General features: G+C 44.2%; 6 protein-coding genes and 2 long non-coding RNA genes across 26 annotated transcripts; 5 read left to right on the top strand and 3 right to left on the bottom strand.

The window, feature by feature from the left end:
* Positions 1-21,376: 21,376 nt before the first annotated feature.
* On the top strand, positions 21,377-75,136 carry CCDC9B (coiled-coil domain containing 9B). Of its 2 annotated transcripts, none has more exons than XM_082240170.1 (13): positions 21,377-21,556; positions 28,210-28,323; positions 31,197-31,301; positions 31,957-32,121; positions 34,867-35,019; positions 50,011-50,085; positions 56,440-56,624; positions 57,842-57,897; positions 58,988-59,041; positions 60,354-60,459; positions 66,405-66,462; positions 68,074-68,832; positions 73,394-75,136. In XM_082240170.1, exons 1-12 carry the CDS (start codon positions 21,518-21,520, stop codon positions 68,797-68,799), a joined length of 1,836 nt encoding a protein of 611 aa, XP_082096296.1. In that variant the 5' UTR covers positions 21,377-21,517; the 3' UTR covers positions 68,800-68,832; positions 73,394-75,136. The 2 variants fall into 2 exon arrangements, with proteins under 2 accessions (XP_082096296.1, XP_082096297.1); XM_082240171.1 differs by having other exon boundaries at positions 21,379-21,538.
* Positions 75,137-90,797: 15,661 nt separating this feature from the next.
* INAFM2 (InaF motif containing 2) lies at positions 90,798-94,576 on the bottom strand. Its single transcript, XM_082202500.1, has one exon. The coding sequence runs from the start codon at positions 93,917-93,919 to the stop codon at positions 93,578-93,580; it is 342 nt and encodes a 113-aa protein (XP_082058626.1). The 5' UTR covers positions 93,920-94,576; the 3' UTR covers positions 90,798-93,577.
* A 17,891-nt stretch (positions 94,577-112,467) lies between these two features.
* PLCB2 (phospholipase C beta 2) lies at positions 112,468-164,943 on the top strand. Of its 3 annotated transcripts, XM_082239408.1 has the most exons (32): positions 112,468-112,840; positions 117,485-117,562; positions 124,671-124,739; positions 127,625-127,765; positions 128,526-128,605; positions 129,438-129,491; positions 130,756-130,831; positions 131,761-131,861; positions 132,948-133,114; positions 133,785-133,931; positions 134,966-135,123; positions 139,916-139,998; positions 140,364-140,448; positions 140,618-140,789; positions 141,483-141,577; positions 142,064-142,160; positions 143,921-144,005; positions 144,799-144,923; positions 147,664-147,818; positions 148,436-148,600; positions 150,224-150,323; positions 151,617-151,721; positions 153,568-153,653; positions 154,976-155,078; positions 155,300-155,368; positions 157,115-157,328; positions 158,807-158,984; positions 160,007-160,083; positions 160,549-160,644; positions 162,008-162,065; positions 162,894-162,980; positions 164,126-164,943. In XM_082239408.1, the coding sequence occupies exons 1-32, from the start codon at positions 112,757-112,759 to the stop codon at positions 164,384-164,386; spliced, it is 3,651 nt and encodes a 1,216-aa protein (XP_082095534.1). In that variant the 5' UTR covers positions 112,468-112,756; the 3' UTR covers positions 164,387-164,943. The 3 variants fall into 3 exon arrangements, with proteins under 3 accessions (XP_082095534.1, XP_082095536.1, XP_082095535.1); XM_082239409.1 differs by lacking the exons at positions 112,468-112,840; positions 117,485-117,562 and adding an exon at positions 124,041-124,140; XM_082239410.1 differs by lacking the exons at positions 143,921-144,005; positions 144,799-144,923; positions 147,664-147,818; ... (11 more) ...; positions 162,894-162,980; positions 164,126-164,943 and adding an exon at positions 142,674-143,896.
* A 2,260-nt stretch (positions 164,944-167,203) lies between these two features.
* ANKRD63 (ankyrin repeat domain 63) lies at positions 167,204-174,216 on the top strand. The gene has a single exon (XM_082231408.1). It carries the CDS (start codon positions 170,704-170,706, stop codon positions 171,520-171,522), a length of 819 nt encoding a protein of 272 aa, XP_082087534.1. The 5' UTR covers positions 167,204-170,703; the 3' UTR covers positions 171,523-174,216.
* Positions 174,217-175,766: 1,550 nt separating this feature from the next.
* LOC309541799 (serine/threonine-protein kinase PAK 6-like) lies at positions 175,767-225,652 on the bottom strand. 10 transcript variants are annotated; one of them, XM_082239946.1, is made up of 10 exons: positions 224,905-225,652; positions 212,561-212,622; positions 201,124-201,332; positions 196,722-197,354; positions 185,849-186,334; positions 184,492-184,625; positions 181,356-181,482; positions 179,588-179,713; positions 178,622-178,756; positions 175,767-177,575 (listed from the first exon to the last, which is right to left on the bottom strand). In XM_082239946.1, the coding sequence occupies exons 3-10, from the start codon at positions 201,325-201,327 to the stop codon at positions 177,408-177,410; spliced, it is 2,013 nt and encodes a 670-aa protein (XP_082096072.1). In that variant the 5' UTR covers positions 201,328-201,332; positions 212,561-212,622; positions 224,905-225,652; the 3' UTR covers positions 175,767-177,407. The 10 variants fall into 10 exon arrangements, with proteins under 10 accessions (XP_082096072.1, XP_082096077.1, XP_082096078.1 ...); XM_082239951.1 differs by lacking the exon at positions 224,905-225,652 and adding an exon at positions 213,203-213,408; XM_082239952.1 differs by lacking the exon at positions 224,905-225,652 and adding an exon at positions 213,207-213,408.
* LOC309542667 lies at positions 204,377-227,699 on the top strand. 7 transcript variants are annotated; one of them, XR_014224349.1, is made up of 4 exons: positions 207,634-208,275; positions 208,369-208,444; positions 220,091-220,237; positions 226,005-227,699. It is a non-coding gene; the product is annotated as an uncharacterized lncRNA (long non-coding RNA). The 7 variants fall into 7 exon arrangements; XR_014224350.1 differs by lacking the exons at positions 207,634-208,275; positions 226,005-227,699 and adding an exon at positions 204,377-204,467 and having other exon boundaries at positions 220,091-220,560; XR_014224351.1 differs by lacking the exons at positions 207,634-208,275; positions 226,005-227,699 and adding an exon at positions 204,903-205,422 and having other exon boundaries at positions 220,091-220,560.
* Positions 227,700-243,263: 15,564 nt separating this feature from the next.
* On the bottom strand, positions 243,264-268,568 carry BUB1B (BUB1 mitotic checkpoint serine/threonine kinase B). Its single transcript, XM_082242271.1, has 23 exons — positions 268,415-268,568; positions 267,570-267,774; positions 266,033-266,092; positions 265,685-265,829; positions 263,811-264,007; positions 263,524-263,699; positions 263,241-263,437; positions 261,133-261,227; positions 259,501-259,727; positions 258,683-258,777; positions 258,418-258,566; positions 258,191-258,240; positions 256,787-256,868; positions 256,258-256,360; positions 254,765-255,051; positions 253,523-253,689; positions 252,643-252,786; positions 251,164-251,276; positions 249,729-249,890; positions 248,322-248,455; positions 247,336-247,507; positions 246,763-246,869; positions 243,264-243,812 (listed from the first exon to the last, which is right to left on the bottom strand). The coding sequence occupies exons 2-23, from the start codon at positions 267,707-267,709 to the stop codon at positions 243,653-243,655; spliced, it is 3,162 nt and encodes a 1,053-aa protein (XP_082098397.1). The 5' UTR covers positions 267,710-267,774; positions 268,415-268,568; the 3' UTR covers positions 243,264-243,652.
* A 144-nt stretch (positions 268,569-268,712) lies between these two features.
* On the top strand, positions 268,713-273,422 carry LOC309542675. Its single transcript, XR_014224356.1, has 3 exons — positions 268,713-268,822; positions 272,887-273,124; positions 273,369-273,422. It is a non-coding gene; the product is annotated as an uncharacterized lncRNA (long non-coding RNA).
* The last annotated feature ends 11,400 nt before the right edge of the window (positions 273,423-284,822 follow it).

The following is a 284,822-nucleotide window of genomic DNA, read 5'->3' as shown; positions in this document are numbered from 1 at the left end:
AAACATCTGGAAGGCATCAGGTTTGAGAAGGATGTTCTAGGCCTTCAATAATCAAGATGAAGGCTTACAGAGAATGGAGTTACATTGGTTCCAAATAAACCCATGCAACAAGGTGGAGGAATGCAAGGCATTCTCCTTCACACATTTTATCAATCCAGTGGCAGCCACAAGCATAATGTTCAAGTTTTGGGTGTCCAGGTTTGTGGGTGCAAGGCATCCATGATTTCTAGATTTAGTAGCTGCTAGAATAGGGATGCAGGTGGCACTGTGGTCTAAATCACAGAGCCTAGGGCTTGCTGATCAGAAGGTTGGTGGTTCGAACCCCTACGATGGAATGAGCTTCCATTGTTTGGTCCCAGCTCCTGCTCACCTAGCAGTTCGAAAGCATGTCACGTGCAAATAGATAAATAGGTACCACTCCGGCGGGAAGGTAAACGGCGTTTCCGTGCGCTGCTCTGGTTTGCCAGAAGCGGCTTAGTCATGCTGGCCACATGACCCGGAAGCTATACGCCGGCTCCCTCGGCCAATAAAGCGAGATGAGCGCCGCAACCCCAGAGTCGTCAGTGTCTGGACCTAAGAGTCAGGGGTACCTTTACCTAGAATTGAATCAAGGTTTGGGGAATTAAACAACAATAAGTGAACTCCAAGATCCAGCAGAGATTCAATATGAAAATAATACAGGCCAGCTTCCTAATGAGGTAATCACCTTATGATGGCTGAGTCATTAACCTAACACAGTGTTTCCCAACCGGTGTTCCGTGGCACACTAGTGTGCCGTGAGACACCGGCTGGTGTGCCGTGGGAGGGAGGCGGGCGAGTCGGGCGGCGAGAGGCGGCGGTGGCGAGGATCCGCGTCGAGCCGGGGGCGGCTCCGCGGTGGTGGTGCCGAGCGGCAGGGCAGCGCGCGCAAAAGGGAGGAGCGCGAGACAGCGGAGGAGGAGGAGGCCGGCATGTCCGGGCAGCAACAGCAGCAGCAGCAACTCCCGGCGACGGCTCCTCCTCCGCCCGCTATCGCCGCCACCACCACAACAGCCGCCGCCGCCTCAGCTGCCGCCGTCCCTCAGTCCCTCGCTCTGCTGCCTCCTCCCACCCCGGCAAGGGGAAGGGAAAAAACGTTCACTTTTGTGCGTCCCTCCCGGCGTGATGCTGCGCGCTGACGTCACGGGGCGGGGCTTTAATGGTGGTGTGCCGCGAGATTTTTTTCCGGTAAACAGGTGTGCCGTTGCCCAAAAACGTTTGGGAAACACTGACCTAACACAAGATGAGCCATCAAGTCATTCAGTTCCCAACAGCAAGAGAGGTGGAGCCCCTTCTCCAGCTGTGTGTTAGTGGCAGAGACAAAAAAGGTTTAGGATTTTAGTTTGGATGATGTAGGCTGGGGGGAAATCCTTTTCAGTCTGTTAGCAGCAACAAGAAAGAGGAAGGGGGCGGGGAAGCACCATGGGGGCTGATTGCGACAGATTGCAACAAAGAGACAGATTCCATGGCAGATTTCTCTGTTCTTAAACCCAAGCCTGCTGTGCCAGTTGGAAAAGCATGAGACTCTCCTGGAATAAATTGCTTTGAACCCCTCCATCTAGACTCGGGTAAAGGTAAAGGTAAAGTAACCCCTGACCATTACGTCCAGTTGTGACCGACTCTGGGGTTGCGGCACTCATCTCGCTTTACTGGCCGAGGGAGCCGGCATACAGCTTCCAGGTCATGTGGCCAGCATGACTAAGCCGCTTCTGGCGAACCAGAGCAGCGCATGGAAACGCCGTTTACCTTCCCGCCGGAGCAGTACCTATTGATCTACTTGCACTTTGACGTGTTTTCGAACTGCTAGGTTGGCAGGAGCAGGGACCGAGCAACGGGAGCTCACCCCGTCACGGGGATTCAAACAGCCGACCTTCTGATCGGCAAGTCCTAGGCTCTGTGGTTTAACCCACAGCGCCACCCGTATCCCTAAGGCAGAATAGAATGGTACTATTACTTCTCTTGAGCTGGACACTATACTTCTGTTGATGCAGCCTAGAATAGTGTTAGCTTTTTTTGCTGCTGCATCACACCATTGACTCATGTTAAGCTTGTGGTCCACCAAGACTCCTAGATTTTTTTCACATGTACTGCTGGTAAGCCAGGTGTTTCCCCATCCCATATTTGTGCATCTGGTTCTTCCTGCCTAAGTGCAGAACCTTACGTTTGTCCCTCTTGAAATTCATTTTGTCCGCTTGCGCCCCGTTCTCCAATCTGTTAAGGTCATTTTGAATTCTGATTCTGTCTTCAGCAGCATTAGCTACCCTTCCCAGTTTGGTGTCATCAGCAAATTTCATGAGCACTATGTCCCCCCCCCCCTTGCACACTGCCTTGACTCTGGATTCAGTGGGATAAGCAAACAACCAGGTATATACAGAAAAAGCACAGTGCATTTGGCATATTTCTAGGCCAGTTTGCTTTACTACTTACAATAATGCTCTCTCTCTCACACTAGCACTGCTCAGCAAGCTCTTCTCCTTTCAATCCATTAGGGCTGGCTCAGGGAAGCATATTCCCTATAAGAGCATCACAGCCTAATCCAGCTTGATACATCAAGGACCAGGATGCTGCTGTTGAGTCCAGTTTTTGAATCTCAGCACACAACCCATTTGGCTCAAGCTCAGGACTTTCCACGATAGGATTTAATTTGTCTCAGTAGCACAACCTAATACATTCTTTGCTGCTTAAACTGCTGAATAATTCAGCAAAACAGAGCTATTAAGGGAGCTGGAATGAGCAAGACAAAGTTAATTCCCATTTCCCAGTGCAACTAGGGATGGGACAATGACATCACTATAGTTTGCAACGGAGCATTATCCCTTAGGATTAAGATATCAAAGAAGAAGAAAGCTCAAATAGGGGACAGGACATGGGTATCCAGTCATGCAGCACAATCCATTGCACATTTACCCAGAAGTAACTCACTGTGTTCCACGGGGCTTATGATCAGGTTAGGGTGCAAAAGGTTGCTTTCTGCCTTAAGCAAGGCAAATAAGCATTGGAGGCTTGTACATTAGGGAAAATGGGGCACTGCCCCACCAATCACCAACCCAGTAAATGGGAGATTGTTTTGTCTGGCAAGTGAAAATGCTTGTGTAGAAAGAATGATTGCTTTAGCAGAGGGCTTTCTCAGTAGTGGCACCAGCCCTGTGGAACGCCCTCCCATCAGATGTCAAGGAAATAAACAACTATCTGACTTTTAGAAGACATCTGAAGGCAGCCCTCTTTAGGGAAGTTTTAAATGTTTGATCTTTTATTGCTATTATTATTATTTTATTTTCTGTTGTAAGCTGCCCAGAATGACTGGGGAAAGCAAGCCAGAGGGGTGGGGTATAAATAATAAATTCTTATTCTTATTAACACTGACCCTACATGTCACTCCTTCCCCTCTCCCCCTCCCCCAATTACTAATCAAAAGGTTCAGTAGCCTTAGGCTCTTTCCCGAAGAGTCCCAAATATACGTGAATCTATTTTCTCCTCCCCACACAGGCTTTTCTGGGGGTTCCTCTGATTCTCCAGAGTGATTGGTTTTTTTGGCGAGGGAAGCCCCCTTCCACTAGCATGAAACCTTGCATAGGGTTCCTGTTTTCAGGATAGGCTAATTAAGTCCTGCACCATATCTTGAATACTGTTTCACGCCACTCCAAGCTCCAAGCAGTGTGAGATTCCATGGATTTCAGTTGCTTACCCATGATTCGGTCTTCTGAGTATGAGGGGCAGCGGAGACTGTGGTGTCTTTATGATATATGCTTTATTTGCACATCTATACAACCTGAGTCTATGATGGGGGGATTCACAGCATCAACAACCGAACAGGGCCTTGCTTGCCCCATAACCACAGCCTCAGATTCAAACAGAAAACAGGCATTGCTCTGACTCTCTGGCTTCCCAGCTTGCTGTTTCCAGCTTCCAGCTTTTGCTGACATCATGCCATTCTCCACTCTGGCTTCTACCTTTCTAAATGCTAGCAGATTTGTGCCATTTTCAGTCTGGCGCAGAGTCACTCCCTTTGTTTCCTTAGTGACCCATTACCTCGCCAGGAAGCTAGTCTGGCTATTCCAGGAATTCGAATCCTTGATTAGATTTTAACAGTTGCTGGATGTAGGGATTGGAAGGGTCTCAGCATACAGCCTGCCTCCCCCACCGCAAACTCATAACAATACTTTTAGAAACAGTCTGATGTTCTTTTGTTTACTACTAAATTTGCAAATGATAAAGGAGGGATGGCAATAGAAGGAGACAATAAATTTACCAGATGCTCTGTCAACTCAGCTTGCTTGGAACACATAATCCTGGGTTTCCAAAATAGAGTCCCTCTGGAGGTCTCTCCAGGTGAAAACTGAAACTTCCTTATGAAATGCAGGCTATCGTGGCAGAAGCTGGATATTTTTAGGGGTGCCTCCTAACAGGACCATTGCCTATCCCTTAGTTAAACAGAAGTCATTGAGTTTGCTTGTTGTGGTGCCTAGTAACTGGTATTGAAGGTAGCTAAATTTGTGAGGGAGATAAATTTGTAAAATTACTCAGTAAATTAAATAAACTAAACGCGGCTTTATTTATGGAACAGTCAATAGCTATCCAGCCAGTATGTCCACAATGGAAATGTACATCACACAATAGGATTAAGCTGTCAGAAGAGATGCAAAGCTAATTTAGACACAGGACCCTTTGGTTATATTTTTTGTGTTTTGCACAGTTTCTCAACTAGTATGGAATTCTCTCTGCCAAGTACAGAGCTATTTTGTAATTTACAGATAAGTTCTTTAATGTCTGGTTTTTTGGAGGTGGGGTTAAAATGTATGCAATGTAAGTACAGCTGTATACAATCCCTGTTATCCTTATACTCAGCAATTACGGTATTTATACTCACAGAAATGTCACTTATCCAAAGCAGCAGCAAAAGGCAACCTCTGAGATGAGACTTTTGCTTACACTTCTATGCAATTGCACATTGCTGAATAACTCAACCATACCCATAGTTTATGTTTGAAAAATATGTGATCACCAGGTGCAGGAGCATAATATTGCAGCGTTGGGAAAAAGTGGTAGAAGCAGAAAGCAGTGTGGAAGGGAAACTTATTAGGTTACACCCGAACTTAGTCATCATGATTAGAGTAGACCTACTGAAATCAATGGAACTTGATTTCAGGCCCATGGATTTTGATATGTGTCTACTCTAAGCACAACTACACCTGGCTCTAGCCCATTAAGTACAATGGGCAACTAAGTTTGTGTCACTTATATAGTCTATTCTAGCTTTCATCAACCTAAGAAGAAGAAGAGTTTGGATTTGATATCCCGCTTTATCACTACCCGAAGGAGTCTCGAAGTGGCTAACATTCTCCTTTCCCTTCCTCCCCCACAACAAACACTCTGTGAGGTGAGTGGGGCTGACAGACTTTAATGAAGTGTGACTGGCCCAAGGTCACCCAGCAGCTGCTTGTGGAGGAGCGGAGACGCGAACCCGGTTCCCCAGATTACAAGTCTACCGCTCTTAACCACTACACCACATGCCATTCAGTAGTTTGGACTACAGCTCCCATCAGCCCTCACCAGCATGGAAGCAAAGAAGCAAAGCAGTCAGCTGAATTTGTCAATAGGCATATTATTCAGGTGCCTAGGGCCTCTAGTGTCTGAGAGCTTCAAAGTATCTCAAGGGGGGGGGGAGATCTTTGGACCATGTCAACCAAGGTGCCCCCCTTTAACAAATGAATACTTACAATAATGCCATTTATAAGAATATGGCTTGCACATTATATATAGTTTGGGAGGAGGAATACTGCCTGGCAAATGAGGCATAGGCAGAGTTCCAACACACAGTGAAGCTGCCATGTGATCTATTGTATCTCTGTAGAGGGGATACTGATGGTGTAATGTGCTTTGAGTTGTAAAATGGGCATGCAGTGAAGCCATCCCAAATTCATTTCACTATGTGTTACAAAAGTGAAACAAACACAGACTAAATTATGCAGCGCAGCTTTTGGAGGGAGGTGGGGTCATTTTAGCCTACAAGGGAAGAACTGTAGTTCTGAATATTCCCTTCCCCCATCCAAAGTTTCTGTGCAGAGAAAATTCGCATTTCTAGAACCCACTTTCTCCCTGACATCACACTTCTGTTCAGAAATGCTAAAGTCTCACAAACCACGACTGGACCATGCTGACTGCTTCTTTCTCTATCTCATCCTTACACAAACCCTGCCCTACAAACCACAACCTTCACATTTGTACATAAGACATTTGTGGCCAGGCGGGGTGGCAGCAAGGACTCTTCATTAAATGAGAGACACTTTCTGTGGGCGATCGCTTTTCCACCTGCCTTGCCCTACCATCCAGTTCTGGGAGCCTTTCCCAGACCATGACTCTGAGAACAGCGGAAGCAGGTGGGAAGAGAGCAGTTCAGGGACAGTTTTTTTTTTAAAAAATTATAAGTTGTGTGTCCTTGTTTCTCAGTTTGATCCTTTTACATGGTTTTGTACGTTTAGTGATTTGCTGTTATTTTTTTATTGATTATAGATTAGCAATTCTTTATTGTAACTGATAAGAGTAAACTGTTTAATTATTATTTGCTGATGTTTAATTTTGCTCTTTACGATTGGAGTCTAATGGATTATTCAATATTGCTTTCTTTGATATAAGTTGTTTATTTTAAAGTTATTGTGACTTTTTATATAGGTTCTTTGTTACTATTAATATTTGCTGTTTTATTTTTATTATTAGGTGTGTTGGAAGCCGCCCAGAGTGACTGGGGCAACCCAGCCAGATGGGCGGGGTATAAATAAATAAATAAATAAATTAAATTCATTATTATAATCATCATCATTATTATTAAAGCCAGAAACGTTCCAGGTAACTGCTCAGAACAAGGACTAGTTTCTGGCGTCTCCTGAATCCCCATGCTACAATTGCTGGCACATGGACTTTCCTTTCCCCTTGATAGGTCCAGTCCATATGGTCAGCTGCTTACATAGGCTATGGAGCAGTTTTCAGCAGCAAATACACTGCCTGTGCAATATACAAAGAAAGCCACATAATAATGTGAAAGAGGCTCCTTTCTTGAGGTTCAGTAGCTGAGCTGGGACTTGACGCAAAGTTTTCCCCAAACTGAAGCTTAAATCGGTTATTGTGCGCTCATTCCTCAATGGTACAGGCATGTGGGGCAAAGTGCAGAGTGAAGCTTATTCTGGTTCCCATTTGCATGGCCTTTAGGTCTTATGAGGGTTTTGGTTTGTCGTTAGTAAGAACAGGGAGCTCCATTTCCAGTTTTAGGAAGAGTCTCTTGACTGCTAGTCACTTATTAATACACTTGAATACTGCAATTTGCTATACTTCATGAATGCACAACTAGTCCAACGTGATTAATCTGCCCTGCTTAAAACCAAGGCTGTGCCACATTTTTCAGAGGGCATAGGTTGAGGAAGGCAGAGTATAAATGACTTTTTATCAACATAGAAAGAGACAAATACACCCACCCACCCACCCAACTGATTGCATGAGAGTCTTTTATCAGGTTTCTTTGGGCTGGGCGTTCAAGCAGAAGAGAGCTGGCAAATTGCAGCCCACATCAAACAATCTGAATGGCAGAGCCTTGTTTAAAGGCCCATTTGTATTGATTAAATGGAAGTGCCTAATTGCTTATCTGTAAAGATTAATGCAGGAGCAGAGCGAGTCAAGATCCTGGCACTCTCTGCCAGCCCCAGGGACAGCGTTTTCCGTGTATAACACGCAACGTGTAATGAACCGCTGGTTTAAATGCATTTATTTATTCATGGCCATGAGGGTGCAGTGGAACCTGAGGCATCTCTGGCTCAGATCTTGCTGGGAACCGTTTTGAGACCTTGCAGCCAGACCTCAACCCAGAAAACTGGCTATTGCCTCTATTAATGATACAGCCGTGAGACTGGGCCTCTCCTGTGCCTTCCACCACTGGACTGTTTCTGAGCCATTTTACTCACCTCAAAATTGGCTGTTAGGTCAATATTTTTGCATATGAAAATGCCTAAAGGACAGCAGATATGGAGCCAGATTAATATTTCTGGTACATTAATGAAATCCACGGTCCTATTTGCTATTCGTCATCAATGAATACATCACCAATCAATATCATAGTTCCATTCAGTCAGAGATGGGTCTCCTGGGACTCTCCAGTTGTTGTCTCCAGCTCCCATCAGCCCCAGCCAGCATGGCCTGTGATCAGGGATCATGGGAGTTGTAGTCCAGGAACATCTGCAGGGCCAAATGTTAATGCCACCCCTGCATTAAGTTCTTAGAGCACAGCATTTTTGTTTTTCATTCATCAAAAACTGTCCCGAGAACATTTTGTTATTGAGCAGCCTAGGAATGTGGTAAATAATTTTTTTAAACAAACGTTTGTCTGAATTTTTGTCTGTTCTGTTCTGGAAACTCCAGATCGGCAATAGTGTGCAAGGAGGCGAAATGGCTTGGGCTGGTCCTGGGTCCTTCCACATGCACAGTCATTTCCATAGATTACTATTTTTTTAATCTTCTTTTTCTGTTACAGTGATACCTTGGGTTAAGAACTTAATTCGTTCCGGAGGTCCGTTCTTAACCTGAAACTGTTCTTAACCTGAGGCACCACTTTAGCTAATGGGGCCTCCTGTTGCCACTGCGCCTCTGCCACACGATTTCTGTTCTCATCCTGAAGCAAAGTTCTTAACCTGAGGTACTATTTCCGGGTTAGTGGAGTCTGTAACCTGAAGCGTCTGTAACCTGAAGCGTCTGTAACCCGAGGTACCACTGTATTTGCTTTCTGTTTTTAAGCTCAAGGAAGAAACTTGCATGGAATATGCTGGGAAGGTTGTGGTTTCACCTTTTCTGCATCCTGCTGTATTTCTGCTGCATTCCCGCTTGGTGCCTGTCTCCAGAAGAGACAGAGGGAAAGTCTAACTCAGCAATTTCTGTGAAATATACTCGGAGTCGAGAGTGGGTTTCATGCTCTTTACTCAGCTCATAGTGGTGAGGCAGAATGGAAGTTCCCCCAGAATGTCTGCTTATATACATTATTTACACAATGGGCCCCACGTGATTGGCTAATTCCGGGATTCTTCTGTAGGCCAATCAGGTTGCGGATTCACTTCCACCTGGAGCTGGATTGGGTGGCTCCTGTGGACCAACCAGACTGCTGCATTCTGGATCCTATTATTCTAGGACCAATCAGACTGCTGCATTCTGGATCCTATTGTTCTAGGACCAATCAGACTGCTGCATTTTGGATCCTATTCAACTCATTACATAACATTCCGCTTCTGCTCTTTCTTGCAACAGGAGAGAAGTGAGTGGCTTCTCCTCTCTGGCCTGCCTCTGCTGATTCTGCCATGAGCCCCAGCCACTCCAGGTATGGAGCATCTTGCTCTGTTGCCACAGCCAGCAGAGTGCCCTGCCTTCTCCAGGAACAGCCTGCCTGCTTGCTTTGCATCCATCACTGTCAACAAGTCTCCGCTCAGCTGCCGCTCTAGGCAGCCTTCCAAAAAAGCAGCCGCTGCCAAAGGTGCAAGGAACAGGCTGATGCATATGGACAGCCCTTCCCCTCAGCCTTCTGTGCCTGTAGTTATGTCACTCTCCGGCTCTCTGACTTTGACGGATGCCAAGGCTGTGCAATCTAATAAATGTCACATTACTCACTCTCTCCTGGCAAGCTCTACGTCTGTGGCCTGTTACTCATTCCTCTCTCATGATTCACCTGCCAAAGCCCTGGCGGTTGGCCACTTGCTGATTGTCGGTAGACAATAGACCACAGGCTTCTCCCTCGTTCTCTACCTGTGGTCATTTCTGTTGCCCTTTTTGGTTCCTGAGCAGCTTCGGAAGCTCCCTGCCCTCACTTCCTGCCAAGCAGAGGTAATTTACACCAACCCCCACATTTCCCCTCTAAGGCAAGCTTTATTGCTCACCCCCGATCTTGCATTTTGGATTTTATTTTCAGGGTGGATATGTAGGCCTGATCATGCGGTGCTGAGGAAGAGACAAAGCTGGGAGGAAAGTGTGAGGCAGTCATGGAACGGACTATACCCACGGGTCAGCAACCTTTTGAGGTCCATGGGCACGTTTGGATTTTTGAGCAAGGCCTGTGAGTGCCACTCCCTCTAGCCACTTCCGGTAGAATCAATCTGAGTCTTGAAAAGTACATAGAGTTGACAGAGGAAGTTGGAAAGAGTGTAACTTCTCCAGCGTCCTCCTTCAACTGTACTTTTCAAGGAGAAAAAAGGCAACCATTCCATGACTAGGGGATAGTGAGTATGGGAGAGGAGACTCAGATGTTTTGTGGAACCAGGGAAAGACTATGAGGGCAACATTGTGCCCAGGGGTGCCACAATGGCAATCCCTAGGCCAGGCATAGGCAAACTCGGCCCTCCAGCTGTTTTGGGACTACAACTCCCATAATCCCTGACCACTGGTCTTGTTAGCTAGGGATCATGGGAGTTGTAGTCCCAAAACAGCTGGAGGGCCAAGTTTGCCTATGCCTGCCCTAGGCTATGCAGCGAAGCTGAAACAGAGCACATGGTTTACAGTTGTTGTTTTAAAAGGAAAGAAAAACTGACACCCCCTTTTTAAATTGGCTTTTCAAATTAAAGTTTTTCAAGTACATATCCAACGTACAATATCACAAGATTCCAGAGAATCTCTTGGACTTCCCTGCTCCCTTTTGTAGGACTTATTGTTAGTCATTTCCTGCATCTTTTATAATAATCCAAACGTTTTACATCTCCATTATATCCAAAATTCACCATTAAACTACAAGTGTTGTTCCAGTCCTACCATCAATTTTAACTGTTTACAATGGTTTTTAAGATAAATTATAAATTCCCCCCATTCCTTATTAAAATGTTGGTCTTCCTGATTTCTGATTCCTCCGGTCATTTTTGCCATTTCAGTATAGTCCATCAACTTAATCTGCCATTCTTCTCTGGCCGGAACTTTTGTCTTCTGCCCATCTCTGGGCCAATAACATCTGCGTATGTATGTGGTCGCATACATAAATAATCTTTTCTGCTCCATTGGGATTTTCTGGTCTATGAACTATCAAATGGACCTTAGAGAATTTGGAATGACCACCACACAGAGAATTCTTGTAATAGCATCTTTCCATGGTCAGAAGGGTCCCCTGCTGGGAAAGGTCTGCTTTCTGCTCTCTGTTCTCATTCTCTGTGTCCTTTCTCTGTCCCTCCACTAGTGCCATTCTCTACCTTTTGGCTTACCAGCAGTGGCGTAGCGTGGGGGGTGCAGGGGGGCCCGGTCGCACTGGGCGCAACATCTGGGGGGCGTGCGCTCGCACTCGCAGCTCTCTGCCCCTACCTGGCTCACTCACTCTCTCTCAGTGCAGTGCTGGCTGTGCGAATCCGATCCAAGCCGCCTGGTCGCCGCCCACTGTGGAGGGGGTGGGAGCCAGGCGTGCGGTGCGGAGAGAGAGCAAGGGACTATCTGGGGGAGGGACAGTGCAGCGGCCGCCCAGCGCAGCGCTGAGCGCGGGAGAGAACCACACCAGACCAGCCCAGGCAGCAGCAAGAAGAAGCTGGCAGCGGCGGCAGGTTAGGGGTTAGGGGGCGCAAATTACTTGCCTTGCCCCGGGTTAGGGGGCGCTAATTACTTGCCTTGCCCCGGGTGCTGACAACCCACGCTACGCCGCTGCTTACCAGCCATAGCTCTGCTACCACCCTACTCCTTGTGCTGCAAAATACAGATTTTGGCCAGCAGAGTCCTGAAAAAATGCTTGGTCAGAATACAGGTGAACACTCTTCAAGTCTGGAGAATGAAACATAAGAATCTAAGTAGAGCCCTGATGGCTCGCCTAATCCAGCACCCTGTTCTCATAGTGACCAACCAGATCCCCGCAGAAAGTTGACAAGCAGGACCTGAGAATGCAAGAATGTACTTTTTCAGGATTCTGAAGTTCAGGCTAGCCCATAAAATTAGATTTTTTTTCTCTCTCCATTGGATCTGATTTCGATAAAAATCTTCCTTGCAGATGTACTCTGATGTCATGAAATGCAATAGGCTCAGGTCTGGAAGCAGGAATAAATTGTGTGGCTTTATCTATGCTGGGCAAATGCACTATGTCCAGGACAGTTTGATCTTTGCAAGGTGCTTTGCATGCATATGCAAAACCAATCTATTTCCGTTAAAACCTATGCAGTGTCTACATATTCATCTGGAACCATTTTAGTCTCCTGTGAAGTCTTCAGTGGAATGATTTACTATGAATTCTCCCTTTATTGTGCTCTGCAGCACAAAGGCAAATTTGCAAAATGTCCCCGAGCCGCATGGATTCTGGAGAATGAACTGCAAAAATTATGAAATGGAATATCCAGAGGGTAATGCAAGAGAAATGACTCTATAGCTGTGCTAAGTGGCGAATTCGGTTTCTGTGCCAAGAACACCCCCTATTGCGTACTAAACAACAGATTCACCAGTGCATGGATCTGTTGGAAGTTCTGGTGCTGAATCCAGCTTTTTTTCCAGGTGTGCTTTTGGCAGTTGTTTATGTTGGGATTATTTCTTCCGAAGGCCTCTGAAGGTGAGTTTATGGCAGGGCCCACTCTAAATATGTTGCTGCTTGAAGTGGTAGCTGATTGGGGGAGGGGGACTGCCACTTCCCTGACCTCTGGTTGGGGTTCCCAGGGGGCAGAAGGTTAGGGGCAAAGCAGCTGCAAAGTCGGCATGGTGCAAATGCACCAGCAGGAGTGCTGAATTGGAACCGCCTGTGTATTTACACTACACCAATCTTGCCTATGCCTCCTCACCTCTACCCCCCTACCTCTTTGTAAGCAGCAGCAACACAACTAACCAGAGGTCAGTGGAGCATTAGTGCCCCACCAAGACTTTATGAAATGGTGCACGCCAGCCCTATCTCTTGTATTGGCCATACAGAAGTTGATTGGATAGGCAGTGGGATATTATTCCAACACTGATTACAGCACAACAGCCTAGCTTAGAACAGGCTATGCATGGCACAAACAGCTGTAGCGTCTAACTTCTTGTCCCCCTCCCACTTCCCAGCATCTGGCACCTGAAGTCAGGGCCATCCCTAGGAGAGCATAAGGCTTGGGACAAATTGTGTAGCTTGGGTGACTTAGATTGAAGTAATCCCTAAAGTTTTTGGCATTCAAAGGCTTTATTCATGCAGGAACTATTTATAGGATGAGTGGAGATGAGACAGAGAAAATATCAGACAATTCCTATCTTTCCTCCGAATTGTGCACTATGTGCACCTATGAGAAATTCTGATAGACTTGTGACAATGTCTTGTCAAAGAGTAGCATTAATCTGAACGTTATAGCATCCCTCCCACCAGATGTTAGTAACCTTGCACACTGAGATCTGGAAGGATCATTATGATACCAATGCTGTATCACATGGTTTCAGATAACTCCTATATTTGGACATAGAAAGCTATCTTACACCAGGTCAGACTATTGGGTAGGGATGGAGGAGCAATTTGATTCTGTTCACATTTAAATGTGAACCTACCAAACTTGAACTTTCTAAAACAATGCGTGAACCAAAACACAGCCATCCTTTGAAATTTGAACTTCTCTGAATTTTGCAATGCAGATCTCCAGTCAAGTAATATGTAAAAAAAGGATGCATATACTAGGTTAAAGCATGGATAAAAGGGCATGTAATAATGAAAATAATATGAAAAAATGCATAATAGCAAAATAGCATTGCCAAAATGTCTACAGTATATTAGGCTAAGTTGTGTATAAAAATACATACTATGAGAAATTTGCACAAAAATGCTAACAAATTTTCATGAGGCCTTCGAAACAACAACAAAACAAAAAACCCAGAACCCAAGCTTACATGGAAATGTAGAGAACTGAAGACTGGAAAAATGAAAAACTAAGAGAAACCAAAACTGTAATATTTGCCCACCCCTACTATTAGGCTAGTACTGTCAACTGTGGCAGGCAGGGTATCTCTTCAGGGTATCAGGCAGAGGTCTGTCTTATTCGCAGACATTTTTCTGCAGATGCCATGGATTGAACCTGGGAGCTTCTGCACACAAAGCATATGCTCTACAGCCGAGCTATAAGCCTCTGATATACTGTACCAGACTATCCATCTCCTCCCTGCATCCATTAATATGAAGGCTTTCCATACAGGAGCAGAGTATTAATCAGGATCATACTGGGTCCAATAATAAAATGCAACCAATGCAGTTTGTGATGAGAATTTGATGCTGAGGATGGGTAACTGCCTTCCCACTGTCTCTGTGCTGTGCCAGGGCCTGGAAGACAGCCCATCTTAGGACTCTGCTGTCCCTTAACCCACCCCAGATATCTCCAATAACATCCTGCAGAAACCGAACTGCCTGAAAAGCCATTCTGACATGCAGTTAAATCAAGTCAGAAAGGGCAGATTCTGTAGACATGCAGTCACTGGACCTGAGAGAATTCAGAGGTATGAAGAGATAATGTTATGCCAGAATCTTGAGTACGTGGGAGGTGGGAAATGTGATCTTTGATGATTCAGTTTTAAATTTCCTACTGCTTTGGTTCCCTCTGGTGGCTGCGGGATGTGATTTCATGGTACAGGAATGTAAGCAAGGGGCTGGCTGCTTTCAAATATTGTGACTTCCCTACACAGGGTGCAAATTTCACAGGCCACACAGGTCATAACAATCCCAATCAGCCACATAGACTGGTGAAGGACAATATAGGCTGGAGTTCTGACATTTTGTGTGAATTGAAGTTTCTGAAACAAGTCATTCTCAACAGGGACACCTGTAGAGGCATCCCTGACGCCTGCAGAGCCCTTTGCCCTGAATTTAGTCTTCAGAGACAAATTTAGTTGTAGCCAATATAACAATACAGTGGTGCCCCGCAGGACGAATGCCTCGCAAGACGAAAAACTCGCTAGACGAAAGGGTTTTCCGTTTTTGCGTTGCTTCGCAAGACGAATTTCCCTATGGGCTTGCTTCGCAAGACGAAAACGTCTTGCGGGTTTTTTTAAAGGCCGCTTGAAGAGGCGCAGTTGCGACGGACTGTGCTTCGCAAGACGAAAAACATCGCAAGACGAAAAGACTCGCGGCACTTGCGAGGCACCACTGTATAACAGATTGCCACGTGTACTTGGTTGCACTATGTGTGTGGTGCCCACAACAGCGACTCCAGTTTGCAAATGTGTCCTCACGCCCCAGAAAGGTTGATCACTCCTGATGTACCACCTACATCAAGATCATATGTCCTTACCAGCATTATTTGCCCCCCAAATCAAACCAATTATTAAAACTATTACTAATCAATCAGTTATCAAATAGGTATAATTGTTTAATCACAGGACTTTTTAATACACCAAATCTAATCTATGCAAATCTAAATCTATGTTTCCATGTTTTTGCAACCATGATTTTGTACCCTGAGGGAAGATGAGCTAAAGCATTGGTTCCCAAACCTATTTGGCCTTGGCTGCAGTTGAAGACAACATGTGTGTTGGCTTAGGCAAGAACTCTGAATGCAGCCAGAGCTCCCCCACCCTCCTCCCTCTTCCCTGCAGCATTTCCAACAACTGATGAAAAGACAAGCCACCACTGTGTGTAAAAAGGAGTATGGGCGTATCCACACTTACCTTTCCTTCACTCCATCCAAGTGCCTTCCTTCCTTCCTTCCTTCCTTCCTTCCTTCCTTCCTTCCTTCCTTCCTTCCTTCCTTCCTTCCTTCCTTCCTTCCTTTCTCTCACTCCAGAGCTTTCCCTGTGAAAACCCACTCTTTAAAGCTCAATTGGAGCAAACAGCAATCCACAAAAAAACCCAAGTTGACATTTGCTCATGTTGACTGCTAAAGAGGGAAAGCTTCGGGACAAAAAAAACCCCCAACGTTCAGGCTCAGACTCAGAGCTTCGGACCTGTGCCTGGAAAGAGTGGGGCAAAAGTTAAGTGTGGATAAGCCCTGTGTCTGGTGCTGGAGCAACAAAACTGTCAAAGAGCAGATCTGGTTCTTTCCATGACTCAACCAGTCTTTGGACCTCAGCCCTTCTCTTTAGTTCCCCTTTCCCGCTTGAAGCAAAGGGCAACAATGCAAAGTGTTGGGTTGGTTGGCAGTGGTGATGATTTACATCCCTGCTTGCTGTATCCACCCAAACTAGTCTGGTCACTTGTGATTGTACAGTATTGCTAGCTTTCATTTCAGTAGCATTTTCTGTGGGGAAACCTCTCTACATAGGAGCCAGCTCCAGGGGGGCATGGGTGTCTGGGCACCCACAAAGTCAATGAAAAAAGCCTGCAGGTGGCAACGGAGCTGCCTCTGAGAGAGAATCAGTTCAGCTCCACCCTCCACTGCCAGGCAGCCAGGCACCCTTGGCGGGGAGGGAGGCTTGGACGTGGAGGCAGAATCTCTTTGTCTCTGAGTCCGAGCCCCTCCCTGTGGAAAAGGGTGCCTTGCTGGCTGCAAAGAGGAAGAGGAGGAGCCACTGCTGGCCACTGCACTGCGGATGTTGCACATCTGCATTGCAGTGGCCGGCACCCATAATCCTGAGGGCAAGATGGCACCCCTGCCTCCCCAAATTTCATGTGCTGCCTCTGCTTATTTGTTCAGGAGTGCTACTGGATTCAATGGAGATTACTCTCAGAAAAGTGTGCATCAGATTTCAGTCTCCTTCTAATGAAAACTGTGGGAATGTTCAGGGAGGCAGGGGCGGATATATTGTTTAATTATATCCTTCCCAACCTGTGTTAACAAGTTCTACAATTTAGCAGAGTAACATTCCCCTTTTAAAACTTACACAGCGGATAGGTTTGCCAGGCTTGCATAAGCCTCTAAAATAAGTTTCCTTGTAATTCCCCTTTTCTTCCCTCCTAAAAAAGAATAGACACAACACAGTCTTGTATAAAAGAGTTTACTCACATTCTGTTCACAGCAGGATCCCAGAAGGCAGACTTAGGTTACAAAATATATACACGCAACAAAGGAGATAGTTCCTTTGTCCTCTCTCTCTTGGCTGGAAGTCAAGAGAGCATCTCAGGCTAAGGAGATGTTGCTTCTTCAAGGAATGGAGTCAGAGAGAGAGGGATGGCTGCCTCCCCTGTGCTGTTTTGTTACCTGCACAGGTGAGGTCACGCCCACCTCTGGTCACATGTAGAGGAAGCTTGTCCCAGCCCAGGAGGAAACAGGAAGTTCCGACTGGGCTGGTCCAGACACCCCCTTTTTATGTCCACTCTAGGAATGTTGTATTTGACAGCTCTGTGTTTCACACCCCACAAAAACATTGTCAAGTTATGCTAACGCACTCAGGCCTAGCCAGAGGTCTTTGTGGATAATCAGCAGCTTGTGCTCATAGTTCTCCAAACATGCATGAGGACAAATGCCCTGATTCAGTATAGGACCCTTGCTGTGTTTATCACAACATATTTTTAGAACTGAATTTGGCTCCCTTGAGTGCATTCCCACAGGGGGTCCTGCATTTTTCTACTGTGGATGAGAAAGTAGAGTAGAGAGGAGGGTTTTTGTTTTATTTTGTTTTTTGGCAGCTCCCAAACCACTATTTCACTATAAAAGAAATACCTTTTAAAATCAGACAATTGGTCAGTGACCTCCTGGCTTTGGAGTTGCCTCCAAGGAAGCACAAAGATTCAAAAACGAAAGTAAATAAAATGCAATGAGTTCTAGTGAGTGATACTACCTCCAAATAACTAATAAAACCATCTGGTGGAAATAACAACAAAAAAAATCAATTACAAAATGTCAGAGGAAGCCATGAAATGGAACTGAAGGAGGTGGGTGGGGAGGTAGATGGTGGAGTTTCTCTTAGGAACAGCACCACAGCCTGCCAATGATATTGGTGCAAACAGAGTGTACCATATCTGTGTGTGTGCAAGGCTAGAAATGCGCTCTTTGTGTGCTGCATTTTGGAGATTGCTGTCCAGCATCTGTATTCCTAGAATGAAAGCTCAAAAGTTAAAAAAAAAAAGAATTTGGACAAATATGAAACTAATGTGAAATGCGAATGGTGAAACATCACCATCACAAACGTGAGAGCTGTCTCTTGCAACCTGGTCAGTGAAAGAGGAGTGGTGGGGATAGTGAAAGAGTAAAAAAAAAAAAAATTGTCTCAGATGTGGAGATACATTTGGGGACAACAAACTGAACTATTCTTTCGAATCTGGGCGCAAAAGGGGAAGAGGCGTATTCTTCCAAATGCACGCACTGAACTGCCTGTAACACAAGCCCAGAATACAGTCCTTACTGGACTGGAGAACCAACTAGCTGAATCCATGCACCTGCTTCTGCCAATATACAAGTGGAGAAGTTGTAAGAATTTCCCATCATTAGCACAGCGCTTCTGAAGCTTGCTCTCAATAACAGGAGCTGAAAACCAAAATGCCTGTTCCCATCATAGATTTGTCATGGTGCATGGGTTGGTTATATGTGGGTGTTTTTTAAAAAACTATTATACAAATATTTTTTTTAAAGCAAAGAAACAGCTAATGTGCCTGTAACAGGATCTTTTTAATGGACTGAAAATCAAAAGAAAAACTGAGAAGAAACCAAAATAAGTGTACTTTTTTTGGAGTTTTATTGCAGGAGTATTCTGCAACATGTTCTTGACACAATAGTGGTGCCTTTGTGGTGGATTTATTCTGCTTTATTAATTAGTTGTTGTGCTTCCCCAATGTTATTGACATCTGGAGGGGAAATAGCACAACTAAAATGAGACAATTGCCCCCTCCGCTACAAAAAATATACAGTTTGGGGTATGAGCAGGTCTAGGATTTTAGGAGGATGCTACAGGAAAGGCACTGAATGCAAATGAAGCAATATGACAGCCCCAAAACTTTTGCAGGTACAGCTAATATTCTGTCATAGCAATGTTCAATAATCTACAGAGCTGTGTCTCAAATTATAGTTTGCCAGCCAGCTTCCAGTTTGATCCTTGGCTTATTGATGGAGAACAGGGCTGTCCCTATCATGAGACAAGGCGAGGCAACTGCCTCAGGTGGAAGGATCCATAGGGGCAGTAGATCTGGTCTCCAAGGCTGTATTACCTATTCCTGCTGCTGCTGCAGTGGCAGTCACGGCTGTGGCACGCTCCTTAGAAGCTGGATCTGCCTCTGCCTCTTGGCAAATAGGAGACACTACTGCCTCCCCCCCCCCCAGAGTCTCCTCCTTCGGGGTCTCCTGCGCTAGGCACCCACCTAGTGCAATTCAGAGTTGGGCCTCCCCCATCTGCCTGGCCACCTTTGATTCCCACTTCAACAATTGGGTAAGGTTGATTTGATTCCTCCCCCTTGTTCCCTATCTAGACCTTCACTCACCCTTCTTCCCTGACTGGAGGGGGGCACCATTTTGTGGTTCGCCTGAGGAGCTGAAATGTCTTGGGCCAGCCCTGATGCAGAATGAATGTGAAGGGGGAAATAAGTCCTAAAATAAGTGGAACAAGCATGAGTTTTACAACTGGATAAGGAGAGAAATGATACACTGCGTCCACTGTTCCAACTTTGAAGGGAAGACCTTGACAGATGGTTTTCTTTTCAGAAAAACTGAACTACGCAGCGTCTGCTTTGACAAAGAAGGAAAGCTGTAATGAGGCATTTAGTGGCGGTGACCATATCAAAGGAGGCAGGTCCCATCTAGGGTAACGAACGAGCATGTCAAAGACTATTTGGGTCACTCTGCATGAATTCAAGTCAGCAGAGCCTGATGATTGTCACACAAACACACATATGAAAAATCAAGAAGAAATGGCAGAAACCAATGCATAAGCCAATGGAAGAAGGAACTGCAGACCTGTTTGCCTGAGTCTAGCAGATCTTAGAAGACCTTAGAACAAAACAATCCATAGATTTACAAGCATGTGGTAGAAAATAATTGGCAGGGAATACAGGTGACATAAAAGGGACGCGGGTGGCGCTGTGGGTTAAACCACGGAGCCTAGGATTTGCCGATCAGAAGGTCAGCGGTTCGAATCCCCGTGACGGGGTGAGCTCCCGTTGTTCGGTCCCAGCTCCTGTCAACCTAGCAGTTTGAAAGCACCGCAAAGTGCAAGTAGATAAATAGGGACCGCTCCCCGGCGGGAAGGTAAACGGCGTTTCCGTGTGCTGCTCTAGTTCACCAGCAGCGGCTTAGTCACGCTGGCCACGTGACCCAGAAGCTGTCTCCGGACAAGCGCCAGCTCCCGGCCTATAGAGCGAGATGAGCGCGCAACCCCAGAGTCGGTCACAACTGGACCTGATGTCAGGGGTACCTTTACCTTTTACAGGTGACATATCTACCAGTTGTTGATGTCTGCTCCTCAGGATATCTTTTATTTGCAAAAGCTGAGGAGTAGTAGCTTCACTCTCTGGAGCTGGTAAGATCGTCTGGCGTCATGTGTTCAGTTTGGGCAACAAAGTTCAAGAAGGTGATTGCTGACGCAGTTGCAACCTCATCTGCGGGGAACAATTTTCTTTCTTAACCCCCAATCCCTTCAGAAAAGGACAAAATAAATGGTTGTAATCATTTAATTAGATCTTAGGAATAGCTTTGCAGATTGCCTATTTTTTTCTTACCCTAATGCTATCATATGGAAGGGTACATGGGAGAATTCTGCATTAACCCTCAATATCTGCATTTGTCTGCAGGCAATGTGGCCAGGACCCAATGAACTCATGCACAGGGGAGAATTGTGCACACACCTGGGGTTTCTGCGAAGTTTCTTTCCAGTGAAGCTGCTTGCACTGCAGAAGAGGCAAGCTGCTTTTCAGAGTAGTTTAAGAAAAACTGAGAAGCAGGATGCCTCTTCCGCTATGTGGTAGAAACAACAAAAGTCTTTGTATTTCCAGCATCTTCCCATTTTATTTATTTATGATCAACTAGGAATATGTCCCTGGAACCAGCAGTGATTCCTTGACCACAGAAGAACCACTGCTTTAAATATAGGATGGGGAGGATTGATTGGCATAGCTGTCAACCTTCCCTTTATTGTGGGAAATTCCCTTATTCCAGGGCCGTTTCCCACTGCTTCCCACAGCTATCCCAGATGGTTAGATATCCCGTAGACTGTCCCCGGGACTGGTGAGGCTGCTGATCCCTTATTTTCGAGGCTGCTGATCCCTTATTTTCAAATCTGAAAGTTGGCAGCTATGTTGATTGGCCCAGTATGATTCTATAGTTATAAAACCTTTGCCCACACTGCTATATATGAACAAACCCCACAAACAGCTGCACATGAAGTCCAGCTGTTGAGATGCAAATTTGCCCTTTCTGTGTCCCTCAAGATGTGTACTTTTGGGGTTGGGTTGTGGCACCAAGGAGTGCTCGGAAGTCACAGGGAGTAGCAAGAGGTACGTTCCCCCAGCAAGGCGAGCGAAGAGTGGAGAGGAGGACAGACCAGCGCTCTGATTGCTTGCCTCTGCTTTCGTATATTAGGCAGCCAGTGCTTTTGGCTGGGAGCCCAGACAGGGCTTTTGTAATCAAAACATGATCTTGTATGCTGTGCAGCCAGTACTGAGAAAGGCCGTCTGATGGCTCTCCTCTTTTAGCTCTGCTGTGGAATCCGCCAAGCTTCACCTCTGATGTCCAAAATGCACCGATCTGTGAGTGCTGCCTTTGTTGTAAGTGGGAGGGATGTGGGGGAGTCAGCCTTGCATTCAGCAAAGCCAAGAAATGACTTCTTCTTCTTCTTCTTGCCTTTCCCCTTTTGCACTGTGTTGTCATTTTGGGGTGCTTCGCTTTCGGCTAGCAGATGTGTATCTGAGAGATGTGGGAGGGCAGAAAGGTGCTTTTTTTTGTACAGCAGGTTAGGATGTGAACATCCTTCAGGAGGAGATCAGCTTCCCTCCCTCCACCTCCCCGCCGCCACAAAGGAGGGGAAGGAGAATTTAAAACAACAACAACAACACAGAATGTTGGGTAATGATGGACACTTCCCATCCCAAAGACCGGGAGCTTGGTGCTGCCTCGAGCAGCACAAAGGCCAGGCATGTTTACGAGAGCACTAGTGCATTGGCTAAGATGACAAAATGCTGGGTTGAGAGGCCCTCTCTTCCCCCATCCCCCAGGCTTTCTTTATCTCCTGAGCGCTGCTTCTTTTCTGAGTCTTTCATATCATAAATAGCTGACTTTGAAAGCGGCAGGTGGGGGGTGGAATCCTGTAGCCAGAGCCAAGATCTGCGAGAAAATCCCATCCACCAAGAACTGGCAGCGAGTGGGTGAACTTGAAATGTTGGATACAATGCCAACACGCCCCCCCTCGCTGCCACCACCCTCCATGAAGCTTCACTATCCTACTCCCCTTGCTTTACTTAGCCCCTCCTTTTCTGTTTCATTTTGATAGAGAAAGATATCCATGCATGTCTGATTCTCCCTCCCCTTCTCCTCTCTCATTGGGCTCTCTGTTTTCCAAGCGAGCAGGAACGCCTTCTGATTCACAGCCACTGCACGTTTCTTCTGCTAAAGCCATTTATAACTCCCCCCGAACTAGTCACTGTGGCATACGGGTACCTCACTCCCCAGAAGAGCTTTTATGCTGGAGAGAGGGCGTAAGGGGCGTCCCTTTCCATCCCAAAGTGGCAGCGGAGTCGACATTCTTTCCAGTAGCTTGGCAGCGGAAATATACCCTCTCGTTACTGACTGGCTGCAACTCAGCAGCAAACAGCCAGGAAGAAAATCGCTGACCACGCTGCAACGTGTTGGTCCATTTTCACCAGTGAATCAGTCTGTGTGCCAGCCATCAGTCAGGCCTCAAAGTGCTGCTTTGCAGTTTTGGGGTCATTCAGCTAGGCTTTTGTTGCTGCTGTGCTACTGCTGTGTGTGTGTGTGTGTGTGTGCGCGCGCGTGTGTGCAAGGAAAGGAATCTCTTCTTCAGCCCCAAATCTTGGAGATATTCGAAAAAGAACAGTGAGTGTGGCCTGCAACAAAATGTTGCAGCAAACCCTCACCCTGCACTCCAACAGTGATGATAGGAGTTGTGGTCCTACAACATACAGATGGCACCACTTTGGCTCCCTCTGCTTAATACTTTTTTGCTTGTTTTATTTGACTACTATTCACTATTCCGGGTGTTCTGGTGACCAAGACAGTGGTATAAAACTTAAGTTTTGTTAACGTACACACACACAAAAAAATCAAAGCGTTATGTTAAGTCCCAGCCACATTTCACCATGAATGTTATCCCCATTGGAGTGGAATCTAGACACATATAAAAAAAAGTTGTGAAAATGCTTTTTTTAAATAAACGTTTTGAAAAATATATTGAATTTGCCATAGCTCACTATCGCCATCTAGTGTCTCATTTGTATAATGCACTTTACAACACACTTAAAAACGTTTTATTTGCAGCTGTATAGCTGAATCCTGGAAATGAAAGTGGGGCTGGTGGGAAATCTTATACCAATCAGAGAAATACTACTACTACTACTAATAATAATAATAATAATTTATTTATACCCCGCCCATTTGGCTGGGTTTCTCCAGCCACTCTTCCCATTTGAAAAGTCTTTCAAATCATGTAGATAAACTAAGGTGACATATATGAGATTCTCAGGCAGTCATCCAGACCTACTTTGTAGCTTCAGCACAGTGGCGGCATAGTGTATCTTTTAATTTTTTTACTAATAGCTGCATAACCTGACTTTGATGCCCTGCATTCTTTGCCAGTTTGAGCATTGTTGTATCTTAATATTTTCACTAAAAGGTGTATTGCAAGGGCAAAACATTGGCCCTGCCCGCACCATACATTTAAAGCAGTATCATACCACTTCAAACAATCATTGCTTCCCTCAATGAATCCTGGCAACTGTAGTTTGTTAAAGGTGTTGAGAGTTGTTAAGAGACCCCTTTTTCCCTTCACAGAGATGGAGTTCTCAGAGTGGTTTAACAACCAATCCCTCTTCACAAACAACTCGAAGAATTGTAATTCTGTGAAGGGAAATAGGGGTCTCCTAACAAATCTCAGCACTCTTTACAAGCTACAGCTCCCAGAATTCTTGTCGGGGTGGGGAGTATGAGATATGGTCCTCATTTATTATTATTATTATACATGCGGTATTATGTCTACCTGGTTTTTATCCCAATGTGGCTCTTGGAAGATTGCCCATGAGGGAATAAGACCCTTGGGCTGAAAAAGCCCCCCTCCTGCACTGGAGATAATGGTTTGACTCAACTTATTACATTCCTAGCATATGTTGCTATTATATGGCTTTATTAAATGACTTGAATAACCAACCTCTGCCCAGTTTAGCAAAGGATTCTATGGAATGTGGCTTGGTCACTGCACATTTTTGTAACACACACAATTAAAGGTGTGTATTTCAGAATCTACATTGCACTGATTCCAGGGCTGGCCCACCCATGAGGCAACGTGAGGTGACTGCCTCAGGCGGCAGGATCCACCAGGGCAGCAGATCCTGATGTTGATCTCCCCCCTTAATCCTGATATAGACCTCCCCGCTTCTTCCCTGGTTGCCATTTTGGAGTCCGCCTCAGGTGCCAAAATGGCAGCCCTGTCTGATTCCATTCTGCCTCCATAGCCCCTAGCTTCCCCCCTGATTATGTATGGAACTTACTTGCCCACACAAAGGTGACATACCAGTCATTAGGAACCCCGAAAATCCTGGCCAGGTTGGATCCAAATCTAATTTAAACAGTTTTGCAAAAGTCTAACATCCCTGCCTCTCTCGACTGAATTTCCAAAGCTACCCTCCCACTCTCTTTGCCAAGACATTTGATGATGATAAAAGAACCCACTATTTTCCTCACCTTGGGGTGGAGGGGTGGGTATATTTCTCATAAGGAAAATTTGCATCTTAGGCTTAAACTGAGTCAGCATCCATTCATCCAGTTTCATTATAAAAGTCTGTTGCTGTATTATTAGAAGCTAGGCCTGTAATTAAATAAGGGATTGACATGTGAAATTTGGCCCTTATCCCAAAGTTTGCTTACCCTAAAGATGCCTTTTCCAAACTTTTGCTCTCTGAATCAGTGGTTCCCAAACTTTCCCCCCTCCACAGATCATTTGAAAATGGTTGAGGGTCTTGGAAGACCACGCAATGCTTTTCCTACCTGTTGCAGCAATTGTAATTCCATAGAATTCAAATCGTGATACAATAAAATAAAATATAAGCCAAAAAAGAAGCAAAAAATACAATAAAAATCATTATGAATATTCAATGTGATAGTTGTGCCATCTTCTGTTTTCAACCATAAATTCACTTCATTCAGTAGACCACCTGAATGAAGCCCGGGGACCATGATACATAGACCACAATTTGGGCACCGCTGCCCTAGATGCTTTGAACTAGAGCTGTGGACATCCCTGACATTTGCCCTTAATTGCTGGATCTGATAGGAATTGTGGTGCAAAATATGGAGCACACCAGGTTGGAGGAGGCTACACTACAGACTTCTCATGGTTGCCAAACTATAGCGCTTCAAACTATGGAAGAAGACAGACCTAATGTCCCTAAGGGTACTGGAACACTCTCAGAATGAAGGCCTGGCAATCCTATGCTCTCTTCTTTCACAGGCCCATGGTCTTTTCAAGGCCTACTCCCTTGTTGTCAAGAGTGCATAGCCTCTCCTGTCTGTCAGCCCTGCATTCAGGTTCTCCACAAACCCAGTTCTTTCTTAGCACCTCCTTTCTTCAGCTGAACCCACTGCTGACTCTCTCTTATTTTCTTCATCTACCAGGACTTGCCATGGCATCCTTTGTCCCTCAGCAGTCTTGTCCCTCCCGCCATCCCCTCCCGGCCGAAAGATGTAGCTAGACTTGCCTTTAGGCTCCATGTTTGACCCCGGTTCATTTATTCATCACTCATTTCCCGAAATCAGTTGGCTTTATGAACAGCCCGTGACATCACAGTTGTTGGCGGAGTTAGGTAGTCATCACCATGAAACCCTTAGTGCATTAAAAACAAATTGAATGTAGGTATTGAGGGCTCTCATGGCTGGACAATAAGCTGACATTTTAGCAGCTCCTAAAATTATAGGGTATTACAAGTGCTACCATCTGTTTATGCAAAATTCTAGTTCCACAGGTGCGGCATGCCTTAATTGCTACTGCATAGTTCCTAAAAGGAGCAGGAGATGGTCCTTATGCTTTAAATGATGAGAGTTGACCCTGCTGGCTGAGGTGATGGGAATTGTAGTCCAAAGTATCCGGAAAGGACCAGGTTCAAGAAGGCTGAGTTACTAGGGATGGTGGATAGAGGAGAAATTAGGTTCAGTTCACATTTAAAGGCAAATGTACCTAATTCATACAATATGCCGACTGAATCGCAACCATCCGTCAGAATTCACACTTCTCCAATTTTTGCAATGCAGTTCTTCAGCCACATAATGTGTACAAAAATGCATATATCAAGGGACGTAACATAATATGCATTGTATTAACAGAGATTGCTTTTCAAAATTGCATACAAAACTGTGAAGAATAAGAGAACTTAACACAAATATGGTGGTGAATTTTCATGAGAACTTTGAAACAAAAATGCAAACTGATGTGGAAATGTGGAGAACTGGCCTTCAGGATTGGAAAAATGAGAAACTGAGAGACACCAGTGTTGGCATATTTACCCATCCCTAAAATGAAAGCTGGCTCAGCCCCTGAAGAGAGATGGGAAGGAGCAGAACAGAAGAAATTTGCACTCAATATATCTGGCTCAGAATCTGCCAGGCCGGATTACAAAACTTGATATTCACAGGCGGATACCTAGGGTCAGATAGCCCTGTCAAAATGTGAACACTAACTTCAGACTTGATATTTAACACCTAAATTGAATTTGTAACTTAGGAAATTTTGTTTTACCATGGACTTTTTGGGGGGCTGGAAAATATTTGGGGAGGGGAAATGTTTTCGATTGAGTGCCAAAATATACACAAACTCACGGATACCAGCTATTACTGCTCTAACCCTCAACCCATTTTGCAGAGAAAAATAGCGCTTGAAAAGCCACACCACCTGCTTAATACAGATTCTTCTTTTGTCCATATTTCACTGATTCCTTCTGCAAGGAAATCAAATTTTGCCTTAAAAATCCAGTATTTCTTCTTAAGAAGAGGTCTGCTGGATCATACTAAGGGCCCATTGAGTTTGTCATCTTCTTTCCAGGAAGGGCCACCAAGATGCTTAGATGCCTTTGATCAGAGCCAGCATCAGTAGCCTTGCATATTATTGTCCCAGGGCATTGTGGCAAATTTCAGTGGCAGCTGGAGTCAGCCATCCAATGCTGTGCAGTGTTGCTTTTGCCTACCTGCGCACCCCAACAGTGCCAGGGCTCACCAACAGAGGAAGTGGTTGACTGATGGAGGAGGGGGCCACTAGAAGTATTTACTCAGGATTTCCTCAAACTTGCAGCTGGCTCTGCTGTTGATCCTCCCTTCATTTAGAAGCGCTGCTCTTTCTGGTGGATATATTTGGATTTTGATCTTGTTAATGCTTCAGTAAACTACCCTTATTGTAGCATGCCTTATATCTTGCATGAAATCTCTGCTTTGGCCTACAGATCTTAGCAGAACACACACACACGTTTGTCAGTGTCAATATTACAGTATAAATATACGATTGCATATAGTAGGCCACATACTTATCCAAATTTATATTTTTTCATTACAATTTTATTTTTTTCATTACACTTTTAAGTTAAAATACTATCTGGCTATGTTTATTCAAAATAGGACACTGGGTACCCATCTTCTGTGACTTTAAAACATAGAAGAGAAGAAGAGTTTGAATTTGATATCCCGCTTTATCACTACCCGAAGGAGTCTCAAAGCGGCTCACAATCTCCTTTCCCTTCCTCCCCCACAACAAACACTCTGTGAGGTGAGTGGGGCTGAGAGACTTCAAAGAAGTGTGACTGGCCCAAGGTCACCCAGCAGCTGCATGTGGAGGAGCGGAGACGCGAACCCGGTTCCCCAGATTACGAGTCTATCACTCTTAACCACTACACCACACTGGCTCTCATAGTGCTAAATGTTCGATTGCTGTGGGTGATGAAGATCTTTGTCTTCCATCTTTTTCTTGGTTGAAAGAGAGGAGACAAAGAGATCCCATGGTATGGCCAAAATTCCTTCTTTGGGAGGAATAGCTAGATATGAATTTCAATAAATAACAAGGCTACCACCTTGCTGAAACTAAGACCATGATGGAAGAATAGTGGAATATAAATGTAAAAAAGTAAAATCTGTACTATTAACCATATGTGTATCTGTTATCTGTTTTACTGACCATATGTGGAAATCCCCTAAAGCTCTTTTGTTTCATTAGGATGCCACTGTGGATGATGCAGTGTTGCGGAAAAAAGAACAAAAAGATGTCGAACTGGATAAGAAAATCATAGCTTTGCGGAAAAAGAACGAAGCCCTTATGCGAAGATATCATGTATGTTTGACTTCTTAGCTCACATTCGGGGCCTCCTTGGTGAACCGTTGAAGCCCTATATGCTGATAACTCTTTTGAAAAATTCAGTTTGTTGCATTCTTTGTTCAGCTGACACCAGTAACTCGATGTGGCTGAAGTAACTTGAAGTAGGTGACATAGAAATCAGCATTTACTCCCACCAGGACTGGAATTTCAAAATGATTATTCTGCATAACAGATCAGGCTGCCAGAATTTTAAGGAGCCTAAACCAAGGAACCTAAGGAACAGCAATCATGTAGGGGAATGGGGGGGAAAGCCTATGGCCAGATAACTTCTGCTTGGGCACTGCTGCAAGATGCCTCCTCAGTTACATAGACTTGAGGCCTATTCATACTTTGTTTGTCTCATGATTGCTAGTCATGAGTCCTATACTTTTTTTTGTTCCTCCACTTTACCAGAGAAAACCAGCTGTTCACTGCTGAATGTCAATTGGGTTTTCTGTGGATTGGTACTTGTTCTGAATAGCAGTAAACATTAGGTTTTCCTGGGAAAAGTGGGGGCAGGACAAAGAAAACCCCTCTTGGACCCGTGACTAGAATTTGCGGGACAAACCAAGTGTGGAAGGGCCATTAAGGTGCCCCATAGGAGTCAGAATACTGCATAGTTTACCATCCATTGACATTTCTGGGTCAGATTAACCTGAGCTTTAGAGTGTGTTGTCATCAGTATGCTGATACCAGCTCTATATTTCATTCAGGAAGTGTGCAATAGCAGTCTACCCTGAATCAATGTATTGAGACTGTGTTTGGGCATGCAGGATTTAAGAGACTGAAAATCAGACTGGAGAGGCCTGCTGGCCGAAATATTGGGAAATAATAGAAAACATTGGAGGTAATTGGAGGTTGCAGAGCTTTGAAAAACTAAAAGATAAGGTGCAAAATTGGTTACACTATGCCCAAATTAATGAGGTCTTTAAGCTAGACAAAAAAACAGGATTCCAGGTGGAAAAATCGAAACTTGAGACAGAGTTGTTAGAACCAAAGACCAAGTTATTATCGAGAATGTATAACTTGCTGCTTAAATGGAACACTCAGGATGAGACAGTTAAATCAGCTATGATAAAATGGGCTCAGGACATTGGTTATAATATCATGTCTGAAGACTGGGAGAGGTTATGGACCACCGGTATGAAGTTTACTGCATGCAATGCTCTGAAAGAAAATATTATGAAAATGGTATACAGGTGGTACATGACCCCGGTCAAGCTGGCCAAGATATACCATTTGTCCGATAATAAATGTTGGAAATGTAAGGAAGCTGAGGGGACATTCTTTCACCTTTGGTGGACTTGTCCAAGATTGAAGGCCTTCTGGGAAATGATCTATAACGAGTTAAAAAAGGTGTTTAAGTACACCTTCCCCAAGAAACCGGAGGCCTTCCTTCTGGGCATTGTCGGCCTGAAGGTGTTAAAGAAGGATAGAACTTTTTTCATGTATGCTACTACAGCAGCAAGAATTCTTATTGCTAAGCATTGGAAGACTCAAGATTTGCCCACACTGGAGGACTGGCAGATGCAATTGATGAACTACATGGAACTAGCCGAGATGACTGCAAGGATCCGAGATTTGGGAGAAGAAGTAATGGAGGAGGATTGGAAAAAATTTAAGGACTATCTGCAAAAGTATTATAAGTTATATGAATCTTAAGATGCCGCATGACTTGGAATGTTAGCTCCAGCAACGAAAGTGGAGTATATATGAAATTGGATAATATTTATGAAAAAATCAAAGTTTAAATGGGTAAAAATGATAATGTGTTATATTTTTAGAGTAAGTGGAAAATAAGAGATTTAAACTTAAACTGCAATTGAAAGTACAAAGAAACACATGAAACAAGGTTATAATTTGCTGATAACTTTATTGTCAAGAATGCATTATGTGGGAGATGTGGGGAAGTCCGATAGAAATTTGAAATAAGTTGTTGAAATGGTTGTGATTTTTTGTCTTTTCTTTCTTTCTATTCTCTATGTTCTTTCTCTTTTCTGTTTTATCTGCAATTTGGAAAAAAAAATGCAATAAAAATTATTATAAAAAAAAAAATGAAAATCAGACTGGAGACAGGCAATAGTCTTTGCTAGAGTGGAGGCTATTTTAGAGATGCATTGCTTCCCATGGTGTTCACTTCTTTCTTTTGAGGCCCCTTGGTTAATCAAATGATGCCAGTATATAAAACCCATGAAACCTGTTTACCAGAGGTGAAAGTAGTGTCTACATACCATATCAAATTATTATTATTATTATTCCCATAGATCTCAGGGCGGTTCACAACATAAAATCATTAAATTACAATATGAGAAACACAAAATACATAATAAAAACAAAAACAAAGACAACACAATAATCTCCTCCTTTTGAAAGAGCATTAGATGTCAATCAGCCAAAGGTCTGGTTAAAAAGGAATGTTTTCTCCTGGCGACTAATGAAGGCGCCAGCTGAACCTCACTGAGGAGAGTATTCCACAAACAAGGATCCACTGCAGAAAAGGCCCGTTCCTATGTTGCCCCCCCCTCCAGACCTCTCATGGAGGAGGCACATAAAGAAAGGCCTCAGAGGATGATCTTGGGGGTCCAGGTAGGTTCATATGGAGAGAGGTGGTCTTTAAAACTATCTTCAACTCTCTGAAGAAGAAGAAATCACATGTCTCAGTAAAGCCTTGGTAAATATAGTCATCACCTGGATGTTGCTATTGTCAAATATAGTGGCAGCGGCAAATGTGTGCTGATGAACGTACAGTTTCTCATAGCTTCCCTCTGTTTCTCCCTTTGTTTGAGATTGCTTTGTTTCTAGCTTGCTGTAAGCTGATCTGATAGAGGAGCTGGCTGTCATTTTTGCAGGAAATAGAAGAGGACAGGAAGCGAGCAGAGCAGGAGGGAATGGCTGTCACGTCGAGGAAAGCCAGGCCAGACGGCCTCACCATCACCATCACCAAAGCCCATAATGTAAGCATTATCTCCCCTTCCTGCTAAGGAAGGATTTTTATACTTTCCATTCTTGCAAGGTTAGAGAGGTCTTAGCTGTGAGGGATTATGAAATAAATATGTAATAAATATAGAGACCATCAGGCTTCAGGCTCTATCAGCTCTCTAAATGATTTACAGGTTCCTAAATGTAACAGTAATATGTGCAAGAACATGTGTTTGGGGGTGGCTCTCCAATGAGGAGTAAATTTAAACACCTCAGTGAACTATGGTTTAAAAATAATAAGAGAAGGGAATTGACTATGAAAGACTGGAATGAGTCCATCACACACTATTGCATCATCTATTTCTCATGAATAAAGATCCACACCATGATGACTCTACTGTTTTCCTAAACCTTTGACATTTCAGCCAAATGTCAGATTCATAAGTGAAGAGATGCTTTCCCCCCTCGCCAGATTTATAGGTTGCCTGGCAAATTGAACAAAAGGACCAGCTATTTCTTTGGAAAGAATTTCTCAGTATTTGTATCACTGGCAAAAAGTGTGAGGTCATAGAGCCCTCCTGACATTTTCATAGCTTCTTCTCCCCAGCTGTTAAGGCAAAAGAGAAAGGGAGGAGGTTAATATGGCAACATCCTGACCATTTTCTAACTAAGTGTTTGTCCTATTGGCAGGAGAAAAGAGTTGTGAGTGAGAAATGGGGAAGCAGCGGCCCTCCTGCCTCCAGTTTTGGGATTGGAAGTGAGGAGGAGGAAGATGACGAGGAATCTGATCACTTGTTTACATTCAGGATGGGGAAGAGGGTTCAGTTGGCTGTTACCATGGACAATAAAGCCAAGGTGAGTCCCCAGCCCATTTTTTAAAAGTGCTGAATCTCTAGAGATGCCAGCAAATTCAGGTTGCAATGATGAAGTACAAGTAAAAGCATTCTAGTTTAAACAAAGCAACATACATTCAGCAAAAAGGTGGGTCCCACGTTGTTAGTTAGCCCAAAAAATCCAATAAACGTCATGTGCAAGCAGGGTTAGAATTTGGTTCACTAATATCCCAACCCGGCATGATCCACAAGGCCACCCAATAAGAGTCATGGTAGGGCAGGTTTTGAATCTGGTTCCCCAACATTCCAGTCCAGCAAGGCCACCCAGTGAGTTTCATCTGCGAGCAAATGTATTTACAATCCACAGAGGATACTTATTCAGGACTAATCAAACTTTTAATGAAGTCCATATTATTGCTTGCTGAGTAAGTCAGCATTTGGGTGGTAAGGTCTGTGAGAATGTTCCTCCTATACAATTGGAAATCATTGTCACAAATAGTAAATCTCCAGCAGTCGAAAAAAGCAGCTTGCTCTCAGATTGTAAGTGACCCTTCAGTCTTTTACTGCCTGATAGGATTGTAAATTCATTTCCACCACTTCAAAAAGCTCTCTAGACATCTTTGGGGACAGCTCGGTGACGACATCTGTTTCGTTCGCAGTGGCAGTCAAAACAACACATCACATTAGGCTGTGTTGACATACAAGCAGAGTGTAATATGAATCTCTTACAATAACATTAAAGAAGGCAATGGCAGATCCTTGACTTGAGCAACGTGTTTGGATTCAACTACATGCTGTCAGAATCAAGACCTCAAAGACAGGAAGAGGACATAGAAGGGGTTGGTGCTTTGAAGCCCCAGTAGCAGGGCTTTCCCCCCGCAGCCAGAACTCACTAGAACTCAGTTCTGGCACCTCTAAGGTGGACTCCATCGCCATTATAAGAGAATGAGGGAGGTGTTCATGGTCAGTTCCAGCACCTCTTTTTCTAGAAAAATAGCCCTGCCCAGCAGTATGAAAGCTTGAAATACAAGTCTTTTCTGTTCTTAGGCATTTCTAAAAAGAATATTTCCATGAGTGCTAATACAGGTTGGAGATGTCAGAAGCAATGAGGGTTTGGGGCAGTATTTTACTAACAAGTCCCATCAGTGCTCATACAACAGGACTCCCCCCGCCCCTTTCCACTATCCACCTGAAATCTGTTCCAGAACTTTGGGGAAACTACTAGAACAGATTAAGGGGGTGTATGGGAGAGGAAATGGGGAAAACATTCTGTTGCACAAGCATAAATTCTAAAAAAAAGCCTTAGCACTACATTGGATTCCACCCTTCGTGTTTAGTCAGATTTTTTCTTGCAGTTCGAATCCTGTTACAGTGGTGCCTCGCAAGACAAAAAGAATCCGTTCTGTGATTCTCTTCGTCTAGCGGTTTTTTCGTTTTGCGAAGCAAGTCCATTGACGGATTAGCGGATTAGTGCTATTAGCGCTATTAGCGGCTTTTAGCGGCTTATCAGATCAGCTGATAAGCGGCTTAGCGGCTTAGAAAAAGGGGGGGAAACCCCGCAGGAACTCGCAAGACATTTTCGTCTTGCGAAGCAAGCCCACAGGAGATTCGTTTTGCGAAGCACCTCCAAAACGGAAAACTCTTTCGTCTAGCGAGTTTTCCTTCTTGCGAGGCATTCGTCTTGCGGGGCACCACTGTATTAATGTTGCATGTGGTATATTTTGGTATGAAAATGTGTTTCAGTCATTTCTCTCATTCACTTTCATAAATTACTGCGAAGTGGGCCGGGTGGAATGATTCTCCTTTCCTGCCCTGGCATACTGTTCCCCCAACTCCTCTCGAGCCAATTTTGGGGTGCATGAGGGAGGAGGGGGCAGAAAGCCCTGTTGTGCTAGCAGAAGTCTTTGGCGTCATTAGTTGACTCTGTTACTCTGAGTCTATGCGTTCTACCTGAAGGAGCGTCTCCACCCCCACTGTTCTGCCCGGATGCTGAGGTCCAGCGCCGTGGGCCTTCTGGCGGTTCCCTTATTGCGAGAAGCAAAGCTACAGGGAACCAGGCAGAGGGCCTTTTCGGTAGTGGCGCCCACCCTGTGGAATGCCCTCCCATCAGATGTCAAAACGATAAACAACTACCTGACATTCAGAAGACATCTTAAGGCAGCCCTGTTCAGGGAAGTTTTTAATGTATGATATTTTAGTGTTTTTTGGTGGGCGGGGTACAAATATATTATTATTATTATTATTATTATTATTATTATTATTATCTAAGTAATCTGTGTGCTACCCTCAAAACATAGTGATATTTTCAATTACATGGAATAAAAGTTATATCATCTCTGCTATATTTTGCTTAGTCGTCTTGGTTTTCATCCAGGAAAACAATTCCCATGATGAGAATTTTTTGGCTCGGAAGCTAAGAAAATTCATCAACCCCGAAGGGAGTTAGCTGATCTTTACACAGCCCTCCTAAATGCTGACAAAAAATTAAGAGAACACTTGTTACTTCAGTCTTGATTAGTGCAACAAAATTACAATGCTAACACATCTTATACATTATCCAAAAAGGTTCATTGTATTGAATTTCTGGCTGAAATATTTCTTTTCAGAATTAGATTGATTACAACTGGTAGCTATCAATGAATGGAATTTGCTATTTATTATACTTGTTTTTTTCAGCACCAAATAGGCATACTTACTCTAAATATGCACCTTTCTATACATACTGTACAGAGCAAGAAACAGCATATTCTGATTCTGCCTTTTCTAGGGAAAGCGGGTTGTGAGTGAAAAACGGGGATCAGAGTGTCTTGTGAGCCCAGGGGAGGCCCCAGACATCAGTGAAGAAGAGATTGATCAGCTGGTTGCTTTCCGCAGGGGAAGAAGGATGCAGATTGCTATTACAATGGACAACAAAGGCAGGGTGAGTATTTTCCCAAATGGCCCCCTTTGGTTCCAGTTCTCTGCTTGGAGTCAGTCCCATCCCCCAGCCCCAGTGTTAGTACATGTTGCCAAGGCTGCTAGCTCCTGATGCAGAGGTGCTGCTGCTGCTGCTTTAACAGCTTTGGGGAAGCTGAAAATTATTTGGAAACTTGCTTTCTGCTCCAGTGCTGCAACAATCCACTTACGCAGCTACCTCTCTGATGTCTTGTGGGGCGAACATGGAAATCTTGCTTACTGCAGCAGACTGAAAAGAGAAGGGGTGATGGAAAGGCTATAGTATGCAAACGCTCCCTCAGTCCATCTCTGGGGTCTCTCTCCCAGTGCAGTTGGGAAAAACTCTTTCCTGGCATGCTAGAGAACTATTGCCTATCAGAGATGACAGTATTGAGCTAGCTGGGCCAGTGTTCTGACTTGGTATAACTCAAGGCAGTTTCCTAAGGCCCGTCCAAACTGATGTTTTTTTGCAAGTGTCATCTGCAGCATGTCATTGATGCAGTAATAGTGCATTCGTGGTGTATTCATCCTGGACCGCCCATGCTTTGTTAGTTGTTCAGTGATGCTTCCTCAGCTGTGACATCTTGAGATAGCATGCAGTAACTGCACTAGCAGGACTCAAGCAAGAGCTTTAGGTGCCAGTTTCTGATATTCATTGTACTGCACCTTCAGTGCTGCAGTTACAGCTCCCAAACCACTCTGTCTGCTCTGACTCTGAGTCTTATACCAAGTGCACATTTCAGTAGCCAGTGAAGCAGGTGAGTCCCTTGAAATGGTTCTGGGAAACAGTCCCATCTTTGCCCTTCCCTAGGATGTCGTCATGGCACTGTCCGTGCCCTCCTTAGGTAAACCAAGAGGAATCATATCCTAAAGTTTATTTGTACTGATGACAGTGAGTGATGCTGAGATCTAAACCACTGAGCTTCTTGGGCTTGCTGATTGGAAGGTCAGCAGTTCGAATCTGCACGATGGGGTGAGCTCCTGTTGCTCTGTCCCAGCTCCTGCAAACCTAGCAGTTCAAAAGCACACCAGTACAAGTAGATAAATAGGTACTGCTGTGGCGGGAAGGTAGATGGAGTTTCCATGCACTCTGGCTTCTGTGATGGTGTTCCATTGCGCCAGTAGCGGTTTAGTCATGCTGGCCACATGACCCAGAAAGCTGTCTGTGGACAAACGATACAATATGATATGATACGATACGATGATATGATATCTTTATTGTCATTGTCCCATACAGAACAATGAAATTGAAAACTGGCGCCCTTGGCCTGAAAAGCGAGATGAGCATTGCACCCCATAGTTGCCTTTGACTGGACTTAACTGTCCAGGGGTCCTTTACCTTTATACCTTTTACTGACCATTTTTGTATTGCACCCTTCCTCTGAAGAACTCATGGTGTGGTACACAGAGTTACCCTCAGAACAACTGCGGCATGTGAGTCAAGAGGAGAGATGATGACTTGCCCAAGCGTAACCAGTGAGCTTCATGGCTGAATAAGGATGTGTGAACCTGTTCTGTCCCCGACACCCATCTAAACTCAATACAACTCTCATAATTCACTCTACAACACTGGAAAGTGGAAATGTTGGCTGGGCCCACTGCAATATCAATTGACTTAAGATAAATCGGTCAAATCATGTGATCATCTAGGCCTCAGGCATAAAAGCAAAACATTTTATAGGAAAATGTTCAGTTCCTTGCATCTCCAGCCAGGATTAGCCTCTCCTCCTGCCCTCACTCGCATGTCAGTTGGGCTTAGAGGAAAAACACTTCTCGTTTTTGCCAATGAGAGGTTTATTTTTAATTCTAAAAAAATTGTCACACTGTGGGGAAGGGGCACAGTTCATCGGAATGGCAGCTGTGGAAGGGCTTCTGTCCTCATGCACTATGAAAGCAAATTATTATTATTATTATTATTATTATTATTATTATTATTATTATTTATTTATTTATTAATTTATTTATTTGTACCCCGCCCATCTGGCTGGGTTTTCCCAGCCACTCTGGGCGGCTTCCAACAAAGATGAAAAATACATTAAAATGTCACACATTAAAAACTTCCCTGAACAGGGCTGCCTTCAGATGTCTTCTAAATGTCAAATGGGATGTTGGGCAGAGAAAGAAGACTTTGGCCCTCCCAATCCTTGGTATGTGGCCCCCAAGCAATTACTCCTGAGGGAATACATCTCTTGACACAAATACAGCCCTGTTACTATTGGAATTCTTTGTAACTTTTCACCTTTAAGTGAGAATATCTTAAGATCTCGAGGACAAAATCCTGATATTTATAAACAAAACACATCTATTTTGTAAATGTTGCTACCTCTACACCACCACCAACAATTATTTTTCATCAGCCTGCTGTTAGGCACAGGAATAGGACTAATAATAATAATAATAATAATAGCATCAAAATTGAGCGACTAAGTACGGGGGAAAGTGACATAGGATTAAAAGGTGCAGAATCCAGTTTTCCAGAAGGCCACTGATTCTAGCCAAGAGGCAAGACTGTCGCCCTCCGAATGACACTGTCCAACCACTGTCTGAAGGCCCACTTCCTTTTGGCATCTTCTGAAGCGTGTTTTTAAAAGCAGACTTCGGAGCTGAGCTCCAGCTGCCTCCAACTGATGGTTTCCGAGTGACATTCTGCTGACGGAGAAGAGGATTAGCTCAAGAACAGCACAAGCTGTGCGTCCTATTCAGTCTTCAGGCTGTAACTCAGCTGCCGGGCTTATACTCTGCCCCGCTGCCTGCGAGGAGAGAAAAGAAAAGCCTGTTGACATGGTGAGCGGGGGGCATGCGAGAGTTTTACAGCCCCAGATGGCCAAGGCTGTTTTCTCAGGCAAGATGGATGACGGGCCTGCAGGGAGCACATGGACACATTGAAACAGAGAGTGTAAATCACGCTGGGAGAGGCGGCCGGTGCAGCCAGCTCAAGCCTCTCTCTCTCATGGTCTGCACTTTCCCCAGAAACAGTGCGCCATTGTCCTCAGGCCCAGGCCCTGCGACGCCTCCCAGTGTGAAGTACACGCGGATTTGGGCCTGGAGTTTAAAGAGCTTTTAAACAGTACATTTGGCAGTAAATGCCTTTTTGTGTAAGGCTGCGAGTGACTCAGGGCTTTACAGACTTCGCCATACGGTCGAGGCATGTTAGATAAACACAGAGATGGCAAAGAATGAAGAGGGGAGGAGGCACAAAAGTCATTGGGAATGGGGGGAAGAGGGGGAGCTTTTTGTGAAATGTGCTCCGCTACTGAATAGCCTAAAGGTGATTTGTGTGGAAACTGTATCTTGCAGTGCGGTGGGCTCTTGGGAAATACAATGTCAGACCCTCCAAGTGCCCCTATTTTCCAGGGATTTGCAGAAGCCGTCCCTGCATGCCTCTGATGGGCCAGGTTTACATTGTAAATATACAGACATGTGGGGAATTTGTTCATGCGCAATGTAGCATGATGTTACTAGGATGTAAACTGCAGTTGGCTAAGTAGGGCAACCCTTTCCATTCACTGAATATTTGCGCAGCACTTTCCCCCAAGTGCTGAGAACATTTCCCAAATGGAACTTTTCCATCTGCCTTAGTGATGGGAGAGTTTGAAATATGAATGCCCCCAGTGAGAAAAAGGGCTGCAGCTCGGTGAGAGAGCTTCTGCTTTGTGTGCAGAATGTACCATGCTGAATCTCTGGGATCTTCAGGTAGTATTGGGAGATACCTCAGGCTGAAATCTCGGACAGCTGCTGCCAGTCAGTGTGGACAATGCAAAGCTAGCGAGAGTATGGCAGAGGTGGCTAACCTGTAGCTAGGGATTTTGGAGAATTCTGTCGGGAACAGAAACTAGGAGTGGAAATTGCCACAACGTGCATGTTCATTGGATGTCAGTGAGACAATGTTCACTATCACACCTACTCAAATTTAATTAAACAAACCACAGTCCCTGATGTTCAAATGTTACAGGGCACTGTAGCTTGTTTAAAAGTGGAAATGTATGCTTCTCATCGGCTCCTGTTTTGCATGCCAGAAAGCTGGGAGAATGGGAGAGTTTGTGACCCGAAGCTCAGGAAAACTTGTTCACACAGCAAGAAACAATGTTTTCCATTATGTTGATCTGACCCATAGTCAAAGTATCTGGCTATGGAGGAAAGTCCATTTCCCCAACAACACCACATTGTATGCCTGGATCCTCACATGAATGAATTGCAAACCAAGCAATTCTTATGTGACAAACTGATTGCCTGGAAGGCCCCCAAGGCTTACTGTTCTTTTGATGTGCTATGCCATGCTATAACCCCGAGAGGGAGCTAAAGGAGTAGAACTGAAACCAGTATTTGCACATTCAGTCTTCTAAAAGGGCACCATCAAAAAAAGAGCTCTGCCCGTCCAATTTTTGAAAATCCAGACAGATGATAAAGAGCAGGACCAGAGTAAGAGCGGATGAATGTAAGCACATGGAGTTACATATAGCTTGAGTTGAGTGCAAGGACTAAGGGACAGAGCTAAACATTGCCAGGAAATTGTATGTTTTAGGAGCAATATGATGGACGTGAGAAAAGTGGCACCACATAAATATTGAGAAGTGGTGGAATTCAGAGTTTTTTAAAGATAAATTCTGTCCAGCCATTCTGTAAAAAAAATAATCAAAAATCAAAGTTGGTATGTTTTATTAACTATAGCAAATATACCAAAATCAAAACAACATATTCAAAATCACATTAATCCTTCAAAGTAAAAATTGATTAAAACAGCCGGTGCCTTAAACTGCCTGGTAGGGGTTGGAGTCTTGGCTGCTGAGCGTAAAGCAAGCAAGCAGTGTGGAGCTTCACCTTAGGCAGAGTGCCCTGACATCTTAATGCCACCACAGAAAAGGTCCTGACCTTGTTGCCTACCCGCCATACTTTGGAAGGGCATCAAAGGAAGGTCTAGCACAGGGGTGGGGAACCTCAGGCCTGGGAGCCAAATGCAGCCCTCCAAGCCTCTCTGTCTGCACTTGGGATTCTCCCCAGGCGATACCCACCTCCCATTCAGCAACATCCATCACTGGCTCTGCTTTGCATTCTCCTTGAGTGTTTCTGCCCTGGCTGGAATGTGCCCTTGAACTCTGATAATGCTTCCTTATTGCTTGCCTAGATGGGCTGGGTATGCAGAAATGAGCCTACCCTCTCTTCCCTCTTGCCCGGCCTGCCAGTGACATGTGTCATCCAGAAGACTGGCCTGAAGGAAATACAGCCCTCAGGCTGAAAATAGCTTCCTATCCCCTGGCCTAGGCTAGGGTTTGGGCTAATTCATACAGTATGTGTGGAGGCTTCTTGTGATACTCTTAAGATCCCAGTTCATCTTCACAACAACACTTTAGGGTAGCTTAGGCTTGTCCAAGGGCATTTACTGATGGCTGAGGAGGATTCTGGCTCACTAAAAGCAAGTGTATGTAGTGCTATTTCCTTTAAAATATATCCTTGCGTTTCCCAGCTGTACCCTCTTCAAAGCAGTGCACTGCAAAAGGCTCCTGGTATTTGATATCAGCCTCTTTCTGCATCAGTGGAGACTAAATGGAATTGCAATCTCATTTTCCTCTCCCATAGATGACAGTAAAGCAAATCCCCATGGTCTAAGAAGGAGAAACCTTATTACTATCATAGCCTGCCCTCCTGCCCAGTGCCCAAGATTTTCCCTGGCACCAATATCCCAGTTGTCAGCAGAGAGTTGAGTAATCTCTCTCTCTCTCTGTGTGTGGGTCTTTTAGTATCGGGTTTCCTCAGAGACCTCTCTGTACTCTGCCCCCTCTTTCATTTTGGTAATAGCTGCATTTAACAGGCTGCTGTTTTATGCAACAGTGCATTTAAGCTTCAGAGTGGTGTATCCAGATCCAGTGAAGCATAATGGTTAATTAGTATGCAGCAAATCATCTTTAAATTGGACGCCTATGGTTTGTGGACTGTTTGAATTGCTTTTTTATTAACAGTGTATAGAGAGATAATATATCATGAGTTAATACGCTTCCTGTCTAAAGAGGTAAGTGCCACATGATTGTAGGAATGAAATGAAATTGGGGTCAGATGACAAATGGAGTAAATGGAGGCGAGTCCTTCTGAGCCATCTGATATTTTCAAAGTTTTCATTTTTGAAAAAAAAAAATCAAGGTGGGGAGGACAAAGAGATAATTAAGCAAACTTTACTTTTTACTAGCTCAGTAGTAGGGGAAGGGATATAGCTCAGTGACAGAGCATATGCTTTGCATGCAGAATATCTCTGGCATCTCCAGGTAAAGGTGGCAAAAATTACTGCCTAGTGTGGAGACAATAAAGAAGTAGAGGTGCTTTTAGACTGTCACTATTTTGGAGTGGGAGTCAGTCACATACTGGCAAATTCAAGTTGTGTAATAATAAACAAGAGGCCTTGAGTAACATACCTGCTTCCCCAAAAGATCAGACTTTTTTGTGATAAGGGAAGTTACAGTGGTGCCTCGCAAGACGAAAATAATTCGTTCCGCGAGTCTTTTCGCCTTGCGATGTTTTTCGTCTTGCGAAGCACGGTCCATTGCAACTGCGCCTCTTCAAGCGGCTTTGAGAAAAAAGCGCAAGACGTTTTCGTCTTGCGAAGCAAGCCCATAGGGAAATTTGTCTAGCGAAGCAACGCAAAACCGAAAAACCCTTTTGTCTAGCGAGTTTTTCGTCTTGTGAGGCATTCGTCTTGCGGGGCACCACTGTATGGGGAAATGCATGGGAAAGTGTGAGAGAACATTATGACACAACAACCATCTAACCTATATAACAAAAATGATTGCCTTGTGGGAAGCGACTCATAAGTGAAACTAATAATAATGAAATTTAATGACCATTCATTCTGATACGTTTGCAGGGTGGTTAGATGATGTTCCCTCAAGGTAAGGGTTATCCTACCCTTCAGCTGCATTTTCCTATCATTTTCCCTTTCACCAAAAATGTACTCTTTTGGGGAAGCAGGTTTGTTGCACAAGAACTCCCAGTCAGCTACAATTGCAGAACCTGAAGTTGTTGGTATTTGAGTGAAGCCCATGTCTATGGAGATCCAGCACTTAAAGGGGGGGGGGTTTCACCTTGGCTTTATTGCCCATGGTAGCAGCCTACTGAATCCTGTTCCCCATCCTGAATGTAAACAAGTGACTGGCTTTGTCAGCATCTTCTTTCTCTTCACTTCCAGTCCCACAACCGGAGGTAGGAGAACTCTTCACTATCTCTTTTTGTTTTAATGACCCTGAATAATTTAGTATAATCAGCAAACCTGGCCACCTCACTGCTCACCCCTAACTTGATATTGTTTATGAACAAGTTAAAAACACAGGTCCCAATCCTTCACTTTCTGCACTTCTTCATTTGAAGAACTATTCATTTATTCCTACTCTCTTCTTCCTGCTACGTTACCACTCTGCTGTTAAAGGCACAGGAGGAGAAACAGATAAAAAGTTGGCAACCTTCAGTGCTGGATAGAGATGGGGAACAATTCCTCCCCTTAAATCACAGCATTTGTGTGCATATTTTGTTGCAAATTCTATCGCACTTCATGGGTGATTTCATGTATTTCTACTGTAAAAATAGACAAATTCTGCAATAAAATGGACAAGCATGTAACGTAAACTATCTTTGATGAAATGTGCTCTCTTGAGACATAGACAGAAAAAAGGAATGTTAGCTGCGACACTGAAATGGGGTTTCTGCCTTGTTATTACTGTGCCTGTCTCTGTGAGAGTTTGATGTTCAACTAAAAAAAGGCCCCAAGCAATTAGCAGGAATAAAGGTTGTTCATTCAAGCTCAGACTTGCCTTCTCAGCATCCTCTGTTTCTTTGAACTGACTGCTCCAGGGAATTGTCTTTTTTGTATTTTACTCTTCTCTTCATGTTTAAAGCTCAGGAGAACTACTGACTCCGTACTCTCATGTAGCTTTCAAAAGCCGCCACTTTCAGATGCTGCAAAATCAGCTCAGGAATACTTTTATGTCTGGAGCCTTGAATCAGCCCAATACTATTTCACTAAGCACAGGGCAGGAAGCGTGGGGCTGTATTTCTCCATGGGACAAGCTTTGCTATCCACTCAACAGTCATTCATCTCTTCTGTGAACATACCCAGAATTAAATCATGCCAGACAGCTGTCTGTCATGTTTGGGAGGATATTACATGATAGCTGGAATAGGGTAGCCAACCAGCTTTGCTCATTTGTCTTTACCACTACAGAGAAATTGAAGGAGGAACCATCCCCATCTTGCATTTACTGAAATAACAGGATTGCAGGGGTGGACCCTCACAGGGAAACTTAGACAAACTGGATGTAAATTCTTCACTTCAAATCCCCTGGGAAGTGGATGTAGCTTAGTGGTAGGGCATTTGCTTTGCACATAGATGGTGTTAAGTTCAAACCCTGCATCTTCAGGCAGGACTGGGAGAGATCTCCATCTGAAAAGCTAGAGACAAATCAATAAGCCAGCGTTTTCTCAATCTTGTGTACCCAAATGTTGTGGGACTACAACTCCCACCATCCCTAGCTAGCAGGTAGTCAAGGAGGATGGGAGTTGTAGTCCAACAACATCTGGGGACCCAAGGCTGATAAAGGCTGCAGTGGACAATACTGAGCTAGATGGAGCAATGGTCTGACTCAGTAGAAGACAGCTTACTATGTTCCCCAAACTGGTCTAGAGCCCCACTGGTGGGGGGAATTCTAAGATGAAGAGGGGACTTCTATTTCTGAAAACCTTTAAAATACACATACTTTATAAGCAAAGAGTTGTGTGTGTTTGTTTTTATAAGCAACTCTTTGCTTATAAAGGGCTGCTTTGCCTCTGAAAGTTGGGCTATATTTGCATCTGCATCCATAAATTAGCATATGCAAAGTTTATGCAGATTTCTGTCATGGGCCTCCCTGAACATGAACAAAATGTACAAAACCCCATTTAAATAAAATAAATAAACCAGGATGGGGAAGACAAACTGGCTTTATCCTCTTTTTCCCTACAACTGTTGCCCTACAGTTGTGTGTGTGTTAAACCCAACCAGTCACTTTCTATCACTCAGGATGCTTCCAAATGGGATGAATTGTGGGATAAATGCTTCTCATGCATGCAGGGTTTTTTTTGGGTGGGGTCAGGTTGTAGCATCTGCACAATGTTGCTCTTATCAAAATGCAAGCCCATATCTCCCACCCCCACATTTTCTTTGGATTTTCCCTTTCTGGGAAAAATTCAAAACTGTTGGCAATGTCCCTTTTCTGATATCTCAAAGATCTGTTTACAGCATTAAATTTCTGCTGAAAACACTCCAATTACAATACTTTTAAATGGAGTTTATACTTGCTCTCCTGTGTGCATGATGATATACTTAGTGTCAGCTCCTCTTGCATTGGCGTGTCTATCTGCACAGCCAGTCTGAGTCAATTTTGTGATGTCTAGAAGTGTGTTAAAAGGAAGGAAGGATTCAAGGGCCCCCGATTAGGCGTTTGGCTATGCAATATTCAATGTTATCTGTTAACTCTGTTCTATCCTGTTTCGCCTTTGTTATTGTTATTTTTTAAACCAATTCACAAACCAAGAACATATACATTGACCACTAATAATGAACCATATGTTGTAGACCAGTGTTTCCCAACCCGTGTTCCGCGGCACACTAGTGTGCCGTGGAACGTTGCCTTGTGTTCCGTGGGAGGGAGGCGGGCGAGTCGGGCGGTGAGAGGCGGGGCAGCGGCGGCGAGCAGACGCGGGGCGGCGAGCGAGCGAGCTCCCACATCCCATCGCCGCTCGCTACTGGGCCTGCACTTCCGGGCCTGCCCCAGGAGGTGGGGTTGCGGGCATCACGCCCTTCCCCACGTGAGCGGGGAATCCCATCCGCCCCCACGTGAGCGGGGAATCCCATCTCAGCCCCCGCGAGAGCTGGGGAATCCCATCCGGCCACGCCTCCTGGCCAGCCAATCAGCTGGCTGGAGGGGGCGTGGCTTGCCCTATTTAGGGCCGGAGCGGAGGGGGCTCACCCTCTCTTCTCCGGCTAGCCCCATCGCCGCTCGCTACTGGGCCTGCGCATGCTCGGCGAGCACACGCGGGGCGGCGAGCGAGCGAATCCCATCCGCCCCCACATGAGCGGGGAATCCCATCTCAGCCCCCGCGAGAGCAGGGGAATCCCATCCGGCCACGCCTCCTGGCCAGCCAATCAGCTGGCTGGAGGGGGCGTGGCTTGCCCTATTTAGGGCCGGAGCGGGTGTGCCGCGAGATTTTTTTCATGAAACAAGTGTGCCTTTGCCCAAAAAAGGTTGGGAAACACTGTTGTTGACATTACTGCAGATATATTATTCTGTTTTTTGTGATATACAAATGACATGTGAAGACTTGGTCTATTAATTTGTATCATTTATGATCCTTGTTTATAAAACCCAATAAAAAGTTATGTTTAAAAAAGAAGAAGGTGGGATTCAGGCAGGGGTGGATGACAGTTTGGAGATCTTTGAGTTCGCTTTTGCTTTTCACTCCTTCAGAAAGTGGTGGACTCTTCTTCCTTGGAGGTTCTTCAGCAGAGGTTGGATGGCCATGTGTGATAGATACTTTAGTTGAGATTCCTGCATTGCAAGGGGTTGGGACTAGATGACCCTCAGGAACCCCTTCCAACTCTACACTTCTATGATTGTCTGATTCGATCACTCCTAATGGGGCTGCCAGTTTCCACCCTGCACAGCTGTTGCAAAGTCAGGCAATTGTTCCTGCAGCTGCCATGTATGGTTACAAAACTCAGACCAACCAAAGTAATAAATAGTGAGAGCTTTTTGGCAGCAGAAGACCTAGAAGTTGACAGGATTCTGCATGAATTGGTAGGCAGCTGCATCAGCTAGACAGGAGACAAAGCAGCCCTGTGTGCTGTACGCAAAGCATGTCTGGCTGTTGTTAGGAAGCCGGCTGTCAGGAGAGAGAGCAGGATTCATGCTCGTGCCAGTCTTTCTCCCATGCAGGTGAGTGGAAATAAGGAGAGCTGAATTTTCATGGAAACAGTCCGTCCCAGACATCAGGATATTCTTCATTTTGGATAATCTGCCTGTTGCTCAGTTGTGACAATTGAACAACACAAACATTTATAAAGTGCCTGGAGCTGTTCAAACAGACTGTTAGTGTGCCTATAATTGATGTTTATTTAAATTATTAGCGATTGGGACCTAACCCCAAAAAATCCAAAAATTCTGTTCCTCACTTGCAAGACTAAGCATATGTTAAGAAAGAGATTTGGTTTCTTTTAGAACATAGTATCATTTCTAAGCTGAAATTATTTATTTTCTTTATAAAACTTGCTCTTTGAAATGTATGTTTCTCCCTGTTACCCATATCTTTGATTTGGAGAAAGGCAATGCTTTTTTTTCTAAAAAAAATGTTTAGGGGTACTTTCATTTTGACTCAAGAAAATCACCATTTTATAGTTCAAGTAAGGAAAAAAACCAACAGTAAATGGACAGAAGTACAAAGATTCACAAAATGTTTAGGGGTATGCATACCCCTGCACTCCCCCCAGAATAAAAAGCACTGGAGAAAGGACTGTACAAATCACCATGTCAGAAATTGCCACAAGGGCAAGGGTGGTACAAACCCCCAGAAATTTGTTTACAACCCCAAGCCTGCATGAATGCATGTCGACTGGTGGGAGAATGTGGAATGAAAGTTTTTGGCCTCTGTATGGAGTTGTTGGCAGAGTCCTGGTAATGGTGGCCTGAAGGCCCCTCTTCACTACCCCAGGAGAGAGCTGGGGTGGTGGGGTCCCTGGATGTTTGAAGTTGAGTCTTGGATCCAAACTATGAGAGAGAGATGCATCTGGAGCATGTGGAAGTTTTGCATACTACTTTTTATTTCTGTGTTCGGCATTATTCTCTCTCCCTGGTTTAGTTTCAAGCTGTCAGATTAGGTTGGTTTGTTCATATTGTTTCAAACAAACTTGTACAGATTTTTTTTTGGTATTTATTTAGTGATGGTATTATTTCTCGTGTGTGTGTGTGTGTGTGTGTTTGTTATATATTTACCGTAATTATTCACTTGATACGTTGTGAGCCACTTGGGGCACAATTTTGTGAGAAAGTGTCAATAGATGAGGCTGATCATGAAAATCTTGCAGTACGGAAGCCTGTGTTCAGCATTTCAGCTACCCCATTTCATCCCCAGCCCCAGTTTTCTGCCCCCTCCAACAGTCAGCCAAGATTCTCAATGGACTGTTATGAGGGCCTCCCACCTTATGGATTTCCACCCCCAAAATATTTTTGCACTTCTGTAAGCTTCAAGATTCCTCCAAGTCTCCTTCCCTCTTGCGTACTGGGATGTGGGGTGCCTTTTGGACTACATAGCAAGATAATATCTGCTTACGTGAACTCCAGCCCTAGTGGAACATGAAGTTACTGATTTCCAAATGGTGCCACTTGCTAAAAGCCTTTATTGTTGCTCAGTGGCTACTGGGGAACGTGGATAAATCAAGTGGATTATGTGTACATGATGCTGGGCTTTGAGACTGGCTGCCAGCAGAGAGATACGTATTGCGGGTTCCTCCTCATAATAGTTCAGATGAACTGCTGTTCTCTGATTAATAATGTAAATATTACAAAACTCCAATAAGTCTCCAGTGGCTGCTTTCCAAGAGAAACTAAATCTGATCATGCATTGCCTTCCTGGAACTTCTCATTGCTCTGGGAAGTGGAGTGAGGGTAGCGCGATAGATTCTAAGCATTGTTATACACTCCTCACTTTCCCTGAGTGGTGGTAAGTCCCAGGAATAGCATATCTGAGTCATTTCCTTTGGCTGAGAGTGTACCAGAGATTTGTGGTGCCTTGGTAATATCTCTTTGTTTACAAATAAGCAGGCAGAGATATTGCTAGCAAGCAGACAACACAAGTGCTAACCTCACACAAGCTCCCAATGAAGCTACAGCTGTACCTCTGCTTCAGCCAACTGCAGCTAGGAATACAGCAAGCTGCCGTATATCAGGGTCAGTTTAGCTATTTAGCCTAGTACTGTCAATTCTGACTAGCAGTGGTTCTCCAGCTCTCAAACAGAGAGGGCTTTCTCATCACCTGTTGTGGGGCCTTCAAAATGATAGGATGTGTTCTGCCACTGAACAATAGTCACTTGCCAGAGTTTCATCTTTCTGTCTCTGTGGCAATTCTGATGCTTCTACTCCAGATGTTCTCCAGCTGCCTGCCAAGGCCCCACAACGCAGTTGCTCCCTATGTAATGAGCAACCATACAAGACAGCAGCATATACCGGTAGATTTTGAATTCAAATAGGCCACAACTTTATTGATTACAGATGTGAAAAGTTTGGCATTGGGTGAAGCCATTTCTTTAAATCCAGCCCGCCGTGAGTGTACCTAAGGGTAAATCACAACATGAGGGAGGCCCTATGACCTACATCAAATAGGGGTACCCCAGGGGGCTCCCCTATGGAGGAGTTCTATGGCCCTAGCCCCCATCTGGGCATCAGGCACAAGCAACTCTTCATGGATCCCCTTAACAGAATACCATTAACCAAGGAGGGGTAGGCAGAGGCTACAACATCACCTCCAGACCAGACTAAGGCTTACCCAGTGCCTAACCTCACAAAGTTGTGACAATTACTATGAGGCAGGTGAAAACCAACCGGCCAGTGCCAATTGGCCAGGTGGGAAAATTCCTCCCCAGCCCTGAATAATGGCAACTGGTATGGGAGATCCTATGAAAGGATTGTGGAGGAATGCTGGCCTGGCCACAATTTATTCCCTATGGGGCGGGCCCAAGCGATGCCCATTGGCTGGTTTGACCCTCCCCCTGAAGAATCCCCAGACCCAGGCTTGTCTACCATTGGCCAATCTGCAGGCCGGCCTGCAGTCTTCCCCAGCTGGCCACCAGATCACTGATGTTAAAGGAAACCAGAATGTCCTAATTACTGCATATTCATTTGTGCTCATGATTGGGTGGTCATGGGAGATTCCTTTGCAAATACAATTTTCCCTGAATAAGTTTTGAGGTAGTCATACTGCTTCTAAACAGCATGTAAGGTGCTGCTAAAATCCTGTAACTTTTCATGCCACAAATGCTCTGGGTTTTTTTATTGTCCTGCTTTTGTTGTGTTAGACTCCCTCTAGACAGTAATAATGTAGAAGCATTGGAGAAGAATCAAAGAACGGTTAATAAAGCAAAATAAATTTACCGCCAATGCACTATTACTGGGTCAAGAACATGTTTCAGAATACACCTGCAATATAACAGCAGTCTGGAGAGGTCCTTTGTCAAGAGTTTTTGCAGAAGCACTTCTTTTCTTGTTTATGCTGATTTATCACAATGCATCAAACAGCCCTTCTGTGAGTGGAAGGTGCTTTCTGCATGCAAAAGGGTATCTTTGGGGCCAACCCACAACCAATGTGATATTTTCTCTCTATAAAATGAGAACAATAACATGCACCACAATATTGTGGTGAGGGCCTGAATGATAACTGAGGATGATCTAGCAAAAGTTAAGCACCTTGCAGTCCCACTGAGAATAAAGATTTTGCTTAAATCATTCCCATGGACAACCAGAAGGCTTCAGAGTGTTTAACTCTAGCTGAATCATGCCCAGAATTTGTAAAGCACTTTTCAGATCAAAAGTGCTATAGAAAACCAAGGACTAACTAACTAACTAGAGACATGTTCAAATGCTATTTGTGTGTGCTAATTTTGGTTGGAAGTGCTCATATTGATGGTAAAGTCAAGGCTTTTAATTACGGATCTGCTTTTGCTTTCTGGCAGCAGTGTGGAATAGAAAGGATTTGGTAAGAATTTTGCTGTTGTCCTTCTTCCACATCTTGTTTCCCAACCTTTTCCTCTGTTCCATTGTCTGAACCTGACAACCCTTGGTTTCTTCTGTATTGTCTGTTCTTAAAAAAATGAAATAAAAATAAAGAAAAAATCATGGCAGGGGAATCTGATCTTCTTAGTTTGTGCTGATGCTTCTTTGCTCCTGAATAAATATTCCCTTTTGTGTCCTTGCAGGTGGATGAAAAGAGAACGGTGGAGAGGAGGTGGTCAGAGGGTGAAAAACATTCAGAGAATGTGCTTGTCAGAAAGGTGAGAGCAGTCTTTAATGACAATTTCCATGAACAGGGAGCAGGGCTGACTGGCTTAATTCACTAACCATCAGTGGCTGCATTTGACAACAGAAAATTCCAATTCACAAGTCAGTTCTGACTAAATGCACAAGAAGATTCTGACTAAACCTAAGGAAGGACTTTCTGACAGTAAGAGCGGTTTGACAGTGGAACAGGCTACCTTGGGAGGCGGTGGACTTGCCTTTATTGATGGTTTGCTTTTAAAAAAAAAAACATTTTGAGGTTTGCCTCAGGTGCCAAAATGTCTTGGGCCGGCCCTGACAGTGGCTAGCTGCAACATGCACAGCTGAACTACTTAAATGAGCCAGTTGGCTTTGTGCCCTGATTTGCCACGGAGAGCATCCTAGTGCTCATGCGTTGGCTGCAGTATTACCACCAGTACTGCATGGTCAGTGACAGCAGTGAGGAAATTCTGCTTAAGGTCTTTAGAAAGAATTCTTCCCCATCAGCGAATAAGGCAATTTTGCTTGCCACTATGTTTATCTCACCCTGAGGTGACTTGTGGGCACAAGACACGTGACCTCTTTGTAAACAGAGATGTGTCAGTTACAGGTAGGTAGCCGTGCTGGTCTGCCGTAGTCGAAACAAAATAAAAAAATTCCGTTCACCTTAGAGACCAACTAAGTTTGTTATTGGTATGAGCTTTTGTGTGCATGCACACTTCTTCAGATGCTAAAGGGGATAAAAGCAAGCACCTGATGCACCGTTAATCAATGGTTTGGTCCAGGCAATCCGTTTCCAGTATGGTGCAATGCTAAGCAATGCCGTTTTGTGGAATGCCATCACAGTGCTGTTCAGCACACAGGCCACCAGAGGGTGCCAGAAGCACAGCACGGCTTTAGCCATCCTCACCTGAATATTACATTTTCAAACAGCAAAAGAATAGGAGGGGGAACTTGCTTCCTAAGTCCAGTGCTTTAATTTGACAAGGACTGCAGTCAAGGTGCGGGAGGGACTTGCCTTACTTTGAGTGCAAAACGAAGCCATGGTGCTTTGCTTGAGGTTGAAAAGGTTTGTGGCAGGAAAATGCTCCAGGGCGGGGCATGCAACGCCTGTTCTGTTCCTCCACCATCCTTGCACCACCGTGCAAATTCTTTCACTGCTCCATCAAGCCGTATGACTAAGACCTGTCACACGCGATTCATTCTTGCAGCTGTAGTAAGCTCTTTGGGAAGGAGCGGTGTTGATCCAGAGGCTGCTAACTGCCGGCGTTAACAACAAAAAACACGTCACTCTCAGATTGCAAGGGGCTGACTCTTTTTTTGCAATAGATTTGGCCTTGCTCACTGTTCAGCGCAGACCCAGAAGGAAGCCTTGGCTCCCTTGAGCCGACGAATGCTCGTAATTAACGGAGCACAAATTGAATAAGCCTCCCTTTCCCGGTGAAGTGATTCATTAGCCTGAGCTCCAGCTGCAGCCCAGGGAGCACGGTGAGCTGAGCTGATCTGTGTCACTCCCTTATGGCCCAAGAAGCGCAGCTGTGGCCAAGCTGAGCTGAGGCCCTGGTCAGCATGGTAAACAGCTCCCTGCCCTTGCCCTGAGCTGGCTCCCAACAGTGAATATCTGCTGCTCACTTCCTTAATACAAAGTGCAGTCATCCTTGGAAAAGCTGGGATGCTCCTTACATCTCATATTGCCCAGAAGATACGTGATTCAGCAGGCAAATCTGTAAATACGAGTTGCCTCCCCCACCCACTTCAAGGCACACTTTCAGTTCGAGTTGGCTATATTCTACAAAGCAGTTCATCATCCCTTCTGATGGCAGTTCCACCCCTTGTTTAGACTGAGGGGGTGTCGATATTTGGGGATCTATCGCTCTTTTTTGAGCTATTAAAAATAAACATATCCTGGCTAAATCCAGGGTCTCTCACTTGAGCTCATAAGTCAACAAACAGTGGAAACCAGCTGGGATTCTTGCTGATCGATTTGCCAGGTTTGGAATATTCATTCCAATTCCCCTACACAGTAATCTCCTAGATGTCCTGGATACAACCCCCCCCCCCCGAATCATAGATTTCATTCACCTGCTATTCTAGTGATCCAACAGGGTCTCTGATATAGAAATATATCTCTTATTTCTCATTTCCTCTTCCCAAGCATCAAACTCCTGAGTCTGGCAGGTGAGGCGCAGGTATGGTTATGGGAAGCAATTTTGGGGAGGCCAGAAACGGAAGTGGCTGGAGGGTGTCCTGAGCCTCTGGGGTGCTTTTCTATTGCTCACAGTAGAGATCCTAACTTCTTGCTTCTCCACCCACATGTGGGATGGGCTTGTCAGGCCCCTAAATTCCCTTGGGTGGAGAAGTAAAGTGTTGCTGTTCTTTCTCTCCTTTGCCCACCCACATAGGTGTGTCTCCTTGGCAACAGGTTCCTCAGCCTCTAATTTTCCTCAGTTCTATTTTGATCTGCAATGAAATGCCAAGGGTGTTAATTCTTGTTCAGGGTGTGTGCGTGTGTGTGGCCGTCTTTGAAGGGGAGAAATATGGAATATTGATTTATCCACAGACAATGAACGTCACAGGATGTGTATATTCAGCAATATGCTCTGGGGCCTCCCTTCAGTTCAGAGAGCTGCTGGTTGGCTCCCACATCTGGTGGGCTACACTAAACTCTTGCTGTGTTGATGGCTTTCTTTCCAATTCATTCCTTCTTGTTCTGAGCAGCCACTTTTCGTTAAGGTCTTAAGCTTTCAAGCAAGACCAGCATTCAGCTGCTACAATGCCGAATGGAACAATAAATCATGAGGCCTCAGGCAGCGCAAGCAAACAAATTTCCTGCTCAAAGTACATTGTTCTGACTTGTATACTGGAGGCTCATTATGCAGCATGCTCTGAGCTCCCTGTCCTTCTGGGACCAACTATACAGGTACAAACATTTATACATAGTGCAGCACTATAGCACTTTTCCCCAACACAGTGCACGCCAGATATCTTGGACCACAATCCCCTTCATCTTGGCAATGCTGGCTGGGGCTGATGGCAATTGTAATGCAAAATACAGTGGTACCTCAGGTTACAGATGCTTCAGGTTACAGACTCCGCTAATCTAGAAATAGTACCTTGGGTTAAGAACTTTGCTTCAGGATGAGAACAGAAATTGTGTGGTGGTGGCACGGCTGCAGCAGGAGGCCCCATTAGCTAAAGTGGTACATCAGGTTATGAACAGTTTCAGGTTAAGAACAGACCTCCGGAACGAATTAGGTTCTTAACCCGAGGTACCACTGTCTCTGGAGGCCACCAGGTTGATGAAGGCTGCTCTCTAGTGTGGCATAGTGGCTAGTTCATGAGGTGTTAACTAGGAACGCCCAGTCTCAGCTGTCATCTCACTAGGCGGCCAGAGTTGGGCCACTTGCTCTCAACCTCACCATCCCATCTGCGGTATGAGATAAATAGTGGCCTGTCTAACCATAGGAGTGTCCTTTTCTTTAGGTAGAGGTGGCTGTCTCAGGCAGCTGATTTGGGTCATGAAAAGGCAGCCAGCTGTTTGTTACTTATTTTACATTATTGTATTTTTCCTGCAAGAGAGAAGGAGAGAGAGGTGGTGGTGGGGTTTGCCTCAAGGCCCAAAAGAAGCAGTTCAGCCTTGGGTACCAGGCCCCTTGATTTGAGGAGGAGGAGGCCTCATTTACTGCTCCAGCTCAGGTAGTGAGCATCTGTTTTAACAAATCTTGCGAACAATGAGCTTTGTGAGCCATTTGTGTAACTGTGTGTGCCAAATGAGCAGTTAGCCATTTGCATTTGCCACCTCAGGAGTGTGCGGTGTCAACTGTTCGTTGATCAGTATTAGGTGCTCTGCAGAATTATCTGTTCTGACAAAGCATTTTGTCAGGTGTTGAATCCTGAGTGCTTCTTGGAAGAGCATCAACACAAACGTGTGCATGGGTCGTTTGGAAGCCCACACAGAGGAGATCGTTCCTTTTTTCCTTAGGGTCCCCAAACATTGGCATCTAGATGCCTCCACTGCAGAGCATCCTTTGACTTTCTGCAGCTCAGGAGGATATAGAAAATACAGAGCATTTAAGCTACCCAAGACTCTCAGATTACTCAAGCAGGGGATTTTGATTGGGGTGACATGCAACAATATATTCCTAGCCACAGTCGCCAAATGATACAAGTTTACAGGGGTTCCAGGTACTTAACCAGGGTTTGTGTTTCCTTTGGAATGAGGCACAGCAGAGACTGTGGTGTCTTTAGGTTATATGGCTTAATTACACATAATATACAACCTGAGCCTATGATGGAGGGGTTGACTCAGGCTTTGTCTTTCGAACTATCAAAGAGCTGAAGGAGGGGCCCCACCCATTTGCTGTCTGGCACAGAGCCCCTTTTCCTTTGTTCTCTTAATGGCCCATTTCCCAGGTAATTACCTCATGAGGAAGCTAGCCTGGTCTATATTTTAACACTTGCTAATTTAAGGGATTAAAGGATTCTGGCACCCCAAACTCATAACAATATAAAGAGGAAAGAGGACAGGCCAATACATTGTTTTTATTTTTGGTTGGCCATTTATAATTAGTGTTTTATTCTTCCTTTTATAATTATCCGCTGTGCTGTTTTTTTTACTTTGTTGCATTTTAGTTATTTGATTGTTTTAGGGTTTGTTTGTTTTTAGTTTTGTAAACCACTGTAATATCTCCATGAATTGTGGTATATAAATACTTTAAATAAATAAATAAATAATAAGCTAAGTAGTATTTTTTACTTGTTTTTTAAAGCATAATTATACTGCCTTTTGACTATACATTCTTTGAGGTGGCGGGACACAGGTGGTGCTGTGGTCTAAACCCCTGAGCCTTTGGGGCTTGCTGATTGGAAGGTCAGCAGTTCGAATCCGCGCAACGGAGTGAGCTCCCATTGCTCTGTCCCAGCTTCTGCCAACCTAGCAGTTCGAAAGCACACCAGTGCAAGGAGATAAATAGGTGATTGGACTTAATCCAGAGGTCATTTACCTTTACCTTTGAGATGGCTTAAAATATTAATAACCAATAGGCTCAGTTTGCAATAAAATCCAATTAAAACAGCACAGAGTGGGATATGTAAGCAAAACAGCAAAAATAGCAGCAGATAAAAATAGCTTCCCAAACTGGAGCAGGAGCTGAGAAATGGAACCGCAAGAGAATAGCAGCTCAGCCATTCAATACGTAGGTGTAAAAAAACTGCCTTCATTTAGTCCCTAAAAGCCAATGATGACTTAGCACCTTATGATTCCATGGGGGGGGGGGGCCTTCTGTAAATTGGACACCACTACAGAGATGACTTTCTTCCCTGTCAGCACCTACCTTATTTCTGAAGGTGAGGGTGCCTGGACTAGGACTTCCAAAAAAGACAGCTTCACGGGCTCAAGCAGCACAAAAACCCCCCAACGATCTTTATAAAAGCCCCTCCAGACATCGTTTTCATTCTGCGTTCATGATTATGGTGCTATTGGAAGTGGCCATTGCAATCCAGCTTTCAATGCTAGTTGCACCTGCAAACATTTCAGGGTGGCCAGACTGCTTCGTTTCTAATTGGTGTATATCCTGTAGCCTGAAATCCCATAACTTTTCACATCACAAATGTTCTGGGTTGTTGTTTTTTATTGTCCTTCTTTTTGTTGCACCTGAGCCCCTCTGGGCAGCAATAATGTGGTGACAATAGGAAAGCAGCCCAGAGCAACTAATAAAGCAGAATAAATCCACCACTAAGGCAATTCTTATTATGTCAAGAACATGCTGCGGAATATGCCCACAATAAAACACTTTGCTTGCGACACCCAAATAGTACCGCACCGTATTTTTCGCTCTATAAGACGCACCAGACCATAAGACGCACCTAGTTTTTGGAGGAGGAAAACAAGAAAAAAAAATCCTGAATCCCAGACACCAGAACAGCAAGAGGGATCACTGCACAGCCTGCATTCACTCCATAAGACGCACACACATTTCCCCTTACTTTTTAGGAGGGAAAAAGTGCATCTTATAGAGCAAAAAATACGGTAGCTTCCTGATTGGCAAGCATGATGGTGAAGTGAAACTTGTGCAAGCCTAGAGACACCTACTTCCTCCTTTGCATTACTTCCCCTTTCACTACCCTTTCTGAAATCAGGATAGCTGCATTCAAGTCCTGAAGGAGCTGAGCTGTCATTGAGAAGCCCTTCAAGCAGCCACTCATATACGAATTGGATTGGCCATAACGCAAGAAAGTGAGATGGTCAGCCAAAGGACCAGCAGATTGAAACAGCCTAAGAGATTCATAATTGCTGTGGTGATCATCAGCTTGAACTCTGGACGCCCAGGAAGTCCTTCCACATTAATCACATATTGTTTTGTTTCAATTAGGAGAGAGGAAAATCTCCCCAGAAGAGCCCAGGGGATAAGGGCTCTACCCTGACCGGGAGAGAGCGGTCGGAATACATGCGGTGGAAGAAGGAACGGGAACAGATTGACCTGGAGCGACTGGCACGCCACAAGAACGCAAGGGGGGAATGGCGGCGGGCTTGGGACACAGAAAAATCAGAGCACATGTAAGTTGTCTCCCAGTCAACACACACTCTGCATGCTTGTAGGCCAGGCATGGCCAAACTTGGCCCTCCAGCTGTTTGGGGACTACAATTCCCACCATCCCTGACCACTGGTCCTGTTAGCTAGGGATGATAGGAGTTGTAGTCCCAAAACAGCTGGAGGGCCAAGTTTGGCCATGCCTGCTGTAGGTCATCTTTTACCAACCCAGTGCCCTCCAAATGTTTTGGACCAGGGCTTTTTCAGCCATAACTCACCGGAGCTCAATTCTGGCACCTCTCAGGTGGGTGCCATTGCCATTCAAAGAGAACAAGGGAAGTGTTCATGGTGAGTTCCGACATCTATCTTCAAAAACAAACAAACACAGAACTGTTTTAGACTACAACCCCCATCAGCCTCCCTGTGGCTTGCACTTGATGGGGCTGGTGGGAATTGCAGTCCAAAACATCTAGAGGGTACCAGGCTGGCCAAGGCAGATTGTAGCCTGCAAAGAGGTCAGTGATAGGAAAAATATCCTGGTGGGAGCTAGAAAGCTGATGGGAAGTAATATGCTTCATGCTACTCTTGGGGCTTTGTGGGCTTTATGGGGCTTGTGATTGCTAGAGAAAGAGGGTAGTATATCAATGTCTCTGCCTAAATAGATGGCTCAGAGTCAACTACCCACAGAGGATCCATTAAAAGATGGACTCTCCTTCCTTGGAGGTTTTTAACCAGAGGTTGGATGGCTATATATCATGGACACGTTAGTTGGGATTCCTGCATTGCCAGGGTTGGACTAGATGACCATTGGGTCCCTTTCAGTGCTAAAATTTTATAATTCTATGAACATCAGGGCATGTGCAAGTTAAGAAGAAGAAGGCAACTCATGTTGATAAGAAAACGGCCCCTTGTAAAGGAGGACATCACAATTTATATTTGTTTAACTAAGAGCCAGTCTAATTTATTAGTGAATGCCCTCCATACAGTCCAGAGGGATTCCGAAGGGAGATACTGGTTATTTTGTATTTTAAAACTGACCTAAAAACACAGAATTTGCAGCCAGCCACTTGGCAAAACTGTTTGGCAGCAGTTTTCAGGGCGGGCAAAAGCAAGGACTGTTTCATAACAAGGGGTAGGTTTACACAGTCATTTGTTAATGTGTTAAATTTAACATGAGCAGCCTTTTGGGAAGATTCTTCTCTGCCCCAGCTTCATACATGAACTATTCTTCTTTCATTTGCAGGTTTGATGATACTAAAGATGGAGAGCCAGCTTTGGATTGTGTCCACAACAAGAAAGGTGAGCAAAGGGCTGGACATGTATTTACTGGCAAGTGCTTTTCTGACTGCTTTTAACTGTTCTAGAATTGCTTTCCTTTTCCTTTTTGTGCTTAAATTGTGGAACTGTTTGCCTCCGCTCCCCAGACTCTTTCACGAGGAAGCACAGAATAGACATTCAATAAGTGAATAAATAAGTTGATGTCAGGTTCAAAAAAATACACCCCTAAACCTGGTGTGCAAACTTTCAAGAGCAGTTGCTAAGCCAATCCTGATTCTGTGTGGCTCTCTAGGTGGGGAAAAAAGCATGTGTGTGGGAATAGCAATGTTAAGCAGTGTGTCCAGTGTTTTGGAACGGGGGTTGGGGTTGGGGAATCATGGGCAACTCTCAAAGATTCTTGCACTGCGTTCTTTCTTTACTCATGTGAGTTCTTTATTTCTGTACCAGCTGGGGATATGAGACAGTTCCCGTGTTAAAGTGCAAATAAAACAATAATTTTTGTTCTGCACCATAAAGGAAAAGTCAGAGCACAGCTTGCTTCTTAGGGCTCTCATGTGTGCTTCATGGTATTCTCTTGAGATGTTCCCCAGAACTCCATCCCTGAACTCTGCATTCACCAGAAGGGACACTCCAATTGCCTATATTGACTAGGTCAAAATCCACTGTCTGCCTTTGTAATAAGACTCTGACCACTGTGAAAATTGGAAAGTTTCTATCTTGGGGGTGGGGGTTAGAAAAGAGACTGAAGACAATGCCTCTAAGCGAGGCAGATAGAAATCAAAATCCATGTTCCGATTCACAAAACAAAATATATTTGGAAGCAACTTTCCAATAAATGTTGAAGATTTCAACCGGCACATAGATTTCTAAAAAAAAGTTCACTATTTTTGCTCGCCACTGTTATACTAGCTGCTTTCTCGGTTCCCTTTTCACCAATGTACAGATTTTTATATTAGCTGATGAATCACCTGATCTTCCCTTTCCTAGATGTGCAAACTGTTTTTACGTCAAATTAGGCAATCTGTTCTGTGCTCTGCTGCTGCTCTTGCTGCTGGGGGATGGAATTTGTTGTTACATGATCCTGCTCTGTTACATGCTTTGTCCTTTCAAGGAGGAAGAAATGTGAAGAAGTCCCAGCACCGATCCTTGCCTTCTGAAGGAAAAAGTAAGTCTCAGGAACAGGGCTGAGTTCAGTTCAGCCATAATGTAAATGCTGGCTTTCTTTTCCATGTCAGAAGTATCACAAAAACATTTCCTAGATAGGAAGTTTTTGCCCCCAAGACCATCTTGCCATCACTCCAGGCCCAGAGTTAATGTTGCATTTGTCGAGGCCCTGGATATCATACAACTTTCCCTGACCTTCAGATGCTAATTGCGAATATTTCTGTGGGTTTGTGCTTCCTTCCATTGCTATACTGCTGCTGCTATTTCTTGTACCTTTCTGTGACATCACAGCTCGATGGGAATATTTGGGAGACTGAAGTAAAGGAGAACTGAAATCCCCCTCCCCCAAAAGCAAGATTCATCGACCCTATACTGTCTCTTTCCTTGCAAAGAGGGCACACACTGCTGGCTAACAGCCAAGGACAAAGCAGGCGAGAAGCAGAGCTGTATGCTAGGAGGCAGGCTGGGAATGGTTCCATATAGGACAATCAGAGTGGGCACGTTGCAGGGGTTCTAGTTTCCAGACATGTGAACCAAAGCTTTGCAACCAGGGAGCATTCTGGGAATAGTTGAAGAAGAGGACTGCACCAGGAAGTTCCATGGGCTTTGTGGCTGAATAGCCTACAGAGATGGCACAAGGGGTGGGGGAAGAGTGGTATTTGGATAACCAAAGAAGCAAGCAAGGAAATAACTGAATCAGGACAGGAAGGCTCACAAAAAACACTCCCACTGTTTGATTTTGGAAGTTTGCTTAGATATTTCTAGCCAGCCTGCCTGCCTCCCCCTCTCCCTGCTATGAAGAGCCAGGCAATCTCCCACCTATACACTGACCAGATCCAGACCTGCTTATCTTCAGCAAGCTTGCTGAGTGGCACACGCCTTCAGACCAAAATCCTGGAACCCCATGAAAGTGGACACTTTTATCTTTCTCAGTGCAATCCCCTCATCCCTGGCTAACTGCATGGGTGACATCCAACTAAACAGGCCAGTGCAATGACGTTCAGCTGAACAACCTAACTTCTCGACCTTCTCCTCATCCCATGCTCCCCCCTCAGTCTGCTCCGGAGAGTAGGGGGAACCCCTGGAACAGAGGTGCACAGGGAGAGAAAAAGGTGGGGAGGTTACACTAGAGGAAAATGCTTTAGCTGTGCAATGTAACTGTTTTGTTGGATACCACCCAAGGATTCTGTAGCACTTTCACTTCCAGTCCTCATGGCTGCTGGACCCTTCTTTAGCCATGGAGGTCAGAACTGTGGCGTATTGTGGCCTGGTGCTGGACTGGCTAGCCTTGGCTCATGGTGTTTTTCTTTTAGGTGGAGGTCAGCACAGAAGAAGCACCAGTGAGTCTGCTGCCAGAACATTGCCAGTAGTGAGCAGTAAAGCCAGAGGGAAGGACAGACTAACAGGCAGAGCCAGAAGGTAAGGGAGCAACTTTCAATGTGACTTCACTGCCTCTGGTGGGAGACCTGCTCAGCCAAAATGAGCATCTCCACTCAGGCCTTATCCACACTTCGGGTTGCCATATTTCAAAAAGTAAAAACCAGGACATCCTGAAATTTGTTGAGCTTTTTCACAGAAACCCCCAAGTTGTTCAGCTTCTTTAAGGAAAACCCATTTTTTCTATTGACTTGCCTAAGATCCAGGACAAAGCACCGCCTTTCAGAAATCCCCCCATGTCAATTCCACCTTTGAAATCCCAGTAATGTCTGGGAAAACCAAGTCATATGACAGCCTTGTCCACCCTTATCTTTTGCCCCATCCTTTCCAAGCTCAGGCCCACGCTTCAAAGCTCCGTATCCAAGTGTTCTTTTTCCCCACCCTAGACTTTTCCCCCACCCTAGACCCACAAAAACTCGCTCTATAAAGCAGAAGTGCAACAAATGGCAATTGAGGTTTTCCACAAATTGCCATTTGCTCCATTTCAGTGGTTTGTTGAAAGGGAGACGTCAGTAACACAAAATGCTAATGGAGACTACTACTCCCAATTCTTAAGAAAAGTGAAGACTTCTTTACTTATTACAGTGCCATCCTAACCATGTGTATTCTGAAGTAAGTGCTGTTGAATTCAGTGAGATTTACTCTTGGAATCAAATCTCATCCAACTATGTTGCACATTTCACAAATAAACTGAAACGAACTACCGTATTTTTCACTCTATAAGACGTACCAGACCACAAGACGCACCTAGTTTTTGGAGGAGGAAAACAAGAAAAAAAATATTCTGAATCTCAGAAGCCAGAACAGCAAGAGGGAACATTGTGCAGTGAAAGCAGCAATCCCTCTTGCTGTTCTGGCTTCTGTTGTAGCTGCGCAGCCTGCATTCGCTCCATGGGATGCACACACATTTCCCCGTACTTTTTAGGAGGAAAAAAATGAGTCTTAAAGAGCAAAAAATACGGTATTTGCAGAGCAGTGTTCCTAGTGTCATAATGCACAGCCCATCTTCATACCCGCTGCCACCATCTCCAGCTCATGTGCTGTTTGATTGGTTGCTGATCTCAGAGCTCTTGCCATCCATTCAAAAATTTGACTTTCAGTGGACAAGGACTTTCCCCCCTTTAAAACTTACCAATTACAATCCCTTTCAGGGGTGGGGGGCAGTATCATGAATAAACTGTTTCAAGAATAGATTGCATCACTAAGGAAAATGCACATGAATACCCAAAGGCAATGACTCCAGGAAGATAATTGCAACAAATCATGTTTTCTTTTTCCAGACTATACTGAAAATGAGTTCAATTGCATGAGTAATTCTTTGTTAGTCTGCCCCGGTGGGGGCTAGAATAGTGCCAATAGGAGGTTTTTCCCCCTAGCTGCATAATTTTCATCAGGATTGTGGCTGGGTAGGAAAGTGTTAAACTTTCTTTCTCCAGTACACTACAGTACTGGAGAGCCAGTGTGGTGTAGTGGTTAAGAGTGGTGGACTTGTAATCTGGTGAACCGGGTTCGTGTCTCCGCTCCTCCACATGCAGCTGCTGGGTGATTTTGGGATAGTCACACTTCTCTAAAGTCTCTCAGCCCCACAGAGTGTTTGTTGTGGGGGAGGAAGGGAAAGGAGAATGTTAGCCGCTTTGAGACCCCTTCGGGTAGTGATAAAGCAGGATATCAAATCCAAACTCTTCTACTGTGATCTTAGTGAAAATCCTCCTGCACCTGTGATTAAAGAAAGCCTCCCCTCCCGCATCGCCCCCTTGCCCCACCCCACAAACATATCCATAGTGCCAAGACACGAAGCTAGAATTTGACTTACTCTTTTTGGAATTTTCTAGCTATTAGATCACGCTATTGATAGAAGCAGTTTCTGTTTATTTGGTCTATAGATGTACATCAAAGATGGTGTGGCATTATCAGGGCAATTACACTGGGGGGGGGGGGAGACGACAGTATATATATATATATATATGCACAAATTGTGCCTTTTAAAATGAGACTATAACAGAATCCGCAAATGAACAGAAATTCCATGCAAGTATGATTAGATTCCTCCTATCCTAAATTCCATTAAAAGCTAGTCCAGAATATCAGAATTGCTCTTAAAAGTGCCCTTGGCACATTGCCATTTGTCTCCTATGGTTTTTCATCTCAGAATTGTCCACATATGGACAGTAACACAACTGCAAAGCAGCACAGTATTTCCACGGCCACAGTGGGAATATGCCGCTCATATTAAGCAAGCAGTTGTTATGCATGAGAAGGGAAACTTATTTCAGGAGAAAGATGTTGTTGTTGGGCTTTTATGGCCCATTAAATATAGTCTGCTTACTCAACTTTATGTGTGTATCACAAATCACACTTGTTTTTTTATTCCTTGCTGGTGTTTGAGTTAGAGCTTTCAAATTAAATTGGTGTGTTTGGACTTGCCTTTATAAATGAGATTGTTCCTGAGACTTAGCCCTTGCCCGTACAGCAAACTTAAATCTCTTGCTTCTTCCAATACGTAGCATTGCTTCTGTCTGTAATTAGGTGCAATTATGCCATTTTTGTTTCTCGCAGCATAAAAATGCTTTAGGAAAAGGGTGAAAATACAGCTACATTTGCATTTTAAAGCTCCACTGGAGTGGAAAAACAAAGCAAACCTGCAAGACCAACCACTACAGCACAGGCAAACCAAAAAATATAGATACGGTTTGTTAAATCAGGGGTAATGAATGGCTTATTCTTTTATCAGCTTTGACTTGCGCTCCCCTACCCTGAAACCTGATAAACTAGATCAGGGGCCAGCAACCTTTTGGAGCTGTGGGCCAGTCCACCATCTCTCAGACCATGTGGTGGGCCAGACTATATTTTTTTGGGGGGGGGATGAAACAATTCCTATGCCCCACAAATAACCCAGAGATGCATTTTAAATAGAAGCACACATTCTACTCATGTAAAAACACCAGGCAGGCCCACAAATAACCCAGAGATGCTTTTTAAATAAAAGGACACATTCTACTCATGAAAAACACACTGATTCCTGGACCAGCCACGGGCTGGACTGAGAAGACGATTGGGCTGCATCCGGCCCCTGGGCCTTAGGTTGCCTAACCCTGTACTAGATAACACCGTAGCAGTACTTGGAAAGCAGTTCTTCCCCACTTGTAATCATCAGGGCAGAAGCTGAGGCTGGAAGGCAAGACGGGACCATTGAGTCTGGTAAGAAAGTAAACAGTGAGGAGCAAGAGAAGAATGGTAACTCTGATCACAATGCCCACTGAGCAACCACCTTCAGTGCCACCATAAGATATATACAAGGTTATAGCCACATCCATAAAATACTACTGTCCCCCTCTCATGAAAGTGTAATGAAGTCATTGGGATCCAATTCCTGGGACAGTCCCTTGCTGGAGACACAATTCCCAGCCCAGAGAGTGTAATTTCAGCACCAGAATCAGGACATTTGCAAACCCAGCTTCTCCAAGCACACCAAGGTGGAGCTCACCCTCCAGCAGAAGATTGCGAGTGCCCCATCTTACAGTGCTATACCAACAACAGGTGTTGTCCAGCAGTGGTGAAATTGCATTTATTTCAGAAAGGCAGTTTCCCGCCCACCTCCTAGAGTGGTATGAATAGCAATTCCCCATAGGAGTTCAGAGTAGTGGCAACAGCGCTGCTCAGTATCCAACAGTGCCGCTGCTTCCACCACCAACCTCTGCTGATGAGGTGTATTTAATTTTTTTATAACCACCCACCTACCTGCTGACATACCTGAAGTGGCAGCATGGTGATGTAAGCACTAATGACTGAAGTCCGTAGCACGGAGTGGGTACCAACGGTGCTAGAACTCATATAAAAATCGTAATGCACATGTGACCTGAAAACAGGTACAAAAGAACAGCTGCCAGTGGAACAAATGAACAGGAAAAATCTCAGCTTCATGTTCATTAATCTCTTTTTCTAAAGGGCATTAGCAACGCCCTCGTTCTGTGTTAATACAGTACTGTAAGATTGGGGTTTAAACAGAAGGGGTTTAATGAATCCAGGAGTAGTGCTAGAGATTGACAACAGTCCTAGCCAAGTTGCCAAGTAACAACTCCCCCCTATAGTTTGGGAGATTGGCTGATAGTTCTAAACTGCTGCTGTTCACAATGGCTAGGAAATATCTGAAGGGGAAATAACAGTTATGAATGGGGGGGGGAGGGGCTGTACGCCCTTCTAATTCCTGGATCCAGCAAGTGTTAAAATCTGAGCAAAGATTCAAATTCCTGGAATAGCCAGGCTAGTTTCCTGGTGAGGTAATGGGTCATTAAGGAAACAAAGGGAGTGACTCTGTGCCAGATGACAAATGGCACAAACTTGTGGGTAGTTAGAAAGACAAAAGCCAGAGTGGAGAGTGGCATGATGTGAGCTAGAAGCTGGAAGCAACAGGCTGGGAAGCCAGAGATTCAGAGCAATGCCTTTTTCTGGTGGAATCAAAGGCTGTGGCTATGGGAGAAGCAAGACCCTCTTGGGATGTTAATGCTGCGAGCCCCTCTATCATAGGCTCAGGTTGTATATATGTGTAAATAAACCACATATCCTAAAGACACCACAGTCTCCACTGTGTCTCATTCCAAGAAAACTGAACCCTGGGTAAGCACCTGGAACCCATGGAAACTTGCACCGCTCAGAGCTTGGGGTGGCATGCAACATAATTCTTGCATGCACCCCCAGCTAAGAATGAGGTGATCTCCCTGTGAAGAGAAATTGGCTTGACAGTGAGAAAGTCTGACACATAAATGGAGATTCCTTCCAAACCTCCTGTCCATTGAGCATTCATCCCAATTTGGTTGCACAGCATTTCTGGGAAGGTTCAAAGAGGGCCATTTAGTGAGCGTTCTCAGGGAGGTGATGCAATATTGTGTCAAGCAAGTGGTATTCCACATTTCCTACTGCATTTTACTGTCACTTTCCTTATTGCAAAGTCCGATTTGAGTGGGGAGGGAGAGGCAATTCAGCTTTAGTTGTGTAACCTGAATTTGTCAGTATAAACTAAGATGGTGAACTTTCCTCTATCACTCCATCTGCACACTGGGAAAAATGAGCCACTTGGATTTCTGCTTTCCTGGGAAAAGTGCTCCAATTAGTTGTATTTTCCCTTGTATACTGAAGAATATAACCTCTTTGTAAATATACTGTATACATTGCTTTGCTAAATTTTGTACTATTTTAATAGAACCTTTCATAGAGTCTGTGTCAGGAAAAGAGGCAGCAACTCACCTGTTACTTGCTCTATGTGTGTGAAATAGAAGATACTCTGGAATACATTCCTTCTCTTGGTGTTAGTTCGCAAACTGTGGCAGACAGCTCCATAAATCACTGGTACATGCTGTTAGTCTAATGACAAATGTCTGGGAATAGAAATTTGATTTTATGGTTTTTATTATATTACAGTTTTAACAATCAGCTTGTGAAAGATTAATGGCCCCTGATGAACCTTTGGAATTAAGATGAATATGCTCTTTAGATGCTGCGAGTGCAAATGTTGTGATGAATCTGGACAATCTGAGCATCTTTATAAGAAGGATTGCCGCAAGAGCTAACATGGTTTATAGGCAGTTTCCAAAAACGGAGGCAAGCATGAGCAAGAGCAGACCTCCTGTGCTCTCACTGCCTGGTTTTTGAGAACTGCTTAAAGAAACAATAACAAGGAACACAGACTTAATCCCAACTCATACTCCTCATCCTCTGATATCATAGTAGATAGTCAGTAGTTACATGCTTCACCTTTTCTTCTTAATGACTGGTTGTTACTGGTGGAAAACTTGGAATCTTTTCTAGGGTTGTGTTCAAGACCCTCTGCTCCTCAAGGAGACGGAGCTCCCAGATTAGGCAAAACAGCTATTATCCAAAAGGGAGCCCTATCAACATTTGACAACCCTCATTTTGTGTGTGATGTTTTACAGATGGGATGCCAAGGAAGGTGAAGAAATGCCCTTTGTAAAGGATGAACCTGATAAGCAGGTGAGTCTACTCTATAGAGTGTTGCTTAGATCAGGAGTGGGGAACCTTTTCTGGTTCTGTGGGCCAGATCCTTATCAGCATCTATCCTTACAGGCCAACTGTGATGGGTGAGTAGGGCCACCCCCCTGTCCTTTTGGAGCTCTTTGCAAACCGTTTTTGTTTTAACAGAATTTGGTTTCATCAGCAAGCTTTGCCACCTCAGGTGGGCATGCTTTGGGGGAAACAGCCTCCTGAGAGATGTTGGCAACCCTGGCAAGCCAGGTTGGGTCCACTGAGCAGAAGTGCCTTACCAAACAAAATAACACCAAGCCTTGTGCTTTACATTAATTCAGAAGAACTACAGCCCTTGGTTCTTAACTCATCAAAGTAGGGTAGTGTCTTCCATTAACTGGGGGCCAAGCTGGATGAGATTCTCACTAATGCCTGACCAGGCTCCTGGAGGTTTATGTTTCTTGAACTGAAATGCATCTAACAGGGGGTTGCAGATCTGATTGGAGTAAGGCGGTGGAGGAGAGAAAGAAGATGCTTAACTCTTTCCCCTCACACTGCTTTTATGTAGATACACACACAGAAACACATCTAGTTGCTTTCCCTCCCATGATGGGAAAGAAATAATCCTGTATCCTCCTCAAGGATTGGGTTGTAGCTATGTTGTACCTATGAACTCTGCTGTCACTGCTCCAAGATTTTCAGCTTCATACTACTTTTCAGCTTCATTCTACTTTGGCACACAGAAGCTTGCACTGGGAAGGTGAGAAAAGCTAATCCTTTAACCAATGCTTATGAGTATGAGGGAAGATCTCTGTGTTACCAGAGTGGCCCGGGAATTTCTTCAACGTTGCCCAGTCCCAGGTCACAACAGTTATATTGTGTATATAATATATTCTGTCTCTCCAATAATAAATCATTAATAGGCCAAATCCTATGCAGTGTATTTCAAAATATGCCAAATTGATTTTGAAGGGTTTGGCCTAATATGGAGATGTTTGTGTAAATGATAAATTGTTTCATTGCGATGAAGAACGGTGCATATTTTAAAGTACTGTACATTTTCCCACTCTGGTTGCTAGGTGGTTTTTTTAAAGGGCCATTTGTGCCTCAGTTGTTTGCATGCCCCAGCACTGCTTATAAACAGGAATTATGTGAGCCAGACAAATCATTTCCTGCATCAAGTGTGGTGTAGTAGTGAGAGTGCTGAGCTAGGACCCGGTCCAAATCACAACTAAGGCTGCAATTCTATAACCCCATGTTGCCTTTGAATTCAACAGGGTATAGTTCTGAGTAGGAATGGTTAGGATTATGTTGTAAGCCATGAAGCTCACAGCAGGAGAAGAAGGAGAAGGAGAAGGAGAAGGTGAAGGAGTTGTATACTGCCCTAGACTCCTTAGGGTAGTGATAAAGCAGGATATCAAATCCAAACTCTTCTCTTCTTCTTCTATACCCGCAAGTCTCAGTAGCTGTGCTTTAGTTTTCTCACTAGTGAAAGGGAGACTTTAGTCACCTCTGGCAGCCAGCTACGGATACCAACAGCTTTGTAAGGGTAATCTGTTCTTTCTTTAAGTCAATTGTGTAATACATAACTAAGCAAAGTTTTGTCTTCTGTCATTCTAGAGATCCTTGAGCAACGAGCAACTGAAAAAGCAAGCTCTGGCTAGTGAAGCAGTCAAGGAGCATAACTTCCCAGCAGGCCTAGAGAATAATATAAAGCCCCCGGAACACAGTGCTCCCTTGCCTCAAGCCCAAAGAGATGAATGGAACCAATCTGCAGGTGAAGAGCAGGGTGCAAATGAAAAAGCCAAGAGGTACCTAACCCAGGGCATGTCTCCTGCAATCAGAGCGGATGAGACCGGGGCAGATCTCAAACTCAGTAAGTCAGTAACTGGGACTGATTTGTCTCCCAAGGGCAACTATATGAATAGCAGCTCTTCTCAGGGAGTGCCTGGGAATGTGGTGCAGACTTCTGGGTGCGACCTTCAAGAAATCAATTCCATAGTCTATGAAGGTGGCTTAGACAAAAGTGTGTATTGTGAACGGAACCCTTGTGGGGAGCAGGCAGGAAACAGTAGTGAGCTGTTGAACAAGGAAGGAGGAGGTGGTGAAGGCCAAGGGCTGATCACAGTAGGACAAGGAGAAGAGAACCAAGTTGGTGGCCTCCAGAAGGAGATAATACCTGTGAAAGAAAGTGACACTGCAGCCTGCCTTGTTCGAACGGAGGAGTCCAGGTCTCCATGTAAAGAAATTCCAGACCCGACGAATGAATATGTACAGGAAGGGGCACAAATGAGGAACAAGGAAGAAGACGAACCTCAGTCGTGCAGTAACAAAGCACAGGATTAAGACCGAACACACAGGGCTCCGTAGAGGCCAAAGGTGAGTGCAATGCTAGCCCCTCCACTTGGCGTTTTATGTAGATTTCTAGCCTGCTCTGTCCCAAGAGCTCAAGCCTGGTAGCTCAGTTACACCTAAAAAGATGGGACATCACCATCCAAGAAGTTCTCCTGCCCATCCCCTACTGAAATGAATCATACTTGGCTCTTGCACTTGTAGGACTGTTTTCATTCATTACACTGAGGTTTAAACAGGAAAACCCCCTCGTGGATTCAGTCCTTGTCCCTTAGGAGCACAGCTCATACTTGACCGGCCACTTTATGTTGAAGAACTAGGCCCAGGGGTCTGCAACCCGCGGCTCCGGAGCCGCATGTGGCTCTTTTACACCTTTGCCGCGGCTCCGGGGCGGATACTAGCGAGGGGAGGAGGCGCATTGTGCGCGCCGACACTCCCCACTGTGGCGGGCGCTGTACTGGCTGTGACGTCGCATGGGGGCGGTGCGTGCGTTAGTCACGCACCGTCCCGACGTCACCTTCCCACCCGCTGTCAGATCGCGGCTCCGGAGATATATTTGTTTTAAATGTCGCAATGGTTTTGCGGCTCCCAGGTTTTTTTTCCTTCGGAAACGGGTCCAAGTGGCTCTTTTGTCTTAAAGGTTGCAGACCCCTGAACTAGGCATTATTGTGATGATTCTTGGAAGCTGCATTTTCTATAGGTTGGTCAATTCCCACTTACTAGGCACAGATCCTAACATTACATGGATGAATCTGTCATTACGCTGCTAAACGGTTCACAGCAGAAGATAGTAAGCAACAACCAGCTTCCAAATGATTACAAGCTGTAATGAGAATGCAGCTCTCTTCTTCAAAGCTGCATGTCTTAATCTTGGGCAACCCTGCTGTGATCCTAGTAAAGATCATCAAGACCATTCATTCATTTGTTCAGATTATCTAGTTGGGGGTAAAAAGGAAAACCCCTGGAGAAGTGGAATGCTCTTCTCCAGCAGTGCATGCAGTATGGTAGGTCTTTTCTTCCAGGTTATACTTTCCAGACTTTTAGGTTTCAAACAAACATATTCAGCTGCCATTCCCAACCTTGTTCCAAGCTGTTTCCTTCCCAGAAAACCACCAATATCCACAGAGCAAAGCTGAGAAACATTGAGTAAAATGGCTAAACTAAGATTTTTCATGCACTCTTTTACACACAATAATCTCCCTCCAGTGAAATGAATGGGGCAACCAAAGTGCAGTAGAACTCCATGCACAAACCAATGCTGTGAGATTACTCTAGTGTTAGAGCAGGGGCCTTAGGCAACATGGAAATGGCAAGCTGCCCATGGCTGTCCCAGTGAGCCAAATGTCAAGTTAGAATTTGATTTCCTTTTCAAAAACTAAATAAATAAATTGAATTTACCATTTAATTTTAAAGATTTTTTTTTATAAAAAAAGTTCAATTATTTACACCCACTACAAGACTATTCAGCATCTAAGTAAATAACACAGGAAGTCTCAGATTTTGAAATGGATCATATGATATTTCAAACGTAGGTAAACCTCTGAAGAGCCGAATCATCATGCTTTTGAAATGTTAAAGCAGTTTAGTGTACTTACAACCCATGTTAAAACAATGTCGGTGCAAATTGTTAACACACACACAGCTTTGCAGTTTTCTTTTTGTGTTTAATATTTTATTTTATTTTATATTAGTCCTGGTCTTCTGATCTGCAGATGCAAGAAATGGTGCTAAGAGGAACCATACGTGAGAAACTATAGCAAACCCCTTTGCTTGTAACATGCAGTTTCTTTTTTATCATCATCACCATCAATCACTATTACTTATTAATAAGACTTGTCTATCTTGATGATCTGAAATTGCCTTAGGTTAAAAAAAAAAAGACTTGGTAGAATGTTGAGGTTCCTGCTCGTCCCACACATTTCATGTCAAGTTGTAAGGCCATCCTTCTTCATATTGCCATCCATCAGTGGAGCCCTTATGTCGGTGACAGATTTCACACATAGAGCTGTTAGCTGTGACCCATTTCTCCAAGGAAACAACTCAGGAACATGTGACTTTAATGCTTTGCAGCCGGTATCTTATCCATTGATGCAATTTCTGTCAGAGAACAAGGAAATGCTGCTTTTTTATTCAGAATAAAGATTGCCTCCAAAAACTGCCCAAGCATTTTCCCCAGGCCTAAAGAACATTACCTCCAACCCTTATCACCATTTATACATGCCATTGTATAAAATAATATGCAAAGACTAACAGACACTCCGGATAATACGTAATGGGTGAAGCAGACAAAACAGAGGCAGGGAAGAGCCTTTTTTTTTTGCCCTCATCTTCTACCAACCCATCCCTCAACTGCTTGCTAGAATCTGTCCCTGGTAGCTGCCTCCTCTCCTTGCAAGGGATAGCCCAGTTGGTACAGCAGGAGACTCTTCATCTCGAGGTCACTGCTTCATGCCCCATGGTGGGCAAAGGGTTCCTGCATTGTATCAGGTTCAACTAGATGATTCTCGGAATCCCTTTCCAATTTTATGAAATAAACAGGTTGCTGTAGATAAATGGTGGGTTTTCCTTTCCTGTGGTGTCCGGCTCCTCCCCCAATAATTGCTTCAAAAGATTTACATGTAAAATCTGCAACAAGAATGTTGCAGTGTGGAGTGCTGCTGTTCACAATTCCAGCCACTCCATTCCATTTCCCATTTTGCCATGGTTTTCCTTCCCATGGATCAGGCCAATAGCCCATCTAAGTCCAGCATCCTGTTCCCTCAGTGGCCAACCAGGTGTCTGTGGGAAGCCCTCTCCCCATCAGACAGACAGACAACCTTAGATGGCCAACGGGGTCAGTTCGAAAATCCTGCTGGAGGCTAAGTGCAGCCAGTACCTCTAGCCTTTCTTCACATGAGTTGGCGTCTTAAAACTTGATCATCCTCATAGATAGATAAAACTTTATTCACATTAGCCAATGGCCATAGCAACAGTAAAACATTACAGTTTACGCAGAAAAGGAAATTTTATATAAGAGCACAATTTAAAGTGCTGAATCAGCAGTCAGTTAGTTGTGATCGTCCCATAGCTGCTCTCATCCTCTGCTTCAAAATGACAATAACCCAAAGCAAAGCCCAGAATCCCCTGCAGAACTCTCCCCCCCCCGCCCCCGTTTTAAAGTAAGAGGGCCAGGGAAATCAACAAAGGAAACAAACTACAAAAGCTTTTCGTTCAGTTATATCAAACCAATTAATTTCAGACTCTCCAGAGAAAATACAGCTGGGGTAAACTTCCAAAGCACAGTGGGGTGCTGACGTCAGCGTTCTCCCCTGACGTAAACAAGAGCAGTACAGCCAAAGTCTTGCGAGCTGCGGAGGTCAGTCTTAGAATGCAAGACAATGCTGAAGGAGTTGGCATTATTGAGCAGTACACGGAATTCCTCTTCTGATTAAAAGCACAGGAACTTAGGCAATAGAAATGTTAACTTCCACCCCGCTCCGTTCCTCCCTTATATCTGAAAGGATGTGGGTATAATAGAATAGCTAGAAACTGGGGTTTTTTTGTTTTTTGTTTTAAAAAAGAGGTTCTTAGAATTTGCACAGAAAGATCATGGAATAGAAATGACAGCTACATGGCCCATTTTTTAATACCTCTTAATGCTAAGCCATTTGTAGTATAATCTGCAGTGTTTACAGCAGAATGGACTGTACTGCAAGGTATAGGACTGCAGCCTTACTCAGAAGTATTTATTGGGGGGGTCATGGCAGATTTCGGGGCGGGAAGCTTTTCCTTACCTGCCAACACCCATTTTGTGTAAGAGTTGCCTCCAAAGAATTATAATAGGCTGCCACACCCTAGTCAGTCCAATTGCTTGGGGAGATCCTGAGCCCTGCTGCCAGGGACTTCTCCCTTCAGCCAGCTTCAGGAAAAAATAAACAAGGAGATGAGCTTTGTATTTACTATACTTCCCTGAAGCCCAGAGGAAACCACTTAACAAAGAACCTTTTGAAATGTCCTTATGATGCAAGGGATAAAGTGTGTCCCAGTGGAGGAGGAAGATGATGATGATGATGATGATGATGATGATGATGATGATGATGATGATTATATACCCCAGCCACTCTGGGCAGCTCCCAACAGAACATTAAAAACACAATGAAACATCAAACGTTAAAAACTTCTCTAAACAGCCAGGACCGCCTACTGAACTGGCTGTAAGCAAGAAAGCAGGTGAGTGGGGCTGGCTGGCGTTGGTGGGGCTGTGCCCCATTTACCCTAATAGGCTAGACTCCACAGGTACTAAGCTTCTATAGATAGGATCACAGCAAGTACATAAAACCAGCTCCTTGATGACTGACTCAGCCTGTGCCAAGTAATTGACTTTTGGGGGTGGGGGGTGGGGAGAGGAGATGAGAAAGGTTCAAGTTGTTCATTAGGGGGTGATTACAGCGTGCTCATCCTCACAGCATCTGAACCTCTCAGCGATCAGCAACTTGTGCTGGACAGACTCTCAGCTAGGTGAGTAGCTCACAGGAGAGGCCTGGTGCAGCTTTAATTTGCCACACAGCAGTTCCTGACCCTTCTGATGTTGCTTTTGTTTGTTTTCCAGGACAACTTGCTAAAGCAAATCTGGTTGCAAAAGAAGATGAGCACCATCTCCCCCTCTGACACTGACCTTCAGCTCCCAGCGGCACCTCCCCCTGCAGGTGATGTTTACCTGTCTAGAAGCTACTTGTGCCCAGAAATTGTCTACTCAGTGCCGAAGGACAGAAAAGGCCTACTTACAAGCAGCCTCCTGAGGAGAAAGGAAAGGAAATCATGGCACTTGTATTTTGTACCTAACTCCCCCCTACCCTTTATATTGTGGGCATGTGATGGGCCATGAGTTGTCTACTGTATGCACTTTATTTTACTGAATAACTAATGATATTTATAAGTTGGGTTTGCTTTGAAGATAATTCCCCTTATTTTTTCTCCTCAACACTGGCCAACGGATCTACTCTTTTGTTGCTTCCAAAACCAAGTGGCAAACTTTACAGAGCCTCTGGCTGGACTTGAGTTTTATGGATGTTCGGCCAGTTAGAGACAATGACGAAGAAACCATTTTCTTAACAATAAAGGTGGCTGAGGAGATAGTAGATTCAGCAGCCAGGAAGACGGCGTTGTGGCTTTGCACATGTGTGGCAGAATGATGAGAAGGGACCAGTGGTGTCACAGGTTCCACACAACTGATGGCCACAAGTTCATTGAGGTTTCTCTAGAATTCTTTCTCTCTTTAACCTTCCTGGTTTTGAACCTGTGACTATCATTAACTTCCTCATTTAATACAGGAAACAGTAATCCCTTCCTAAGTATTTTGGCTCTAAGAGGAGGCAGCTCCTTCTCGCTGCTGCCTGTTCTCTTGGCCTCTCCCTTTGAGGCTAGAGGGAAAGTTGATGGTCATGTGTGTATGAAGGAAACAGGCAAATCATTATCATTCCCAATAGCAAAACATCCAGACTGAACTTGATTTTGGCTTCACATTCGTTATCATTCCCAATAGCAAAACATCCAGACTGAACTCCTTGATTTTGGCTTCACTCCCAAATCAAAACATGGTGGAAGAGAAATCAGATGTGCAAAAACATACGTTTGTTTGTTTCTTGTATGTGGTTATGTTGTAAATGACTGTGATATTACAGCAGAGATGAACGGAATCCAAAAAGTAATTTTGGCACCTCCTATGAAAGCACTCAAAGGTTTGGGGGATTGCAAACAGAAGTATTAGGTGGACCAGACAGCACCGAGATATGACCGTGCCAGTTGCGTGTCATTTCAGTTGCTGGCCTGCAGGATTCCCTGTACCTGGGAAATGGTATTGCAGCATAATTCCATAAAGCAGAACAAAGTTTGCAAAGCATTGTCTCATCACTTCTAGGATATGATAGGAGCCAATTGCACTTGAGCACCAGGGTTTTGTGAAACAATCTAGCTACGTGTGAGAAATGGCCGGCAGAGGCGACTCCAAGCACCAGCAGCAAATGTCTGCATTATGGATTGGCTCCCTAAAAATGCAATGGGCACAATCCAGCTGAAGTTACACACCATTGCAGCTCATTGATTCCAATTATAATGTCGAAGAATGTGCTCAGCACTCCTCTCCCAGGAAAACAACGGGACCTGACTCCAGATCAATTTTTAACTTGCTCATAAGTGATCTGGAGTAAGGGGTGAGCAGGGAAATGACCAAGTGTGCTGACAACACCAATTTTTGTTCAAGGCAGTAAAAACAAAAAGGGATTGCGAGGAGCTCCAGAAGAATTTGTCTGACCTGGGTAAATGTGCATTAAAATGGCAAATCTGGTTCAACGTATGCAAGTGTAAAGTGATGCATACTGATGGGGGGGGGGCGAGAATTCCTAACTTTACATAGGTTTTGGCAGGGCCCAAGGAAAAGGAAACTAACGAGGGGGGAAGGATGTAAGTTATGGTGGATTGTGCAATGAAGATGTTGACCCAGTTCACAGCAGCTGTGAAAAGGTGACATCCATGCTGGGGACAATTAGGGAAGGGGTTGAAAATAAAACTGCCAGTATTGCAATGTCAAACTATTTTATGATGGGGCCCGCTTGGAATACTCTGCATAGTTCTGACCCACATCTCAAAGAGGATATTGCAGAGCTGGAAAAGGGCAACTAAAATTATATTAGTGCTGAAACCCCTCCACGGAACCGGGACTTTTAAATTTGGTAAAAAGGAAAGTAAGGCAGGGCAGGGTAGGATAGTTTTATAAAAATATGCATTGTGTTCAGAAAGTGGGTGTAAGTTTTTCCTCCCACTTTTATAACACAAGAACTCAGACGCATCCACTAAGGCAAAATGATGGGAGATTCAGAACAGACAAAAGGAAGTACAGCACAAAGTTAACCTAAGGAATCTACTACTAGCAGATGTGGCAACGGCAATCAAATTAGATGGCTTTGAAAGGAGAAGGAATTTAATTTGTGACAATTTAATATGAAAGATGCCATTATTATATAAAGTAAATTAATAGATTAAGTGTTATTCAGGGTGTGTGTGGATGCTGTTTGCATCTGATAGGTCAGAAGAGAATGCCATGTTGTGGGCACAGCAGTCATATGGGACTTACACAACAGTGTATCCCTGATGCACTGGTAAGGAGTAAAACACAATATTAATTCTCTTTCACTAGATCGATTCTAAAAGGTAATGTTCAAGTGTGCAGAATTACACACAACTTACACCCAGTTGAAATTCCATCTTTCAAGGGAGCATGATAGACACAAGCTTTCTCTAATTTTTGCTGGGTTAAAGAGGTATCGGCACCAGAAATCTGTCACATTAGAATTGTTCTCCCCGTGATGCCAGCATTCAGAAAAGACGTACCTGCTAGAACATCCTTACCTTCAGCAGACCTATTGTTATTTATGACCACTATGTGGCTGGGGAGAGAGGGTGCAAAAGAAGGGCTCTGCATTTTTTTGCAAGAGATGCATGGATGTCCGTAGCTATCCAGTGACCCAGTATTTTCAGTGAAGCAAAGCAGCATATCTGGAGTATGCATGCAGAGATATTTGCTTGGCTTCTCAGCAACAAACTCTTACTATCCCTAATAATGAAATAACAGAATAATGAAAAACATTGCATTTGGTATTATTCAACTAGCAAATGTGTTTCGGTTTTCCCACTTACTCAAATGGAAAGCACTCAGATGGCTTCTATTCTGGAGAATTCACAATCTGTTCAGGAGGGGTTTGCAGCCCCCAAAGGCAGCCTGTTAGCAAGAAAGCAGAGAGTGTTGTGCAATTAGCATGTGCTTCAGTAAAAATAATAGTTTGAATTTGTGAGAGCCAACACTGGCCTCCTTTGGAAACAAACAGATCGAATGAGTAATGATAAATGATTTTTAGGTTTGGAAGTTCTTAACCTGAATATATTTGATTCCTATGTCTCATAACACTCAGCATTGATTTATTTGTGAATATATATATAGACACATTACCAGATTGTGAAACTTTTTTTTTTAAAAAAAAAATAATTATCCCACTTTTCACCATGTAGGGCACATGGTATGACTGAAAGGAAAATAAGCACAATCCTCACTGATTTTCAGTGGGACTGCAACACACATAAATGCTTTTTGTATGTATCGGTTGTTAGAAAATGAACTTGTTTATATATCACTTAACATAATTTTGAGCATGATTTCCACCTGTTGTTCTTCCAGCATAATTGTGAGTCATCTTAATAGTGAAGTATGGAAAACTTGAATTGCTAGGTTGCCTTGTTGGTAAAAAAAAAAAGAGAGAGAGAGAGAGAGAGATATTCTCAAGCCTAATAATAAGCTCCATTAAGTTCCACTTAAGTTCACTTATGGAAGAGGAACTGTTAGTCAGCCTTTTGTCCCAGAAGACCAAAATCAAGTAAAATCCAGCAAAACAGTAAGACACATATGGGCAGGTGAAAACAATGAAATGTATGAAAAAGCACTATGGGATGGTGCCTTATCAAAAACACTAGTCCTTCCCAAGTATAGAATCTTTATGCATACCTGCACAGTTTTATAACAGTCTATTGAGGCTTTCCCTGAGAATTGTCTTAGAGATCCTTTCTCTCTGCCCCTGCCGCCAGCCCTACCATTTAAAAACTAGCATTTCCTTTGAAGAGAGAATTGATATTAAATCAGTTAAAGGCTACGTACACATTAGTGGCTTAACACAGCAAGGCCATTTCTACCCACTCACCCAGGTCATGTTTTTACATTGCTGTATACAGCAGAGAGGGGGCAGGGATGTCTTCACTCAATGTGCAATACCTGTTTGTTGCCCTGCACCCGCAACCCCCCTGAACGTCTCTTCGTTGAAGCTGTCATCTGCACACGTGCAACAGCCACCTCAAACGGACACACCTCAGCTGACATTTTCAAGTTGGATGGAAGCTGGTTTGAAGGAACAGATATTAGACAGCAGTATTTCTCAATAAACTACAGGATACCTATGGATTGTGGCTAACAGCATGTGTACTCTGCTCCAAACACCATCGGTGGGAGCGCACTGGAGTAAATGGAAATGTGTCCACCGTCTAAGACTGCACTGTTAATAGTACCGATGGAAGGGTCTGCATTAACTCTGCTTATTGACATTTTTTAAATATAAAAAACCTTGATACTGATTCTTGTTTTCCAGAATTTAAATGTGATGTTTGAGAGGTGAGTGAAATGATTAAGAAATACCGTGATTATTTTTGTTAAATAAATGATTGAGGTAAAGAAAAGTTTCGTAGCTTAAAAAATGCTTAGGGAGAGTGTTGAGAGATTAGCAACTACTACATTGTTAGGTAAAGGTAAAGGTAAAGGGACCCCTGACCATTAAGTCCAGTCGTAGTTGACTCTGGGGTTGCGGCCCTCATCTCGCTTTATTGGCCGAGGGAGCCGGCATACAGCTTCCGGGTCATGTGGACAGCATGACTAAGCCGCTTCTGGTGAACCAAAGCAGCACACAGAAACGCTGTTTACCTTCCCGCCGGAGCGGTACCTATTTATCTACTTGCACTTTGACGTGCTTTTGAACTGCTAGGTTGGCAGGAGTAGGGACTGAGCAACGGGAGCTCACACCGTCACGGGGATTCGAACGGCTGACCTTCTGATCGGTAAGCCCTAGGCTCTGTGGTTTAACCCACAGCGCCACCCGCGTCCCCAACTACATTGTTAGGAACAAATAAAATATTCCGCTAAAATGCAGGTAAACAACAGTTTTCAAAACAAAGATTGACTCCTTGATGTTTACGGAGCTGTGTTCTCCATTCCCAGAAATAGTTGTGGCTGTACAGAACACCACCCAGAACATCTTTTCAGCAAAACAAAATGAGCGGCTCCCTCCTCAGGAGTCTCAGAGCCAATTCACATTATCCTCGTAATGAGGGAACCTGGGACCTTGCGTATACAAAGCAGATGCTTTGCCACTGAGCTAAAGCTCTTCCCTTGTAACATTGTATTGTAAAAGCGCCTGCATAGCTGCATAACCTGTATGCGAATATCTAGAATACTTGGAGGTGGTCGAAAGCGGAGTTAGCTAGACTGGCACACTCTGGCCACCTCACATCTAGCCAGTGCAGGTCTTCAGTGGTCTGGATGTCCCACTCCACCTGACACCTTCCTCTTCCTTGCCAACCTTCTGGTTATTGACATGTAATCATTGGGAACCCCCCTCCCCCTTGACATTTCCCAGGATCCTTTATCAGATTCCTGTGTCTGCTTGTGGATGAGTGTAAACAAGCACGATAGTCCAGACGAGTGGGGCTGGACAAATTGCAGCAGGTAGATCAGACTCAATGGTGTGGAGAACAAGACCTAGGAGGACAGGTTGACGGACCTGGGTATCTTCAGCCAGGAGAGGACAAGATGCAGGGAGGACATGGCAGAATCATTCAAATACTTGAAAGGCTGTCATATAGAAGAGGACAAAGACTCTATCTCTTCTTCCCCAGAGGGCAGAAACAGATTTAATGGGCTTAGGTGACAATAGGGTAGGCTTTGGGTGAGAACCAGGAGCAATCAATTGACGATAACAGCCAGTTCTTTTCCACGCTGGAGATCTTCAGGCAGAGGCTGGACAGCCATCTGTTAGGGATGCTCACGCTCTGGATTTCTGGCACAGAGTAGAAAGATGGATCACAAAAGTCCACCTCCAGCTCTGATTCTGTGGGTGCTCCTGGGTGCTTCAGGCAGAGGGCATACATCTTGCGCTGACTTGGCTATGGCACAGATTTCTCACCCTCACACATGCACCCTCAAAGATGGATTAAACCAACACATTGGCCTCAGCTTTCAAAGTTGCTGTTTTGAAGGAAAAGTAACCTACACCAAAAAAAAAAAACAAAAAAAAAACACGTGCAACTGCATGCTTATTGTGCTATAAACGGATAATCCTGACCAGAACTCTTCTGTGGAGACGGCAAAGCTGCCTTGGAGATAACTGGAACTCAAATGGAGCAATGAAAATTGGTTCCACCCAGGCACCCACTCAAAGTCGTTCTCTCCAAGAGGTAGCCGTTTCCTCTCACAATATTGGCTGGCAGCCAGAGGTTCTTGTTCCTCACTCTTTGAAGCTTTCCGCAAGGAGGGGGAAGCTGCAGGGAGTGCCCTGGATGCAGCAAACACTTACAGTACCAGCCAGGAAACCTAGCATACTGGCGTGGGCTGCTCAGAAATGGTGAGATTTACAATCAGCTCCCAACAAATCATTACAGTAGGTCAATAATTACCTTGTAAGAGAAATCAATATTGCAGGCTGGAGAATTCTTGAGTCCCTGTAAGAACAGATTTGTAGATAAACAACAACCTTTTTTTAACATAAAATAAAATAAAAAAGCATTCCGCTGAATCCAGACTGCAAGTGGGTGGATTGGAAATTCCAGAAAGATAACAGTTCTGGGTCACTCAACTTTGACGTGGCTAAAGCAAAAGAATCCCAAGGTTCCTTTAGAGCTTACCAGGCATTCCTCAACAAGATCAGCAATGCCGGACAAGTTCCTCGCTTTCCTCTGTTGATCTCGCCCTAGAATACACCATTGCAGGATAGTGCAAAGTGCATTTGGTGCAAATATTCTCAAAATATGGTCTGCGAGCTCTGTTCAGGTGGTTCATGGCAATGTTGCAGAACAGCCAAGAATATCCTGCACTTGGTTTATTATTGAACCATCTAGTAGGGCTGTGGCCTTGGGTCTCTGATTGTCATAATACGGTACCGGTGAATATTACAGCTGTACTGGATGGGTCTCATTAGGGTTGTAGTCCCAAACATCTGGAGAGCTCCACAATGGGGAAGGCTATTCTATGCCTTCAGAGATGACAAGCAGAACTCCAACTGGTGCAGGATCATAGGAAGGAACACAGGAAACTGTTTTATACCAGGGAAGACCATTGGTGCAACCAGCTCAGTACACTGGCTGGCAGCAGCTCTCCAGAGTTTCAGATAGAGGACAATCCCAGCAATACCTTGAGATGCCAGGGGTTGACCGTGGGACCTTTTGACATGGAAAAATGCAACTTCTGCCAGCATGATTCAAGTTACAGGAAAGGAGATTATATATCAGGAGAACTTTCTGATGGCAAGAGCTATTTGAACAGTGGAACAGACTCCGTTGGAAAGATGTGGACTCTCCTTTCCTAAAGACGTTTTTCAGCAGAGGTTGCATGGTGATCTGTCATGTATGATATAGCTGAGATTCCTGGAGGATGGACTACATGACCCTTGGGATCTCTTCTAACGCTACAATTCTATGATAAATGGTGGGTTTTCCTTTCCTATGGCATCCAGCTCCTTCCCAGTACATTTCCGAGCACAATTCAAAGTGTTGGCGCTGACCTTTAAAGCCCTAAACGGCCTCAGTCAAGTATACCTGAAGGAGCATTTCTACCCCCATCATTCACTGAGGTCCAGCGCCGAGGGCCTTCTGGCGGTTCCCTCATTGTGAGAAGTGAGGTTACAGGGAACCAGACAGAGGGCCTTCTTGGTAGTAGCGCCTGCCCTGTGGAACGCCCTTCCATCAGATGTCAAAGAAATAAACAACTACGGTATCTGATGTTTAGAAGACATCTGAAGGCAGCCCTGTTTAGGGAAGTTTTTAATGACTGATGTTTTAATGTCTCTTGTTGGAAGCCGCCCAGAGTGGCTGGGGAAACCCAGCCAGATGGGAGGGGTATAATATTATTATTATTATTCCCAAATAACTGCTTCAGAATATTTACATGTAAAACGTGCAACAAGGTGTTGCAGTGTGGAATGCTGCTGTTCGTTCACAATTCCAGCCACTCCATTCTGTGAACATGCTATGCTGGGAATACAAAGAGTTCACAGTATGGGCTTGAACAAGCCATTGGAGTCAAGTCCTGTAGAAATTTGCAACTGGGGGTGCTTGAAAGATTCAATTTCAAAATCTCTCTGTGGTCCAGAAAGTTCATTTTCACATTTTTTTTAAAGGTATGCTTTAATTATCAAACAGCATCTTCCAGCAAAAAGACCAACATTTCAGAAGTTAGAAAAATCACAATAATAAAGTTCTGAAATCCTCCATGAAATGACCAGCAGAAGACCATGCTGTTTCTATTGTTAAAGTTAAGCAGGTTCCACCCTGGACAGTGTCTGGATGGTCCTACTAGAAGCTTCATGTAACTCTCTCCAAAATCCTTGAAGGAAGAGGGAGATGTAAGTATATAAGTATAATAAAAGAAATGTAAAACAAAAACTCCAGTATTTGTTGGCAGTATTTCACCTTAAGAGACACTTTGAATTTGAGCCGCTGGTCTGCAAACCCCACCAGAGAACCCTTGATATGTCAGAACTTGCTACAGTAAACCACTGGTGAAAAATACTTTGTATATGCTTAGAGGACTCCATCATTGCTTCATTAGAACAAGGCTGAGTACAAGCATTAAACAAAGAAGTCTGGATTCCAGTTCTGATAAGATAAAAAGTAAATGTGGTATTAGGAGCTCATCCAAAGAGGAAGATGATGGATATTGGATCAGTTAAATTAAAAACAATCGACGGGCACTGGAGGAGAAGTCCGCTGCTGCTGGACCTACTATTCAGTCCATCTTACATATGAAGGGCCCCAGCAAAATCAAATACTTCCTGTTTTCAGTCTTTGCTATCTCTTATGCTGCATTAACCGCTGTTATATTTTACAACTGCTATTCCATTGCAAGTGTTTCATTGGAAAGGAGATCTTAAAATTATTTTCCATACTGATTCGTCCCTGGACCCAACTGACTGTAATTGGCTTGCAAGCCTGAAGGAAGCTATAAAGACTTTTAATTAAGGGAATTTAAATTACAGAATACGAAGCTTAAATAAAACATGGGGAGGCTATTTAAATCTGGCTACCCGGCACAAAGCTTCTGTAAGGCCTCATCATCGTACACCATTTGTCATGTAGCCTTCAAGAAAAGGAGATGTTTGGCAGCAAATCACACCGTCAGCTACTCCATCCTGGTCCCAGAGGCACTCGATATTCAGGGCTGATTCTCCATTTACCTTTTGTACTGGTGCACATAACGGAGTACCCAAATGCACGCATGCCCCATCAAACCTAATGTGTGCACGCATAAAGCAAAAGAACAAATACGGGAAGCAGCAACCAGGAAAGGATCGGGCCACAATTTCTGAGTTTCTTATACCCTGCACACAACTGATGGAGAGCATCTATATTTGTCATGTGTGGACCCATGAAGGACATCCATCAGAACTCTGGGTACCATTAAAGGGATGTTAATATTGTCATACGGTTGCTTCATAATGGCAGGGTCTAAAGGGAAGTTGCTAAATAATGATGATGATCAAAGGTACCCCTAAATAATTTGAGAGGTGATTGGACATGAAACATCTGCTGGAATGCTAGTTCAAAAGTGACTCCGCACAAATAAATACATACAGCCACATCTCTGCAGTAATTTTGCCCGAAATATCTAAACACAGAAGCATTTCTGTAAGATTTGAGTCAAAGCCCAGGTGGTGGAAAGGCGTGTTCTGGAAAAGGGCATAGATGCATAGATCTTCAGAAAGCTCAATCGGTATAGCATGAGACTCTGAATCTCAAGGTCGTGGGTTTGAGCCCCATGTTGGGCAAAAGATTCCTGCATCGCAGGGGGTTGGACTAGATGACCTCTGTGGTCCCTTCCAACTCTATGATCTTCAACAGGAACAAGGCACACTGCAACATTTTGCTACAACGTAACACGCCACCTGTGTAACACAAAACTGAGATCCAGAAAATTCAGTGAACCCCAGATGTCTGCTGCACCTCAGCTCTTACAATTATTTTATCTACTACAGCAGCACTAGATATTTGGTTGAGTGGCTGGGGAAACCCAGCCAGATGGGCAGGGTATAAATAATAAATTATTATTATTTTTATAAATAACTCCTTGACTGTCGCTGTTTTAAAAACAGAACACAAAACAAAGACGGGGGGGGGGATACAACTTCAGACTTGTTCACACTAGACCTTAAAACCTTTAAAAGTACTTTTCAATTTGATTTATCATGCCAAAAATTAGCTCCCCAAATGTTTTAGCAACAGATAGTAACTAGCTGTGACTCTTAATTTCGGGGTCATGGGTTCGAGCCTCATGGGCAAAAAGATTCCTGCATTCCAGGGGGCTGGACTAGATGACCCCTGTGGTCTCTTCCAGCTCCACAATTCTACGATTCTTTGATATCTCAGAGCTGTTTCATATGTTACGGCTATCATTTGGAGGCTGCTTTCAAATGCTTCATGTGGTGACTGCCACCATGTGGGAAACCACTCATCTACAGAGGCTTACGCTAAGCAGATTGATTTTTCTCCATGCCACTTTCACCCCCTCCTTTGAACCTTTGTGATGCTATGGAGAAAATCGCAACATCCATATGGTTAAGTACACAAACAGCTCAACATGCAGTGACACAGATCATCTGTAGCAATGACCCTCTGCAGCGCCACCATGCTCTGCAAGCCAAGCCCAAGAGCCCCTTCACAAGCTTCTAAAAGCTTAGAACCGCTAGAACAGTCAGGCTTCACTATTAAGCTCATCTTGGGCTAAGACCCCGTCTTATTTTACACAGTCCAACCTTCGCTGCAAACGGACAACTGTAAGATCAGTATATCCCAGAGGAAGAAGCAGTTCATCAAGTGATGGATCGCCCATTAAATCAAGGGCAATATACCTTAACGTATCAGGCTTGAGGCTGGTGCCCAGAGAGGCTGAGCAGCCCAACCTTCAACGAGGCCCAAGGGAAATGCAATGCTCAGTATAATATAACACAGTGGACTTCATGCCTGCTGCAGGCATCCCATTATTGAACCGCTAAGGATGCTGTTAGTAAGGCATTTGCTTCCACCCACAATTGCAGTGCTTTTGCAAATCAGAGTTACAGTGGTACCTCGGGTTACATATGCTTCGCTAACCCAGAAATATTACCTCAGGTTAAGAACTTTGCTTCAGGATGAGAACAGAAATCGGGCAGCGGTGGCACAGCAGCAGCAGGAGGCCCCATTAGCTAAAGTGGTACCTCAGGTTAAGAACAGTTTCAGGTTACGAACGGACCTCCGGAACGAATTAAGTTCTTAACCTGAGGTACCACTGTACATGGAATACCACTAGTCAGATGAGATCTGTAAGGGAATCAGTAGTGGAGCAAGCTCAGGTGGTACCTGGTGCGGAAAATTTCTTGTCTCGGCTCCCCCATTGATTTTTTTTTTTTTAACTTGCAACAATGGTTTGACTTTCTTTCAAGGGGGGGGGGGCAAAGTTGTTGAGCTTTTTGAGGGGAGATTGTGTGCCTTGCAACGAGGAACCTGCTGGCCGCCAAACAGCTGAGGGAGAGCTGGCGGACAGACAATGGGAAGCCTGCACGTGCCAAAGCAAGTGTCTCTCACAGCCATTGACTGCCGCACAGCATTTTGTCACCCCCCTCGGAGGTGGCACCTGGGGAGAACTGCACCCACTGTACCCACCTTGCGACGCCTCTGAATGGAACCCAGTTTTGATGCAGAGAATGAACTGACTGACACTTGGTCAGGATTCAGCTCAGCCAACCAATTATTATCCCTTGATGGAGGAAGCAGGGGCCCTTTTTCAACCAGAGGATGGCACTCTTTTGTGGGCAGTCTTCTGGGGTTGCATGCCAGGGGTGGGCAGGGCTAGAAGCGATAAGTGGGTGGAGAAACAGATGCAACACTTGTCAACACCCAATAGGCGACATTCTAGCCACACACAAAACTGAAGTTTCTACACCACTCACATTAACATCTCTCCATCTAGGCAACTGAAAGTTCAAGGACCAACGTCAGCCAGGAAAGAAAAGTAGGTGGCGGAGGTGCAGGGAGCAGGACTAGTGAGAGGGCATGAACTGTGTAGGGTTCTAAGGGCCAAGCATGGGGAGCACATTTGGTACCCCACCCCTGCCTTAAAGGGGTAGCTCTCACAGTTCTACGAACCAGGAAATGTTGCTTGCTTATGAGCCTATCAAGCATTTCAAGTCGGCAGACTGTCTTCGAGCAAACTTCCATCTTGCCTCTTTAGTCATCGCTCTTGTCTGCCGCAGATACTCTTGTTTCTCATTTGTCGTACACAATCTGACCATCAACTTTTAAGGCTTTCAGCAGCGACAGTTTCCAGCGGGCAGGCACTGTTGGAGCGAAAACAATACATGTTGCATACCTTAAAGGCCAGCAAATTGATTTTGGTAGAAGTTTTGCTGTGCCGGAGTCGGTAACACTTCATGCATCTAATGAAGTGGGCTCTGCTCCACCAAAGTTTATGTGGTGATTAATGTGTCATTAATGTGCCACAAGACCCTTTTAAGGCTGTGCTTCTGCTCCTGGAATCTCCCATTCGCCAAGCCCACAATCTGCCACATCTTTTCACCTAAAAAAAAATACTGCTCTCTCCCCAGAGAGCACATTTGTGGCTATCACATTGGAGTGCAGAATGTAGCTGCAAATGTTTTGTGGCATTTACAGTGGTACCTCGGGTTACATATGCTTCAGGTTACATACGCTTCAGGTTACAGACTCCGCTAACCCAGAAATAGTGCTTCAGGTTAAGAACTTTGCTTCAGAATGAGAACAGAAATTGTGCTCCGGCGGCGCGGCAGCAGCAGGAGGCCCCATTAGCTAAAGTGGTGCTTCAGGTTAAGAACAGTTTCAGGTTAAGTACGGACCTCCGGAACGAATTAAGTACTTAACCCAAGGTACCACTATATTGCAGCTTGTGGCATAATTATTAGCAATAAGCAGCATCCAGTCTCCTGCATGTGCTTCTACATCATACCGTGAAACCTTTAGATCTTTTAAAAACAGTGTTACTGTATTAGAAATTAACAACCCAGTACTTATTCCATCAATATATTTTTATGTAGGAGGAATGCCACCAGGACTGCTGCACAATGACACCCTGACATTTTGTGAACGTTTTCATTAATGTTACAATACCCTTTAGAGGCTGCTCAAAAAAAAATGGGGTGGGGGGTGGGAGAGAGAAAATGCAGCATATTGCAAAATTGTTTGTGACCTCTTATGGTACTGACAATCCAAATATCAAAAACGTTCCCTACTACAACCCTGTTTCTATATTACAAGTGGAAGAGATCTGACAGCATCATTATATAAACGGAACTCATATAAGTATTACACAAGGAAAGGCCGACACACAGTTTGGCCAGGGGTGGAGAACTGGTGGCCCTCCAGACGTTGCAGGACAACTCCCATCATTCCTGACCATTGTCCGTGTTATGCTGGCTTAAGGAGCAAAATAGAGCTGGGGGGAGTTGGGGGGGGGACATCTGAAGGGCCACAGGTTTCCCATCCCTGAGCTGTGAGCCATGCATTCTGCCCATCCTCTGGCCATCAAATAGTGGCACACAGATTCACGAGCCATTAAATTGTCCATGCAGCTGTAATAGTTGAAACAGTTAGCTAGGTAAAGGACCCTGACAGTTAAGTCCAGTTGCAAACGACTCTGGGGTTGTGGCGCTCATCTCGCTTTACAGGCCGAGGGAGCCGGCGTTTGTCCGCAGACAGTTTTCCGGGTCGTGTGGCCAGCATGACTAAGCCGCTTCTGGTGAAACCAGAGCAGCACACGGAAAAGCCGTTTACCTTCCCGCTGGAGCAGTACCTATTTATCTACTTGCACTTTTTGGGGTGCTTTCAAACTGCTAGGCTGGCAGGAGCTGGGGCTGGGCAACGGGAGCTCATCCCGTCGCGGGGATTCAAACCGCCAACCTTCTGATCAGCAAGTCCAAGAGAAGGGCTAGGCAACCTAAGGCCTGTGGGCCAGATGCAGCCCAATCGCCTTCTCAATCAGGCCTGTGGACGGTCCGGGAAGCAGCGTGTTTTTACATGAGTAGAATGTGTCCTTTTATTTAAAATGCATCTCTTGTTATTTGTGGGGCCTGCCTGGTGTTTTTTACATGAGTAGAATGTGTGCTTTTATTTAAAATGCATCTCTGGATTATGTGTGGGGCATAGGAATTCGTTCATTTCCCCCCCCCCCTTCAAAATATAGTCCGGCCTACCACCTGGTCTGAGGGATAGTAGACTGGCCCACAGCTGAAAAAGGTTGCTGACCACTGCCCAAGAGGCTGTGGTTTAGACCACAGCGCCACCCGCACACCTAACAGTTAGCTAATCTCCAACAAAGTCAGCAAATCCTGGATGTGTTAAAAAATTAATAAGCATTAATTGTTCTGACATGCCCCGGGCTCATTAAAACAGCTTGGTTCCTAACAACAATGAATAACCATTTCTTTAAAAAAAGAAATCAGGATTTTTTATTTTTTAAAAATCAAAATCTTAATTTCTGCACGTCTGCACTCTTTGAGGTGGGGCTGCCGCATCCCAAGCACCAACCCAGGCAGGAAAAAAAGGTCTAGACAGCAAGACAGGCCTGTTCACAAGGAATGTTTACAAAGAATCAACAAAGGATTTAACCAGTTTCATCATCTGACACAGCCATGAAATTCACGGCAATTATCTTGAAAGTCTCCCATGACATATCTCAACCCTATGTTCTTTAGCTATATTTTGGGGAGAAAAGCAGCCAAGCTCACAAAGAAGGAATTTGCAATGTGTCATAGTTAATAACTACCCTAAAATCATACCCATGTGGCTATAATTTTGTGAACCAAAATAGGATTGTTATGGGCTGTGCAGTGCGTGCAGCTAGCTTCCTCTGGTCAGCATAAAGACAGAACCTGCCTGTCCCCCATAATGTTCACGGTGTTCCTGGTTTTGAGAACAAACACCCTACCAGGACCTTGGTCAGTTGACTTGGGATGCTGCCAGGGAATATGGTCCAACCCTCTAGGGACTGAACTATTGACACCTCACCTGCCGCAATCAGCCGCTCAGGAACAAGACCATTGGTCCATCTAGCTCAGAATCGCCTATACACTGATTGGCAGCACTTCTCCAGGATTTCAGACAGGGAACACTCCCAGACCTACCTGAAGATGCCAGGAATAGAACCTGGAACCTTCTGCATGCAAGGCAAATGCTCTACCACTTCACCATTGCCCAGTCCTATGCAACAGGTGGCAAGTTGGCACATGAGTCCAAGGGGTGCTGTCAATGTTGCCTGCCAGAAGCTTCCCAGCAAAATAAAAAGCTTGGGGGAAAGGAATCGTAGAATCGTAGAGTTGGAAGGGTCTCTAAGGGTCATCTAGTCCAACCCTCTGCAATGAGGGAATCTCCACTAGATCATACATGGCAAATGGCCACCCTACCTCTGCTTACAAACCTCCAAGGAAGGAGAGTCCATCACCTTCCAAGGATCTGCCAAACAGAAAGTTTTTCTGGCATCTCCTTTCTTGCAACTTGAAGCCATTGGTTTGAGTCCCACCCTCCAGAGCAGGAGAAAAAAAAGGCTTGCTTCATCTTCCATGGGACAGCCCTTAAGATGGTTGTCGCAATGATCTCAAACTATTCCTGCCTCTCTAGCATGGCAATGCTTACACTTTCTCTATGACAGTATGATCCACACCAACCTCAACTGTTTTACAAATAAACGGACTGGCTTTATGGCACTCATACTTGCATCATCAAGCAGTGATGGGTAGACAATGTGTTTTCTGCACGCGAGTGGCTGTGTCGTGCATACTTGGTCGCTGGAATGTCAGAAACAAAAGTAGCTTTCAACTCCTGTTTGAAGAGTGAATTTGCTGACACGTTAACAGTCAGTCTCCAGGACTTTCAGGTGAAGCTGCCCTTAAATGGCAGGCAGTATTTCAAGAAAGGGCCTTAATCTGAACGTATATGAAAAGATGCCCAACCACAGGAATTCTAAGTTCTCTCTGATGAAGTGGCAAGAGAACATTAAGCAGCGCTCATTTAATTGAGTTTACTTCTCTTCCCCTTCCATCGTCTTTACCCAGCAGACTTAAGAAAGCCATTAGCTGTTTGCAAAAAGAAAACATGTTTGCTCATAAGTCCCTGTCCGCCTTCCCACAAACATCCCGCAGCCTCTGAGGAATCCCCAATCACAGAGCAGTCCCAGCCACGGCAGCTTCCTATTGAGTCTTTTCTAAAAAATTTTTTTTTAAACTGAATGACTTCTTAAGTGCCATGGGATCTTGGGAATGCACATTTCCCATAAACCCAGCTTCCAAATATACTGAACTGTCCTGGCACCCGATAAGTCTTCTTCCTTCCTTCCTCTCCCACTCATTCCCCTTTGATGAGAGTCAGCAGAGATGAATCCCAGATCAACGTATCGCGAAAGCAGCGTTTCTCACCAAGTCTGTTCCTGCCAACTCGGAGGTCCAAACTGCACAATAGTCTAATCCTACCCGCAACACAAAACCATCGCCACCACGATGGGCCCCTTCCACACATCACCTTCTGAATAGTCAGTAGTGTGCAGCAGGCATGTAAGAAGTCATGTATGTGGGATCAGACACACATTTTCCCGCACTCTGCACCTGCCCACTGGGAAGCCACAATTGGGCCCACTGAGCAAACAGACATCAAACAAAACAATCGACAAGCTAACTGTACATTTTCTTTGAATGCCATCCATGTATGAATGTTTTATACCACACGAAACAGTTCGACTTTCTACAGTTACGCCCTCAACAATCAAAGACATGCAAAGCTTGTCCCAAACAGGGTGCCCTCAATCCACAGAAAGCCAGGCTTGCTTTAATCCGAATTAAAGCTAACTGGAGTTCCTGTGCCCACAAAGTTCTTTTTTCTGCCATTTGACCAAAGCGCTTCTCCAGCTGACCCCTGCTGCATACAGCCATCTCCAAATCACATAAATATTCAGATTTCCCCAGCCTCCTGTCTGGAGTAACATACAAACCAAACAGCTGGTTAAAAGAGGATCTAGAATCTAGAGCTGAAGCAATTTTTTTCTTGATGGGTAAGGCTGACAGGCTACATGCCATTTCCTGCATCTGTAAATAGGGGAGGGTAATACTCTCTTAAGGAATGTGGTTTTTTAAATAAAAAACAAGTCAAAAACATTTGAGTTTAGGCAGAAATCTCTCAGTGTATTTTTTTTTCACCTTAAAAATATTTTTTTAAAAATATACAGAACTTCTGAATACAGACATAGCTTACATGGCTGAATTAGATATAGACATAGAGCATGTTCACAACTTCGAATTTAAACCTATTCAAGCCTGACGTTCAGTGACAACCGTACAGAAGGTTAGTGGCTTGGCAGCCCAATATCAAGTAATTTTGCCAACATTTCATTTCATTTCTTCCCCAGAGTAAATCACTCAGAAATATCACACATTTGTCCTTGCGTGTTCAAAATGTCTGACTAGCAGTATTAACTGTACAACATATCAAAAAATATACTGGAAATCCCTCTAAGGGCACAATTTTTTGCTATTTATTTGAATCAATAAAGGGGTGGTGGGAACCTTGTATTTTCCTTCAAAGGCCTGTGGCCTCCCCAAAACAACACAACCATCAGAGGTCAGTTCACTATTACAGCTTCAGCTTTTTAAAAAAACACGCTGCTCTTTTTTGTTTTTAGTTTGCTACTTCAGCCGCTGGATCCAGCTGGTTGGAAGGGGGCAGCTTGCAAGCTTGCTTAGTTCAAAGCGAGAAAGTCAAGCAGTGAGCAAGTCAGGGAGCAGCTACACAACACCCTGGTCCAGTGGTTTCCTGGGCCGGCATGCTGCTTACCAGTGCTCAAGGCCAGTTCAGGCTGCTCACACATACAGTGTTACCTGGGGACTAATTCCCACTGTGAAAGCAGTGGGGCTTACTTCTGAGCAGGCATGAATAGGATTTGCATTGCAGGCTTCCAAGCTCCCCTCTCCTGCTGCACAGTGGACTTGGGGTTACAATTTCCGATGGAGAAATCAATCCCCTTGTCACTGCAGGAACACAGATCAGGTAGCTGATATACACAGCAACTGCCATCCCACAGCAGACAACACACATGTGTGACACATTGTAATGCACATGTTCCAGAGAGGAAGCCATATTTATCTTTTCCAGGAAAAAAAAATCAACAAGAGGCTTGTGGAACCTCTGACTAATATATTCTGGCATAAACTCAAGTGTTTATTATACCCAATGCAATAAAGTTTTAAGAGACTACAAGATTCTTTGTGCAGATGCTTTTTCCTGACAAAAAGATTTATGCGCCTGTGGGAAAAGGGTACTGTACGAAGTGATGGAAACGATCAACTATAGAACTAAACGCTATGAGCTACGGAGGGAAAATGCATGTTTTAAAAAACCTGAATATCAGCTATGTCTAAGCACTACAGTGGGTTTGAAACCATGTTCTGCTCTCATTAGATTCTTCAGCAAAATTGTGAATGTTGTCAGCTCATACACTAATGTATTTCAAATCCCTAACAGACAAGTTTAAAAATATAAAAGATTAGGCCTCTGACATAGGTTCAAGAGAAGAGACTAGATTCAAGTCAGGTTCTGGGGAAACTAACCGTGGCCATTTCCAGGTATACATTTCTATACGAGGGTGGTTGTGTTAGCTGCTTCACTGTTCCAACGCTCAGACTACCGGAATCGCTCATACCATTGTAAAGTCTGCACTTATAGGAATGGTCCTATGGCATTAAAATGCAATTAAAATGCAACTGTTTTATTTCTGGAAGCCCCAGCAGCAGTTGCAACCAACCAAGGAGAACAGAAGTGGCAGAAGGATGGTTTGGGGATTTCCAGACAAAAACAGTGACCAAAGGGTAGCTGTTTCCACTCGCTCTCATTCACTGCTGGGAAGGGGAGGGGGGTTTCACCATTTGCAGTGGGCAGGGTAGAGTCAACCCAAATTGGGAAGGTCAGCATGCAGGCCAGCAGCGATATCAGTGGGGGTTTATGTCAAAGAATTTAGGACTGGCAGCAATGACAGCTGAAACAGAAGGAAAGTTAAATGAAACTCAAATCTGATGTAACTGGCCTGGGAAAAGGTCAGGAACAAATAGACCAAAGGTTAACTCTCAAAAGCAGCATCGCCATGAGCCGGAGAAATATGACAACAGTAACCTCAGGAATGAATTCCTTTTGGGCATGTTTACAACAAAATATTAACCGGAACGTCTCTTCTTTGCTTACAACTTGGAAAAGAATGGTTTAACAAAAGAGGTGCTGAGCAAGCAGTAATAAAGCACAGGGTCAAACAGTGCTATAGCCAGGGCTTTAAGGAACTGGGCATCCTTTTCCACCCCAGATTAGCTGTGACTTGCAAAGGAAGCTTTCCCCAATAGCCCTTTAAACACCATTCAGCACCTGCTCCTTCTCTGTCTGCGTGTGTACAGAATATAGATTATATAGGTCCTCTCTATGCATTAACTAAGGGGATCTGTATACAAAGAGGTATATGCACAGGGGTACAAAGGAAATGCCTCGGGGTACATTTCAGATAGGCTGACATACCTGAGCTCCATTCCACGTGGTTCCCCCCCACTTATTTAGGGATTAATAAACCGTATTTGTAAAAACTAAAAACCGGTACAGTTTTCCCTGCTCGAGTCCCAGAGAGCGAGGCGGGGAAGCCAAGGGCCAAGACAGGAGGAGAAGCGTCCTTCATCTCCCGGCCTTTCCGAGTCCACAGCCGAGAGCGCGCGCTCGAGTCCGGGGCGACGGGGCGGTCCAGGCTCCCTGCTTGCTCCAGCGGCCGTCGGGGCTCCCGGTCGGATGGCTTCCCTTGTACTCCGCAGTCGCTGTCTCCGCCGGAGTCGGTGCAGCACGGTGGGGTCGGTCGAGGGATGGGGTTGGCGGGGAGAAAGGTTGTGCCTCCGGCCTCCTGGGCCGGATCGAGTCCCTAGCGCGCCGAGGTGTCGGGCGTCGTCGTGGGCGGCACGGCGGTGGTCAGCGGCCTCGTGGTCTCTCCGGTGCCGGGCGCGAGCGGGCCGGGGTCGGGGCCGGGGGCCGTCCCGGGCGGCTGGGGCGGGGTGTGCGGCCCGCCGCGCACGGGCTGCCAGATGAGGCTGTAGTAGACGGCCAGCACGATGGCGGCCAGCGAGACGGAGAGGACGTAGGCCAGCACGGTGGCCAGGCGCACCCACTTCTTGTTGGTCTTGGCCGCCATGCGCGCCTTCTTGTCCCCGGTGTAAGTGGCCGGCTTGCCCCGCTCCCCGCCCGCCCCCGCCTCCTTCTCCTTCATGGGGGCGCGGCCTTTGGCCCGCTGCTCCACCGCCCTCTCCGTCTTGCTGAGGCTCCCGAGCGGGATGGGCCCCGAGGGACGCGCCGCCGCCGATCACATCACGACATGCCCCGGGGCGCCGGGAGAACCAGGCGCTGCTGCTTCTGCTGCAGCGGGTGGGCCTCGCAGGCAGGCGGCGGACAGCGATCGACGGCCTCGGCTGCGAGCTTGCGACGCGCCCGGCTGCAGGGAGGCGGCCGTGGGTGGGAAGCCCGTCGGCGGAAAGGCAGCGTCGCTCGGCCTCGACCCGCGGCGAGGATGCTGCTGTCGGGGCGCGCGCCTCGCTCTCTCTTTCGCAACAGCAGCAGCAGCAGCTGAATCCGCGGTGTCTCGGCGGCGCTCAGCTGCCGGGCAGTGCAGGCAGCGGGTATTAAAGGGGCACGAGCGCCGACGGAGGTGGGAGCGGATGCTGTGGCGCCTTAAAAAGGCAATGCAAGAGCGGGAGGACCACCGGCCAGCCGCGGCTCTGCGCTGGCAGCAGGCCAGGGACCGCCGATCCGCCTTCTGTCCGGGGAGGGGGAACAGCTCCGGCGCATCACATATTGGGAGGGGGAGCGACTCAGGGGGCTGCGATCCCCACTCCCATTTCCCTGGGAGGCAGTCTCATTTAATGGAGTCACTACTTCCGAGTACATGCGGTAGGGTCGCGCTGGGGGGGGGGAGCGGGGGCGGGGGAGACAGGAAGCGAAAGGTACACGCAGAGCTGCGATCCTAAACAAATCTGCAATCCTTGGCTATTGAGGCTGGTGGGGTGGGGGGAGTCGCACTGAATGAAATGGGACTTCCTTCCGAATGTCCCTGCATTGCTGCACGTCGCTCAAAAGTCCGAAGCCATTCGAGAGAGAGGTCTGCTTCAGACACTAGTTTTCCCTCCTCTAGCTGATATTAGGGTGCGGGCGTGGGAGAATGGTCAAATATCGAGGCGCCCGTCCGTGATCCCGAAGTGACAGGTATCGAAGAACAAACGCTCAGCGAGCAGCACTCTCCTCCCCACCGGCCTGTGCTGTAATGTCAACATGGGGACTCCCGGATTTTGTCCGGGAAGAACTCCTGAACTAGTTTGGGGGCCCGTTCATCTCACTGTGGACATTTGTGAGTCTCATAGCTCCCATTTCAAACATTGCAAAAGAAGCCAAGAAAACCGCTTTTTCAATCTATCAACCATGGGGGGGGGGGCGGGGATTTTGGACCAATAGGTGAGCACCTGGAGTCTGGACATTGCAAATATTAGGTGCGTTTGACGGTTTGAAAAACGCCTCTAGAAATCTAATCTGCCCTGCCCAAGATGCTGGTGTGTCTAATAGAGATTCTAGGACCCACTAATGACTTTGGTGTGTGTGATCCAACATTTTGTATTTTTGTTTCATGGGAGCAAGGAATTGAGGGGGAAGAAGCTAGAAAAGTGCTCACTGGTTCCAAACTTTCAAAACAGAGATTTTAAAAACCGGAGTGTTAGAATGAAGTCACCTTAAGATGCTCTGTTACTGCCATTTGACTCTTAATGCAGTGATGTGCCAATATGACATGTTGAGAACAAAGGATTGGGATGCAATAATCCCTCTGCTGATTTTATACATATGAGATAGAACTGCCCTTTAGGTATATTGGATCAAAATACTAAATGAGGTGAATAAATGAATGGCAATATACCACTTGTCTTATTAGGACCATTTGATCTCTGATCTGCTGGCTGCTGCTAAATTCAAAGTCTTAAAGTATAACTATGTGACAAAAGTTTGAAATGTTGCACAAATGCTAACATCCAATAAATTGATGACATGTCTAGATAGAAAAAGGACAGCTGAAACATCTTTGAAATGCAGTGTTCATGAAAGATACACCTCAATCACTCAGAAGTCCTAAATGGATTTCCAGAAGTTCAATTACAGAATAACATTTCAAACTGTTTTAAATGCTTTTTTAAAAAAACCAAACAGTTCTGTGACATGAATCTCATTTGTTCTATCTGAAGGTATAACCTCTTAGGAAAGAAATGCTTCTGTATTTCCTCTTTTTTTAATATGACAGGCAAATAGCTATACATTAATTCAGGTGGGTTTCATCTACGTCCTCTTGCTTGCTGGCCTGCTTGAGTCTGTGATAGGCTGCTGCGTGTTTGGCTTTCTCTGGAGCAGTGAACGCTACCCATCAAAGGTAACAGGGGAGCTTGCTGTTGAGTACAACAGCACACACCTTTAACTGAAAGAAGGACAAGTCAAGAGCTGATCTTGTAATGGGAAATTCCATATTCTTATTACTTCAAACCATTGATTTGGCTTTTGAACATGTATAAGCAAATGGCTGAAGTAAAGTTCAGGGACCTTTGTTTACATAAACGGTCCCTCTATCACATGTCAGTAACTAGTGGCCCTAAATTCTAATCAAGCCCTCTGACTTCCCAGTTGTCAGCTCAGATGCAAGGGAGCAGCATATTTAAGGAGGAGCCCTTGTTGTCATGTGAATGGCTACCAGTTCCCTTTTAGAGGTGAGGTGGGACCCTGGGCTTCCAGTTCATGCCATTTCTCAAAGTGACCCTCTGTTTATACAGGAATGACCAACCTTTCTGGGCCAATTTGCAAATCTTGTGGGCATCACACACCCAGAGCAACCAACTACACACCAACCTGTTCTGTAGGCAACAACAGAATGCACATTTCAAGTCTAATTTCAGTGGGAGAAGAAGACCCTGTGGGCACCAGAGGAAGCCTATGTGTGCCCCTGGGCACAACTTTGGCAACCCCTGTTCTAGCAAAGCATGTTTTGGAAAAAAGCCTTTTGAGCATCTTCCGTTACAGCTGCTTAACACCTCTCATTCTAAAGAACAGCCTTATATTTTCAGTCACTTCGGTCCCATATCTCAATGGGAGATCTTTATGTCACCCAAGCCAATGCATGTCTGCTCAGATGTAAACTGCATTAAGCTCACTGAGGTTTACTCCCAGGTAACCGCGCACAGGGTGGCAGCCATATGCTGGTATTAAACTAATTTTTACACAGAATAGTTCCACTGAAATGAGTGAACATGACTAAGTTAGGCCCATTAATTGAATACCATCCATAATGACTAATCTGTATGCCACCTTAATTAGTTATTGCCACTCTGTCCTGAAGATGTAGCTTTGCAGCTTCACACAACTTCATAATTGTGGGAGGCTAAGTTGCCATTACAGACTTGGATTGCTGGCTGACTAAAACAGAACAGTTCTTGCTGTCAGGATGCTATTTCCCCTCCACATTAAAATCTACACAAACAAATGCATAAGGGGAAGTGAATGCACGCGCACACATGCCTAAACACACATTCATGTTAAGGTAAGGTTACCAGATTTTTTTCAATGAATCCAGGGACACACTTCAACTTCAATGGATTTTGTATGGGGACTGATTTGTAAATCGGGGGACTGTCCCTGGGGAAAGGGGACATCTGGTAACCTTATGTTAAGGAAAGTAGGATGAAAAATTAGTGTAATAAGGGGATTTCCCCACTATTAAGATTCTTGTTATTTGAATAACTATCCTACATATGTTCAGCCTCCCAACGTTTTCCTTCTTGTCTTATAAATCCTCTCTCTCTCTCTCTCTCTCTCTCACACACACACACACACACACACACACACACACACCATCTTTGTGTTCTCGCTGGCTATTGGTGAAGGAAATCCTTATTAAATGGGAATTGGTCTTCCGGTTCCCAGGAGCCCAGCAAATCTGTCTTAAGTGGGCAATGCTATTGAATGGAAGAGAATGAGCAGCACAGTCTCAGATGCAGCTCTTCTGCAATATAGTAACAGCTGATCGAAGCTCCAGCAGGATATGAAATTACTGGTTTCCAAATTGCACCGCTCATTAAAAGGCTCTGCTGTTGCTCAGCAGCTGCTGGGAAACCTAAAGAAATAAAGTGGATCAGGCATATATGAGGATGCTGGGTTTTGAGCATGGCTGTCAGCAGTGAGAGACTCGGTATGGTGATAGTATTTTTGTGATACAATACATTAGGGGTGCCTAATGTGGCCTGTGGGCCTTACAAGTCCCCTAAGGTTTTTCATGGCCCCCAGAGGACCCCCTCTATTGTGTCATTGTCAGCAGTTTTTAATTTAATTTATTTACTTATTCACCCAACTCTTCTCCGATCTCCTGTGTTCTGGGTGTTCTCCATTTCTTTCTCCAGGCAATTTGGGACCCAAAATTTCCCTGCTGAAAGGGTTGAAAGTGACAGACCCCTCTTCCTCGTTGAGAGCTGCCAGTAACTTTCTTGTTTGAACTGCTTCTGCAGCACCCTCTGAGTTTGTTGGAACCCCTGCAACTGTGACACAGAAAAGGTGTCTGAGAATCAGCCTCTAGTTCTTTTTATATATATATAAAAAGGAAAGTTAAAGAAAAAGAGAGAAAAATCAGAGATTTAGCTCTAGAATGTTTTCCTTAGAACTTGTAGGGTGGAGAGCTGGATCAATGACTTAAGAAGATGTCTGGCTGCCCTGGCAGTTGGGCTTTGGCTTTTCTCTTTGCTGTCAGCAAATCAATGGATGTGTGCTTATATTGATGCCTCTTTGTGATATACTCAGTTGGATAAGGAGATGTGCTTTGAAAATAGCTTTGTTTATCCAACAGCAGCTCTAAGGTACCATGTGGGTGATGATGAGCACAATTAACCTTCTACACAGGTCCAGGGGACGTGGGTTACAAACAAGAGGCTGGGGATAGGTAAATTGAATCTGTCCGATGTCAAAAGGCAGAGAGTTCCAAAATGTGGGTGCTGCAGTATCATGTGGCACCTGTAACAGTGCCAGTTCTGCAGATCAAAGCAGTCAAGTGTGGTAAGGCAATCTCTCAAGACATCTGCACTCAGTGCACAGACTTCAGCGGCACAGTTAGCCCTCTGGTGGCTTGACATTGAGGGCTGGGCCCAGAGGGTGGCCCTGATTGCGCTTCAGACTGCCAGTACCCTCCATGAAAAGTTGCAAGGAGCAGGGCTTGTGCTTAATTCTTCAAGGCCTGGCATCACTAACCCAGCATATCTCAAGCTCCTGTCCTGGCCAGGTCAGTCTGTTGCAGCAAAAATGAGAGAAGGAGAGAGCGCACCAGCCCTAGGGCGCCATCAAGACCAATGGATTTTGTGCAAGATGCAGTACAAGGGAAAGAGGCCTATCAAAAGGTCAAAATGGGGCATGGCTTAGTTGCATTCACTTTGGATTACTGCAGTGTGCTCTCCAAGTGGCAGCAAATGAGATCTAATTGAAAACAACTGCTCTGTCATCTGTTGGGAACTGTTCGCCACAGCCCTATACATAACTTCAGTAACTGTGTAAAGATCCTTTCAGGTTGTCTATTGTCTCCTACACAGGGAGCTTCTTGTCTCAGAGGTGATTTTCTCGAGCATCAAGTTCTACCTGAGTCCTGGTGTGTTGCATGCTTCTGCTCCTGGTTTTGTTTTCTGCTTCTGGGTCTGAGTTCCTAGCTCCTAAGTCCTTCCCTTGACACAGCTATGCCAGCATCCATTCTGTTTCTGGGTACAGTTTGGGGTGTTGGCCGTACTTTAGATCAAGGACATCAATGAGTGATGTCTTCTTTCATATATGTCTGCCTGTTTTTTGTGATCTGCACAGGAGTTTCTTCTCTGCATCCCAGCAGTGATGGGAGTTGTGACTTGCTGGGATTTGGAAAAGGGCCGTTTCTGTGTCTAAATTATGGCTCTCCCCACCTTGGAAGGTCAGTCTGGCCCTTCCCTTCTAACCTTCCACTGTCTTATTGATTTTATTCTGGCAGGCTTTTGATCTGCTGGCTAGATGAGTAATAGCAGTGTGGTTCCTTATTTTTAAGCTGTTTTTATCTGGTGCCTTGGGATTATTGTTTTGCTTATGTACTAAGTTTCCTATGTCGGATCGAAGATTTGATCCATTCTTAATCTGTTGCTGTAAGCCAGGGGCTGGAAAATATTTGCTTACTTTAGTCCAAAGGCCACATTCCCTTCTGGGCAACCTTACAAGAACCACATGCCAGTGGTGGATGAGGCCACAAATTTAAATGCCCCCATTGTAGAGCAGACTAGCTTCTACACACTCAAATATCCCACTCTTCCCTACAGCCACACAAGCAAAAGATACTACCAGAGTTCCATGACACATTCCAGGCAGCCTGGGAAGAGTTCTGAGAGTCAGGCATAGAGACCTGGGTAGCTGCATTTGACCCCCAAGTCCTGTTGAAAGCTGTACTTATGGTACTGAGTTTACACTGTAAGGATGGGGATAGTGCATAGTGCAGACGACGACTGAAATTCAACCACCTAATAGAGTATTCAAAGACATGCATATGCAGGCAAAACATAAAAAGAATAAATCTATATTTTACGATTGAGAAAATGGAACGGAAGATATAGAAAAGGCTGCTAACCTGGACTTTGGTTTGGTATTGATCGCAGGTGCAAACAGCAATGGCACTGAGCTTGGGTTACTATGGTACAAGAGTTTACAGATCCCTGCTCAAACAAGACACAGCATCTCCCCGGCAGAAACTTCCTGTCTCTGCCCAGGCAGTGTGGATCATTGTCGATCTAGCAAAAGCCAAAAAATCATATTTGTGTTGAAGACTACAAAACACCGTGTGGGAAGAACTGACAGTACAACTTCAAACAAATCCAAGAATTTTGTTGCTGAGATTCATAGAAAGAAGAAAATACATAGGATTTCTTGAAAGGGATTTGTGCATTGCATAAGTCACTGGTGCCAAATCTGGGGGGCAGGGGGGAGTCTGGGTGTCTCCGCTCCCAGAAAATTTCCACTGTAGGTGCCAAAGCGTATCTACGGCCCAGCAGACGCAGAGGCCCTAGCCCAGTCAGAGAGCCAGCAGAGGCAAGGTGGCAGGCAGCTTGCGAACAGTGCATGCGCCATGACATCATGACGTCACACACACAATAGCACGAGTGACATGATGAGTTCTCGGGAGGAAAAAGAGGACATAAATGGAAGAAATAAGAGGGGTGTGTTTTGGTTTTAAATAAGAACCCCCCACAGCTGTTAGAGTCTAACGATTAGGAGTTTGTGAAGGCAAAGCTGAGGTAAATCCCTGGCACTGATATTCCTGGACAATTCTTAACACAAAAATCACCTAGAAGATAGCAACACACTTCTCTCGCTTTTAAAAAATAAATAAGATGTCCTGAACTGTGAACCCAACTGTGTTCACATTATTAGAATGGAGCTCTGGAGTCATGCAATGCTCAACAACTGTGGGTCTTTGGCACCGAAAGAAGCTGGCAGTTTGAACCCCCTGAGGGGTTCCTTTACCCTCATTAACCTAGCTTGAAATGCAGCAAAGGGATGCAGACTAGACTGCTGTAGAAATTATTCTGTGCTCATAGAGGCTCAGCGGCAGGATTCATATTGCTGGCCCCTGGCAGTGGTGTGCCTTCCAAAGGGTAATTACAGTCTCTTGAGCAGCGATCACTCATTTTTACTGGCTATAAATACGCTGCCTTTACAGAGAATCACTTCATTCTTGTACTACGCACGGACTTAAAGTCACGCTGTGTGCCTTCTAATTTTCACCCCATCATGTTCCTTCAAGTTCAGCCTCTTTCCAACTGCAGAACTGGGACCAACCCTTCATTGCTTAATTTTGAGGCGAGGGGCGGGGGTTGCCCTATCACTACGGATTTTTCTTTTAATATGTTCATCCTCTTCCTTCTCTGGTTTTATTTCTTCCTGCAAAAATAAAATAAAATGGCATTTTGCCCTCTGATTCCCACACCCCATTATACTTTAGCTTATAATTGCTTCTTGAAGGAAATATTTTCTCACACAGTGCAGCCCCCCCCCCAGTGTCTCACAGGAGAAAGTACAGTCTCTGGCTACACCTTCCCTGTATATTTAAAGCACTATTATACCATTTTATAATAGCCATGGCTATTATAATCATGGCTCCCCCTGCATGCAAGAATCCGGACAACTGTAGTTTGTTAAGGGCACTGAGAGTTGCTAGGATACCCCTATTCTTCTCACAAGGCTACAGTTTTCAGAGTACAGTGGTACCTCGGGTTAAGTACTTAATTCGTTCCGTAGGTCCGTTCTTAACCTGAAGCACCACTTTAGCTAATGGGGCCTCCTGCTGCCGCTGGGCCGCTGGAGCACGATTTCTGTTCTCATCCTGAAGCAAAGTTCTTAACCCGAGGTACTATTTCTGGGTTAGTGGAGTCTGTAACCTGAAGCGTATGTAACCCGAGGTACCACTGTAGTTTATCAACCAACCATTTATCAACCCACCAATCAACCCCTCTTTCCAGGGAACTCTGAGAATTGTAGCTCTGAAAGCGGAATAGGGACTCTCTCTCTCAGCACCCGTAACAAACTGCAGTTCCCAAGATTCCTTAGGGGAAACCATGAGTGTTAAAGTGGTATCATAGTGCTTTAAATGTATGGTGCCTCTGTACCCTACAAAACACTCTTGTTATCTTGTATGGTCAGTGAGCCGGTGGGAGCATTCTTTCTTCCTTACCTCATACACAGGAAAACAACGGGATATGGCAATGTGGTGTAGCTTGAAAGAAGAGCCTCTCCAGTAGATCTAGCTGGGTTGTGGGGGGTGTGTGGAAAGGGACACGGCCGTCTTTAGGGGTCCTGGTCCTAAGCCAAAAGAGATTTTTCCAGAGGAGATTTCCCCCAAAGTAAAGGCATGAAGTAGCCTCTTGGTAGGAAAAGCATGAGCACTGCCCAGTCTGACAACGAAAGAGCTTTTTGGAATCCCTTGGGCTTTCAAAACTTTTAGCGGTTGTGCACTTCACAAATGTCAAAATGTGCAAAAAGTGACATCTCCCTGTCTCTGCAAAGTGCTGGTACTGGAAAAGCAGGTGACTGCACACAGAATAGTTTTACACTTTTCAGGCTTCAATCGTATGCAGTCTATGAGGGCAGACGTCTGAGTAAACCTTCCGATCGGCAAACCCAAGAGGCTCAGTGGTTTAGATCACAGCGCCACCACGTCCCAACTGGAGAATAAAGGAGATGGTAAATCAGAAACAGGTAGGTCTGCAGGGTTGGCCCAACCTATTTTGCCCTGTGTCAAGGCAGAACCTCTTGCTGCTGCACCTCCTAGCACCAGTAGCTGCTACTTTACGGAAGGTTTTGCAAAGAATCCTCCGTAAGTCTCTTGTAGCTTTTCCAAGAAGCTGCTGGCAATGGCAGCTCAAGCGGCATAACAGCAGCTGGCAAGGGAATCAGCTTGTTCTGGCAGCTTTGCAGGGGGGTGGGCAAGTGGTGGTGCTTGTTCTGCTGCCCACTACCTGAGACGAGTGGGTCTCATGCTAGAGCTCATAATATTTGAACCATGGTTCCTAATAGGGACGCGGGTGGCGCTGTGGTGTAAACCACTGAGCCTTGGGCTTGCTGGTCGGAAGGTCGGCGGTTCGAATCCCCGCAACAGGGTGAGCTCCTGTAGCTCGGTCCCAGCTCCTGCCAACCTAGCAGTTCAAAAGCACATCAAAGTGCAAGTAGATAAATAGGTACCACTCTGGCGGGAAGATAAACGGCATTTCCGTGCGCTGCCCTGGTTTCGCCAGAAGCAGCTTAGTCATGCCACATGACCCGGAAAAACTGTCTGTGGACAAACGTCGGCTCCCTCGGCCAGAAAAGCAAGATGAGCCCTGCACCCCAGAGTCATTTGCGACTGGACTTAACTGTCAGGGGTCCTTTACCTTTCCCCCCTAATATTTGATAATATCTGAACTGGGGTTAGCACAAAATATTAAGCAAGAAAAGAGATTTGTTCCACCTGTTCCACTGAGCATAAGCTGGATGTAGTGATCCATGCTACAAAGACACAAGACATCCAGCTGCCACTCACAAGCTCGATGTGTTTGGCAAAGGCATCGTCTGAATGAGGTGCACATCCACATGGAACCGTGTGTCATGGTGCTCCTAAACCTGCTCACTGGCTCCTCATAGATGGAGCAGGGAGGTGATTGTGCGTACTTGTCAATCTGACTCTCTATTTGCATATATTATCATACACAGAAGTGACTCATCATCCGGTGTCTTAATACGGTACTTTGTAAAGCAGTCCCCAAGGGAACCCAACGGAAGCGATTATGGTTTATGCAACCAAGATGTTGTTTTGCTGAGGTGTTATTCTTTTCAGCAAGAATTGCTGCATAACTGCTTTTTTTTTTTTACACTGTTTGTTCTGCTCAGCGATGTTACCTAATATGAAACTAACCTCTTTTCAAGGCTAAATTTTCCCTGAGAAAAATAGCAAGATGAAAAACATGCTGTGGCAATTACGTCCATGCAGAGCCAAACATGGGAAAACTTCGTAAAGTGTTTACACTACTGAATAGTCTTGTTGGTTACAATTCTGAGGTGGCGTGTTTACCAATAATGCACCAATAATGCCAGAAATGAGGGAGCTGTAGCTGCTGAAGCCTGAGTCTCTTTTGCAGTGCAATCCTGTGCAAATTTACTCAGACGTCCATCCCACTACGTTCAGTGGTGTTTGATCCAGGCAGGAATGGACAGGTCTGCCAATTCCAGTTTCTCAGTTTTCTAGTCTTCAGTTCATTTTTCCAGTGGTCTCCAAGATAAATTATAAATTTTCCCCATTCTTTGTTAAAGTTCTGGTCTTCTTGATTCCTGAGCTTTCCAGTCAGCTTTGCCATTTCAGCATAGTTCAAGAATCTAATTTGCTGTTCTTCTCTGGTAGGGACTTTATTTTCTTTCCATCTCTGGGCTAATAGGATCTGGGTGGCTGGTGTATACATTAAAAAGTATTTTCTGCACCCTGCTCTTCAAAACAGCCAAGCTTCTGATATTAAACGTTCCACCACCTGAGAGCATGGTCACATTGTGATATGGAAATTGCCATATCACTGAAATGAAGAGATTTTAACAAAGCCCAGCTTGGGAAGAAAGATATAAAAATTCCTGAAAGTTACACTACTGCACTGTATCAGGTTTGGCCAGGCTCCTATGGCATAGCATGCTTAGCCTAATGGTTTATCTAGTTCATTTAGAACCTGATATATCTTTTTTATTTTTTTATGATTTTCAATTTTATGCATTTCAATAATTTTACAATCATTTTAACATTTCAAAATTTGACTTCCTCCCCCTTTTTGCAGTACCTTAAATTTATTTTTTATATTTTCTGCATATTCCAAATTAACTTAACAATCATTTATTCATTATTAGCTTAATTATTTATTCATCTGTTTTAAATGTATACTCTTATAAAACTGCAGGTTATTACAATAATCCTGCCAGTGTTCTTATCTGTGTACAGTTTGTTTGTAAATATTCAATAAACCATTTCCATTCTTTTATAAAAAATGATTTTTGTATTTATCCCATACTCTACAGATTTTTCCTAGTTATATGATTTGTAAATCCTTTATGTACTTTCACCTTTTCATACCATAAATACGCGTATTATGATAACCTTCTAAATCTAAAATATGTGAATTCTCCAATTTCATCCATTCTCTTAAATGGGATAATTTAATTTTGTTTTCAATGATTGTTATAGCAAGAGTTTTTTTTTTCTTATAGTGGCAAGAAGCTGCAGCTCCAGCAGCAGGGAGCTGCAAATGGATGTTCTTTGCACCAGAAAGATTCACACCCATTTGAAAAACAGTGTGATAAGAGCTTTTAAGGGAGTACATCGGCCTTCTTACAGTTATACCACCAAGTGCTACCAGATGGGAAGAAACACGAGCAGCCCATAAGAAAAATTGAGTGAGGTAAAGACATCTAGAGAATTAGAGGTTATTTCAGAGAGCCATTTTATGTCTAGGAGAGACAAGGAACAACTTTTGCAAGCATCTGAAGTAGAGGCAACATCAGGGCAGGGCTATTCAGGTAAGCTTTTAATGTATGATATTTTAGTGTTTTTTGGTTTCTGTGGAAGCCGCCCAGAGTGGCTGGGGAGACCCAGCCAGATGGGCGGGGTATAAATAATAAATTATTATTATTATTATTATTTGGAGCAGATGTCCAGTGTTTCACGCAGCAGAACTAAGCAGGATAGTTCCCAAATGTGGCAAGGGTTATCACATTTTGAAGTGAGCTAAGCAATCCACTCTACCATCTAAAGAGAGCCCCCCCTCATAAAACTAGAGACTGCAGAGTCAAAAATCACCTAAATGCTCTGAGTCTATGACACATGATTTAGCTTTTTGTCTTTTCTCCGGCAGGTGTGTACTTTCTTGTTCCAAGTGGCTTTTAATGAAAGAGCTGGTGCCATGCTTTTTATTTATTTATAAAAATGTAATTATTGGTGTCATTTAAATATATTTCATATATGTATATAGTTTTAATTCTGTCAATGTTTAATAGTTTTTCAGTTATTGTTTTCTCTGTGTTTTAGTGGTTTTCATTTTTATCTGTAAACTGCCTTGAGTCCAGTCAGGGTGAAAAAGTAATAGTAATAATATTAAAAACAGTGAAAGTGTGGGGGACTGCTGTTATGATGACTATTTTATTACTAGGCTGCCTGTAAGTATGCTTTTTATTATGTTTTTATTATTGGTGTTCTGTAATGTGTTTTTAATGTTGTACACAACCCTGGAATCTATTGATAAAGTGTGGTATATAAATTGAAATAATAATAATAGTATAGTTTTTACAACAGAAGACAGAGAAGTTGAGTAGAGCACAAAGCAATGCAGTTCTGCACAACTGAGGTCTCTGTTTCCAGTCACATCTATGAATGTCTTGCATTTTAATGCCTATTGCAGAGAGAGCTTGAGGTTATATTTCTGAAAGTGCAGTGTTTAGGAAATGTGTAGGGCTGTTTTGGCTTAGCATCTCATTGGCTTATCCTGAGATCGTCTGGCATAAGACCATACACTGCAAATACACTTTCTTAGAATTTCTCAGGTCAGCAATGAGAAGCAAAGGTCAGGTCATTCTAACCCAGCATTAATTCTGGGCTACGTATGTACAGTGCAGCAGGGGTGCCAACTTGAATAAAATATTGGGGAGGGGGGCACATAATTGATCAGAAGATGCGGTGCACACACACCATTTGAATGGCAATGCCCATCAATTATTTTTTTTTGGGGGGGGGACCTCCTCAAATATTTAATGGAGGCGAAGTGACCTTAGCCCCTAGGAGTTGGCTCCCTTGCAGAACAGAGATGTGGACTTCTTGTACCCCTGGGACCTTAGGAGAGTCTGTTATATGCTGGCATGGCAGTGTATGTAATTTCACAGGTCAGCCACTAGATGCCAATATTTCATGCAACTGTTGAAAATCAAAAAACGTAAAAGGGATGGTTTTATTTGGTATTTAGCCAGGTATCCTCAGAATACAGTGGTACCTCAGGTTAAAAACTTAATTCGTTCTGGAGGTCTGTTCTTAACCTGAAACTGTTCTTAACCTGAAGCACCACTTTAGCTAATGGAGCCTCCCGCTGCCGGTGCGCTGCCACTACACGATTTCTGTTCTCATCTTGAAGCAAAGTTCTTAACCTGAGGTAATATTTCTGGGTTAGCAGAGTCTGTAACCTGAAGCATGTGTAACCTGAAGCGTAGGTAACCTGAGGTACCACTGTACTTCACTGCAACACTTACAGTCAAAAACAACGCTAACTACATACAGTGGTACCTCGGGTTAAGAACTTAATTCGTTCCGGAGGTCCGTTCTTAACCTGAAACTGTTCTTAACCTGAGGTACCACTTTAGCTAATGGGGCCTCCCACTGCCACTGCACTGCCGCCACGCGATTTCTGTTCTCATCCTGAAGCAAAGTTCTTAACCTGAGGTACTATTTCTGGGTTAGAGTCTGTAACCTGAAGCGTATGTAACCCAAGGTACCACTGTACATTGAAAGAGAGAATTAAAAGGGAACGTTGCTGGTATAATGGTAGAACTTAGGGGAGAGGCCAAAATGAGTTTGTGACATACAGAACAAGTGTTATCATTAAATGCACCTCTAAGGCAGGGAATGCCTTAGCAGCCATTGTTCCTCTCTGCCCCTTCCCTTTGCTATCTTCCCACACCTGGAGCCCAAGCATCAAGTAGGAGAGAGGGTAGAACCACATCTCCTTCTTTATGGGTGCTAATTCCAGCAGGGCAGCTATATTAGACCCTTATAGAAAATGAAAGAGTCACCTTTAGAACTCACTGTTGACAATTATTTCACAATACTAGAACTTGGGGACATCCAACGAAGCTGAATGTTGAAATGATTTGGGACAGACAAAAGAAAGTCATTTTTGTTGGGAATCACTCAGACAGAAATTCCTAGGTGTCAGCAAAGGTTATTTATGTATGCCACTACTGCGGCCCGTGTTCTGTTAGCCCCCCAAAATGGAAAACGCGTGAAGTCCCAACTAAAGAAGAACGGCAACTTAAACTGATGGAATATGTGCAGCTTGCAGACCTAACATATAGAATAAGAGAACAAGAAGAACATAGGTTTGAAGAAGATTGGAAAATGTTTATTGAATATATGGGGAGGATTGTGTACACCTGAAAATATTGGCAGCATTAAAATAAATTCAACAGTGCAAATAAGTTTTGATGGATGTAATATTGGAATACTGAATGTTTTAGTTTATGTAAAATATGCAGGGATTTATGTTTTGCAAAATGAGCCATGGAAAGAGAAGAAGGAAAGTCATTGATATTTCAAGGTTGTTTCAATGAATATTCTAAGTTGTAAAACAGAACATTTAATAAAAATTATATATGTTTGTGTGCGCGCGCACACGTGTGTGTCCTTCTTTTCACAGTGTATAACTAAACCACAGAATTCACTCCCTCTTGAAGTAGCGACGGCCACCAATTTGGATGGTTTTAAAAAGGCATTAGACAAATGTGTGGAGAGACGGTTATCAATGACTATTAGCCACAAGACATTTTGGCATCTGAGGTAAAAATAGTGCCCCCTCCCTGCTAAGGAAGAAGGAGTGAGTGAATATCTATATCAGGAACAAGACGGAAATAAATATCTCTCTATCTCTATTGGGCCTGTGAATGCAGCCACCTGAGGTGGTCACCTCACTTTGCCTCATGGGTGGGCCGGCCCTGGGACTACCTCCACTTTCAGAGGATGTAGGCTTATGAATACCTGTTGTTGGGAACCAAGAGTATGGATGTCCCACAGGCATCTGGCTGGCCACTGTGAGAGCAGAATGCTGGACTAAGTGAGCCCTTGACCTGACCCAGCAAGGTTCTTCTTATTTTCTTATATCCTTATATTAATTTAGCATTTCATGCATCCAGATGTCTCCAGACTGTCGCTATTTTGCAGGAGGGATTCAAGAACATACCATAAATTTAGGTTGGAGCAATTAAAGTGTTCTGTTGCCCTAGTGCAACAAATCCACTTTTGAAAAGAAGCAGACTTTTCATGGTTAATACTGATGGGGAAAGTATGGAATGAATGTACAATTAACGGGAAGGCAAATAAACACCCCCACAAAAATGACTGCAGGATGAATGCGCACTGTCATACAACTACCCAGTATACAAATCAGAATAAATGCTGAACAAAAGCAAAATATAGTTTAACCTCTGCATAAGCTTTGTGGAAGCAAATCAAGAGGAATGCTCAATAAACAGGTTGTCTGGAGGAGTCCTGAATCCATGTCAGTTTATTCCACAATAAATCCTTTCGATGTTAGGATGCCACAATCTTTTCCAGGTGAATTTAAGGTTAAGGCTCGCTGCAACCTGGCAGCCCTCCTCAGAGAGACCACATCTAATGCAAGACTTTTGAATGGAAATCTTCCTGGGGGGGGGGACGACTAATTATAGGCAAGATGTGGCAGATCAACTCCTGCATTTTGGAATGTGCAATGCCCATGGATTTCAACATATCCAAACCTTTCTATGTGGTTCCACAAATTCTTCTTTCTCTTCCTATTGGTTAAGACTGTAATTATCTCACAGCAGAAGGGAAACCGAAGAGTTCAGTTATACAAGAGGAAGTAGGTCCGGATTCCCATCACCTGAACACAGGTGGGGAACTAAGCAGTGTGTGTAGGTCAGGGTAGGTTGCAAGCCCAACTTTCCTTCTGAGTTTCAAGATCAGTAGCGCATTTTTTACAGCTAATAAAAGCAGCCACAAGAGTTTATTTGTGCTGCTGCACCTCTCCTAATCTGGCTTGCTTTCCCCCCTCACCCATGTTGAAGTAACATTCAAGTACCTGTCTGTCAGCTTCTGTATGAAGAATTGAGTGGAAACACCATCTTGTCTTTCACCTCAGGCAGCGAAACGTCTTGGACCAGCCCTGAAAAAGAGAGAGGAACTGCAGATGGGGAAAAGGTTTACAGTGACTCCAGAGGAACATTTCTGTGTGAACTGGCCTTTAGGAGCCAAGTGTTATAAAGTGTTCCAGATGGTGATTGGTCTTTTGCTTCTGATTATAGCCAGAGAATGGACAGAGAAACCTCCCTATATTGTTAATGTTGCAATGATTTCCCACAAATAAATGAATCAGCAATATTCAGAGCTGTGCCATAGACTCTTAAAACTGTCTTTGGAGATACAGCCCGATTTTCACTATACTATACAGCTAAAGCATAACAGCTGATCTCTGATTTTAAGATATTTATATTGTTTAGTTTTGTGTATAATTGTTGTAAACCGTTCTGATATATTTGTGTGTGTGTGCAGGATTATGATACTAGGTTTCATAAAAAGTGATTGAATGATGTGTGGCAGTTTCACCCTCATTTTCTCACACTCACAATGGGTAAAATAACACTTTTGCATAAGGGAGGATTTTTATGAATCTCAGTTTGTATATGGAAATCACTTAGATAGCAAGTTGGTGGTTTGAGCAAACCTTCTGTTTGTCGTAGTCAAAAAGGCAAAATGTTTTTGCATGCTTCCTTTCAATGCAGTTTGCTCCTCTCTCACCACAATGTGTTCTGCCAGTGTATTAAACATTGCACTGGAAATATTCCAGGCTACATTCAGGATGGCTTAGACATTAGGCCAGATGAGGCAGCGTGCCTCAGATGGTAGATGATTTTAAAGGGCAACAAACTGTCATGAATTCCTTTTCAAATTACATTTTGTAATTACCATGTGAGTACCAGGTCACACAATTGATATGGATCTGAAGGGCTTGTGCAACTTTTCTGTGATCAGGAAGTGATGGGAAAATTCACTGGAAAGTGTGGGATAGCGCTTGTTCTGATGCAACATCATCTAACCTCCCTACAAACAAATCAGGTTGACTCTTGTTAAATAGCTGGCTTTAGTCTAATCTCTGCAACTAAATCAGGAAGAATGCCTAATAGAAATAGGTTGCCTTAAAGCACACACAGTTCACACTCCAAAATGTGGCCATTTGATAGCTGGGAAAATGCAGTATCACAATAAAAGAAGCACATATGCTAAAACTGGAACAATACAAAGAAGTTACAGATAGGTAGTGGTGCTGGTCTGCCGTAGTCGAAACAAAATAAAAAAATCCTTCCAGTAGCACCTTAGAGACCAACTATGTTTGTTATTGGTATGACCTTTCGTGTGCATGCACACTTTTTCAGATACACTGTTTCAGTCGGTCTCTAAGGTGCTGCTGGAAGGAATTTTTTTAATTCTGTTTTGAATACAGAGAAGATTAGCATTGCCCCTACACTATAAAAGAAGCAGTACCTTTGAGAAATAATAATAATAATAATAATAATAATAATAATAATAATAATAATAATAATAATAATATTTCTATGTCTGGACCCTTGCTACAATGAGCAATACAGGGATTCATAATGCAAAGGTATATCTATCTGCTCAGAAGCAAATCTCATTAAGTTCAATGGGAGTTACTTCCAGGTCACCGGGGTTATGCTTATTCTGTCTGTTAGATATTGTTCATAAACAGGGCCAACCCAACCATTAGGCAGAGCAAGACAGCTGCCTCGGGCAGCAGATTTTGGGTGCCATGGAAAGACAGCAAATGGTTTGCTGCCTAATTTATTATAACTGTATTTTGCTACCATGGAGGAGAGGTGTTTGTGGGATGTTCTACCTCAGATGCTAACATAACTTGGTTGACCTTAGATACTACGCACCTTGACTTTGGGTTGGGGAGGGGGCACCATTTCCTGCTGTGCCACAGGCAGTGAAATGTCTAGCGGTGACCCTGTCCATATAATATTGAAAGCAGAATAGAGAGCCACTTTTAAAAAATTCAGGTGTACATTCTTGTCCATGTGGGCCTCCCATACTCTGAAACATAGTTTTAGCTACCATTCTTTAGTATCATTTGTGAAAAGACTTTGTTTTACCCCAAATAGTTCTCACTGCTAGTGAGATATTTTGGTATCAACAAGTCCCCACCCCACACCCACCCCTAAGTTTCCAGGCGTAGCTGTGTGTGTGTTTGTGTTGTGCAGATAATACCACTCCCTTAGCTTTTTAGGGAGGAAATGTTACCAAAACAACAGCTTTGAAAAGGAACTCTGAAATCCTTCAAGCCCTTTTGAAATACTTTATGAATCAACTGTAAAGTTGAGAGGAGGGAAGCAGAAGCATTTATGAGGAAGTTCATAACAGGAAGCCCTTGCTTGTGGGTTTCTGCAAGGAGCAGCCTGCTAATCGACTCCGCCTGCCCACCCCACATTCTCTGGACTGTTGGCTTCCCAGAGCTCACCTGTTTCTTCTGGAAAGCTGATAATTTGCCATGCAGATCAGCGTCTCTGCTTTCAGTTTGTGGAGCCGTCCTGGTGTTTTCTCTGGCCTATAAAGCATCTCTGGCTCCTGGAGCAACGGAGAGCGTTATGTGAGGAGATCTAGAGAGACAGGAAGGAGGCAGCTGAGAACAAGAGTCCTACGAGTCAGGATCTGAATGCCAAGATGTCAGTGCTTACCCCTATTTTGACTCCCCCTGAGGTGAAGGAGTACATGTCCAGAGGTGAACGCTTTATCAAGTGGGATGATGTGAGTACCGTGGGTTTTAATTCACCCTGGTTTGGGGCTCTTGAGAAGCAGAAGTGGAAGGGTTCTAGACATAGCTACCCAACTATGTGAGTGAGTAAATCTCTCCTTCTGTGGTTGAGGGCAATAAATGAATGTTTGCATGTGGTAAGATTTAGGGGGAAGCAATGAGTGATGAGTAAAAAAGAGGAAAACTATGCAAAGTAATTATAAAGTTGTGGTGGGCCCACTCCTGCATTTTTATTGTGCATATGAGATATCATTATTATTATTATTATTATTATTATTATTATTATTATTATTATTATTATTATATTCCAGCCATCCTATGGAAGGCACTGCTATGAAGTGTGGAGGAATAGTATCTATCATCTATCTATCTATCTATCTATCATCTATCTATCTATCTATCTATCTATCTATCTATATTTATTTATCTATCATCTTCTTCATTTAATATCTATCATCTTCTTCATTCTTCAAGCTTAACCTGTTGACTACCCAAAGTAAAGCATATATCAAATAAATAACTATAAATATAACAGCATTGAACAAAGAGCAACAGGCCATGTTCATACGAAAGAGCTGATCACCAGCCAGTCAAAACAAATGTAAGTTTTGACAGTTCTGTAAATAACAAGTGATAAACGTGAATCTGCCCTGGGAAGAATCACATTAAAGAGGCCGCGGTTCTGCAAGTTCATCCAATTATCTGTGAGATCTTTCAAAAGTAAGTCAACCACAGTCTTCATATACGCTGCGTTATCTGGCACAAATGACAAATTCACCATGTTGATCTATGATTAATATCAGTCTTTGAGTGAATAGGAAACAACTGCATGTTTCAAATGAAGAATATTGGCAAATACAGAGGCCAGTGTGGTTCTTCCGCAGGTCCATGTACTCTGCAGCATCTCATAACCTTTGTGCAGAAAGCGACATGATGTGGGGATGTTATTGTGCCACTTTATGTGCAGTAAGCCTAGCATGCTTTGGTGATGTCCCCAAACTATGAAAGGTCTTTAACAGAGGGTTAGATAAATTCATGGAGGAGAAGGCCATCAACGGGTTTCCACTATCAAAGGCAGTACAGTGGTACCTCGGGTTACATACACTTCAGGTTACAGACTCTGCTAACCCAGAAATAGTGCTTCAGGTTAAGAACTTTGCTTCAGGATGAGAACAGAAATCATGCTCTAGTGGCGCAGCGGCAGCAGGAGGCCCCATTAGCTAAAGTGGTGCTTCAGGTTAAGAACTGTTTCAGGTTAAGAACGGACCTCCGGAACGAATTAAGTACTTAACCTGAGGTACCACTGAATACCAGTTGCTGGAATCACTGGTGGGGAGAGTTATCTTGTGCTCACATCCAGCTTACATGCTTCCAACAGGTATCTGGTCGGCCACTGTAAGAACAGGATGCTGGACTAGACGGACCACTGGCTTCTTCCAGCAGGCTCATCTTCTGTCCTTTTGGAGGCCTCCAGTTTGGCACCGGGGTGATTGCATCATTAACCTGTGTTTCCTTTAGAGCAGGGTTGGTGAACCTCCGGTCCAGGGGCCAAATATGGCCCTGCAGCCATCTGTTTTTGGCCCTTAGGTCTCTCACCAGCTAGCCCCACAAACTTCACTGGACCTACTGCGCATTCCAGTGTTTTTGGCCTGGCTGGAATGTGTCCTTAAACTCTAACAATGCCTCTTGCTTATCTGGATAGAAGATACAGAGAGGCATGGAGAACGTGTAGAAATATACAGAGGCAAAGTTTACATCCATCGCTCCACTCCCTTTTGCCTCTGGTCCCACCCACCATTATCATGTGGCCCTCTGGAGGAAGCAAAGTAGGAAATGTGGCCCTTGTGCCGAAAATGCTTCCCTGCCCCTGCTTTTAGGGCTTCAGCTGTATTGAATATTGTCCCGCATTGGTGACAATATTCATTCCCTGTTTTGGAATTCAGGTCAAACCAGAAAAATGTTTCACCATTGTGCTTTGATGCCCAAATGCACTCCTTCCTGTTTTGTTTTGGTGTTTGTTTGTTTGTTTGTTTTTTAAAACTGGTGTAGATTATATGGGTTCACGTATGTTAATTGGGACGCGGGTGGCGCTGTGGGTTAAACCACAGAGCCTAGGACCTGTTGATCGAAAGGTCGGCGGTTCGAATCCCCGCGGCGGGGTGAGCTTCCTTCGTTTGGTCCCAGCTCCTGCCCACCTAGCAGTTCGAAAGCACCCCTAAGTGCAAGTAGATAAATAGGGACCGCTTTCTAGCGGGAAGGTAAACGGCGTTTCCGTGTGCGGCGCTGGTGCTGGCTCGCGAGATGCAGCTTCGTCACACTGGCCACGTGACCTGGAAGTGTCTTCGGACAGCGCTGGCTCCCGGCCTCTTGAGTGAGATGAGCGCGCAACCCTAGAGTCGGTCATGACTGGCCCTGACGGGCAGGGGTACCTTTACCTTTACTTTTACTATGTTAATTAAGGAGATACCTTTGGATGACGTTAACTAATTATAGAGGGTTTTTTAAAAAAAGTTATTGAGGACCTTTATATTATCATTGGGGACGCGGGTGGCACTGTGGTTTAAACCACTGTGCCGCTTGGACTTGCCGATCGGAAGATTGGCAGTTTGAGGCCCCGCGACGGGGTGAGCTCCTCTTGTTCAGTCCCAGCTCCTGCCAACCTAGCAGTTCGAAAGCGTGCAGTGCAAGTAGATAAATAGGTACCGCTCTAGCGGGAAGGTAAATGGCATTTCTGTGCGCTGCTCTGGCTTTTCCAGAAGCGGCTTAGTCATGCTGGTCATATGACCCGGAAAAACTGCGGAAGCACACAAACGCCGGCTCCCTCGGCCTGTAAAACGAGATGAGCACAGCAACCCCAGAGTCATTCGCGACTGGACTTAACTGTCAGGGGTCCCTTTACATTTTATATTATCATTGCTCTTGAATTCTCAAGCAGAAGTTTCTTATTAACAGTGTAATATCCCAAGCCACTGTGGGTGGCAAAATCCAGAGGCAGGAGTGTAGCACACAATGCTTGCACTATTTGATAGCTTTTCCTTCAGCAGCCTTTCCAGCTCGGATGCTAAAGTGCTGAATCAGTCATGGAGGAATCTATCACCTGGCTGCCCCCTCAGGTAACAGCTGTGTCGGTTGTTACTGTCAACTGACTCAGCAGCCACAAGTTTTCTGTAAGTGGTGATACTGTATGTCACTTGGAGATAGACCATGTAACTATGGCTTTAATGGTGAAACAGAAAGCTCTTAAGAGCAGGCTTCATCATGGTCTTCATTCTGTGTGGTGCGGTGCAGCTCAGTACATCTGAGTGTCATAGATATTTTAAGAACTAAAACCAGCTCAGAGTCTTGTATGATGCAGAACAAGACTGATTACACAAAACAAGGAGGGCACAGCCGTCACCTCTATCATATTAATTTCCACTCCTTCCCCATTTCCAAATCAAGATGTTTGCTGTCAAAGACAACCAAATGCTGACTGAGAAGTTAGTTTAAACAAATACAATAAAACTGCAAAAACAAAGCAGTAAAACCACAGAAAACAGAAGCTGCAGCAAATCTACCCCACTAAAAGTCCCACGAATTGGATTAAGACTTCAGGATCTCTTCTTTTAGACAAGTGTGACATTTTGGCTTCCACTTTCTCCTCCAGATGCTCTGGAGATGAATAAAAGGGAATTGTAGCCAAGGTAGCAGCTCATTCACATCAGATCTGGAGAAGAAAGTGGAAGTCATTATTACGTAGTGAAATTAGCAACTAATAAACACCTTAAAAAAAATAGCCACTTCAATTTTGGAATCCAGAACAAACTTTTTCTGAAGTTCTGTCCCATGCTTTAAAACCCTCAACCCCAATCTCTCTCTCTCCCCCCCCCCCAATCTCTCTCTCTCCTCTCTGAAAATCCCACTAATGAAGAAAGTGGGGCAGCAGAATGGGCAGGAATAAGGGCAGCACAAGAATTCCACTCAGCTGTAGAAAAGTTTGTACTGATTTAATGTGGGATACATTCCTCTATTTACCATACAGCAATTCCTAAATATATGTGGATAGAAGTCAACTTAAATGATAGCATAGGGGAAAACCTTAAATCAATCATAATCATAACCATAATAATAGCAACTAACATGGAGTCATCCAGATGTTGATGGACTCCAGCTCCCATCATCGCTTGCCATTGACCACACTGTCTGGGGCTGATGGGAGTTGCAGTCCAACAGGCAGGCCCAGACAGAGGGGGAGCCATATGGGCCACTTGGCCCGGGCCTCCGATTCCAAAGGGGGCCTCTGTCAGCATATTCACAATTGCAGGGGGTGCACTGGGGCAAATGCGGAGGCGCGGGGGGGGGGGCACATTATCTACCTGGGCCAGACCTCTGCCTGGCTCTGCAAGGCCCTGCCAACAGGTAAAATGTTGGCATCCCCTACCCTAAATGTATGTCATCCAGCCCACCTCATGCAGCTGAAGTGACATTTCCTCTCTCTCACAGAAATATTAGAACACATAAATGACAGTTTCTGAGCTATTTACTGTACTGCCTTCGTTGTTTTATTTTACTGTATAACTTGTTTTGATGCACTCGAGTGCAAAAAGGTGACTAATAAATACAAATAACAAACAAACCTATTTTTCTGGTTTTGTCAGGATACAGCAAGTGCCTCTCCTGTGATTCTGCGGGTAGATCCAAAGGGCTTTTATCTCTATTGGACTTTGCAGAGTAAGGTAAGTCCTGATCCTCAGTCTTTAATTGGAGATCTTTACAATACTTTAGTTTATGGTTGCCATTAATTTTGATTTTAATTAATTCTTATGATGTTTTTATATTGTTGCACTTTTTTAGTGTTGTTAGCCGCCCTGAGCCCGGCTTCGGCTGGGGAGGGCGGGATATAAATAAAAATTTATTATTATTATTATTATTATTATTATTATGTTGATGTCAAAAGATACCAGAGTCATAGAATCATAGAATTATAGAGTGTCATCATCTAGTCCAACCCCCTTCAATGCAGGAATCTCAACTGAAGCATTCATGACACATGACCATCCAACCTCAGCTTAGAAATTTCTAAGGAAGAAGAGTCCACTATCTTCCGAGGGAGACTGTTCCACTGTCAAACAGCTCTTACTATCAGAAAGTTCTTCCTTAAGTTAGTTGGAAACTCCTTTCTTGTAACTTGAATCCATTGATTTGGGTCCTCTGGAGCCATAGAAAACAAGCTTGTTCCTTTGGCCCTTTAGATATTTGAAGATGGTCCCCATATCTCCTGTTAGTCTCCTCTTATTCATGTTAAATATACCCAGCTCCCTCAACTATTCCTCATAAGACTTAGTTTCCAGACCCTTGATCATCTTGCTTGCCCTCCTCTGCATACGTTCCAACTAGTCAGCATCCTTCTTAAATTGTGGTGCCCAGAATTGGACATAGTATTCCAGGTGTGGTCTGACCAAGGCAGAATAGAGCGGTACTATTACTTCCCTTGACCTCGACACTATATTTCTGTTGATGCAGCCTAGAATACCATTAGCTCCCCCCGCCCCCGGCTGCTTCACACTGTTAACTCATGTTAAGCGTGTGGTCTTCCTAGATCCTTTTTCACATGTACTACCGGCAAACCAGGTGTCCCCCATCTTACATTGGTGCAGGTGATTATTCCTGCCTAAGTGTAGAACCTTTCATTTGTCGCTATTGAAATTCATTTTGTTAGTTTGGGCCTGGTTCTCCAATCTGTAAAGGTAATCTTAGATCCCGACTCTGTCTTCTGCAGCATTAGCTACCCTCTTAGTTTGATGTCATCTGAAAATTTGATGAGCATCCCCTGAAATCCTTTATCCATGTAGTTTATAAAGCTGTTGAACAACAACAGGCCCAGGGCTGAACCCTGCTTGTCACTCCTCTCCCCACCCACCCCAGGATGATGAGGAACCATTAGTTCTCTTTGGGTTTGAGTCTTTGAAGGGCAAAGCACATAGGTCCCATCTATGAAGCTCCCATCTCCTAAATCAGACCATTCCGTCAAACTATCTAACCCAGTCCCAGACATCTTCTCTGATTTAGGGGGCAAACTATGTCTTAAATGCAAATGTGTGAAGCACACAGCCCTTATGCCTCACCTTTTTCTGAAGGAGAGCAGCTTTGAGAGGAACCCATTGTGAGTGATGAAGCAAGAAGTGGGGAGAAGGTGAAGATGCGCTTACTTTTTTCTCTGCTGGCTCTATCTCAGTAGTAAAGCATCTGCTTTGCATGGACAAGGTCTCAAGTTCAGTTCCCGGCATCTCAAGATAAGACAGGGAGAGACCCCTGTCTGGAACCCTAGAGAGTCACTGCGAGTCAGTGTAGGTGACCCTGGGGTAGATGGACGAACAATCTGACTCTTTGTGAGGCAGCTGCTTCCTACGCAGCTGTGGTTTTCAACTCCAGGTCCATTCATGTGGGGTTCTAAGCAAATGTTTGCACCTATGGTTGGGGGAGACAGCTTGGTGGCAGAAGAAAAATGGGAATGATGCCCTTTAGTCTAACTCGGGCTCTTCTTGGAGGCTTCAGAAAAAGCAGCCATAGCATTACACCTATCTTTGCATCATGCAAAGTTTTGAACTTATGACGGAGGTCCGTGACCCAGTTCTGCTCTTTGACATCCTTTTACCTGGAGATACCAGGCACCCAACTTCTGCATGTAAGGAGGCTGTTCTGCTGCTGAGCTCTGGCCCCTCTCAAGCTAGAAGGGCATTAATTATATTTGCTGACTGACCAGCATGTGCATCTGGGGAATTCTGGAGAAAAGCAGTGAGTCAATGGAGAGCGGAAACTAGAAAGCTAACTATTTTATTTATGGAGTTGCTTCGTGGGAAGTGATGATGATGATTTTATTCTTAATTGTGTGAGAACATTTTTTTTCTCATGCAGTAGTGTTCTAAAATATTAGACATAGGTCATTTTTTAAAATCCTATATTAAATGCATGAATATTTTAAATATGTTTATTTGTAATGGTGTGTTGTTTCACCACGTTGGTGTTAGCTGTCCTGGACTCTCTTGGGTGGAAGGGCAGAATAGAAATGTAACTATTGTTACATTGAATACCCCATGCCTGTTGACCACTTCTTTCTACTGCAGGCAACCTCCAAACTCACTTTTTCTCTCAACCTTATACATCATCTATGATGTGCCTCTAAGCCTCATAGGAAGCTGGCAGGCCAAGTCAGCTAGAAGCTTTGTCTACCCTGACTGGCTGAAAACTTTCCTATCAGCTGTTACCTGATCTTTTCTAACTGGAGGTGCCAAGGATGGAACTTGGGACTTTCTGAGTACAAACCACGTGCTCTTTCATTGAGCCACACTTCCTCACTTGGAAGGGACATCACAGACATTAATTCTGCACTTAACCTTTCTGATGCTCTTAATCTTTTGCTCCTGATTTGCATGGAATTGAACATGCAGGGGGTAGAAAACACAAAGTACTTGTGCATCCTGTTCTCCAGTATCTCTGTCACGGCTGGAGGTGCTACGTATTCTTTAGGCATCCTCTTAGTCTCAGTTTCTCTTTGACACATCCAATTTAGCTCTCCCAAAGAGCCACTTCCCACTGTCACTTGGCCAAAGCATGTACTTGTTGTTCATTGCTTGTGTAAAAGTTGGGACTTATAGAAGCACTAGGTTGACTTACATGGAGAGATGCCTTGAAGATTTGAGACTGGGGTAGATTTGTCCTGCAGATTTGGCAAAACAGAGAAAAGAAGGAACATAAGAACATAACGAGGGCCTGCTGGGTTAGGCCAATGTCTCATGGCATCTAGTGTGCTGTTCTCACAGTTGCCAACCAAATGCATATGGGGAGCTTGAAAACTTGCCATGGGTTTCTGGAATTTTGGTATGTGGATACCAAATGGATCACAGAATTGTTGAGTTGGAAAGGATCTTGAGTGTCTAGTCCAATCCCCTGCAATGCAGAAATCTCAACTAGATCACACATGACTGGTGACCATTCAACCTCTGCTTCAAAACATCCACCTTCTAAGAGAGACCATTCTACTGTCAAATAGCTCTTACTGTCAGAAAGTTCTTCTGAATGTTTAGGCAGAAGCTCCTTTCTTGTAACTTGAAGCCACTGGTCCTGTAGCTTGAGGACCTACCCTCTGGAGCAGGAGAAAACAAGCTTGCACCATCTTCCATGTGACACCCCTTTAGATATTTGAAGATGGCTTTCATATCTCCTCTCAGTCTCATCCATTCCAAACTCCCTCAACCGCTCCTCATAAGGCTTGGTTTCCAGACCCTTGATCATCTTGGTCACCCTTCTGTGCACCGATCCCAGCTTGTCAATATCCTTAAACTGTGGCACCCAGAACTGGACTCCAGTTGTAGTCTGACCGAGGTAGAATAGTGTGGTACTACTTCTCTTTGGACACAATACTAGCTGAAACCATGGCTTAGAACCTGTGAGCACAGAAGCAGCATGAAGAGGAACAATCAGCTGCAATTCTAGCTCCATACACCAGCGCACTCCACATTTATTCCCAAACCAGTTAGGCTTAACTGGGGCTCCAAGTGATATGCATGAACCAGCCAGGTGTAAGGATGTTTGGTAAGTGGAGCAATAATACACATGAAAAGGAAGGCCATTTGTTTCCTTCTCCTCCATGAAAACTGAAAACGCAGTGAGATAGAGCAGGCCAGCGAGGACTGAGAGCCTCTGATCGTTTAGTTCTGCTTTCTAGTTAAGTATGATACTGTGGTTTGGGGCTGCTTCCTTCTCTTAATCACAGGAGTAACTGAAGCTTGAGAATAAGACAATAGCAGTAACTATGCACAGTAACTATGTCAAGAGGTTGACAATTTGTCAGGTTTCACTTCCTCTTGGAAGACTAGAAGTGGTAGAAGTCCAACAGCAGGGATCATTCAGTTTGTAACGTAAGGGCTAACTCTGCTATCAATAGGTCTGCTAACCAGATAGGGTGGCGGAGGTTTCGTTTGGCAACAAGGCAGAGTGGCATGATGTTTGCTGAGTCACCTCATGCCCTGATTGGCTATGTAGCCCTGAGGGAGCTATGTACAAGGCCTTAACTAAGAAAGGCAAAGCTTCTCTGTTTCTTTCTCCTCAAACTATACACTGCTTTCATTCAATTTTGCTCTGCAATGTGTTCTCAGGACATTTCTCTCTGAAATCTGTCTGCATTACAGTAGTACCTCGGGTTAAGTACTTAATTCGTTCTGGAGGTCCGTACTTAACCTGAAACTGTTCTTAACCTGAAGCACCACTTTAGCTAATGGGGCCTCCTGCTGCCGCCGCACCGCCGGAGCACGATTTCTGTTCTCAACCTGAAGCAAAGTTCTTAACCTGAAGCACTATTTCTGGGTTAGCGGAGTATGTAACCTGAAGCGTATGTAACCTGAGGTACCACTGTATTTAAGTGACTTTACTGACAATAAGAAAATCCCAGGTGGATCAAACGACACACACATCTAGCCCAGTGCCCTTGTTTCCACAGTGGCCAACCAGATGTTTCTAGGGAGACCACAAGCAAGGCATGAATACAATAGCTGTTGCTCCCAAGGAAGTGATATTCAGAGATATAATTGAATTTGGACCTGGAAACTCCATTCACTTATCATGGCCAATAATCACTGATAGTTATGCCTTCAAACGTTTGTCTAGAATAACATGTCACACTAAATTGAGACATTTACCTTGTAATCATGTCAAGTCCCACCCTTAACATGCTTAATAAACTACAGTCATACACTTAACAAACTACAGCACCCAGAATTCTTTGGGGGGGAGCCATGAGTGGTATCATAGCACTTTGAATGTGTGATGTCAATCTGGCCAGTGTTCTCCACCACACCTGAGGGGAGCTGGCTAGCTTAGGGGTACAGGGCAGGCCACATGTTGCACACAAAGCTCTGACCTCCTGACACCTGGTTGCTGCTTACTCACGGCTCTGCCAGGTACTAGTTTCCTGCAGTATAGGGACCCTTTAAGTTAGGGATGAGTTTTCTAGAGAGTGAAGCGGGGCCTCTTGCACTCTGCTGCATGTAGTTGCTGGCAGATAGCTCACTAATTTGTCAACAGAAGAGATGGGCTTGTCTGAGGGTAGTGATAACTCAGGTGTCTCATTTGCCTGGAAAATTCAGTAGTCTTATGATTAGAATACTAAGCAAAATAAACAAATATGGGAGTAGGATGGTGGTTTGTTTAATTCCACACTGGGAGAGGCCAGTGGCAGGCTGGTTTCCCACTTGCGAAAAGAGCTTGTAAACAAAGGTGAGCTCAAATGCTGTTGGGCAAGCTAACAAACGGTCCAGTTCCGAAGCCAGTTTTTGTACAAGAGGGTGTGTGAGACTTTTTGTACAAATGTATAGCAGTGTACAAAAAGTTCCGTTAGAATGGTTTATCCATGTAGTTCTTTTGGGGATATGAATTCTATTCCTATCCATTTTAAGTTGTTGCCAGAAAGGGTACACAAAAATGTAACATTTACACTTGTTTGCCATCAGATTCCATGGGATCTTGCATCCTGTGAGATGCCAGATTTTGAGTGGTGAAGTTACTGGGCAGTGGGGTGATTAACTTTCTCCTCCCCGTTATTTTCTCTCTCCAAATGACACACCTCCTGCTGCTTCCCCCTTCTAAGTTTTTCTTCCAGAATGAATGAAGTGAGCAATCGGGAGTGTGGAAATGGCCAGCAGGGAAAGGGTTACACCCACCCACCCCTTCTCTGCTCACAAATTGAAGCGGCTTTGAAGTTAAATAATAATAATCAGAGCTGAGGCATGCAATATGCCATTTGGCCTGAATCAGCAAATGAGAATTGAGATGTTCTTGGAAATTTGCTTGTCAGCATTTGAAAATACAAACAAGGGAGTTTTAGGCTTCTTGGACTCCCTGCTGTTATACCCCATTATGAAAGTAAAAACCAAACAAAAAAGATCTGCATTGATGCAGATCAGTGGTGTGTTACATTAAAGCTTCCATCATTTGACTGCTGTTGCTAAGCAGTAACCAGGGGAGGGGGTCATGCCCATGCTGATGGGTGCTAATGCCGCTGAGAGCCAGCAGACTTTGAAGGTTAGAAAGTGCAAGTACAAGAAGGAGAAGGAGATGTGCAAAGCTACCGTATTGTGTGAGTTGCCCTGATCACTGTATATGCAGTGTAGCGTGAACCAATGATGTCATCAGAATGCGTCCTCAGCGGGTTAAAGACCTCTGCAGACGCAAATTCTCCCAGCAAGCTCCTTTCAGATAAACTAACCCAGTGGCTCATAACACTGCATGGAAAATGCAATGGAGGGTGGAAAATGCAGTGGTCAGATTACTGACTCGGGTTCCGTTTAGATCTCTCATGTTTTAAAGCACCTGTATGGGTTGGCAGTTTGTTTCTAGGCCCAATTCAAAGGGCAAACATTAGTATGTGATACACAAAAGAAGACAGCTAGTGAAAGATCCAGTTGCCATTTGAGTATAATACACAAACGTTTCAGAACGTCCCCAATATTTCCACAGAATACTCATGTGAGAGTCTCTGTAGTAGTTAAAGCTAAGAAGAATTCTAATTTTCTGAGAAGATACCTTGCATTTTATATAACACAGAATCCTAATATCAAAGTGATACTGAGCTAGCTGTTATGATTTGGACATTACCAATTACTGCTTAGTAGTGGTAACATTCTCTGGGCCTGCCCCTAATGGAATCTGTTGAAAAATGGGTAATGTTTAATGCATGCTGTTTTGTACATTAGAAGATGTGATTAGGCTGCTGAGTAATGGGTTTGTAAATGCAAGTGCTTTCCTTTACAGTTGCTCGAGACTTGAATGTTATTTTTTGATATTTTGCAGGAAATGGAATTTTTGGAAATTACAAGCATTCGAGATACTAGAATAGGGAAATTTGCAAAGATTCCCAAGGTGAGTTTGTGGCATAGTGTATAGGATTAGTAATTGTTATCCATGCATTACTCATTGGGAGATGCCATTGTAACTTGTTAATTGACTTCTTCTCATATTGACTGAGCTGTTCTTTTCATTTGTGGTAGCAAATTGTGTGTTTTGTAACACTGGACTGTATGAAATGTATCCTTTTTTGCACTGCTAAATTTGGGAGTGGACAGTGAGAGCAAAATCTGAAAATATTCAGGAAAAACTGCTAAACAGTGCTTATGTAAGAGGTTACAAAATAGGTAAAATAAAATGGGGGAAGAGTTTAAGTCTGGTGAATAAATGGGCATGCGTAGGCCCACATTTTAAAGAGAGAGAAAACATTCCCATGAAAGCTAAAGTTGGTGCAAGCAATATCTAGTGTGCATGGGGTATTTTTGTCAAAATCAGCAAAGTCCCACATTAACAAGACAACATCTCATAGTCCTTGTTTTTAGGACAGAATTATACATGGTGAAAAACACAGGATTGCTTCAAAAATATTAGCCCCATGAGAAGTTTGTTCCCTTCCTTTCCATAATGTGTGGTGAAACTTACCTGTGATCTGGCATCAAGAACCAAACGTGTGAAACATGCACATTTCCTGACAAGTATGGTACTGTAAGTTTCAGTATAACTTATGGAGGAGACAATCTCTCTTTTTTAAAAATATTATTTTTATTGATTTTCCAAATTATTAAAAATCAAACCAAATTACTTAATTTAATACAATTTCTTAAAACCAGGTTTCCCACTCTTGTTGCAATCATATGTCCAATATATTCCCCCATAGCTGCTCAGTTCTTATTTAGTCTTCAGTTGACATTCTTCACTTGCCATTAAACCATTCTTCCAGCTGTCCTCTTTTTCACCTTACAATCAGAATCTCATTTTCCTCTTGTAAATATATAATCCATTTCACTTGTAGCCCTTCATGTACATTTTTGTTCCAGACTTGGAGTGTTAAAAGAGTTCAGTTCTTTCTCTCGTTGTTCAATTCTTTGCAGTGTTTATCTGAGTGGTACAAGGTCACATTCCATTCAGTTCCACTGTTATCAGGCTGACATGTGAGCCACAGCCATAAATACCTCACAGAGTGAACTTTCCAGACATCTGCCATTAAATTCCCCTCTGGAGTTCTTTCTCGGCACACAATGCACAGCACACACTTTCCTAAGAATCAACCTCTCTTCAGCAGCTATCCAGTTGCGGGTCATTTTTGGATTTCTCCAACAACACCCTGGTCTGGCAGTGGTGAGGAATAAAATCCATTCTGTCTCAGTCAAGGGGGGGGCATAACAAAACTTTATTAAATTCCTTGTAAAGCATAATTGAAAAGCCCCCCCTCCCCGGGAGCATACAAAGGGGGGGGGCAGGGAGCAGTCTGTCCCGGGTGCCACCCTGGGGGGGTGTCAATATGGTCCGCTGCCTCCCCCCCAGCTGTAGAGTGGCCGGGTGTACAGGTCCATACACGCGGCAGCCCGTACAGATGGCACTCAATCAGCAGTCCATACAGGCTGCCGCACATGCGCTACCCCTCAGCACCACGCCCCAGGTGACGGAGAGGCTTCCTCCGCCACTGCCCCTCCCCGTTTTTGAAGTGTCAAACAAAGTAGCAACTACACATGTCTCTTCATCGTAGGGGAGGACAAGAAATAGAAAGACCATTAGAAAACCATAAGAAAGCAGAAAGCTCCTTGTCCTCCCTCTTTCCTTTGAGACTGTTGTAAGGATTCTCAAGCTTCAGAAAACATTCAAATACCTTCAGAAAACCAAAATAAAAAAATTCCTTCCAGTAGCACCTTAAAGACCAACTTAGTTCTTGGTATGAGCTTTCGTGTGCATGCACACTTCTTCAGATACACTGAAACAGAAGTTGCCAGACCCTTCTATATAGTGAGAAGGTGGGGAGGGGTATTACTCAGAAGGGTGGAGGGAATGGGAGATTGGCAGATAGCTGAGATGAGCCTGTTGACGGCTCTTAACGACTGTAATAGGTCTTACAGGAAAAGGCAAGGGGTGAGAAGGTGAGAAATGGCTTAGTCATGTATAATGGGATAAGAATCCAGAAAACCAGTCCTGGTTATTTCGGCAGCTGATTGATTGCAGCCTCTTAGCATATGATGCTTAGAGAGCACCTCTTGATGGATGCCAATTATCCAAATTGAAGAGGAACCTTCCACAAATGGCAGCGGCACACTCCCAGTTCGGTCCTGTTCTGCCTTTCAAGTTGGCAGACACGGGATTGTGCCACACTGTGGGATGCAGTGAAATCCCCACTGAAGAGCATCAAGAGGATTGGTGCCTCATTTCCTCTCTTCCCCCTGCCTGAATTTCCCTGCAGCCCCTGGAGGGCTGCGGAGAACAACCGCCATTGATCGTGGGCATGGCCAGAAACAATGGAGGAGACAATCTCGATGCAAAGCTGCCATTATTTTCTGACAGCTCTGAGCTTATTGTAGCATCTGACCCTGTTATAGTATTTCTGCAAGAAGTTCAATAAGCTGGGGTGGAACATGTTAAACTTTTCTGTAAACCAGGGATGGGGAACTAGTGACTCTAGATGCTCCTAAATCACATCTGTGTCAGCCAGCACTGAGAAAATAAGAGTAATCCAACAGCATCTGGCAGGCCACAGGTTCCCCATTCCTTCTATAAACAGTAAATGAATAAAGTACTACACTACTCAATGAGTAAAGGGAATTATAATTTTTAAAAAATGCTATATTGGTTAATGTTTTCTGATCTTCAAGCTGAATCATTCCGCTTTGAATTTCAAGCAAAAGGTTGACCCATTTCTTGTTGTTTCAGGCAGGCAACTTGTCCTCCCCTCTGCATTCCTACTTGAAATTTTCATGTTTGTTTATCCTTTGCAGAGCCAGAAGCTCCGAGATGTTTTCAACCTGGACTTCCCAGACAACAATTTCTTTCTCAAGACATTGACTGTGGTTTCTGGTCCTGATTTGGTGGATCTCACTTTTCACAATTTTGTTTCCTATAAAGAAAATGTTGGAAAGGTACTGAAAAACTATAAAAGGGGTTGGGTTGGGGCATCGTGAAGAGTTCTGAAAGGAGTGATGGGAAGATGGGCAAACTGTCCGCTAGTGACTTATTTTTCAAAGAGTGAGCACATGTTATTCACGAAAAGAGCAGTTTATGCTGCCCTGCTCCTCAATTATCCTGGAAGTTTGCGCAAACAAAAAGATAAATGGAGCATCCATGCTGAGTCACTGAGAAAGCCAGTAAAATATTTGAAGTGCTGGGTTTGGCTATGAGAGATTAATGTTTTAATCCCTGCCTGGCCATGAAGTTTGCTGGATGCTTTGCAAGACACACCTGTTTTCTCAAGTTGAAAACAGGAATTGAGAAAATGATGTCTGCTTATTTACCTTCAGCTCTTTGGAGAAAAGACAGAATATAAGTAAGTAAGTAAACAAACAAACAAACAAACAAACAAACTTTTGTGGGTTTTTTACCTTGATGCTCTTTATTTATTATAGACAGGTACCCGTAATATGTACTCTTTAAACAGGGAAAAGAATAATTTGTTCCACTAAAATCCTGATTTAAAGCTTATATACCAGAAACTAAATATCATTTATTTCAATGGCTGTCTAGCTGGAGGGCATCACTTTAGAAAGGATAACAAGGGCAGAGAATGAACAAGTTCCATGTGGAACTTGGCTATAACACACTTGCTCAGCGGCACTGGGAGTGAGGGTGTTGCACAGTTCATTTTCCAGTCTTTCCATGTGTACGCACATCTTGTTTTTTCAGGCTTGGGCAGATGATATCATGGTCATTTCTAGGAACCCCTTTGTATATAATGCTTCCCGCTATTCCTTCCTGGAGAGAATGTAAGTAGTTATCAAATAACTTCATACTACCAAGTGTTTTCTGCTATTCCTTCAAATAGCATGCTAAAGTGTTGAGTGCCAACAGAAAGTGCAGGATAAACCTTGGGGTGCTTATGGAAACTCTCAAGTTTGCAAAGTACAGAACAACAGTTTAAAAGTAAGGTGTCAGTGCCTCTCCCCCAAAAGCCAGCCCAGTGAGGACAGAGCTATGGAATACTGGATGTCAGCTGGAAAAAGGAAAACTGGGAGAGAGAGTTGAATGTCCTGTTTCAGTCCCTTATGTCATATAGTGTCCCAAAGCAGGACGTGGCTAGCTAGGACCTGATCAGGTGATGATACACTGCAAGCGTGTATCATTCCAACTGTTACACTTCTTTTGTATTTTGATGACATGAAACTAGTCATGTGCTGAGATGAGAGGAATGTACTATAAACAATTCAATCCAGAAAGCTTAAGTATGATATCAACAGAAGATTCTTTTTAGCATCATGATGCTAATTCTCTGGCAAGTTCCACTGACTTGTATTAATCATCTCAATATGAAATATTGTTGCCTTTGAGTTTCGCTTGGGATGTCAGTAAACAAGGTGCCCAAATTTCAGTTTCAATTCACTTCACGATTCCCTGTGATTGCAAATGCGACGAGTCTGTGGAATTTAATAACTTTTCCAATCAATGTGGAATCGAATTTCAGCTTTAAATCTAACAATAATTCACCTCAGGCTTTTCTTACGGTTATCTTATTTTTCCCTATTGTTATGGCTACCATACTTCCCTTGTTCCATTTTTTTCCTCTTAGCCAAGGATTGTCTATTTTGAATGTTTCCACAGACTGGTGAAGCTGAAACTGCAACTGAATAGTGAGGGGAAAATTCCTGTTAGGAAGTGAGTATGGCATGTGCATTGTGCTTCTTTTGACTAATGATGGTGTGTGACAAACTTGAATGACTGCACTGTCGAGGGATCTTCTTGGACAAATGGCTGCCCAGGGGTTCTTTTGGGAGGGGATGCTTAGAGAGGTCCAGTCTGCTATACAGTTCAGAGGGCTGAGGTAAAATTTACCAGGTTTCAAATCCCAGGACAAATCAAGCTGTTCTACAGCACTCGCTATATGTTGTGAAACCAGGTTTGCCTCAATTTAATGGTTTATTTATCTGTTTATTGCATTTTTACTCTGCCTTTCCTTCAATGAACTTAAGGGGGCATAACAGTTTCCCCTACCCTAAGTATATCCTCACAGCAAGCCTGTGAGGTCACATCCATACCATACTTTTAAAGCACATTTAAAGCTCATGGCTTCCCCCAAAGAATCCCATGAATTGTAGTTTACCCCTAACAGAGCTACAGCACCCTTAAAAAAAACTACAGTTCCCAGGATTCTTTGGGGGGAAGTTGTGTGCTTTAAATGCATGGTGTGGTGCACATTAGGCTGAGAGAATGTGCCTAGCTTAAGGTCACCCACTGAATTTCATAGCTGAATGAAAATTTGAAACCGCCCAAGCCTTGAACAACTTCATCCCCCTGGCTTCCAATCCTAGGAAGACTCACTCTCCCTGGTTTCCTCACTTGTGGAAAAAATATAATAATAACAATTTAAAAATATTAAGTCATCATCATCTAACAACAACAATAATAAGGATAGCAGAAGACAGGTTGCCATTTCATTTATCTGCAAAGGAACATAACTTGGCACCATTCAACATCAGATTGGCAAGAAAAAGCAAACATAGAAAAGAAGAGCAGGCTCCTGAATTTATGGAGTCCTCAAAAACACTTTCATCGCCAGATGCCAGATTGCCAGAAACAAAGAACTGCTGAGGGGTGTGACACTTTGTCTCTTAGTGAGGCAAGTCATCTACTCTACTCTGCCAGAAAATTTTTAAAAAAGGGTAACGTGAACTGCTTGTCTTTTCTCAGTCACATTTACTCCTAAAAGAAAAGGGGAAGGAAATATCAGATAACTATTGCTTATAGTTCTATTGCTATGGTTGGAGCCTATGCTGGATTAGTTCATGGAGACAACTAATGGCCTCCATGTTGGGCAATTTGCCATTTTCTCTCTACGGACTGCCTTTCCCACTGGAAGTTTTGCCAAATAGCTCTTCCCCAATAACTTTTGCTCTCACTCACCCTTTTCTATCTCTTTCAGTATTTTTCAAGCATTTCCTGCAGACAGAAAAAGGGTAGAAGCAGCATTAAGTGCTTGCCATCTTCCAAAGGGCAAGGTAAGAAGTATATTCTCCATAGCCTAGGGCTCATAGTCAACAGACATGTCTGCCCAACAAATTTATATTCATTTTATACCAGCTTATGTCTTCTTCCAAAGACTTTTGGGAATTGTAGGTTGGAAAGTTCTGTTACAGGTTCCTAACTCCCCTCACAATGCTGTAGTTCCCAGCTTCCTTGAGGAAACCGAATAGCAGTTAAACCAGTTTAATTCTATGAAGTATAGATGCCCATTGCTAACACAGCAGTAAAATAACTGTAAAAAAGTCAGTTTTCCAGAGAAAACTGCATTACTGTACAATATACAGTGTACCACAGTACAACACTGCCTATTTAGAGCTAAAATGCACATAGTGTTAAATGTATCTTTGTATTTAACTAGCTGTGTGTGTGGAGGGTGTGTGTGTCTGATGATTATTTGGATCGCAGGAACTGTGAAGAGAGAATAGATCAATAGATCCCTCTTGGTTTGTCTCAGCCTTGGAATCTCGTAGCTCAACCTCAGAAGGTATTTGTGTTCAGTGAGAGGTCTCAGTCCTAGAGTACACACACACACACACAAAATGAAAACAAGAATGTGTATGAATGCATGTAAAGCGGAGTACAGTGTATTCTTCACGACTGAATGATATTACCAACTTTTATTATTATTTATTAAATTTGTTAGTTGCTTTATCTTGCCAAGACAAACCAAAAAGAATCACAAACAATCAAATGAACAACAACAAAACCCCACATAGATACACTGAAACCAAGTGATGGTGGAGGTAGAAATACATTTAAAGCACGCATATCTGGGCCTGGGCAGGGAAGGGCATCCAGGACAGAGGGCCCAACTTCCAGGGTGTGCTTTGGGCCCCTTCATTTTGAAAATGAAGTCCACAAAAGGGTCGATAACAGTCATCAAGAATTGCTGTTCTGCTTCCAGAATGACGGCATCAATCCAGAGGACTTCCCTGAAGCTGTGTACAAAACGTTCCTGATGAATCTGTGTCCGCGCTCAGAGATCGACGAGATATTTACCTCCCAGTAAGCCTCCATTATGTAGGAGCCAGCAGGTGTGGGAGAGAAGGGATACTGCACAGGCAAAGGGAGGCTGTGAGAACCAGCTGGAATTTTGCAGACTGCTAGATTGACAGCACTGTTACTTTTTAAATGAAAAAGTGGTGAAGGGTAGCAAGATTATCCCCATTCCTCCCACCATTTTGTTAACATTGGTCACTATCCAGTACAGAATTGCGCTGGCTCGCCAGATGCAGCTTTGTCACGCTGGCCACGTGACCCGGAAGTGTCTCCGGACAGCGCTGGCCCCCGGCCTCTTGAGTGAGATGGGCGCACAAACCCCAGAGTCTGTCAAGACTGGCCCGTTCGGGCAGGGGTACCTTTACCTTTACCTTTACCTTTACCTTTACCTTTACGGTCACACTAAATGTGAGCATGCTGTAAAGGTAAAGGTACCCCTGCCCATAGGGCCAGTCGTGTCCGACTCTAGGGTTGTGCGCTCATCTCGCTCAAGAGGCCGGGAGCCAGCGCTGTCAGCAGACACTTCCGGGTCACATGGCCAGCGTGACGAAGGTGCATCTGGCGAGCCAGCACCAGCGCCGCACACGGAAACGCCGTTTACCTTCCCGCTATAAAGTGGTACCTATTTATCTACTTGCACTTAGGGGTGCTTTCAAACTGCTAGGTGGGCAGGAGCTGGGACCGAAAGACAGGAGCTCACCCCACCGCGGGGATTCGAACCGCCGACCATACGATCGGCAAGTCCTAGGCACTGAGGTTTTACCCACAGCGCCACCCGCGTCCCATCATAACTATAATGCCTAGTTATCCCCATAACTTCTACTTAAACCAACATTGCAGTGCATGTTTTTCCAGCACCCACTTCATGCTACTGGATGACCGTTTTAGCATGATAAATCCCCAGTCCCCCCACATCTTGTAGTACTGCTGATACCAAATGTAAAGTATCGGACAGGGCAAGGGTTAGAAGGAATTAGTCATGTCAAAACCACAAATGAGTGTAGGAAAAGTTGTCTTGCTGCTAAGAGGGATTTTCCAGAACATCTAAAGACACCACTCTCTCTTTGTCCTTTTTCCATTGTCTCTGCTTAGCCATTCGAAAGCCAAACCATACATGACCAAAGACCACTTGACAAAATTCATTAACAAGAAACAGCGAGATTCTCACCTCAACGACATGCTTTTCCCCCCTGCCAAGCCACAACAGGTACAGGGTCTCATAGACAAGTATGAGCCCAGTGGGATGAATATTCAAAGAGGTGAGTTTATTTTTTCCATCAGCAGAAGTATGTATCATAATATTGTTGTTATTATTTCTATATCACTACAATTCTGGTGGGGGGGGGACCTAAATGGATTAAAACCATTCTTAAAACATCAAATGTAACGTTACAAAAGATCAAAATAAAACATTGCAAATGAAAACCAGATAGAGATGGTCATAGATGTCCACTTTTAAGGCAGCTAGGGATGGCCTGCCCACAAGGCTCAGTGAGGCAGTTGCTTCAGGGCAGCAGGCTCAGGACAGCTGGGAGGGACAGCAGATCTGGGTCCTTGAGGAGCTCCTTCCCTGCCTCCTCCTCTGGCGCCACCTCCGCCTCACCTCATCCCACTCACCAATGACCTCTATTTTGGCCTCCTTCTTATTGGCGATGGTGGCAGGAGGTGGTAGCAGAGGATGAGGAGTCGTGGGTGGTGCAAAGTCATTGGGGGAAGAGGAGGAGTCTGTTTAATACATGGAAATCTTTCAGTAGCCTGGGCCTAGGGCAGCTTAAAATCATTGGGTGTATCTGACTAAATAATACTCAGAGTGGCCCCACTGAAATTAATCACTCATTGCTTAGATGGGCAGGAATATGCAAACTCAGTTCCTCAAGACCCTTGTATTTTGTTACCAGCAATAGTAACATTTTAAAAATTATCTTGCAGGGCAGCTGTCTCCAGAAGGAATGGTTTGGTTCCTGTGTGGTCCTGAAAACAGTATAGTATCACAGGACAAACTCTTGCTGCACCAAGATATGAGCCAGCCACTCTCTCACTACTTCATCAACTCGTCCCACAACACCTATCTAACAGGTATGCAACCATGAGGGATATGTCAATTTCTACTAGCTGTTGTATTCCAAGAGGGTAGCTACTGACCCTTGACTTAGCTTTGTAGATTACTTTCATTATGAAAACTGTTCATCAGGCCATGACTTATTTATCACTAGCAGGGAATGCCTGGCAATGCCTGGGAATTTGTAGAAACCAAAAAATATTACAATTTTTAAATAATTTTTAAATTTGTGAATGGACCTGTCACACCAGAAATCAGGCAAAGTCATGTTTTGGTCCCCCATCTTGAATCAAAATGGCACTCAGCATCCAAATATTGATGAAGATGGCTGTCCCTACCTTAGGAACCCTCATGTCAAGTTTGTTAATGAAGTGGCAGAACCTGTGCTAAAAACCAGGTAAAGTCATGTCAAAAATCACATTTTGGTCTGCCATCTTGATTCAAAATGGCACCCGGCATCCAGATGTAGATGAAGACCACTGCCCCCATCTCAGCAACCCTTGGTGATGAAATTTTGAAAGGTGTCCAAACAAATAGAGAACAGATGGACAAACTATTGTCCAAAATTCATAGTAGAATTGTCCATAACTACCTTTATTTATATGTATGACACTGGCTTGATTGTGCTGTTGATATTGTTTCATGTTCCTTTTACGTATATGCCCTACTTATTGTTATTGTTGTTTTGCTACAGTCCACATGTCTACTTCTGTCTACCTATTCTGAAATAAGTTATATAACAATTCTTTCTTTTAAAAGGGTTTTAAAAACATAACAATTTTCAATATACAACCCACAATTATATAGCAGTGTTTGTGTGTGTGTGTGTGTGTGTGTGTAAGCAATATTTATAATTTCAATTATGTCATAGGTGAATTAAAGTTTTCTGAATTTTTGGAAATGGAGAAGTCACAAGTCATTTTTTTAAAAGAAATAAAAGTTTTAAACATTTGTGTAGCTGAAATGAGTTTCCCTTCTCTTCATTCAAAATATATGGCTGCATAGACGATGATGACAGGCTTATTTTTCCTCCTCCCCCCCTTTTTTGCAGCTGGACAATTTTCTGGAATCTCCTCTCCTGAAATGTATCGGCAGACCCTATTGGCTGGCTGCCGCTGTGTGGAACTTGATTGCTGGAAGGGGCGTCCTCCAGATGAGGAGCCTATTATCACCCATGGATTCACCATGACAACTGAAATATTGTTCAAGGTACATCTTTAGATGGGGTTTTTTTTACCTTTTGTTTTTAGAGATTTCACAAAATTTCAAAACGCAAATTTTAAAAATACTGAAAACATCAACATTCGTAGAAGAAACAGAAAAACATAACAAACCTAGTCAGATAAAGCAGATAAAATCTGTGAAAATAAATATTCTTTGCCTGGTGCCAAAATGACATCAGATTTGATTCCAGGTGAGTGTAGTGGCAGAGAAACCCTCTCCAACACCCGGAGTGGGACCTGGCGGCGCATGCACGATGTGTGTACGGACTGCACATGCGCGGCAGCCCATACGGTCACCGTGTGAGAGGCAGCCCGTACCGACGCCCATACGGACGGCGCACGAGAACGGCAGCCTGTATGGATGCCACACGAGCAGCGCCCATACTAACTGCACGCATGCCCCTGGCCACTCTGCAGCGGGGGGGGGGGGGGACGGACAGCAGGCCATCTTGTCACCCCCCAGAATGGTGCCTGGGGCAGTCCCCCCCTTCGTATGCCCCTGGGTGAGTGTACCTGGCACTCACCCTGGGTGACTGTACCTGGATGAGTGTACCTGGCAAGGACATTAAAAAAATCAGTCCACCACCACTGAGAAGCCTCTTCCTAATAGCCACTCAGTGTGTCTACCTCAGGCAATGGGAGAACCCAGAACAGGGGCTCTGATGAGTTTTCCTATGCCCCACAAATAACTCAGAGATGCATTTTAAATAAAAGGACACATTCTACTCATGTAAAAATACACTGATTCCCAGACCGTCTGCGGGCTGGATTTAGAAGGCGATCGGGCCGCATCCGGCCCACAGGCCTTAGGTTGCCTACCCCCTTCTCTATACTGAGGCCTAGACTGAGTACAAAGAATGTGCTGAGATACAGAAAGCAACCTTAGCCAGACATTAGGGCTCTTCGCAATTTTCTTATTGCTTTATTGGTTTGTTCACACACTCCCAGCCCCCATTTTCATTTATCAGTCTAAGAGCTATTCCTTCTGGCTTAGTCAGCTTCTACTCATCTATGCCATCTGACATCAAATAAATGTATTTTCTTTGTGGCTTACAGTTATGAATCTACTTCCATGTAGATTCAAAGTGGAATAGTTTTAATTTAACACCAAAGATAACCAATATAGCAAACTGAAAACCTGGGTCTTATGCAAACTCGGCCCTCCAGATGTTTTGGGACTACAACTCCCATCATCCCTAGCTAACAGGACCAGTGGTCAGGGATGATGGGAGTTGTAGTCCCAAGACATCTGGAGGGCCAAGTTTGCCTATGCCTGGTCTTACATATGCAAGTTTAGTACTTAGAACATATACATCATTAGTGACCCAACTATCTGCTCAATGTCTGCTATGTGACCCAGAGTCCTGATGTCTACCTGCATTTTTTCTCTCCCGAGCTTTTTGAAGACCTTGAAAAGCCTTTTTTCTGGATGCAAAAGTGCGCAAAGCATATCTGTTCTGGCAGGCATATCCAGCTAGATTATAGTGGACTAGTACCTCCAACAGTAATTGCATCAGCAGGGAATGAGCAAAGATGAAAGGCCGTTTTCCCTTCTCCTACTTTAATGATTAGCTTCTCTATTATGCTTGTGATTTTGGTGTTCATAATTTCACATTCCAGATCTTATGACATCACGGTCCCCTTTACACTGCACCACCCAACCTGCAAAACAAACAGAGTGCTATTGTGCTTCACTGGAGCTATAATTACATGGAAGGATTGCTCTGCACCACAACAATGAACCTTGCAAAGGAATTACAGGCCATTAACACAGCATGCACCTTTCATTATAGCTTAAGTAATGTATGTTTCCTCCCCTCTTCCTATGGCTGCCTTCCTCTCCAAAATAGTTGTAGGTGGGGGAAGTGACACTCTCCTGCTTTCAACCTGCACCACATTCCTTTGAAATGCAGATTAAGTACAGAGCCTCCTCCTAGTTCTCTGCTGCTTGTTCAATCAGGAACAGTTGCTTAGCAAGAGGTAATATCAAGTCCCAGGCCATGTTGAACCTTAGTACTAAGGCTGCATATCAAGGCTCAGCTTCCACAAAGAAGTCATAAAATAGCACAGTATACAATTGCACGATGTCACATAACGGAGCAGAAAAAAGGCAGATAATTAGAGATAAAAGCAATGTTACTGTAAGCTACCAATTACTAGTGTCGGGAGGGGAATAAAGAAAAGTTAATGACAAATGCACAGAGGTTTCACAAAAGTATGATTACAAAATAAATACAAAAAGCTGAGAAAGTGTCTGTGGGATTTGTTTGGAAATCTTATCGTGCCTTCCGTTCGTGCATTTCCCAAACTGTTGCTCTCTGAGAAGTGTTTCATATCCAAGGGATTTGAAGTCCATGTATTTAAAAAGTTTAAAGTGCAAGCTCAACAAATATGTGCTTACAGGTGTGCATGGCTCATCATGCAGCTGTGATTGGCTACAGGAGAACATGGTGTTCCTTCCTGACTTTTCTAAGTCCTAGCAAGGGCTAGGAAAGAATCTGAAGGATAGAACTGATGGGCAAGAAGAGGAGGTGCTTAACCTTGGCCTACTGATTTTCTCCAATCCACTCCAGAATTAAATACAGTGGTACCTCTGGTTACGTACTTAATTTGTTCTGGAGGTCTGTTCTTAACCTGAAACTGTTCTTAACCTGAAGCACCACTTTAGCTAATGGGGCCTTCTGCTGCTGCTGTGCTGCCAGAGCACGATTTCTGTTCTTACCCTGAAGCAAAGTTCTTAAGCCGAAGTAATATTTCTGGGTTAGCGGAGTCTGTAACCTGAAGCGTATGTAACCTGAAGCATATGTAACCCGAGGTACCACTGTACACGGTAAAATAATAGTTGCATAATGTCACAGAAGTAATGCAACAGGAGAACAAGAAGCCAGATAAGTTTGAGGGGTGGTGGGGTTTGGGGGGGGGCTGTTCATGATTTAAAATAACAGAAGACCAAAGAGAATGAGCAGGGTTGTACTCCCCCCCCCCACCTCTGTCATCAAGAAATTATGTGAGGAAAAAAGATTAGGACTTGGTCAATGTGTGACCTCCTTTCAGTAGATAGATTAGGGTTGCCATATTTCAAAAAGTGCAAATCTGGACAGAAAAGTTGTTGATAGATAGATAGATAGATAGATGATAGATAGATAGATAGATAGATAGATGATAGATAGATAGATAGATGTGTGTGTGTGTGTGTGTGTGTGTGTGTGAGAGAGAGAGAGAGAGAGAGATGATAGACATAAACTACAAACAAACTACATGTTACTCTGCAGCTCCATATAATGAAGACCTGAAAGGCCCTGTCTCCTTTGCAAGTGCCCTCAGGTGTTGCATTTTCTTTAAATGAGGAAGGTGATGGATAGTTTCCGTCCATCACTTCTCCAGAGCCAGCTCCCACTTCTGAGGGCACTTTGCTGCAGGCCGTTATGGCTTTACTGCATGCAGCTGCAGTGTAACGTGTGGTTTGCCCCTTAGTACCAGGAGATCATGAGGGATAGAACCATCAGACTGAAATGTGACAAGAACGGTGCTGCACCTGGACTTAAAATAATGAATAAAAATTGAAATAGTCTCATCATCCAAATATAAGGGAAATATAAGTAATGAACTGCCGTCTAGTGTAATTTAAAACTTTACTATGCTCTATAAAAACAAATCACTGCTCTCTAAGACAGACATTCAAATCGGGTTGAATTTAAACTCGACAGATGACAGCAAAAGTATTTCAATTACTTGTCAACAATTTTTAGTACCAACAGTGGGTTTTGCACTGTACAGAACACAGATATGGCCTCTGTCCCCAAGGGACTTACAAATTACAGTGGTACCTCGGGTTACAAACACTGTGGGTTACAGACTCCGCTAACTCGGACGTAGTACCTCGGGTTAAGAACTTTACCTCAGGATGAGGACAGAAATCGCGCGGCAGCAGCAGGAGGCCCCATTAGCTAAAGTGGTACTTCAGGTTAAGAACAGTTTCAGGTTAAGAATTAAGTTCATAACCAAAGGTACCACTCTACAATCTACAGCCTAAGATGATAAAATGAAGGCTTCATAAAGCAGAAGCCAAGAACAAGTGCTGGGTCTGAGTGCTCCTCGCTCACTTGCTCCTCCTTCTCCTGTTGCATACTTAGTTCAGTGTGACAATTCTGGCATGTATTAAACCAGAATTCCCTCTTACTTCTGAACTGAGGAACTCTAGGTTAATATCAGTTAACAAACCTGGAAACTGATCCAGAGTTACATTGACACTGTAAGACAGAAGCCACATATGATATCACAATGAACACGTGTGGCAAACTCTCAGTGGGATGGTGGCTCTGCTCCTGACCATCATGTGTTCAGCAGGATGCATACAATTGCACATGCATGTAGCAATACACACAAAAGGCTCTCTTTCTGAGATCACAAGCCACGTGTTTTCAAGGGTTCCAGTGGTGTAGAGGGAGCTCTGTGGGAATGCTGTTGTATATGCAGAGGCCCTATGCAGATATCCAATGAATGCATAATCCCTCTGTCCCCTCTATGAATTCACTATGATATCTACATATGGACCATGGAGGGAGGTGTTCATGGTGAGTTCCAGCACCTCTGTTCACTGTATACAGTTATAGAAATGGGAGGCCCTTTAAAAAGCTTTGGATATATCATAAGGTTCATACAGGAATGACTGGTGCCATTCTGAAAGCTGGATAACTACCAAGAACAAGGAGTTCCTTGGTTTGCAAAGTACCAATATCTCTCTTTCTCTTTCTCATTTGCCTCATGCCTTATTACAGGATGCAATTGAAGCTATTGCAGAAAGTGCTTTCAAAACCTCCCCTTATCCAGTGATCCTGTCCTTTGAGAACCATGTGGACTCGTGAGTATTAAGTGTCTACTGATTAGAGAAAAAGCTGAGATTGCACTCTGGACAAAGGGTAGAGAGGTGGGTAAGAAATGTGTCTAGTCAGAACAAGGTAAAAATAATAATTGCTGCACAATTAGAACCCACTTACCTGGGAGTCAGCCCCTTTCAACTCAATCAAACTTACTTCTTATAAGTTATTAGGATACAATGGCACAAGCATGGCAGAGAGTGGCAACATTTTAATTTGCATGGGATAGTAAGCTTGGGCAAACCATGCATATGCTAAGAGCCAGGTGGGGATTTGGGGGTATGGAGCAGGGATGAGGCCAGTCTTCAGGCTTGACATGTGTGTGTTTTATGCCTATATTTTCTTACAGGCCGAAGCAGCAGGCTAAGATGGCTGAGTACTGTAGAACAATATTTGGGGACATGCTGCTGACAGAACCACTTGAAAAATTTCCAGTAAGTGAATAGGGATGTCAAATTGCTACATGGGATGAAGTTATCGTGCAAGCAGGTGTTAGCTTGGTCTGAAGTTGCCCTGGCAGTTTGTGCTACGTCTTCACTAGAGGAGTGATGCAAAAACCTAAACTTTGCATGAATGCTAACCTTTTTCTTATCTTCTGGGCAGTTAAAACCAGGAGTCCCACTGCCAAGCCCACAGGATCTCATGGGGAAAATCTTGATTAAGAACAAGAAGAATCAGTTCATACCTGGGGAGAACCAAGAGACTCTGAAGAAAGCAAGAAGTCTGGAGGATATTGTGACTGATCAGCCCACACCAGTAGACAAGGATAGCATAGGTAGTATATTCCATAGGGATAGCCCTGTTAATCTTTCGCAGCAAGAGCAACAGTCTTGTGACACCTTACAGGCTAACAAATGTTATTACTGCATAAGCTTTCATGGACTAGAGTCCACTTCATCATATACAGGGTACATTATGACAAGGGATGGGCCTTACTTGGGGAGGGGTGGGAATTCAGATAAGCCTGGAATCAGTTTTTAAGGCTCTGACATAAGCACAATGATTTGATGTGGAAACAGAGGGCAACACTGCCATTTTAGGACAGAATTTCACTTATAAGAATGAGTGGCTTTATCAGTGACTTCAAAAACGTCTCCAAAGTAGGTATGAGGAAGAGGAAATCTGATTCAGTTCTCACTTAAAGGTGAGCCTGTAGACCTCCAAATTTGGTAGATAGATTGGGAAGGATGGAAATTGCAGTCTGAAGGAATTTCAGATCCTAAAGAAGATTTTAGACAAATAGCTGGCAGATCTTGGTTGTAGTCATAGGTGGCAACTCCATGGGGCACTGGGTGCCTGAACACCCATAAAATTCCCCATAAAGGGGCTAGACACCTACAAATTTCAGTGCCGGGGCCAATCACGCTGCATCGCACACATGGCCCCAGGCACCCACTGTCACGGGGCCAAGTTGGTACTCCTGGTTGCAGTCATCACAAATGAACTAATTTCTGTTTTGATTTATCAGTAAAGTCAGGTGAGGTGACTGAAGAAGTGTCTGAAGTAGAGGAAGACATGGGAAACCTGGATGAAGAGGAGATTAAAAAGATGCAATCTGATGAGGTACAATTATTGCTCTTAGTTTAAAGAACTCTTGAAAAGTAACTTTTTTTTGTTTTTTAAAAAATCTTCCTACTTTCCTGCTGTTTGGGAGAATTGAGCTGGTCCAAGACATCGTGCTGCCTGGAAGTCTACACATTCCCCACCCCCTGTTCTCTATGGGCCAATTAGGAAGTCCCTGTCCTAGCAATACTGCTGAGGCAGGGGAGCAGCTGCACCCCCCCCCACCCATTTGTGCACTCCGGTCCTCATCCGACTAGAGAGACACACAAAGAAGATAGCTTGCTTCTGCATATCTGTGCTTCTCCAGCTGGATCAAAGCCAACTATACTCAAGGAAAAAGATATGTGGTTCTCATTGACTGTTCTTCTGAGTTCTACCCACTACTTTCTGATTCTGTTTAGGGCTCTGTCTGCCACTGGGCTTTATCATTTTGTCTGTCTGTTTGTATGATATGCCTTTTCCTCTAACTGTCCTAATTTTGCTTAGGGTACTGCAGGTCTAGAAGTGACAGCATATGAAGAAATGTCCAGCCTGGTTAATTACATCCAGCCCATCAAATTCGAATGCTTTGAAAACTCAGCACGTAAGCAAAGATTTATTGTCTCTGTCCTATTGAATGTCATGTTTTCAGGTATTTAGAGCAAGATACTGTATCTGCATGCATTTAGATGTCATCTATAAGCTCCACTGTAAAGGTTGAACAACACATTACATGCTTTTGGAATCCTGGAAGTCTTCCTAAGGTGGTGTGGAGCAGAGAAGGTGGCAGCCCAAGAAAGGTGTTAAATACCTCCCTCTTGCTGATTCTGTGCTCCAAATCACCTACTTCACAAAACTGTATTTCCTTGAAACAAAACAAACTAGTTGTTAAGGGTTTTATTTTAAGAAAATGCAGTTTTCTTAAGACTGGACAAAGGTGGTGTATCTGGAGGGGGAAGCGCAAATAGGCCAGGTGAAATCCAGAACAGGCATAGATTTAGGGCAGAGCAAGGCAAGGTGCAGTAGAAAATGCATCAGATTTGGAGCACAGTCATGCAGCACTAACCAAAGCTACTAACCAGCCTCCTAATAGATTATTCCTTCTTCCCTTTTATAGAGGTTATTAGGAGGCTAGAGTTGCAGAAGGAGGTGACCTGACATCCCAAAGCTACGCTGACCTGTAGATAAGTGTTCCTGGCTTGCAGCCCCTGAATCTGATGCTTTTCTTCAGTATGGCTGTGTAAACCCAGAAAATTTTCCCTGTACCTGGAATTACTCTGGTATCTGCCCCAATGTAATTGAGAACTGAAAGGGAGAAGATTGCATACTTGAAACCATATATCATGAGCCATGTTTTCATTACATCTGCCAAAGCATATCAAAAGATTCATGAGCTTGGGTGAACTATTGAGTGTCCTTGAAAGGATTTATGGAATTGATGGGAAGCCTGATGAAATGCAGAGCTTCCCCCCCTCCAAGTTTTGATTCCCAACTGATTTAGTGTCAGACAAAAATCTGGGGGCTTCTGAATCCTCATATTTTAACTAAATAAAATTGTGGACTGCTCTATGCTACATAAAACTCCTGGAAATGGAACAAAGGACTAATAAAGATTATGCACTTACTATAAAACAAGCTGCTTCTTCTAAAAATATTAGGCAACAATAGCTGATTCTATTCCAAAAAAGGACCAGCAGCTCCAGATCCTTTATACCAATTACTTCTAAGCCTTCTGCCCCTTTCCTGAATCTAGAGTACCCATTCCCATCTTCAATCATAGCAAAGCAATGGAGGTGATCTCACCTTAACATAAGCAGAGAACTACTGTCACGCTATTGCAGAAGCCACACATGTGGCAAGGCCTCCTGAACTAGGGCAGATAGGTGGACAGGTTAAATGCATGAAGAAGAAAAAGAGAAAGTAAAAATAAATAAATGTCATGGACAGGTGCAGAAGGGACACCGTGGAACACTTTGCAGTGAAGTTATGGGACCATCCCTCTAGGTTTCAAAAATGTGTCAATAGTCCTTCTTGCAAGAAATGCTGTTTACCCACAGATTTGATTAGCAGTTGATTACTGGTTACTCTCACAACCAAAACACTTGCTCAGGTGATACTGTCTGAGGGCTTCAATGCTGCTTAAGCGATTCCTTTGGGAAACTATCATGCAGAGAAAGGTCCTCAAATCAACCTCCATCAAAACCCAAATCAAACAATATTTCTTAATACTCTGTGTCAAAGGTTCATGCATAGACAGTGTCTTTATTTGTGAATAGCAAGGGGCTGATAGTGAAGAAAAAATGGTAGAATAGGAGGATCTGGAACACTGGGCATGATTTATGTTTACCTTGCTTGTTCTTCCAGAGAAGAACCGGAGTTATGTCGTTTCCTCCTTCACTGAGATGAAGGCTTATGACCTGCTGACCAAATCGCCCATCCAGTTTGTAGAGTATCCTTTTTCTTTTTTCTTTGGTGCACCTGCAAGTGCACCTATTCACATATTTAAAAGTTTGTTCTAGGTCATGTCACATGCAGCCAATCATAATATTACTGTCTGGAAACAAGAGGTTGTATCCAACGAAGTTGTCCTTTTTGCACAAGGACTTACTATGAAACTGAACATATCTATCTCCTCTCCCTGTGTGGTCCTACACACATACACACACACAATTTGCTCTGCAGGATTTAGGGAAACCCCAGAACAGATCTGAGAATGCACTGGGGAGGAAAAGGAGACGCTTTGTTCACACAAGTGGAAGTCCTTGCATGAACAGGAAAACTTCAGTGGATAAAATCTACTGCTACCTTCCATGACTCAAGGCCTGTTCCCCAAATGGGTGTTCCTTAGAACTATTATATATAAGGTGTACCTATTGATTTCTATAGGATTCGCACAGAAGTTTTTGTTAACTTTGCAGCACTGTGATATTAAACTTTAGTAAACCTTTAAAAACACTTTAGCTGTGTAGTGTTCTCTTCCAAGTGCTGGCCACAGCAATGTGAGGTGGGGGGGGGGAGTGCAGGGTTCACAGCAAAGTTTCATGTTCCACCAAACGAGAGCCAGGCAAGTCAAGGTAAATAAAAACTCCAGACTGGTGAAGCAAGGGAAGAGTCAGAATATAGGCAGCACCCTGGACAGCTCCATGAAAAGCTCATACTGGGAACCCTGTAAGAGAAAAACTGCCAAGGGCATATATACTGCAATAAACTTCGGAGATGGGACTCCTATTAGGAAAATTCAGCTACAACAAGAGGCAGATGAGCCGAATTTATCCCAAGGGTACCCGGATGGATTCTTCTAACTACATGCCTCAGATGTTCTGGAATGTTGGCTGTCAAATGGTGGCATTAAACTTCCAGACAACTGGTAAGTGGTGCACCTCCTACATCCCCTTCCTGTTCATAGGCGATCAATAATTTTCTGACTCTTTTAATTTCACCACCACCACCTTCACTACCCTGCTATGTATAATTCTTTCTTTGCCTTTTCTCTTTTCTTTTCTTCATTTGTGTTCCTTCATTTATGTTAATTATTATTACTGGGTGTCCCCCCCCCATATTGGATATTTCCCAATATCACCCCAAAATGCAAGGGGTCAACATCAAAGCTTGCCGCATTTAATTAGAGATCTTTCCAATGCAAAGTCTCCACAGATGTTTATAGCCACAAAAGAAAGGGCTGCCAGCTGTGCAGTTTGGCACACCTGATTTTTGTCATCCCCTCCAACCTACCGAAGCCCTGCTTCCTTCCCAAAACGCTGCTCCTGAGAGTTGGGAGACCCTCTGGAACAGAATGAGGTGAGGCTGTAGTATTGGGGGGAAAGACTGGTGAAAATTAGGTGCCCCCAACTTGCTCATGGAGGGGCTTTTTGCTAAATTAAAGCTACCTTTGGATATAATCCAGGTGTCCTTTCAAAGGAAGCAGGGGGGTCAAAGGACTGCCTGTAACACAAGTGAATCTGTTTCCTTTTGCCTCAAGGGCCAGTCCAGAGCCATCTGATAGAATATGGCAACCCAGAAATGAAGTTTCAACAGGCATTTTTTACATACAGAGATATAGATATAAAAGTGACCCACAGTGACTTACAAAATGATACAAACATTAAAGCCAAGTATAAAAAAACCAGAACAAAACTAAAAGCTAAAAAACAACCCCACAATATATATAAAAAGGCAGGTTTAACACAGAACACAGCCCACCCTACTAAAAGTTAAACAAGAAAGAGACCACAAGTATTCCTATTACCCAAAATCTGAGATTGATAAGGACAAATTGCCACAGGGTGATTTTTGTCCCTGATAGAAATGACTATATAGGGCTCAGAACTTCTTAAGACTGGGAATATATAGGAAGCAGGCAGGGAGGGACATTGGAAAACAGTGGCGATATCAATACTTCCTGATGGAAAGGCAGAAAGGCATGACTTCAGGGTGAGAACCTTAAAGGCAGGAAGCTAAATCAGCATACATAGAACAGTAAGTGGAGCTCATAATGTAATTCAGGCAGGAGGGCACTAACCTCTTTGGATATTGAATGGCCAGGTACAACTGAAGTAGAATTCACAGATTCTATTCAGAGCCAGTGTGGTGTAGTGGTTAAGAGCGGTAGTCACGTAATCTGGGGAACCGGGTTTGCGTCTCCGCTCCTCCACATGCAGCTGCTGGGCGACCTTGGGCCAGTCACACTTCTCTGAAGTCTCTCAGCCCCACCCACCTCACAGAGTGTTTGTTGTGGGGGAGGAAGGGAAAGGAGATTGTTAGCCACTTTGAGACTTCTGAAGGGGAGTGAAATCCAAACTCCTCCTCCTCTTCTTCTTCTTCTTGTAATGGGGGGAATGGAGTATATATTGCGTATATTGACAGTACGAGTGCAGCACTTCATCTTGCCTACAGCAGTTTCCATATGTTGCTGGTGCAGATGACATTAGCAGATGCTTGCTGCAGTGCTAATATAGCAAGTCAGAGCACATAAGGGATGCCTGACCTGCAGTGGATGTGTAATGTAGTGCAACATCTGTGACCTCCCTCATAGCTGCAGCCTTGCATAGTTTGATCTACTCTCATTTCACTGTGAGGAAGGGAAGGGGTTCAGTCTCCCTTGGAACACAATGGCCAGTATGACTTCTGTTCCATCTCTTCAGTAATTTTCCTTTCTTCCTTACACTCATGCATAGAAGAGCAGAGTTGTGTGATGAGGAGAAGAGTGGGAGGAAAAGGAAAGGATAAAGTGAACAGATGGGAACTTGCAGGGAGGCAGTGTAATAAATTTGGGAGAAAGGGAGGCAGGATGAATCAAAAAAAGTACACAAGAGAATGAAGGTGTCGATGGAATTGTAAGAGGAATGGGGCAAGGAATGTAATGAGAAAGTGGACTGAGGTGTTCATTTCATTTTAAAACTGGATATCCAATAGAAGTGGCAGGAAGATGCAGTTTCCTCATTATCTTCCATTCTTCCTTATTAGTTTGATTTATTGTCCTATGTATCTCAGTGCCTGTGTGCAAACATCCACCAGCACTTTACTCATGAATGTATCATTTCCATTTAGGAGAAAGTTTTATATCATCACATGTGACAAGTACAGATGTGCTTCTTTCACCACATGTGTACAGTCAATTTGCAGCTTCCCAGCATGTGTACATGGAATGAAGCAGATGTACAGCTTTCATACATGATGGTGCCTATATATATATATATATATATTTCTACACATAGGTGACATCAGTGTTGGAACATAATTATTAGTGAGGTATACATCTCATGAAATAGGCTGCTGTGTGGAGTTAACTCTGCAATAAACCGATTAGAATGCCATGGGGTTTACTCCTGAGTAGATGTGTGTAGAAGTGCACTCATATAAAGGTGCCAGAGCAGATAAAAACAAATGGGCACTTTCAGAATCTGTGCTGGAACGTGGCCCTATAGTTGAAACTTGAGTAAGCCAACAGGTAACGAGATGGCTAATCCCCTTTATGTAAAGCACACTGAGGACTTTGAAATGAATATGCTGCTGAAGCACAATTTCATCTGCTTTTCATTCATACAGTACATACATACTAACAGACACTCCTGCCTTTGTTTATTCCTGTTGGCCTGCTCCCTTAACAGATATTCCCATGCAGCAGAACCTGGCTCTCTTTGAATTCAATGGGCAGAGCGGCTATATTCTCAAGCATGACTTCATGCGTCGCCCAGATAAGCAATTTGACCCTTTCTCTGTGGATCGCATTGATGTGGTGGTGGCGAGCACACTCTCAATAACAGTAAGTAATAAGCGCTAGGTTGCTTCTGGATTTAGAGCCCTTTAAACAGGGGTATAGTCTGAAGGCCCACTTATCACCCAGCAAGGCTCTTTGTGGAAAAATGCACCTGCAGTAACCTGCAAAGTGGTCTTTTGAAAAAGGCTAGTTTCCTTCCGTGTTTAAATGTAGTGAGTCAAATGAAAATGGAGAATGAGCAATAGAAAGATGACACAAGTAGCACTAAAGCAAGAAAATGCATCTGAAGGATTAAAGTAGAGAAGAACCACAAACTAAGGACTTTTCCCAATGAACCAATTATTGTGTAATCCTCCTGATTTGTTTTCACAAAGTTTGCATGGAGGTTATACAACATTGTACTGAGCAGTTGTTATCTCACATTTGGCAGCTTTTCAGTGTTTTCCCATCACTTTCCTTCCTGCAAAAAGTTCAAGTTGTGAGATGAGGGGGGATTGTTGCACCAGAGTGCCAATTTCACTTTAATTGTGCAACATGAATTTTGCCAGTATGTAATTGAATTCCATCTGCAATATAGTGACAGTCTCTAATGATATAACAATGGATGATGTAAACTGGGTTTAAGTAAATGCTACATTGATCTTGTTTCCATGTATTCGTAGATACTTTCTGGTCAGTTCCTCTCAGAACGTAGTGTGAGGTCATATGTAGAAGTGGAGTTATATGGACTGCCGGGTGATCCAAAACGCAGATACAGAACCAAGATGTCACCAAATGCCAACTCAATCAACCCTGTATGGAAAGAGGATGCTTTTGTCTTTGAAAAGGTAACAGTGCCTCATGCAACAGGTGTCTCTTCTAAGAACAAGCTTCTTTGACAGTTCTAGACTTCCATGGACTGAGGTCAACTTTCAAACTACAGTGTAAATAGGGTGTGTGGGGTTGAGTGATCTAGGAGCCACTTGCTTATATTTTACATTTTCTTTGACAACTTTCATGCACAGCGTTTTTTACAATACTTATTTCTTCATAGCAACCTTGTGAGGCAAATAATTGACATTTCTATTTCACAGATGGAGAACTGAAGCTGAGAGACTGAGGCTTATCCAAAAATTACCCACTGAGCTCTTGTCTGAACAAGCTTTTTAAAAATAAAATATTCCAGATCCAAGTCCACTGTTCTTATTTTATGAACCCACAAAATATTTTGTTCTGTGCTTTTAAAGTGGAACTTGCAAATCAAATGGACTATGGAAGTATACACTTACTTTGTTGAACTAGAAGGCATCTTAATTTTATTTCCCCCTCATGTATAAATTTGACAGCGTTGATTTGTATGTTTTAGTTAACCCGGTCCTCTTGTATACTTGTAATAGTAAGGACATTTCTAGTTCTTAGTTTTTTATCTCAGAGAAGGTTCTTTTTTCTATTAAAAAAAACAACCCTTTTATACAAATTCCCCTGAACCTCCCATAACAGAAGTCCCCTCCTGCTTATTCTCATCAAAGTAATTCTTAAGAGCTGTCTCAATTCATTCTCTAATGTCCTGATTAGCAAGCAAAGCTGGTTTAAGAGACCAGGAATGACTCATTTCTAACCACAAGCACAATGTAAAAGAAGTTGAGCCAGTCGTGTGATCTGTAATTTTTATAGAGCCAATATTTGTGGATGTTACCATAGCGAGTAGTGAGCTGGAAGCCATAACAAAATTGATTCAGGTATTTGTTTTAAATTGGTATGAAATGAAAAGCTCACATCTGTCAAGTCAAATTCACTCTGTGTATCTTGCAGTCCCCACCTCTCAAGGAGGTGCAACAGTTTTAAGTTCCCTGCGATCATTGGAGAACAGACGCTGCCTGACATGTACATTTTGTAGTGAGATTCCCTAATGTTTCAGTTTAGATCACCTCCTAAGATAACATCTTCCTGTGCAAAGGAATGAAGTTTTTATAGTGGACGGTGAGGAAATTTAGTTGTCTCTTGTTCAGGACATAAACTTAGCCCACTGTGAGCTGTTTATTTAGGGTTATCATGTTTAAATCAGCCATACTCCTGTTTCAACATTATGAACCGTATCTCATACAGTCCTTCCTTCTTTCCCAAAACACATATTCCTTATCACACACACTACCTCTGGTTATAGGGGGGGGGGGATTGTGTGCTAAAAAATCAAGACAAAATAAGGAACACTAAGCTGTTTTGTATGCTTTGGCATTTACTTAGAATCAATTAGGCTGATACAATGCTGCCAGCTATAACCTACAGGACACTAGTAGGTTAAATAAAACATAGTCCGTTATTACAGGGAACAGAGCTAGCAAAAACAAATGAGCTGGAAGTATAAAAGAAAATACTTGGACAATCCAGGAGTTCATGATTCTTGAGAACTCCATTTTCTAAAATATTTTAAGTCAATTGAAGATAAGCATCATTTGATTCTTTCTTGACAGATTTTGATGCCAGAGCTAGCTTCTCTCAGAATTGTGGTTTGGGAGGAAGGAGGCAAGTTCATAGGGCAACGTGTCATTCCCATCACTGCTGTGCGTTCAGGTGAGAATGGACTATTTTTGAGATTTCTGAAAATGGACTTACTTTCTTCACTAGATCATTTGGTTGACTGGTAATTTTTCTGCATGAATCCATATGCCCTTCATGTGTTATAGGATATATGTAGAAACTGCTAGTGGCAGTGAGCTTTGTATTTGTTTCATATCTCTCTCTCTCTCTCTCTCTCTCTCTCTCTCTGTGTGTGTGTGTGTGTGTGTGTGTGTGTGTGTAATCTCTGTTGATATTAAACTTGATGCTTATTAATTTTATCAAATGCCCTCTGCTTCTTCCCTTTCTATATAACTCAATCATAGCTGCATCCTCTGTTAACTGAAAAATCTAGCAATTTAGTCTATTTGTATATAAAAGCTGCTTGGTCATTTTGCCTGTGCTTTTCTAGAGTCCTTTCACTAACTTCTACCCTATCATTTCCAGAGCCATAAATATTCATAGTGAGAATGTGTCATGGTTTGTATATGGAAATTATTGTTTTCCTCACCAGACTGAGACATTGCCACAATTAATTGAAATGAGCGGAGCTTCCACAACTATAGCTCAGTTGGTAGAGCATGAGACTCTTAATATCAGGGTCATGGGTTTGAACCCCATGTGGGGCAAAAGATTCCTGCATTGCAGGAGACTGAACCAGATGATCCTTGTGGTCGCTTCCAACTCTACAATTCTATTATTTGTGATTCATAACTCCTGGCCATTTCAATAGGACTTATACAGGATAATTTCCCGAGGGCCTGTGCTCCATGAGTCAGCTCCCATGCCCACCATCCTTACTGGCAGGGCCGGCCCATCCATGAGATAAGGTGAGGCAACCACCTCAGGCAGCAGGATCCAGAGGGGCAGAAGAGCCAGACTCCAAGGAAAGCACTGTTGCAGCAATGGTTGCAGTGTGCACCTTGGAGGTTGGATGCGTCCCCTCCTCGGTGCCTACCCCCCACCATGCCACCTCCACAGCAGCCTCTTGGCAAATTGGAGGTGCTACTGGTCTCCCCACACACTTAGTTCCTGATGTAGATCACTACTGCCCCTTGTTTCTGATGTGGATCTTCACTCACCCCTTCTCCCCTGGTGGGGGCACCATTTTGTGGTTCACCTCAGGTGCCAAAATGCCTTGGGCCAGCCCTGCTTACTGGTATGCAGAACCTGCCATTGCAGGTGACTTGCTGCACCTTGCATCATCTGAAGCTGATTTCTGATTGCCTCCAGCATTTTCCAAAACAGTCCCTCAGTAGCATTCTGTTTGCCACCTGTTTCTATTGGGATATGTGCTTTCTGTTTTAGGCTATCACCATGTTTGCCTTCGTAGTGAGAGCAACATGCCACTTACAATGCCTTCTCTCTTTGTGTATGTGGAGATGAAAGACTATGTTCCGGATTCGTGGGCAGGTACCGTATTCCAAAAACCTGAAAGAGGGATGTAGTTATCTTTTTTTGTTTAGTGGCATCTTCATAATATCTACCCCAGAGCAATTTACAATGAAAAGAAAAACTACAATGATAAAATGTACAATGGCTCAGTTAAAATTGATACAAAATAGCAAATGACGTATTAATTAAAACAGCAGAATGAAACCTGCAGATATTAGCAGAGTTTAAATTGCATCACCCTTATAATATTAAAAATGTGCATCATTCAAATGCCTGAAGAAATAACAATGTCTTCCTATGACATTTCACCGAAAAGATAATCCAGCAGATACCTGGGAAGGAGTTCCATATTGGGGGTGCCACAGATCTGCCTTCTTGATCTGCGATTGTGGTGACACTCTGGGAGGGGGCTCAGTAAAAGTTCTTAATATTTGGGCAGGTTAATATGGAAGGTGATCCTCACAGTATCTGGATTCTGTGCCGTGAAGAATTTCAAAGGTTAAACCACCACCATGAAGAAAAACGAGTTAGCAGTGTAGACCTTACTAGAAAATGGTCTGACCATGACAACTGGATCACAACAAACCCTCCACTATTGGCACACTTTCACCAACCCATTACAAGCACCAGATCCAGAATGTGACTTGCCAACTCTGTAGGACCTTTGACAACTTGAGGCATGATGGTCAGGTGGTCATTATTTGTAATAGTTGTTTCTTAAGGGCTGGCTGATGTATTCATAAATCCAGTGATTTTCATAAATTTCTGGGAGAGGTGAAGTGGAAATGTGTCCTGAAGTTCGGGTCATGTGGGTAGCCATCTCCTACCCATGAGGCATGTGCCCCAAGAGCACCATTGCTTAAAGAGATACACCCCCTTTTCAGGGGGTGAGCCAGTGTGGTGTAGTGGTTAGAGCGGTGGACTCGTAATCTGGTGAACCGGGTTCGATTCCCTGCTCCTCCACATGCAGCTGCTGGGTGACCTTGGGCTAGTCACACTTCTCTGAAGTCTCTCAGCCTCACTCACCTCACAGAGTGTTTGTTGTTGGGGAGGAAGGGAAAGGAGATTGTTAGCCGCTTTGAGACTCCTTAAAGGTAAAGGGACCCCTGACCATTAGGTCCAGTCGTGACTGACTCTGGGGTTGCGGCGCTCATCTCGCTTTATTGGCCGAGGGAGCCGGCGTACAGCTTCCGTGTCATGTGGCCAGCTTCTGGGTCATGTGGCCAGCATGACTAAGCTGCTTCTGGCGAACCAGAGCAGCACACGGAAACGCTGTTTACCTTCCCGCTGGAGCGGTACCTATTTATCTACTTGCACTTTGACATGCTTTCGAACTGCTAGGTTGGCAGGAGCAGGGACCGAGCAACGGGAGCTCACCCCGTCACAGGGATTCGAACCGCCGACCTTCTGATCGGCAAGTCCTAGGCTCTGTGGTTTAACCCACAGCGCCACCTGTGTCCCTTAGTCCCTGAGTCCCTTAGACTCCTATGGGTAGTGATAAAGTGGGATAGCAAATCCAAACGCCTCTTTACACCAGTTTAAGTTCCACTGGGCTCAGCATAGCCAGCTGGGATGTAGGGGATGCTGAGCTGAGGATGAGAGAGTTAAGCCAGTGTAGCCCAACTGTGCTGAAAACCCCTGGCTTATCCAGATATATGCTGAATCCTAGCCTGCTCATCCTGACAGAACTTCATTAAGGGTTCCTCCCTTAATGAACCTGTACTATTATGCATGAATCTGGAGAACTGAGAGACTCAAAACTCAGGATATATGATCTCTAACATATTCCTAGAAACATAGCAGTAAGGAATAAGTAGGAGAGGGATGATATGAGATTGTTGAAAATCCTGGATTATTTCCCTAGATCTCACCATGGCGCTCTCCAACCCAATAAAGTTTTTTAACGCACATGACAAAAAATCAGAGAAGAGCCAAGAGGATACTCCTGAGGTGAGTTCCACAGATACTTTTATTTATTTACCTACTCAGAATAATTGCATTCCACTTTCACTTGCACAGTTCAAGGTGACTAACAGCAGAATTCATGCAATAAAAGCTAAAGTTACTGCAAATGGGGCATATCAAAAATGCCTGAAGTAGTAAGTAGAGAAGACGTGGAGGTTCCATCTGGGTTTTATTTGCTTAGGGGAATCAAGAGCAGGAATGTGGGAGGGGAACCAGTTCTTAAAAGGAGACTTTTTCGCCCTAGGAGGGGCCTACAGGCAGAAGCTGGCAGCAGAATTTGGATCCTGAGTAAAGTTCAGTTCCCAAGAATAATCTTAAAATGATGGTCCAGAATTCTACCCATTTTGGGTATTGCAGAGTTGGCTTGAACCACATGCAATTAATTTTACAAGGGGGACACTAACTGAAAGGAATGAGTGAACACACTTGGACTTACATTTTTATTAGTTCCCTGCATGTGTACAATGACATCACAGCATCCTATACTGTGCATCTTTAAATGTGTGCATTTTCATATTGAATTAGAATATCCATTTTCCATAAAAGGAGAGGCAGCCCCAAATGCTAGTTTTCTCCATGGAGAAGCTAGCTACTGGCAATTTTAAAAAATGTTCATTCATTGGGATAGGAAAACCTACACCCACTAGATCTTTTTTAAAAATTCAAATAGGATGTATCTGGGGACTATTTTTCACATCAAAAGCAGTTGCTTCAAGCATTACATACCGCATTAATTGTATCTCCAGGATTCTTTGAAAGAGTTAGAGATGGGAAGGCATTCTTAGCATTGTGTTTGAAATTATTTATGCCACTGCAGGCAGTTAAGGTTTTAAATCAATGGATGGCTTTGACTGATTGACCAAGTTAATGGATTAAATACTGCAGTAGCACACACTTCCATAGAAGGCTCCTGTGCCTGGCACATTAGTACACTACTGTACTAGTAACCACAAGCATCACCTTTCCCTGCCACAAGCTGCAATGCAATCCCCTCAATTCTAGTGTATTTATTGCTTGTTCCTGAATCTCCTGTTCTGCTTGCCTGTTCAGCCACATAGACACAAGCCAGTGTCTCCTCAGCTTCCAGCAGGGACAAGACGGTGCCACCAGGCTAAAACCCAAAGTCCACAGTGATGCAAGTTTGCAAGAAGATTAAAGATGTACCTTATGGCTCTCTCTCTTATGCCTCCTATAGTTTCAGTGTGGCAAAATACACAATGCCACAAAGCAAAACTGAGGGGAAAGTGTCCAGTTGTTTCTAGTGATCCGTTTTGCTTTAACTGATGCACAATTAATTTTTGTTTTAGGGGCCTGACTTGCAAAAAAGTCTTTCAACTGTTCAACTCAATACCAACGGGATACATAATGCCACAGGGACCTTTAGTACTCCTCCTTCAAACGGGCCTGGAGGTAATGCTATGGATATGGTTGGGGCAGAGCACGGCAGCTTAAATATACGCTGTTCAGATTCTGAAAAGAAACGATATTGATCCAGGAGACAAGAAGCAGGGTTGACATTTCTCATTTCATTGGGACTCACTTAACATGCTGGTTGTGATCAATTTCAATGGCTGTTATCTTTCACGAGACAGAATAAGCTCACTCATCTGTCGTGTGTTTTCGCCCCTCAGGAACCTTGAATGGAAAAGGAACCTCGACAGGAAAAGAAACCACAAAAGAACCTACAAAAGAACCTACAGGTATTTCTAATCCTGTTCCTGTTGAATGGCAACATTCAAGTTCAAATTACTGTAATTTCTGTCCTGATTTTGCAGGGACAGCCAATATGGCACCCTCCATATGTTGTTGAGACTCCAACTTCCATCAGCCCTAGCCAGCATAGCCGATAGCAAGGTATGATGGGAGTTGCAGTCCTGTAGCACCTAGAAGGCAACATGTTGGCTAGCCTTGTGCTACTGTAACTGTGCTGGAAGTGAACTCAATACAAAATGTGAGGTAAGTCAATCACAGGCCCTGATCACAGGCCCTGATTCACCTTTCACCATATTCTTTTCATATCCTGCACAGAACTGATAGCAGCTTCTGGACATAGCCACAGAATCCTGCAAAGCACATCCCAACAGCATATTTTCATTTTCTGGGATTACCTGGACCTTAAAAATAAGGTGTTGGAATGATTTAACTGACACACTTTAACAATCCAACCAGTTTTCTTCACAGGAATCATGTAATCTTATACAGTTGTTTTTAATGAAAATAATAAAACTGCAGGTTTATTGTTGCATAAAAGTAGTTAGAACTACAGATTCATACTTTATTATTTCATAAAATGTATACACCGTTTAATTGTAAAATACCTCAAAGTGGTTTACAAAAATAAAACAATTGAATTGTCCATCACTTTTTTATCTGCATATTTTTAAGGGGTGGAAGAACACACACGCACACACATTTTAAGTAGTTAGATGTGTGCTGGAGGGCATCTAAAACATAAGAATAAACAGAAGGTTTCTAAGGCTAAGCAGAAGGTTCATAAAATTATGGAACAATGCTGCAAAGGTAGGTAGTGACTTTGTTATGGCCAGCCACTTTTTAAAAAGTTGTGGTTAAATGAGTGCTCCTGCACTGAAGACAGAAAATAGGAGAGCTTACAGTGTCCATAAGATTCTACAGCAATATTTACACTTTCCAAAAAATAAATAAATTGAACTTCACACAGAGACACACATTTTAAAAATTTCAAAAAATGTTGTGGGTTGCAATCTATGCAAGAGGGGGGAATCATTAACCCTGTACTCTGCCTTGCATATCTGGAGGGTCCTGTGTCTTAGGAATGGCTTTCCAGAGGGCATGACAGACTCAGTGGAAAGGGGGCCAGGTAAGCCCTGTAAGACATTGTAAGACAATGTGGACTCCAGTGTCACAAACAATACCCAACAAGGGCCTCTGACATTTGCAGAGTCGCATCTGCACAGAACTCTTTCGTGGAGGCAAGTGTTACATTTTCCCAGGGATAAAATATTGTGGTTTGTGTGCTGAGATGCTGTGGTATATGTGCAATCGTAGGATCACCTTGAGAGGAGATGGGGTATACGCTGGCATGTCCAACCAGTAGATCGCATCTACCAGTAGATCCCCGGCTGATCCTGGTAGACCCTTAGCAATTGTGGGATTAAATAAAAGTTTACCAAAAGTTAAAAAATAAAAGCTGAAGAACTCTGGGCAATCCTACCCTTAAAAAGCTCAACAACTCTGGGCTCAACAACTCACCCCAATCCATCCACCCCACGCATGCTCCTCCTCCCTCCAATGACAATGGGTAGATCACTGCCAGTTTTTTTATACTGGGAGTAGATCATGGTCTCTTCGGAGTTGGACGTGCCTGGAATATAGCAAAGAAAGGTCCTTCAAGTGGACAGTGAAAATGAGTGGCAATTTAGCATCTCATTTAAGCAGATGCATCTCTTTTTCCTGCTGTGTTTCAGAGCTGCAAACGGCGAGCTTTGAGGAGCTGCAGCAGATGAAGAATTTTGGGAAACTGTTGAAGAAGCAAGAGAAAGACCTGAAGGAGGTGGAACGGAAGACAGTCAAGCGCAAGGAAGAGCTGTTGCAGAAATATGCCGTCCTTTTCATGGAGCTGGGCACGCAAGCTGGCAAAAAGAAAATGCCATGCCCACCTAAAACCCAGAAAAAGAAAAGGTAGAAATTGGATCATGAGCAGAAAAGGCTGTGGGATCCTTCTTGGCCATCGGAAGACTTGCTTTTAACTGTAACTTTATTTAATACATTTCTTTCATAATGTATGTATCTTGGCATAAAAGGAATTTGTTCCACTACTGAGACATTATAGGACTTTAGGCTTCTCCAGAGGAGAGAGATTTAGGTATGTGCATTAGAGAGAGAGATTTAGGTGTGTGTTACTGATTTGTGTGTTGATACTGTGTTAATCTCAGTGCTAGAAAAGAGTGTGAGGAGAAGCCCCTGGCAGGTGGCAGGAACAGTGTACTACTATTCTCAGTGGTATAGATACCTGCCACACAAATACACAATGAAACAGAAGGGGAATGCCACAATGACAAGGAAGGAAGCAAAGGCGCAATTCAAAGCACTGAAGAAAATCCAATCACGGATGTGTCTCATGTAATTATTTAATCACAAAGCTCAGAGATCCCAATGTATTTTAAGGAAATGCCTCTTCACAAAGGGAAACAAATAAAAGGGCATTTCTTACACAACAGCTGCAATAAACAGCTGTTACATAAACAGAGAATTACAATACCACAGTTTTGCTATGTAGCCACTTTCTAAATATGACAGCTGCAGGGTATAAAGGAAGCAAAATCAAGGATTAATGATGGCTCCACCGTTCACCTTCCTGCTTAAAGAGCAAGTTATTTATATTATTTATTTATAGGATTTATATACTGCCTTTTTGTGATGGCACCCATGGCAGTTTACAGTTCTGCTACTGTCCCACCCACTCACCATCACAGAGAAGCATAGACTATTCCTGCACTGCAGGGGGTTGGATTAGAAGATCGTCAGGGACTATTCCAACTCTACAATCCTATGATTATGGAATTCTATAATCAATTCTACAATTCCATAATCACTGCAGAGTTGGAAGTGGCCGCAAGGATCTTCTAGTCCAGGCATAGGCAAACTCCGGCCCTCCAGATGTTTGGGACTACAATTCCCATCATCCCTAGCTAGCAGGACCAGTGGTCAGGGATGATGGGAATTGTAGTCCCAAACATCTGGAGGGCCGGAGTTTGCCTATGCCTGATCTAGTCCAATCCCCTGCGATGCAGGAATCTTCTACCCCATTGTGGGGGCTCAAACCCATGATCCTGAGATTAAGAGTCTCATGCTCATAAAAATAAAACACAAACAATTCCCTCTCCTCTCCCAGCCTTTAATCTTCCTTTTCATGGGGCAGGTGATGTTCACTGGTCCTGAAAGGAGACAGTCTGACTGGCAAAGGCCTAATGGTTTCCCTGCCTGCCTCTCTTCTTTCTCACATGGCAGAATAAGGCCCATAATCTATAGCTGTTATAGAACATAATGGCAATATGATGCCATGCAGGGATCTCATGAAAAATGGCTCCTTGGTGGTACAGCAGTGAATTGGTCACAATATTAGCCAAATTGTGAGAATTGTTCCTCTTTGTCTGAAGTTGCAGGAAGTGGGCTGTGGATGACAGCAGCTCAGGAAGGAACGCCGGTGAGATGGCAGAGAGTCCTCCTGACAACAGAGTCTTGGAGCTGAAGGAGAAGCTGGAGAAAGAGCTAATGCAGCTAGGAGAAGAGCAGTATGATGCAATTCGGAAGAAGAAAGAGCTCCATGCCACAGAGGTACAGATAGAAGATTTATTACCCTTTCCTTACTTAACATTTGCTTGCAGTAGTTACAGGTCATCCTACAACAGAGTTCTCAGCGCAGCCCACAATAGAAGATGAAACCATTTAAAATCTAATCGCAATAAAAGCAGCAATATAAATATAATACAGCATAAAAACATAAGTCACATAGAGTAAGCACAGATTAAAGACAGATTAAAATGCCTGGGAAAATAAAAAGATCTTTACCTCACACTGAAATGGCACCAAAATATGCCCCATGTGCGCCTTTTTGAGGAGGGCATCCCATAGTGGCAATGCCACCACTGAAAAGGACCTAGTGCACATCATTTGGTTAGGGGCACTCAGAGGAAGATCTTTGAGGATCTCAAGGCATGAAGTCAGTGATCCCAAGTGCTACTGCCTGAACACAACTCAGATCATTTGGTTGCAACTGAGTAGTGTCAGACAAATAAATCTGTTCACAAGAAAACGTTCAGCGCAGGAATGGCAGGTAAGGGTGAGGGAAAACCATGTTTTCCACTTGCTTGTTCTGTAGATTTTAATATAAGAGAGCAGCAGCATCTCATCCTCACTGCTATGGTTGTCTGATGTTCAAGTCTATGTGTCACAGAAAGTGTCAAATATACTCCAAACTAGCTGTTATAGACCTCATGGGGGGTCCCTATTTTATGGCTGAATACAGGTTGGAGCCAGATTTATCGTAGGAACTCTGCTCATGGGCTGTTCCTGCTGCAGGAAGGCTACAATTTTGCCGATTCCTCCTTCTCCCTGCAGCACCCTTAAGGCCTGTTCCAGCTTGTCCAGGGCTCTTCCAGGACAATGAAAAAGGTGGCACAACGGGCTGCAAACAGAAGTAGGAACTTGCAAAAATTGCCTCTTTCTCCCTTCCTCCAGCAAGAGGAAGGATAAAAGGCCCTCCCACAAATGGAGGAGCAACTTGCAGTTTTAGAAAGAAAAGAAAAAGAGTAAAATTAAATTCTGACATTCTACCCTGTGTTTTAATCTTTGGACAGCAAATTTCTAAAATAATTGAGCTTGCAAGAGAAAAGCAAGCATCTGAGCTAAAGGCACTAAAGGAATCCTGGGAAAGGTAGGTAACAAAATAATGTAAGTTTTTTCCAGCGTTTTCATCTACTAATTTTGCATGGCTTAATTTTCGCTTGTGTTTTCCCTGTTCAGACTGGACTGCAGCTGATAGGAAGGGTGCCATTATTTTGAAACGGCTCAGTGCATGCAGTCCTGGTTGGTGCTAGTCTAGTTCATCTGTCGTTTGGCTGGGGAAGAAATAGACGGGGTGGTCAGAAGGGATTTGCATGATGTAACCTGCACACAATACCTATGCATTTTCTCTCATTCCACTGGGATCATTTACCTCCGGCAAGGAACATTTTCAGGCCTGTAAACAAAGAGCATTATGTGGTGCTTCCTTTACTAACCTGTGCTCTATGACTGAAATGATTGAAGACATTAGGTAGACAAGAAGACAACAATTTACAGAGATAAAAATGTGTTATTGCTGAAATCGATCAACTCTAGGTGATATCTTCCTCTACAGTGACACTAAAGAAATGAAAAAGAAACTAGAGGTGAAAAGACTGGAAAAAATTCAGACCATGGCTAAGAACACAACTGACAAGAGCGCCCAGGAAAGGTACTGTGGCAGACTGATTGGCCTCTTTGCAGTTTGTATCTGCTGAACTCTTTCACAGGGCTGGGCATTAGCTAGAAATAGAGATGGACAAATCTGTCAATTTTGACCCTCTAAGTCATGGGTCAGCAACCTTTTTCAGCTGTGGGCCCGTCCACCATCCCTCAGACCATGTGGTGGGCCAGGCTATATTTGGGGGGAGGGTGAACAAATTCCTATGCCCCACAAATAACCCAGAGATGCATTTTAAATAAAAGGACACATTCTATTCAGGTAAAAACATGCTGATTCCCGGACCGTCCGCAGGCCAGGTGATTGGGCTGCATCCGGCCCCCGGGCCTTAGGTTCCCTACCCCTAGTTTTCCTTTTTCCAGTCTTAATTGTAGTTCTCCACATTTCTGCAGCAAATTGCAATTTATTTTTTTAATCCTCTTGAAAATTCACCAGTATTTTAGTGCAAATTTATCCTAATAAACACATTTTGACTCATGCATGCCTTTTTGCAAGCAAATCCCAGTAATGTAATGCATTTTAATATTATTTTCACTAATATGTGCATTTTAATGCACCTTTTCCCCCTAATATTTTTGTATATGGCTTGGATAGAGAACTGCTATTGCAAAATTTGGGAAAGTGCACATTTTGAAGGATGGTCATATTTCAGATTGCATATTGGTTCTAGAAGTGTGAATGAGGTAGTTAAAACAAAACAGAATTTCTTCTCCATGCCTAGCTAGAAACAATTTTTTACTTGCAAAGAGCCTAAAACTTAAAAACAGTGTGAGAATTCTGGTATCCTGCTAAACCAATGATGGCTAACCTTTTTTGACCCAAGGGCCACATTCATCCTTGAGCAACCCTCTAGGGGCCACATATCAGCCATGAGTATGACCCACATACTCTCCCACACAGACTTGCTCATCCTCAGTTGCTCTGTGCTTATCACACATACTTCACATACCCTCTCAGCAATCCTGAAAGACAGTGATTGGCCTAAGGTCCCAAGTTAGTTTCAAGGCTGTGGGAGAATTTGAACCTAACCCTCCCTGGTCCTTGTCAGACACTCGTAGGTACTGCCCAGCACATTCTCAGGTTACTACAACCCAATTCATTTGTGGAGGTTTCCTTAACTGACACACATTGCTATCATCATCACTACAGGGAAATCCTATAAATCTATCACTTTAGTACAGTTCTTTACAACACAATGCCTTTTGCTGGCAAATCATGTACCTTTAACACCCTGTCATTTTAATTCTTAACTGGGCATCTGTGATAAACCTCTCAGTCATGACTAACTGAAGCGTTTCCCTGCTGAAGGTTATCATTATCAAAGTGTGTTGATAGGGTGGTTTTTTCCCTACAGACTGAAGAGAGAAATCAACAACGCACACATTCAGGAAGTGGTACAGATGGTCAAACAGGTAAGGCTGTCACAAAAACTAGCTGGATAAGGCCTCTGGCAAATCTTAGTCCAATTGTACAACACAAAAGTACACCCTCGGGATCATTTCACTCAGCTTAGCTTAGGCCCGAACCATTTATTGGAGGACCTGCACCTTTACCATCCCACTGGAACTCTGAAATCTCCTGCTGTGTCTGCCCTCTAGGTCAGGAAGGTGGGTGGCCACAAAGGAGAGAGGTCCTTCACACAATGACAGTATTAACTAGTTCTTTTTTCTTTTATAGTCCTTGGTTGCAAGCTGCTTTGGATAGCCATTTGCCCAGAAAAGTGGCATTTAATATTTAAACATTTTAAAAAAATAAATAGCTATGCTTTAGTTGCTAAGAAATCCTGAGTGTGAACTCCTGCTTTGTCAGCTTAACACATTGCTGAAGGACCACGGGGATTCATCAGGGTGTTTCTAGGGGGCGGCCCAGGGGCCTGTGCTCTAAGTCGTCGTCTTCTTCTTTGCTGGGTCCCAGAATTCTTGCCGCTGAATCACATTTTACTGGGCACACTGCAAAATGCAGAGCTAGTGTGAAATCCCCCCCACTCACTAACTTAATTTGCCCAGAGGCAGTCTATACCGTTATGCAAACTTGTGCCATGAGCCTATGCCCCAAGTACCTAGCAATAACATTTGCCGCTTTTATACTATCTGAAGAAGTGTGCATGCAAACAAAAGCTTATACCTAGAACAAACTTAGTTGGTCTCTAAGGTGCTACTGGACTATTTTTTTTTATTTCGCTTTTATACTGTTGGTTTGAAGATGATGGCTTTTAAAATACTTTCTTTCCCTGCTTCAAGATGAATGAAAAACAGGCTAGGGACCAAGAAGTACTGGAGAAAAAGCAGGCAGCCTGCCTAGAAGCAATCAAGGAAAAGGAAAACCAGGTAAGAGGATGGGAGAATCAAAGGTCTAGAATAGACCCCAGAGATTTACTCCAACCCCCGGCTCTAAGAAGTGTCCAGCAGAGAAAGCCAACAATTCTTTTGAAGGCCTAGTTTTGCTATGGAATGGTTGAGATGAAATGGGTGGTTGACACTATCGCTCCTGAGCATCCTCTCCAGCTTTGTGGCACCCAAGTGGCTGCTTGGCATTCTGGGGAGCTTCAGGCAATGAAGCAAGTCAGACAAAGACTAGAAGGCAAGTGGTGCAAACCTCACTCCGAAGCCAGCTGGGCACTGACTAGTGCACATAATCACGCAGAAAGGAAACAGCAAACAAATTACCCAGAGTTGGGAGTACCAAGGGGACCATTTGGACTGGGAATGTGGTGTTGGTCAGGGGTCAACAGCACAGCACTCACATACACCAGTGTGCTTGATCGTACTTGCTGTGGTACCTGCTGAAGGTCTCAGAAAATAGCTCAGCAAAATGCACAAAGGACTGTTTGTTGTCCCTGCCCAGCTCCTGTTTGCAATGGTTAAGCCTCTCCTACTTTGAACCTACCCCATCCAACATCCTTGCATTTCAGTGGATGCCAGGACTCGATACTCACTCTCCTGTGCAGAGCTTCTCTTTGTGAGTTCACTAGTGGCGGACGTTATACCACAACCCCATGGCAGCCATTTTGTGCTTGTCCACACCACAATAACAGCAGCCATTTTGTAACTGTCACCCACAATACTTTCCCAGTATTCCATATGTGCTCACTGGTTCAAAACGGATGCTGACCTCTTGTGTAGGGTAAAGTGAGCCCACGTAATTCCAAAATCCCGGTTCCTACCCCCTTCTCCAAAGCTATTGGCTTCCAAGGTGCCTTGCATGAGAGAACTGACATAAGGTGGGGGGGTGTACAAAGTAATCCCTCCCAATCCAAATATGGTCAGCTACTTTTCATAAAAAATGATCCTAATAGCTCCCCATCACAAAAGTGAGCATGCCTAATTTGGCCTTTAACAACCGAGGCTTTGTAAAACAAAGGCTTTTCACCCAGCAGCACCATGTAAAATCCCACAAACAAGCAGCTACTTGGCTTCTTCTGAGCATTTGAGCAACATGTGTGTCTCATGTACTGATCTCTCTCTCCGTACAGCTGCAGCAGGAGGCATTCGCAGAGTACGAAGGCAAAGTGAAAGCTCTCGGCACAGAAGTGCAAGTTTTAGTGAAGAACTGTGTGAAAGCTGATGCAGCAAAGAAAGAGGACCTATATGCTGCCAGTGAAGGAGGCCAGGGGCTGAAACAACAGCTACAAGAAAACAACCTGATACCTGTTGCTGAAAGATGTGAAACTCAGATGGCTGAGAATACGGCAGAGGATGAGGAATCTAGCGAAATACTAGTGAGCAGGCTGTGAGTCTCTCACCTGACCCTGTTCTTAAGGCATAGGTTTTTTTAATGACTCATTTTGTTCCAGACGTTACAGTTCCATAGAACTTAATGGGCTGTCTCTTGTCGCACTTCCATCAGCTCATTGAATCTTTGATTACTGTGATCTGGTAACCCAGATTAGTTTGCGTCTACACTGGAGTTTCTATCTTTCAGGATCTGTAGTGACAATAGGTAAAGGTAAAGGTACCCCTGCCCGTACGGGCCAGTCGTGTCCGACTCTAGGGTTGTGCGCCCATCTCACTTAAGAGGCCGGGGGCCAGCGCTGTCCAGAGACACTTCCGGGTCATGTGGCCATTGTAGTGACAGTACAGGATAGAAATAAACTGTTATGTATTGAAGTTCTCACCCTGGCCACCAGGGGTATTGTGTATATAGTTTTCACTCAGGTCCACATAAGTTAATTTAGGTGGGAAACCCTGGGCTGTTGTTGTTACAATGTTGACAGCCTATAAAAGCAGGCTGGCTGAGCTGTTTGCTGTTCAGTTCAGTTCCAGCTTACTTATAAAGAACTACTTGGAGAAATCTCTGTGTCATCTGCTATGTCCACCCACTACTTAATGTAAACTTTTTTTAAAAAAAACCAAAACCTGTAGTCAGAGTACAAAAAGAGCCCTGAAGGATCAGAATAAATGTCCAGTTAATTTAGCATCCCATATCCCACAGCAGTTCAACGGGTTTTCCTGGCAGGGCATGAAGGCAATGGCTCTCTCGTAGAGGTGAGATTTTTCCTCTTCCAGGGCACGGTTGCCTACCCTACCTACATCAAAGTCCAAGGGTTTATGACTGGTTTAATGAAAAAAGTGTCTTCTTTGCAGGTAATAGTATGGTCAAAAACGAGGCCTGAAATAATTCTAGCTACCAGAGCACTCACAGATCAATTGCTATACAGTGGTACCTCGGGTTACATACACTTCAGGTTACAGACTCTGCTACCCCAGAAATATTACCTCAGGTTAAGAACTTTGCTTCAGGATGAGAACAGAAATCGTGCTCCAGCAGTGCGGCGGCAGCAGCAGCAGGAGGCCCCATTAGCTAAAGTGGTGCTTCAGGTTAAGAACAGTTTCAGGTTAAGTACGGACCTCGGGAACGAATTAAGTACTTAACCTGAAGTACCACTGTAATCACTAAATCACTTTTTATGCACACTTTACCCCAGGATATGTATTTTTATGCACATTACTTAGTAAAAACTGCACTGCAAAATTCAGATAAGTGTAAATTTTGACAGATGACTGCATTTTGCTTCACACATTTTAGAAAGTTTCTGCCCTTCAGATATTTGAAGCTAGCTATACTATTTGAAGAACATCACGACTACTGAACACCTAAGAGCTTTGCATTACTGCCTTGTCTTTCCTTCACACTGCACCAAGCAGTTGGTCAGCAATTTCTAGCTGTTTATTTTTTGTCCAACAAATGAGATACATTCATATTAGCTCGCTAGCCAATCCCTTTCCTTTGTTGGCACCACGCCCTGTGTAATTCCTAAAATCTGTTGTTCAAAGGGCTGTTAACAGCTTCCAGAAAACAGTGCACTGTTTTCACTTGACAAATAATCTGTACCTCCATAGGGCATTACAGTGCTATGAAATTAAATACCATGTTAATTAATCTAGGGATGCTTGGACCGCATGCATGTCACCAGAGGGAGACCAGTTTCACCCAAAGGGACCCACAATAACAATTGCAACTGGAAGAATAATAATCACAACTTCAGGGAGTGGCTTTGGGTTCTGCTTCGCTGCTGGGCTCATCAATGGCATTGCATTCTTAAAAGAGCACCCCACTTTATGACCAAGTTCCGATCAATATCAAAGCACTTGTCAACATTCTCTGCATTGTAAACAGCTGAATGAGTGCTGCTACTGGAATAATATTTAGCCCAGATTAATTTAAATGCAAGAGCTAACCACAAGACACTATGGGTGGCATTTTATTTAGAGTAGATCCATTGGAATAAATTGACCTGACTTACTGATTGACCCCATTTATATTCTTCAAGAAGCTCCTCCCCCCCCCTCCAAATTAATCTCCACAACAACCCTGTGAGGTCACTCAGTGGCCTTCAAAGCTAAGTGAAGGTTTGAACCCTGGTCTCTCAGGTCCTAGGGTCTGACTCTCTAACGACTACACTTATTCATTCATTTCAGGGGATCTACCATTGAGTAAATCTTACTTGAATGTATTGCAGGGGGTTGGACTAGATTACCCTCGTGGGTCCTATGATTCTAAGACACCCAATATTTTGTCTGTGCAAGTGCATATGCTCAGTGTATTCATATTGTATCCTAATTTGCAAATGCACAGAGCACTCTCACCTGCCTGGATTGGAGAGGATTCATGGTGCAGCAACCACTGCATCCATAGCCCTGCTGCCCCCTAGGGGCCAGGGTGGATGACAACTAGTTCATTCTTAATTATACCAGCTTCAAGGCTGGTCAATGGGTTTTTTGCCAGGGGTGGGGGGTGGCTGTTCTTCAGATCAACAACCTCCCCCAACATGCTTTGCTCTGGGCTCCACCACAAGCACAGCTTTCTGCTGCTGCAGCAGGAAGGGTCCCAGTGGTGGCTGGCTAGGTGAGGGACCCACAGCACCCTATTGTCCTCCTCTTCCATCCTCCCAGTGACCACAAGATTGTTCCCTAATAGGCCAACTCTATAGGCAGGAGAAATATGCAAACAGATCTTTATCTACTTTTCTCTCCCCCCCCCCCACCTTCATAGACAGACAGAAAGGTCGCTGTAGATTGTTTTGCAGCCAGCAGGCTGGAAAGGAGCAGAAGGCACCTCACCTGATTGCTGGCTTATTAACTTCCTTGTAATTAGTTACATGACACTTTCTCCAAGAGCTTTACAAACACCAGTAAGGAGCCAGAAGCAGAAGCCTTAAGCAGAAGCTATTGCTGCGAGGAGACTTTTCAAGCAGTGCGGAGAGTCAGGCAACCAAAACGTCAAAAGCAAGTGCCCAGAAAAATACACACTGCAGCGTTAGAAACTCATATATATAAGCTAGGCACCAAATGGCTCCTTAAACCAGGGTTACAGTCGCCAAAACGGAATGTCATTTGGGGGCCAGTCAGATCAAAAGTCGTATTTTTCAATACACCCTTAGGTTTGTGAAATTTGTTCCGATTGTGCGGATAAAATATAATGGATAGAATTCTACAGGATGTGTTACTAGTGTGTGAAAACAATATACAAGGATCCCCAGGCATGCATCTCCAGATGGTGGAAACATCAGGCGCCATCCTTGGTGCCCGGGCAGCCTCACTTGGTCCCAAGTGGCTTATAGGCACCTGATACCTGGCCAATTTTGAATGCTGACCCACCAGAATTGATGCTGACACTGTTCTCATGCTCCAGACACTCACAGTACAATCCTTTACATGCCTGCTGAGTTCAGTGTGGTTTACTCCCAGTGTATAGAACTGAAGCCTGAAAGTCTCCAAAGCATAGCCTTAATAAGAATGGCTAGAACACTATTTTTAAAATGTTTTCATCCCTGGTATGTTGGTCCAAGTCACAGGACCCTGCCAGGTGCTGCTCAGCATGTGGGCTCCACCAATTCACCCTAAAAGGTCCTGCATCTGACGCTAGTGGTGACCTCTGGCTTTTAGCACCCTACCACAAGCGCCCCTTTGCATCTGACTGCAGTCATGTGCTGAAAGCTGGTGGGCGCAGAGCTAAGAATTCACCAACAGGCACTGCACACCTGCCATGAGCATCCGGCTGCTGGAGCTGGTTCTTGACACAGGGAAAAGCTGTCTGGCAGCAGCGGCACAACAGCTGTTTGCTGGTGGGATGATGTTGCTTGGCCCTTAGAAACAATGATTAAAGAGGAAAATGCAGCACCTGACATACAGGGGCTCCCACTGAGTTGGTAGATTACTATGCATTTGGAGGTTCCTGCAGAATCTAGCAGGGGACAGAGAACAAGGGAAAACCCCAGTTCTCCTTTAAAATTAAAAAACAGTTTCTAGACCTCGTGGGTAAGTTTGCCATTGGCAACTTGGCTGGCAGTAAGAGCACGGGGCTCTGATGTTCAGAGGTGGGTCCTCTATGCACTGCCTGACTCAAGCTGCAAACTCATGCCAGCAGCTGGTGTTGCCTGGCCATGCTCCCCAACACCCATGACATCTTGCTTCCTGACATGTTGTGATTTTTGTGCACTTTCTGCAAGCCAGATAATTGACAGATAGATTCAATTTATGCTGAATTCATCACAAAAATAAAACTACACTACTACTTGCAAAACAGCCTGAATTTCTGCCTTAACCTAAGGCAGGGGTAGCCAATGTGATACCCTTCCATGCTGGTGGACTACAACTCCTGTCATCCCTGACCATTGGCCTGTCAGGAGCTCGTCCTACACTTGAGTAGCACCCTTTCAGAGACACATGCCCAACTGGCATGTTCTCTCCCTCCTGGTCTTTCATTTGGGAGCTTCAAAAGATTTCTTCAGCCTGAATATCACTGCGACCAATGCCAACAGACACCGGCACACTTAGGGATGTGCAGAGTGCTCACAGTTTGCGTAACAGACCTCAGCAACTCAGCATTTTGGTTAATCTACTTTATTTACATATAAACACACACGGAGCACTGCAACATGGCTCCCTCTTCCTAGCATCAGTCAGCAAAAGGAATGAACAAAGGAAATAGTCCCACTTCATGGAACACAGTAACACAAACATCCTGTCTCCATCACTTCCCACTCTGTGGAGTCAAAACATACACCGTCATGCGACAGACAACAATCCCATGACTGCAGTCACGGAGCAGGAATTCTAACATGGCCATGCTGGCTGGGGCTGATGGGAGTTGTATTCCAGAAACTCCAGATGCTCATGGATCTGCCTCACAACAGTGCAAAGCTGGCTATACAACACTTGGGAGCCACCATCAGAACTGGGCTCCTCTTCACCTGCCAGAATGGGTGGGCCAAGAGAGTGGTTTTTCACTTAATCTCTTGTAGAGAGATTTATGCCTTAATTCTTTTTATATATGAAATTGTTTACATGTTAAATTGCTTCAATTAATTTCATAGGAAGCCATTCATAAATAGAAATAAATAATCAGGCTGCAAAACCTGAATGCTGCAGAAGCAGAATTTTTGGGAGGGCAGCATAGAGATGAAATGAATGCAACTCTGTGCTGGTTCCTCTATGCTTGCTGCATTTCACAACACACAGCAGAAGGTGTGCACAGCCTCCCCTGTGAACCACTGACTTTGAGGTCATATGAAAGGATATGAAAATTTCACCTAGGATGGTGCATTTGCTGCAGGCATCCAGGAGCCCCGGCAGGAGGAAGTGAGTACAAGGCAGAAAGTGCAATTGTGGACCACTTTGGATTGTGGATAAACCCCTTCTTGCACTGATCCCAGTATTGTTACTAACCATCTGCCCTGCAGGAAAGTCGAGAGCAAAAGACCTGCAGGAGGTGCGTGGGCTACAGGGACTGAATGTACTGCATAGACACACATCTAATCCTCTGACAAGCTCAGGAACAAAGGGTGAATTCACACATGCACAGTTGACGGCTGTAACTTTACAGCCACCCAGAACGTCTTCACATCACCTTAACAAAACACTGGTCAAAAGGCACAGTTCAGACCTTCTTCACCCGTGGTAAGAACTACCAAATGATGTGCAGATAGATTCTGTCCATGGAACCACACACTATCAATGATATCGCCTTGAGCCCTGAAAAAGTTCAGGCATAAGGATCCCCCAAGTCATCTTCCAGGGGGCTGGACTTGATTACCCTTTGGTCACCTTCCAACTGAAATAATTTTATTTTATTTTCACGTCTTCCTCCCTCCCTGGAGGATTTCACAACTCGGAGAACACCATGCGTGTCTTGTTTCAAGAAAAAATACCGTAATTTCCCGCACATCTATAGGACAAATACCGTTCCAGTGTTCTTCGGTTTTTAGACTGTTGCCACACTCAGCCAATCCTGGCCAACTGAGATGTGGACCTGCCACCTTGAACCAGTCACACGTCACACCATTGACAGCACACTAATAACAAGGGCAGCGCATCTAGCGCACGACATTGCCCTGCCTTATTCGAGGTGGGCGGGGAGGAGCTGGAGGGGCTCCGCGAACCCTCGACGACCCAGCCCCGCCGCCCGCCACCCCAGCGCGCAAACGGGAGAGCGGAGGTGCCTCGGTGGCTCTCTCTCTCCTGACACTCCAAGGCGGCGATCGCCATGGCGACTTGAGGCGAGGTTATAAAGCGGCTCCGGGGAGCCGGCGCCTCGAGTCGCCGTCGGGCCATGAGCCGCGCGGGGTACGAGCAGCAAGCCATGCTGCGGCCGCGGGACCTGGGCCCGGGGGCGTCGACGCGCACCTTCCTGGAGGCCATGAGCGCGGGCCGCCTGCACCTGGCGCGCTTCGTGCTGGACGCCGTGGACGGCACCATCGTGGACTGCCGAGCCGACCGCGGGCGCACGCCGCTCATGCACGCCGTGGCGCTCAAGGACCCCGCGTGGCGAGTGGCCTTCGCCCGGCTGCTGCTGGAGCGCCGCGCCGCCGTCGACCTGCGCGACGACGCCGGGCGGAGCGCGCTGAGCCTGGCCTGCGAGCGGGGCTACCTGGACGTCACCAAGCTGCTGGTCCAGTACGGCGCCGACCCGGACGCGGCCGACTCGCGAGGCTGGAACCCGCTCATGTACGCCGCCTGGCAGGGCCGCGCGCCCGTCGTCGAGTGGCTGCTGCGCTCCTTCCGACGCCTCGGCCTCTGCCTCGAGCGCGCCGACCGCGCTGGCCGCACCGCGCTGCAGCTGGCCGCCAGCGAGGGCCACGGGCGCTGCGTGCGGGCGCTGCGGGCCTCCGGAGCCTTGATCCTCGAGCTGCCCGAGCCGGCGGCGGCGTCCCCCGGCGACGGCCCGACGACCCCTCGGTCGCCTCGCGGGGACGGCGGCGCCCACAGGCGGGAGCAGGACGACGACGACGACGAGGAGGAGGAGCGGGGCCCAGACGCCGCCGCAGCGCAATCCGGCTCCGAGGCGGGGAGAGGGGGCGCCTCGCTGCGAGGCCGCCCGCTGATCCGCAGGGCCACGGCGCCCGACTGCCAGAGCCTGCTCGGCTACTAGGCGGCGAGGGCGGGAAGCGCGCGCTGCTCCCGGCTCCTGCTGCGCGTCCCCTCGGCGCCGCCAGCTCCCGCTGCGCCTCGCAGGCGTTGCTTCTGCCCGCGGATCCAGAGTGTTCCGACGTGCCGGCCGCTTCGTCAGTGACCATTTGGACCATTGCATCGTTGCCCGCGGGCGGATTCGGAGCGCCTCCGCACATCCCGAGGCTCCCGATTTGAACAGCACCCGGGAAGCGCAGGTGTTAGATTTTATTTAGTTGAAACAAGTAGCAATGTGCACTGTAATAAGGTGCGATGAATTGTTATTTACTTCTTTCTCTTGTCAAGAATGTTCTAGAATGATTGGGCGTAAGGGTCTCGTCGATTTCAGCAAGAGGGTCGAAATGTACTTCCTTTAAAATCAACCTAAAAGCACAAAATGTCATTGTCACCTACACATTCATCAGTTTCCGTTGTTGCCAGAGCTATCTTTGCCCCTCTCAAGAATTTATGTACCGTTTTGGGGCAAAATGTGCAGGTGGAAAATCTCAGGAGCCTCATCCATGGATGGCAAAGTACCATTTTGTCAAACCCTAATATCTTACAGCTATGAAAAAAAAATATTGGTAACCTATCGCTGTACAGTATACAGAGAACAGTCAAGTAAAACTAACGGTGAACCTGGCTAAAAGTGCTGAAAGGTCAGTTCAGGGCACCACAGCAAAATAAAAATTTTGCATTTTCTGAGTATGCTTCTTTCTGTAATGGGTGAAATGGATCAGTGGTCATTTTGGTAAAGAACAAGAGTGTCTATATGATGTCCAGATTGCTACATTTTCATGGCAGTTTCTGTAAGGGCTTCTGAAGATTTTGCACCATGTCTGATTCTTAGGAGATGTTTTCTTGTCCACTTATATCTGTGTGGATTTCTTTATCTAAATGGAATTGCACTCCTGTACATTGTCTTTGAATCCAGCAAACAAGCCTTAATAATATAGAAATTTATTTGTAACTAGATGCCACATTTGCCTGAAATGATTTCAGTGGGGTGTGTTGGGATGTTTGTGGCCTTTCACTTTTTGCGGCATTTTTTGTTCAAGTTTTATTTATTTAGTGACATTGCATGAACTCTGAAAGTAACAGGGAAGGACAAACAAGGTGTGAAGTGGGAGTTGTGTGATCAGATCAGCTGTTATTTAGCCACAGAGGGGGGAAATGATAAGGGCTCATGTTGTCCCTGTCTCCCCAGCCCCCTTCTGTGACTAAGGTAAAGGGAAGGTAAAGTTAAGGGAAGGTAAAGGACTCCTGGGCAGTTAAGTCCAGTCAACGGCAACTATGGGGTTGCGGCGCTAATCTCACTTTCCGGCCAAGGGAGCCAGTGTTTGTCCACAGACAGCTTTCCGGGTCATGCGGCCAGCATGACTAAACCGCTTCTGGCTCAACGGGACACCGTGACGGAAGTCAGAGCGCATGGAATGCCGTTTACCTTCCTGCTGCAGACCTATTTGTCCACTTGCGCTGGCATGCTTTTGAACTGCGAGGTTGGCAGAAGCAGAGACAGAGCAACAGGAGCTCACTCCATTGCGGGGATTTGAACCTCCAACCTTCTAATCGGCAAGCCCAAAGAGGCTCAGTAATTTAGACCACATCGCCACCTGCATCCCAGTTTCAACTGGATGAGTTATTGGAACACGTTGTTGGTGTTATTGCTTTATTTACATATTTAATTTTTTGTTAGTTAATAGTATATTATTTATTAGGTGGTGGTTAATGTATTTAGATATTTATTTGCTGTTGTTATACCTTCCCTGGTATAACAACCCCAATCCAAATTCTGTTTCTTTGGGCAGCTTTTAACAAAAGAGAATTACATTGGGGAATCCATTCCTGGATTTCTCAGGCCCACTGAATTCAACAGTACTCATTTCTGGTTAGACATGGTTTAGCATTGCAGCCTTACTGTCTGGCAGCAGCTCTCCTGGACTCTCAGGGAGGGGTCTGTCTGCTACATCACTTGCTACCTGGTTTTGCTTGTTTGTTTTTTGAGATTTCAGATTTAAACGGGGATTGATTTGTTATTGTCAAAACTTTAAAAAAAACACATGGGGTGGTTAAGTTTTTGAAGATAGGAGGGCAGTTCACTTGAAAAGCACATACTAACTTGGAAAATTATTAGCAAGTTTAGATAATAGTGCATGATCATTTTCTTTCATTTTCCTTTCCTTTGTAAATTGTAGTAATACGGTTTTCCACTTCAGAAATAGAGTTGAAGCTGCATTGGTGTCCATCTGATGAGTCTGCACCTGATCCCCATCTATGAATTTCTTAGAGCCAGGATTCTAGGAGTTGCATTTTAGTAGCATCGACTGCACAATTCAGAAACACATTGTAAAGCTTTGATCCAGGCCATTAAAAGGGACACTGACTGCAAAATGCAGTGTGTAGCAATAACACAATGTCAGTTCCATACCCACTGTCTAACATACTGGTTTCATTTACTGGCAGATGCTCTCACTTGTATGCATTCAGTGTTGAACTTCCAGTGTCTATGAAAACCTTGACTTGTTCCTTTTGTTTCTCTTTTTTAAAAGCACATTGTGTTTACAGCAGGATGGACTCAGAATTTTCTTCTTTCAAATGTTGGTTTGTTCTGGTAAAGGGTTATGTAGCTTATCAAGCTGACCTTCTACAGAATGCAATAAAACTAGTTTCTTGCTAATTGTATGGCTCTTTCTTTCTAAGGAATCCATTGCTGGGTAAACATTTCCCCCTGTCTACTTTCGTGGATTAATATTCCACAGCCTTTAAATGTGTTGTAGGAAGAGGGGGTTATTGTTTTGTTTTGGTTATAACTATTTATTTTGTGCTTTTATCCTGTATATTTATCTTGTGAACTGCTCTGAGGTCTTCAGATAAAGGGAAATATATAAATTTAATAAATAAAATAAATAATACAATCAGATTATGTGTCCTCAGAAATGACACCCCCTCCCTTTTAGGAATTCAGTAGCAGAGTAACCTCCATATTCATTTTGGGATTACTTTTTGTTTTCATCAGTCACAAGTATGGAGGAAGGATCTTTCCATTTCACTTCTCTCTGTTCCATACTTTTCCAATCTTAAATTCAGGTTATCCACATTTCTGCAACGATTTGTGATTTTTTTTCTTCAGCATTTTCGTGCAAATTTCTCCTAATAAACATACTGTATTTTGGTCTGCACTTTTGACTAAGGTGCACATTTCTGCAAGCAATTTTTCCTAAGACGCATTTATGTTATTTTTCAGCACACTCATTTTTGTGCACTTGTGTACAGATTGTTTAATTGGAGAACTGTATTGCAAAATTTGGATAGGCGCAAATTTCAAAGGATGGCTGTGTTCTGGTCTTCATACCGTTTCAGAAAGTGCAAATTTGGCTCTAAAAGCTAGGTGAATTGAATGTCTCCCCCACCCCTAGTCACAAGCCTTTTTTATTTTCAGAAGATGGTGCCCATTGTCTGCTACTTGGGTTGGATTTTATAGTTTAAATTCAAACTTTTATGTTTCTGCACAAATGATTTATAGGCACATTCTAGTAAGGTAGTTCTGTGACGAAGGCCCCTGAAAACAAAGGAGTTCCACTGATTTACATGGTGTTTGTCATGAAATGCTTTTGCTAGGTTGTGCTCTGTGTTTTTTCTGTGTTTGTGCAGCCAGAGAAGCTTCTTGGCATCTGACACATCTTCAGAAGAATAAGAGAACATTGAGTTACAGAAACTTGTATTTTGTGGTTGTTAACTGCTGGCAGGTGGGGTGGGGATTTTCCGTTAAAAAAAAGCTGCATGCTCTTTTTAAAGTAGTGCTGCTTCTATGTATTGTTCCAATTAAAAACAAACAACTAGATCTTCGGGATCTATAATGGAGTGAGGCATCTGCAGAACCTATATTCCCTTGCCTCCAGAGTACAACAATAGGATCATACCTCGCTCCAGGGGGCCCTTTTTTGAAGATCCCTGTCCTTTCAAATGGCAGGGCTGCACCTGTGCCTCATTGCTGCCATCCACTTCCATAATAAAGCACTATTGGCCAAATGGACTTCACACACCCCTCACTGCCTTGTTGGCCATTTTGGCCTGAAACCACATGGAACTCATTTGGGCCACTGACTTGTCTGTCAAGTTTATAGGCCTGAAACTTTTCTGTGGCAGGTTTTTGAGTTAGGAACTCTGTGGAGCACTTTGGAATAAGGATAAACGCGTTTTTCAAAAACATTTCAACATTGCAATGGGTTTATGAATAATCAAAATTGTGTTTTAATTTAAAACAACAAATGCAAACAACTCACAGAAAGAAGAAATATTTGTTTCAGATAATTAAGTTAAAAAGAAGGAAGGAAGAAACCTGGGAGTTTTTTGCACAGGATTCCTGGAACATACAGACATATTTTACAACAAGCTCTCCCCACAATATTTCAAGTTTTTTGTTGTTGCTGTTTTTACACGTTTTCATATGTTTACCACTTGGTGGATTGTGTAAGGGCAGATTCTGAGGCAGTAGAAGTGACACCTGACCCCCTCCAAGCTAGCCCTCCCCACTTTCCATAACTCCTGCCCAAATGTATCACAAAACTGAATTCCAGTTATGTTACAACTATGCTCCACACAGTAACACACATAATACAACCTAAACTAATCGGTGCCAACTGATCTGGACATTACACAGATAAGACTTAACCATATAAAATTTCTGCATCAACCTTAGATAAGAATATTAGAAGTGGTCCACCTACATCCAGGAGATTATAGAACCGTGAGCACACATTTAAACTCTGTTCCATGCATTTCCCCTATTCTCAACAACATAGGAGGTAGGCAGAGAGTCTTAACATTCTCACTGGCAAAACAAACATTGTTCAGTGGAATGGGAGAGCTTCAACGTTTTATTGACCTTGCTACAGAATTCAGAGCTGGTGAAAAACACCACCCAGCAGCTGCCTCAAGGCCGTATCCTTGGTCAAGTCCAGTGTACTTAGAGGGGCCTTGATATAAGCAAACTGAAGTTCTTATCGGGACAACCGTTGTGCTGCCTTCTACTTCCAGTCTTCGCTGGAGAAGGCACTACGTTTACATGCCATGGAGTTTCAAGCATCAGGTTCCAGCATCTCTGGAGAAATGTCTGCCATGAAGCGCTGCTTGCCAGCTGGTGTAAGATTGTGAAATGACAGACCATTCTTAAGGTTTGAAAAGCCACAGGCCCCATATTAGTCCCGACTGTAGAAAGAAAGAAAGTCCTGGAAAAATGATTTGAAAGGAAACAAGGTAGAAGAGTCTTTTGCAACAGGATCAAGTAGCCCATACATGAGATGAGATGATTGGTTTAGGGAAGCCCATTGCCAAGCTTATGCCATCCAGATGATTTGGACTCCATCTCTCATCAGCCCCAAGTATCACAATCCAAATCATCTAAAGGGCACCAAGTTGGAGAAGCCTGTTTTCAGGTTAAAGTAAGGACATCTACCTTCAAATGTGTTTTAAAGAACAAATACCATCCTGCGAGAGGAATGTTGTTCCAGTGCAGTCAGTAGATGAAGTCTCTGGAGGTTTGCAGGTATGTACAAATCAAGTGGCGAGAATCTTCCTACAAACACCAAACATACTCCTGAAATAGGAACTATCCCAGAAGCTTCACAATATATATATATTAAGACTTGTAGGAGTCCAGCTTTTGATTGTCTTCAGCAGTGAAAAAGAGAAAAAGGTAAACATTGAAAAGCAGCTCAAGATGGTGAAAATTCCCTCTCGCATTCTCGGAAAGGGCGCTGACAAGTTCCAAGCCGTGTTTGCAGGGCCAGGCTGCCCTTGATCTGGTAATTCCAAGAGAAAGACTGCATTCGAACACTATGATATACTAGGTGCTTCTTAAGTTTGGGGTCAGCAGGTGGAGGTCCGTTTCCTATACCGCTGAATAAGGGGCACCAGGCACTCTGGAAGTCCCGTCTGAAGCAAAAAGGGGTGATCAAGGAGTTCCTGGGCTGTTGCTCGCTCTAACGGGTCTCGTGTTAACATCCGTTCCAAGAAGTCTCTTAAAACTGGAGACGTCTGTGAAAACAGAACAATTCAGATAAGCCCTTTCAGGGCAGGAGGGTGGATGAAGGGCAGTATACACATTTCATAAATAACCAGTAGTAGTACTTAAGGACATATTTAAATATACAGACTCTGCAAATGATGCTTGTGTGGAAAATGTCCTCCCCTATGTTGTTTCAGGTGATCGTGCTACTTGACTAAAATGCGATTGATAACATGATCTAAGCAAAAAGTGGAACCAATGGGCTCAGGAAGTATTTTACTAACTAGCAGCCTTGGTCAGGTCCAGCGTTTGATTTAAGATGCAGCGGTGTTCACAAACCTTTTATTGTGAGAGGCATTTCTTGTACCAGCCACTAGATGCCAGCACCAGCCTATAGAACCAAAAGCTGAAATCAATACTAACTTCTTGATTCTGAGTCTGAACAAATCTCAAGTACAGTGGTACCTCTGGTTACATACTTAATTCGCTCCGGAGGTCTGTTCTTAACCTGAAACTCTTCTTAACATGAAGGACCACTTTAGCTAATGGGGCCTCCCGCTGCCACTGCACCGCCGCTGCACGATTTCTGTTCTCATCCTGAAGCAAAGTTCTTAACCCGAGGTACTATTTCTGGGTTAGCGGAGTCTGTAACTTGAAGCGTATGTAACCTGAAGCGTATGTAACCCGAGGTACCACTGTAGTCAGTATAAAAGGTGGGATACATAGACACAAAGGCTGCAACTATCATAAAGCAACAGCCCAATTGTACTTGGGTTCTATGGCCCAATTTTCAGGGAGCAGGAGCTGCCCTTAAATGTTCTCCACGGCAGTTTCAAATATCACAAGATCCTTCAACATGGAAAGAACTTCCACACAGGGGGGAAATAGGGCAAATCCACGTATATTACCTTGCATGCCAATAACATGTGCCTTTGTTTCACTGTGCAGATCTGCTACATAAGACGTATGTGAGATTATCATAAGCAACCACCTGTACTGGTTTTTTCATGCCTTTCCACCTACAACCAGATTCTATGAAGTACCTGGCTGTGACATTTCTTACAAACTGACTGACCTTATGAGAATTCTTTATTTTGGGAGGAGGGCTGTCACGGAGCCTCTTCATTGCTTGGACTGGAGAATCGCTGAAATAAGGGGGTTCTCCATCCACCATCTCGATCACCATGATTCCCAAAGACCAGATGTCTACCTGCAGAAGCAAAATATTGCATCAGTACAGATGGCCTGTAGAAAGATACCCCATGGTCCTCTGGCATTTACAGAACTTCTTACCTGTGAAGCAGACTAGCAAAGAGGTGCTGGGGGCCTTATATCAGCAAAGAACCTGAAAGGCTGAATCAGGAGTGGGAAAACTGTGGCTGCCCAGATGTTGTTGGACTCCAACACCCATCATACTTGACTACTGGGTAGCCTGGCTGGAGCTGATGGGAGTTGGAGTCCAAAAACAACTGGTTCCCCCCCTGTGATATCTTAAAGGACTCATCCAACCTCCAAATTATAGCACAGAAGCATTGCTTCACAATGTTCCTCTTAGGACTGTCATTACCTTTCCTCTTTGCTTTTACACACAAATACACACTCATCCAAAACTTCCAAGTTCTGCTAAAGAATAATAATAATAATAAGTAATCATATTTTGTTAAATAGGAAAGTTGCCTACTTCCATGTTTTATTCTGGTTTTGTGGGCTTGACTTTGCTACTTTTAGACTTCCAAAGCTGTGAGAGCAGTTTTATATTCATGCTAACCTTTCACTGGGGTGGAGAGGTAAGTGCTGCTGGAATTAACGCAAAAGCAACACAATCCAGATTCTTGCATCCTACCATCAAGCACGGTTCCCATCGTGGTGGGCCACACACTTCCCAAGTAACGTAGCAGAGAGCAGGAAACACTGAGGCATGCTAGGTCAGATACACCTATGTATGTCAAGGCATTGGTTTCAGAAGGCATCGTAAACCAGGTTTAAACGGCTATGTCCTGCTCATTTGCTGCCTCTTTTGCAGTCCAGGAATGATAGTTACCTCTGTGGTGTATGGAGACCTTGAAATAACTTCCGGAGCCATCCAGTACGGTGTCCCCACTAAGGACTTCCTTTTGGGGACGTCCTTACTGATTTGAGCACAGAAGCCAAAGTCGGAGAGTTTCACCTATCCCAAAGAAGCAAAACGTTACCCTAAAGTTACCAGGAAAATAAAATGGGGCAAAGGGGCAAATAAAGCAGGTTGTAGGAAAACCTGGAGGCAGCCTGGGTCCAGGGATGCCAACTTGAATGTTGGGGTGGGATGGGGACAGGTGAGCCACACCCCACATAATCACAAGGCACAGCACATGCACACCATTTGAATAGCAATGCCCATCAACTCGGGGGGAGGGCAACCCCCTAAAATATTTTATTGGGAGGGCCAAAAGGACCTCATTCCCTAGGACAGGCATCCCCAACCTGTGGCCCTCCAGATGTTTTGGCCTACAACTCCCATGATCCCTAGCTAGCAGGACCAATGGTCAGGGATGATGGGAATTGTAGTCCAAAACATCTGGAGGGCCACAGGTTGGGGATGCCTGTCCTAGGAGTTGGTTCCTATGCCTGGGTTGCAGGAGTAGGAGGTGGAAAGGGGGCAAAAAGTGAACATATGAAACTACAGTCAAACCTCGGTTGTCAAACGTAATCCATTCCGGAAACCTGTTCAGCTTCTGAAATGTTCAACAACCAAGGCGCGGCTTCTGATTGGTTGCAAGAGCTTATTATACTCAAACGGAAGCTGTGTCAGATGTTCGACTTCCAAAAAACGTTTTCAAGCATTTACTTCTGGGTTTTCAGAGTTTGGGAACTGAAACGGAGCCATTTGGGAACCAAGGTTTGACAAACCCTTGGCTAGCCTAGTGCTGTCTATGCTGAACAGCAAAACATTATCCAAGTCTTCAGACAAAAGCAGGAGTAGCCAACTTTGTGCCCTCCAGATGTTGTGGACTAAAAACCCCATCAACTCCAAGCAGCATGTTGATGATGATGATGATGATGATGATGATAATAATAATAATAATTTATTTCTACCCCAGCCACCCTGGGCGGCTTTCAAGAGAACATTAAAAACAGAATAAAACTTCAAACATTAAAAACTTCCCTAAACAGGGCTGCCAGGGATCATGGGAGTTGTAGCCCAAGATGTCTGGAGCTTCATCACATTGGCTGCCCCTGGGCAAAGGTCTTGCCCAAACTGCTGCCTGAGGACCATAGTAGACAAGACATCATCTATGAGATTAAAAAGACCCCCAGGCAATTGCTAAAGGTCAAGTGTGGGCATGAGAGGCCTGATCCAATTGGGACCCCGCCGCAGAGGGAATGGGGCTTCAACCTTTGGCCTGACCCCTCCTGCTGGGGTTCAAATCTGGACTGGGCCCTCTGCTGCCTGCTATTTTCTTGGCATGGGGGGAGCCCCCACTTGCTCCAATGGGAGGTGTGCGCCCCACGCCATGCAGGTACAGAAGGCCCAATCTGGACTGGGAACACAGGGAGGCGAAGAGTTAAAGTCCCCTAATCCCACCACAAACACTGGGTTCTTGATCTGGATGCCTCCCAAAGGCGCTTGCAATTTACTTTTTAAAGCCATTTGCAATTGCTAATTCATGTGGAATGGATGTCCACCGTGGGCCTGAAATCTTAAACTACGGAATGAATGTGTGACTTCCAGTGCACAAAACTTGCTATGGCACAGGGGAGTTGGAGAGAGAGCTTTGCAAAGCGTTGTCAGGGAAGAGAAAGAAGAGCCCAAACTGCGAAGGAATTCTTACCCTTCCATCAAGGGTCAGGAGAATGGAGTCACTCTTAATGTCTCTGTGAATCACACCTTCAGAATGCAGGTAAGCCAATGCCTGCAGGACTGACTCACACACTGTAGCAATTTGCTCTTCATTCAGCCTGAAACAAGAAGCAAAAATAAAAAAATCGGAAGTCATTTTCTTTCATAGAGCAGAAGCAATTAAATATCCAATTATGTCTGATGGCATGAGATTTAAGTGAACTTCCTGCTCCGTCCAGAGTATCGGAGCTTGTAATGGAATGGTGGTAGCCACAACCATTGATTTAGAAAAGGATTAGACAAATCTATGAAGTGCGGGGCCTGCAGTGACTGGAATAGCTATGTGGAAGTTTCATATACAAAAGACGCTTGCAGAATTCCAGAATTTTGTGGGAAGGATTCATAGAATCATAGAATTGAAGAGTTGGAAGGGACTCTGAGGATCATCTAGTCCAGGGGTCAGCAACCTTTTTCAGTTGTGGGCCAGTCCGCTGTCCCTCAGACCATGTGGGTGGCCGGACTGTATTTTGAAAAAAAATATGAACGAATTCCTATGCCCCACAAATAACCAAGAGGTGCATTTTAAATAAAAGCACATGTTCTACTCATGTAAAAACAGGCTGATTCCTGGACCGTCTGCAGGCCGGATTGAGAAGGTGATTGGGCCAAATCCGGCCCCCGGGCCTTAAGGCTGCCTACCGCTGATCTAGTGCAACCCCCTAATATGCAGGAATATGCAGCTGTTCCATACAGGGATCAAACCTGCAACCTTGGCATTATCAGCACCACGCTCTAACCAACAGAGCGATCCATAATTAAAGCGAATTAAAGTGCTCTGTGGCTCTAGCACAACAAATGCACTGTAACAAAGAAATAGATTTTTTTGGGAGGAGGGGTAGGAAAGTAGAGAAATGCACTGAAAAGTGTGGGATAAACAGATGATTAATGACAGACATACTGTGTACTGTAAACACCCCACAAGGAAATCAGGATGAATGCTCATTGTCGTATAACCTCCCCTCAAACAAACGGGAACAAATGCTCAATAAAGGCAAGACATAGTCTAACCCCCATGTAAGTTTTGCGCAAGCAAACCAGGTTGGGGCAGCATGCTGGAATCACACAATATCACCTTTATACATTACACCAGTGGGAAACTGCCAATGTAGAATTTATTAGCAAATCTAACACTGTAGAACTTGAGCTCAACAAATCCTGGGAGTGGGCAGCTTGCGACAGAAAGTAATTGTCCCTCTTTGTGTATTTATTTACATTACTGATCTCGCTAGGCCTATTCATCCCCAGTGGCTGCTAGCTGGGTGTGGCTGATGGGACCTTGTGTTTATTGGACTGCGTTCTTATTTATTCTCACAGTGGCCAATCAGACGCCTATGAGAAGCAACAGCACACACCTTATTTGTGCTCTCCTGAAACTGGCGTTCAGAAGGATATGCTGCCTTTGACAGTGGAGATAAGACACAGATACCAGGGCCAGTAGTTCTTGATAGCCCCATGGTCCATGAATTTGTCTTATGCTGACGGAAGCTATCATTTATTTACAGTGGTGCCCCGCAAGACGAACGCCTCGCAAGACGGAAAACCCGGTACACGAAAGGGTTTTCCGTTTTGGAGGCGCGTCGCAAAACGAATTTCCCTATGGGCTTCCTTCGCAAGACGAAAGCCCATAGGGAAATCTCCGGGACAGTGGGGAAGCGCACTTCCCCACTGTCCTTGGACCTCCTCCGAAGGCTGGCGGTGGGGCGGAAAGCCCTTCTCCCCGCGCCAGCCTTCGGAAGGCTCCTCCGAAGGCTGGCGGTGGGGAGAAAAGCCCTTCTCCCCGCGCCAGCCTTCGGAAGGCTCCTCCGAAGGCTGGCGGTGGGGAGAAAAGCCCTTCCTCCCGCGCCAGCCTTCGGATGGCTGTCCTGAAGACTTGCGGTGGGAGGAGGGTTTTCCTTCCCACCGCCAACATTCAGAATGCTGTTCTGAATGTTGGCGGTGGGGGGGGGAAACCCTCCTCCCACCGCAAGCCCCGGGAACAGAGGAGAAGCGCTGCGCCCCTTCCCCTCTGTTCCCGTACCTGTCCTGAAGGCTTGCGGTGGGGAGAAAAGCCCTTCTCCGCACCGCCAGCCTGGCAAGCGGTTTCCCTAGGAACGCATTAATTGATTTTCAATGCATTCCTATGGGAAACCGTGCTTCGCAAGATGAAAAACTCGCAAGAAGAAAAAACTTGCGGAACGAATTAATTTCGTCTTGCGAGGCACCACTGTATTACATCTGTACCCTGCCTTTCCTCAAGTATCTTGAGCCAATTTACATGGTTCTTCGTCATTCTATTCTTACAACAACCCATTGAGATTGATCAGGCTGACAGACAGTTACTGGCCCAAGATTGGGTATGTTTAGCCTGGCTAAGAGGAGACTGGGACGCGGGTGGCGCTGTGGGTTAAACCACAGAGCCTAGGACTTGCCAATCAAAAGGCTGGCGGTTTGAATCCCCGTGACTGGGTGAGCTCCCGTTGCTCGGTCCCTGCTCCTACCAACCTAGCAGTTCGAAAGGACGTCAAAGTGCAAGTAGATAAATAGGTACCGCTCTGGCGGGAAGGTAAACGGTGTTTCCGTGCGTTGCTCTGGTTTGCCAGAAGCAGCTCAGTCATGCTGGCCACGTGACCTGGAAGCTGTACGCCAGCTCCCTTGGCCAAAAAAGCGAGATGAGCGCTGCAACCCCAAAGTCGGTCACAACTGGACCTAATGGTCATGGGTCCCTTTACCCTTACCTTTAAGAGGAGACTGAGAGGAGATAGGATAGCCATATTCAAATATCTAAAGGGCTGCCACATGGAAGAGGGAACAAGCGTGTTTTATCCTGCTCCAGAGGGTAGGGTGGTTTCCAACTAAACATCAGGAAGAACTTTCTGTTGGTAAGAGCCGTTCGACAGTGGAACAGTCTCCCTCAGGAGGTTGTTAAGCAGAGGTTGGATGGCCACCTGTCATGGATGCTTTCGTTGAGATCCCTGCATTGCAGGGGATTGGACTAGATGACCCTTGGGGATTCTTCTGATTCTATAGTTCTATGATTCTATGATATTTTAGGCAGGAAAGGAGGGAAGAAATGTGTTGCTTTAACCTACCTGATTTGGGACAGAATATCCGTGAGGGCTCCTCCCTGGAGAAATTCCATCAGCACCCAGAGCTCATCACCAACCAGATAGCTTTTGTACATCTCCACCACATTGTCATGTTGGTAGTCTCTCATTATCACCACCTGAGAAAGATGCGGATAGACATGAAACTGAGGCTTGCATCCAGCGCAGTGCAAAGTAACTATCAGTGCAAGGATTTCTGTGTGCACAGTGGGACTTTCCATCAGATACAGTTTGCACAAAGCAAACTGGATCACCAAACGATGCAATCTCACAGCATCAAAAATACAGTGGTACCTCGCAAGACGAATGCCTCGCAAGACGAAAAACTCGCTAGACGAAAGGGTTTTGCGTTTTTTGAAATGTCTTGCGAGTTCTTGCGAGTTTGTTTCCTTTTTCTTAAAGCTGCTAAGCCGCTAAGCCGTTAATAGCCGCTAAGCTGCTAAGCGCCGCTAAGCCGCTAATAGCCGTGCTTCACAAGACGAAAAAACCGCAAGACGAAGAGACTCGCGGAACAGATTAATTTCGTCTTGCGAGGCACCACTGTAAGTTCCAAACATTTACCGTATTTTTCGCCCTATAAGGCGCACTGGCCCATAGGATGCACCTCGTTTTTTGGGGGGGGGAATGAATTTTTAAAAAATTATCCCCCCCCCCAGCCATGGGGCTGGGGTGGGGGAAGCCCGAGCTGCAGGCTGCCGCCCCAAGCCTTGCGCGCCCGGCGGGACCTCCCCCGGGCGTGCAAGGCTTGCGCACATCTGCCTGAAGCACGGGGCATCCTCCGGAGGACGCCCCGTGCTTCGGGCTGCAGGCTGCCGCCCCAAGCCTTGCGCACCTGGCGGGACCTCCCGCTGGGCTTGCAAGACTTGGGATAGCTTCCTGAAGCATGGAGAGCAAGAGGGGTCAGTGCGCACCGACTCCTCTCGCTCTCCAGGCTTCAGCGAAAGCCTGCATTCGCCCCATAGGGCGCACACACATTTCCCCTTCATTTTTGGAGGGGGAAAAGTGCATCCTGTGGGGTGAAAAATATGGTACATCCCAAACGTCACAGATCAATAGCCTGCCTGGAGTATTCACTGTCTTCATTCATCTCCCTACTCTATATTAACTACTGTCACCCTCTTTTGTAATCTGGCCAACATTCTCTTTGTCGACTGCCTTTAGAAATACTGGACTGGTTCCAGTTAGGCATGTTTTAGTCCCGTTGAAATCAATAGGGCAATTTAGTCATGCCTAACTCAAATCCCTTTGATTTCAGTGGACTAAAGCTCAGCTAACTTAAATCTGGATCCACCCCATTCAGTATTCCCTGCCATCCCATTCATCTCTTCCCTCATCTAGTCACCTCATTGAAAAGGAGCTCTCGTCGCTGCTGCTTCCGCAAGTCCATCATCTTCACTGCCACCTGCCGTCCAGAATGCTTCTCGCGTGCAATGCAGACGATACCTGTAGACCCCTCCCCAATCTTAACATAGTTTTCCAGCATCGTCCTGGGGTCGCCTTGGTCCACCACCATCCTCAAAGCAGCTTTGAACTGCTCGTGAGTTACGACAACCGGATCCTCACTGGATGGCTGGGCTTTCGAGTCCAAGGGAAGGTGGAGGTTGCTGGAGCTGGTTTGGGTGTGTCTGTTCCGGGGGGACCCCGCAGGCGACGGCCGGCCTGGAGGCAGGGCCGCTGCAGTCTCTGCAGTCAGGGATTTCTGAGGGGTCCCAGCTTCTGAAATCCGAGCGTACTCTGGCGCTGGCTGGTCCGAGGGAAGGGACTGGGATTTGGCAGCAGGGCTGTGCGGTGAACCCCAGTGCTGTGGCGGTCGGAAGAAAGGACTGGGCTGGAGGAGAGCAGGAGAAAATAGCATTATTAGGAGGGCTATCAAGTCACTTTTACAAAATCTGAGTCCATTTCTCAAATGAATTTCTGTTGAATCGTTAATTGCTTAAGGGTGCAATCTGAACCTGCTTTGCCCTGGGATGGAGGACATGGAAGGGGCCCCTGGTCCAGCCCTGCCGGGTTCCACTGGCCCCTACCTGTGGAGTGATGCAAAGCAGTGGCGTAGCGTGGGGGGTGCAGGGGGAGCCGGCCGCACCGGGCGCAACATCTGGGGGTTAGGGTTAGGGGACGCAAATCCACGGGTTAGGGGCGCAAATCCACGGGTTAGGGGGCACAAATTACTTGCCTTGCCCCGGGTGCTGACAACCCACGCTACGTCACTGATGCAAAACTCTTCATCCCACCTGCTGAATGGGCAGGCAAGCAGGAGTATCACTGGCAGGAGCCCCACGGCTGGTAGCCAGCAAAAAGCCATAAGTGGTGAGTTCTGAGGGCAAGGTGGGGCTGATCCCAAGCAAGCCCCCATGCCCAGTGCCTCAGGCCCAGTCACATCACAGCACTTTGCTTGTCTCTCCCTTCCCGCTGTGGCTGGCATGCACCGCACGACCAGGGGAGATCTGTGGCCTTGTGTGATGTCCACAGGGGAGCCAGGTTCTCCTGTTCCTCTACAATTTGAATAATCAAAAACTATACCCAGGGCTGTTTCAGGATGAACAACATGAAGTTTGTAATAGCGACAAACAAGCCCAAATGGTTCTTCGCTTACTGGTTGTGATTTCTTTGGTGCGATACAAATTGCAATCTCTTGTCTAGATGTAACACTAAGTCTGTTTCCTTTCCACGCTAGCAGGGATGAGTGAAAAGGCTCAGACAGGTGTATTCACAGGAAACGGTTAAGTATGGCTTACCATGACATGTGAATGAGGTCACTGATTTACAGTGACACACCACACCAAATGTACACATCTCTATCAGCAAAGTGCTGGTTATGCTTGGAAAGGGGAGATTTGTGTTTTCTGAGGCACCTTCTAACGTGCTGCAAACCTCTTGAAAAACTGGTTTGGTGATGACAGAAGTACAGCAAGGGGAAATGCTTGTTGTAGACATCCAGAGAAGGCTAAGAACATGCCCCCACCCCTTGAAAACAAGTTTTCTGTGTTATATGCAAGAACACTCACAATGCATTAAAAAAAACATAGTTGCTCAGTTTTATTTGTTAAAGCTAGTTGACTTTTCAAAACACGCACACTGGAAACTTAAACAATTTGGTTCCATGCAACAAAACATTTCACACTTCTAGTATCTGTATGACAACAAATCAATCAGTCATTAGCTCTTCCCCCCAAAAAGCAACCAACATTATCTGTTCTTCAAGGCAGCAACCAAACAAAAAAAAAGAACAACTCTAAGCATACTCTTAAAAATTAAGTGATAGACCTCTCTTTGCCTGAGATCTGCAAGAGCCAATGCTAGCCAGAGTATCTATCCCCACCCCCCATCCATAAAAAGTGAATAAATACTTTTGGCCACTTTGTAAACGGATCCAAGATTGATGGATGAAAAGTGCTCTGTTAAGAACCCAAGTGAAGATGCAGTGAGAGAGTCAAATAAAAGAAAATGTAATTACCCAAATTGGAACATTGGCCATAATACCAGCGTTCTCTTGGGAAAAATGCCCAGAGAGTTTCAATAAATATAAGTGATCCTCGTGTCACTGGCACAGCGACTTGCAGTAGTACAGCATTAATGCTTTTATTGCATTGGTTTTGGGTTATTTCAAAAGAAGTTAGATTTCTTTCCTGAAGAATACAAGAATCCCCCAGGACACTACTGAAGAGAACCAGCCGTACTTTATGAGAGAACACAACATAAGCCCAACCTAAGAGGAAAAGAGTTCTAGAAGATCAGCAGTTTGCTACAGCTTGGCTTGAAACACCTAAATTAATAGAGAGCTGCATGAGATGATCGTTGTTGCTATCATTTACATTTCAATCCCATCCCACTTCTTCTCCAAGTAGTTCAGGGTGGTGTAGATGGGCGATTACTTCGTTTTATAATCACAACCACCCTGTGAGGTAGGGCCAGCTGAGAAAAGATGGGTTTCATGGCTTGGTGAGGGAAGAGATTTGAATCAGTTGAAACCTCTCAGGATATGGACAGGTAAAGTGGCAGCCAAGACACAGACGCATCGGAAAGCAGCCCTTTGGTTAGCTGGGCTGGAGAAAGCAGTGTCTGTGGGGGATTAAAGAAGTACATCCACTGTGGGCCCAGACTGAGTCGCAAGCTTAGAATCATAGAATCATAGAGTTGGAAGAGACCACAAGGGCCATCGAGTCCAACCCCCTGCCAAGCAGGAAACACCATCAGAGCACTCCTGACATATGGTTGTCAAGCCTCTGCTTAAAGACCTCCAAAGTAGGAGACTCCACCACACTCCTTGGCAGCAAATTCCACTGTCGAACAGCTCTTACTGTCAGGAAGTTCTTCCTAATGTTTAGGTGGAATCTTCTTTCTTGTAGTTTGGATCCATTGCTCCGTGTCCGCTTCTCCGGAGCAGCAGAAAACAACCTTTCTCCCTCCTCTATGTGACATCCTTTTATATATTTGAACATGGCTATCATATCACCCCTTAACCTCCTCTTCTCCAGGCTAAACATGCCCAGCTCCCTTAGCCGTTCCTCATAAGGCATCGTTTCCAGGCCTTTGACCATTTTGGTTGCCCTCCTCTGGACACGTTCCAGCTTCTTTTTCTAGGTTCAAATGCTGTCCTTATTAAGTAGCTGAAAGTCAGTGGCCTTAACCTTAAGGAGGTGTGGCTTTGACAAACTAATACATAATATAATAGAGAGGAGAGGAAGTTTTCCTGTTTTCCCAGCACCTATACTCCACCTTGACTGTACATAGTGAACTATCTAAGATAAGCTTTTATTTTTTAACCTATTGACCTCTGTGGGTACACACACACAGGGAAATGCAAATTTATTTTGCTTAGTAACACATTGTGGGTTGGGGACACACACACACACACACACACACACACACAGTTACAAGTAACTGCCTGTTGAAAATTACTTCCCCGTCTTCTACCTGCACCACCCTTCCATTCCAGCTGAGACACGTTCCTGGAGGAAAGGTGTTTTCAAACCTCCAGCTTTGTTTTACAGACGTGTTTTATGTAACCTAGAGCACCCAAAAAAAGAGGTGCCATTGCTCACAGAGGCCTTCCTTCCTAATGATTAGACCAAATATCCATTCTCCATGTCAAGCTTTCTAAAAACACACACGCACAAGTAGCCATGTGCCTAGAAAAACAGAAATTTGTTCTGTTTATTTTAAATGTTTATAGGATGCACAAAGTTCTCTGAAGGCAGTGAGCAGCAGAATAAACATAAATACTCATTATCATATTACAGTGGTACCTCGGGTTACATACGCTTCAGGTTACATACACTTCAGGTTACAGACTCCGCTAACCCAGAAATAGTACCTCAGGTTAAGAAATTTGCTTCAGGATGAGAACAGAAATCGTGCTCCAGCGGCGTGGCAGCAGCAGGAGGCCCCATTAGCTAAAGTGGTGCTTCAGGTTAAGAACAGTTTCAGGTTAACAACGGACCTCCGGAACGAATTCAGTTCTTAACCCAAGGTACCACTGTATAAACTTTCTAATTTAAAAAATAAAATACAAAAAGTAAGCAGACATACTTTGAAATATAATCCAGGCAGTAGAAACAATTTGCTAGCATCATAGAATCACAGAATTGTATAGCTGGGTGGGTCCAATAAAAGTACATCAGTTAAAAGGTGCTCGAAAGAGAAAGGTTTTTTTAAGCATTTCTGAATGCCACGTTTGAAGGGGCCAACCATGCATTGCTTGGAAGGGAGTTCCACAGAATACAGCCCACCACTGAAATGACCTGTCCCTTCTGCTAGCACTCTAACAAGTGTTGGTTCCACAATCTGGAGGGTCCTCAGGCAAGACACCTCTGTGGTTCCCCCTCCCTCAGTGACTTGACCTCCTTACTGTCTAGGGATGGAGGAGAAAATAGATTCAGTTCATACTGAAAGATGAATCCACCTAATTCTTACTTTCTGAAACAATATGCGAACTGAAATACCTTTCAAAATCTATGCTTCTCCAAATTTTGCAATGCAGTTCTCCAGGCATGTCATGTGAACAAAAATATACATACCAGGGGGCATATAAATCTACATATTAGTGAAAATAATGTAATCCTATATAAAAATGAGTTATATTAGGTAAAACTGCTTTGCAGAAACATGCATATCAGGCAAAATTACATACAAATATGTCTATACAGTGGTACCTCAGGTTAAGTACTTAATTCGTTCCGGAGGTCCGTACTTATCCTGAAACTGTTCTTAACCTGAAGCACCACTTTAGCTAATGGGGCCTCCTGCTGCCACCGCACCGCTGGAGCACGATTTCTGTTCTTATCCTGAAGCAAAGTTCTTAACCTGAAGCACTATTTCTGGGTTAGCAGAGTCTGTAACCTGAAGCGTATGTAACCTGAAGCGTATGTAACCCAAGGTACCACTGTACAGTCAAACCTGGGTCTTGAACGGCTCCATTTTCTAAAGTTTCAGCTCCTGAACGCCGAAAACCCGGAAGTAAACACTCCAGTTTTTTAAACATTTTTCGGAATCTGAATGTCCAACACGGCTTCCACTTGAGTGCAAAAAGCTCTTGCAACCAATCGGAAGCCGCACCTTGGTTGTCGAACGTTTTGGAAGTCGAACGGTCTTCTGGAATGGATTACATTTGACAACCGAGGTTTGACTATCAGCAAAAATTAACTGATGATTAATTTTCATAAGGACTTTAAAGTAACACACAAACTGCTGTGGAAAGCTGAAAGTGCAAAAATGAGAAACTGAGAGAAACTGAAACTGACAGAGTCACCAATTCCTACTTGTGTGATCCATACCATTTTGCTTTTCCCCCTTTCACTGAAAGGAAAGACACAGAATGAGAAACCAGCAGAGGCCTCAAGGTACTCTGCAAACACCCCTTTAGGGGAAAGAGTGGTGATGCTGCAATCTTGAAGGGGTGAAGACTGAGAGAGCCAGACGGGAGCCATCTTATCTTGTACCCCTACCAGGCAAAAGGCCATTTTCTATTCTCTAGAAGAGCCAGCTAAGAGCAAACCAGGTCTCTGTTATATTTTGCAAGAACAGCAGTTGCATGCTTGTGGTTAGGGGAATTTTGCATGTACTAAGCTATTTCTGAGAAACGAGCCCCTGACTAACACAATAACAGGATGTTGCCCACCACGAAGACCGCAAGACCCCGGAGATGGGCTCTATTTAGAAACCACAGCCCATTCCCAGAAATGTGTGGGCTAGGGGCTCATTTACTGGAAATAGTGAAGAGGTCAAGCAGCTTATAAGCCAGCAGCGCCATCTAGTGATTAGTGCAAGCTTGAAACCGAACACGGCAGCCACCAATCTGATTGGTAGAGCTATGATGAATATGCAATAGATGGGGAGGGGTAAGGGGCTGAACTATGCTTAGCAAGAAAGGTATATAAGTAGACCACCCCCTTTGGAGGGTGGGCATTTTCTCATTTTACTGAAATGCACCCTTTTGCTTTTGTCCGGCAAAACCAAATAAAAACTTTTTCTTTAAGAAAGTTTGCTGCCTGATCTTTACATTCTTGGTCTGAAAACCGATGTCCCTTTCATTTGGTGCCGTGACTCGGATCCTAAGGACCTTAAGTCCTGACCAGGAGGCAGCTCCCTTGCCCTCTGGGCAGGGACGGCAGGGGGCCAACAGACCTCCTGCTTCCAAGGCGCCCACCGAACTGTTTCTTCGGAGGAGGACAGAAGGCGACTTGACCCTCTGCTGTCTGCATCCTGGAGGAGAGCAACGGATTAAAGAACCGAGGTTCCTAGGTCTCAGAATCAGCCGGCAGTGGGTGAGTAGATGACAACGGGTCCCGATAGGGTAACCTCCTTATTTAATAATTAAGGAGAAGGGGGGTCCTGATCACACCCCCAGTGTGTCTGGACAAAGGGGGAAGGAGTGTCCCCCTGGCATCCAATCACACTTAGGTATTCAGAAGAGGTAAAAGAGGGTTGGAATTGCTGGGTGGTTAGTTGGATTGTACAACGTCTGGCGAAAGAGGCACTCTTGTGCACGTATGTTACAGGGTGACTGTATGAATGAATGGGGCCGGGATTTAGTCATCCCTTGGCCGCGCGGAAGTAGGATTGTGCATTTCTCTGTCCGGGCGACCGCGACGAGTCACAATCTGCAGCAAAAGGTGTATGTTTGGAAAGAGTGACACCGTCCGGAAAAAGTCTGAATTGATTCTGTGAGTTTGTGAATTTTTGGTGTGGTGACGTTGTAAAGGGCCATACTAAATATGGGTGGGGGTGCATCGACCGGGAATGTTACTCCCCTTCAATGTATGTTGAACAACTTTAAAAAAGGCTTCAGCGGAGACTACGGTGTCACTATGACACCAGAACGCCTAAGAACTCTGTGTGAATTAGACTGGCCAACGCAAGGAACGCAATGGCCGTCCATCGGCAGTTTTGACCGGTCCCTGGTCGCCAGTTTATGGGGAAATATCATCAAGGACCAGGGGGGACATCCTGACCAGATCCCCTATATAGACAGTTGGCTGAGTGTGGTAGATAAAAACCCCCCCTGGTTGAAGAAATGCAGGGCTGAATATTGCAAAGTCATGGCCCTCAGGGCTGAAGTTAGGGGCACAAAGTCAGGAAAATGTCCCAAGAAACCCATTTACCAGGGACCCGAGGCTGAAGTCTTAGCCCCACCGCCGTATGTTCCACCGACCGTAGTGGCCCCCTTAGGAGAACAGGGACAAGCCCCTCAAGTCCCCAACGCTCCACCATTGCCGCCGCCCCAATATGTTCCAATAGGCGCTGAAGGGGGAAAACCTGCCCCAGGAGAAGACCAGACAGAACCCAGTGATCAGATCCTAGAAGAAATATATCCCCACCTTAAAACCCTGAGGGAAGACATGGCCAAAAGGAGAACCAACACCACCATGTACCGAGACGCTGAAAAAGCTTATCGCCATGGCCGAGCCAAAGCCTTGGGCTCATACATAAAACAATGTAGGGCCGCTGCAGAGGCGAAAGCAGCAGTAATGACCCCCCTTCGCGTGGTTTATGATAGCCCGCCTCCGGCGCCTGCAGCAGGAGCAGCCGACGGCGATAACCCGCCGCCACCGCCGCCCCAAAGAACATTTACCCTTCAATATGTTCCTTTTACCACAACTGATTTGTTTAACTGGAAGACCCACACCCCGCCATTCGCTGAAAAACCCCAGGCAATGTTGGACCTACTGTCCTCTATATTTGCAGCCCATGAGCCCACCTGGCCAGATTGCCAGCAATTACTGAATACCCTTTTTACCTCGGAGGAAAGGAGGAGAATCAATACCCAGGCTTTGGAATATTTGAGGGATCAACAGGTGGATGAACAGGAATGGCCAAATCGGTATCCCCTTGCGGACCCACATTGGGATCCAAATAATGCAGACAGCCGTACCACCCTAACCACCTACCGAGAAATCTAGGTCAAGTTAACATGGGCCGCATCCTGACTTGCTCACTACTTGCAATCTGCTCTCGCTGAGCAACCACAGTGTGTGTCATCCTCTTGCATTTATGAATATGTTCTGAGTCAGCCAGAACTCAACACACTTTCAGCTGAGCTTCCTCCTCTTGGCTGGCCCAGAACAAACGTGGTTAGTCAATAGCAGCAACCAGCTGACACTGCAGGAGTCGTGCACAACCAGCTTCCAAAGAATTCACAGCATTAAAGGCTGAATTGGTTTTTAATCCTGGATGTCTGGAAGCACCATTCAGAATCAGATTGAGGAAGGGAAAGCCAGGAGTCCCATTTTTAAAATTACAGACATTTCACACACACCCCATAAACACAAGTTCTACTCACGCACAACTGTGTATATGTGAAGTGCCGGAAAATAATGAAATAAATAGAATCATATCAGGAAGCGGTGCAAGACTGAAGAGTCCTTGTGGCTAGTGAGGAGACGCTCATGGAGTTCGAAAAAGACATCAGAGAGGGCAGAGGAAGCCCCAAAGAGGCTAGAGGTGAAAGGACTTTGTTTAGGCTGCTCAGCCTCCCCGACTAGCAGCTGATGTGCAACAACACAGGGAACTCTGTTTGGGATTTTGTTCTGGCATCCGTAAACTGAAAGTGATTACTGAAGAAATCCTGTAAATCATGAGCTACACTCAGGTTGATTTAATGCGGAGAAGAGATGGAACTAGAATTGTAACTAAGGCATTTAATTTCATAAAAGCCGTTTTGGTAAAAGTAAAAAAAGGCATTGGCACAGTGTTTGTGTGAGGTGGGAGACATCAGGAAGGCCAAGGATCTGTGTGGGGCCAAAGGAGAGGTTCATGCAGTCACAGGAATCCAGCCCCCAGCACAGGGGTTCTCAAGCTTTCTACCTTCAGGTGAGACCGTGGAAAATGACTGAGGCCCACCAGCCACAAAATGACAGTGCAGGGGCAAAGCCCATCAGAAAGTGGCAGATGGAGACAGCATTTGGCATATCCACCTATCAATGACTAGCATAATTTTCCATGGATATCAACTCAATTTTGATAAATTCTTTACCACAGCATTTTCCTTGCTGTGAGGAGTTCCATAGCTCAACTTTCCTCAAGCTACGACAGATGTTGGCTCTGGAGGTATTGTGACTCAGCCTCTTCAATTTAGACAGAATTTGCTGATCCAAAGAAGGCTTTTTCTTTTATATTTTCCCCTTCCCACTCCTACTTGCCTCTCAAAGTATTTTTACCCATCTCTTGTAGTTTCTTATCTCATTCTCCTTTCACACTCAACTTGTGCCTTACTTTCAGCACATGCACCCCTGCCTGTCAGGCAGTGGCATAGCGTGGGTTGTCAGCACCCGGGGCAAGGCAAGTAATTTGCGCCCCCTAACCTGTGGATTTGCGCCCCCTAACCCGTGGATTTGCGCCCCCTAACCCTAACCCCCAGATGTTGCGCCCGGTGCAGCCGGCCCCACCTGCACCCCCCACGCTACGCCACTGCTGTCAGGTTTTTTTTCATCCCTCCCTCCAGTCCTTCTACATTCACTTCTTCCTCCTGTAACAACTTTCCTCTCTTGTTCCTTTCCTTTGTATTCCCAGCTTGTTTGCTAAATAAATAAATAAATAAATAAATATTATAATAAAAAATATGACTGGGTTGCTTGGGGCAGAGCAGGCCAGGAAGGAGGCAGACAATGACACAAGCTCACTGGTGGGTCCCAGCCCACTGCTTAAGAACCACTGATCTACCATTTTATTTTCTTAAACAAATGCAACCTTGAGAGCTTAAGTGAATGAATGGCCATTCGAGGGCAGGGCAGCTGCATTCACCTTATTTCCAACAGGTATTTTCTCACTCAAAATTCAGCCCCAATTATGATTTTCTCCCCATGAGAAGAATAATAGGTAGTCTCAGATTCAGGAACATCTGGGTCTTTAGTACACAAAGATCAAATTTCATTGCACTTCCGTATCGTCATGAGGCCTAGAAACATACTTTTGAAGAAAAGTAGAGGGTCCAAGGACTAGTTGCATAGTGATCCAGAGTAATGGATTGTCCAAGACCTGATACTATTCTGCAGCAGGGTCCCTGTCTCCAGAGTCCTACAGCCACCCAATGCGCATGAAAGGGGAGCTTTGTAGTCACTTCATGCTCCAAAGCTAAGCATCTAGGAACACTGAAAGCATACAGTGCTCCAGCTTCAAAAGAATGGTGTGCAAGTTCTGCTCCATACAATAGAACTTCACAGAAAACACAACTTAAGTCCGTCCCAAAGAGGATGTTGGAGCTCCAAATCATTTGCCCACGTATGTGCACAGAAAATAGTAGATCTGGCTAAAAGGCAAAACATGGAGATCTGCACTGATTGGGGCAATGCATCCTTAATTATGGCTATGATGTAATTATAAGATTATTGTTTAATCCAAGAAAGCTGTATGATCTTAGAACGGCGCATGGGTGTGACCACCATGAATTCGCCACTACACTACTGCCAAGAACAATGACATTGACAAGCAGATTATGGTGATTGCAGACATAGATTGGCTTGTTTGTCTTGGCTCCCTTGACAGCTGTACTGTGGGCAACAAGAGGAAATACAGTTTGCCAAAGAATATACCAGCATATATTGCGCATGCTCTGTGGGTTGTGTCATTGGTGTAACATCAGTGCAAATTTAGGCCAATAGCTGCTCCATAATGCAAGCATAAGCCCTGGCCTGACATTAACTTTAAACTATTAGAAGCCATATTGACCTTCAGAACTGTACTTGAAAGGCACCAACCTCTCTGGCACAAAATAAACATACCTTTATCTGTGTTTGGCTGTTTCCGATCTTGTTTGAGGCGCTGGACGAGGGGAACACGCTTCTCAAGAGCCTCCTCTTCAAGCTGTTGTCTCTCGATTTGGAGTCAGGACTGCCTTCCCCGGGCGGCCTCGAATTAGCTTGGCTCCCCTGGCTAGGCTGAGCGTAGTGCTCTTCGGAGCTCCATGCCCTTCCACCATCTTCACTGTTTGCCTCAGGAACCGGGATGTATTGCTGGCGCTGAAAACCTGAGGAGAGTGGGATAAAGCGGCTGTTTGCGCCCTGGAATTCTGAAGGGCCAAGAGACTGCGCTTTCATCACGAGGCCATTGGAGTGAGCCTGTCCGTCCAATGCAGGTTTATAATCTGGCCATAAAGTCTGCCGCCTCGAGGACTTGCTCCCACCATTGCAGTTGAGGTAGTTTCCATATTTGTCTGCCCAGTCTGGTTCCGCACACTGTAGGTACATGTCAGTGGGTCCATCTTCTCCCAGAAGCCCCAGCGACTGGGCTCTTCTCCTGCTCGTGGGACTTTTCCCCCTCAGGGTATTTGAACTGATGAGGGAAAGCTTCTGGATGTCATTGAGTATCCCAGAGATATATCCTTCCACTTCAAATGTACTGGCTCTTACAACCGTCTACCACAAAACAAACAAAAGCTATGTTAACGTTCTGTGGTCACCTGTTCAGGCATTCTCAGAAGATTCATTCAGAAGATTCTCAGGCATTTTGAGTGTGTAACTTGAACCTACCTCTCACTGGAATTAGAGATTTATGGGATGAAGCACATTCTGCTTTACATGCATACATACGGTACATATGCTGTGAAGTGCCTTGAGATCTACAGATGAAGGGTGGTATACAAATTTAATAAAGATTACATACAAAATTTTATTTGTATGCCACTTTTCCACAGTTCAAACCATGCTCAAGGCACTTTACAACATAGAAATATACATAACTACAACATGACTAAAGTAGTCATAAATAAATAAAACATTTAAAATACACAAGCAAACTGAACAATTGCCACATAAATCACAAGATCTAAAATAAAGATATAAAAATTCGAGAGCAACAACTCCCCCCCCAACAAAAACCCCAAACAACCCCCCAGCCCAAGTCTCTGTTCAGCACCCTAGTTTTTGTAGCTGGAGTCCGTCAGGGCCTTGCCCTCCCACGTAGGTGGAAAGCGCCTGCAAGACTGGGAGCAGGTCTTCCAGGGCCCCCATCGAGATGGTCATCTACTGTGTGATGCTGTACTTGAATTGGAAAAGGGCTTGGCGCTACCTACAAACAGACTTAACATGGCAAGGTGCTGAGAAATATACCTCATGCAAAGCCACCGCCCCCCACGCCTCAGATAGACAGTACATTTGTGTTTTCTGCTATTTGTTTTTAATTGCTATTTGTTCTAAAAACTGGAGCCATGCTCAGTCATTGACAAACACACAACAATAGTTGCATTAATGGAAGGGGGGAGGAGATGCACCCATTCAGCTCCTACCATCGCACCCTGCAGTAGCTCCAACCAAAGTCTTGCTCGTGCATTAAAGACATATCTCTAGCAGTGCAGAGAGCCTTTAGGAGATTTTGGAATAGGCGCGAGGTGAATGCAGCCCTCCCCACTCTGGCCACTAGCTCACATTTTTGACAACAATGGAATAGGGGTAATATCTGAGGCTCAGTTCAAGCAATCATAGGGCTGAGGGAGTTGGGCTTGTTTCAGTCTGTGCAGACAATATGAGAAGGGAAGAGTTTGGAGTTAAGCCACAGTAAATGCACACATGATGAACCAGCTATTTGGATACAATCCACAGTCTTGTTCTAGCTGTCTGCTACCCCTTACTGAGTGATGTATCAAAATGCTGTGGGGGAAATCATCTGCAATACTAAATCTATAATAATGATAGCTTTATGTTCTCACCGACCAACTCGCCCACAGTAAGAAACTGGCTCCATTCTGAGACAAATCATATTGTGACCATGTGCAAATAATGTAGATTCTGGAACGTAATACAGTGGTACCTCGGGTTAAGTACTTAATTCGTTCCGGAGGTTCGTTCTTAACCTGAAACTGTTCTTAACCTGAAGCACCACTTTGGCTAATGGGGCCGCCTGCTGCCACCACGCCGCCGGAGCACGATTTCTGTTCTCATACTGAAGCAAAGTTCTTAACCCGAGGTAATATTTCTGGGTTAGCGGAGTCTGTAACCTGAAACGTATGTAACCTGAAGCGTATGTAACCCAAGGTACCACTGTATAGCACACACGTCTCTCCATCCCAGACACCTGCCCCTCCCACACCTTATCTACCTTGCAGCTTAGCCAACTCATTTACTTAGGAAGTAAGAAGCTTAAGAATCTATTAACTAACACCATCTATTTCACCACAGGGAGGCCCGATACAATACCCATGCCTTCTCCTGGCACCATTCCCAATCCGTATGGGGGGGAAACTTCCCCTGGAGTGAGAAGAGAATTTCTTCCCTTTGCTAACATCTCTGCAGTGCCTTCATAAAACACAGGCTGAATTACCGTAACTGCAGCAGTCAAAACAGTAGCTTCTCCTGACTACTGACTCCCTTACTCATGTAAACATGCAGTTCACTGTAATAGATATAAATATGGTAGAGGACTACCAGAGAGCATTCACATATGCATATGTGCTACTCCATAATCGGTCAGGAAGGCCTGATCCATCCATCCGGGTTTAAGCCAATCCTATGACCCAACCATAACTATCTCTTTCCTCTCTCTTTACCTATTCTGGCCGGTGGTAGCGAATCTAAAATAGGCAGAGAAAAGCTCGAACAAATATGCTGCTCTATCAGGAACATGGGGATCTGCACTAGGACTAGGATGTTCCTTCTCTCCACTTCTGCCATGGAAATGCATCCATCTACTTGTGCAGGCACGCATATGTGCTCTTTTGCTTTTTGTCAACAGTCTGACTTGCTCTGTCAGCCACCCAGCTGGCTCAGGAGACGGGCTCTGACAGATGGGTTGGGCTTCTTGCTCTGTATGTGGTGATAATTTAATAAAAAAAGAGTTGCGGGGGGTGGGGAGGAAATGGCTGAAACAAACACTCAGGTCAAGGCGCCCACTTAACAGGGGTTGCTTGGCCTCTTCAGTCTCTCTCAAACAATCTCCCATATTCATAATTTCTGGATTACTGCAACAGAACGGGCTTCGAGACAGTTTGCTTCACACATGCTTTCCCAAGATGGAATGAGATTATATCTAGGCAGTTAAAGAAAAATAAAGGACAACATCAATTCTGAAGTGAGATTAAGAATGCCCAGACGGGAAAGAGAAAAGGGCTCCTATACCATTGAAAGTTGTTGCTAATGTATTAATCACACAAAAAAACTGTTTTAAAAAGCCAACATCTAAAACCATATAAAATAGACACCCATGGCAAACATCCAGCTGGGAAAGCCTGTTGCAGCAAAAATGTCTTCAATTGTTTCCAGAATGTGTGGATAGTGGGTGCCTGTTCTATCTCAACAAGAAGAGTGTTCCACAGAAAAGGGACAGTCGCTAAATAGACAATTGAGTCCAGCTTCCCATTCTCACAGTAGCTGAACAGTTGCCTGTGGGAAACCAGCAAGCAGGATCTGACCAGCAAGAGCCCTCTCCCCTACTGTAGTGTCTAGCAACTGGCATTCAGAAGCATTGCCAGTATGATGTAGTGGTTAAGAGCGGTAGTCTCGTAATCTGGGGAACCGGGTTCGCGTCTCCGCTCCTCCACCTGCAGCTGCTGGGTGAGCTTGGGCCAGTCACACTTCTTTGAAGTCTCTCAGCCCCACTCACCTCACAGAGTGTTTGTTGTGGGGGAGGAAGGGAAAGGAGAATGTTAGCCACTTTGAGACTCCTTAAAGGGAGTGAAAGGCGGGATATCAAATCCAAACTCCTCCTCTTCTTCTTCTTGCTGCCTCCAGCTGTGATGGCAGAGCAAAGCCATCATGCATAGGAGTCACTGGCAGCCCTCTCCTCCATGAATTGGTCTAATTCTTTTAAAAAGCCATCCAAGTTGGTGGCCATCACCTCCTCTTGTGGGAGCCAGTTCCATAGTTCAACTATGCATTGCATGAAAAATTACTTTCCTTTATCTGTCCTGAATCTTCTGACACTCAGCTTCATTAGGTGTCCATGAATTGAGTATAAGAGAAAAAGGAAGAACTTCTCTAGCCACTTACTCCATGCCATGCATAATTTTATAAACTTCTATCATGTCACCTCTTATTTGCCTTATCTCTGAACTATAAAATCCCACACCTTGCAACCATTCTTTATAAGGGAGTTGCTGCATCCCCTCCATATCTGACAAGCTGAAATGTAAAGGAGGGAATATTTAATTCAGATTCCAGATGATTGGGGAGAGTTCAGATATTTCATCCTCACCTTCATAGGCTGAAGCTGCACCCGGGTGATCCTTGAAGGGTCTACGACGGGTTTGGGCCGCCTCAGAGTGTCCAAGATATTCTGCCATTGCAGAGGCAGGCCAATAAATTTCCCCTCTTTTGGATCAAACGAGGTGTGCACACGGTGCTCAAAGTTCTGTGGAGCAGAGATCTCGGGGCGTTTCTTCTTTTTCTTGCGGAACATCGTGCCTGGATGAGAAAGATAAAATAAGCTGATTTATTTATTTTTGGACCACAATACAAGAAGCTAGTCGCACGTTCCAACTGTAAGGCTCAGCTGGAGACCCACATTCCCCATGCAGAGCTTTCTCTCTGTTCAGATTTCAGTTGCCTGCACAGCTCTTCAACTTCACAAGGAGCTCTCCTGAGCCTGCTCACTACCACAGTTGGGATATTTTTGCTCTGAATTTGGGTCAGAGGCAGAGCATGAATTCAGTAGGAATAATGTCTACTGTAGCAGCCACAGACTTTTCTGGCAATATTTGCATTATGCATCACACTTCAGTGTCACGCTTACTAACGTGATCGCATTCCATATTGTTCATCACAGTCGTCACAGCTAATACCATAGCTCCAAGCAAAAATATGTACCACATATTCTGAATGTATTCTTTGCCATCCTGCCCTATTTTCTGGGGTCAGCGCAGTCCATAATAGCTGGATGGTTATAATACTGCACTACTGTGACATGCTGACTTCAGAGGGAAGTTCATTTTGTCTGCAAACTGCATCACAGTGCCCACAAAAGAGCCTAGATTTAATTAATGAACAGGTTTAAAAATGGACAAGATTCAAATGTTGCTCATGAAAGATGTAGAGCAGCCATTCCTTCTCTGAAGACAGTTGGGAACCCAAAACACAAGCATCTAAATGGTAAAGACAAAGGGGGTGATGATTAAAGGTAACCTGATTTTCACATAACACTAATTATTGTTGTTGTTGTTGTTGTTGTTGTTGTTGTTGTTATTTATACCCCATCCTCCCCGGCCAAAACCAGGCTCAGAGTGGCTAACAAACATCAAATGTATAACACATTAACATAAAATCAGGCAATCAATTAAGATACATCCTAAAATCAGATCAGGATCAGAATAAAACCCAATCAGATGGCAAGCCGAAGATTAGGGCTGGGAACATTAAATGCTCACCAGGCCCAACTGTTTGTGCTGAACTTATATGGGCCTGTGAGAAAAACTGGGAGGCCACTTTCATGCAAGTTCTTATGAAAGGAGAGAGGGAGTCAGACTGAACCCTGGCCAAAGACCTGGCGGAACAGCTCCATCTTGCACTAAACCATGGTTTAGTGTGAACACACAGGTTCCTGCAGAGGAGATCACAGCAGCTGAGTTCCTCCCCCAAATCTGCAGCTGCCATGCTGCCCAAGGTAAGCCATGGTTTGGCTTAGTGTGACATCCAAACTTGGGTTTCTGGCTTTCTCTTGCTCCAGTTGCAGTGGCAGACCGTGGGTTCTAAAATTTCAGCAGCACCCTGTGTGACACCAACATTCAGGTACACACACCTGCCTCCCGTGCTCCATTCTCCCAGTGTGACCGAACCAACCATGCTACCCTAAATCTGCTTCTGCCAGGTGTAACCAAGGTAGTCCACAAGCTGTACCATGGTGGTTTACAGGGGGGGAAGCACAGGAACCAAAATCTCTCTAGAAATCCACACATTTACACTTAGCCAAACCATATAACCACTCAGTCACATGCAAACCGGGCCTTTGCCTTAAAAGGAAAACTGCTGAACTAGCAAACAGTGTGTGAGATGAGCTGGCCACTCTGATCAGCAAACTGGTTGATAAATTCTAGCTCATCTATGTACCTGTCCAATGTATATCAAACCTACACAATGACACACACCTGCACAGGTTTGCATTCATCTAGATTTCAGAGTGTCCAGACACAGTGCTAGCACTACTGGGTTATGCTACTTTACATTGTCCCCCTGTACATTGTAGTACCATACTGCACACATACTGTACACATAGATATACACACAAGAACATATGCTCTGTTCTTCTGTTGAAAAACGGCTCCCAACTGCCTTGAGACCTCCGGGTATAAGGCGGTATATAAGTCAATAAAATAAAATAACAACAATTTACAAAGATCAGTAATAAGACAGTCTCTGTCCTCAGGTTTGCAATCTAAAAGATACAACATAAAAGGAAGATGGAGGGAGGAGGATATAAGCAAACGTAGGTACCAATTCTTAGTTATTAATTCTTCTAATGACCAGTTGGAATGGTCAAGCAGAGGGCAGTTCATAACACTTTTGGCTTCTTCCTTTCTGCTATAGGTCACTCATGCTTCCACTTCTCCAAAGTTCCCCAGAGATTCCTGTCTATTCTTTAGCTCTCTGCAAAATACAAACAAAAATGGCGTGATGTCCCAGGCGTTCCCTAAAAGGCCCTGGCTCCTACCTGACTACCAAGTCTAGACTTCCCCTTAAGTCCCCCCCCCAAAAAAAAAATACACAGCTGCCTCCACCTATAAAGCTCTACTTTTATTCATGATTACATTCATACCTCATTTTTTCTCCCAGGAGCTCAGTGACATAAATACTTCTCTTTCTCTCTATTTTATCCGCACAATCACCCTCTGAGGCAGGTTAGGCCGAGAGATAGTGACAGACCCAAAGTTATCCTATGGGCTTCATGCATGAGTCAGGATTTTAACTCTGGTCTCCCGGGTCCAGTACTCTAACTGCTACACCGCAACAAAATAAAAAAATTCCTTCCAGTAGCACCTTAGAGACCAACTAAGTTGGTATGAGCTTTTGTGTGGATGCACACTTCTTCAGATACACCACAGGAAGATTATTCTTTTATACAATTCACTATATAAGCCAAAGGCATTGCATGGGGTGAGATATGCTACCCTATATTCCCCCAAACCAAAAGACATTCAGAAATGTAAAGCAATTAAACATATTTATTTATAGAAAATAACACCCAGAAGAAGAAGTACAAAACAAGGAACAATGGTTCTGTTTAGCCTAGCACACTGACTCCCCCCTGGAAAAGCTACTCTGACTACCAGCCTTTGAAGCAGTCCTCTCTCTCTTTTTCTGTTCCCACTCAACAGCTTCTCTCTCTCTCTCTCTCTCTCTCTCTCTCTCTCTCTCTCTCTCTCTGCCCAACTGTCTCCTAACTGCCCTTCTCGAGAGACGGAGAGTATTTGTCACTCACTCTGACTCCACTCGCCATTCCATCACACACAAACACACCTGCTGTCACTCCTTCTTCTGTTAACACTTCTCCTTTCAAATAACTGCCTGAATTTGCTGCTTCATGACAACAAACAGAGGACGGTTTTGGTATAAATAGCAATATGCATTTTGGATATGCTCACTGCTTACTTGTTACTCCCATCAGCAGGGGTGTCACATTGAATAAAATATTGGGAAGGGGGCAGGTAAGCCTCGCCCCACATAACTGATCACATGCACACCATTTGAATTGCAATGCCCATCAACTGCCGGGGAGAGGGCTCAAATATTTTATTGCGGGGGCCAAAAGGACCTCGGCCCCTAGGAGTTGGCTCCTATGCCAATTAGTAAGAAACAAAAGGAAGATAGGAATAAAACTCAATAAGTGGGGGGGGGGTGTCACTGTTCTTAAAAAGATCACCGTAGTTCCCTCAGATATACTCCCAGTTAGTGAGGCAATCCATGAGGTAGTGATTTTGACTACTGTCAACAGCTTCTATTGGACTAAAGCTGGCAATTGGTTCATTGTGGGCGGGAAAGATTGAAGTGTTGACCCTCTAAACAAAAAAATGAGTGCCCACTCCTATGTCTAAAGATGATATATGCCTAGCAATGTTGCTGGTAGCAGCAGAAAGATGCCAAGGCACCATGAAGCTTTCATCAATACAAATGAGCTACTAAATGAAAGTGAGTTAGCCAGGAGTCATAAGAAGAGTTCAGGAAGTTGTGCCCTTGATATTAAACAAGTGTCTCACCTGTCAAGAGAGTATGAGTAATACCTATCATTATCTTGACAAATAATCTGATGTAGGAAGTAATGAGATTGTCATCTAAAACATTGTCATCTACACCATTGTCCCCAAAGTCCAGTCAGCTGTGGTCCCCCAAGCTATTTTCAATACAGCCTTAATTGTAAAAAAAACCAAAGAACCACCACCTCCTATTACCTTGGGCACCGAAAGCAGAGTGGCAAGCCAATCAAATGTGCCCTTCAACATCCAACAGAAAGCCCCACCTCAGCACAAAATAAGAACAACAACAAACAGCATAATTAACAGACTCAGTAATTTTGTGATCTTGCTACTTTAAACTTTGCTCTTCCTTTTTCTCCTCACTGGTTATTCCCTTGGAGCCACTCCCATACCAAGGGCCTGTGCACAGAAGGTGAAATGAGCCACACTAATGCCACCTTAGCGTGGGAAATTGTGTGACATCTAGTCAAGTCACAGTCAGCCTTTTTGCCACGTTGTGATTTCCCAACAGCTTGCAAATGTCTCTTGCGTGACACATTCAAGGCAGCCCACAGACATGAGACTAACAGTACTATCCCTATGCATATTTACTCAGAAGTCCAATGAGTCAAAAGAGCCTTACTCCCACGTAAGTGGGTATAACATTGCAATCTCAATGGCTCTGGATTCCAGCAATAGCGACCATTGCTAGAATCTAATGGTCACTATGGCCAGAACACAGGACGTTGCCTTATACTGAGCCCAGACCATTGGCCCATTTAGCTCAGTATTTTCAACACGGGTTGGCAGCAGCTCCACTGTGAGAGCAGAATGCTGGCCCAGATGGGCCACTGGTCTGATCCAGCAAGACTCTTCTGATGTTCTTATCTTACATTTGGCTCATCTACCTGCACTAGCCTAGTGAATTTCTATAACTTTCCCCCCAACTTGCTGCCATGCCTCATTCAAAACATGCATTTGAAACTTCCTTCATTCTCAAAACAAAAGATCAACCAGTGACCAACATGCTAATATTCCTCCAGGTTCCCTTTGGCTCCAACTAATTGTAAGGTTCTTTGGACCCTGGACCATTTATTTCTTCCTTCCCCACACCCCCAAAACAATGCTTCAGTAATTTCAGATGCTTTGAAAAGAAATGAATGAAGGAACCATGGCTGTGGTGAGCAGCTATTAGCAACAGCGTTCTTCTATGACTCAAAGTCTTCTTGAGTTATGGACTAAACACTTTTACACTGCAGTTGTGGTCTGGAACTCTTGACCAGCTCTCAAGCCCACACCCACAAAGACTGCCAGAATCCAACCACAATTTCCCCCAAAAAAACACCCAAGGAAGGCAGTTACACCTGCAGATGCAACAGTTACCTGGCTCAGAGAGACACATGGGCACCTTCAATAGCAGACACATATTTGCTCACAAGTAGTGAGGATGTTGAAAACTGCATCCAATTTTGCATTCATAACACCTCGGGTTTCCTAGCAGCATTTGTGTTTTATTTCCACCAGCTATCTTAGACCACAGCCTCATACCAGACAGGTGGACATGGTTTAAAAGGTCAGACTAGCAAGGTTGCTGGGAGGGGGAGAGACCCACCATGCACAAAAACTGATTTTAAAGAGAGAGAGAAATATCCTCCTGTTTCAGTTTTAATAACCTTCTTACATTTTGCTGAAGCCACACTGTTCTCGTGCATTACAGTTCTGCTTCCAGCACTCCTGGAGCGTATTTGCATTTCTCCCCCCCCCACCACCACCACCACCACCCATTTAATATTCAAAAAATTATACAAAAAGCCTAAATCAAACACTTTTTGAGCTGGTAGAAAAAGAACACACAAGAGCAATTTTAATTCACAACTGGATTTGGACCTGGTAAGTAAATGTAAAATGCATACCTGAGGCTTAAGCAATTAGAGAAGGTCCCTTTTTGACATACAGCCTGTACTTCCAAGACACTGACATTTCAGTAACATGCTAGTCTTTAGTCTCTGCTGCCCCTCCCGACCTATTCCCCACCCCCACCCCCCGTTTAGTGCTCACATCTGTACTGAGAGAACAGCCACCAGCGGAAAGAATCAGTCCCTGCCATAAAGGAAAAGGCGCTCGAGACTGAGATTCTCTCCACGATCCATCCCTGCTGCCCGGGAGCCACGTCAAGATTTTTTCAACTCCGGATATAGCTTTTTCATAGATAATACAATCCCAAAGGCTGTCACATCTCCCAGTGACTGCGAGGAAAAGCACAGCCGCCAGATTCAGAGCAAGAGGGAGGAGGGACCAGCTGGGAAGGAGGGGCGAGGCAAGAGGGGAGGAAAAAAGGGGGTCAGGCACCGTCAGGGAGAGGGAAGTGGGGAGAGGGGAGAGGGAGAAGGAAAGGGTCGGGGGCTGGGAGTGTGTGGCCCGGGAAATGGCCAGCCTGCCAGAAGAGATGCCGAACTACTCGCTCTTGGCGCGGGCTCGCTGTGCATGTTAATAGCGGGGATCTAGCGTCACGTTCGCTATAGCCCCCTGGCCGCACGGTGCATTTGTGAGCTGTGTGAGAGCAGACCCGTGGAAAAGAATAGGCGTGACTAACAGCTTCGTTCATTTCAATGGGTCTACTCTGAGCAGGGCGATCATCAGATAACGCCCCTGAGCGGGGTTCACCTAATGGAGCCCATCAGCTTCATTAGGGATTCTGCTTTCGTAAGGGGGATTTCTCTGTCACCCCGCACCCCCCAAAAAAAATTAGCTGGGCGGGGGGGTGTCAGGAAAACCCCAGAGCTGGATGCCAGAAGAGAGGGGCGGATTGTTCCATCTGGCAAACTGAAATGCTTGGCACAGACTGAACGTGCATCAGAGTCCTAGTTTCTCCCCTCCCCAGGCTTATTAACTTTTCCTCTCTCTTTTTTTTCCTCCCTCCCCTCCTCCTGTTGTCTTTCCTGCTACTGAAATTTTGTTTGTAAGTTCTATGGGGCAGGGATCTCCCCCTTTCTTTGCTTATGTTGATCTCTAAAGCCATAGGTGCAGTAACCAGTGGCTTTTTTGTGACCTCTTTGCTTTCACCTCCTGCCCTACAACTGCCCATGGCAGCCATTTTGTGCTGGTACCCACAGAATTTTTGACCAAGATATGAGTACTGGCATTTCTTTTCTTTTTTTTACTACTATAACAAAAAGGCACTGGAGGTAACTGTTGTTGTTGTTGTTATTGTTGTTGCTATTTATCATTTCTTCTTTTGACAATACTTTTAATTATTTGTTCTAATTTCTTTGTTACAGGCCGAAGAACAAGCATAGTAATAACACCAATCTGAAGGCAGCAGGTGTGAAGAATTAGGAACAAGCTAGATATGAGGTGAGGTTAAATGCACCTCCCACCCCGCCAGTGTGGGGTGGGGCAGGTCAGCATCCAAATTGCATCAGCCTAGAGAGGGGAGCTGATAACTAATAAGATCCCAGCAGCTGTGGAGAGGGAATTTAACCCTTCTTCCCCTTTTGTGTTCCTGGAGGATGAACTATCCTCTCAAACTAGTATTTGTGTTGGGAGGAAATCCCACACTGCCACCAATGGAGTATTTGCCCTCAAAGCAAATACAAGCATCATACGTGGGATTTTCCTCGACTGCTGCAGAGGAAGAAAGGGTTACATTTCCTCTCTGTGCCATCCTTGATCTCATTAATTTCCAGCTCTCCCCAATGAATACAGTTTGCTTTTCAAAAAACAACAACAGAAGCTCACATGTTAGATGCAAAGTCAAATTTAAGTCATGTGTACTTTTGTTCCTTAGTAGGGTATATATTGAGGGGGAACAGAAGAAAACTTAAGACTTGTGCCAAATGAAAAAAGGTCCCATCTACTCATTACTGGAGAGATTACTTTCCTCTGGTTGCTAATTATTCAGCAGAAATGATTTCAGATATTTCCCTTGATCCTCATAGCTATAGAGATGCTCCAGATTTCCAGCTATTAAGACCAACATCTCATTAGAAGGCTGATGAATGTTACTGTATTACTATGCAGGCCAGAGCTGCTAAAGAGAAAGCAGGAAATTCTCCTGTACACCTGTATTTGTATACCCAATACATTGGTACCTCAGGTTACAGATGCTTCAGGTTACAGACTCCGCTAACCAAGAAATAGTACCTTGGGTTAAGAACTTTGCTTTAGGATGAGAACCGAAATTGTGCGGCGGCAGCAGTGAGAGGCCTCATTAGCTAAAGTGGTACCTCAGGTTAAGAACAGTTTCACGTTAAGAACAGACCTCCAGAACGAATTAAGTTCTTAACCCGAGGTACCACTGTATATTACACTATACCCAGCCTTGCAGACACACAGAAACCATTCGGTATTATTATTTATACCTAAACACAGATGTTTGTAGCACCTGGCAGACAAGCAAAAATGACGGGCCCTTTCCCAAAGGGGTGTAATAATGTAAATCAGATTTTACCTTGCAATCTAAGATTGGGAGGTGGGGAGGCAGGGAAGATAGAAGCCATGGTTTGGCATTCGAAGGGAGGTTCCTGCAGTACATGTGGAGGCAGCTGGGATGACTGAATTCCTTAGTCCAGAGCTGGGGGACTTTGTGGCTCTCTGGAGATGTTCCTGAACTACAGTTCCTATCGCCCCGACCAATGGCAATGCTGGCTGGATATTATGATCCGCAGGACTGCAGGTACCCCATCTCTGCCTTACTCCATTGAAGAGCCAGGATGTTGTACATTTCTTTTGCCTCCTTACTGGGGGAAAAATTCTTTCAGCCACCTCCGTCACAATGTACAGTCACTTTTTGTTCGTATGTTGCATTTTATGGCTTTCTCCCCAATAACGACGCTCTGCGCCTGGCATTTTAAAGATGCCAATGGCACTGCAAACTGATGATGGAATGCTCTAAATCCTTTTGTGGACACAGATTACCATTCCATTAGAAACAAGCTTAAGAGGGAGACAGAGAGTGAGTGAGAAAGAAAAACTATTTGCTATATTGCTGGGTGTATTTTGGGACAGATGAGAAAGAAACTGCAAGAGTGCAGTGTCTTGTGAAAAATTATACCAAGAGGGCTGGAAGGGTAAAAAAAGAAAATATAAATGAAAGCCTAAGCTGCATTGTTGTTGTTTTGTTCTTTTCTCATTTTTAAATGAATGGTATCTGATGGCTAGGGGGTATGTTGGCTCTTAATAATATGAATGGCAAATTCCATTTAGTGAGCCTGTGTGTTTCTGTAGACAAAATCTTAGGGTGTGGACAAATGAAATGATTGGAATATTCTGAAAGTGGCCTCTCTGAATGTGGCCTTGCTGTGATCTAGGGATGGGCAACCTCTCCCAAGCTCTCCTTAGTTTGCCTTGGAATAGAGCCGAGTTGGAACTTTCAGGAATAACTGTTTGCTTTGGAAAGGTGGTGGTGGAGGAACCATAGAATTGCAGAGTTGGAATGGAACCCATTGGTTCAGCCAGTTCTGCTCCTTGAAATGCAGAAATCACTGCTAAAGCTTCCAGTGAAGGAGTCTAGCAGTCCAACTGTCCAGCAGCTTTTACCATCAGAAAGTTCTTGCTAAAGTTTAGTCAGAATCTGCTTTCTTTGAATCCATTGGTTCAGGTCCTACCCTCTAGAACAGTAGAAGGCAAGCTTGCTCCATCTTCCATGTGACAGCCCTTCAGATTTTGAAGATGGCTATCATATCACCTCTCAGTCTCCTGTTCTCCAGGCTAGACATCTCTAACTCCCTCTTCTGACATCCTTCTTAAATTGTGATGCCCAGAACTGGACTCGGTACTCCAGGTGTGGTCTGACCAAGGCAGAATAGAGTGGTACTACTACTTCCATTCATCTGGACACAATACTTATGTTTATGCAGCCTAAAATAGCATTAGCTTTCTTTTTGCTGCATCACACTGTTAATCATGCTAAACCTGTGGTCAACTAAGACCCCTAGGCAGGGGACGTTCCTGGGTTTGAACCTGTGACTTTTTGCATACAAGACCATGTGCTGTACCCCTGAGCCATGGCTCTTTCCCCCAAAGCTTTAGCCCCACAGTTTCCCTCAGTTCCACAGGACTGATGGCAAGTATAACTGCTCCTATCAGTTTTGGAGAGGCCCATGGCTGCTCTTAAACATTGGCAGAACAAATTACAGATCTCACATGTTGCGTGTAGTTAGAATGGGCAACACACAGAAGCAGAATGCAGAGAAGCCTTGAACTGGTACAGATGTTGTAATCCAGCAAACTGTTTGCCAATATGTCTTACACTATATTTTACAACCAGCCATTGCTAATGATTGCCAATCTCCTACACATACAATGCACCAATTCAGCATTTGCACATAAAATTTCATCATTTAATGACTGCAAGTGATAATTTCCATGGGTGAAACGGCTATCATCAATGAAACAGTACACACAGAGCGAGCTTTCGTGTCATCGCAAATCACCTGAAACACAATATCTTTTAACGGAGGCCATTATGTACACGCCTCTCACTAAATGCTTGGGGGGGGGGGGTTACCGCTGGGTCCAACATTGTCACAGGAGACTCTGGTGGGCTTGGAGTGCCTATCTCCAGCTATACCTGGTTTGCCAACTATGGCCTCCTTTTGAATAGAGATGACTTGGCCACTGTACTCCATGCTTGGATAGCTTCCAGACTGGATTATTGCAATGTGCTATACATGGGGCTGCCCTGGAAGACAGCTCAGAAACTTCAGCTGGTCCAAAATGCAGCAGCCAGATTACTGGTTGGGGGTTCCATTTTGAATGTGTATAACCCCTGTGTTAACACAGCTGCGCTGGTCAGCAGTTCATTTCCAGGCCCAATTCAGAGTGTTCACATCGATGTATGAAGCCCTAAATGACTTAGGCCCCAAATATCTGAAAGACTGCTTCCTTCCCAACAGACCCTCTTAGGTGTTAAGATCAGTCCTCTTGGTAGTTCAACTGCCCTCCAAGGTCCAGGATGGGTGAAGCTGTTGATGTGTTTGCAGAACAGTGGAGCTTTTGTTTCGCCAGCTTTACACAGTGCTGGCCTTTCCATTAGGAGGTGGAGAGGTGCTGAAGGAAAGATCTCACCACTCATGCTAGCCTGCAATGTGCAATGGAGGATGCTATCATAAGAAGATAAGGAGAAGTTGCTGGATCAGGCCAATGGCTGATCTAGGCCAGCATCCTGTTCTCACATGCCTGTGTGAGACCTGCAAACCGGGCATGAGCGTAACAGTGCTCTGCCTACATGCGATTTCCAGCAATTGGTATTCAGCAAAATGTCTTGGGCCAACTCCTATGGGCAACCTTTCCCCCCCAAACACATACACAACAATTGCACCTCTCTGACCCTTCGCATCAGACCTTATCTTATGTGTATGGCAGCGAGAGGTACACAGCACACACAAAATAGGTCCTACATTTTAAACGCCTGTCTCCTTATCCTGCTCAACTTTCCCAGCTCCATGACATTTAGAAGTTTTCACTCACCAGGTGAACAGTCCGCTGTCTCTTCTCTGTTCGGCCTCAAATCAGGCTAAATCCTTAATACCCTGGCAAAGAAGAATACACAGCAGTCAGCAAATGTTACCAAACAATTCTCATGTGGGACAAGTAATTATATACACACAGACACCACAAGATGTGGCAATTACCTTTGGATCACGGGAGATGTGGGTTGGCATCTCCTCTACAATCATACAAAAGAGTTTCAACCACGTTTTGTCAATTTTCCTTGATAGTTTAAAATTAAATCTGGATTGCGCACGATTCCAGGAGATACGGCAAGTGTATGCCAGGCATATAGGCAGGGGCTTTCTTAGTAAATTTGAAATAGGTGGGTGTGGGGTTCCCCCCCCCCCCAGGCAGAAGGTCCTCGGAAGACAGATGATTATGTCTTGCATACATAGAGGCAGCAGGCAGACACGTTTCTTGCATGCTGACTGATTTCAGAAGCATCAGTTGGGGCATCTTTTAACCCCTTCCCCTCTCCTCGTCAGTTTCATCCATGCAATTTTCCTTCCACGTATTCTGACAGTTTACAGAGTCGGCCCCCACCCCCAATCCTACCCCACCCACCAGACAGACACCACATCCCCACCCCACCCCCGTAAACGGCGTTAACAGATATACTTGCAGGTCCACCTCCCACAGGTCTTGAAAATGACAGGGTGCGAAAGGAGATCAGGGTGCATCAGGAATGATGCTGGTGAGGACTGTTCCAAGGGAGAAGGAATAAAAGACTGCTAGCAAACTCTACTTCTGCCATTGAGCAAAGCTGATTGGTGGATGGTTGTTGCCGGGTTACAGGAGTGAAGATGGAGTAAAGGCCTTCCCAAAGGAGTTCAGCTTTCAGTTTTCTTCCCCCCACCCACCCAAGAATAATCCCTGAAGGGGGAGAAGCTGCAGAAGCCGTGCAAACTGCTCCCCGCCCTCACCGTACAAGCACATCAACGCTCAGCATATTCCTCCTTGGCACTCTGTTGTTTTTTCTTTTATCTCTTTTTTGAATGCAGCTCTGCGTACGAAGAGTTAATCCTCAGCAGCAAAGCAACTGGAAAGCGAAGATGTTAGTTGAAACTGACAAATCCAGTCCTCCGTAAGCAGCCCACAAATAGGATGTGAGAGCAGCAATCAGAAGTCAGTCTCATAAATAAGCAAACCTGGTCTGCTGCTCCCCAAGAGGAGGAAGACTCCTTTACTCCAGGGCTGCCGCTGCCACCTGAGAGCAAAGTAGGAACTCAAGTTCACGCAGAGTTCCTTGCTGACGCTCCAAAAGAAAACTTAGGAGAGAATGACAGAAGGGGAGCAGAACGGTGGAGGAGAAGGGGGCGGAGGCCTGCCTGGCGTGTTTGTGCAGGGCTCCCGTTCACCTAGCGAGGAGTTTGTCTTCGGGGCGTGGCCCTGCAAGCACACAGGAGCGCGTTGCAAAGGCACGGATTTGAATTTTAACGAACCGGATAATGCTGACATTGGGATTTGCAGGGCATGAGTTTTCCACTCCAGTGTCCACATCAGGGTTTGCAGCCAAAGTGACAGGTTGAGAATCCCCGGCTAAGGTGCTGAGATTTCATACCCTCCAACATTACTCTGATGAAAATAGGGACAGCCTATTCAATAATAATAATAATAATAATAATAATAATAATAATAATAATAATACAGTGGTACCTCGGGTTAAGTACTTAATTCGTTCCGGAGGTCTGTTCTTAACCTGAAACTGTTCTTAACCTAAAGCACCACTTTAGCTAATGGGGCCTCCTGCTGCCGCCATGCCACCGGAGCACGATTTCTGTTCTCTTCCTGAAGCAAAGTTCTTAACCTGAGGTACTATTTCTGGGTTAGCAGAGTCTGTAACCTGAAGCGTATGTCACCTGAAACGTATGTAACCCAAGGTACCACTGTAATAATAATAATAATAATAATAATAATAATAATAATAATAATAATACAGTGGTACCTCGGGTTAAGAACTTAATTTGTTCTGGAGATCTGTTCTTAACCTGAAACTGTTCTTAACCTGAAGCACCACTTTAGCTAATGGGGCCTCCTGCCGCTGCCGTGCGATTTCTGTTCTCATCCTGAAGCAAAGTTCTTAACCCAAGGGACTATTTTTGGGTTAGTGGAGTCTGTAACCTGAAGCGTCTGTAACCTGAGTTACCACTGTAATAATAATTACTATTTATACCCTGCCCATCTGACTAGGTTGCCCCAACCACCCTGGGCGGCTTCCAACATATATAAAAACATAATAAAACATTAAGCATTTTTTTAAAAAACCTTCCCTATACAGGACTGCCTTCAGATGGCCTTGGGGTTGGATAACGCCTCCAACATTTCTCTGACGGAAATAGGGATGTCCTAAGGAAAAGTGGGACATTCTGGGATCAAATCAGAAACCAGGAAGGTTTCTGTAAATCCAGGACTGTCCCTGGAAAAAAAGCGACACTTGGAGTGTCTTAGATTTGTGAGTGGGTACTCCGATGTGGTTGCACACCTAGTGGTGCCATTGGGGAGAGCTGGGGGGGCAGATGTCTGGGAACCCGCTACACAGCAGAATAAGCAGGAGGGCTCCCTAGGGCAACAGGGCTGGCTTATTGTACTTTGAAGCCATTCACATTGCCGTCTAAAGAGAGACTCTTTCCCCACCCCTCGCCCGCTTCATGGCAGGTAAGTTCAGGATCCAAAATCCCTGCACTGCTGTGCACAGACCTTCTTAGCTGACTGACCTACTAAAACTTTGCTGAGATCATTAGCTCTTCTCTCTCCCAATCCCCAGAGCCTCAGGGCCTTCGAGCCTTCGCTATCCCTAATGAATCTTGACATTTCTTCACCATGTCACCCAGCTTGCAAATTTCGAGACCAGCCCTGAATTTCCTAGCTATTGCCTAGCAGAAGCAGTCTTGCTTGTTGATATAAATATATATTAGGAGGAGGAATAATAATTAATGCCTTGCAAATCCACACAACACATGATCTGGTTTAAATGCTCTGAGAGTCTGTGTAGGCTCCTAGAAATGCACCCAGCCCCCCAGCCCCAGCAAGCCAAGTACACGGAAGATACTGGAAATGCGCCTGAAGTGAGATAAAAGTTCAGAGTTCACGTCATCCAAAGCCATCGGCAAATAAGAGAGGCTTGGTTTATTTGCAAGAATCTAATGCAAACAATGGACACTGCACACAAAAGCACTTAGGTCCAAAGACCTCAGATAGAACGCCTCAAGGTACACATAGTATCTTGTCTATTGATCTAAGGTCTCACAAGAACAGCACATTCACTCTGCTCAGTTAACTCCATCCAGCTTTTTAAGAAAATAAGAGTCATGCTTTTCGGCCTTGTTTTTAGGAAAGTACAGGACAACTTGGCTTCTTTCCAGACGCTGCTCTTTACCCAGTGTCCTTGGGAAAGTCACTTGAGCCCATCTGCCTCTGTACAAACTATTCAGTGCACAAATATTCAGGCCCTTAGTACACTAACATGAAGCATGAGCCATATGGAGCTGGGAAGATGCTGATGATACTGGTGATATCGATGCTTTAAAAAGACCAGTGTTAATCTAACCTCCATGTAAGCTTTCTGCAAGCCAATCATGATGAATGCTTAAATAAACAGGTTAGAGGCACCCAGGGATGAGGCTCAAGTTGCACTGCATTTTATTTATGCATTTATTAAAAATACAGATTTCCAATACTAATTCAGTTCTGCAAGTATAATTTTTAATTGGTGCTTTGCAGTAGTTATGCACATAAAACTGGGCCATGGAAAGGACTCAATAAGCTGGCCTGGATTTGTTAGGCCACTGTAAGTTAAAGTAACCCTCAAAAATTAGGCTTCCAGGAGCACACGTAAGCACAAAATTGCTGCAAGAAGTCAATTTACAGTAGAGAGAATGGCTGTGCCATCTTTGGTATTACTGTCTTTACAGAGCAGCCTTCCATATTATTATCTATTGTCTGTACTGCAATAGTCACAGAGATCACTATCAAAATAATGGCTACGTGTTCTGTCATCACTCTAAAAGCTTGGCTGTGGGGTTGGGGGGGGTAACAAAAGGCATCCTCATTCCACATCTTTGACATGGGGAAACCTGACTTTCATTTACGTGGGTGCCAGTGAGAGATGTTAGCGTTCAGGATTGTCACTGAAGGAATGTGACAACATACAGAAGAGCAAAATACTTAAGACAAAATTGCTTAAGGACCTAACCACACTAGAAAACCTTGCAAGAAAATGACTGCACATAAAGCATTTAGTGTCCTGTTTTTGGCAAGGCATTGAAACAGAAGCTATCCCATGATTTACAGTAGTAACTATCCAAACATTTGAGCAATGTTTTCTGTAGATAATATTGTCCAAGTTTGGTCAAAGGCCAATTCTATACTCTCTTTCAACATGTTGCTAAAATAAATAAGCCATGCAGGTTGTTGAATAAGCAGACAGCAATTCCCATCGCAGAAGCGTTCCAATTTGTGTAATCCCATTTCCCACTGAATCCGGTATCAACAATTTCCTTCCAGTTATTATTGGCTTGAGATTTCACTTTGAAAGTCAACAATGTCAGGGGTGCCTGCAGAACATATCTGGGTGCATTTTAGACTACCCTAATCTTCACAACACACGATGTGAAAGCAAGTCCTATTGATCTCAGTGCTCTAAATTTCCAAGCAACATGTTTAGGAGTGGGTTTCAGCATTTAATTTCATACAAAATCCCATGAATTGGGATGTGTGTTGAACTTTAAAATGCAGGCAACTTATTCAGGAATTGTGAAGCAGGTTTGAGAGCGAACATGCATTCTTGGCATAGAAAAGAGCTCCCTGATCTAGTATTTCACATGGTGATGTTACATTACAAGTTATAAAGTTCAAAGTGCTTGTATTGACATATAAAGTCCTATGCAGCTTAATACCTTGATACTTACTAGCTTGCCTGCTCCCAATATAGCAGCCTATATACATTAAGATCAGGTGGCAACACCCTTTTAACTGCACCAGTGTGCTATTTGTGTGAGGGCATTCTCCATAGGGTATCCCAGTTATGCAATGCCAACCCTCACAGATGCAGCCGCTGCTGACCGTAATAGGTTTTATGCTTCTTTTGAAGACATTTCTATTTACTCAAGCATTTGGATGATTTATTGGGAAGCAATTTCACCTTCACTGAACTGGATTGTGACTTGATTTATATTTATTGTTTTTGTTTGTTTTAAGACTGCATGATGATGATGTATTTGTGCTTTGGTGTTGTTCCCCTGTCTAAGATTTATTTTAATGAAAATAGGACCAAAAAATGCCATTAATAATAATAACATAGTAATAATAATTTATTATTTATACCCCACCCATCTTGTAAAATCATTGCAGGAGATCTTGGGGTCCTTACCAGGCCCCGGTGGTGCAGGTGGTTCCGTTAAATTGCGAACAATCTGAAAGAATCTCCTGCTGCTGTTTTCTGCAGATGCAATAGAGGCGGTGAAGAAGGTCCTCTTCACCATCGCTGTCACCTCTTGGTAGGCTCGATGTTGAGCTCTCACCTGTGTCCGGTCCGATTCAGAATGTGTTTTCCTCCACCTGCGCTCTAGCCGTCTCAGCGATTGTTTTATTGCCCTCAGCTCCGGGGAAAACCACGGGGCTGTCCAGGCTCCATGCAATCAAAGAGGGTGCTTCGGAGCCAGACAGTCGATAGCCCTGGTTAACTCCGCATTCCAGCGGGCCACCAGGGAATCAGCTGAAAGGCCATCAACATGGGATAAAACATCCCCTACCACTCTCTGGAAATAAAAACTTAGAAAACTATGTTCGCATCATGGGTGAAGAACTTACTTCATTTTGCCTTAGAATATTACATCTGCTACAAAGGGGCATATTTCCCCATTTGAGCTTTCCCCCCCTATGTATCTAGATATCTAAATACATAGATATCTAGAATTGTTAAGGAAGCCTGTGAATAGAGATTGCAGTAATATTGAATCTGTTAAGGTGCTATGTACCTAAGCCATATTTAGAGCAGACCTACTGAAATCAATGCACTTAAGCCTGCCCCAAGTATGACTATCGCTGAATAGCAACCTTAATTCATAACACTATAGGCTGTAATTTAGTGTGGGGCACAGATTAAATTACATGGAATTTGTACTTTCTGAATTGAAAAGAGAGCAATCAAAGCAAGAACCTGTCTCTTTTAAAGCATTCATGGGACATAATGAATACTAGAAGACTGTCAATAAGACAACACAGATGCTACTTAATGAGGCAGAATCTCTGGGGGAATCTTACTGAGCCTACAGTAATCAAGCTGCCATTATTAACTTATAAAAACACAGAGGCCTCTGCCTCTAATTCAACCTTAATAAAATCACCATAGCAGCCTCGAGGAACAAAATTGCTCAAAATATTTAGTTGATAATATAGATCACTAATTCCCAAAGGCTCGGGGTGAGTAAAAATAAAATGGAATTAAAAAACAAACATAAAACTATCCCATTAAAATTGCAATTAAGCCACAAATTTAAAATCTCAGAAAACGCGAGCTCTTCTCTCCCCAACATGTTGGTTCAGACTCTCAGGCTTCAAAAGCCAATCTTAATGAACAGAGTCTCCCAGGGTTCCAAACAAAGTTTAAGACTTGGGACATGCATTTCCAGCACTGGTTGACATCTGGAAGAACGATTCACTACGGACAATTTTATCATCCCTTCATGTCAATTCAAAAACTGATACTTAAATGGAGATATAAAGGTAAAGGGACCCTTGACCATTAGGTCCAGTCGTGACTGACTCTGTGGTTCCGGCGCTCATCAAATGTTGATTAACGTGGCTGGGGCAAACTAGTCAGATGGGCAGGGTATAAATAGTAAAAATATTATCATTATTAAAATATTATCATTATTATTAAATATTATCATTATTATTATTATTAATGTCCCTATTTTCATCAGAGAAATTTTGGAGGGTATGTAAATGTGAGATGTGCAGGGAGCGGGCAGGTGGTACAACTACTAGCTTCTAGCAGATATAAGAAGTGGAACTAGGAATCTGCAAGTAATCTTCCAAACTATGCTAAAGGGACAGTTTCAAGCTCTGTACCTTCTTAGTCCCATTAAATCAATGGAATCCTCTGGTTGTTGGCTGCCCCTTAGCAAACGCCATCAAGTTTAGTAACAGTCGGTGGGCACTTGGGTGGCACAAGGAAGGAAACAGGCAGCTAAACCAAGCCTGCTGCCATCAGTTGTGCCATGTTATTGGCATTCTGTGCTGAAAAACAACCGCCTTCTTAATAGCCAGTTTAGATATAAGAAAAGCAACAAAGCAGAGCTCCAGAGCTCACAAATCTCACCAAGGGAGAGATCATGATCTCTCCACAAATTGCCGCAAAACTACAAGACACCCACTTTCCCAATTTACCTAATGTCTGAACTGCTTCTCAGCAAAGCAAGACTTTCTTTTAGGATGCTTTGTTCTAGATCTACATCCTTAGAAGCTGCCTGCTTTGATGTAAGGTTGCCAAATCTTCATCCACAGAGATTATCCCTGGCACTTTAAACCAGGGGTGGCGGACCTGCGAACCTCTAAATACTCTGGACTCCAGTGCCCATCAGCTCCAGCCAACATAGCCAGTGGTGAGGAATGATGGAAGTTAAGAGTCCAACAGCATCTGGAAGGCTACAGGTGAGACACCCCAGAGCATGTCCTCCAGATAGACTACGGAGATTATTCTGCCCCACCTACTTTCCTCTCACATCTGCCATGTGTAAACAACAACAGCAACCTAGAATCCTGCTCATTACTACAAGGGGAATGTAAGCAAAGAGGCTGGCAGAGGAACAGGGGAGGAAGTACAGTATTAACATCCTCTCTTGGTGCTTTTGATTATACTGAAATAGACCAAGGGATAAAAAGCTGTATAATGAACCAAACATATAATTGTGGGGTTTTCTTGGTGGTTTTTAAAATTATGTTATGTATTTTGTGTTTCTTTTTGTATTTTTATGTTGTAAACTGCCCTGTGGTCTTCAAATGAAGGGCAGTATAATAAAATAATAATAATTAATAATAATAATAATATCAAAATCAAGACTGCTACATTTAAATGATAGTGGCAGAGGGAGGAGATTGGCACTATTCTCAGGGAGCAACTTCAAAAAGAAATCCTACTTGGTCTTACTGCATGACTGAATATTGTTTAAAATAGAGACAGGGAACCCTCCAAATGTTGTTGGACCTCTCCAATTCACATCAGCCCCAGCCAGCAGAGCCAAGAGCCAGGAGGAATGTTGCAGGATGTAGCTCAGCAACATCAGAAGGACCACCATTTCTTTGTTACTGCATTAAAATTAGTGCTATCCTAGCAAGAGAGTCAGAGTTAGGGAGCACGCCCTAAACCCATCTCCATTCTCAGGCTTTCCAATCCAACCGAGATAGAATACAACACTGGGAATCAGCAGATTGTCCTAGAAAGACCTTTGGAATTACTTTAATATTTACCTGGACACCTGGTTATTATCCTGATTCTTCAGTTTGATAATGACAGCACTGCAGCATCAGTGACAGCCCTGCCTGCAAACTGAATGGTTCAGTAGAAAATGAAAGGAGATCAGCAGAGACCAGCTGAAATGTCTTCGCAAAATTCAGCCACTTCCACTTTGAACTGTATTTGAACTTAGCGCCATGAGAGTTCACTCTCTGATTCTTCCACCAAGTAATCCACACACACACCCTATCCACCTCTCACGCTGTTTGCGACATCTATGCAACCGTCTCTCACACATCCCCTTGAGAGGTCTTATTCGTGGCTGGTTCAAGAGGTGTTGCTAACAATTACTCACAGATACAAATGGCCTTTAATAACCTGCGCTCTAATTCCCTGGATTTCACCAGTATCTTTAGCAGAGAGCAGCAATCAATATTAATTAAGAGCACGTGGTTCTGGCCTGTCAAGCTGTTGCATCCCAAAGGAACATTAATGCTGTTCCTCTTAATTATCCCGCTCTCCCTAGATAGCAAAAATCTAGGTTCACAAAGTGAACCAAAGGAGAAAGCATGGAAATGGCTGGAATAAAGAATTGTGACCTTTGTAGTGAGGCAGCCAAGTTGCAAAGAAGGACGCAGAGGGCTCCTCTACCTCAAATGTTTATAACCAAAATAGAAATTTCAACAGATGCTAATTTTTCTCCCATGCATGAAAAGCTCCAGCTTTCAACATTCCCTCTTCTACACAGCCCTGTTCTCCATTGCGCTGTTCACACTCCAGGTGTTACTGAAGTCCCATCACTCTGACCATTGACCACACTGTTCAAGCTGATGGGAACTGGAATCCAACGGCACCTGAAGGCCCAGAGGTTCCCCACATCTTCCTTTCCTTTCCCTTTCCCTTTCCTTTCCTAAATTTGGATACTGCCCTATACCCATAGATCACAGGGCAGTTCACAACATAAAATCACAATACAAAATACGTACGGATCAGGACCACAATACCTCAAGGACCGCCTCTTTCCATATGAACCTACCCGGACCCTGAGATCATCTTCTGAAGCCCTCCTTCGTGTGCCCTCTCCTCAAGAGGTCCAGAGGGTGGCAACATGAGAATGGGCCTTCTCTGCAGTGGCTCCCTGTCTGTGGAATGCTCTCCCCAGGGAAGTTCACCTGGCACCTTCATTATACACCTTTAGGCGCCAGGGGGAAATGTTCCTTTTTAACCAGGCCTTTGGTTGACCTGATTGATATCCTATGCCCTTTTAAAATGTGGCTTTTTGGGGGAGGGGGTGTTATTGGCTTATTGTTCTTATTTTGATTTTATATATTGTGATCTTTTCTGTGAACTGCCCTGAGGCCAGCAGGTACAGGGGGTATCAGGGCCAGATTTAGGTCTGATGAGGCCCTAAGCTCCAGAAGGTAATGGGGCCCTTTATATGTCCAGCTGTCCTTTGTCAACAACAAATTGTCACTGTTTTTTATGTTGAACATATGCTATATGGTAATTTATGGACCTAATAGGTATCTAAAGCCAATTGCCACTGTTGCTGTATGTAGCTTTTATTTATTTTATTTTTTTAACTTATATTTTGGAAATGTACATCCAGGTTGTTGGTTTTTCTTTAAATTTTTTAGCTTATACGTAAATCCGGCACTGGGCGGTATATAAATTCAATCAATAAAATAAAATAAAATAAAAACCAAAGACAATCAAGGTCACCCAGCAGCTGCATGTGGAGGAGCGGAGACGCGAACCCGGTTCCCCAGATTACGAGTCCACCTCTCTTAACCACTACACCACACAGTCCGTCCTGAAACCTTTGCAGGGAAAAAGGTGCATGACCTGACCCTACATCCTCATGAATGCACAATAAAAAGGCCCCAGATTGAGGAAGGCTTCTCAATATTAAAACTGTCAGACTTTTCAGATCTTGCATATGACCCAACAAAGCAGGGCAATCCCAATCCCAAAACAGAGAGGTAAGTATTGCGGCCACCAAGTACGTACAGTGGCCTGTCACCATAGCCAAAGATTCACAGAGAACAGAACCTAAATTGATGGGTGAAGGATCTCTCTCTGGCAGGATATAAATTATTCCGGACACTTCCACTGTGTGTCTCTGCACCTGCACTGAGCAGACCAGTTTCCCTACATCTCAGTAGATTTCGCTTACGAGAGCACACACAGTTTACAGACTAGTCAGAGAGAGAAATGGAAAACATTTCTAAGCACCGGCATCTCAAAAGTATGTGCAGGGATCAAGCAAATGAAAGTGAGGGAGGGAAACAGCATGGAACATATCTATAATCTGTTCTGCCCAGACCAGTGAGCATGTCTGTTCTAACAGCCAGTGAATATATTAGCAGAAATAGAAGTTTAATGGAAGAACGATACAGAAATAAGAATCTGGAACATATTCCCAGTTCTAAAAAAAAAATCAAGAGTCTTGTGGCATCCCAAAGATTAACAAATGTTATTACAGCATAAGCCTTCATGGACTAGAGTTTGTCCACAAAAGCTTACACTATAATAACATTTGTTAGCCTTTAAGGTGCCACAAGGGACGCGGGTGGCGCTGTGGGCTAAAGCCTCAGCGCCTAGGGCTTGCCGATCGAAAGGTCGGCGGTTCGAATCCCCGCGGCGGGGTGCGCTCCCGCTGCTCGGTCCCAGCGCCTGCCAACCTAGCAGTTCGAAAGCACCCCCGGGGGCAAGTAGATAAATAGGTACCGCTTACCAGCGGGAAGGTAAACGGCGTTCCGTGTGCGGCTCTGGCTCGCCAGAGCAGCGTTGTCACGCTGGCCACGTGACCCGGAAGTGTCTCCGGACAGCGCTGGCCCCCGGCCAATAAATGTGAGATGGGCGCACAAACCCCAGAGTCTGTCAAGACTGGCCCGTTCGGGCAGGGGTACCTTTACCTTTACTTTAAGGTGCCACAGGGTTCGTTGTTATCTTCGCTGCAACCATCTACCATGGCTATTGCTCTGGAAACCATTCCCAGTATTTTACTCTTTTAAAAAAAAATCATTTGAAGATGTTCTGATTAATTTCTTTTTAGAAAGAAAAAACACCTGCCCTCCCCTCTGCTCAGACAAGTATATGCAGAGCATTCAAAAAATCCATTATTAAAAACCAACTTTGTTTATACCCCTTAAACTCAAAATAATGGCTGTCAGTAACCTTGAATAATCTAGAGAGAGCTGCCTGTTTAGGCTACTGGTTTGGCGCTGTTGGAGGTTCTTAATCTCTTGTTCCTATTATATGGGATCAAACTGCAAAAGAACAGGAGCTATCCAGTTCTCAAGGACAATCATCTTAACCCCACATCTTAAGTACATAAAAGGAACCCATTAGCAGCTTAAAATTATTAGATTTTTTTAAAAAAGAAAGAAAGAAAAGCAGAGCTCCACTCCCTCCCCCAACACCCACAAACACCTCGATCTCCTATGGGGGTGTGTTCAGCTTACAGAATTTCAGGCTCAGCCATTCTTATCTGCTTTTAGTATTCTTCAATAAAGTCCCTGACCCTTTGGATAAGGGATGTAAACCAACCAGATCCTGTCTGCTGTGGTTTGGCTAAAGCTAAAGGCAGCCTTTCTAGGGTTAAAAGTCTTCCCTCCACTTGTTGGTGGTTTTAGGTTTGAAAAGATGGCTCCCATTGGCTGATTTAAATTGTTAAGTCTGAGAAGGGAGCGGCAGCTAATAGCGCAGACAGATCTGGAACATGACAGCTTCCACTTTTCCCAGGCACACCCCACCACCACCAAACCCCCCCCCCCACACTTCTACATAAATACTCTTGTTACATGAAGGGGAAGTTCACCCGGAACCTGCTCCTTTACTAGAAGTGGAACTGGGGTCTTACCTTGAAGATCGGCTCCTGCCCTGTGTGCTTCTGCTCTTCAGCTTAGTCCCTGCCCATCTCTGACTGCAGGCTGCTGCTTGTCTCAGGAGGAGGGAAACATCCCTCGCTTCAGGCAAAAATTCCCCACAATTCCATCTCTTGAGCTTCAGAAAGATTCTGGTTGCGCATTACACATGCACAGAAATACATCCTCCTCGCAGCTGCTTCCTCACCGACACTCTCCTTGTGCCAGCTTGCCAGCTGCTGTGAAGGAGCAGATATGAAAATGCCAAACGCCCCCCCTTGCCCAGGCAGGTGTTGAAAAAGCGGGACTCACAAGGAAGCCTCTTCCTTATACGCTTTGGAAAGAATCAGGCCAGAGTTATACTTCGGTTTTTGCTACGATGACCGGCTCATACCCAACACACCTCACAAGCAATTTTTTAAAATCTTACTTAGGCATGATATTGCGGCAAATCAGAGAATTGTAGAGTTGGAAGGGACCCAAAGGGTCATCTGGTCCAAGCCTCCGCTGTGCAGGATCACAACTGAAGAATCCCTGACAGCTTGACACCCATCCTCTGTTTAAAAACCTTCAATGAAGGCAAGTCCACGCCCCCAATTCCAGTTTTGAGCCAATCCTGTAATCTCAGCAGAGAGAAGATTGGATTAGATCCTGAAAGAGAACTTGTATTCCAGGTTAAGATTTTTATTAAAGCTTTTCTTGAAACAATAAGATACAGTGGTACCTCTGGTTACGTACTTAATTCGTTCCGGAGGTCCGTTCTTAACCTGAAACTGTTCTTAACCTGAAGCACCACTTTAGCTAATGGGGCCTCCGGCTGCCGCCGTGCCGCTGGAGCACGATTTCTGTTCTCATGCTGAAGCAAAATTCTTAACTCAAGGTATTATTTCTGGGTTAGCGGAGTCTGTAACCTGAAGCGTATGTAACCCGAGGTACCACTGTATATAAAACTGATGTAAATATTTTTTTTTTAAGCTTCAGAAAGTTCAACTAGAATACAGAGTCCTCTCTTAAAGGTAGTTCTTAACCCTTACCACCCACAGAAGGTAGTAATCCCTCCCATTTCTCACCTGGGATCTTTGCTTTCTCCTCCCAGCCTCTCACCCTGAACATGGATTCTGGAAATAAGACGAAAGGGACAGTTCGTGTTGTGAAGCCACTACTACTTTTACAACTGAATCTCGACAGGGCAAAGTTGGTGGTTTGCAGACCACCCTGAGTTGAAACAATAAGTACAATTCCTCCAGGTCTCCAAAACTGGAAACAAGAGGGTCATCTGCCAAACAAATTTCAAACGTCAACAACATTGCAAAGGGATTGCTGCCATGAGCAAACAACCCGTGTGGCTTGTGACCCAAGATAAGAGGAAGGCTTATCACACCGAGATGCTCCTGTGCACTTTTCCATCTAGGAAGGGACAAAATCCTCCTGGGCAGGGACCCGTGTCACATCTGTATTGTCACTAAATAAATAGGGTGATGATGATAACAGTCAACTGTCACGTAGCTCTATCACACCAGTTCTCCTCAGCAAGGCTGTCTTCAGCATTTCCATATCTGAAGGAAAGTGTCTGGTGGCAATCCTCCCCTGCTCCTTTGACTGGTATACGCAGATTTTGAGATTAGAGACAGGAAAAAAAATCACACCCCTCTTTGGAATCTCCTGCCTGAAGCAACTCCTTCAACTTGTTTCATGGCAAAGCCTGCCCTGCAATTCTTAGATTGGCAGATGACCTCGAGGAGGAGTCTGCACATCTGAGGCTGTGTACCTTTAAGGTATATTTGAAGCACATTCTTTCCCTCAAGGAATTCTGGGTACTGTACTTCACCCTTCACAGAGTTACAATCCTCAGCAACTCTTAGCAAAATTGTTTTTGGGGGGATGTGCTTCAATTGTGCTTTAAATGTATAGTGTTTACACAGCTAATTCAAATTCAGATAACAAATCTAAAGGAGAAAGAAGAGTTTCAAAAGATAGCGCTTCTTATTTGGAGTCTGAGAAGCCAGCCACATCTCACACAGTCACAGCTGATGCTGCGATACATTTCAATTAAGACTATTTCTGTCATAGTATTGCCTTCTGACAAGATCCAAGTTCTCAGCAAGGCCCCAGGTAAAACAGGAAACTAAAAAATAAAAGAAAAGCCTTGCATCAGAATAATTTCCTCTCCCATTCAAGTTAAAACCAATAGAACTGCCAAAGAAGTATTTCCTCTTTTTCCGGCCTCCTCCCCAGGTATATTTACAACAAAGACAGTTTAGCAATCTGTCAGACACCTTGTACTTTTCTGGAAGAAATTCAGAAGGGAAAACTGGGTTTTCCATTTGATATCCTCACCTGTGTTCCCTCAAGTACATATTCTCATGAGCAGTAAGAAACTATAAATAAGGCCCTATGCACATTGTACAGTGGTACCTTGGGTTACATGCGCTTCAGGTTACATACGCTTCAGGTTACAGACGCCACTAACCCAGAAATAGTACCTCAGGTTAAGAACTTTGCTTCAGGATGAGAACAGAAATCGTGCTCTGGCGGCGCAGCGGCAGCAGGAGGCCCCATTAGCTAAAGTGGTGCTTCAGGTTAAGAACAGTTTCAGGTTAAGAACAGACCTCTGGGACGAATTAAGTACGTAACCAGAGGTACCACTGTAATGTCTGCTGCTAAGCATGCAGTTAGACAAAACTTAGATAACAATTCTGTAAACATCAGCACTTCATAATAAGTTCAAGTAATGAAGAACTAAGTGCAAATTCTAAGAGAAGGACACTGCCAGACATAAGCAACGTTGCTCATGAAATACTTTTACCTGGGCTAGCAAGCATGTCCTGCATTTCTCTGAGTGGAACAGTACAGCACACTCATCCAGGTCTGAAGGGGGGATGAAAGTCCAAAACTTAAGAGATGAAGAAGTGCAGGAAGCGGAGCGAAAGAAATAACTCCTGAGTGACTCATCCTTGAGTCTTCTGCTTAGTCACCTGTACATCTTCTCTCCAGCTCACCAGAGTCAGCGCAGGTGCCCTGCCAATGCCCACCCACTTCTTCGTTTTGACAAGGTTAGTTATTAAAAAGAGAGGGGGGAGAAACGAAGAGGGTTTGAGAGATCGGGGAAAGATGAATTTTAAAAAGCTGCAATAATAGAAGCAACCTTTCCAGAGCTGACAGCAGCCCATTTTGCCAGGGCTCCTCCCACACCCCAAGCCCCCGCAGTTTTATTTCTCAATTAAATCATGAATCAACTCGTTCGCTTGAGAGCATTGCATTTCCTAAATGTTGCCTGGTAATTTTGACCTCGTAGGAAGTTGCCATGGGGAAGAGGATGATGTCATTCGCAGGAAAAGCACAGAATTTACACATACAACAGGAACAGAGCTATTTATAAAAGAGCCTACTTCTCCATTCCCCCCCCTTCCCCGCCCTGAATCCCGGCACCTCTTTCAGTGCGGGTGTCAGGGGGGAACGGGCAGGCAGAGGTTCTTGACAGCCATGTCTCAAAAATGAACTTTGCTAACCTGTCAAGAAATGCTCCAAGTCCCTGAAACACTGTCAGGTTTCAGGCATAATTCATTGCATACAGCTGGCTTTTTAGCTCTTCCGCTCAGAGGTGATTTCCAGCAAATCCCTAAATAGAGGTCAGGTGGTAACTTGGCATACAGACACCAGCAGAGCATTCAGAATTACTTATTTATTTGCCACCAGTTAAATCTGTGCTCCTTGGGAGTGGTATTCTCAAGGTGAAGTCCAGAGACCTTGGGTGCTTCAAGACCGTTGCTGTTTTCAGGTGGGATTCAATCACATTTGGGCAAATTTATGTTGCCCGGTTAAAGCTGATTTGGAGGTCCTGTACAACCAAGATCAAACCTATCCATTCTGAAGGAAATCCGCCCTGAGTGCTCACTGGAAGGAAAGATTGTGAAGCTGAGGCTCCAATACTTTGGCCACCTCATGAGAAGAGAAGACTCCTGGAAAAGACCCTGATGTTGGGAAGGATGGAGGGCACAGGGAGAAGGGGACGACAGAGGACGAGATGGTTGGATAGTGTTCTCAAAGCTACCAGCATGAGTTTGACCAAACTGCAGGAGACAGTGGAAGACAGGAGTGCCTGGCGTGCTCTGGTCCATGGGGTCACGAAGAGTCGGACACGACTAAATGACTAAACAACAAGTACAACCAAGGCACTTCCCTAAAACTTCAGGGGGTTTTGATAAGGAAAGGGATGGGCAATGGAACATGTCAGACAATACATGCCTGACTATACAATTCAACTCCAGGTGAAGTGGCCAGGAAAAATTCTGACTGAGACAAACAAGAGCTTCTCCTAGTTGCTGATTACTGTTTACAATAAAGGGCTTCCTTGTTAGGATATTTCCGTTCCACCTTAAAAGGGAGCAGGCTTTGGGAGTCACAGAGTCTGCGCATGTCCTGTTCACAGGATGTTTATGCTTGCTGTTTCCTTTCGATTTCAGCCGGTCAGAGACGCTGACTGAGAACGGTCATGTTTTTCTTTGTTCTGTTCAACGCTAAATAAAGTCTGTAAAATATGCTCTTCTGCGGTGCAAGCTCTCTGCTGTTTTCTGCTGATAAAGAACAGTGTGCACAAGCCTGGAATGTGGCAATCTATTTTGAGGCTTCGTGTCGCTAACTGCTGGATCTGCCTGAGGTACGGGAGATTGATGGACGTCCGGCAGCCGGCTTGGGGCCGTGATGGACAATATCTCCCTGGCAGTTTCCCAACATTCCTCTCATGGATAGATCGTATAATGCATTTCCTGAACATCCTGAATGATATGTCGCCAGGAGTAGTAAAGCCAAACGATATTGTTTCTATAGAGTACTTACATTATGGTGGTCACTCGGTACGAGCAATGATCACCTTTCAAGATCAAAATTTGGCCAAACTTATCCACAGATCAAAGGGACACGGGTGGCGCTGTGGGTTAAACCACAGAGCCTAGGACTTGCCAATCAGAAGGCTGGCAGTTCGAATCTCCGCACTGGGGTGAGCTCCCGTTGCTCGGTCCCTGCTCCTGCCAACCTAGCAGTTCAAAAGCACGAAGTGCAAGTAGATAAATAGGTACCGCTCCGGCGGGAAGGTAAACAGCGTTTCCGTGCGCTGCTCTGGTTTTCCAGAAGCGGCTTAGTCATGCTGGCCACATGACCCAGAAGCTGTACACCGGCTCCCTTGGCCAATAAAGCGAGATGAGCGCCACAACCCCAGAGTCGGCCACAACTGGACCTAATGATCAGGGGTCCCTTTACCCTTTACCTTTTTATCCACAGATCAAGACATCTATTCTTAAAGGAAAGGATAGCAATATATAAGAGGACCAGGAAAAATCCAAAAAGGAGAACCGACCGCAAAAGGTCTGGTCTGATCATCATAAACTAAGGCCACTAAGGCCTCTTCTGTCGACATTCCTCTTGGTTTTGAGTGTACTGGTGCAAAGGCAGCAGAAGAAGAAGCAGGGGGCCTGATGTTGAATCTCTCCTGGGTTGTTGCCAAGCCCTCCCAGACCTTAATGTTTTGTCAGCAGTTGACTGGTCTGTTTTTCCCTTTCCATTTGCCATAGCACTTAAAAGATTCAAGGTCAGTCCCAGAGACTCACAGTTTGTTATCTTGCAGCTGGAAATTCCCCTAGCCCAGCTCTTGTAAAGCAACCAGTTTCAAAGGCTTCCACCAAGGGGAAACAGTTTCTATTTATAATAGTCAATAATGTCCTCTTTTGAACACAATTCAAACACTCCAAAGTTAGTTTCAATTTTCAGTTACTTTTACTCCTTTTTAAAAACAGGTGGAGACAGTAGAAACAATGTATTTCTCTTATTTAGCTAGCTGTCAATGAACGTTCTAAACGCTGTCAATGAACATTCCACAAGACGTCAGTCCTGCTAGCAGCCCGTTTCCAGGGTCAGAGCAGCGGTATTTTAGCTCTCTTCGCTCTCTCCCACAGGCATACTCAGTCCGCAACTCCCCCCCTCTTCTCCTGCCTCCAAGGGGGGGTTTAATGTTCTTTGCCGATGGAAATTTAGTCTTTTACAAAAGGCTTTCCAAGACTCCAGCTTGCAGCCTCATTGCCTCAGTCTATTTACAAAAGGGGAAGGCGGACTTCCTGTATTTGAACCTCCCCGTTACGATGCCAAATTAAACGTTTAAAAATCCAATTCTTCCGCTTCAGCTCTACTGACGGGTAATTACTTTAAAGTCAAATTGTCCACAGGAAAAGGTCAGCGCTCTCCGGCAACAGCTATGCGGCTTCGCTCCGTGGAAGAAGCAGACGATTCGAAGCACCGCGCCGCTCACCCCACGTCGCTCCGGACCCCCGAAACCGGGTTTCCCCACGAGTAGGGGAGACGCAAAAGGTGCCCGCCGAATCCCACGTTCACAGGCTTCTCCCACCTGTGATTTTTTGCGGGTCTCCGCCTTCGCCGTGGCGGCCAGACCCAGATTCCCACGGAGCAAATTCCTCCTGATCAGAGGAATTCCGCCATTACCGGAGGCACCTCCCCGGAAGTCATAAACAAGAGACCCCAAAATGTTAAAAAGGCTGTGTGAACTGTTGGCAGAACTCCGTATAAGCATCTTAAATCTTGATTTTCAACTCTCAGAGAAGGTGTACCTTCTATTGTCATGCCTCTTTAAAATCCACCACGCCAGTTATGGCCAGAGATATTAGCTGCAAGAACAGGAACAAATCACTCACTTTCATAATCTTCCTGGTTTAAGGTGTTTTGCTGACACTTGCTTTCAATGACTGAAAACATTGTTCAAACGTTATCTGCCTATTTCACAGGAAAATCCTCTGTAAATATATTAGAAACACGTTACGGCTTATTGCACAAGATGTACTTGAAAAATGGCTTGTGACATTTTGCTGGGTGTCCAATGTTAATCTGTTTTAAGCTATCCTCATATAGCCTAGTCCTTGCTGTACTTGCATTTATTTAGCAAATTTCATAACCTGGCCTTCAGTTCTTAAGAACTCCGGGGGGACTTAACAAGAAAACAAATGAAATCAAATACAAAAGCAGCAAAGGCAATGCAATAATACTGAAACAGTGAAGTAACAAAATCACATTAAAAGCAAATTCCATAAGTTTGGACAAATGAAAAGGTCTTTGCCTGATGCCGTAAAGACTTTTAAGACTTAGTGCTAGGCAACCTAACCTGGGGAGATAATTTAAGATGGGGCGGACATGTCCAAAAAGACCCTGTCCCTAGACACCATTCTCTTACCTCAACACAGCCCCCTATCCTTGCAGGAAGATAGGGAGGGGGTCTGAAATATCTTTCCTCCCAACTCCAAAAACCTCCAAAGATTCACATGCCTTCTGCATCAGGGAATATTCTGGTGCTAGCTAGTTGGTAAGGGTTAGGAGTTTGAAGGGGACTATCCTAACAAAGATTTAGAACTTTGCTATGCTCTGCCTCCACAGCTGGAAGAAGAAATAAAAGAAGAGTTTGGATTTGATATCCCGCTTTATCACTACCCTAAGGAGTCTCAAAGCGGCTAACAGTCTCCTTTTCCTTCCTCCCCCACAACAAAAACACTCTGTGAGGTGAGTGGGGCTGAGAGACTTAAAGAAGTGTGACTAGCCCAAGGTCACCCAGCAGCTGCATGTGGAGGAGTGGGGAAGCGAACCCGGTTCACCAGATTACGAGTCTACCGCTCTTAACCACTACACCACACTGGCTCTCTGGAGGCGCCGATGTTTCTGAACACCAGTTGCTAGAAACCACAGGAGGGGAGAGTGCCCTTGGCTCACATTGTTTGTTTTGCATTTATATCCCACCTTTTTCTCCAGAGAGCTCAAGGTGGCGTAGGTGGTTCTCTCCCTCATTTAATCCCCACAACAACGCTGTGAAGTAGGCCAGGCAGCAACTGGCCCAAGGTCGCCCAGTGAGCTTCATGGCCGAGTGAGGATTTGAATCCTGGTCTTTGAGGTCCTGCAGTTCGAAAGCACGTCAAAAGTGCAAGTAGATAAATAGGTACCGCTCTGGCGGGAAGGTAAACAGCGTTTCCGTGCACTGCTCTGGTTCGCCAGAAGCGGCTTAGTCATGCTGGCCACGTGACCTGGAAGCTGTACGCCGGCTCCCTCGGCCAACAAAGCGAGATGAGCGTCGCAACCCCAGATTCGTCCGCGACATGATCTAACCTTTACCAACGATCTACTGCACCACAGAGACTCTCACTGGGTAATGAGGGAAAATCTTCCCGACACCCCAGATGCTCCCCAAGTGCTTGGGGAATTAAGAAATAATTCATTTTAAGAAAGTTTTAGAAGCTGTACTGAAAGGTGAAATGAGAGCAGGGCCTTTCAAATGGCCTACTAATAGTCAGCACCTAGACATCAGATTGAGGAGGTAGACCGGTCACATGATGCCCACAAAGGTGAAGTGCACAATATACATCTGGTTCAGTTACTCTATTTATTTATAAGTTTGTGTAGGTAAAGATAAAGGGACCCCTGACCATTAGGTCCAGTTGTGACCGACTCTGGGGTTGTGGCGCTCATCTCGCTTTATTGGCCAAGGCAGCCAGCGTACAGCTTCCGGGTCATGTGGCCAGCATGACTAAGCCGCTTCTGGCGAACCAGAGCAGCGCACGGAAACGCCGTTTACCTTCCCGCCAGAGCGGTACCTATTTATCTACTTGCACTTTTGACGGGCTTTCGAACTGCTAGGTTGGCAGGAGCAGGGACCGAGCAACGGGAGCTCACCCCGTCGCGGGGATTCGAACCGCCGACCTTCTGATCGGCAAGTCCTAGGCTCTGTGGTTTAACCCACAGCGCCACCCGCATCCCTTTTGCATAGGCACCTATAAATTAACTTATAAATTATAAATTATAAATTGTGCCTTTTGCATAAAAGGTAAAGGTACCCCTGCCCAAACGGGCCAGTCTTGCCAGACTCTGGGGTTTGTGCGCCCATCTCACATTTATTGGCCGGGGGCCAGCGCTGTCCGGAGACACTTCCGGGTCACGTGGCCAGCGTGACAACGCTGCTCTGGCGAGCCAGAGCCGCACGCGGAACGCCGTTTACCTTCCCGCTGGTAAGCGGTACCTATTTATCTACTTGCCCCCGAGGGTGCTTTCGAACTGCTAGGTTGGCAGGCGCTGGGACCGAGCAGCGGGAGCGCACCCCGCCGCGGGGATTCGAACCGCCGACCTTTCGATCGGCAAGCCCTAGGCGCTTGAGGCTTTAGCCCACAGCGCCACCCGCGTCCCTTTTGCATAGGCACCTATAAATTAACACAGCTCTTTTGTCCTTTGCAGGGATGTGACACACTTCCTCTTCTTTTTTTTTTTTTTTTTTGGTGATGCAGAAGTGGCCAGCCTCCTCCAGTCCAATCTTGGCACAAGGCATTCAGCACTTGACAAAGGGCGAGAGGGAAGGCAGAAAGGCAGGAGTCCTTCCACAGAGCAGCATTTTCTAGCCACTGTTGTCAGTGCAGCCTGCTGTGAGACTGTGTTCTGTACCCTGCACTGTTCCACTCTCCCCAGTACTCACTGCCTAGGGCTAAATGATAGCCTAACTTTCAATAATGAACAACCTAGGTTAGGTAACTGGCTGAAAAAACAACAGCGCTGAACCTACTGAAAGCGTTAGTCCGTGCAGGCACCATTGGGGAATTTCCCCACCACGGCAGCATGCAGCACTGCACATCAAACATGAGAATTTCGCCAAAGGCTATTCTGGAATATTTATTATTAGGGAAATCAGATACAAGACTAGAGACAGATATAGAAATGTCAGGCTTTTTTACACAAGCAAGGACAGAGAAACCTTGTCGGGAGCTGTTTTTTTAAAGAAAAGATTTATAATTTGTGAGAGTTCGGCCATTAATAAAGAATTTTGAGAATTTCCACACATACTGGTGAGCATAAATTTAATTGTTTTAATTATGCTTATTAATGTTTAAGGCTACTTAAACTGTAAAATAACTATAAACAGATAGTGGTGAAATGTCTGCTTCCAGGCAGTATAATCCAGGACTTGTTTACTTTAAAATGTATGACTCATCTCCACTTAAAAAAACAGCCAATGGTAGCTGCATGAGAGCCACACAGTCTCATATGGGCCAATCTTCCTTTGAGGAAAGTTGTGCAGATACAGTGGTACCTCGAGTTAAGAACTTAATTTATTCTGAAGGTCCGTTCTTAACCTGAAACTGTTCTTAACCTGAGGTGCCACTTTAGCTAATGGGGCCTCCCGCTGCCGACGCGCGATTTCTGTTCTCATCCTGAAGCAAAGTTCTTAACCCGAGGTAATATTTCTGAGTTAGCGGAGTCTGTAACCTGAAGCGTTGAAGCGTCTGTAACCTGAAGCCGAGGTACCACTGTATAAATTAACAAGTTGACAAAAGTTAAATGATATTTATTAAAATTAATATTGTTAGTGAAAAAGTTACAAGCTTTTGGCAGTTGTATATCTGAACACTGTGTTTGAATCAGTAGTACTTATTATTGGGGGCAGGGCTTCTGGCCCTCCAGATGTTGTTGGACCCTAGCTCCCATTGTTCCTGACCATTGGCCATGCTGCCAGGGCATGATGGGAACAAGAGTCCAATCACATCCGGAGAACTACAGGTTCCCCGCCCCAGACTTATGTACATGCCATAGGACTGCAGCTAAGGATTACAGTCCAGCAATTATGTCATATGGCTGTCTTGCTACAGTTCCATGAATTGACACTGTATACAGCTGAATAGCTTCCTCGTGGTGCCTAGCCAATATTTCTCTTCTCCAGGGTGACTGCGACAAGCCAATGTTTGGAAATGTAGGTACCCTAGTTATGCTTACCAGCAAACTGAGATTGGCAGCATTGTGTGTAAGAGAGAGACCCAAGATGCATTATGTGTGTCAACTGAGTGAGCCAAACACAAAGCTTTTGTGCAAGACCGGCTGCAGTACTATGCAAGAGATGCAGGTAAGGATACCATTTTGTTGTTTGTGTTGTAGCAGTCACACACCCACACACACCATTCCACATTCAGAATTTTGTTCATGAACCACCAGTCAGAAGAGCACCTCTTACTGAAGTGACACCTCAGGCTGTCACACTAACACCTTTGATGGATAGGCAGAACTTGGAAAGCCTGCAGGCCCATTAATAAACCTGTTTTCTTTAGCTACCTTCTGTAGTAAGGAATCTAATTCCCAAAATCTGATCAGCCTAATTTGCATGTTTGCTCATTAGGTGTAAGGACTGGTTCAGCTGCAGGTCAGCCCAGAGTCTCAGAGATGAGCATTAATAAAGTTAATTCTTTATTCAAGGAAACAGAATACAAACAGGGAAACCTACAGCAGTTTCCATAACTGACAATCTATGCCTCCCACTTCCCTCTATTCCTCCTCTTCCTCAGCCGGATGTTTTCCAGGCAGCCTTAAACTTCATCGGGGAGGAGCTCCCTGTGCTCTTTGTTCTGCTACATGCAAGGCTCTCTGTGCCCCTGGAGACAAGGGAGGAGAGGAGTTCAATACATTAGGAACAGCAGGCTGCTGTGAAGTTGCTGCAGCCTCTGCCCCCTCTTCCTCCTCAGCTGCCTGCCCTGCGTCTGCCCTGCTTTCTGCCTCTGGTTCCTTTCTCTCTCTGAATCCTGTTGCTTGTTCAGCATCCAAGCATTCTGCTCCTGCCCGCTTCATCCTCTGACCTGTCTTCAGTGACCCACCACCACTGCCTTGGCTCTGATCCTTCCTCCTCTGAGGATTCCCTAATGGGTTCTCCAGCTGGAGCCTCCCACCACTCCTCATCATCTAGCCAGTCCCTGACATCATGCAAACCACGCAGTGGGTCGGGAAGGGATTATTTCCCATGATTTGCATAATATGCAAATGAGCAGAGTATGGCATCTTTGGGCAGGTGCTAGGGCCCCAATATTCTGGCAGGGCCCATTGTTGATGCCTTATTTGGCCTCATCTTGACTTTTTTTTCCCAGGCCCAACATTCCACAAGCGCAAGGCAGCTGGATGTAGCCACCCTTTTAATTTTGCACAATGCTTCTGGCCTAACGGGGAAGTAGCAGGGCTGTTGAAGCCAAGACTGCTTGGAATGCTTCCTAAGGAAGAGACTGCAGCAGGTTTGCTCCTCCCTGGGATTTGTAGGTTAGGATGGTGTGGCAGCTCAACTAAAGTTTGGCTTAGTGTATTTATCCCAGTCCAGGAACGTGAGTAATCTCCTTGATCGCAATCTGTAAACAAACCTTGGTCACAGATCATGGTTAATGAGAGACCTTCATCGTGATCCCAGGTCCGGACGACACACTAAGCCAAACTTGGTTTGCCTGACACACTGCACTGAACTAAAAAGTCAGGGAAGGAGCGAAGTAGCTGCGATCTTCACCTAGGGGGCCAGCATGCTCCTGCTAGGGCTAAACCATGGTTTGCAAACAGAATGAATAACTGGTCTTTGTTTAGCATCAATAGCAGGTTTCCTCTTGGGACAAAGAGCAGCCACTAGCAGCTCAAGACTGTCAGGAGGGACAAAGGGTTAAAAACCCTTCTCGCCCTCCCCCAATAGGTACATCTCCCTCTTGTGGTTGCCTTCAGCTGATTAACATTCTGTGTCCTTTTAAATACGTTGAGGGGGGTTATTGTTTTGTCCTTGTACTTGTCTTCTATTATGTATCTTGTATTTTTATGCCGTGAACTGCCCTGAGCTCTTTGGTGGTATACAAATTTAATTAATAATAAGAAATCGTACAGAAAAAGCAAGCAGCCAACTGCTGATCAGGCAATTAAAACCATGTCTAGTCTGAGCCTAGTTACAGATAGGTAGCCGTGTTGGTCTGCCATAGTAAAAAAAAAAAAAAAAAAACTACTGGAAGGATTTTTTTTATTTAGTCTGAGCCTGACATTGCTTTTCTTAATCTCACAGCTGTCTAATAACAAAAACAAAAAACCTACACCCTTCAGTACTATTAACAAATGCCAGTCTGATATTGATGTAGTCTACATAGAGGTGTTACTTTACAGTCTTGTATAGATCAGATCAGAGGCATACCTAGCTGCTTGGGTGCCCGGTGTGGCTCACGTGTCCGGCAGCTGGGGGCGGGGCGAGCTGCCCATGGGGGGGGGCATGGCAAGCCAAGGCAGGGCACGCTGCATGGAGCCTCTCCACAGCCGCCCCCTCAGCTGTAGGGCAGCTGAGGCGGTGGGCAGACGCAAGCCCCACGCTGCCTGAAAAAGCAGTGCCGAGCTTGCAGGCAGTCTGCCCACCACCTCCCCCTCAGGAGAGACACGTGACTCAGGTACGCTGTAGACCCTGTGGTGTGGCACCCAGTGTCCCCCACCTCACCTAGCTGCCAGTGGTGAAGGGAGGTGCAGTGGGTGCAGGAGTTATTTTTTTTTAAAAAAAGTGTCGCGAGCCCAATTTTTATTTACAGTGGTGCCTCGCAAGACGAAAAGAATCCGTTATGTGATACTCTTCGTCTAGCGGTTTTTTCGTCTTGCAAAGCAAGCCCATTGACGGATTAGCGGATTAGCGCTATTAGCGGCTTTTAGTGGCTTATCTGCTGATCGGATCAGCTGATAAGCGGCTTAGCGGCTTAGAAAAGGGGGGGAGGGGAAAAAACCAGCAGGAACTCGCAAGACATTGTCGTCTTGCGAAGCAAGCCCATAGGAAATCCGTTTTGCGAAGCACCTCCAAAACGGAAAACTCTTTCGTCTAGCGAGTTTTCCGTCTTGCGAGGCATTCGTCCTGCGGGGCACCACTGTATTTATTTTAAAAACACATACTGTATTTTTCTCTCTATAACACTCACATTTTTTCTCCTAAAAAGTAAGGGGAAATGTCTGTGCGTGTTATTGAGCGAATGTGTGGTCCCTGGAGCCAACTGGCCTGAGTGCAGGGGCAAAAATCAGGCAAACTCAGATCGCGCGCTGCAGAGAGGAGGCTGCTGCTTTCCTGCATTCTGGCTCGGGGTCTTATTGCCCACCCTCTTCTGTTTTCGGTTGCTTTGTTTACAAAGTTGTAAAAGCTGTTTCCGGTTGCTGTGGTTACAAAGCACAGATCCACATGGATTCTCAGGATTTTTGCATTGGCCTACCCCAAACTCACCGTCAAATCACATGTCTGTGGCCACAGCTTGAAGCACCAAAATGATACATCCACTGTTTCATTCAGAATTTTTTTTCTTGTTTTCCTCCTCTAAAAACTATGTGCGTGTTATGGTCAGGTGCGTGTTATAGAGCGAAAAATACGGTATTTTTGCCATTTTGGCACCCCCCTCAGTAATAACACCCGGGGCAACCCACGCCCACCGCACCCCTCTTCCTACACCACTGGATCAGATATAGATCTTTTCACTATACTGAGAATCATAATCTTACAGATCACACTCAGACAGGTTCTTAAGGTTTCCCACCTTCAGTTGTTACTTTTATCATCTTTTAATCTGAGCGTTTATTCACCAATTCATTCCTTTCACATCAAAGTATGTACTGTTATAATCTTGTGGGTGTTGCCTACAGTATGAACACAAAAGGAAAGCTAGTTGTGGTTGCTGTCATTTCACTGGGTGAACTTAAACAGGGGTGTGGAGGGCCTAGGAACCCAGACAGAGCAAAAGCAACAGAGCAGGCTGGCCTCCGTGACCTCAACTGTAGCGCATGATTCCAGCAAAACTGAAGATACACCTCCATACATGCAAGAGTTTGTCACAGGTGATACCAACACAGAGACAGACCTTATCTGCACCTTATGTAACACACTCCGCTCTGCAATACAGCAGGTGCCAATGACTGTTTGTTTCTGGCATCTATTAGAAAGAGTTCTTTGCCCAGGTGTTTCCCAGTCATTGCTGCCAGGTATGACTTCCTTTGGGGGTGTAGTGACATTTTGCTGCAGTGATACCTCTTTTACTGGTTTTATGTTTACTGTTGCTTTTTCCATAAATCACTTTAGTTTTGAGTTAAACAGAAGTCTCAAAGTAGGCGGATAAATAAAAGTCCAGCAAGCTGCATTTGCTGGACCAAACCATACTGCATGTGGGAGACTGAATGTTCAACTGCTTCTCTTCTCTTCTCTTCTCTTCTCAAAGCTCTACCATTAGATGGCTCCCTGTTAAGGAAGAGTCAGCTGAGTTGCATTCTGCCATTATACAGTGGTGCCTCGCAAGACGAAAAGAATCCGTTCTGTGATTCTCTTCGTCTAGCGTTTTTTTTCGTCTTGCGAAGCAAGCCCATTGAAGGATTAGTGGATTAGCGCTATTAGAGGCTTTTAGAGGCTTATCTCTGATCGGATCAGCTGATAAGCGGCTTAGCGCTATTAGCGGCTTTTAGCTGCTTTTAGCGGCTTATCTGCTGATCGGATCAGCTGATAAGTGGCTTAGCGACTTAGAAAAAGGGGGGGGGAAACCAGCAGGAACTCGCATGACATTGTCGTCTTGCGAAGCAAGCCCATAGGAGATTCGTTTTGCGAAGCACCTCCAAAACGGAAAACTCTTTCGTCTAGCGAGTTTTCCGTCTTGCGAGGTATTCGTCTTGCGGGGCACCACTGTAATGAGAAAATGGGTTCACAGTGGAAATCAGTTTTATGGCTTATAGTTAGAAAATGGTTCAGTGGACTTATGTGATACAGTGGTATCTCTGGTTACGAACGCTTCTGGTTACGAATGCTTCTGGTTACAAGCTTTGCTAGCCTGGAAGCAGCTGCTTCTGGTGGCGAACTTTGCCCCAAGATGCAAACGGAAATCCTGCACCAGAGGCGCATGCGCAGCGGGAGGCCCCATTAGCAAAAGCGTGCCTCAGGATAGGAATGGTTTCAGCTTAAGAACGGACCTCTGGAACGAATTAAGTTTGTAACCAGAAGTACTACTGTACTTTGCTGTATAGCCGAGCTAAGTATGAGGATCATTCATGCTGAATTTTGGGTAGAACAGATAAGAAATGACTTATTCTGAACAAGTTGATGGAGTTGAGCTAGGGAGATGTCTAGCATGTGCTGTTAGCCACAATTTGTGTAACATGGCTGTAATTTTTATTTTAAAAGCATTTTTGTGGCCAGTGTTATTCAGACAGATCAGGTGTCATGTCAGCCTTGAAATTTCTACAATTTAGGTAAGCCAAGACAGTCCACTGAGTGAAAGAAGACAAGAAACCACAGACAAATAAAATAAATAGTTTAAGGGGTACACAGAGAATATCCCTCTGTGAGGTGAACAGCAGCTGGATTTCTGTTTAAACAACATATGAAGGTGCATGAGAATATTCACGGTGGGGTGAGGAGAGTCTTACAGCACACTCTTAGCCATATCGACTCAGAAGTTAGTCCTATTGAATTCAATGGGGCATTCTTCCAGTTAATTGCAGCCTTAGAGGGCACCTGTGTTTAATAATAATTTTATTATTTAAAACCCTGCCCATCTGGCTGAGTTTACCCAGCTACTCTGGGTGGCTTACAATGTATCTAAAAAACATAATAAAACCATCAATCCTTAAAAACTTCCCTAAACAGGGGTGCCTTCAGATGTCTTATTAAAGTCAGATAGTTGTTTAATAAGAAGCTAGTTAGTTGCTGAATTTCCTTTTTTCTGCTGCAACTTTTAAGGCCAATCTTGCCATTTGACCTGGTTGGCCTTCTCCTCCTGTGCCTTTAATGACCACACAATGTGCAGTGGCTGGGGTGATTATAGGGCATGGGAACCAACATGAGCACCTGCTCATGTTACCCAATGAACTGGCTGTTATAAGCAGTAAAGCAGCAGCCCACAAAAGTTTGCCAGCCCATTAAGGGCACAGGAGTCTAGTTAGGGAAAAAGCTGGCAACCTTTGTTTCTAACCTTATTTCACTTAAATAGTCACCTAATGGGTATAAGTTGTTTGTGGATTGCTAAGTGGTATGTAATTTCTTCCTTTATTTGCTTATAATATGTAAAAAGCTCTACAGCCAGAGACACCCAGGAGAGTGTCCAGTAGCAAGCTCTTTTTAGACTAAAGTGTTTAAAGAAATATCAGATATTCTTAAGGAACCTTTTCAGTTTCCTCCATGAATAGTATTCCTTTATTTGAGGATACAAATGATGGCATTAAATCTAAAGACTTGTTGACCTTTTATTTGGTAGATGCACAAAAATGGAAAATGCTGTCCAATCTTCATGTTTCTTCTTGGTTACGTAACGCTTGGAACACCGCATTTCTAGAAAAGAACTTGGCATATTAGAGCTATAAATGTAATAGCAAAACTGGACTCCTTCCAAATACTTTGATGGAATTTTGTTTCCTATGTCAGTGCAGAACAATTACAGCAAATTACAAATGTACAAATTACACCTGTCGCCTTGTATGCATGGACAAGGCGATACTGTGAAAATCCTGGCATCACCTTCTGTCCTTATTTGATATGTACTGGATCTCCTTTCTTGCTATTTTACATTATGTACTCTACTTCCTTTACTCTTATATTGAGATTTCTGTTATTTTTACTGGATTTTCCAAAAATGTTACTTAAAAAACAACTCTCAGTCGCAGCAATTAAAAGACAGTCCTTGCTTACAGGCTTGTAAACTAAAAGATATAATGCATAAGGGGGGGGGAAGGACAGTGAGGAAAGAGTGAAAAAAGCAAACAAAGAAACCAATTTTTAAAGTTAATTGTAGTTGGCATCAGCATCTGTCTGTCTCAAGATGCAATGAATTGCATCTCTGGTGGTGAAGTCAAACCACTGTGTTAGCAGCACTGATGTGATCTTCCTTTAAGTGCAAGCCTGGGCAGTGTGTGGAGGTCCTGGGCTGGTTAACTTGTTGTCTGTGGAATGTAATTTATTAAATTTGTATACTGTCCTTCAGCTGTAGCTGTTGGGCAGTTCACAACATAAAAATACAAGACCATTGACTTAGTGTTGTGTTAATCAGGCCACTGAAGCAAAAGCATATATAATGGGGACTGGAATGAATGCTCTCTGCAGACTGAAAATCATTTTTACCTATGCAGAATAGCAGTCATAGGGAGCCCACTGCTCCTGCTGTAGCCCAGCCACCCCCCGCCCACCCCCAGTGCTATTTGCTTTAGGGGAGAGTTCCCATTTAGCACCAATATGGGTTTTCTTCCCACTGTAAACAGTAACTACAGGAGCAGAGGTTACAGCCCCCAGTTGCTATTTACTTAAATAAAAACCCAACCTCACCATTAATTATGTAAACAATTATTATATATAGCTTTAACTTAAGTACTGATATTTCAGTTCTTGAATTTTGTTACAGCTCAAACACACTTTTAGTTGCTGTGCCTACTCAAAATAAACTGGCAAAGCAAATTGTTGCAAGAGCCACCAGCAGCATAACATTTCATCCCATTGTAAGTCACCCCAAAAAAAGAAAAGCTCAGCAACCAGGTGACAAATTCTGAAATCCAAGTGGCTGAATACAGGTGAGCACAACGTAGTTTTATTGAAACGTGTTTACAAGGAGTGGACAGAACAGGCCACGTATTTATAAGAATGCAAGGATAAAGAATTCAAGCTGCCATGAAACGATATTTAACAGACATTTTAGCAGCTGTACACAAGGAAGCTTTTAATGTGGCACAGAGAGGTACCTCCAAAGAATAGATGAACTGTACATGTAAGTAAGGCATCTTTTACAAATGCTCTTTTACATGAAGAAATAAATGCAAGCAGTATTTCAACTGTTTATACACCTTAAAGTAAAAGAAGATCAAGCAAGAACTCTCACTTGTGCTTGGGGTGGGGGAGGGTGAAGCAAGGAGGGGCGTAGAAAAACTGGGTGGTCTTAGAAGGGTATTTCCTCTAAGTCAGAAGAGGTTCCAGCTTTGCCGAGGGATCACTGAGGAAGAACTGTGAAATGCGGCAGTCAGTTCTTGTCTTAGCTCTCTCAGCAGAGGCACTGTAGACTCGCCTTTTGCGTTTAGAATTCTTTCAAAGAATTTACTCCACAAGTCACTGCCAGCAGACCTAAAACCAAAGGAAAGCAATTTTCATTCAGAATGTCATACACATGGATGCTTGAGGATTCTTGCTTATATGTCAATCTCTCAATTTTCACTGAAAAGGGTATTTTGAGTCCATAGTTAAGAGTAGATAAAATTATTAAATTTCTAGCCTACAACTTTTAACACAAATTTTAGAATATAATTTACAGTAATACTGTAAACTGTACACTGACTGGATGTGGCAGATTTGAAATTTACTACAGATCACCTAGGACTAAAAACCAGCTAGTTGCCAGTAACTAATACAGAGCTACAAACTGAAAAACTTGCGCACTCTTTACTGTTTGCTTCATTATGCCATATTGCTTCATTCAGTTTGTTTACCCAAAGGGCAGGCCCAGTTGAAGACAAATAACTCCAAGGAGGTATATATTCACTGCAGCTCTTGCCTCTTGCAATGCACCTTTTACCTGTTAACCAACTTTTTTAAAAAAAAGTGTACTGGTTGTACAAGAACCATACTGTAATAATTTTCGCTGGCTAAAAAAGGCAACACCACATTTGCATTCACATGCTTCATTAATTCAAGATATGTACTCAGAGTAGTGCAACAGAATTCAGACTTGCTTAAAAGATATGCACATTGTGTCATAGAATTTGAACTTTAAGTCTGGTTGCTAATATTCGGCCACGTTTCAAAAGCAATAGTCTATATATATACACAGCTCTTTAGAAAGTTAGTTCTTGCTTTAATGCTACAGGCATGCAGAGATCTCCTTTCTAATTTCATAGATAGTATATGCCAAGTATTGACCATCCCCCTTTAAAATGGAAAATATAGTTGTGCTTAATTCAACAATCTAAACTCTTTTGCACGGAATGCAATTTGGCAAATATTAGTTGATATTTGATCACTCGATTTTGTCAGCCTACAGCTTTCTGCTTAAACAGCAGCACTGGAAATCTTGGAGGACATGGTAACATTCAGCATAAACCTTTGCACAAGGAATCAAATTCTGCATGTGAGAGTTCTGTGACACTTCAAGTAGGAATGGGAAACCTATGAGTGCGCCAGAAGTGTTGGGCTACAACCCTCATCATCCCTGATCATTGGTCATCCTGGCTGGGGTTGATGTCCAACAGCATCTGGAAGGTTACAGCTTCCTCACCCCTGACCTACCAGCTCTCAAGAAAAACCTCATCCAAGAACCAGGAATGAAACAAGTTGAAACAAAAAGCATAACAACACCAGCAGCTGCAAACCCCATGTAGTGCAAATGTGTTTAGTATCTGTATTTTAGAGAACCAGGCTTGCCTAGACAGAGTGTTAAGTGTTAACTGAAACACCTTAGTCAGTTTTGCCTATCTGGAAATCTTCTATCTACGTAATTTAAGATTCAATTTAAGAACAGGAACAAGGAGTTCCTGCATACATACACAAACACTTTTGGCAAAGGCACCTCTTTTTCTACAATATTCTGAACCTTCCAATCAATGTAAGAAAGCGCCGAATATACTGCTCCTTGCAAACCCATCACACCCACACCATGAGCCAGCTCCATGAAGAACGGCTGCTGATGTAAAACTATCTATATTAAGCCCATCTATAAAAGCAGATGGCTATAAAAAGGCAGCTTTGTTCCAACTCTTTAGAACACATAAAGTGCAACAGATTTTCTTCTGCATTGGAACAGACTTAAACAGGAATTGCCAGGATGGCTGACAGCAAAAAGGAAAGGCGGCAATTTGCATCACACAACCATCTATATACCCCCTTGATTCTACTTATGTAGGGGATTAACAGCAAAGTATAATAAAGAGTAACAGCAAAATATAATAAACAGCAAAATATAATAAAGAGGATAAGTTGATTGGTAAACACTGCACAGCAGACCACTCTCTTGGGCAGCCTTCACCATTCGGATGCCCTATGGATGTTCTGCACTGCAATTCCCATCAGAGTCAGCCAGCCCAGTCTAAAATGTTAACATTCCTCCTTCAGAGAAAAGATTGGTGTACTACAGATCTAAAACACATATCATTCCATGTCTGAGATAAGTCAGCAGGTGCAAGGTCAGCCAAGTCAGTTTACTATGTCAATGGCCCAGTGCCATCTTTATAAGTAAGGCAAGCCAGTGAGTGCTGTCTATGAGTCGGAGTCTGTGTTATGTCTTGAATTGCTGGAGCAAATAAATATTTCCTACTTGCATATAGATGTATCTGCAAAGCCTACGAACTGAAGCTTGATCTTCTGTACTTTGTTAACAGTTTTGGACCTTAAGCTATCTCTATGTGGTGACTAGAACTGGGGACAACTTCCACCTCGGGGGTATCTCACCTAAGATCTCCAACACATCATCCCTGACCATTGGCCATATTGGCTGAGGCTAAAGGAGTCAGAATATATCATCTGGAGGGCCACATCCCTCATCCCTGGGTATAGGGCATTGGGAAACAGAGAAGCAATGGTATCACAGCTGATGATGTCTGGCCTCTGACACCTCGGCTTCCAAGCTAAAGATGTTGGCCTTTCCTGACCCAGAATGGTGTGGTTATAAATTTGCTCCAGAAAATCAAACATTAAACTGGCTTGAAATTCAGTTGCACAGCTACATTGGTATCCCTTCTCCTCCCTCAAGACCTGTTAGCATCCCTCACCACTTTACAATATAAATAGTTGGGGAATAGGGATCTCCTAACAACTCTCAGCACCCTTAACCACACTTCCCAGTGTTCTTTGGGGAAGCCATTGCTGTTTAAAGTGGTATATTACTTTAACTATACAGTGCAGATGGAGCCTGCAATTTGCTCTGTTCATCAACTGATCAATACATGTAGTCCTAACTCAAACATGCACATACCATTAGCTGGCAGACGTTATCACTTCTACAACTATGAATCAGAACCAGTCAATAGAGTAGATAGAACTAATAGTCTAATAGAGGAGAGAGAACTAATAGTCTAATACTTACTGAGATAAGTCTCTCATAGTTTTCCAGTGGCCTTTCTCCTGATAAACTTTCATGGGCTCCCCAAACAATATTAGATGTATTGTGTCTGCAATGCCAAGCAAGTCCACCTAAAGTCACAACATCATTAGTCAGATTTGGTATTGGCCTCCCCTGCAGTTTTAACACCCATCATCATTTAAGTTGCACAGTAAAACAATTTGAAAACTACTCCAGAAATACCATTATCAGCTTCTATGATATGTCATCATGGGGTCTTCCAGTAAGTGATGCAAGAATTATTTTTTTTTAGAAAACAATTCTTTCAAATTAAATATAAAAAAGCAAATAGTGGCAATTAGCTGCACATGGGAATAAAACAACAGGAGACGTAGGCTGCCACCTTCTTTCAGCCAATAGAAGAAATGAAGACTGAGATGAAAGGGGTGTTCCCATATCAGAAAGTCTTGCATGGTTTGTGTGAACAGCTCCACAAATCCAGACTACATGCCATCTACATAAAAGGTCAGCACATCTGATTTTTCATAATGGCCAAGGGCTATCAGTAATATTTTTTCTACAGCTACATGTATTCACCTGGTGAGGAAGTGATTTTTCATCAAGAATCTGTTTCCCGTTCTGGGTCTGAGCTATTGGAAAACTTTTTAGTGAATTCACTGCTGGCTGCAGCTGAAGGTCTAAGCTGTGGGAGAAATCCACTATTTTCAGAGCGCTGGTGGTCTCTGCAACAGCATTCGGATTGCAAATTCTGAGGAAAGATGTGTGGACACAAGTTTGTTGAATGCTCCATTGCACTTGCACTTCACTATGCTGCTAACTCCCTCTAGTGTTTGTATTAAGAACTGGTACTAAAAAGAGTTTACACTAACAGCAAATTATTCTATTATAATTCTATTCTCAGTATAGAATTACTGTGGATGAAAAAAACGTTTCTGCTCCTTCTCCTTCTGTCCCCTTATTTGCCTCGCAAAATCTTCTCCAGAGGTTTGGGAGAAGGAGTTGAAGGAAGAAGTCCCATTGCATTAGTGCAAGTACACTTAACCAACATTAGCTTTTTCCCTATAAGAACACATCATTACAGACTGTAGAATAATCAGAATCTCACCCTCTGTTGGCATCAACCAGTATAGGACCATTTCTGCTACAATTCCTACGTTTGAAAGCCAACATCCCCAGGGTACTTGTAGAAGTAAGCGCATAGTATAGCTACATATTTATGATCAAGACCATCAAAGGCTACTGAAAGATTCAGCCAGGTCAACAAGCAGCTTAGAAGCCTCAAAGAAAGGTAGGACAAAAATAGAATCAACAAAGCTTTAACTTACTAGCAACAACTTTCTAAATTATGATACTGTAATGATACAGTATATTAATAATAAATACTCTGCATATTCTATTAACTCACAGCACTAGTACAAAACAAACATCCGACATTTAAAATTCCAGCCATCTGAACACCTTCTCCTCCCACCCACCCCGATCCAAATGACTTGTATCAATTCAGGATTAATTTTAGAAAGCACAAAGCCCAAGGCTGGGGTCACTGGAAAGGAGCAGCCAACCTGTCTCCCAAGAATAGTGTCCTTGGATGCAAATTTCCATGGACTATCTCCACTCTGTGTAATTTCTCCACCACTTCTAGAAGATTGTTGACAATCCACATTACTGCTTCTTGGGGCAGGGTATGAATCATATCCTGAGAAGGAAAGAGCAACATAATCTATTACAGTACTATGCCATCATGGTCCAAGCAGGTACATTTGATCATAGGTGGGAACCTATTGGGCTTGAAGAGGGTGATTTTGTCAAAACGTAGAAAATAGCAAGCATAATGTGTATTATAAGGACTCAGAATTGGCTTCCCCTTACTCAACCAAGTGATCACACTGATAAAACAAGTCTCTTGTACTTTTCTGCATTTATATGACCAAGACTCTGGATAGATCATTTAAACAGAAACATGTACTTTAAACCATTTACCACAAGTTATACTGGAAGCGTTTGAGTTCATGCACAAGCATCAGCATTCTACTAGGTGGGGGCAGAGGGATCTGCATTATTAACTATATGACTCGGGCACCACTCAACACTGTAGCAGTGTACTTTGGTACAATTGGGGTTACGGTCATACTCTAGATCAGGGGTAGGCAACCTAAGGCCCTTGGGCAGGATGCGGCCCAATCGCCTTCTCAATCCAGCCCACGGACAGTCCGGGAATCAGCATGTTTTTACATGAGTAGAATGTGTCCTTTTATTTAAAATGCATCTCTGGGTTATTTGTGGGGCATAGGAATTTGTTCATCCCCCCCCCCAAAAAAAATATAGTCCGGCCCACCACATGGTCTGAGGGACGGTGGACCGGCCCACGGCTGAAAAAGGTTGCTGACCCCTGCTCTAGATAACAAGCATGGAAAATCTCAGAGTGCCAGAAAACAAGGCCAAGAAGATGCATATATCACCTGCACCTTAGGATTGATTCTCACATGCAAGTCCTGCTTGGCTTTTTCCTGCACTGTATTGTTTGAAGATGCAAACTGTAAACTCAGGGATTTATTTATGTGGCACCATCCAAGTTGCACATCATACTTGATGCAAATAATGAGGTGACTTTCTGCCCAACCACAGCAGACTTACACTTTAAACAAAGGCAAATGGGAGGTGACAGGAAACGGGGAAGGAATTGGAGGCAGGGATAAACAGAAGACTACTGTATGCTGTTACTGCAGTTCCTCCAGCTTAGTTATGGTAGGGATATGGGGGACTCCTATAACCACTTGGTGGGGAAAACTAGAGAAGATGGCTTCCAGCTCTGTCTATGCACTGTCTAGTTCATAGTAAACGTTTCTTCACATGGTTGTGTCTATTCTCACATGGCCACATGGAGAAGGATAAGTGGAACCAACATTTTCAGACTCATTTTCAATATGCACCTCAACTCTGCCCATCATACTAGGGTTATCCACACTGACCTGGACAGTAAAATCATTTATCCCCTTGTGCAGAGTCACACAGCCATTGTGGTATAAGAAACAAGAGCAGTTTGCATTAAAGCTCTGATCAAACTCAGTGCCTAGACGCTCTTGGAGTTGCAGCGTGATATAGAAGTCCCATGGCAGAGGTTCTGAATACACCTAAACAGAAGGAAAATAAAAATACCTATAGTTGAAACTGCACAGTTGACCTAAATGATTGTTCACACGGAATCCAGATGACTTCTGTGCTGGATGGCAGCCTCTATGCAGCATATTATAATCCTGAGCTGACATGACAGGCCTCACAGCATAACTAGGAAGCCCATTTTTATACTGTCATCTCACCCAACGACATCCATGCTTACAATGTGCTCTAGAATTACTGCCAATACAACTTATATTGGATAACACAGCACAGCTCCACCAAAGCAGTTTGGAAGAGATGTGAATGCAAAGTGGCCCATCCCAACCTAAACATCTTACAGGGAAGTTATAAAGGACCTGAAGAAGTGTGCTTGGACACAAAAGCTCATACCAATAACAAACTTAGTTGGTCTCTAAGGTGCTACTGGAAGGAATTTTTTTTTATTTTGTTCTGAATTAGAATGTTCCCCTTCGTGAAGATGCAAGAATACGGTAAACAAAAAGAGAAATCAAAACATGAGGACTCCTCATTAAAACTTGCAATCTTCATCGAGACTCTCACCCAGCTGAATGAAAAGTAAAGTTATGTTATACTGCTTATTTAAATTGAACTGCTAAAAGCTGTTTTCCACACACCCCACTACCAATAATGTCTGGAACAAGCAAGCCTTCAACAGCATGATAGAGCCCATTCAGAATATTAAATATAAGATTATAACTAGTAAAAACAGCACATGGCAGAAATAGTATATCATTTAAACATTATAAAACTCCAAGAAGTCAAGAAAAAAAGAAAAGGAACCAAACACATTAACCATAGGTGATCAAGGATAAGACCTTCTCCACTATAAAACTTGTGTTGTTGAAGTCCCTTCCCAATAAAACTTCAACTGGTATGAAGTCTCAGTTATGGACACCAGGTTAATACAGTTTTATTCTCACATGCTATTAGCTGAACTGAACTTACGATTTTTTATAACTGCTGCTCTTTGGATAGGCTATGCCCTTACATTTCAAAGTTGGTTTTATGGTGCCTTTCTGCTTTTATGCTGTTGTAAATTTAAGATACTTTATAATATCAACACAGCAACATTTTATTGTGTATTTTTGTTCCTAATTTGGGAGCTACCTTGGAGATTTCAACAAATTGAAATATGGGGTATCTAGCTCTTCAGAACAGAAATAAGTGGGCCCCAACGCAAGTCAAGCAAAAATATGAAGGGGTTTGATAAAGGAGTAGTGAAGATACTGTGGAGTTGGGTGAACTATAAGGAGGACACTTATATACCTTTATTAAAACTGTATTTGAGTCTTCATCTGCACAGCTGGTTGCTACAGCAGAAAACAGCTTGTCACCTTCACTGATCAGATGCTCCTGAGTGATAGAGTATTTCACACCCCCTGTTGAAACAGCATTTTAAGACTGAAGTAATCATGACCACCACATGTTGAAAACAATCTCTGGAGAGAACATTCTACAATATAGATAATTAAAATTTAAGAAAGCTGATTTCTGTTGCCTTTAATGTTTTCAAACCTGAAGTGTGAATCATAGATAAGATCATCCACCCCTTTCTACAAATTTGCAAATAACATGTTTTTCAATCACTGCCTCACAATGGACAGGAGTCAACTAATGAGTCCCACCAGCAGAAGCACTGTGCAAGGACTTCCACTTGCACAATGTGGCTCCCCCCCCCCAAAAAAAAAGGCTTTGGGGAGGGGAAGGAACCTACAGAACTGCATGTGGAGATGGGGGGGGCGTTACATGTGGCAAGCCAAAATACTTTCCCTGACGTCAATTGTCTTACCATGACATCAAATTCCTGCCCAGAATTGACAGGTGCTGTCATATATTATTTAATTAATCCGGACAGCTACAGCTCGCTTTGCTTATCTACTATGTATTTTGGAAAATGGCCCAAGTGTTCTCTATGCCTTTGGATACCTCTTAAGATATTGTAACCAAACTTTGCATTTTGGTTCAAAGAGCAGGCTTCACCTTTCAAAACTGTACTAGTTTTGGTATTTCTTAGAATTTCTGAGCAATGCCAAGTACAAGGCTGCTAGTGTTACATAACAAAATACTAGTTCAAGCAAATAAGTAATCCATTCAAGATACCACAAGCTAGGCTTAAGAAATACCGTATTTTTCGCTCCATAAGACACACTTTTTTCCTCCTAAAAAGTCAGGAAAAATGTCTTATGGAGCAAATGTGTGGTCAATCGCTGGCTCCCTTTCTGGCCCTGCCCCCTTGCCCAGGCCTCCATTGTTGAATGTTCTGCAGATGGAGGCTGTTTGTTTCCCCAGCGACATGTGACTGGCTGATTAGATTATCTGTCTGGAAACTGTAGAAACGGCTCCCTTTTCTTTCCTAAAGAAGCTACAGAACTGTGAGTTGAACCCCATAAAAACAGGATTTTTTCCCCTTTGCAAAAGAAGCTGCACAACTGTGAGCCGATCCCCCCAAAAATAGGGCTTTCCCCCTTTCCTCCTCTAAAAACTAAGTGTGTCTTATGGAGCGAAAAATAAAGTATTCATAATACTACAAAGTTTACTGACAACTATTCTTCCACACAGCAGCATTATGAGACCAAGCAAGGTGAACTAGGTGGGGAAATAAAGCATACTGGTTTGAGAGCTTGTGTGTGCGCATTTTTTATATTTCAAATAAAAAGAAATCAGAAACATCATATGCAAACTAGGCTACAGGTTTTAGGCTGCTCAGAATAATTCTAGCATAACAAAAAATCTAATTATCTTTACCAATACAAATTTCTTTTCCTAGCTCCATCCAAGGCATAGGCTGAGCCTCCAATTTAAAGTCAGGAGACTTTGTCAACAAGTCTGGAAGGGGTTGCAACAGTTGTTTGCGCTGCTCGGCATTCCACAGCCTGTCAGGAGAGTAATCTAAAACAGGCAAACAAGCAAAACTATCAGTTACAAGTTACAACTACTGATAAGGACTGCATGGGCATCTCTCCCCATTGAAGATATTAATATTTCTTTTATTTCCTAATACATTCTCAAAATTCAATCATTCAAGCAATTTAAACATTTTTGTTCTAGAATCAGTTCTGCTTTTTCTGCCTTAACACTTAAGATCACTTCTCTTTTAACCTCTGCTTACACTACTAGCTTTAGCTGATTTTTCACTGTCATTTGATAAAAATACTTATTGTGCCATCGGTCATTTATAAAGGTAAAGGTAAAAAAAGTAAAGGACCCCTGACGGTTAAGTCCAGCCAAAGGTGACTATGGGTACGCTGCTCATCTCAATTTTCAAGCCAAGGGAGCCGGCATTTGTCCACAGACAGCTTTCCAGGTCATGTGGCCAGCATGACTAAACCACTTCTGCCGCAACAGAACACCGTGATGGAAGCCAGATAGCACGGAAACACCATTTACCTTCCTACCACAATGGTACCTATTTATCTACTTGCACTGGTATGCTTTTGAACTGCTAGGATGGCAGAAAGCTGGGACAGAGCAACAGGAGCTCACCCCACTGGGTGGATTTGAACTGCTGACCTTCCGATCGACAACCCCAAGAGGCTCAGTGGCTTAGACCACAGCACCACCCACTCCCCATGGTCATTTATAAAGAACCTGGAGGAAGAAAGCAAGTCATCAGCAGCATACTCACTAGAGCCATTTTCAACATCACTGACAAGTTCATCAGTTGAGGTATGACCCAACTCCAGCTTCTCTGGGATTTGTTGAAATTTAATGGTGGATATATGTGTAGGGGAACATGTAGACACTGAAGATGCTGAAGAAATGGTATCTTCCTGACTTGCCTCCATAATTGGGCTATACATAATTGGGGAAAGATATTAAGATTTGCATCTGACAGATTTATTCATACTCCCTTGACAATTCATAATGCAACAGTTTAAGATCCTATCCCTTTAATGAAAAGAAGTTTCAAAATCATCATATAAAGCAGAGATGTCCAACAGGTCGATCGGGATTGACTGGTCGATCCCCAGGAGGTTGCAATCGATCGCGGGCTCATTTTCCTTTGCTTTTGCCTAAGAGCACCTGGCCCCGGCCCCTCTCCCCTGCCTGGAGTTTCTCCTGATATCTGTAACGGAAGATGGAGTTTTTGCTGCGAGGCAAAACACTTTCACAGTGCTGTTTTGGTGAGCAACTAATCCCATTCCCCCTTAAAGGTTTTCCCCCCAAACAGAACCCCAACTAAATGGGCATTAAAAAAGTCAACAACTTTTACCGGAACCCCCAAAAAACAGGGGTGGATCACTGTCAGATTTTAATTCTGAAAGTAGACCGCAGTACCTCGGGAGTTGGCCACCCCTGATATAAAGCATAAATAGAAATGAACTAGTTCAATTTTTAAAGAAAATATTAACAGGTGCTTCAATATTCATACCAAATTGTCCAACTTGAAACCTGTTCAGAAGCTATTTCACCCCAGGATTCTGCACAGGATTATTTTGGGAGTGGGCCTCAAGATTGTGCACTCATCACCCATGCTCCTTACCACATTTTTGATACAAACCTGGAGGTGAAATAGCATCAAAGCAGATTGAGTTTTCAGTATCATGAATCCGTTAAAGCTTTCAAAATTCTCACAGGACCCACAGAAAATGAAGTTGTTTTTGGAAAAGAATCAGAGAAAAAGGCATTACAGGCAAAAAAAATTAGATGTGTAATGAGAGCAAAATAGTAAGCAATATCTTAGTATATAGGAAGAATGTCTCCATGCTGCAGCTTGCATGGTTGCCAGTAGGCAAAGAAGGCCACTGAAAAATTTGAGCCACCATGGAACACTGAATCATGCAGTTCCTAGTATATGAAGGCAAGGCAGACATGTGTCCCACCCTAGATAAAACCACATGAAGCCCACTGAATCCTCTTCAGGTACCTCAGCTTCTTCGTAGAGAGGGCCTCAGCGTATTGATTTTCACTAAGAATTGTCTGCTGGCTCAGAGATATAGGCTTAGATTCTGGATGTTCTTCCTTTGGTTTGTCTTCAAGCTTGTCATCAAGCTGATTTCTCTGTTCTGTTGTCCCATGGAAAGGGGTTGATGCCAGGTGGGCAGCTCTAACAAAGTCACAGGTGTCTTCAGGATTAGGGCAAAGGGTTTTGTTCTTATACGAGCTTGTGACAATTGCATCTTCATTCAACGGTTCAATTCCATTGAGTTCAGCCTAGAGAGAAACACATAATAGCCCACCACCAAAAGGTATTTTTTGTTTTCAGAAATTTTGTCCCAAAAAAAAAAATCTACCTGCTGAACAGCATGCAGGTACATCTATGGTAAGAATTTACTTCTGCACCACTTTGCTCATTACCCAGGTAAGAGACCACCTTCTAAATGAAACATGAAACCAGGGAAATTAATTCAAGTCCAGCATCCAGAAGGGACCCAAATTTAGAGCAGCTATGCAGTAGGGCAGACCTCAACTTAACATGGTTATTCTAGCTGAATCACCAGTTATGAAAGTCTGCCACAAGGGGCATCAGTACAAGGGTTTTATAGGCAACACACAAACAGCTAAACATTTGAAGATTCTTAAAACAAACATCCTTAGGATGGAGTCTGAATTCGGTCACCCATATGTCTTAAGTCAGGGAGTATCAATTTTGGATTTCTCAGGGGACATGCTCTTCTCAGATACTAGTCCTGAAAGCCAGAAGGAATTACGCTAGACTGTGGGTAGGCAAACTAAGACCCGGGAGCCAGATTTGGCCCAATCGCCTTCTAAATCCGGCCCGCGGACGGTCCAGGAATCAGTGTGTTTTTACATGAGTAGAATGTGTGCTTTTATTTAATTTGTGGGGCATAGGAATTTGTTCATTCCCCCCCTCAAAAAAATATAGTCTGGCCCCCCCATAAGGTTTGAGGAACAGTGGACCGGCCTCCTGCTGAAAAGGTTTGCTGACCCCTGCACTAGACAAACCAGCCCCTTCACAAAGTCAACAGCAGCAGCTTCAAGAAATAAGAGCTTTACCTTGGGAATGGCTAGGCTACTGAAATCAGAACATTATTATTAAAGTGTGGAAACAGAATTATCTTTAAAACTGTTGAAATTTATCTCTCACACTTATACTCTCATAGGGTTGCTGGAGGCCAGACAAAATTGGTTTAGTGGTCTGACCCAGCTCAGAGTTGTCCCACCCCACCCCCCGCAAGTCTACACTGGTGTGAAACTGATTTAACACAACAGATCCTTCACACATGATGGGTGACATATATTTAAAGGTAAGCAGTGCATACATATGTACACTTTGGTCAATGTGTGAAGTGGTCCTTAGTGACAAGATGCCACAAGTGTTCATGTGTATGCCTTCATTTAAGAAGTAACAGGATATTCTACATAGATCTCAGTGACTCTAAGCCATGAAAAACTTACAAATTTTTCAGGGGATATATTTTCCTTGGCAGTTATACTTTCTGAAGGTTTGCGAACAGCAAGAACTTGTCTGGAACGTACCACTGGAGGGCCAGCAGAAAGACTAAAGGAAAAAACAAATATATGAACAGGTTGACTTCGAATGTCAATTCATTCCATTCAAGAATTCCACCACTTGCATTCATTTTCTTCTGGGTTACAGGATTACAAACATACTGTACAAATACAGCTCTACACATAGATTTTAAAAAAACTTATAGGTGGTATAACCCGTATTTTAATAAACTGGTTTTTGTTTATTTGTTTGTCCCCCCCCCATTAGGTTTTATTGTAATTTCATTGGTGTTAGCCGCCCTGAGCCTGGCTCTGGCCGGGGAGGGTGGGGTATAAATAAAATATTATTATTATTAAAGCATAAAGAAAGATCAATGAATTTTCTTGATCATGAAATTGATCCCAACATAGAATGCTTTTAAAACAAATTGAGATCACTCTGTCTCCTGCTGAGAAATTAGTTACACACAGTTACCTGGTACTCGCATTTTCTGATGCAGATTCCTCAACAAATATAGAAAATGTCAAAGGATTCACTGCAGAAGGAATCTCAAAATCTGTGGAGAGGAGAGCCAATAGATTTTAAAAGCTGTTTGGAGTTATTTGAGAATATACTTTTTACTGAACACATTGCAAAGGTGCAGTGCAATCAGCCAGTTCCAGTAGCCCATCTTCACATCAGCTGACCATCTAGCTCACCAGCAAGTTTCACTATGACAGTGAGGATGAAAACCTTTAGCAGGAGGCACATGGTATCCACTAAAGAAGTTCTCAAAGCAACACGTGTGTGAAGGAATGCAACTGTTTCAGCCATTTTAAATTCTGTTTGTTGTAAAAGGTTTAGAGCTTTCTGTGCAGGAAGAAGTTCTTCCTATGACACTGACACACAAAAGGAAAATGGCAAGTCTAGCAACTAAAAGGGGGAGAATAAGGAAAGGTAGTTGGGGGAAATGAACACACATAGAATCTACTGTCCTGATTGGTGAAAAGGTTGCAAGACTTAGACAGAGTAACATGATGAACTCAGACTAGATGTTCTCTTGGCCTAACATACGTCACATGCTTACACTTTTGCGGATCTCACAGTTGCTAGGAATAGATTTTAAAAGAAACAAAATAGGTTTTGTTTTTAAAACTGTAAATTCTACACTTCTGTTAAATAATTTAGATAAACATGCTAGCTCCTACAGTTAATCTACAAAATGCATTTGAGCTAAGGGAGACTCCCTCTTGTCAAATGAGGAACCAATTTTATCATTTCAGGTATTTGCACTCATTTTCATCTGAGGAAAACAAGCTGTTCTACTGTGACCAGCAACTTTCAAGTTTTCATTTTTGCTTGCTGCTTTGTTTTTGTGAGGGTGAGGATGGATCAAAGCAAAGTAAAGCAGGAAGGAACAATACTGGAAAGAAAAGATGGGTTGCTGACTTCTGTGAGTCCAGGGCCCTATGGGAAGCCTTCCAGAGTCGCACCCCAAAGCGGTAGGCCCAGAGTCAAAGAGCAAGCAAGGCTTCAACAATTATTAAGTATCAGTAATTAGTCAAATATTGGTCACCCAAAAGAGATTAAGCATAAGTAGACATAGGGATCAAGTGACAGGGGGGGACTGAGAAGTAGGGGGAAATGAGAAAGAAAGATTAGAGGCAGTCTCAGATTCTATTCCATCAGGGTAAAGAAAAACCTCAAAAACAAGTAGGCAGACACACACTGCCCATTGCCCCCTCCTGCTGCTCCTCAAATGATTAAAATTAGCCTCAGTCATTTAACAGAGTGTGCATACTGCTTAATTGTAACTAAAACCTCTAAGTGGTTTTATTGAACACATAGGAGGAAAGTCAAGAGACTTCCTTCAGGCAGGAGCCTATGAACAAAACTTACCACTAGAACTTGATTTCTCGTGTGGAACATTTCCAACCAGATCAAGATTGCTAAAAAGAAAGCATTGGATTAAAAAAAAATACAGGGCACCGTTCAGATCACAATATAGACAATATAGTAAGCCACCCCACACCACTCTGAAACATATTTTGAACTGGCATATCATTTAAATATCTGACAATTTAAAAACAGAATTTTCTTTTCTCCAGAGCCAACTCCCACCTTACCTTTTCAATGAAAAAACATCTGAATGGCATTCTTCAACAAATGCTTCATCATCCGCCAGAGAGAGCTGTCTTTCCTTTAAAGGATCTTTCAGAATCTCAGCCTCTGCCTTGTCAGAAGGCACACCTGCAGGCTCCTGCTCCACTACTTGCTGAAATAGTTGAAGAGAACAATCTGCTCACAAACCATACTCCAAATTACGTCCCATATGCTCTAGAAAGGCCACTGCACACAAATAGCCTACCAGAAATTAAGGTGGGATATTACCTTATCATTTCCTTGATGCTCTCTCCAAATCTTCTCCAACTCCTCAATCTTCCTTTGTAACTCAGCTTTTTTCTGTGCTAAGGCCTGTAGTTCCTCTGTATGAAAGAAGGTAATAAATCGCCACATATTCTCCACAATAGAAGCACAGCTAGAAAGACCACGTATAGTCCCAACCCTTTTCCCAGGTTGCCCTGTTGTAGACTTGGGGTGGGAAAGGGACTGCACATCTGAAGCACAAGGCTCCCACCAAAAGAAAAGAAAATGGACGCTAGTCCCATGTCAAGTTTATTTCCTACCACCTGCAACATGCAGTGGAACTCTGTTGTTGACTAAGTTGAAATACATTTCTCAGAGGAGAGGGAAACTGAACTGAAGGCTGCAATGATCCTACACAAACAAGGTTGCTGAACAAATAAATACCGTAAGGCATTTACACATTGAGTATTCTAGAGTAAAGAGAAAGGGGGAACATACTTTGTTCTTCCTTGACTAACTCAGCTTCCATCTCTGTTTTTTTGTTTAGAAAGAGGATTGCCCCAAGGCAGAGACTTACACAGAAGGGCTTACTAGCAGACAAGGCAGGACACTACAGTACACTCTGCCCAGCTTAGAAAAATAATCTACAGGACGAGAATTCTTTGAAGAAATAGAGTATTTGATGATGAAAGCATTTCCTTGACTTGTAACATGATCCAAAAGTGTTTTCAACCGATTTCTTTCTAAGAAACTAGCGCAGGCTCTGGAAATCTATACATTTTCTGACTAACATTAAGCAACACTGGAATATTTTCCTGAATTTGCCCATTTCTAATAGATACCATCTCTTCTCTTTTTTGCTTTCTGTCGGTAGATTTCAGCTCTGATCTCCTCCAAGGAAAACTCCTCCACTCCAGCATACACTTTCTCTTTACAATACATTGGCTTTTCTTTCTTCTCCTGGCCATCCTGTTGATGGCTTTGCACACGATGTAGGGGATCCTCCTCCTTTCCAGGCTTCCAAGTGCTTAGTACACAGTTTATGCTAGACTCTATTTTACAAGGAGTCCTAAGGAGGGAAGTATGAAGCAAGAGTGAGGATCGGACCAGGTACTTAAGTGCAAACTATTAGGACGAGCCCTCTATCTAATGGGTATGGGATTATGCAATGGAACAAGTAAACAGGGTTGTAATTTTGGTATTTAAAAATGCCAACTATGTTAACACAAATATCCCTGGGAAGTTACTGTCATGTTCAACAAGCAAATGTTTGAAACCAAAAGGAGGAAATGGTGATATGGTATAGCAACATACTCAACTTCATACGAATCAAATTATAAACTAAAATTTTACTATGTGTTCAGGAGCAATTTAAGGTCAAAATCTGTCTTGGTCATCCTGATAAATGCCCTTCTTCGTGAGAGGGACAGGACAAGTGCAACACTTGCTCTTGCTTGATCTCTCAGCAGCTACTGATACTGTTTGGTCACAGTATCCTCCTGAACTGTCCCTGTGAGCAGAGGGTGGCACTTTGTTTGCGTTTCAGTGTTCTAATTCAGTTAATGGGGATTATGCACCCATGCCGTTGCAGTTGTTATGTGGGATGCTACAGGGTGCTATTATGTCCCCAATGCAATTTAATACCTATTTGAAGCAGCTAGGAACACTCATTAGGAGTATAAGCTATTGACATCCATCGCTTTCTCTGCAACATTTGAATCAGGAGAGGGTGTGACTGTTTTGAACTGGTCCTGGATGCAGTGATGAGCAAGATGCAGACCAGCAAGTTGAAACAGAATTCTGTTAAGAGGAAGACTCTGTGGGCAAGTGGTTCCCAGTTCCAGGCACTCCCTCAGAAATAACAGGGGGGTGTTTGCGGGGTGGTGGTGGTGTTCTAGAACTATCCTTGTCAATGAAAGCCAACGTAACTTCTAGGGAAAGGAACATCAATCAATATAAGTTGCTACACCAACCATGTCCTTTTCTGGACAGGGATAACTTGCCATTGTGATTCAAGCATTGATAACATCACAGTTGGGTAACTGATCCAGGAGCTGTGGCTGATGCAGAATGCTGTGGTCAAGTTGAGATTATACCAGAAGGAATTGCACTGGAAGTCAACTGCCTACTGGGCCATGTTCAAAGTCTTGTTACTAACACATGAGAGCCCTCAACAACTTGGGGTCAGATTACCTATGATACTGCCTGTGCCTTTATAAACCTGTAAACTCATTTATTTCCCCATATGATCATTTAATCATAGCACTCTACAGAGTATCACTGAGTGGGTGTGTTACCCAGGTTCAGGCATTTTTCTGCTATTTGTCCTGCATCCCTTTACCATGCATGAAGCATCATCAGTTGCTTTCGACATCTTGTAAAGACATACTTTTGTCCTGGCCTTCCCTAACCCATAAGATTGAACATTAGTTAATACCGAGTTTGCTTTTATTATACGAAGACATAAAACCTACATTGTTTGTTGTTGTGCAGACTCTTCAACATATGGAGTAAAGCTGGGGACTACAGCAGGGGAGACAGTAGCAGAATCCAAATTGTTCCGAGGACGCTAAAGGGAAAGAAAACCAGTATCAGTATGTTCACATATGACCACACCAGTCTGTCATAGTGGCCTTTTAGATACTTCCATCAGATAAAGGGAACCCTGACCGTTAAGTCCAGTCATGAACGATTCTGGGGTTGCGGCGCTCATCTCGCTTTACCGGCCAAGGGAACCGGCGTTTGCCCGCATACAGCTTCCGGGTCATGTGGCCAGCATGACTAAGCTGCTTCTGGTGAACCAGAGCAGCACACGGAAATGCCATTTACCTCCCCACTGGAGCGGTACCTACCATATTTTTCGCTCTATAACACACACCTGACCATAACACGCACATCGTTTTTAGAGGAGGAAAACAGGGGGGGGGGATTCTGAATGAAACAGTGGATGTATCATTTTTGTGCCTCATGCTGTGGCCACAGACATGTGATCTGATGGTGAGTTTGGGGTAGCCCAATGCAAAAATCCTGAGAATCCCTGTGGATCTGTGCTTTGTAACCATGTTTTTGCACAATTGCAGCCCCAGGCAACAGTGGGTGTGTGATTTTTTTGGTGCAGGCTGTAGCCATGGACATGCTATGTGATCTGATGGTGAATTTGGGGTGACCCAATGCAAAGATCCTGAGGATGCTTTGTAACCATGTTTTAAGTGGGGAGGGAAGGAAAAACACAGAAGGGACAAGGAGCACGAGAGGGGTGTGCAGAGAAGCAGCTGGCTAAGAATGCAGGAGAGGGGTTTAACGGGAGGGAGGAAAGGAAGGCAAAAGTTTTCCCCCACATACCCACCCAATCAGCCCTCTCTCTCTCTCTCCCACCTGCATGTTTTCCGGCTGCCTGCGAGTCCCTAAAATGCTTTCCTGGACACAGCAGCACTGGAGCACGGAGAGGAATTAGAAGGAAGGGCGCGATTCTTTCCTTTCCCCTCTGCTTGCCTGGAGGGGAGGGGATTTGCCTGCTCTTTGTTCCGTTTGAGCAAACAGGAACCAAAACAGAAGAGGGTGGGCAGTAAGACCCTGAGGCAGAATGCAGGAAAGCAACAGCTTCCTCTCATGGAGCTCCCTCCTCCCTGACGCCCGCAATTGGATTTTTGCCGGATTTTTGCCCCTGCGCTCCGGCCAGTCGGCTCCAGGGACCACACATTCACTCAATAACACGCACAGACATTTCCCCTTACTTTTTAGGAGAAAAAATCTGCGTGTTATAGAGAGAAAAGTACGGCATTTATCTACTTGCACTTTGATGTGCTTTCAAACTGCTAGGTTGGCAGGAGCTTCCATCAGATAGCCCTTTACAAAAAAAAGTGTACCATATCAGCCCTGCGAGCATTCCTTAGGAGTACCTAAATATAAAACCTGGGAAGCAATATCACTAGAGACTGAAATTTCTTCTTCATTGGTTCATTATAGCAAGATAAATCAAAGCTAAATACAAGTCAAGAGCCTTTACTGTCCCTGTGTAGAACCCACTACTTCGAAGTTAAAGCCGTGACTTCAACCTTCTGATCCAAGCCGCAAAGTATACCTTGGGTTTTGCCTCCTATAGAACAAATTTCTTTTCCCCACATTTCCTCTTATGCAAAACAATACACAGAACACATTTCTCGTCCAAGGATGAATGGCAAAGCATTTTGGAAAGCGTTTATATATCCCATCTAAGGCCTAGAGAGTGAATAACCAGGAGCTGCAGATTCTCCAGAAGCCCAGGAGGTATCCCACACCCAAGGTTAAAACATCAGATGCTACCTGGTTTATGCATGCTAACCAGCGCTGCATGAAAATGGACTGCAAGATAGATTTAACTACCATGACATTACGACAGGAAAAACTCAGACCAAAAACTTTGAATGGTCTGAAATAGTCAGAGACAGAAGAGCTTTAGTTTTAGACTGAGCCCAAGATTAACATTAAGAAAGCGAAGGTGAATTCCCCACACTCAAAATAAGCATTTACTTTTGAAAGATATTCCTACATAGGCACCCATTATATTCCAACTGTAGTGGGAAGATTCACCCTTTTTCCTTACCCTGCCTGTGTTCCAAGGTCCTGCCTGCAGTTCATTCTCCTTAGCCTTTACTGCTGGCGGTACAACCCATGGCTGTGGTACAAGTGCAGGAACCTCAGCTCTAGGAGCTACAGCTCTGTTCTCATCAAATATGGCAAAGCCTGGGCGATGTGATGCTTGCTGAGATGTATTGTGGAGTCTCTGTTCTTGGCTTGGAACTAGAAGATGACACTGAGGTTAAAGGTAAGTGTTCATTGTTCACATGTGAGACTAATTGTTTCTAACATAGCCAAGCTCCACTTACGCTTCAAAGCATTTCCTACACGGCTGATTGGCGCTTTCACCCTTTTCTTCCCTCTTCCCTTCAGTTCTGCCAGTGTAGCTCTTTGGGGTTCAGAAGCAAGAGCACCCAACTCCTCTTCCCCATCAGCATCTTCTAGATCTTGCAAGGCCTGTCGAGACACACGGGCCTGGAACTGCCTAGACACAGAAGTAGCAAGTTCTTTGCAGTGTCAACGACATTACTAGGGGTTTTGGGGGGGGGTTGCTTTCCGTATTCCCACAGGCCCAGTCTCTCTTGTGATAGGTTACCTGTGATGGGACTCTAGTTTATCTAAAGGCTCAGCTTTGAACTGCAACCCATCCTGGAATATCAAGTCAGCTTTCTGGTAATTCCCTCTTGCCTCAAGTTCCTCGGCCCAAGTGATGTAGAGTTGTGCCAGGGATTTGCCTATCCCTTGGCTGTACATATAGCTATATAGGTCCAGCGGTTCACTACAACAGCCACCCTGCAAAATGCAATAGAAAAGTAAGGCTTTGTTGTATCAAAAGGGGGAGGTACAAATGTCCTTTTTCTAGACTTCATCAACTTGCAATGCTCTGCAGCAATATGGAACAAAACAAAGCACACTTCTAGTCCTTGAGGGTCTCAGAGACATTGGACTATGGGAGAATGAAGTGTTCTTTAAGCTGTTCATTCTTATTCTGTGATAAGCATGATCACCAGGATACTAAACAGTGCTCAGTCTGACCTGTGCTCAACATTCAAACTGGCCCTCATCAAAACATGAGAAGCAATTTTAAATTCAAATCATTAGCCCTTAGTCTTTTCTTTTTTTTGGCTTATTTTTATTTTTTGTAAGCTGCTTAGAGGTTTTATTGTAATCAAGTAGAAATTAATACGGTTATATTTACATATGGTTAAAACAATGTTTCTAAAGCAAGAAACATGCTTAGTTTTTAGATAACTCACACATGACATAGCAAACATCCTTTCCTGGATGGAGAGAGAGGAAGAATGCTTCTTAAGAATCTACTTGGCACCTACAGATTTTTAAGAGATCACCTTATATAGTGTGAGAGTTTCTCCTAAAGGTCCCAAAGAGATCAGAAGCCTGCTTCACAGTAATTAGGAGCAGGGCTTTCAGTGTATCTGCCCCTGTTCTGTAGAGCAGCATTCCTATTGAGATATGGCAGGTGATCACTATCTACTACACTTTCAAGAAACAATTGAAGGCATTTTTATTCTGACAAGCTTCCCCAGTTGATTCAAGAAGTCCCTGCCATGGGCATCTCCTTATTTTCTAATTCATCTGCTGTTATTTTTTGTACTGTTCTTAAGCCATTTGTATTATATTGTGTGCATTGTCTTGAGACATATTTCAAAGGTGATTAACAATCAACAACAAATGTATAATATATATAAACCACCTGCTTAATCAGGGCTCCTTCTCAGTTTATTATTACATGTTATGTTGTTATAAATTATAAATATTACAAATATAATAATATATTTTCCTGCCTTCTTCCCAATCTGGGACTCGGGATAAAAGCGTTTGAATCCACACTAAGTGCTGTTCCAAGTATTTCTGTATTTATTGTTAAGGGTTACATTACCTCTTGAAGAATACTGCAGCATATGTAAAACAGTATTTTTGCACTTGCCATATTTTGTGAAAGTGATATGCAAATAGTTGCTTAGCACCTAGCCTGTCTCATGGCATTGTCATCAGTTTTGAGACGTACGGTTTTGATATTGTAATAGATGCAGTACAAGAGACATGTGCTATTAGTATTAAACTCTTTTGGAAAACTAAGTCCAAACATGATACGGTTGGATGATTCAGAGGAGAGGATCAACTAGGTAAAGGTTAGATTCTCCTCCTCCCCCACCCATGAAATCTAACTTTTTTGCTGTGGCGCGTGTGTGATTTCATCATGGGCAAGAATTAGCCAGTGCAAATGAATGCACACATCCTCCCATAAATGGAGACAGTTCATGTCGAGTGAACTGCCTCAAGAAAACTCATGAAGTACAATAACTTCTGTGATGGAATAAGAAAGTCAATGAAACTTACTGTTGTTCAGTGCATATAGTAACCTACTACAGTCTGACAAGGCTTAGAGCTCAGCAAGCTGGAACAGAATACACATGAGAAAATTCAAATAATATATCTATCACTCACAAATTTAAGCCAGAGACTGAGATAGCGGGGGTCTTGGTAATATCTCTGCTGCTCATTCAGTGCTTTAACAGCTCTCTCCAAAACAGCAGAAAGGTTGCTCTCTTTACCACCTTGAGGAAAGGTTTGTTCTGTCCATTTAATATACCTAGAGATATCAGAACAATTATGAGCACAAGGAAATGACACCTCTATTTGAGAATTGCCCATGTTCTCATTTTATTATTATTATTATTTTTTTATCCATCGATCATCTGAAGATCTCAGGATATAAATACAAAATAAATAAAAACAAGAACAAATAACCCCCCCCACAACAAACCAATAATGCCCCCCTTCACAAAAGCTTACCTGTCCCAGACATCCAGTGGATCATCTCCATTATAAAAGCGAATTTCAGATTCAAATTCCCTGGAATTAAAGTAATCAATACTTAAGTAGCTAGAAATATATATTTACAATTTCTTAGCATAATTTAAAAATTAGCATCAGAGGTTCTTCCTCAATTAAGTCTACTTTTCCTCACTATATACAAAGTATTTGATTAGCAAGATACCACATTTTGGAAAATTCTTTTTCAAAGGTAGTAAAGATTCCAGGTTTATAATAGTGACTAGCTTGTTTGAAATACTATTTTGAGGAGAACAGACAATGTTTTACTTGACTAACTTGTGCCATTTGGATCTCAGGTAGCAGAGCTAGGAAAATTCAGATCAAAAGTCACTGAAAGTTGAAGGAGACAATACTGAACTAGATTGACCAATGGTCTGAATGAATACAAGACAGCTTCTTATAGCTGGCTTATAGTAGCCTATGTAAATATGAGGTTCCTGGATCCAGCGCAGATTCAATTCCTGGAATAGCCAGATCAGCCTGGTAATGGCCCTATGGATCCTTAAGAGAACAAAGGGAGTGACTGTGCCAGAGGGCAAATGGGTGGGCCTCCTTTAACTGTTAGAAAGAAAAAATGCCAGAGTTAGGAATCATGTAAGCCCAAAGCTGGAAGAAAAGCTGCAGGCTGCAAAGGCAGAGAGGTGGCCATGTTTGATTTCTATTTGAATCTAAGGCCACTTAAAAACAAAGACCTTAAAGCAGAGGTTTCCAAAAGGTGTGGCACCCTGGGGTGCCTTGAATGATGATCAGGGGTGCCGTGGGCAACACTGGCCTCCATTCCTCTTTCCTTCCCTCGCTCCTCTGATACACTTTCATGTCTCTGCCTCCCAAAGGCTTGCATGGCTGTTTGTTACAGAAGCCCTGGCTACAAGCTCCTCAGGTGAGTGGTGCCTCTGGGGCTGGCCAGGGGGTGTTGGTTGCCAGGTGCTGAGGTAGCCTCTGAGTAAGCAAGCAAGTGCGTGAGGAAGCCCAGCCAGCCAGTCCGCCAGCCTTTGCTGTTGGGAATGGACAGATAAATGGGAGGCCAGGCAGGCAGGCGCTGCACTGGACTTTCTTGTGCTTAATTGCGCAATGCCTGTCTAGGAGCTGAGTGTCCGGTGCTGAAGGAGAGCCTTTCTGCCATGCAGGCCCAGTAGCACCCGCTGCTGCCAATCGATGTAAGGTGCTGGCCTCACATTCTCCTTTGGCCAGTCTCCGTTGAGCCACTAAGGCTGAGAGCATCCTCTTCCCAGGCCCCTGTGGGGTGGCATGAGGCGGCATTTCTCTTTGGGGCGGGGGGGGGGGCAGCTCAGAGACCAGGGTCAGCAGCCCAGAAGACTCCCAAGGAGAAGGGAGAGGAGAGGGTGGGAGGCTGAGGGAACTGCTGATATAACTGGGCTCCTGAGCCCCACAGGGGTGTCACAGAAAGAATGTAGTTGGTCAAGGGAGCAGTGGACTCAAGAAGGTTGAAAACCTCTGTCTTAATGGATAGAAAGACAAACCATACTATGCTCACCGCTTTTGCTGCTGGATGGCTGTATGGCTGGAAACATCCAGCTGAGCCAGAGCTTCCTGTAGGGTAGCCATCACTCGTCCTTGCCTAAGAGGTTGCACATTCTCCTTGCTCAGCTCCCACTCGCTCCCATCCGAAGACATGGTAAACTGTATTTTATGCACACAAGGCAACAGCGCCTAGGCGCACGACTCCAGGATTACAAACCCTAGTGATAAAGAGAAATGAAAACAATGAGGATATTTGTGTAGAATGATAGCTTGTTGGTATATTTCCTAGCAACCTGACAGTATACGGTTGCAGGCCACCCCAATCTGAGTGGTGCAAGATTCCAGGGGTTCCAGGTGCTTACCCTGGGTTCATGTTTCCTCAGAATGGGGGACAGCAGAGACAGTCTTTAGGATATATGGCTTATTTACACACATATATACAACCTGAGCTTACGATGGAGGGGTTCACAGCATTAACACCCCAGAGGATATTGCTTCTCCCATAGCCACAGCCTTGGATTCCAGCAGTAATCGGGCAGGCTTCCGCCTGCTACCTGCATCTAGCTCACTCTTTCTCACACACAACTCTCCACTGTCTACTTGCGTGTCACAACTGCAAGCAAACAAAAACGTGGGAGGAGAAAGAAGCGTGTAGGTTCTTATGCTCTTGCCATTCCTTTCGCGGGAGCAAACGGGTTAGCAAGAGCCTCGCCCCTCCCTAGCGCCGTATTTGTCCACCGGCTTAAGCGCGCTTAAGAACTGGCTCTCCACGCCAAAAACAGGGAGAAAGCAGAGACTCGCCACCCTTTGGCTTCCCTGCCCCGCAGAAGAAGGAAAAGCAGAGCGACAACCGCTCACCTCAGCCTCTCGCACGGCCTGGGCCCGGGGGGGGGCGGGGAGGCGCCTTCCGAGAGAAGCTGCTTCTCCGGGCTCCAGCTCCGAACTCTCGAGGCTCCTCAGCAAGCCTCTCCTGCGTCCACGTTCAAATATTAACCGCCGCACACGCGCACACCCCTCACGAGACCCCGCTCCGCCTTATTGGCTGCCTCCGAATACCGCCGCCTGCCATTGGATGGTAGGGAGTGCAAAGCATGACGGGTCCGCCGGTGCATGATGGGAACGGTAGTTCCCTCTGGGTGTCGCTTGAAAGCGAGGAGAGCTCGCTTCGCAGTGCAGCCTTCCTTCCGCAGGACTTTCGCTCCCAGCAGCACGCCCGCTATCTGAGCGGGAGAAGACACTTGGGAATATGCACAGTGGGGCTTCCGAGTAAGCAGGCGCAGGGTCGGGGGCGGTGACCGAGCAGCGTGCGTGGTGCTTTACGGAGTACAAAAAAGCAAGTCCCTGCCCCGAGGATCTTACCATCTTAAAGTACAGTACAGAGGAAGAGAAGGGGAAATAGTGTGTTGCAGCGGGCACGGGCGGGCGAACACGCAAGTCAAGAGCATGCCTCGTCAGGGCCGGATTTGGGCTTGATGAGGCCCTAAGCTACTGAAGTTAATGGGGCCCTTTATATGTCCAGCTGTCCTTTGTCAACATCAAATTGTCACCATTTTTGTGTTGAATATATGCTATATGGTAATTTATGGACCTAATAGGTATCTAAAGCCATGTGCACATGCAGAATGTAGGCACCCTATATATAGAAATGAGCATATTTTAGGGAGCATGCTAGCAGGCGGGGCCCACATCATAGGAGCCTATACAACACAAGATACTGTTGCTGTACATAGGTTTTATTTTATTTGTTTTTTATCTTATATTTTGGAAATGTACATCCAGGTTTTTTTCTTTTACATTTTTTTGGGGCCCCCAAGAGAGTGGGGTCCTAAGCTACAGCTTGTTTAGCTTATACAGAAATCTGGCACTGTGCCTCCTGTTCATGCATGGGGACACTGGAGCGCCAGATTTGCACATATGTATGCACACATGCGATCTTGCTTTTTGCTCCTAGTGTTGCCAGGGGTGAAATATGTCGGGTGGGGAGAGATAGTGGCTTTCCAGGTGTTGCTCAACTCGCATCATCCCTGGCCTTTGCCATTGGCTATCCTTGCTGGGACTGATGGGAGTGGCCTTCAGCAACGCCTGAAGGATCAAAGGACCACTCCCCTCGCCCCACACACCTGCAATATGTGATTCTTTCAGTGAATTAAGCTAAGGCAGGACCTAGGGAGCTGTGCCAAACAGAAGAGTAGTTCTTTGGGCAGACTTTCGAATGACAAAAGCATTTCTTCGTGCAGCAGAACAATTTCCTGGCTCCACACTTCATTTCCTACTGCTCACGCATATGGTCTAATTCAATCCCGAAGAAAAGGAGTCACGTTTTAGCAGTATATATTGGGAGTAAATTGCAGTGAATACTGCAATTGATGGAGTGGGGAAGAATGCAAACTTTGCTTGGCTCAGCTGTAACTTTAGTTCTTTGTTTTATTTTATTTTAAAAGGTTTTTGAACAATACAATTTAAGCAACATGCAAAAAAATAAATAAAAAGGGAAATAATATAGGAAACAGAGGCATGGGTTAAGGCAGGAGTAGGCAACCTAAGGCCCGTGGGCCACAAACGGCCCACGGGGGTCGTTTAACCAACCCCTGAGCTACCCCCAAACCAAGCCACCTGCTCGCCGAGTCCCCGCGCGCTGCGCTTAAACCAGTGCAATGCAGCATGGCAACTCGCTTCTGCGGCACCAGAAATTGCGTCTGCGCAGACACCAGAAATCGCCTTTGCGCAGATGCAGACGCTGGAAATCGCAGGTGCGCTCATTCACATGCGCGCACAATCTGGCCCACAGAGGGATCTCTGCTGGAGTGAACCGGCCCAGGCAAGGTAAACCTTGCTAACCTCTGGGTTAAGGTGTTTTGACTATATCAGTTGTTAAAATACAAATATACTGGACTGCCAGCTATGATTAGGGTTGCCATATTTCAAAAAGTGGGAGCAAAGTTGTTGAGCATTTCCCACTAACTTTTCCAGTCCTGTAACTAACTACCTGACCCTTTAAACCTTTTCTTAAGGAATGTCATTTGGGAAGATAATCACATTGGGTGGTGCAGAGGAGGGGAGCATACAGAAGTGGTACCTCGGGTTACAGACGCTTCAGGTTATGTGATTTTGGGTTGTGCACCGCGCCGAACCTGGAAGTACCGGAACAGGTTACTTCTGGGTTTCAGCGCACGCGCAGAAATGCTAAATCACACTTTGCGCATACACAGAAGTGCCGAATCGCAACCTTCGCATGCGCAGTCACAGCACTGCAGGTTGCGAACACTGCAGGTTGTGAATGCTGCAGGTTGCGAACGTGCCTCCTGCACGGATCACGTTTGCAACCCGAGGTTGCAGTGTATTGGAAGCAGGAAGTCAATCTCATTATATATCTCCCCTTGAATGATGATGCCTAGCCTTTCTATCTATATATATATCATTGGAAGCACATTTTCCTCAACGAATTCTGGGCAGTTTGAGCAGGGAATGTACTTCAAATGTGCTTTGAAAGTATAGTATGTGGAGCAAGACATTTTCACTGTAGTTTGTTTCTTTGCATTTCTGGCCGCTAGGTGCTGCTATTAGGATAGGAGAGAGATATATATATATATATACACACACACACACACAAACACACACCCCGACTAAACATTTCTTGTCACAATCCAGCTGCAAACATTTCCTCTTTCCTAAGACAAGCGTTCAGAACTGTACAATGTTCACCCTATGGAACATCTCCTGTGAATATAAACAGGGCCAGTCCAGAATAAGGGGCCTGTCCATATGGCTATTGGTAGGAAATAATTATTAACCCAGGAGCACTTGGTGAGTTTCATAAAGCAACAGATACCTCTTCACCTGACACCATGTGAAATGGCGTTACACTAGTGCGGGTTGGTATCCCTTCTAGCAGAGGAAGATGAAATCAGATACAGGATTCATATTTTTGAAATTAAAACCTGCGTATTTATTCTACTAGGCTAGATGTCTTCAAAACTTACTTCAAATAGGAGAAAGACTTCCTCAATTAACTGTTGACAACCATTGGTACTATATATCGTGACTTGAAGCAAATTGTTTGACCTAATAAACTTGTCCTGCACTCTTGATCAAAAGTAAAAGCAGTGTGTAGAAACATATCAGAGGCACTATTTAGGCAGGGAACAATTGCCCCACATTCCACGTTACATTGCACATGTACTTATTTTTGTTTTTTGTCTTAATTGTATTTATGAATTTCATTTATATCCCACCCTGCCTCCAAGGAATTCAAACAAGGTTCTCCCCCCCCCCCCCACACACACACATTTTATCTTGCAAGGTGGGCTAGGTTAAGTGAGAATGACTGCTAAAGGACACGCAGTAAGCCAGGAACTGATGGTCGGCGCTGCAGAGCTGCCATCCCAAAACTGGCATTGCTGCAGCTTACCTGGATGCTGTGGAGGTGGGGTTATGACAGCAGTAAGAACAGAGTTGTGCAGGCACACCAGCAATAGCACCAGATTGGCTGTCAATGTGGGCACATTGGCAGTAGTGCCAGATTGGCTCTGCCGGCGAGTTTACATAGCCCCCAGTCTCATCATCATTCTGCCCTGAAGCAGCTCTGCAGCTGGTTGTGCAATAGCCACACTGGAGTGGCTCATCCAGTGGGGTGCAGCAGCAGCAGTGTCCCAACAGCAGTATCACTGCTGTTTACTGGGAGGGTAAGGTTGAAGTAGTGGTGAAGTTGGGGTCATGCAGGTAGGCTAGTATTTGCTCAGCCTCAACCACACTCCTCCTCCGCCTGATAAACAGCAGCAACACTGGTGCTGGGAGGCTAGTGCTGTGCCTCAGCCCCATCAGATGAACTGTCTTGCACATCCTCCTGAAAGCCTGGCATGGCTCCCTTGAACCACATTATCATCTTGAACTAAGTGGTGGTGTGTTTCTACACGAGGCATGTATTGTGGAATAGTCACACTTCATTCATTCGCTGCAATGGGTCAGTTTGTCTAGCTGTTAACAAAAAGATTGGTGGTTTGAGCCCACCCAGGGGCGGCTGTTGGCAGCATTCCTGCATCACAGAGATTTGGACTAGATGATCCAGCATGGTGTAGTGGTATAGTGGTTAAGAGCGGTGGACTTGTAATCTGGTGAACCGGGTTCGCTTCCCCGCTCCTCCACATGCAGCTGCTGGGTGACCTTGGGCTAGTCACACTTCTCTGAAGTCTCAGCCCCACTCACCTCTCAGTGTGTTTGTTGCGGGGGAGGAAGGGAAAGTAGATTGTTAATCAGTTTGAGACTCCTTAAAGGGAGTGAAAGGCGGGATATCAAGTCCAAACTCTTCTTCTTCTCTTCTTCTTCATCCTCAGGATCCCCTCCAACTCTACAAATCTGTGTTTCAATGATACAAGACATCTACACGACATCATCCAGTTGCTGCATTCCTGTGTTCCTCGCCCCCGTCCTGCTGCTTCCATCTTTTACAGACTGTTGAAAATCTTATTTTCTTTTAAAAGAATGGCAGTAGCACAACCTTCATAGGTGTGGATGACCCTTTTTATTGTTTTTTTGGCTTTTTCAAGATGTGTGTAGTGACATACTGGGCAAGTGAGTCTATCACCTTCACTGTTACCTTTCCAGTCAGCACCATATCAGCTGCATATTTTAGTTAATCTTTTAATGTTATTACTGATACATTTCTTATTATTAAAATATTTGTACAATAGTGTTTAAATAAAATAGGATGGTTGCATAAATTTTAGAAACTGCATTGTTGTTTTAAAAGGGGAAATTGCCATTCTGTTTTTTTCTGCTCACTACTATTTTTATCACTGTGTTGTTGTTTTTCCAGGTTTTTAAAGTTTATTTTCTCTTCTACCCTTTAACGCTGAAGTAATTGTGGAATGTGGGACGCGGGTGGCGCTGTGGGTAAAAACTCAGCACCTACGACTTGCCGATCGCATGGTCGGCGGTTCGAATCCCCGCGGCGGGGTGAGATCCCGTCTTTCGGTCCCAGCTCCTGCCCACCTAGCAGTTCGAAAGCACTCTTAAGTGCAAGTAGATTAATAGGTATCGCTTTATAATGGGAAGGTAAACGGCGTTTCCGTGTGTTGTGCTGGTGCTGGCTCGCCAGAGCAGCTTCGTCATGCTGGCCACGTTACTCGGAAGTGTCTACGGACAGCGCTGGCCCCCAGCCTCTTAAGTGGGATGGGCACACAACCCTAGAGTTGGACACAACTGGCCTGTACGGGCAGGGGTACCTTTACCTTTACTAATTGTGGAATACTGGTGAAATTCAAAAAGTACTTCAGCAGGTAGAGGCTAATAGGCATTGTAGTCCAAAACATCAGGAGGTCTCCAAGTTGGCAAAGTCTGGATTAAGGTGTTGTAAGTCTTTTCCTTAAACTGCTAACAAAAAATTGTCAGTGAAAGATGTATTACAAGGGAATGGTGTAGAGCTGATAGTTGTTCTTTAGGAAGCCATTCAAAATGACCAGGGGTTTCATTATTTCATTGTTTTCACTTGTAACAAATATTCTGCAGTTTGGTAATGATAACTAGGAACAGCCTCACCTCAAACCTTTAATTAGAAAGTACTGTACAGGAACTGGAAATTTTAAAAGAGTACCAAGCATCATTGGGTTTGCAACATTCATATGCCTTATCTGAAATCATTGAGCCCAGTTTGGATTTCACATGGCTGCAACTCAAAGCAGTAACAATGACATAAAATTCACAGATTAGAGGGCTTGTTGTATTAACTGCCTGTTTCATTAAGTGCTTAACATCTCATCCAATTGACTATCCACATAATACAAGCCACAGAGCTTATCATAAGCAGTACATCATCACCAAAAGCCGCAATTAGGAGCTAATATTGTTACAGAATGGTGCTTGTGATATCATAAAATTGTAACAACCTGCACATTACATGTTGCAGAAATAATGAAGTATGATGATAACAACCTGTATGCATGCACACACACCTTACCCGGTACCACCCACAGAAACAAACATAAATAGAATCCAAATAAATAGAATTCACCTTGTTTATGATGGGCACACATTGACACTGGCTTTTCCTAAATTCCCTGGGAGTCGCTATTATCTATCCCTATTTTCTCTTTTGAACCGTGGCCCTAGTTAGGTGATACAGCTCTGGGAAGCTTTCCCACTCTTCAGATAGTTACTCTGTTACTGTGCATTTGTTTAATTAATTGCTCATTTTGTTCTCAGGCTGTTGTGTTGGCCTGGTGTGTTTAAGGTATGCATGAGTGCCTAAAAGGTGACAAGCCTCTGAAGGATGACTCTGTCCCTTTCATTTATTTATATGACTTAGGCACATGATCCCCTGTTAATTGCAGGCACTGTTAGCTTAGTGTGACTTGAGATAATGTAGTGTTGGCTCCAGGCCTCTTAGCTGGCCGTACGCTGGTATATTAACTCAAGCCTATATCATCAAGATCCAAAAGTGGCAGGCGTTCTCCCACAAAATGGGCATGCGAGTTCTAAAAATGTTTATTCTTCATTTGGCATTGGAGGCAGACAGGTTGAAACTAACCTACAGGCGAGGTCAGAAATTGCAGAAATCAATATAAGGACAAGGTGTCAAAAGGCATAAGAACAGAGTGTCTGTTCATAGAGAAAGCTTAGCATACCCAAAGAACCCACATCCAAGCACAGGACGATGTTAATAATATTCCCTGATCGCTTGAAGGCAATTCTAACTCGCAAGTACAAATCAGATGATCAAGCAAGTGGTTGTTTACTAGTCTGGCATTGGCCATCAAGACTAAGACTTCCACTCCATGCCAGCAAGGGTGATCTATCAATGGCAACAGGCTTCTGGATGTGGAGCCCTGCACTGGAGGCAGAGGAAACGGGTGCTACAAGGGAGAAAAATGCTTCAAGCAGCTAGGATTCAAATATCATGCTCTTATTCAGGAATGGGAATATTTTAACAAGCCTGCTCAAAGATGGTAGTGCAAAGCATCCTGTTCCCCATTGTATATGAGGGCCTCTATATCTTTCAGAGGGTTGCATGAGTTGTTAAGGTATTTTTAAGTATTTATTTCTTCATTGAAAGTTATAGCCACTGTATTATTATTATCATTCCCCACCCATCTGACTGGGTTGCCCTAGCTACTCTGGGTTGTTTCCTACAGAATATAAAAACGCAGTAAAACATCAAACATTAAAAACTTCCTTATACAGTGGTGCCCCGCAAGACGAATGCCTCGCAAGACGAAAAACTCGCTAGACGAAAGGGTTTTGCGTTTTTTGAGCTGCTTCGCAAGACGAATTTCCCTATGGGCTTGCTTCACAAGACGAAAAACGAAAACGTCTTGCAAGTTTGTTTCCTTTTTCTTAACACTGTTAATACAGTTGCAACTTGACTTCGAGGAGCAACTCATAGAACGCGGTGTGGTAGCCTTTTTTGAGGTTTTTGAAGACTTTGGTGATTTTTGAAGCTTTTCCAAAACTTCTTTTGCAGCCATTTGGTAAGTTAAACTTTTAAAACTTTTTTGGGGGTTTTTGGATTTTGGGTTGGGGTGTTTGGAATTCAAGGACTTGGTGTTGGGGAGGGGTTTGCAAGAATCTGGAAGCTTGTTCCCCCCCCCCTGCATTTTTATGATTTTCTGTGACCATTGGGCCACTCTGCTGTTTTTTTAAAAAAATTCTGGATTTGAATTTCTGTGTGGTGGGTGGCTGGGGGAACAGTTGAGGAGGGGTTTGCAAGAATCTGGAAGCTTGCGTGGTTTTTTTCTGCATTTTTATGATTTTCTGTGACCATTGGGCCACTCTGCTGTTTTTTTAAAAAATTTCTGGATTTGAATTTCTGTGTGGTGGGTGGCTGGGGGAACAGTTGAGGAGGGGGTTCTTCAGCAAGAAGCAAAGAGTGGAAGAGGAACCTTCTTCGAGTTGTCCCCCAGAGTCTTAGAAAATGTACTGTACACTTTGTTGATTTTTAAATGCTTTTCTGTCGTGTTTAGAAACTTAATTTATTGTTCCTTCAATTTTTGAAATGCTCTTTACAGTATGTGTGACTTTAAAGAGCACTTAATAAACTCTTGTTGTACCAAATTTGGCTTTGTTTGGACTATTTTTGACCATAGGAACGCATTAATTGAATTTCAATGCATTCCTATGGGATTTCGTGCTTCGCAAGACGAAAAATTCGCTAGACGGAAAAACTCGCGGAACGAATTAATTTCATCTTGCGAAGCACCACTGTACAGGACTGCCTTCAGATGTCTTCTGAATGTCATATAGCTGTTTATCTCCTTGGCATCTTACGGGCAGGGCAGACACCACTACCAAGAAGGCCCTCTGCCTGGTTCCCTTTCTTTCTTTGCAGCACTGCAATCTTCAACATACTTATCTGAATTTAAGGCCCCAACCCTGCTTACCTTGGAGTAAGTCCAATTGAACTCAGTGGGACTTATTTCTGACTACTCATGAATAGGATTGCCCTGCCAGCTTCAATGAAATCTGCAAGGATAAACACTTAAGGATTGCACTCTAAATCCCAAATAAACATAGTTAGGATTTGGTTGTACTTATTTACCTGCTAGTAAGCCCTACTGACGCCCAGGGACGCGGGTGGCGCTGTGGGTAAAAGCCTCAGTGCCTAGGACTTGCCGATCGAAAGGTCGACGGTTCGAATCCCCGCGGCAGGGTGCGCTCCCGTCGCTCGGTCCCAGCGCCTGCCAACCTAGCAGTTCGAAAGCACCCCCGGGTGCAAGTAGATAAATAGGGACCGCTTACTAGCGGGAAGGTAAACGGCATTCCGTGTGCTGCGCTGGCTCACCAGATGCAGCTTGTCACGCTGGCCACGTGACCCGGAAGTGTCTGCAGAAAGCGCTGGCTCCCGGCCTCTTGAGTGAGATGAGCGCACAACCCTAGAGTCTGGCAAGACTGGCCCGAACGGGCAGGGGTACCTTTACCTTTACCTTTAAGCCCTACTGAATGCATTGGGAGTTACATTTGAGTATACCTGTATAGCAGGGATAGCCAATGTTCTCCCCTCCAGATGTTGTTGGACTACAACTCCCATCATCCTTGATCGCTGGCCATGCTGGCTTGGGCTGATGGGAGTTATAGTCCAACAGCATATGGAAGACATCACTTTGGCTACACCTGAAGTATAGGATTACATTTGTAAACCAGTCTGTCCTAAACTTTAATCACCAAATGCTAGGGAAATGACCTCAACATCTGGAAATTCTCTGACTTGCTCTGTTTTCAAAGGAAGGACTAGGGAGCAGCCACATACAGTTATCTCTGCACTGTATACAGTGGTACCTCAGGTTACATACGCTTCAGGTTACAGACTCTGCTAACCCAGAAATAGTGCTTCAGGTTAAGAACTTTGCTTCAGGATGAGAACAGAAATTGTGCTCCCGTGGTGTGGCAGCAGCAGGAGGCCCCATTAGCTAAAGTGGTGCTTCAGGTTAAGCACAGCTTCAGGTTAAGAACAAATTAAGTACTTAACCCAAGGTACCACTGTATATATTTTTTGTTCAAACTGTATTCCATGGAAGCCTGGAGTTCCTCAATGAAGGAAGTAATGTTCTTTGTTCATTGGATTTATATCTTGCTTTATCATAGCTTCAAGATGGCTACAATAATAAAACCCCAGTAGCATAAAAATTTTATTTTCCATGTTGAACATGGAGATGGTCCATTATAGACAACCACAGTTTGAGACACAGACCCCCTAAGCAGTGGGGCTAATGTTAACTCCTCCTTCACTGGAGATTTCCTTTCTACATGTTCTACGCACAGAATGAATACTCTGGAACAGCTACCCTGGAAATTAGGATGGTGCAAACAATTCATTTTTAGGCATCTACTAAATACTTTTTTTATTCAACCAGGCTTTTCCAGGGCAGCATAACTGGATATTGTTCCTGCTGGTTTTACAAATAGATTTAATGTGGGGTTCCCACCCCCCTTTAACTTTGTACTTTGTTTTTATTTATTTATTTATTATTATTATTTTGGTATGCCATAGCAGTCTTTTTGAAGGTGGGTGGTTTATAATTTTTAAAATAAACTAAACTAATATAAAAGGAGCATATTGGCTATTTTGGCTAGCATTCAGTATTCATTAGAGACTGGGAGGAAACCACCCCACCCCCCACCTCAATTGATCTCTATTCAACATGAAGTTGAGATGCATATCTGTGAGCAGCAGGGAGTTAATTACATTGATGATATGCCGGCAATGTAAATAACACCTGCTGCCTCAGCAACTGAATACTATCAGTTATAACCACACCAGTATGTTTTCACAGTTACATATTACTAGTGGTATGGGCACACTATAGATCCGATAAACACACCCTTGTTACATTGTGCACTAGATTCTGCGTGACTAGGGTTGCATATGGATGACCAAAAGATATCCACCTGGGTCTCAATTTCTTTCAATGCAGCAGACGCTATTCTAATTATAATTAGGGTGACATTATTTACTGGGGTAAATAATACTTTAACACACAATGCTTCTTCCAGGAAGGTTGCTGACTTTGTGTAATTTCTGTTAAGGTGGTCAGGTACCACTCAGCAGAGCATGTGATAGATAGATGAGATTAGAGTTTTAAAAATGCCAGGATCAAATGGCCGTTTTCTGTTACTGACTTCCAGACAGCTGAGATAGAGCTCAGATACGACTATGATATGCACCGTAGAAAGGTTTACAACTGACATTTGTCATTGAGAAGCCACTGAATAAACCATCTACTCCTTACACAACAGTGTAGTACAGATGCTGAAATATCAGCTATCATCTTTTGATTGACATTTCTAGCTACACTGATCCCTGTCTCGTAAGATCTGGTGACTGCCCACTATTCACGCTCATCGTCTTTAAATATCTTGGGAAAGTAAATGGATCTACATTGTCACAGAAGTACATTTATTTTTCCTTCCTTAGTTGTCCTCCAAGGAAACCAAACATTAACCATTTATGAGAACATAAACATGCATACTTTCCCTTGCATTCAGTCTCAGACATTGAAGCTTACACGCCACTGCACAACCACACACCTTCAGAATGTATCTGTGAGGATTGTTTTGTGAAAGCTCTATTCCCAACTTAAGAATGGAAAGCGAAATACCAGTGGACAACAAAAGGGGTTTAAAGTATAAGCACTGATAATTGGGAAATACTGGCCTCAACCAAAGGCATCATGGACTTTGAAGAAGCTCAAAGTCAGGACGAAAGGGAGAAACGAGCTAAGAGGAAGGCACGTCTGGCAGATCCTCACCATGATCAACTCCCATCCAGAAACCTACGGTATGTCCCTACTGTGGAAGGATGCGTGGATCCAGAATTGGCCTCCACAATCACGGACTCACTTTTAAAACCATGTTTATGGTAGACCATCTACGAGTAATTGCCAAAGATTATTTTTTATGTTTTAGTATTGTAAACTGCCTTTTGATCCTTGGATAACGGGGGGTTTATATATTTAATAAATAAATGCATAAATCATTGGCAAGCATTTATCAGTCAGAGTTTACAGCACTGAGCTAGGTGTGCCCATGAACTACCTCAGTACAGTATAACTTAAGGCAGCTTCAAGTGCCTTGCTCTTTCTTTTTGAAGAGTTAGTGAGTAATCATCTGCATGTGTCCATAAGCACCATATTTCATGTACTAAAAATAAAAGCTTTGGAAGTGTTTGGACCTCTATGTCCTCCATATATGTAAAAAAAAAATCCTTTAATATGAACTGGGACCTTCCTGTGCACATAGATACCTGCATGAATTGACTGCAGTTTGCTGTCCACTGCAAAATAAATAAGAAAGGCTGGATGAATTGTATGAACAGAGCTCATTTGCTGTCAATTGTGTGTACAGGGCTCAGTTCATACTGCCGGTTCTATTCGTTGTGAGCTCAGAGTTCACTCCCATACTTCAGCGCATGTGAAAACTGTGTGTTGGGCCCACATGCAAACTGCACCTAAGAGATGTGTGACGGTTCTGTGGTCGAGAACGTATTGTGTAGGTTCAGTTATAAGAACATTATCTTTCAAAAAGCAGGCAGGAGGTGTGCAAACAGCCTCTCAGCAGCTTCTGCTGGAAGGGTGTTCAGTAGCAAAAGTGAGTGAGAAGTGATTACTTGAGTCTGTCATCTCCTTTGGCATCTCTGCCGTCGAAATCCTGGCACTCTTTCCTCAGAGGCCAGCTCTTGGCTGCCCCTGGCATCACTGAACAATTGCTTTGTGAGGCTGTGTTTAGACTTTGGACTGGTGCCTGGTTTTCAAATCCGACGCACTTTGTGCAGTGAGTTAAGGTGCCCCCTGAAGGATTTCCTCCCTCCGCCTGCTGCTCAATCCCTGGTGTCACTGTTCCACAACAGGCTGAGACTACAAAGCTTGAGGCCAACAACTTCTCCATTACCTCTCAGGTAACAGTCAGCTCTTCCGATCAGATGCAGTCTCAAGAAGTCCCTGATAATGTGGTGTGCATTCCAGATTCCACTTCAATTATTCACACCGGGATTGTACTTCAGTATCTTTCGCTCAGATAGTCTCTATCTCACTTTTCTTTCTTGCTTCTCTTTTTAAATAAGACATGCCCCGCGCTCAAACATAGAGAAGAGTCATCAGTATTTATCCCTCAGCTTTAGTTTCTACCTCTTTTTTAAAAGAATAAATCAGTCTGAGATACATTCCATAAACTGTCTGAAAAACAATATTGTCTAGAGATACCAATCAAATATGTCTTTCCTAAGTTTTTATGTCCTTCCCCTCCTCCACTTGCTCAAAGATGGCTACAGCTAAAAATTGGGGCAGCAAAGATTGTGGGCTGGAGTTAGTTAACAAATTGAGGCTGCAATCCTTAACATATTTACACAAAGCCTGCATTTACACATCAGTTTATTCCATTTCCCCCCACGTTTCCCTAGCTGTTAATTTTCACTTTATATTTGAGCTTTCACGTGAAGTAAAAGCCACTTCCAGAAATATAGTGGAATATATTGCAAATTTAGCACTCATTTCCATGTTATTTGCAAATGTTATTTGCTTTAAACAAAATTCCATTTTTGAATAACATGGAAATGAGCAGTAAACCTGTGCTATATTACACTATATTTCTGGAAGTGGCTTTTATGTAATATGAAAGCTCAAATATACAATCATAGAATCATAGAATTGGAAGGGACCACAAGCGTCATCTAGTCCAACCTAGTCTGCAGAAATCTCAGCTTAAAGCATCCATGGCAGATGGCCATCCAACCTCTGATTTAAAACCTTCAAGGAAGGAGAGTCCATAACCTCCCAAGGGAAACCATTCCGCTGTCAAACAGCTCTTATTTTCAGAAAGATTTTCCTGAAGTTTAGTTGGAATCTTCTTTCTTGCAACTTAAAGCCATTGGTTCAAGTCCTACCCTCCAGCACAGGACAAAACAAGCTTATTCCCCCTTCCATGTGACAGCTCTTGAGATATTTGAAGATGGCTTTCATATCTCCTCTCCATCTCCTCTTTCCCAGGCTAAACATACCCAGCTCCCTCAACCACCCCTCATAAGGCTTGGTTTCCAGACCCTTGATCATCTTGGTTGCCCTCTTCTGCACACATTCCAGATTGTCAACATCCTCCTTAAAGTGTGGTGTCCAGACCGGATATAGTATTCCAGGTGTGGTCTGACCAAGGCAGAATAGAGCGGTTAATAATGTGGAAATTAAATTAAGGAAACGTTGGGAAAACTGATGTGAATGCTGCCTTACGCTATATTCCAGGTGTTTCCAAAACAAGAACTTAGAATTATTTCCTTTAGATTCTCAGACAAAACTGAAGAGAATCATTGCAAGCCTATTATCTCTGAATACCAATTATGTCAGGAAGCTGGACAAACAAAACCCATTGCTTCATTATGTCAAAAACCATTGAGGGCTACTGAGCTTAAATTCCTCTACGTTCAGTGGGACTTTACTCCTTAATAAAGTGCCTAAGATTTCAGCCTTACCGGATCAAGAGGGATTTATTTGTTCTGTCACTATCCAGTGAGAGGCAAACATTTCTAACGTTAAAAAGTCAATGAACTATTAGTGCATAAAAAGCAAGTTGAAAAACGTAAAAGGAAGATGAGCCCTAATAATACTTTAATGATGCATTTTTTCAGTCGTATCACTGACTTTGCGTGCATATTGGTGGTGTTTTAATTCATACTGTGCTTTAAGGTATCGCCTCAGGTTAGAATGAATCCCTGGTGCTGGCCCCTCTCGGCAATAGCAGGTTACAGCCTGAAACTGGTCTTTGACTGACAGCTCCTTAGATACAGCAAGACTGGTGGAACCCAACTACAACCCATCCCTCTGTCTAGCCTTGGAGTCACTTTGGTCAGCAGTGGCCTGAGCTGAACCAGGGGCGCCGACTTATAAAAAATATTGGGGGAGCCCGCGAAAGCTCATGAATAATAAATAAGCTCATGAATATGCAGATAAAGTGGCGCCGCCTCCTCGTGAGCGAATAGGGGAGAGCGTGCTGCGCCTATTAATCAGCTCCGAAGGAAATTGGGTGGAGCTTTTGCTCGGGAGGGAGGGCAGGAGGCATGCAGCCCGACCCTGTGCATTTTGGGCTGGGGGAGGGGCGGCGGTGGTGCTCTGCTGGAGGGGCGCCCGAGATTATTGGGGGGGCGGAGCCCCCCAAATGAATTTTTGTGGGGGCTCGGGCCCCCTCAGGCCCCATGGAGTCGGCGCCTATGAGCTGAACAAAAGAGTAAGGAGACATTTGAGGAAATGCAAATTTAATGGTGTTCCAAGAAGGCCAAGCATAATAGACGAGAACCAAGATCTCCCCATTCCCCACCCCCACCCCAGTACATTCATGAATACTTTTATTTACAATACACAGAAGCACACAGCGTAGAGCAGGCATAGGCAAACTCGGCCCTCCAGATGTTTTGGGACTACAACTCCATCACCCCTAGCTAACAGGAGTAGTGGTGAGGGATGATGGGAGTTGTAGTCCCAAAACATCTGGAGGGCCGAGTTTGCCTATGCCTGGCGCAGAGATTATACTGACATGCATGCACAAATGTGCAAATGCTATAGGAAAATCCTAGCACATATACGGACAAGTGTATAACTGTCTAGAAAGTTAGGATGCATGATAGTCACCAGATTAGTATCTGAAACAGCTGCAACCTGATGATGAAATGTGCTGCTGATCATTTCCATAATCCAAAACTGTAGACATAGGAACGACCCCCAGGATAGACACAAGAAGTTGTTATTCACATCACTGAAGCAGCCTACCCATTCCTTCCTTCCTCCAGAGCACAGATCATTGGCATCAGTGCAGTGGCCTGACATACAGTAATCTGTAGGGGCAGCTAAAAAACAAATCTCGCTTGTAAGCCTGCACTGGGCATGGGTTCCAACCCTGAGCCAATGCAGACAGTGATCCATACCTGGTCTGGCAGGCCTGCTGTTTGTTTTAGTTAGTGATGGACTGTGCATGCTGAGCACCATTAAAGTGCAGTCTAATACAGTGGTGCCTCGCAAGATGATTAATTCGTTCCGCGAGTTTTTTCGTCTAGCGAATTTTTCGTCTTGCGAAGCACGGTGTCGGAAAAGTTTTGGAAAAGCTTCAAAAATCACCAAAAACCTCAAAAAAGGCTACCACATCGCGTTCTATGAGTTGCTCCTCAAAGTCAAGTCGCAACTGTATTAACGGTGTTAAGAAAAAGGAAACAAACTTGCAAGACGTTTTCGTTTTTCGTCTTGTGAAGTAAGCCCATAGGGAAATTCGTCTTGCGAAGCAGCTCAAAAACCGCAAAACCCTTTCGTCTAGCGAGTTTTTCGTCTTGTGAGGCATTCGTCTTGCGGGGCACCACTGTAGTTCATTTAGCTGGTGTGAAAGTGCACTACTGATAAAGCACAATATATATATTTATTTCAATAGTGTGCATGTGTAATTGTTTTAAATGGAAAGGCAAAAACATATGTGTGTGCTATGATGTGCACTGCCCATCAGAAGGTGCCACTACTCTTGCCAAAACTTTAGCATCTGCGGAAGAGGCATCAGAAAAGCAAATAGCTGTGAATTTTTGCTGTTTAACACTCATAGCCGTTTTTGGAGTACAGGTCTACTGGATCAAAAAAGAGGAGGGAAGAATTCCATCTGTATGCAAAAAGTACAAACTATTCAGGGGAACATTCTGCTATGCTTAACTGATGAATTGCTAGCAAGCTACCTCTCTTAGCACTATCAAGGCAAGCTAAGGGGATGCAACAAAATGAGGGCAAAATATCTTGTTCTTCACAAGGGCATCTTCTAAGATCTT

The sequence above is a fragment of the Podarcis vaucheri genome, assembly GCF_965113315.1.
Source record: "Podarcis vaucheri genome assembly, chromosome: 1".
NCBI lineage: Eukaryota > Metazoa > Chordata > Lepidosauria > Squamata > Lacertidae > Podarcis > Podarcis vaucheri.
This window is presented reverse-complemented; position numbering and strand designations above follow the sequence as displayed.

Bases quoted from the DNA above. Each gene is read 5' to 3' on its own strand.
- CCDC9B (XM_082240170.1), top strand. From the start codon at position 21,518: ATGTCCAAAATGCACCGATCTGTGAGTGCTGCCTTTGTT. The intron at 57,898-58,987 runs GTGAGCAAAGGG...TGTCCTTTCAAG, and splicing joins TTGTGTCCACAACAAGAAAG to GAGGAAGAAATGTGAAGAAG. The intron at 66,463-68,073 runs GTGAGTCTACTC...CTGTCATTCTAG, and splicing joins AGGATGAACCTGATAAGCAG to AGATCCTTGAGCAACGAGCA.
- LOC309541799 (XM_082239944.1), bottom strand. From the start codon at position 207,197: ATGGCAGGGACTGATTCTTTCCGCTGGTGGCTGTTCTCTCAGTACAGA. The intron at 201,333-207,148 runs GTGAGCACTAAA...TTTCTCATCCAG, and splicing joins GCTGTTCTCTCAGTACAGAT to GCACGATGTTCCGCAAGAAA. The intron at 177,576-178,621 runs GTCAGTCAGTTT...CTGTTTTCACAG, and splicing joins AAATAAAGAATTCTCATAAG to ACGTCTCCAGTTTTAAGAGA.
- ANKRD63 (XM_082231408.1), top strand. From the start codon at position 170,704: ATGAGCCGCGCGGGGTACGAGCAGCAAGCCATGCTGCGGCCGCGGGAC.
- INAFM2 (XM_082202500.1), bottom strand. From the start codon at position 93,919: ATGAAGGAGAAGGAGGCGGGGGCGGGCGGGGAGCGGGGCAAGCCGGCC.
- PLCB2 (XM_082239408.1), top strand. From the start codon at position 112,757: ATGTCAGTGCTTACCCCTATTTTGACTCCCCCTGAGGTGAAGGAGTAC. The intron at 128,606-129,437 runs GTAAGTAGTTAT...ATGTTTCCACAG, and splicing joins TATTCCTTCCTGGAGAGAAT to ACTGGTGAAGCTGAAACTGC. The intron at 148,601-150,223 runs GTAACAGTGCCT...CTTTCTTGACAG, and splicing joins ATGCTTTTGTCTTTGAAAAG to ATTTTGATGCCAGAGCTAGC.
- BUB1B (XM_082242271.1), bottom strand. From the start codon at position 267,709: ATGTCTTCGGATGGGAGCGAGTGGGAGCTGAGCAAGGAGAATGTGCAA. The intron at 264,008-265,684 runs GTGAGTGATAGA...TGCATTTTGCAG, and splicing joins TCAGTCTCTGGCTTAAATTT to GGTGGCTGTTGTAGTGAACC. The intron at 258,567-258,682 runs GTAATATCCCAC...CAACTATTTCAG, and splicing joins AGCATCAAGGAAATGATAAG to CAAGTAGTGGAGCAGGAGCC.